This window comes from Talpa europaea (genome assembly GCF_964194135.1).
Source record: "Talpa europaea genome assembly, chromosome: 12".
NCBI classification, from domain to species: domain Eukaryota; kingdom Metazoa; phylum Chordata; class Mammalia; order Eulipotyphla; family Talpidae; genus Talpa; species Talpa europaea.
Window position 1 is genome coordinate 50,032,909 of NC_140079.1, and position 255,185 is coordinate 50,288,093.

The window sequence follows — 255,185 nt, forward strand, 5'->3', positions numbered from 1 at the left end:
GGATTGTGTGGACCAGACACTCGGGGAGGATATTTCTAGAGGCAATTTTACCACACGCAGGTGTGAGAACACAAACCAGATTGCTTCCTGGTTGTTGGTCTGAATCAGCCATCGGCCATTGCTGTTGACAAGGACGTGCATCTAAAATGGAGTGTCATTGTTTCCAGGTGGTTAGAATCTCCCACTCAGCAGGTCTCCCACAAACATTAGTCTGGGAAACGCCAGAGAACCTGAGCATTGAGCTGACATGTCTACACTGACCGCTCTCCAGGGCACATGTGTTTCTCTGCCTTATCTGTTTTCCCCACATTTTGTGAAATAAATAAATCAGAATAGAATGAAAGGCCCAGGCAAGGACAGCTGCGGGCCTGAAAGTGTGTTCTGCCTCTCAACAATGACTCATAAGACTCACACCTGTAGCTGGAGCTGGGGCTGGAGTGGGGGTGGGGGTTCCGGTGGGGGATCAGACGCTTGCTGGCAGCACAGGGATCTGTTCACACATCAGCTCATCCCCTAATATATTAACTTATCTTTATAAATAGAGCATCCTAACTCAAGAGGCCACAGTGAAAATGGCCAGAGTATCAGTTTTGTCCTCAAATATCTACACAAACCCTCAAGGATCTACTTACTACACCCACACGGCAATCTGGACATCTCCTTACGAGAGCTGGAACTGCCACGATAGTCAAGGCCAAGCCTCAGACAGACCCAAACACCCATCCCTGTAGGCTAATAAGAACCAAGATTAAAAAAACCCTCTCTGCAATAAGGCTCAAGGCAGAATTCCTTTAAATAAAAAGCCCAATTAATTTGATTTTCAACAGTTTGATTTACCTCCCTCCCCAACTTGTCACGTACACAAGTTTCAAGGGCACATCTCGGACAGATGATAGACCCCACAGACTAACATTTGGGGTCCAGTTGGCCGGTTGGCTGGCCTACCATTTACTGATGTAGCAGCATGGGGAGCCCCTCTCCTTGGGCGAGTTTCTGAGCCATAATGTTGACCCATAACATGGGCAGCATATCCAACTGTTCTCTGCCCAACTAGGTGTCTGGATTGAAGTGTATCTAATGGTTGCTACTAAGCCCATCTTCTAATAATCCTAGGAAATTTGAGTTTCTTTTCCCTGTTCTCCTCCCCAGTCAAAACATATTAATCTTGATCAGTCACACTAGACAGCCCTGGCGAGATGACTGTGGCCAGTAAGAGAAACCGGACACAGATGGACAGCCGTGAGAGAAGCCAGAGCTCTGAGCCCCGCAGCTTTCAGAGCTCGTCCCGCGACGGCGCCGTGTCCAGGGAGGTGGGCGAAGGCAGGGCCTCTGTGTTTTTGGCATTGCTGCGGATGTGGCCTTGTTTCCGAGACTTCCATGAATGTGTCCTGTCCCAGTCGGTGGCCACTGTCTCATTGTCCCAGATGGTGGAGGTCTCCGTGTCACTCAGGTACCCCGGCTGGCCGGTGTAGTGTGTGGGGTAGATGAGCAAGGGCTCTGCGGAGAAGGCCTTCAGGTCTCTGGATTCGTAATACTCCTTGTACTCAGCTCTGAAACAAGAGGAGCACAGCTATGAAGGGTGGGTGCTTACAGAACAGGGAGCTGCTTGTTGTAAACTGTCAGGGATTCATTCGATTATGATTATTTTTAATTTTTTTAAATTGAAGTACCATGATTTACATGTTGGTATTTTGGAGGTAGAGGATTTCCCCCTTTGGGTGTAGTCACTATAGGGCATCCGAGACCAAAACACCCCAAATCCCACCCTGTGGTCCACTGTGCTCTCTCCCCACCCTGTTGTCACCCCTCCCCTCCCCTCCTGGATGCCTCAGTTCTAAGTTCAGCTTTCAAGTCTGTCTTTGACCCTTTGTTTGGTTTCTCTACAGTCCATATATGTGACACCATCTGGCATTTTTCTCCCTCTGGCTTATTTTGCTTAGCGTTCATTGATTATTTTATAATGATGATCTGTGTCCTTTTTGGACAACATTAGTTTACAAACCCAATAAATCTTCCTTTAAAAGCTTGAATATGATCTAAACCAATACACAACGATAGTTCTGTTGCATTTAGCTATATTAGTTTAAAAGGTGAATTTGGGTGTTACTCTTAAAGCTAAAAAATAAGCTTGGTTGGACTCCAGTGATGAGAAACTGTGATCACTTTATAGGTAACGCCTCATTCTTGGATCCATAAATCACACTGCTGAGACCTGGGCAGCAGTGTGTGTGTGTGTGTGTGTGAGAGGGAGGGTGGCGGGTGAGAGGAACAGCGTAGGCGTAGAGGTCATCTTGGCTTTGCATTTCAGTTTCTGTAAGTGTAGACTAGAGGGATGACCTGGCCTCCCTCCCAGGGCGCCTGTGCAGATGGTGTGAGCTGACCATCTACTGGCTCCTCGTCAGTGGGTGCACCCAATGTGCTATGGTCATTTCTGGAAGGGATTGATGATGGTAGACCTCCATGTTTCTGCCAGGACAACCGACAGAATCAGTTTTTGACATGGTACATAAAAGAGGGCAAGGAGCTCCATTTTTACTGAAGACAGGAGACGAGATGCGCAAGGCAGACACTCAACCACTCCAACGAGACCATCTAGTGAGGAGATGACCCTCAGTGACTAAAAGAAGGAGCCCTGGTTAGAGCCTGGTCTAAATTTAGGAGTTGTCGATCAATCGGTTCTTATGCATGGAGGTTGGACTAAGCTTGAAGGACACAGATGTAAGACTGTCCCTGCTGAGGGCCTGCAGGTTATTGAAGAGACTGACAGGTAACCACACTGTTTGATAAGCAGTAGGTCTGAGCTATTGGGCAACGGGCACCTTGAACATTCCGCTGCCTCCCGAGGAGAGGGGCATGAATACCCTGTGCAGCGCCCCCCATCCCTGACTCAGCCTCTGACACACCTCTGTGACTGCAGGTACCATGGAATATCACAAGTGTCCGTGAGTCTGGGTTCCCGACCAGACTAGGAACCATTCCCTGGCCAGTGATACCCACCATGGATGGAGAAGTAACTGAAAACATTGGGGTGCTAAGGAATATGACCTTCACCTTGAGATGTCTTAGCTCATGAAAGAAAGAAGGACAAGGACAAGAAGAGGACGAACAGATTATACCCAGTTACAGCTACATACTGGTTAGTAGGCAGGACTCATTTCCCTTGAGTAAAAGGGGAAAATCACTTGGGGCAGCCTTTTTCGGCCATGATTATGGAAAGATCATTTAGAAAAGCAGGGCTCCTTTAGAAAACATCAAGGGCTGGGTGGCATAATTCATGAACAGGCTGTGCCCACGGAGAAGGCGGGAGGTTCCAAGTGACTCACACAGGATGCTTGTTGTACATGATTGGCAGAAATTCATCCACTGGCAGCATCTTCCCAAAAGGATCGGCTCCAACCAGCTTCTGTGCTCCCTCCAGAGAGAGAACGTAGCCCAGTGTCCAGTAGGAATAGTCAGCTTCCACCAGGTTCAGCACATTGGGCACAGCTTTCTCTGGTTCATTTACTTGCATCCTCTTCCTACCAATGTAACTAAAAGCAAATGGGCAGAGAAAAGGTCAATTTGAATATAAAATATCAATAAGCTTGAGCATCGCTTTGGTTTATACAGACATGTTAAAAAGCCTTGACTATGTCTCTTATTAAATGTATCAACCGCCAAGTGCATCACATCGCCCCTCCCCCACCATGTTCCTCATCTTTGGGGCCACTGGCCTGGGTCCCTGTATCTACCTCCCCACCATTCCTGCCTTGCAGCCTGTGTGCAAGCTGGAAAGTTAAGTTGCAGAGGGTCTGAAGAGCTATCAGTGAGCTGAGATCATCCTTTCTCAAAGATGGTAGGGAAGGAAGTTCCAGCTGTGTTTACAGATGTCAAAAGAGGACAAAAATATCCAGATGTGAAATTCTGAGTTTGTTGCTTGCAAGTCTCCAGAGCTTTAGCCTTCGATGCTTTCTGTACTGGTTGGCAAATGCTGGTGGGAAGCACAGGACAGAAGAGGCTGTGGGAAAGCAAGTTTGCAGTAGGCGACTTGGGAGCCCAAAAGCATCCTCCAGGACTTCTTCCCTGCTCTCTCCCCTCCCTCTGCCCACTTCCTCTTGGGTGCTCGGCTGGGACAAAGGACCCGGCCTGTCCTGTCCTCTTTGGACAACATCTGCAACACAGACATTCCAGGGCCATCCCCAAATTCCCCTAAACTGCAATCGAATCAACCTGGGATACATTAATTTCATCTGGAAACTTTTTGTTTCCACCAGCCTGGAGAAGGTGAGGGGGTACCTGCTTCCAGCGCATCAGGGAAAGCTGACTTCCTCTCTTTTGCCCTAAAAAAATGACCTTTTTCAACATTCAAGGCTTCCCTTTGCCAAAGCACTGCAGGTTTGTAGAACAAGTCAATGTCTGCCTTCAGCTGGGCTGAGCCCATTACTCACATCCTCTCAGGCGCGGTCTCTGCAGGCTAAAGAGCAACTTTCTCTCCTGGACTATCAAGCGAAAGAGAAATTCTTAGAGCTGCCTAGGAACTGACTTCGTACTCACTTTATGAATTTACACTTAAATTTTAAAATTGAAAATGTGGAAAATATTTTTCTGTTAAATAAGAAATTGCTTTGCTAGTACTACTGTTTACTCCAGCAGTGGAAAATTTAACACACCTGCACTGAGGTGTGTTATAAGTGTAAAATAGATAGTGGATTTTGAAATAGGTGCAAAAAAAAAAAAAGAAGGTAAACTATCTCATTGTTAGTTTTAAAGTACTGATCATATGTTAAAATAATAAGATTTGGATGTGTTGGGTTAAACACATGCATTGTTAGAGTTAATTTCACCTAAGTAATCTTTCCCTTTTTACTGTGATTACTAGAAAATTTTAGTAACTTGCATTGTATTTCTGTATTCTACAAGATGCCAAGGACTTGTTCTTCCTTTCCCGTTTACTATTTCTTTTCTGGAGAAATTTAATATAGCAACCACAGGCAGCTTACCAGCTTTCTGTTTTGGATTTAAATAGCATTTGTTCCTTTTTCATTTTGGAAAGTGAGGGATGAAGAACTTGAAGACACGGTAATGCTTTAAGATCATACACAGTCATCCACCCCTTGAAGTCTCGGCCAATCACCGACTGACTAGATGACCATGGTCCTGGGAGGCTTACACAATACAGCCTGGGTGTGTAACAGGCAACACATTTTAGTTTCTGTAATTACACACAATCACATTTTCATAGCAATGAATCTGCCCAATGATGCCTTTCTCAATGACAGGACATATCCCTGTCGTTAAGTGACTCATGACTAAAATGGATTCCAATGGATATTTTGACTTGATCCATCTGTAAAATTTAGGAAACATTTTTTTTATCTTTATCAGGACAGTCATTCCTTCTGGGATATGTTGGTACTTTCTGCTGAGAAATACACCCATCAAATCACAAGTCAGTAGGAATGTGTGCCAACTCCAAGCCTCAGGCTCCTGAGTCAAGTCCCCCATGATTTGGAAGCAGCAATATAAGTCGCATTGGCACATGCCAGGTGCCCATAAGAACCTCCAGGCTCCAGTCCTATGCAAGGCCTTAACCTCAGGTGCAGAGGCACAGAGTCATCGAGACTGAGGTGTAGGGTCTCCCAGAGGGCAGGGAAGACGAGAAGCTCATGTTTGCTGGCAAGGAACCGAACCACAGTACTGCTTCTGCTGGGAGCTCTTTTCATTACTAATCTCTACATCTGAGCCCAAGGGCTAGCTGAACCATGACTGCATTGCTTTTGAGCTCAGAGTGGTACATTTTCGAGATAGGAATTATTCTAGCCAGGCCCCTAGGTATGTGTCCCTCCGGGATGGAGAAGCAGGGACTGCCTGTCTGCTGCCACTGCTCGGAAGGAACAGGCTCTAATCTGATGGATTGTCCTGACACATGGCTGGGGAGCAAACATAAGGCCTGGGTACTTCCTGCCTCCTTGGAGGGAAGTACAAAGTGTTATTTTGGTTAGGGAGGTGGGAAAAAGAGACAAACGGAGAGAGACAGAGAGCTCAGTCCCCAGAGGCAGCAGACAAGGAGCAGGAACTAAATGTTAGTTCAGAGCCAGCACTCCCTTGGGGAGCCTGGATTTCCTGTGACAGCCTCTGACTCCCCACCAAACCCGCTCTCATTATTTTCCCTGTTTGGGCAACTTTGCTCCCCAGCACAGGACCTGAGTTCCCAACCCCTCATATTATCAGAGGCTGCAGAAGGGCCCTGCCCTTCTTGGAGCTGAGACTCCGTGTGACTTGGACTCGGGGTTCCTCTTCACTCCCCTCCATGCACCGCATGTCTTCATGGGTAGGATTTCTGCTGCAGTTTCCAGGTGAGTGCTTAGTGTCACCCCTTTGCTCTGTCTGCAGGCCCCTGATCTGCAGGTAGACTCCAGGTCTCCCCCTGAAGAGGACATAGGTATAAAAAGCAGAGGCCATCCTCCATACACTTCTTGTTTCTGGGAACATTTCTGGAGAAAAAAGCAGGTCAGTGGAAGCTTGAGGGCTATCTCCTACCGCTGCCCCTTGGAAAGGACCCGTGCCTTCCAGCACTCCCCAAGAAGTCTGTCTGTCACTCACATCAGCTCCCAATCCAGCTGAGCCCGGTCAATGTCATCCATCAGCCTCATCAGTTTCCTCTTAAACTGATGCTCAAAACGCACATCGTCCTCAATGACCAGAGTCTTTTCCAGCTCTCGGTCAATCACCTGTAAGGGTCATCAGTGGGAAGATACTTGATGAAAAGTTCATATCCATTTTTTATTAGATAAATAAATGTTAAAAATTCAAAAACACAGTGGCACAACAGGTAAGCTCTCTTGGAAACAAAGCCAATGCCCGTCAACAGTAGAATGGATAAATAAATGCAGGGTGCTGGTAACAGTGGGAATGCGTGTTCGACAATTAAATACAACATCATGGGTGAGCCTCACGGGTATAGTGATGAATATACCATGTAGTTCCATTCATTTTAAAAAAGCATAGAAGTAGGCAAAGCTATTAGAAGTCAGGGTGAAGGTTCCCCTGGAGAACTGGTAACTAGGAGAAAGTACCAAGAGGTACTGGTTTGAAGTGCTGGTAACCCATTTCTTGATCTTAGTGCTATTAATACAGGGGTCTTGTTCAGTCTGTGGAATTTCATTGTCGTGTAACATATGCTCTACATTTTTCATACATGTCTGTTACATTTCAAATTTAAAGGAAAAAGAGGCAGATATAGTCAGGATTATTAGAAGAGCAAAGGCATTCAAGATGCCCTTCTTGGGGACTTTCTTGGGTGAGAACTGACTCTTAATACTGAACCCCACACTCCAATACCACCACCACCACCAATGCCTGAGCTATAAAAAAAGACACATATTCAAGTCTTGGCCTGGCTGCTTTTTGTCTGGACAAACCACTGATCATTTTCTTTTAGGTAAAATGGGTCCATCCCTCCCAACTCATCTCACATGACATCTGTGTGACTTATATGAGATCACTTAACAAGTACAGACATGCTAGATGCATTTAAGGTTTGGAATGGCACACTAAGGATGAGACAGCATTGACAGAAGCATGACCACCAGACATGGCATCTCCCCCGTCATCATGCTGAGTGGCACTAAGCTGCCCCTCCTTGTTTGTTGCTGGCCTCATGTCAGAGGGAAACATGAATGAACAGCACCCCCCTAGGTATGCTTCCAGAACAGCTGTGGGCTCACGTCGCATGTGGCTCTGATGCACCTACAGGTACCCCTCTCCTTTTTCATTTTAAAACTACCTATTTAAATAAAGTATTACTTACCTCTTTCCAGACAGAGTAGTGGCTGAGAAAGCAGCCGATTTCACCCCTGGTAAGCGGCCTGGAGGAGTAGGGATCTCGGTATCCAGGCAGCATTTCGATATTCAGGGCCTTCAGCTGGCTCGTGTTGAGTGCCCTACATGGCAGAGAAGGTGTCTCAGAATTCACAAGTGGTGGTGTCCCCACCATGGAGTACAGAAAGAGAGTTCTGCATATTCCCCAGAGTCTTTATATACAATAAGAAACCATCCTCAGGTTTTCCGCATTCCTTAGCAACTACTTGGGGTTAATGTATCACAATAGCACCACGACCTCTGTGAAGACAGAGGATGTCTTAGATTTTTGTGTAAACCCAATATAGTTCTAAGTATCATCAGTCTATTGTGTTCTCCTAATGAATAAAGAGCATAGGAGCATTAAATACAGGAAGGACTAAGGGGAGTAATTGTATGTCTGTTTCCTTTGAAACTAAATTTTTTTTAAAGATTAAAAACAAAAAAAAAATTAGAGAAACATTTCCAGAACAGTAGAGTGAGGACCTCTGAAAATGTACTCAAAAAAAAAAATTGTTAAAATCAACTTGTTCAGAATTCTAGGCATTAACTAAATGCTTACAATAATCCAAAGCATTTTCATTAGAAAAAAGATAGTTAAAATCTGTAAATATAGTGAGTTTTGTGGCATTTTTACCTGTCCTAGTCCCATCCTTCTCTTCTGCAGAACAGGGGTTCTGCAGAAATCTTAAAAACCAATAGTCTTACAGCTATGGCAACTGTGAAAACTAGTGCCCCAGCAGCTGAGGAGGGGACAGAGTAGAAGCCTATCTTCAATCACTATTCAACCTGTCTGGAAGCTTCCTTAAATACTCCATTCTCAGAACTTGTCTTTATTTGACTTGTTAATTCATTATATGCGAATGGTTCTATCTGCAGGGCATTTGTCAAAAATCATCAGCAATAACTGTTTAATATCACAGCTGCCTAAGACAGCATTATCAGTTGAGTTTAACAGGGAGTTGACCAAAAATTAAAAGGAAAAAGATGCCCCCGGGGGGTTTGAAAATCTCTGACCTTCCTGTCAATCTGGAAGGCCTTGTGCAATGCAAGGGTTTGCATGTGCCCAGGAAAGAGCTGAAGAAGCCCCAACAGCTCATCTCTAATTGACTGTGATGATCTGGGAAAACAGGAAGTGAAGGCTAAGGCAGAGTTATAAACTGCCTGCCAGAACATTGAAAACATACCCTAGTATAGGCGTACAGAGCCTCTCAGCTAACACTGGGAGATGTCCCAGTTATAGCCCTGTAAGGATTTTCTGTCTAATCATTAGCTGACCAGTAAGCTAAAAGAAAATGGATCAAAGACTGAATTAGATATCCATATCATACACAGATATAGGTATGCATCTCTCTCTCTATATATTTTTTTTTTTAGTTTTTTTTTTTTTTTTATAGAGGCATGCTTTTATTTATTTATTTATTATAGTTGTTTGTTTGTTTTGTTTATACATGCACTGGGTACAGTCAGAAGCGCAGGAGGGTGAGAGAATTCACCAGAGCCAGAGTGGGGAGCAGAGCAGGCAGAAGGACTGAAGTACACTGCTGAGGGGAGCAGCGGGTGGCAGGAGAGGTCTGCGCACCATGTGGGATCCTCCTCCGGGGCCGGGGAGCAGCCGGGGATCGAACCGGCGCCGCAGAGGCCGCGGGCAGCTTCGCAACCCAGCGCTCAACCGCTGCGCCACCGGGGAGGCCCTCTCTCTATATATTTTTAAGATCTCTCTATATAGCTAAGATACATGTGTATATATGTATATGCATCTACATATATAGCATGTATATACGACACACACAACACATGTATATATGATATGTATGTGTGTATGTCATACATACATATATGTATACATATATGTATATATGTGTATATGTTTATCTATGGTATATACCTATATGAGGCAAAATTATGAAATTCTTAGAAGAAAACATGGAATAAGACTTTGGGGTTTGACTCAGATTCTTAGATATGGCTTGCAAAGCACATGCAACAACAACAAAATAAATTAGACTTCATCAAAATTAAAATCTGTCATATTTTGTATCAGTGGACACCATTGTGAAAGTGAAAAGACAGTCCATAGAATGGGAGAAAATATTTGCAAATTTGTATATCTGATGGGGGACTTATACAAGGGACCAAGAATATATAAAAACTCTCACAACTTAACTGGTTTCCCCTGGTCAGGTGGCCTATAAACAGCACTGGGACTCTTGGGGGTATCTGAGGCAGTGGATCCCACACTCTAGGGCACCCAAGAATACTGTCGCTAGGTTTAACAAGTCCAACAACGCCCAGTCAAGCTCAAATTTCAGATAAACAATGAGTAATTTTTTGGCATAAGTAAGTCCCATGCAATGTTTGGGACACACTTAACTGGCAGTCCTGTATCTAAGTGGCAACCTGACCAAGGCACCATGCAGAGGATTTTTAAATGCAGATTCCCAGCCTCAGCCTTGCAGATCATGATTCTTCTGCTCTGGGATGGGATTGAGATGAGGGTGTCCCGGTCACACCTTCAGAAACACCGATGAGGTTCTCTAAAGGAGTCCTAAGAACGTCCACAGTGGCTCCACACCGTACTCTTCAGAGCCACTCATTACAAATGAATACATAACATGAAAATGTAGGTTTGGCAAAAATCTATCCCTTGAAAGGACTGTCAAATAAAAGGCCAAAGGAAAGCAAAACAAAACAACAACAGAAAAAAAAAAAAGTAGAACCTGGAAGAAATCCAGTGATACACCCTGTGTGAATTTCCTGCCATGTTCCTGGGAAAAGTGATGGGGCTGGGCCCACCGTGTCTTGCAACAGGACAGGCAGACTATTAAGCACTTTTTTCCATTTACTTTCTTCAGGTCACCCAGGTTTCGACACTCTGCTCTAAATCAGGCTCTGCAGACAACTCTGAGTGCATTCTTTCCAATGCACTACAGGAAGCCGGAAACCACCACCCTAGAAGAACCCCAGAGACCAGAGATGGGAAAATCAGTCCAGTGTGCAGCTCCAGGGTAATGAGAAGTGATCGGGAATGGTGGGTGAATTTCAGGCCTGCTCTACAGTGTGAAGTTAATTTAAATGCTACTGTAAAGTAGGTGGTCATTTAAAAAAAAGTCTATTCTTCAATGATAGCAGATTCCCTCCACCCAGGACCAAAGCTCAGTCAGAGAGGACATATCCCCACTCTAACCACATCTGGAAGGCTTCCAGAAAAAGCTCACTTTCCATCCACAGCCTCCACGATCTTGACCTCAATCTCCTGCTCGTACAGGGAACGTAACATCCGGTCCCGTCTGTCTTTTCTACGCTTCAGGTTTATCATGAAGATCTAATGCAGGAAGAAAAAGACAAGAGAAACTCAAATGCCTCTGGTCATTTTAGGCTGTTCGAAAAATTAAGTCAATGTAAGGACCCACATTTTAGTTAGAATAAGGAATGGAAATCAAAGGTAAACTAGTTAAGATTTGTTTATATTTCCTATCAGGTCAAAAGATATTCATCCAAACTTTCTATTTTTTTAAAGATTATTTATTTATTTATTTGTTTGTTTGTTTGTTTATTTATTCAAGCACTGGGTACAGTCAGAAGCGCGGGAGGGTGAGAGAATTCACCAGAGCCAGAGCGGGGAGCAGAGCAGGCAGAAGGACGAAAGTACACTGCTGAGGGGAGCAGCGGGCGCGGCAGGAGAGGTCTGCTTGCCATGAGGGACCCTCGCCTGTGGCTGGGGATCGAACAGGTGCTGCAGAGGCTGCGGGCAGCTTCGCAGCCCAGCGCTCAACCGCTGCGCCACCGGAGAGGCCCCAGAACTACTTTGTAAATTGAATCCTTTGCAGTGACTTTACCCTCTCTTTGTATCTGATTTTTGTTTGTGAACATGTTCACCCAGGTTGTGAGATAAGAAAATTCAAAAAGTTACTTTTCAGGAAACCCATGGAGAATGGAACCCCAAACACATGAAACTAAAAGATGGCAGTTTGGTAGTGAATTAAGTTTATCAGCAGACTGAGTTTCCATATTATTTACTTAAGTATTTGTCATAGACCAGTTCCTGTGCCTCAGTTTCCTCATCTGTCCAACTGGAATAATACATGTACTATCTCATGGGTACTAAATATTAGCTGTTGTTATAACTTATATCCACTGTAGATCAATTTAAACTCATCCAAAGAGTAAGTCTAAAGTCTTACACATTCTATTTATTTACAAAGGTTCCAAACTGAATTAACAAGGTCTGTTTTGTAGCTTCTTTGCCAAAATTCTTCTACTTCCTTAGAGAACAGGGGGTTTTTATGAAAAGAGCAGAGAAAGGGTACTGCATGTGTGGGGAGATTTCAGAAGAAGAGGGGAAGGAGGAATAGAGAGGCATAATTTCTACCTCACGTGGCTCTGGAGGAAATGTGAAAGGCAGGACACCAACTGGTCCATGACACACCAGAGAGTGTGTGTTCGGATCTCCCCCGGGCAGCTGGGTCCATCTTTAGCACCTCACCTTGTCCCCTAAATTCCTGATAGATGCACTAAACACTCGCAGACAAGGCTACTCCAGGGAGTTACAAATAGTGAGACTTTGGTTACCACCCCAGATTTAAGGAGTCACAGAAGTACCCGACAGATGGTATTAAGGGGAAACTAGTGCTTTAATAAGTGACCAACAATAAACTCACTTTCAACATTAAAATTAGTCCTCTCAAGAGGGGGATAGCTGAAGACCTGCCAGCAAGAAATAATGCCAACACATAGCATGGAAAAAGAGGAACCTACAGGAATAGGTCACACAGCACTGGCTTCACCCCGACCCACTATCTAGATGACTTTGAGGAAGAGAATAAACAGTGCAGGGTCCAGTTTCCCTGTGTGTGAAAGGAGGGAGATGGACAAAGCCATCTCTCAAGTTCAGTTCAGGTTAAACTTCTTCGATATGTGATTTATGATAGCCTGCTTCAGGAATAAAGAAGAAAGAAGAACGTCCAGAACAAAGAAGAAAATGTAGTCTTACTAACAGCCTGGAGGTTTGACTAGGTTGAGCGTTGGTTCACATGGTCTTTGCACATGATCATAGACGCATTATGTGTTTCCGTGGGAGCAGAAGCTATACTAACTAAAATTTCAATCCTTCCTTATAAAATATTATCACTTCTACCCATTTATGTACAGCATTGGGCAAAGAAACAGATGGGGAAGAAAGATATTCTCTGAAGAAATCATCTGCCTCACCTAGGGCCAAGTAGATCAGATGCAACATTATCTTCTTTTTTTTTTTTTTTAAAGATTTATTTATTTATGCAAGCACTGGGTACAGTCAGAAGTGCGGGAGGGTGAGAGAATTCACCAGAGCCAGAGCGGGGAACAGAACAGGCAGACTGACGAAATACACTGCTGAGGGGAGCAGCAGGCGCAGCAGGAGAGGTCTGTCGAGCCATGTGGGACCCTCGCCGGCAGCCAGGGATCGGACCAGCACTGCAGCGCTCAACTGCTGCGCCACCAGGGGAGGCCCAGGTGCAACATTATCTTCTCACCTCCTTTGTTTACCTAACTGGGTAACTCTTTGTTTGAAAACCTAATTTCCGCAGTAGCTCTGACCTTGCAACTTCACGCCTTGTGTTCCTCTATCTTTCATTTTCTTTGTTTGGAATCACACTGCAATGGCCATGTTCCAAGCCCCAATTTTACAGCTAGGGGAAGAGAAGGGCCGTTGCTCAGGTGTAGACATGGAGTTTACCTGAGGTCACTCTCCAGGAGCACAAACACAAAATCAAACCAACAATCAACAGAAATGTAACAAACAGCACCCTCGAATCAGAAACCGCCCAGCAAGGAAGACTTTAGCAAGTAACAACCCAGTCTCAGTTTCTGCCAGGACAAGGGCAATAAAAACTGCAGCCATGAAGGAAAAACACAGACGGCTTGCTCATACTCGGTGAACAGTAAACAGAGAAAGAACACATGGCCAAAGGCAGCCAGACACCAAGAGGGCTGGACACTGGACGGACTGGAAAGAGCCCTAAAAATCCCTCTCCATCATCCTCTTTCTGTTCCAAACAGAGAGTTGATTTCCCTGGGCTCAGGCAAATAGAGTCCCTGAGCTTGTGCCCCTTGCTAGACTTGGCATTTTCCAGAGTGACCGTTTCCAGGAATGACCAGTCCTTACAGCCCCGTCCAAGGGAGAGGCCAGAGGCAGAAGATCCTATTCTGTCCCATTTAATTTGCTTTGCTTTGGTCCTCAGGGGAGGAATTTATAAGAGGAAAAATGAATATATGTAAGGGCGCTTGGGTCCATTTACCTGGAACAGGGAACCGATGAGCGCTGCAGGGAAGGAAAGGCCGAGTAATTCATGAAGCCAGTCCAGGGCGTGGCATGGGCAACCCTTTCTGCAGCCCTATTTGTTTTTGGAAACTGCACTTTTGTCTAATTCCCCTATGCCACACTTGCCATCATCTCTCCTCTGGGGAAGTAGCATAATAGCTGCTGACTCTTCTTGTATTTAATATTCAAGAACCATTCCTACCAACTCCCAAAGTCCAGGTCCAAATCAATTTTGTGGACAAAATCCCAGTTCCCAGTCCCAGCAGCTCTTTGGAAGGCTGTCCTTTGAGGGCCAGGATTATACGGTACCAGGTGGTGAACAATGAAGCAGGGGCAATGAGCACTGAGCACTGAGCAGAGCCTGACCTCTAACATATCCCAAATCTACGAAAAAATTGTCTCAGTTTGTGGACTCCTGAGACATTAGCCTCACCTTTAGACCACGGAGCTCCTGAGTCCTGCCTCAGCAGAAGCATCTCCATAAAAGAGGGAGGTTCCAGGTTCCCTGCCCCAACTAATAAGGCGCAGGGCTGAACAGCCAGGTGAGGATATGGAAGACTTGGAGGAGACATGGAAAAAGGAGACATGCGGAGCAGAGACCCGTGAAGGAGGGCTTGTGTCTCAGTTTTGGACTTGCACTAAGGTTTTGGAGGACATGGAAGAGACACATGGAGTCAAACCACGTAGGGACACTTGTAAGAGACACGTGGGTGGGAGACTCATGAGAGGCTGACAATGGCAGCCTTTATCTTGACTCATACATTAATTTTGTTCTTTTTATCCAAAATATGCCTGGCCCCTTTGGTCCCTTTCCTATGGTTCCCAGCCAGAAGGTGCCTTAGACTTGTGGCAAGTTTTTAGGCCTCAGCAGCCCCATTTTGGGCCAACCCTGTTTGTCCAGGCATTCACCCACCAGGGGATGGGTAACTGTGGGTGTTTCATTAGGAAACTATACACTTTCTTTTCTTCTCTCTCTATGTATAATAATTCTGTTAAAGATCTCGAACACTAAGAGTTTGCTTGGTTTTTATGTGGCAGATGGCAGACTCACTTTAGGACATTCAAGTTGGGGTGTCCCAGGGTGCCCCTAAGTCTGCCCGCTACCTAGATGGCATGAAGGGCCTATGAAGGATTCAGCAATTTGGAGTCACTATTATGGTCCTCTCAAGTGCCTGTTGAATATATAACCAAGAGAGGCATCTCTTTATCCCTCTGCTTCATTCTTTATTCAATAGAAATAGATAATAGAAAGTTGTCTGCTTAAAGGGAGAATTTTAGAACAGATTTCATTTTTCTCTCTTTTTTTTTTTTTTTTTTTTTGTCTTCTCAAATCTGCTCTCTGATTTTTCCCATGGAAGAGCAGCGGAGAGAAAAAAAAAAAAAACCCACAGTATTTCAGCACAGTTCCACCACAGTTCCAGCGCTAAGACATATATCCTCTGTGACCCCTTGATGAAACTTTTGATGAAAAAGTTGATAAAATGTGGCAATATCTGCTACTGAAAATATTGATTCACTTTCACTATTAAATAGTAACTTCTTGGAGGCCTCCCTGGTGGCACAAGGGGTTGAGACGCAACCTATGAAGCTATCCGCAGCCCCTGCAGCACGAGTTGGATTCTGGCCAGGGAGCTACCCACATGGCGCAGCAGACCTCTTTTGTTGTGCCCGCTGCTCCCCTCAGCAGTTGATTTCAGTCAGTCTGCCTGTTCTGTTCCCCATTCTGTCTCTGGTGGGTCCTCTCACCCCCTACACCTCTACCCTGGACCCTAGTTCTCATAGGCATAAATAATCTTTAATAAATAAATAAATAGTAACTTTTTTCTGGCTCAAAGAATAATGACCATGGACCTCTTTTTTCAAATAAGAAAACTGAGGCACAGCCAAAAAGCCGGTGGTTTCCCAAGACTCAGGGCCTTTTCACAGATGAGTGCTCAGGCTCGTCCACCAACGTAAACACATAAGCACGTGGCACACACACACACAGCCACCTTTCCTACCTCATCAAATCCCATCTTGTCTGGATATTTGGGGACAACTGAGACAAACTGGGAGGGCTCCATGGGAGGGCGGTCAACTGGAAGACACAAGAAACATGCAGATTGCTGGTTAGTGACAGGGTCAGAGAAAAGCCGCAGTCGAGTCCACAGTGGGGACCACTCAGCGGGTCTCCCCCACCCACTGGCCAACAGGACCCGGGGGTCAGGGTGCTGAGTCAGAGAGCGCTTGTTTCTATGAAGATTGCAGATCTGCCTGCAATATTGTGAATTATAAGAAAAACATACACTGGGCATTCAGAGGACCAAAATAGATGTTACTCACACATACTTGGTTTTCATCTACAGTTCCTGGCTCACATCTCCCCAAACCTTTGGAATTTCCCTGGTGTGGTGAGTGATGAAGGTGTCCATTGTTATGTTACTGAGAGGACTTTTTGGGAAGACCCTAAGAAAGGGCACTAGTGTTGGCTGGAGAACCAAGCTGGTGATTGAAGAGCTGGGGCCTCCAGTCCCGCCCTCCTGGACCACTTGGTAGGGGAGAGGGGCTGCAGGCTGAGTTCAGTCACCAAGGGCAGTGATGCCTAGGTAATAAAGTCTTGGGCATTCTGCTGGTTCCCAGTTCCAGAAGGACAGAAACACCTATGTATTTCTTCTTACTGTTCATTCCAATCCCTGGGATAAATTGGTGACATGGTGATTACAGTTTCCTGAATTCTGTGTGCCAAGTTAGCAAACCAACTGAGTCTGAGGTGGGGGCCCCCTGGGAGCTTCTGATTTAGAAGCACAGGTAACTGCCTGGCTTGTAGCTGGTGTCTGAAGTCTAAGGAGGGGGTGTGTGGGAATCTCTAGTCTGAAACTGGTTGGTCAGAAACACAGTTAACAGCCTGGGCTGGCAACTGGCATCTGAAGTGAGAGATGCAGTGAGAGACGGAGCTCTCTGCCTATGGAACCTGATGCTGTCTCTGGGTAGACAGAATTGAGCTGAATTCTTGGACATTGAGCTGGTATCTGAGAATTGCTTGTTGGTGTGGGGAGCCTCTACATAAATTCACATTGGAATCAGGGTGAGGGAACCTTTATTCATTGCCCCATTTCCTTTAAGACCTATTTTCAGATAATTTGCAAGGTAGTTTAGGGTAACGGTGAAGTGTGAGGGATGTGGAGTCAGATGGTCTAGGGCCAAACTCTGGTCTGTGATGATCTAGAAGAGTCAGGTGACCTCTCCACGTCTGTTTCTTTGTGTGTGGAATGAGGACATAAAAGTATATCTTTTATGATGTTAAAAAATTTAAATGAGACCTGGATGCAAAGTACTCATCGCAATAAAATTAACTAGTAAAGACTTAATAACTCTTAGCTATTATTTAGGTGACCCATGGTGAAACAGACTAGAGTTTATTCCAATAGTGCTTTTTTCTTGTATATTTAAAACTGTCAGAATCAGACTATTTTTTAATTCCGTCCAGATAGGTTTAGCTACAGGTACTCAAAACACATTTATTTTAATAAGAATTCACCTCCATGGTCCAATCCACGTCCCAGAGCTTGACACAGAGCTAACAGAGAAGTTTCCACATGGGAGGGACACCGCATCTTAATAAAAGTATGTTTTATTTGATAGTAAAAATAAAAGCTTTCTTTTCAAACTCTATAGTTCAAGGGCCGAAAGCAATTATTAAAGAACTTGAAAAGGTCTTGAAGCTTTTTGGTATTACACATATTTAAAGAACTCCTTTGTTTTTCCTGAAAGGAAATGAACAAAATTTCATTTTAAATACAAGAAAATTTAAAATGAGAGCTGGTAACTGGGTTGTCTGAAGAACTGTTGGGGAAGGCCCTGGCTACTGCTCCCAACGTCCATTCTCCTCTACTCCAGGAATACGAGCCAACACATTTTCCTGCCCTTGAAGCTCATTATGGGCATGCAACTTGCTGGAGGAGGTTTAAATTGGGACTGCTCAACATGCCAAACCCTCCCTCACTGCCCCATTACCCCCCACCCCAGCTCCCCTACCCCCACAGTCCCCACAGAATCCTCCCTACCCTAACCTACCCCACAATCCACCTCAACAGTCCTCCCTACCCTCTACTTTCCCTACTATAGTCCCTTAATAGTTCCCTCAAAGTCCCCCCACATTATCCCTTCCCTCACAGTCCTCCCAACTCTTCGCCTATAGTCCTCTCTGCTCTACTCCCATACTCACAGTCCTCCCCACCTCCTTATATTCCCCCAATAACCCTCTTTCCCTCCCACAGGACCCCCAAGTATCCCCCACATAGTCCCCCCCAGGGATCTAGGAGTACAGGCAGATATGAGGAGGCACCCTGAAGCAGCCTGGACTAAGCACCAACACTTGGAAGGCAGCTGCCTGAGCAAAATCGAAGAGCAGGCAATAGAGGTTTTGGACACCATTTGATAGCTCAGTATAACTTCACCCATCCTGAATGAGACACTGTGCAAAGGGCTTTATTTGTTTAGTTTATACTTCAATGGGATATTAGAGAGAAAAACATGATATCCACTTTTATTATTGATCAAATGATGCCAGAGACAGGAGTTGGTATTATTACTCTAACCCTGGCCCTTAGAGACACATTTCTATCAGGTCAAGTACATGTGTCTGCTCACATGAGCAGCCAGAATATCTCAGTCCTTTCTGCTCCACCCCACTCTCTATGAATTGCTTTACAAATCACAAACATTGATTGGGGGCCCACCATATACAGGGTTAGGTTCCTAAGAGCAAGGAAACTTAGCAGTCAAACTCTTCCTGACCTCGGTATTGTTTGAGGAGCTTCCTTGCCTTCCCTCCTTGGGCTTCCAGGTTGTTCTAGGTTATAGGCTAAGTTACCATTTGCACACCCTGGGCCTCTGGCACTCACATGGCCTGCATGGCTTGAACATTTCCCTCCAAGAGACTGCTTTTATTGACGTTGCTTCCACCAAACATGGGCAGTGTTCTTAGGACAAGAGTCCCCAAAAAGCCATGAGTGGCCGGATCCTAGAAGCCAACAGTGAGCAGAAATATGAGAAATATGTCTGAGTTTTGCCACTGAAGGCAGAGGTAAGCTACAGAGAAAAGCAGCCATGAATAAGACTAATTCAAGCTATGAATTAGACAGAAGAGACTTACTACACGGGAGGAGATGTGTCCTTGCTGACATGAAACTTGAAGGTATATCCCATCTCTGTTTGGGATCATTCCTGACATTCATAATTTATCCAGCCCCTCATTGAATCCCTCCCTACATAGTCCCTACTGTCCCACTACTTATAACATTGCATTTTATTGGCTCCTGGGTAGTTTTAGTATCTAGGCATAATAACTACTGTTAGAAAGCGCCTAATACTCACTAATCTCCAGGCTACACACTTGATATGTATAATCATATTTAACTAATCTTCACAACAAGGAATGGGGGTCAGGTATGAACGTCATGAATGTCCCTTTTTCACAGATAAGGAAACAAAAGCTTCCACAACATGCTGAAATCAGAGAGCTGGTAGAGTGGGTATTTGAACCGAGCTCTGATGCACACTCAAACCTTACCCCCCCTCTACCCTGCCCCTGAAAGGTAATCGTGGGTGTCAAGTGGCCCTTGGCAACTGGGTGGGTTCACAGTAGCTCAATGAGCTAAGTCCTTGCTCCTGGAGGACCATCCCTTGTTCTTCCTTTGTGGTCTACACTGAAGCACATAACCATTCAGCCCACCACATCCGGGCCCCTGTCTGGAAAAGTAATTGAGAGATTGTACTGAGAATAAATTTTAACCATTCTCTCCCATCATTTCTCCATAACTTCTCCCAGTGCTGCAGCCACCACCCTCGCTCAGCCCTTACTCACTATGTCTGAGTTTTTAGAGTATTTTTACACACTTTTCTCTGTGGCCTCATTCCAACTCATTTTGCACATTGTTGTCCAGAGTCTGCTTCCTTAAGCTCAGATCTGTTCTCGAACATAAGCTGTCATACTTGGCACAGAAGTGTTTCACAATTTATTTCATGGTTTTTAGCTCCACGACATCACTTTATCCTCACCTTTTTACTAGTTTATGTATTTATTGGTTGTTATTTGTATTATACATGAAGCAATTGAGACCAACCCAGATGTAGATTTGCCCCTGTTCAAATGAGTGACTGGCACTGGCAGAACTGGAACTCTCAGTTCTGATTTCAAGTCCAACAACCTTAATAATCTTTACATGATTTTTGTTGCCTACAAATGTCATCATGGAGAATGGGCACCAACCATTTTCTATCACCTCACGCTCCGACTTGTAATCTCCCCAAACTACATAACACGTTCACTTCCATCATCATTACAAGATGAACTCTCTTGTCATTTACCCTCAAATTTTCTGTCCAGAAACACACCCTTAAGCACTCTGTACAGCACCCAGTGTACTAAACAAGTAAACACATGTACAATGATGGGCCCGGCTTAAGAGAAGGGTTGGCCTTGTTGCCGTTACACCCATCTCCAACCCCACCCAAGCTCTCCACTCTGGCCTCTGAAACTCAAGTGTGCAATTCACAAGCTCCCTCACATTTCCAGTCTCTTCTTTTCCTGCATGTCCCTTTGCCTTTCTGTTTTAACTTGGCTTTCCTTCGGGAACACTGCCTCCCTTTAAACTGTCAGAGTGGAAGCTGATTTTTCTCATATCCCCAACTCCCTCCAAGCTGTTTCCTTTTCATTTGTCAAAACCCCCAGCTTTTTTGAGGCATCTTTTAGCACCTCCCTCCCCGCCACCTGCTGATCATACCCTCTCTGTTACTACTGCTCTGACCTCTGACTCCCAATCTCACTGGCACTGGCACTGCCACCATCTTAGAAACCTCAGCATCCAGGTGGTGATGCAGCCAACCACCTGGCTTTTAGGGTCTTGATCTTGGCACCAACAATCCTTCTTGCAGGACCCACTACCATGTTTTCATCCATCACACCTGTCATGTGCACACTTCCTCTAGTACCTGGCCCAGATTTCATGGGCTAGCACTCTAACCACCCCTTGTAAAGACCCTTATGTCCCTTCCATTGTTCTTGCTTGATAAAACCTGATGTGACTGTCCCTTTACTCAGCACCGACAAGAACACTGAGTCACTTCAAAATTACAACCACAGGTGTCAAATGGGCTGGACATTGCCAAAAGAAACAATGATATTCCAGAGTGAATTCACTTTCTTGCTCTGAAAGATCTATTTTTCTTCTTGTCTCCTGTTCTGAAGCCTCTCTTATCTCCCTCGAGTTGATGACTGGACTGCATACTTCATGGAGAAAACAGACAAGTCAAAGCAAACCTACCTCTTCCTTCTACCTCGAGTCCATAAAGCCAGCTGCATCTGCACCACAGTCTCCTCCTCTGCTACTGGGGAGAAGCCCTGCTGTTTCTGTGCAGGGCAATCTCTCCCACATGGCCCCGGGGCATGATCCTCTTATTTTCACAAGGACTTTAGTCTTAAAATCCCCATCTTTCTACATCATTAAGTTTTCCCTCTCATTAGCATATCAGCCTGCTGTAAAATTCTATCTTAAAAAAAATAAAATCAACACAACATAAAACAGCCTCTCCAGTGACCTCTCACCCCTCAGAGCCACCCATTTCTCTGCTTCCATGTTAAGATGGCACCTTCTCCTTTTCCCATCATCCTCTTTGGTCTGCTCAAATGGGCTTGTGTCCCCATCACTGCAGTGAAGTGGCTCTTTTCAAGCTCACCACAGATGTTGCACTTTACAGACTCAAAGAGCAAATCTCTCCTCAAGCTGTACTTGACTTCTCAGCATCTATTCATTCTTGAAAAACATCTCAGTTTTCCCTTCCAGCTTTCTGCTGTTTATCTCCCCCAGGGATCTGTTCTCTGACTTTTCCTCCTCTTTCTCTCTTTTTTTTTTGACTGAAGTTCACACTGTTCCATGGCTTCAAATATTCTTTTAATGCTGACAATTCTCAAATGTCTCCAGCTGGTTCCCCTTCCCTGAACTCCAGTTTCCCACATCCACTTCCCTGCTAATCTCCCCATTCAGATGTTTAATAAATATCTTAAGCACATATGACAAAAACTTCCCTCCCCATGACACCATTCCCTTTCTTCGAGTGGTATATTGGGCCAGAATCATGGCATCATCCTTGTTTCCTCCCTTGCCCTTATCAGCTGTATCCAGGTCTCTGTGAGTTCTGCTGACTTTGCCTCCAAATATGTTTCCCATCACCACATGGTGCAGCCTGCAGCCACCACCGTCATCTCTCACTAGGACAGAGGCTCTGCTTCCCTACATTCTACTGCCCACACCATGGCCTGAGTGATATTTCTAAATGCTTAGCTCCCCATCAGGCCCCACACGCCTGCCTCCACATGGATCCCTAAGACCCTTAGAATAAAACTCATACTCCTTTCTGGGGCCATATGGCTGCATGTGCTCTAGTTGCTGCTTCCTCCACACCCATATCTCCTTCCTCTCAGCAACTCATGTCTATACCCAACCACATCGTCCTTTGTGCCTGGAGCACCCACACTCTTTCCTAATGGCCTAGCATGTGAGTCCTTTATGCCTGAGATATCCCCCCACACACGCCCACCACCACAGTGTTCACATGTCTGCATCTATTCCTGTGTTGTAGTATAAATTCCTAGCAGGCAGAGTTTCTGCAGGTTTTGCTCACTGCTGTATCCTCAGTATCTTCAACAATCCTTAGAACATAGAATAAATACCTCTAGTCTGACTGTCTCTCCAAAGCTTCGTTGGCCTCTTACTGCTTTTAGGATGGACACTATGCTTTAGCAGGGCATTCAAGGACCACAGCGATTAAACCACTGTCCTCTCCAAACTGCATTTTCTCCTGCTGTTCTACTCTCTTCCAGGCTCAGATGTCTTTGCTCAGTTTGTTTCCTCTGCCTGTACGGTCCTTCATATCTAAACTCCACACTTCTACAGTATCAGACTAAGAACAATCAGGACTGATCGTCTCCTAGATTAGCTCAACCCATAACAATATTTCTCTATTCCAATTCCTGTTGTTTTTCTATCTCCTCCTTTCACAGGGCATTACGATATTTTGTTGGGGTCATTTTCATGGCTGTCTTATCTCCCCAGTTAAATATAAACTCACCAGAAACAGGACAGGTTATATTTTGACTATCCAGTACCATCACATATTATAAGTAGAGATTCAAAGTCTGTACATGAATAAAATGCCTTTCTAATGCTTCAATGGGTAGAGACCAGTTGCAGTCATTTATTTTGCCTACGGGTTCCAACCCTGTTCAAAGTGCTAGCTCACCTTCCCTGAGGAGACACTTTTCAGATATGATTTCAACATCACCAGCCTTTTTTCTTACATGGGCCTCCAGTTGATATTTCTGCACTCTCACCTCCAAGGTTTATTTTCCACTTCTTCTCTTTTTTTCCCACTTATTTTCTTATTCAACTTAAAATTCAGAGCCTGAGATTACAGCAAAACTATGCAAGGAAGATAAACACAAGAATTAACTAAACTACCATATGTAAATTGGCCCCAGTACTCAAGTTGGCATGGAGAGGGAGATGAATAAAAACAGCTTTAAATTACAGGTTCTTCTCAAATGAATTCTACCTGCCTAGCATGCCACGTGCCTATTTGTCATAACTAAAATACTTATTGACGGGCCTCCCTGGTGGTCAGTGGTTGAGCGCTGGGCTGCGAAGCTGCCTGCAGCCTCTGCAGTGCCGGTTTGATCCCCAGCCACCGGGCGAGGGTCCCACATGGTGCGCAGACCTCTTCTGCCGCCCACTGCTCCCCTCAGCAGTGTACTTCGTCAGTCTGCCTGCTCTGCTCTCCGCTCTGGCTGGCAAATTCTCTCACCCTCCCGCACTTCTGACTGTAGCCAGTGCTTGTATAAATAAATAAATAAATCTTTAAAAAAAATACTTATTGACAATATTGAACTTCTGTGTATGGAGAACTTTCTAGGCTCTCAGTTCTTTTGGGGAAACCAAGAGAAGGCCAGGCTCTGGCTGGCCCCTGCTTGTGCTGACAGTCTTGGAATCAAGACTGACAGCTGTAATAACAGCCCTAATAACAGAAACAGGTTCATTTTTTATGGATTTGATGTCTATTATTATTTTATTTGCTCCTTCCAATCCTGCCAAGTCAGTGTTATTATTCTCACTCTACAGGCACAGGAATGAAACACTCTGAGAGGGTGATTCTCCTTTCCTTTTAGAAATGTATATGGCAATATAATTAACATTGTGACAGGTGATAGTCTGGGTACAAGTCCATTATTCTGGCTTCAAGTTCAATGCTTTTTGCAACACAATTTTCATACACTCATTCACTTGTCTGGCATTGCCATCAGCAAATACTTGTTTAGTGCCAGCTATATGTCATGTACTCATTGCATGCACTAAAGGCAGTAAAATACACCTCTAGGCAGTAAAATATGTCCTCTAGAACACAGAGCAGGGGTAGAAAAAGTGTGCCTTAAAGAAAATCACAAAAGAAAGTCCTAAGGGCTGGTCCCAGAAATACTGTCACAATGAACCAGATCCTTATTCAACCTGCATTGCCTCTCCATGAAGACTTTTTATTTCCATTGTCTTCATTCTTGGTACTTGGAGGACAATTTCAATCCTAGGATCACTGAGACAAGGAAAGTCCAGATGGCTTTCAAATTGGTGTGCACATCAGGATGCAGATGTTGTCACAGCAGGAATGCTATGCTCCTCCTCAGGTATAACCTATGGGGGCAATTTGTTCAACACCACCCCTGATAATAGAGCTGATTAATGTTTTGCAAACATTTTCCTGTGGAAATACAGTAGGGAAGTTTGCTATAAAGGACTCTTCCGATGCATCTTTTAAATTGTTATTGTCTGTCCTCCCCAGCCATGTTTATTAAAAAAAAAAAAATCCCCACTTTCTATTTCCTACGTCTCATTTCTCTCCTAGTTTGAATTCTGATTCAGCCTTATTGACACTATTTTGCTATGGACAGTAACTGCAAAAAACTGCACTGCACTTTGTTTTCAGCCTTTATCTTACTTGAAGTTTCTTCTTCCACATCTCATGCTTCTGTTTCTTGAAATTCTGTGATATCACATTATCTTGTTGATGAGCCCCAACTCACCAATATCTTTAGGCCTGTTAGCACTTAAGTTCCAGCTTCATCTCTCCAACAATTCACAGTGAACATTTGCCTGGACTCATTTAATTCATTCAATTATTCAACAAATAGTTCCTGGGTGCCCACCAGATGATGAGTAATGGGTGATGGCTTCAGACTAATGTGATAAGCAAAAAATGTATGGTTGTCAATGGAGCAGAGCAGGGTGGTGGATGGGAAACATACTCGCAGGCAACTCAGTGGGTTTATTTATTTTTTTTTTCAACTCAGTGGGTTTAAAAATGAACTCATAATCCTTGCAAATTTCTCTGTTATCCTATATGTTCTAAATCACTGAAAATTCCCACAGTCATCCCAAATACTTTAAGTCAAAACTTGGCAGTTTTTCTCTGCCTCCTTTTTGCTCACCCACAAACTTAGCTAAGTCCTTTCAAGTCTCTGTCATGTTTCTCTTCATCTGTTCCTTCTTCTCCAGCCCTACCACCCTTGCCCTAGCCTGGCTCCTCCCCATCTTTTTCCTAGTTTGCCATGTTGTGTCCTCAATGGACTCTTTCTCTGGCTTGAAACCAGCATCCACAGCCCAGCCCTGATCCATCCATACTGCATGGCTAGAGTGACCTTTCTAAACCCAGATTTCAACCTGCTCTTTCTCTGGTAAAATACCTTTGAAAACGCCCTCCCTCCTTAGACATTAGAGATCCTTCTGACTGAGCACTCCAGCCTTACTTCCTGTTGTGCCCTCCTAGTCACCCCTACTACCCCTACGCTGGAGGGATGAATAACAGAATTTCTTGGATGCAATGTGAAAATCCAGTACAAATAGCCTTTCCTTCGGGAAGCCATTTCCAAAATCCTCCCTCAGGCAGGGTGGAGCTGTAACTTTCTCTTGAAGCCACAGCTGCACATTATGCATGGGAATTAGTGTAACTACAGATTGTTGAGCATTTACCCATCCTGACATCATGCTAGACCAGCAGTAATAGGAAAGCGTATTTAAGGACATGAGCTTTGGAGAGAGTTCTGGTTCAAATCCCAATTGTCATTTGTTTAGCAGAATGATCTAGGACAAGTTACTTGCCTGAAAAGTACCTTTACATGTCAATTTATTCATCTTTCATATGGGAATAATAAAGCCCCTTTCATCAAGTTGTTAAAAGTTTCAATGAGAAAATGACAATGAGACAATATACAAAAAATCCTTACTGGGATCTGTTGCATCATAAGATATTATTAGTAGAAATCATAATTATTATTGTTGTATTAAACTTTATATATCATGGAGCATTTGCCTCAAAACACTGGAAGTTCTCATTATCTCCATGTCATAATCAAGGAGGTTAAATGATTTGCTCAGATTCATATAATTAGACAGCAACCAAGCTAGCCTAAGTCCCTACCACAAACACCATTGTAATCTGGTGGAATGTGTTTGCTGTGCATTGCTGCTTTCTCTGCCTGCCAGAAGCTCCCAGGGAGAAAAGACCTTGTCCTATTCACATTTCATATATGAAAAGTTTAGGAATGAAGGAACAAATGAGTAGGCATGTTGCAGCCAATTCAGACTGATGGCTGTACATCTCCAGTCCTGGCAGAAGGGAGAGTGATTGGTGTGTTCGTGGTGGCAATGGACAAGAGCCATGGCAGGCTCTGAGTCACTCACTCATTGCTTCTATCTGCACGTGGATGAGGTTCTCCAGCTCCTCCTGCAGCGTCTGATGGGGCTTGAGGGGGATGGGCAGGTAGCCATAGTGCTCCCTATTGCAGAGGTACATCTGGACACCTGAGGACCCAAGAGAAGAGCAAAGACAACCCATCAGAAGACACTCTTCTTGGTTTTACAGTGACAGCTTAAGGAAAAGGAGACTGGACCATGGCTGCTGCTGAGTTTGTCACTGAAGCTCAACAAGTAACTGTTGCGGTGCTGCCTACAGATCTCAAAAAATTAGCTTTTATTAAGAAAATAAAACATAGCAATGGGGGGGGGGCTAATAAAAACCCTGGACCATTCTTTAGCTCAGAGGAAACTGATTTCTTTTCTCTGAAGAAAAAGACTATTCGTGGCCTGGAATGAACATGAAAAGCAGGAAAGGATCAACAAGGAGGCAAGGAATCCTTTCCAGAGAACAGAATGGAACACTCTAATCCACCTACAGGAAATAACATGAAGATGGGGAATAAAATCCATATTCGATATGAAAGCAAACAAGAGAATTCTGTAGCACTGCCAGATTATGAAAGCTAAATCTAGGCATATGTAGAACCAAAAAAAAAAAAAAAAAAAAAGGAAATTTGAAATTCTCAATAATCCTTAGTGTTCTGTCTTAGCAGACATGGACTTGGAGTCAACCAAGAACCACGAAATTGCTATACCAGATTCAGAAAGGGACAGATGGAGTCTGCATTTCAAGTCCTGTTAAGAACCTACAATATGGGGGTAGCAGAAACATGCCACAAACCTCTTGTATTCAACAGTGGCCTTCGCAGCTCCAGCTGGCTGGCTTCCCTGAGAGTTCAATAGCATCTGTGTTCAACTCCACAACTAAGAATCCAGCAATCAAGACGGTCTCATAAAGCTCCAGCAACTGACAGTCCTGACCACTGAACGAATTACTTAATTAAAAGGATGAATCTGCCTGGCACTGACCCATGTGTCCCAGTCTCTGATTTGTTAATTGCCATAATCATCCCTGCTCTCCCAAGAGTGAATTGCCTGCACAGTGACTGCTCTATGTCATGCCAGTGAAATTCCCTCCCATCAGCTGCATCACCTGCCAAATCAGGTGAAGCTGTCTCATGGCGTTAACAGAGAAGAATAAGAACAGAAAAGAGGTTTTGTCCTCTTTACTGAATCTGGCTCCAATCAGGGCTGGTCCACTTGGAGCAGTGACACTTCTCTTGCCTTCCGTAACTGAACTCACTGTCTCAGCTATTTGCCTGTATGAACGCTTTTGGAGGACTTCAAAGCAAAACGAATCCTCTTGCAAAGTCATGATGAATTTAGGAAGTGGAAGGGAAAAGATTTGATGTGTAGTTGGCCTCTGTACCCTACTTAGGTAAATCATTTTACTATTTAACTTTCCAAAGCTTCAATAAAAAGGCTATACCAGCTAAGCTATCCATCAAGTAGTAGGAGACCAGAGAGGCCATGAGACACGCAAGGTCATCAATGTTTACCTCCATCACACTTTCTCAGAAAGCTTCTGGATGAGCAGAAGAAGATGAAGCAGGTAGAGGGAAGAAGGGAGGAGGAAGATTACAAACCAGGAAGACTTAGGAGTCCCTGCAGAAGAGGAGCAGAGGGTTCCTGACTGAGACCTGTGGGCTGCTCAGGTTAGATCTAGTATGTCAGAAGGTTCCAGAGAAGACATCTTTGCAACCAGGCAAAGAGAACTTCTGTTGACTAGGAAAATCCCAAGAGGAGTATTAGACAATTAGGGATTAGCTTTGGGCTGTATTCAAAATAATAAAACTACATTAAAAATGGGGGACAATTCACATGATCCTACTAGCAAAAATAATGACCAACAATCTATCTTAAATTACCTTATAATTATACAAATGGTCTGCAGGCACATGAGAAAAATGTTCAACATCACTTATTATCAGGGAAATGCAGATCAAAACCACAATGAGATACCACCTCATTCCAGTGAGAATGGCCCATATCAAAAAACAAAACAAGAAACAGAATCGCAGATTGGTCCAGTCCCTCTGGAAAACTGGAGGTTTCTCCAAATAATAAAAATAGATCTACCATATGATCCAGAAATTCTAGTCCTTGGCATTTATCCAAAGGATGCAGTAATTCAAAGGCATGAGTACACTCCTATGTTCATTGCAGCTCTATTCACAATAGCCACATTGCAGAAACAACCTAAGTGCCCAACGACAGATGAATGGATTAAATGTGGTGTACATACACAATGAAAGACCACTCAGGTATAAAAATAGATGAACTCTTGCCATTTGCAACAACATGGATGGGACTAATGGGATTATGTTTGAAGTAAGTCAGAAGGAGAAAGACAAATACCGGATGATTTCACTTGTATGTGGAATACAGAGAAACAAAACAAAGGAACTGACAAAATTAAACCAAAACAAAGCCTAGAAATATGACTCCAGAAGAGGGGGAGGGTAATAGTGGGAAAAAGGGGTGGAGGGGCCCATTGGCATATGATAAAGAAACATGGGTGCTCCAGTGGGGGTGGGGGTGATACACAGATGAGGAGGTGAGAACTTACTCCCCTGAGTGCTCTAACCCAATGTGATCTCAATAATAAAACTAATAAATTAAGAATTACCATGTAACTATCAAGAAGGCAGAGTGATGAGAAGACTGTGTTTGTGTGAAGGGGGCAAAGGAAGGAGAGAGCGCTAACTCCTCGCATTTGGTGGTGGAGAATTGATAGATAATGCCGAAAATAAACCCAGAAAATCAAGAAAACAAGCATGTTATTTAAACACATGGATGTAAGTGGCACACTAATGTCATGTGGAAGAATTTCAAGCGTTTGACTTCTAGAAGAGGGAACTTGGACAAGGGATGATGTGCAAGGGATTTCAGATTTTATAATAAATCATGGGGGGACAATGTGAATTCTTTCAACTATATGCATGAAAATTTTGGTAACAATTTTTAAAAACCGAAAAGAAGTGTGTTGATAATTAGTTAAGTGTGTGAAGGAATCTGGCACTCTCAGGGTAAACAATATCCTGTTTGAAGATGAGAGGTGAGTGAAACTATACTTTTGATATTTCCTCTATGAAAATATCAAGCATTTCCTTGTTCTCACATAGCATCTTGACACTGCAGATTGAAATATTTATCTCTATTCTTGGTGATAAAAACTCAGACTCAGGAGGCTGTGACTTGCCCAAGGATATATGGGAAGTCATTAGTAGTAAACCTCTGGCCCTAAAGGGCCAAGTCAAGTATGTTTCTACCCACCCAGGACTCAGCAACCATGTCTCAGCAGCAGTGCCTGCTGTGTTTCCATCCCTGCACACAGGCAGCACTTTTGCTCAGGCCCAGGGACACACAGCCCACATCTCTTGCCTCTCTGACTCACAGCAGATGACTGGCAACAGGCATGGCTCCAGCGGCCACGTGACAGAGCCCATATCGCTGGCCACAGACAGATGTGGCCCTCGTGACATCCCCGGGGACATGCTCCATGGACCATGCCCACAGCACAGCTACTGGGGTCACTGAGCAGCCCCTCTCCCTCATCACTCACATGTGGCAATGACTGCAGTCAGGGGTGAAGGATAAGGGTTGGTGAGCAGAGGGTGCTACAGGGACATTCAGACACTTATTTTGGATGTTTAATAAAAGGATACTCTGTATTTTGGCATTATTTACACTTGCTAAGATAGGGAGGCAACCTAAATGCCCACTGAAAGAGAGTTGGATAAAGAAGAGTGATATACAATATATCAATGGATATATTGTAGACAAGGGAATATTATTCAGCTATGAGGCAAGATGGAATGTTGCCATTTTCAGCAAAATGGTCAGCTCAAAGGGATTTGCCAAAGCAAAGTACTCCAGAAAGATAAAGACAGTGATTGGGTGATTTCACAGATATGGGTAAAATAAGGAAAAAAGTGGATGAACTGATAAGGCAATACAGTTATAAACTAGCAGACACTGGTAACCAAACTGAGGTTTCTGAAGTTAAGAGGGAGCGGGGAGGAGGAAGGACCAAGGAGGCCTAAGGGATGGTGGTGGCAGTGGGAGGAACATTTAAAAAATAAAAATAAAGGATGCTCAATGAATGAGGCACAGCTGGGGAGCTTGAGTGCCTTCCATCAAGACTCAAGAGAGAGGGGAGTTGCTTTGCTTCAGACCTAAGGAGGGAAGAACGCAGAGATGCCCCGTAGACTGTGGGGGGGCTCTCAGGCTTACTCAAGACTCCTGAAAACACTCCATGTCAGGTGAAGCACCACCTTAGGTCTGCATGCCTGTCAGGAAAGCCCTTTCCTTTCCCACCTGACAGTCACTCTGCGCCATCTGGACTCCTGACCTGCCATAGATCTGACCCCAGGCTCTCACTCTCTGGTAACTAGGACTTACGTCTCCATAAGTAAAAGTCGAAGGCTAGATTTGGACTTTTAGGGATGAACCAAATATAGAATATACATGTTATTCTCCACAATGAGTACCTGAGATATATAATGTTATGAGGCAATGTTACTTCAATTAAAAAAAAAGCGTAAAAAAGATCTTCTCTCCCTGATTGACACAAAACCTAACACAAAGCTGGGCACAAAAGCAAATCTCAGAGTTCTGCCTCTCTCTCCTTCCTCCACTGACTGAATCACCAAGCAACCCTTGTCTCCACACCAGCTTTCAGTGTCCAGGGAAGGTCAGTGGGAAGTCTGATCAATGAAGACTGAAGCATCAGTGAATAGGCCAAGCAAAGGGCCAAGCTAAAAACTTCCTACCCAGCCCCAAATCTAGTTATTGGTTCAAGAACACATGTCATAATAGTTCAGTGCAAGGGTCACAATAATGTCTTGTGTCGTGGCCATAAAAGGAGGGCTCTGTTGGGCCCAAGAGCATGGCTGTCATTGTTAATAGCTGGATCTTGGCCATTGGTGTCCATAGGGACAGCAACACAGAGGGTGCTGTTATGATTATTGCAGACAATTAATTGGTCCTAACATTACTAAGAAAGGAAGTTCATTTACTATCATGGGAGTATCTTTTAATAAGATGCAGAAAGCAGAAGAGTTGGTTATTTCAGTGATTGCACAGTAGCAGCACAACTGAATACCAGCAGTACCTGCTTGCCTGCTGGAGAAGGCAAAGACAATGATGTCATCGAAGGTCCAAGTGTAGTCCTGGTGTGGGGGGTAGAATGTCAGCTTGTCAGAAGCTTCCTTCCTGAGGTCAATTAGGAATGTGGAGTGGACCATTGGGACTGGGAAGCAGCCCAATCTCTTCCATTCTCTAATCTGAACGTAGTCTGGGGTCCGTTTATAGAAGCCCTATAAAAGAAAGTTGGTTGGTTATGCTCTTTGATCTGAGAACTTCATCTTTCCCAGTCATCTGCTAAGTTGATTTCTCCTAACTTATCACAAGTGAAATGGAGGCCCCCCAACCATGTCACCTCCATTCCCATGATCTTCACCTAAAAATTTCCAATTAAGGTCCAGAAACGGTATCCACATATAAAAAACATGAAAAGGGTCTCAGTGTCAAAAGTAATTTTGGTTCCAGCATATCTCTTGATTTAATAAATTCATAAAAGTGTATTTTATGTTGATTTATGATTGAAAATGAAACTGGAATATTAAGAGATAGTACAAAGCAATTAACAGCACAGATTTGGTGACTGGCTGTAGAGTTCAAATTTTGCTCAGCTATGCATGGCCTGTAGGTATTGGCCAGGTTGCTGAACCTTGCTGGGCCTAGTCTCTTAACTGGATGACAAGAGTGATGATGTGATCTACTCCCTGGGGTTGCCTGTGAAAATTAAATAAGGTAAAGCCAAAGAGTGCTTAGAATAGGGCTTAATGCCAAGAAAGCATTGATAAGTATTGGCTATTATTAAAATTATAACATTACACTGTGGTTAATATTTTTAAGTAGGCATGTACAGACCACCCTTGAATAGAGAGAGGGTTAGAGAACCATCCTGCCCCATAAGTGTGGGTCTGCTAGACTTAAATGGCCTGCTCGGCTACCATTTTGGTTATGTGCAGTTCTGCCCTCCAATACAGGGTCAAAACAACCTGGTGAATTAGTTATCTGACTTAAAAGAATATAGGATGCCAGACCCTACAAGGCTCAATTTTAACAAAAGCAGGATGCTTCACTGTCCTGGAACAATGGGTATGCATCATGAGGTATGACCTGAATGCCTGGGGGTGAGGGGTATTGATTGATGCATGACCCTGCCCTCCCAGAGTGATCAGCTGAACACCTTATCAATAAGATTGCAACCATGAGTAAGGGTATGTTTTCCATTTCAATACTGAGTCATCAAGCAGATAAAAAAAATACCTCAGCAGACTCACCTTCCCCTGGAAACCCAGATACATAGGCACGTTTGTTCAGTTTCACCAATCCTTTCTTTCTTTATTCTCCTATCATGGCTAACTGATGCTATATTATTATTCATAAAAAGGCCAGGATCTTGCTCTTTCAGCAGCATCCAGCATTGTACAGCTTGCTCATGAATTCTGTTTGTCAGTGTGGTGTTGCCAACACAACACACAGTCAAAAATTTTTGTATCTTATTGTCATTCCCTGTATCTTTGGGTTCTGCACTTGAGGATTCAAGCAGCTAACATCTAAGGTTAGTTGAATCCATGAATGAAGAACTATGGATAAACCACGTATAAGTGGATCTACATGGTTCAAACCTGTGTTCCAAGGTCAGCCAGAGTGCAAACATATAAATGGGCTCTTTTTTCAATGCAGTTACCTATTCAATACCCTGGTGGAGCCACCAAGGCATTTCACTTTTGAAAGATTCCTCTTGAAACTTCCTTGAGAGCAAGCACACATGACAACCGATACCCATGCTCAGTGGTGTTGAACATACAGGTTTCAAGGAACCCAGTTTATCTTCCCTCCAAATCCAACTGTTCATTCCACAGACATCTCCTAAGGGCCTGTCATCCTCCAGGACTGTGTTAGGTGCTGGAGGTGAAGCAGGAAAGAGCCAGCTCAGTCTTAGGTCTCATTGGGTACCGAGTCAAGCACGCCACCACTGATGATGCCACTTATATCACCAAAGCTCAAATTCATTTGAGAAAAGATGAAGACAAATCTCAACAAACATACTTAAAATATGTGGAATCTTTGACAGGAATTTCCAGAATGTTCTAGGCAATGACAGTCTCATAGAGTGGGTGAGGTTTCACAAGGAAAGCATGTGAAGGGCACAGCATGTGTTGGATGCCTAGTTACTCATACATTATTAATCATTCAGATCATTTTCTGTGCATTGTCACCCACCCATTAGGCACTGCAGCCTCTTCTACTGCTTTAGTATTTCGCTCAGTGTCTAGAAGACTGTCCTAGCTGAGCTAACCACTGTCCTAGTGAGCTACCTCACTGACCACCTGTGAGGTAGAGTGGTCACAAATTAAGATTTACAAGATGTGAATCCTAGTCATCTTAACCATCTCTTAGCTGTCTGATCTTAATCCACACTTAACCTCTTTGGGTCTCAATTTCTTCCCCTGAGAAATGGAGTAAGAGCTTATATATCTACTTGACAGGGTTATAGAATGGACCATACATAATAAAGGCTATGAAGAGACTCTGCAAACATAACTTATATGAAGTGTTGTTTAAGAACTGTTTAACCTCCTTCAGTTAGGAAAGCATCTCCTAGCACATCAACTTATAAGCATTCTTGCAAGGGATAAAAGGAACTGTTTCTGTAACAGGGTGGTGCCCAGGAAAGGGGAAGTTCAAGGTTCCCTGCCCCACCCAAGGAAGGGTGGAGCTGAGCAGGCAAGAGAAGCTGGAGAGGAGACTGGAGAAGAGGGAAGCAGGATGGGGGGCCAGAAGGAGACCTGGAGGAAGCACGTGGAGCAGAGAGACAAGTTTCTTTGAAGAAACTGCACTTGCTTCTTGGTCTTGGACTGGTTGAAAGAGATGTGGGTGAGAGACCCATGGGGAGGTTAACAATGGCAGCTTTTATCTTGATTTTGATTTTGCTCTTTTCTTCCCAGACTTATCTAGTTGTTTCTGATCCTTTTCTGTGGGTCCTCACTGGAATGTGCTTTAGACTTGTGGCAGGCTTTCGGGCATTGCTTTGAGCCAACCTTGATTGACTGGACATTTACCCACAAGGGGATGGGTAACTTCAGGTGCTTGATTTGGAAACTATATTCTTCCCCTTTTCTGTATTGCTCATTAATTGTATAGAAGTTCCTTTTCATTAAAGGTCTTATATATTTTGTCCTGATGCAGCAGATGGCAGACCTATTTAGAATGGGCAGATTAGGGGATTCTGGGGTGTCCCTCTCCCTGCCCTGTAATAGTTCTTGAAATATCTACTGAAGAATGCGCACCAAATATAAAGTTCTAGACCACCTGGGAACCATACTCTCAGAATGAGAAGCTTGAAAAATTCATGCTGATGTTGAATCACTGAATTTCTTAGGGGCAGCAGGGAAGGAAGCAGAAAAAAGAGAATAAGTATGCGTCCTGCAGACAGATGGAGGCAGTAGATGTGTCTGTTTTTCCACATAAATTGAGTGTTGTTGTTAATAATTCCTGTTCACTGGCAGACAACAAGGTCATTTTGTTTGGGGTGTGTTTGTAAAGGCTCTAGAAGCCAGGGCCAGCCTGAGGCTTGTGAAGTCACTGGCCGTCCCTGGTCCTGCCCAAGAAGAAGCCCGAGGGGAATGGTAAAAAGCCAAAATCAGATGGTGAAAAATCAGAAATGCCACTCACTTGTGCACATTTTACCTTTACTGTAAAAATCAGCTGAGCATATTGCTCTGCTTACTTTAATGATTAAAGCAAGAAAGGAGATATATAAACCTGGAGGCTGAGTTCACTAGGTTAATCCACCTTAGTTGCTGTTGTCAGTGGTTAACTCATTAAACATGCTGCAGATTATTAACTAAGAGTGTACAAGGACCTAACAAAACCTTTTCTCCCCAAGAAAATGAGTGGATTTTATTAATATGAACTTAATTCTCCTCAAAAAGTGATAAAGATAATAAGATGCATTCGAGAACTCTTGCAATTGCAGGAATACTTGTAACAAAAGAAATATCTCATCTGATAGTGTGCTAGACTCAGTGATTGTCAGTTTTTCATGAATTCTGCAAACCAGTTGACATGCTGACATGTTGGTAGCTTAAAATCTATGAAAGTAAAAATCATATTAATCCCCATCATTCTAACACCACCTCAGGAGCAGTTTGGTGTATGTTTAATAATTATATATCAAGTGGCTATACTGCAATGTATTCAACCTTACCCTCAGCTTAACCAACATTTAAAATATTTGCATGATGGGATGGGTTACTTACAACATGGAAATGACCAATGCTACTATAAGAAGTCTCCTCCACAGAGGCCACTTTTAACACTTACAAGTTCAATATTGTCTGTATTTTTTCATCCAAAACTAAACCAAATATAAAAGGATAAAAAGGGGATAAAAAAAAAAAAGGGGAATCCCCTTTTTATCCTTTTTTATTTATATCCTTCTCTCTCTCTCTCTCTATATATATATATATATATATATATATATACACATATATATATACATATATATTAATTTCATCAGTTTCTTTGTAATTAATTAATTAACAAAAATATCATCAGCCTTTCTAAGTTTTTCCCAAAAAAAAAAAAACCTCTAGATTTTGAAGATGTTATAGGAAAAAGTGGAAAAGAAAGAAAAGGGAGATTTAAAATGGTGTTTTTAGCTTGAATTTTGTAAAAATAAGCTACCAAAACAGTTGCAATTATTAGGTTTGTGGAAACCAATTTGGCAGCAACTAAAAGGTTATCAAAGGTTATTTATACCTGTTGATACAATAATTTCACTTCTAAGATGTCATCCTAAGTAAGAAAAATTAAATACAAAAAAATTAATCGTGATGGTTATTATAATAAAAGTCTCCAGCAACTTAAATGTTTTTAAACTATGAGAAAGATTAGGTAAGCTGCATTCTAGTCACTGAGTTGGCATTAAAAGCACAGCAGTTAGCTATGATGTTAGAATGGTGGGAATTAACAAGACTTTTAAAAAGTCCTTTACATTTCCAAATTTTCCTGTAGTGTTCTTATATTAGTTTTAATGACAAGAAAATAATTTTTAAAAAATTTTGGAATCAGGGAGAAAAAAATGTGCTCATCCCAGCAAGCTTTACTGGCTTATTTTAAACTTCTAAGATGAAGCCCATTCAAGTATTTTCTTTCTAATTCTTTAATACAAAGGTGACCCTGGGCTGGACACTGGGCTGGATTCACCTGCTCTCCTGAAAGTGCTTGCTCCAGTGACACAACGGCGTGCACCACGCAGGGATAAAATGAGAGAAAGGTTAATGGAACCATTGTTGACACGTGGCTGCCTTGTTAAAACTCACAGCCTTAATTCCTGAGCTGAAGACTTGCCTGAGGAGTGATTCCACACCAGAAGTTAGAGTACAGGCCCCGAGACTCCAGCATGGGGGCCACGATGGTCTTGTTCTCTGCCATCATTAGACTGAGTGTCTGTGGATTAGTCAGGAAATTGTCAACATCTATGAACTAGGAAGAAAAAAAGGATTGTGTCAGGTGAAGCAGTACTTGTCAGTAATGCATTCAAAAGTAACCCCGCAATGCCAATGGAACACAATAGCATGTGGTTCCCCAGAAGTTGACTGGAACCAAGTTCTTCATCTGTGACCCTCAAAATCCATGTTATTCCTTTGGCACATGGCAAATCCAGCACAAAACTAGAAATAACCCCAATAATGCAAAGCTTGTATTGTTTCATTAAGCTGACTGGCTTCTGCTGTCACCAGACTCTTGACCTAAGTCCATCTCTCATTCCACAATCACAACAGAAACCTGCTCAACAAAGAGGAAGAAAAAAATGTACAAATCTCAGCAAGATTTACTGGTTAATTTAAAACTTCTGATACTAAGCTTGTTTGAGTATTTTCTCCTTAATTCTTTAATACTGAAGGGTCCCCAGGGTTGAGGCCCTCGTGACATGGAACTGTCACCTATGTTCTTTTTATGAAACTCAGTTGCAGCTGGGTGGCTATTTCAGCAGATTGTATGTAGTCTGACATCAACATGTTCTGCTCTGCAAGGGGCACCAAACAATGAATTGCTATTACCAGACTGGGTTCATACATACTCAGCCAGGGCCCATATGACATCTTGGTTAGTGGTTTAAGTCCAAGATATTAATGGTTCCCAACCCCCAAGATATTAATGGTTCCCAACTGACATCTTGGTTAGTGGTTTAAGTCCAATATATTAATGGTTCCCAACCCCCTAAAGAGTCATTCAGAAACACTTATTGATAATCTGCTAGTTTCAAATGGAAAAGCCTATGGAAGGTTGTCCATCATAATGCCAAAATAGCCCCAAACAGACCATCAATGCTACATTAGTATTACAAATAAAAATTTTGTTTAAAGTACATTCTATCAACCCATGTTTGCCTATGATGCTATTTCTCCTTCTTAGAAATCCACGATCAGGGCCTCCCTGGTGGCACAAGGGATTAAGTGTCAGCACTATGAAGCTATCCACAGCCACTGCAGCATGAGTTTGATCCCTGGCCAGAGAGCAACCCACATGGTGCAGTAGACCTCTCCTGATTCACCCACTGGTCCCCTCAGCATTGTATTTCAGTAGATCTGCTTGTTCTGTTCCCCACTCTGTCACTGGTGAGTCCTCTCACCCCCCACACCACTGGCCTGTACCTCAACTCTTGTATGCATAAATAAATTAAATAAATCATTTAAAAAAAAAAAAAAGAAATCCAGGCCTCCCCGGTGGCACAGTGGGGTGAGTGCAGCGCTGTGAAGCTGTCCACGGCCTCTGCAGCGCTGGTTTTATTCCTGGCCAGCCAGGAAGATTCCCACATGGCGCAGAAGACCTCTCCTGTTGCGCCCGCTGCTCCCCTCAGCAGTGTACTTTGGTCCTTCTGCTTGTTCTGCTCCCTTCTCTGTCTCTGGTGAATTCTCTCACCCTCCGTGCCTCTGGCCTGTACCCCAGTGCTTGTATAAATAAATAAATCTTTAAAAAAAAAAAAGAAATCCATGATCACATTAGTTCATTTGCAGGGACAGTACAGCAACAGATTCTAGCTTATAAAATAAGCACATTAAGCTATATTTTTTTAAACTCACACTTCAAAATGACTAAAATGTAGATTTTGTGTTCTGTATGCTTTACCACACCCTAAAAATAATCAGAAGCTTTCATTTTTATGATAGTCAATCTGTTTATCAAAACTTTTGTGGTTCAGCATTTGTATATTTCAATGTTTACACAGCTATACAATACTTAATACTGTAAGTACAGCATTTGTATTGAAAGTGTGTGATAAATTATTGAGCAGGTTTCTGTTGTGTTTGTGGGATGAGAGATGGACTTAGGTCAAGAGTCTGGTGACAGCAGAAGCCAGTCAGCTTAATGAAACAATACAAGCTTTGCATTATTGGGGTTATTACTAGTGTTATGCTGGATTTGCCATGTGCCAAAGGAATTACATGGATTTCAAGGATCACAGATGAAGAATTTGGTTCCCATCACCTTGTGGAGCCTGTGTCAGTTTTCAAAAGGGAAGTGGGTACTGTAGCTACTTGTTGCTTAGGAAGTGCCCCCCTCCTGCTCCTCCTGCTACTCCTCCTCCCCAACCCCTTTCTTTTCCCTACCCCTCCCCCCTGCTCATGGTGGGGGGAATGAGGATGGATATAACATTGATTCCTAGTCATCAAGTCCTGAATTCTCCATGAGAGCCCTGTAAATAGGAGCAACCAAGAAGCCAAGCAAGATATGCCATATCCCAAATCACTCAGGAGCACTGGGGAATTGAGTTGTAAAAATGTTAATTTTAATATTTTTCTATAATTTCTCATATCTGCAAAAATTTTTTTCAAAAAGACAATTTATATTGCTTTACCTATGGCATTCCTGGAGAACTAAGTTTTGTTTCTTTTGCATTTTATATGAAGAAAGAGAAAGTAATTCAAGAGCTTATTCGCTTATTCAATGAAAACCCATGGCAGGGTAGGTCTGAGATGAATTCCAAGTTTTCAGTATAAATTCCCCAATTCTTCTGTGTCTTTATTTAAAGTGGAGGAGATGGTGTCTAAACAAAGGGTCATTTTGATTATTACTACAGTTTGAGGTTTTGGACAATGAATTTTGACACCTTCTAGTGAGCAGTTATTAAGGAATCAAATGTCTGTTTTTACCAGAATGTAGTCTGACCATTTTTCCCTCGCAGTTCGAAGAGCTGCTTGTCGTAATTTCATCACATGGGCAAACCGGGAGCTTGGCCAGTGCTTTGGTCCAATTTCATCAGGATAAGACCTAAAATAAACCAATAATAATGGCTTATAATGATCGATACATCTATATATTCCAGGCTCTATCCTAAATGTTAGTATGTCTAACTCTTAATCTTCAATCAGCTCGAGGAAGTTTATCTTATTATTGTCATCATTCCCAAATTACAGATAAGAAGACTGGAGCAAGGAGAGATTATGTAACTTCCTGCTAAACATACACAAGACGCTTTATATGAAAAATTTCAGTGTATTCTAACAAGAATCTACTGAGTCCCTCTGAGGTAAGTGCTATCATTCTCCCAATTTCATAGAGAAGGAAATTGGTGTAGAGCAGTTAAGTCATTTGCCTAATATCACACAATTAATAAGGGACAGAGTCAAGACTTTAATCCAAGCATAACCCCAAAGCTCATGTTCTTACACAGTTTTTAAAATACATTCTGCCATCGAATATATTTGGAAATTTTTCAGCATAAATATATGACATTTCAGGAAAAACAAAGGGTCAATTTCCTTGGTCATGTCTCAGTATGGGATTCCACTGAGCCTAACACATTGATTTATCCCAGGTGAAGTGAGGTCAATGAGCAGCTGCATAATTCCTTGGGGTCTCTGTCAACATTCACAAAACAGCAAGGACAGGAGTCTCACATGACCACAGAGGCAGTGCCTTGGCACACCCTGAGAACCCTCCTGAAGCCCCCCAATTAGTGTGGACATAGGTACTGTCCTAGTGGCCCCAACCTGGCCACCACTTACAGTTCTTGTAGCTTTTTGGTCAGTGAATTTTCATTTGCTTTAGTGAATGAAAACAATACAAAAACAATAAGATCTTAATGATACAAATAAGATTAATAAAACTGTGTGATGTACAAGAATTCTCTGTGATGTCTTCCTCAATTATTCAATGGAAATTAATGTAATTCCTGTTTTTCCTGACTATATTGCCCAAAAAATGCCTTGCTTAATAGTTCTTACACTGACCTTGGCACACAATGGAACAGTCACAATCTGGCTACAGAGAAAGTTACCAGGATGCCAGGTAGAGACATAAAGTCCTTCTGCGCTATTTTAATTAGGTCAAATCCTAATATACATAGTGTTAAAAAATCTTTTATAGTGTTCAAATTTCATTGCCATATATTTATATGGACCATATGCTGGGATATATAATAAAAGCATTATAGAGAAGGAAAAAAAATTTGCTCTGGAGTGACATTTACTATTATTATTATATAAGTTTGGCTTTCAATCAATGGCTAACCCCAGGCAAAAATTCAGGTAACTCAATTCATTCCACCTCTACAATTCTTTAAGTTGGCATGCAGTAACCTTGGGAGCATTTACAATAGTAAGTTTCAACACATTTATTCATATTGTCATTTGTTCACCCAATGAGTATTAATTTAGTGTCTGCCAAGAACTTAGTACTGGGGGGAAATATAAAGTATCTCTTAACTCTAGGCCCTACCAAAGAACCCAAAAATTACTTAGAAAAAGTGAACAAATTGTAGTTAATTAATTCACAAATTGTAGTTAATTAACAAAGTGTATTTTCTATTACAATAGAAAATAAGCACTACATCTATTGTCAGAAACGTAGATCTTTCTACATTTACTGGGATGATTAGAAGCAGCTTTCTATAATAGGTGGGATTTGGGATATAAGTTGCTATCAAAGAAGCAAAGGAAAGTAAATCTGCATGACCAAGAAGCTGGGGCTGAAACTGAAGGATCATTCTGGAAAAATCAGTTTTCTTTTGGGAACAAGGATGAAATATGGGGACATAGTTATTGGTGCTAAGTTTAAGGATGCCAGGTATTATTTTTTTAAAGAATAGGTCTGAGGTGTATGAACTTTTTTCTGGAGGTATTTGAGAGTCACTCGAGTTCTTGTAACAGAGAAATTAAACCACATTGTTAGAGTAGACTGACTTGACATGGTGGTTTGAAAGCTGTCTTCCTGCAAGCAACTAAGAAATTGTTATGGTTAAGAATGGAAACAACCTACATGCCCATCAATAGGGCATTTATTAAATAATATGGTGCATCCATACATGGATAATATGGGGTCAGAAAAACAACCAGAAAGCTCCTTAACTACTGTTGTGGAATGATCACCAAGGCATGGTAAGTGAAAAGCAAAGTGCATGTAAAAAATATATGGACAGGGGGCCTCTCTGGTGGCCCAGGGGTTAAGTCTCAGCTCTGTCACTACTACAGCCTGAGTTTGGTCCTCGGCCAGGAAGCCCGGCCAGGAAGCTAAATGACATATGGCACAGCAGACCTCTCCTGTCTCAGGTGCTGTCTTGCCTGCTGCTCCCCTCAGCAGTGTATTTCAGTGGATCTTCATTCTGTTCCCCACTTTGTCTCTGGTGAATCCTCTAACCCCCACACCTCTGGCCTACACCCCAGTTCTTGTATGCATAAATAAATAAAAATAAATCTATTAAAATAAGTATATAGATATTTCACTGTGATTTCTCAAGTCAAATATTGTACTCAAAAATATGAATAAATAATACCAATATTTTACAATAGACCCTGCTGTGCTGATTTACTGGTGAACATGAATGTGGCTGGTAGCTGCAGGAATAAAGAGAGAAAAAATGAAGATCCATCAAAGGAGGATGAACGACGAGGAGAAGTCAAGTGTGCTACCAGCACTGGAAGCCTGCAAGGCTGTAAAATGGTTGAGGGGGGAAAGTAAGTTAAAAAAAGGTTCTCTCTCTACTCACTCAGGTGCATCCATCGGCCTCCACTCCACGTAATGATAGGCTCTTTGTACGTTTTTCAACCACTCCCTGAGTATCTCTGTTGTGTTATCCACATTGTGATCAGTCGCTGCCCTGCATGAACAAGAACACAATACAGGTCAGTTATAATCATTGAGAGGAAGAGGAAATCCACAGAGCCCACATTAACTCAAAGGTCTGGTATATGTGAAAGTGATTCCTTCATGACCGAACTTTCTGAAGTGAGAGATACGACTTAAAGTCATCTTTACATTATCAAATCCTTAAACAGGGTCAGCCAATATTACAATCAGTAAGTGGTTGTACATATACAACAAAATTAACCCAGAATAAGCTAATAAACCTTCCTGGGATTTTTTTCTATTTGTTTTAATTTTTAGTTATCCAAGAAAAGTCTGCATTTTATAATTATTATTATTTTTTTAATTTTATATATTTTTTACATCATTTTTGCACAATGTATCCATTTTCATCTTGGCTATAGTCCCCATACAATTCCCACCCGCCCTTGTTTTAATCCTATTCCCTCCCGCCTCCCCCCCACCACAAAGTCTGTCTCTGGTTTATAGTTGGTTAGAAAACCTAAATAAGGGAGCAGGAAAAAGACTAATTCTAATAAAGTAAAAGTCTGCATTTTTCAAACTTCACTAACAGCCATCTTCAATTTAAGCAATAATTCAGTTGCATTTTTCAAGTCATTTTTAGGTGTCAATAATGTTTCTAGTCAATGTTACTTTAATCACATGGATTAAAGGGAAAAGTCAACATAACAATGCCCAACATAAAATTCAGATCTCAGGTACCTGCTATCTATTTTGGATTAACTTTACCTTCAAAAACTTTCAAATAATGAATATAAAATTTTTTTCTGTTTTACCTCGAGATTTCAACAAACACATCCATTTGTAAAGGAGCTTAACTTACTCATTAAAACAAAATATTTTCAAATTATATCACAGAGCAAATCATTCATGTTATATGTAAGACACACATCTAAAATAAAGTTATCCCGTCCTGCATTGCCATTTTAGAACAGGGACATTTCTCCAGTAAAGACTGCCTGAAACTAGCAGAAGGCTCCCGGAGGAGCCAGAGGTGAGCTGGGAAGTTCGCCCACGCCAGGCCCCTTCTGGCCTGCAGTCCGGGCTCAGAGAGGGAGCGGGAACTGACTGCCGGGGCAGAACAGGTGCACAGGGGAGTGTGTCCCCACATTGGTATTTTGGAACAGGGACCTTTCTTCAGTAAAGACTGCTTGAAACCGACAGATGGCTCCTAAAGGAGCCAAAGGGGAGTGGAGAAGTTCACCCAAGATGCCGGCCAGTCCCAACAACACAGTGTCCCTATGCATACGGCAAATTAGAAAACAGACAGTAGGGAGTAGAAGAACCACACACAACATAGCAACTCCTCAGGAAAAAAGCACACCACAAAAAGAAAACCACCCCCCAGATTGCAACAACAGTAACTTGGAGGAACTTCTGAGCCTTCCAGAAAGAGAATTTAAAATTACCATGATTAAAAAAAGACAGAAGTCATAAAGGAAAACAATGATAAGGGAAAAATAACAATCAGAAGAATGAAATTGAGTCCCTAAAGAGGGAAGCAAAAGAAATGCAGGAGATCAAAGAATTAATGGAGGCACTACAGAACTCTGGGAAAAGCAATGAAAGCAGAATAGATGAAATGGAAGAACAAATAAGTACTCTTGAAGACACAGAAATGAAAAAAACTAAAACAGAAAAGGAAAGAGAAGTACGAAGGAAAAAGACTGAAGAAAGACTTCGGGAACTATCTGACTCCATGAGGAAAGGAAATATAAGAGTTATAGGAATACCAGAAGGAGAGGAGAGAGATGTAGGAACAGAGAAAATATTCAAGGAGATAATTGAAAAGAACTTTCCAAACATGAAGAAGGAGCTGAAAATTGATATACAAGAAGCAAGAACACCAAACTTCCACAATGAAAGGAAAAATACAGCCAGACACATAATAGTAAAGCTCCCAAGAACCCAGGACAAGGGAAAAATAATGAAGCTGACAAGAGGAAGAAACAGATAAAATTCAAAGGAAAACCAATCAGGCTGACATCAGACTTCTCCGAAGAAACACTACGGGCAAGGAGAGAGTGGAGGGACATAGTCAACAGACTCCAAGAAAACAGATGCCAACCAAGAATACTCTATCCCGCAAAGCTCTCCTTCCTCTATGAAGAAAGGATAAGGACCTTCCCAGACAAATAGAAACTCTGGAATTTCATTACGACTAAACCCCCACTCCAAAAAATACTACAAGGAGTCCTAATGCCAGAACCTCAGAGGGACAAATAACAAAGAAAGAAGGCCAAAAAAAAAAGTTATTAAAAGAATAAATAAATAAAATCAAAGGAAAGACAAACACAATGGCAAATAGAGATGCTAACATATCAATATTAACTCTAAATGTAAATGGACTAAACTCTTCAATAAAAAGACACAGAGTTGCAGGCTGGATTAAGAAACAAAACCCAACCTTTTGCTGTCTCCCAACATTTAGCTACAAAAGATAAAAATAGACTCAAAGTTAAAGGATAGAAAACAATCCTACAAGCAAATGGACCAAAAAAGAAAGCAGGAACAGCTATACTTATATCAGATAAAACAGATTTCAAACTCAAAAAGATAAAAAGAGACCCCAATGGTCACTACATTATGATCAAGGGGACAATACTTCAAAAAGAAATAACACTCATTAACATATATTCACCAAACGAAGAAGCACCAAAATATATCGGAAAACTATTGTCATCTCTGAAAACAGACATTAGAGAAAACACATATGTAGTGGGAGACTTCAACACACCACTATCAACAATGGATAGATCAATGAGACAAAAAAAATAAGTAAAGACACTAAAGCTCTAAATAAGGACCTAGAGCACTTGGGCTTAACAGACATTTATAGAACACTAAACCCAAAAAAAACAGAGTACACATTTTTCTCAAGCACACATGGATCATTCTCCAGGATCGATCACATACTGGGACACAAGACAAACATCAACAGATACACCAAGATTGAAATCATACTAACCATCTTTTCTGACCATGAAGGAATCAAAATAGAAATAAACCATAAAAGAAGGCAAGGAACTCTCCTACCTCATGGAGATTGAAAACCACACTACTGGAAGACCACTGGACTAATGAGGAGATCAAAGAAGAAATTAAAAAATTCTTTGAATTGAATGACAATGAGGACACCAATTTCCTAAATGTATGGGATGCAGCAAAAGCAGTAATAAGAGGAAAATATATAGCAATAGAGGCTCACATCAAGAAACAAGAAAGAACTCAAAGAAACAACCTAATCTCGAAGCTAAAAGATCTAGAAAAAGAAGAACAAAAGAACCCCAAAACCAGTAGAAGAAAAGAAAAGAAATAATAAAAACCAAAGCATAAAAAAAATGAAATTGAAACTAAAAAAACAATCCAAAAGATCAATGAAACCAAGAGCTGGTTCTTTGAAAAAATCAATAAAATAGACATACCCCTAGGCAGGCTCACAAAGGAAAAAAGGTAGAAAGCACAAATAAACAGGATCATAAATGAAAGAGGAGAAATCACAACGGACACAGCAGAAATAAAAAGAATAATCAGTAACTACTATGAAAAGTTATATGGAAACAGGATCAACAATCTAGAGGAGATGGACAAATTCCTACAACTCAACAATCACCCAAAGCTAGATAAAGAAGAAATAGAACACCTAAACAGACCAATTACAAGCAGCGAAATTGAAATGGTAATCAAAAACCTCCCCCAAAACAAAAGCCCAGGACCTTATGGATTTACAAATGAATTCTACCAAACATTCAGAGATGAATTAGTGCCTATCCTTCACAAACTCTTCCAAAAAATTGTGAAGGAAGGGACAATACCAAACACGTTCTATGAAGCCAACATTACACTAATACCAAAACCAAACAAGGACAACACAAAAAAGGAAAACTACAGGCCAATCTCCCTAATGAACACTGATGCAAAAATCCTCAATAAAATTTTAGCTATCAGAATTCAACAATGTATCCATAAGATAATTCACCACGACCAAGTAGGATTCATGCCAGGGACACAAGGATGGTCCAATATCCGAAAATCAATCAACGTTATACAACACATCAACAAAAAGAAATGTAAAAACCATATGATAATATCAATAGATGCTGAGAAAGCTTTCGACAAAGTGCAGCACCCATTCATGATAAAAGCCCTTGAAATTCTTGGGAGACAAGGAACATACCTTAACATCATAAAGGCCATCTATGACAAGCCAACAGCCAGTATCATTCTCAATGGTGAAAAGCTGAAAGCAATTCCATTAAGATCTGGAACAAGACAAGGATGCCCACTCTCACAACTGCTTCTCAATATAATACTGGAATTCCTAGCCAGAGCAATAAGACAAGAGAAAGACATCCAAGGAATCCAAATAGGAAAAGAAGAAGTCAAACTATCACTATTTGCAGATGATATGATAATATACATAGAGAACCCCAAAAACTCCACAGAAAAACTAATTCAACTCATCAATCAGTTCAGTAAAGTGGCAGGATACAAAATCAACATGCAAAAGTCAGTAGCCTTCCTATACACAAACAATAAATCTGAAGAAGAAGAAATAAAAAAAATCCCTTTTATTATCAAAACAAAAAAAATCAAATACTTGGGAATAAATCTAACAAAAGAGGTAAAGGACCTATACAAAGAAAACTATAAAACACTATTAAAAGAAATAGAAGAAGACACAAAGAAATGGAAAGACATCCCCTGCTCATGGATTGGAAGAATAAATATTATTAAAATGGCCATCCTACCAAAAGCAATATAAGATTCGATGCTATTCCAATCAAAATTTCAATGTCATTCTTCAAAGAAATAGAACAATTATTGATGAAATTCATATGGAATCACCAAAAACCCCGAATAGACAAAGCTTTCCTGAAAAAAAAAAAAGAAGGGAATGGAGGCATCTCACTCCCAGACTTCAAACTATACTACAAAGCCATAATCATCAAAACTGCATGGTATTGGAACAAGAACAGACACACAGACCAATGGAATCGAATAGAAAATCCAGAAATAAACCCACAGATTTATGGTCAACTAATCTTTGACAAAGGAGCAAAGACTATGCATTGGAGCAAAGAAAGTTTGTTCAATAAATGGTGCTGGGAAAACTGTGTCGCTACATGCAAAAGAATGAATCTTGACCACTACCTCACACCATACACAAAAATCAACTCAAAATGGATTAAAGAACTAGACATAAGACCTGAAACCATAAAATACATAGAAGGAAATATAGGCGAAACACTATGTGATATGCACATCAGAGACATCTTTACAGACACATCACCCAAAGCAGTGATAGTGAAGGCAAAGATCAACAGCTGGGACTACATCAAATTAAAGAGCTTCTGCACAGCAAAAGAGACAATTACAAAAACAAAGAGAAACCCCACCAACTGGGAGAACATTTTTGCACACAACACTGATGGTAAAGTACTGATCACAAAAATCTGCAAAGAGCTGATGAGACTCAACAACAACAAAGAAAATAACCCTGTCAAAAAATGGGCAAAAGAGCTAAAAAGAAACTTCTCTGAAGAGGAAATGCAAATGGCCAACAGGCATATGAAAAAATGTTCAACATCACTTGTAATCAGGGAAATGCAAATCAAAACTACCATGAGATACCACCTTACACCAGTGAGAATGGCACATATTAAAAAAACTAGCAACAACAAATGTTGGCGAGGATGTAGAGAAAAAGTAACTCTCCTGCACTGTTGGTGGGAGTGCACACTGGTCCAACCACTATGGAGAGCTGTGTGGAGATTTCTGGACCTACTAAACATAGAGCTTCCATATGATCCAGCAATTCCACTCCTAGGTATTTACCCAAAGGACACAGAAACATCAATTCCAAAGAGCACCTGCACCCCTATGTTTGTAGCAGCACTGTTTACAATAGCTAAGCTTTGGAAACAACACAAATGCCCAAAAATAGATGACTGGATCAAGAAGATGTGGTACATATACACCATGGAATATTACTCAGCATTCAAAAAAGATAAACACATGCAATTTGCAGCAACATGGATGGCGCTGGAAGGGATCATGCTCAGCGAAATAAGCCAGAAAGAAAAAGAAAAATACTGGATGGTCTCACTCATAGCAGGAATCTAGAAAACTTAAATAAGGGACCAGGAAAATGAATAAATATAAGAAAGAAAATATCAAAATCAACAAACAACTATGAACCAGAGACACTCTATGGGGGGTGGGGGACGGGGAGGGGAGGGATTGGGGTCAAAATAAGGGGGTTGCAATTGTATGGGGAATATAAAAATAAAATTTATTTAAAAAAATAAATAGTTACCCAAGACACTTATAAATGAAGCTATGCCAGTCAATTGGAAAAGCACGCAAGCAAACAGGGAAAACGTAAATATAGAGTGGTCACAGAACACAATAATAAAGACTATACTTCCTTTTCAAGTGCACCCAGAACATTCACAAAAAAGTAAGCAATGATTATATGTGAAATATCAACAGCATTCTCTGATCACAATGCAGTAAAACTAGAAATTAGCAATAAAATTAAAAATCCCATGAATACCTTCTATTAAAAAAATGTATGGAGTGAAATAAGAAATACAAATAAATTTTAGAACTTCTTAATATAAGTACTGAAAACACTACATATCAGAATTTCAGGATACAATTAAAGCAGGGATCAGAGAAAAATTTGGTTTTATGTCCTTAGCCTAATAAAAATAGGTGAGTTAAATTCCCTCTCAGAAAGCTAGGGAAAAAGCAATAAAACAGGCATAAAGAAAGGAAAAAATAAAGATCAATATAAAAATCCATGAGTATAATAGAGAAAATGAGTAGACTAAATAAAAATACTGAATTTTTGAGGGAAAGCAACAAAAAACAATCACCAGTTGAGCTAATCAAAAGTATATATAAATATATAAATATATTTATATATAAATAAATATATAATAAATAAATATCTATAATATAATAATATATAATATAATAAATAAATATATAAATATATTTACATATAAATAAATATATAATAAATAAATATCTATAGTATAACAAATATATAATATAATAAATAAATGTATTTATATATAAAGAATTTATATATATAAAGAATTCTTTACATATATAAAGAATAACAAAAATAAGGAGAAATATGATGGATATGGAAGAAAAATTTTAAAATATCATAAGCAATTACTTTGTGCAACTCATGAGAATAAATTTAAGAAGAAGATAAAACAGAAGTTTTCCTAGGAAGATTCATGTTTGCAAAATTCATCTCTAGTATAAATCTAAAACTTAAACAGAACAATTTTCATGGAAGAAATGAAAATAAAAAAGAAAACACTAAATTCAGATGGTTTCACAGGGGAAATTCTACCAAATCTGAATAGAGCAAATACTGTCAACGCCATGATATGTTCTCCAGAGTATGGGGTGGGAGTGGGGGGAAACAGTTGAAAACTCCAATTTTTTTAAATAAGATAAATAGAATAATGATATTTATACCTGAAGAAACTATAAACACACACACAACTATAGATCAATATCTTGTAATGAATTTGCTGTAAAAACCTAAAGAAAGCATTAGCAAGCAGAATCTAATATCCTATTAAGAAAATATTACGTAGCATGGCCTATAAGATTGTTCAATACAAAGGAAATTAATATAATTCAGTAAATTATCTGAAGAAAAATACTATCATTATCTCTGTAAGTGCTAAAAAGTTCTGTGACAAAATCCAACACCTAATCCTGATATTTTGAAAACCACAATGATTACAATTAAAACAAGAAGGAAGGAAGGAAGGAAGAAGGGCAGGACAAACAGAAAAGAAAGTCATAGGAAGATAGAGGTGTCTGACTCTTACATGGAAGTTAAACCACTTAGATTTTATTGGCAATCCCTCAGTGCCTTCTGGGAGGGAAAGCTGTGGCCGTAGCAGCTGAGGCCTCTGGCACCATGGTCTTGCTAAGAGCAAGTAAAGAGATGTTGCTACTTCTTCCATAGATGGCAATTTCAGCAAACAGGACTTTACTAAACCCAATCCATAATGGTTTTTGTTCTTCTTACTTGAATTTTGGGAAATCCTTGCTGCTCCAAAAGCAAGAAATCCTTAAAAGAGAAAGCTCAGAAATAATCAAGGGGAAAAAAGTGTTGAACAAAGCAAAGGGGAACCTCAGGTGACAAAGGGAACAAGAGGTGCAGGGGATGAGAAGAGTCACCAGAAACAGAGTGGGGAACAGAACAGGTGGATTCACTGAAATACACTGCTGAGGGGGATAGCGGGCGAGACAGGAGAGGTCTGCTGCACCATATGTGAGTTAGTTCACTGGCGGGAATCGAACTCAGGCTATAGCGGTGATAGCACTGAGACTTAACCCCCAGGCCCTTAGGGAACAAATTTCTGCAAGCCACCAACGGAACTTGAAACTATTTGACTTAAGTCATAGGTATAGGAAAGTGGGTATCAAGATGCATGGCTACTATTTGTATATCTTATTGTGTTAAATAGATATTTCAACTAATTACTAAAAACATTTTTCAAAAGAATAGAGGGTAAGGAAGTCACACCAATAACCCATTGATCGACTTTCAAATTTCTTCTAGAATTTGGATCAGAACCAGCTTCTTCTCTCAGAACAGGATGTAGAGAGGAGGAAGAGTCAGAGGTCCACATTCCAGAACATCCCAGTAGCTGGAAGCGGGGACTGGTACCATGTGCAGCTGACCTCATGGAGGGAAACCAGGTGAGCACATTAAGACAAAGATGAGGAAGGACGAGAACGTGGGACAGGGCTATGGGTTCCATTTGTGATGGGTGGACAACAGTCTATCAGTGAGAATCCTATTCTGTGTCACACACGGTCAGTGGCCACCACCAATGTCCAGTGCAACAGCCACAAGGGCAAGAATCTGTGAGAGTCAGACTCCTCACTGGATAGAGCATTTGTAGAGCAGTTCTGACATGGGGCATCAGCTCTAATGCACACTATTCTTCACTCCAAATATCGTAAGAGTAAATTGAAACCAAATTTTAAAAATCTCATCCTCAGCGTTAGCCAAAAGCTATGAGAATTCTATATTATTCCCAAGATATAAATAGCAGAGGAGAATTCATGCAGCATCTGCTTCCTTCCTTGGCTGTTGTTTCTTCCTTACAGAGCACTTCGATTCCCTTTGCCCTCCAAACACGCTCATGCACTTACTAATTACAGTAACAAAGTTGGTCTGCCATGAAATTCATTTTCTTGGTGAACAGAATAAGAGTAAACAACTGCAAAGGATGCCTAAATAGTCACTTAACAGACATCCTCGGAAGTGAGTTGTTGAAAAATGCAGAAAGAGCTGTCTAATTAAAAAGAAAAGTGGGGGGCCTCCCTGGTGGCACAAAGTTTTAAGTCTCAGCACTACGAAGCTATATGCAACCATTGCAGCAAGAGTTCAATCGAGGCCAGGGAGCTGACCCACATGGCGCAGCAGCACTCTCCTGTCTCTCCCACTGCTCCCCTCAGCAGTTTATTTCAGTAGATTCAACTGTTCTGCTCCCCATTCTGTCTCTGGTGAATCCTCTCACACCCCAGCACCTCTGGCCGATGCCCCAGCTCTTGTATGCATAAATAAGTAAAATATATCTTAAAAAGAGAAGCACAGAGGGCCTCCCCGGTGGCGCAGCGGTTGAGTGCTGGGTTGTGAAGCTGCCCGCAGGCTCTACAGCACCGGTTCAATCCCCGGTTGCCGGGCGAGGGTCCCACATGGCGCGCAGACCTCTCCTGCCGCCCGCTGCTCCCCTCAGCAGTGTACTTCATCAGTCTGCCTGTTCTGTTTCCCGCTCTGGCTCTGGTGAATTCTTTCACCCTCCCGCGCTTCTGACTGTACCCAGTGCTTGTATAAATAAATAAAATAAATCTTAAAAAATAAAAGAGAGAGAAGCACAGATTCAAAATACTCTCCTGTTTGCTTTATAGAAAGTTCCTTTACATGAACTCTTTCCCTGAATTGTGGATTCTCTTTGTTCTCAGGTTTCCGAGGAAAGACACAAAAGGAAAGGCACAAATCTCCAGCTGTGGTCAGAGGTACATCCATGCTGGTCTTTGATGTGCAAGGCCAATGTCCTGCACTGTCCCAGGGGACAGGCCACACCAGCCCACAGAGGAAGACTTGCATCCCCCCCAACAAGACTCAGTGTCCTGCCCCTCAAATCCCCTGGCAAAGGCAAAGAAACGGAAATTCCAGCAGACACTTCTAACTGCTGCCTTTTAATCTCTCTGCAAAAATGTGTTTCTGTTTGAAGACATACTCATGACAGTACACAGGCTCGGGTCTTTTCAGAGGGCTGGAGAGAGACAGCAAAGGCCCAGATGCAAGCTCCCTGGAGGAAACATGAGGTTTGAGGAATGGGTTCTATTTTCAGAGAACACGTAGCAGCTCAGGTCTGTCCTGCTGAAAGGCTCACAAGCAGCTGGCCACTGGCCACTTTTTGGCTGCAGGGGATCTCTCTGTGGAGCTGGGAAGCTAAGCAATCTGACCAGGAGGCACCCCGAAAGGTGACAGACCACGCTAAAGGATTCCTTGAAGACACGAGGTGAACAGACATCCAGAGGGGTGATGTGCAGTCACTAACCCAACTGGGAAACCCCAGTTTGGGGAAGCACCCACAGGCACTGGATGGCTGGAAGTCTGTGCTCCTGAGAGGCCAAGACTTCAATCTTTTTTTTTTTTTTTTTTGGTTTAACTGTATTATTTTTATGGAGGATATGTTGGTTTACAGCAGAGTAAGTGATTTAGGGGAACAGGTTCACACCTCTTCAGATGTATGTTATCATACCACACACACCACCAAGGTACCCACCGTCCTCTACCACAGTCCACTGGACCCCCTAACCCTGCTATATTCAACATTCCCTTCCAGAATACTATTCCACATAAGATTTCAATCTTTGCTCTTATTCCCCCAATCAGAGTTTACTCACACTTCACTCAATAGCTCCCACCCTCTCTTCTCTTGGCCTCTGTGGCTTAGGGTAGAAAGGAGAGCTCAGCTCTTGTTCTGCTGCCAGTCCTCATGTCATTAATTTTCTTTGAAGACCACATTGGGATGGTGGCTTCCCTTTATCACTAAGAAACACCAGGACCTGCAATTACTAAGAGGTCTCCCTCCCCACACTTAGAGGCCCTGGTGGACTGCCATGCTCAGGGGTCATTTCCCTTTGTCCAGTAGTTCTTTCTGGCTTTCTTGGAGACTCAGACCTGACCTCGAATAGCTGGTAGAAATAGCTGCTCCACCCACAGCCTCCGAGGAATGTCTAGTGGGCTATTTCTTACCATGATGTTGCTCATCCACTTTCTCCTCTGTAGCAGTGCATGTTAGCAACGGCCCATTAGTCTTGGACTCAAAGTTAAATTAGGACAAAGTTAACATGTACCGCAGATAGGATCAACAGTGTGTGTAGGGATGTCCTTGGCTAAGGAAATTCCCAGGTCAACAGGTGCATGTGCCTGTTACATGGAAAATTGAGAGCACAATGAACAGACCAGGAAATAAATACATTTGCAGGATAACAGAGCTTATTTTTTTACTTTTTTGGCCATGGCCAAAAAAAGAGAGAGATTTCTCTGCCAATGTCTAAACACACTGACATTTCTCCTTGTTCCAGAAGGTCAGTTTTCATTCCTCAGCCTTGGCTCTTAGACTAATAGCCAACTTGAAATAATTAGAACTGACTCATTTATTTTTACCACAAGTCCTACTGAGGTTGTGAGGACTAACTCACATCAGAGCCTGTTACAGATGCAGGCTGGCTCTCTCGCAGGTGTAATACAGCTATGGAGGACATGGCACGCCTGCTCACTTCTGTCTGCTCTGACCCTCACAGAATGGTCTAGGGTTCCCACCACCCCCAAAAGTTTAGACTTCTGACAAGACAACAGGCCTGGCATCACCATATGAAACTGAGGTCTCACCATATGAAATTGATCTTTGCTGCCTCAGAACCTACAACATGCACCCCCCAACCCTGCCTCCAGACTCAAGGGAATGGTGATGGAATGAACAACAGAGTTAGTCACCACCTGGACCATTCAAGCCATGACGTGAATTGGCAAAAGTGAATTTTCCAACTAGATACTTCAAAAACTATCTTAACTGCCTCTTGTTTTCATCCAATGAGGAAGACTCATTGATGTAGAAAGTAAAATGTTCCACCTAAAAATAAAATACCACTTTTAGAAGAAACTAGCGAAATCCATTTTCAGGAAAGGTCGTGTCCTCAAGCCCCGCCAGCTCCTTTCTGCTCTCAGGGGTAGTCACCCAGCAGGAGCTCTGCTGAGGGGAAGAGGATGCCTGTTCCACTTAGCAAAATGGGATGAGAGATTCTTGCTTCTTGGTTACTATGTGGAGTTGATTAAATATCTAAACTGTCTGCTGGGTGAAAATTAAATATGGATATGGTTAAGGATAGAGGAATGGAATGGGGGATGTGTGGGAAATCTTTTTCCTAACAAAAGCCTTTTCCTAGACCCAACCAAGCCAGTATCAATTCTTCCTAATGGAGCAGTTACATTCCTCAAGGGCATGAAAGCGAAATGGCAAGATATGCTGGTTGACTAGTTAACAGTCAATTCAAAAGATCAATTCATTTTACTAAAACAAAGATAACCTTAATTTAATGTATTACAAATGAGTCCCTGCTTGATACTTTTGACTCTCAGTGAGTTTTCCTCTTTTTCTATAAAGAACCCCTCATGGATTCTATGACTATCCCATTTTAAGCCCTGTGATTAGCTGCGCTAGGGTTATTTTTAATCTCCTCGTATTATAAAGGAGAAGGCTTTCAAGTCATGCAACTGGCAGGTTTCAAGTTTAGACTTTGCCTTCAGTCCTTAGGGTCTCCCTTCACACTCCCCCAGAGAGTGATGCCCACCTCTCAGATTAGAAGACGATCATAGTTGATATGATCATCACAGAATGAAAAGAATGGATATGTCCCAGCGGTAATTCTGCATCATCTTTACTTAGGTTCACTTCAGCATAATTTTCCTTGGAGTCAACACCTTGGAATTCTATGAAAGTATCAACACAGTGTCTGAGACAAGAGAAATGTGTTTCTCATTTGCTTTTCATTTCCCTCCTAGTTGTTTCTCTTTTTCCTGGTTTTCTTCTCCTTTGTCCCTTTATTTTTCTTCTCACTCATTTTTGCCCACTCCTCATTTTGCCTTTGCTTCTCCTTGTTGGATTTTCCAATACCATTAAGATCTTTATTTGTGGATGGGCTCTGAAGTAACGGAGTTACTAAAGAAATGTTCCTGCAAGGTCAATAACTGATTGCTTTATGTTTGTTGAAGAACAAAACACTGATCCTAAAGAGAGGACATAATAGAATATAGAATACTCTCCAGGAGCCCTAAACCTTTCCACTCTCCAAACATGTCAGTCCAGATCAGATGCCACATGTCCGTAATTACACACCATTTCCCTGTTCATATACCAACACTGCAAGTGCTCATGTATTATAAGTAATGGGGCCTCTCTCCATTATTAGACTTGGTCCCTGAGATAGGACTATCCCAGTATCTAAGAGAGCTGACTGTGGAAAACAGACACTAATCATAGGCTTGGTAAAGGAATGAATGAACACTCTCAGGGAGACTTTTCTCTACCCATCCCAAATGCCTACAAAGACTGACCTAAGATGACATAAAAGAGAGAAACGGATCACAGATAAGCCAATGTATGAGAGGAGGGTTATTAAGCACGGACACATGTCGGCTCCAGCTGAGGGCTGCCATGCTAGACCGTGTGCCCAGAGAGGCCACATCTTCCAATTGCTTCCAGAGCAGCCAAAGAGCCAGGTTTTAGACATAAATATCTGTTTATAACTTAGAAGAACTTTTGGCTTGAAATGCTATGAACATATTCCAACGTGACAGGGACTCTGTAAATCAGGGGCCCAAAACAAAACCAATGTGGTTCTTAATAGCCAAGGCCATCCATCTGCACCTTCTCAAGGCACATGGTTCAGTAATTAAATCTTTCCTCTGTGGCTGGGAGGATAGCAATAATATCATTTCACTGCTTTCACAAACACAGGAAGCATCTTCAGCAAAGAAGGAAAGACAAGCAAGCTCAGGTTGAGCAAGGAGTGAATAATTCTCCATGAGTCTACTACAAACAGAATCGGGGGAAAGATAAAACAACCAAGAAGGCACCATGGAGTGGGCATAAAGGCACATTTCTCACAACACCTTGTCCAGCCTCTCCACACAGCAACTAAGGCATCGTGATTGCTGCTCCCAATTTTTCAAATACATTTAACGAGAAAAAACTCACACACCTAATGTTCACCACCTAAAAGTGTATAATTCAGAGATGTTTAGTATAATCTCAAAGTTGTGCAATCATTACCATTATCTAATTTCAGAATATTTCTTTACCTCCACAAAGAAACCCCGCATCATTAGCAATCACTTCCCATTCTCCTCTCCCTCCAGCCCCCAGGAACAGTGATTCTTTTTATTTTTTAAGATTCATTTTATTTACATAAGAACTGGGGTACAGGCCAGATGCATGGGAGGGTGAGAGGATTCACCAGAGACAGAGCAGGGAACAGAACAGGCAGACTGAAGAAATACACTGCTGAGGATCAGCGGGCGAGACAGGAGAGGTCTGCTCACCATGTGGGTTGCTCCGAGGCCAGCGGGGATCTAACCAGCACTGCAGAGTCTGCGGACAGTTTCATAGGGCTGCGCTCAACTTCCTGCGCCACCAGGGAGGCTCAGGAACAGTGATTCTACTCTCTGACACTGTGGACTTGCCTAATTGAATATTGCATGCACGCAGAATCATATCATTGTGGCCTTTTGACTCTGTTCACTAGCATAATGTTTTCAAGATTCATACATATTGTAGTAGGTATCAGCACCTTGTTTCTTTTTGTGACTGAATAATATTCCACTTTGTGGAGAGAGCACATTTTGTTCATCCATTGATCAGTTCGTGGACATTTAAGTTGTTCCCACTTTTTAGTTATTAAGAAATCTGTTGCTATGATCATTCATGTACAAGTTTTTGTGTGGTGGACATATATTTTCACTTCCCATATGATCACTGACCAAATTGTCGTATTCCAGGAAATGAAGAAAATATATTTGATTTCATGCCTATCATTTATTCTACCATGTCCCAGGCATGAATATGGGCATTTGACATATAACTTGATAATCTTACAGTTATTCTCGAGGTTGGCATTATTTTCTTCAAAGTACAGATGGGGAATCTGAGGCATGAGACAATCCCTTTTCCCTTAGACGTCATCTCTGATAGGTATTTTTCTTAATTTCTGAAATTCTGTTTTCTGTTCCAGTGCAGCAAACAGGGATCCCTTACTCTGCTGTATGAATATCCTAACTGTACAGGATATGAGCAGATGCAATACAGCAATGTGGGGGTTAGAGGGACAGTTTCAGATATGCAGAATTTGCTGTCAGATCTCATCTGGAAGCTGTGCAAAGTCACCCACGTAAACAGTCGCTACTCAGGCCTGGGAGGGTGAGGCCCTGGCGAAACATGAGGTCATGGTGGAGTAGGGCCAGTGTGACCACAGAGACAGTCACAGCCCAGAGACTTGGCTTGCCAGATGAAGCACAGTGGAGGACCTTACAGCAGGAGCCTTTCTGGGGGAAGAGGAAAACCAGCTGACCCGGGCTGAATATGTAAAGGCAAAGAGGTCATTCAGGTGAAGGCTCAGGAAGAACCTGAGAGAAGGGCCCCTGTTCTGTACAGAAAGGTTTACTTCAATTCATTTGTTTCTGGAGACAACTGCAGTTAAAAGTGACAGTAAACATTTTAGTCACCCATCAATCCTGAGCTACCCGATAATATTAATGCATCCTTAATTAAATTAACAAATATATATAAAGTCAGGAAACAAGGTTCTTCCACTCACTAGTTCTATAATCTTAGTGGATTTAAATGAAATCTCAATGCCTTGCATCTGTAAAATGGAATAATAATAACACCTGCTGCCCCTTCAGTTATTTTGAGGAGTCAATGGCATGTGATGAAACTTTCTAGAACATTTGAACACTTTGAAAGCTGGTCTCTTCCTAGCATATGTTCTCTCTCTCTCTCTCTCTCTCTCTTTCTCTCTTTCTCACACACACCCTTAATTAAGAGATAAGACAGTGTTAACTAGACTTTTAAGATGCATGAATGAAGTTCTATGCATGCATTTAAGGCAAACAAATCTCTCATTCATAAGCTGTGCCTGCTACAATTAAATATGTAGCATGAGCTTGCTACCATTTTTTAAGAATAAAAAATACATACTCTCATTTACTCACAGAGTAAATGAAAGAGCAGTGCAGTAAAGACAACGTATTCTCTCAATTTCCGTTTTCCTCTTCTTCCTTAGTAATGGAATCTGTGGCTGTGCCCGTGACCATCACATTAGGCTTCTTGTCCTTGGGGATGCTTATTTATTTCCTTCACTGCTCCATCTCCAGCACTTAACGGTGTGCCTGGCATGTAGTATATGCTCAGCAAACATTTGTGAATGTTTCCTTTCTCATCAACCTTCTCAGCTAAGGAGGACTGTCAAAATACCTGTGCAGATCTTCCATCCCAGAGACACCTGTACATCTATGCCTCTCTCTGTGGCAGACAGCCTGGCTCCTGATGGGAAAGACTCCATTGTCACCGGTGTTAAGATGCTCCTGGTTTCTCACAGTTTAACGGGAAATACAGGAGTGTAAATAAATCACTTAAATCTGATGTAATGCTTGCAAGGGTGGAAAGATGACAAGGTCTCCAAGCATCAGAGAAGAGAGAGTGGTTGGAAAGGTGTGGAAGTGACCAAGGTTCAACTTGCATTCAAAAAATGAACAGATTTTAGAACAAGGTAAAAGATAGCTAGAATATTCCAGAAGAAAGAACAATATGTATGGAGGCAGGGAGGCTGGAGGCAGTATGATGATGAACTACATGTCATCTTGCTGATTAGGGCTTACAGTGAAGACTGTTTCCTACTTTCCTGGACCCCCCCCACGCCCCAGCATCTTGCCCCACTTGAAAAAGTAAACTGATGAGTAATTCTCTGAAATAATACAGTCTACCAGATTGTGATGTGTGTTGTCTTTACCATGAATCTATTTCTTGAATTCCTCAAAGGAAATACTCAAAATATATCTGATGCACTGGTGCACTTTATTCCATTTTCATACACAACTGCTACCTGTGATGGCTTTTCTGGGAAAGGTGTGATTCCTAACATTCTCTCCCACTCTCTTCATAACTTCATTTGCACTTCTCACACCATGCATCCAAATCTCTCATTCAAAAGCTGTGCCTGCTACAATTAAACTCGTAGCATGAGCCTGCTGAATGACTAAGCAGACAATAAAGGTGTTCATAAATTGACAACAAAACATAAATATCCTTTCCATATTTACTAATGTTCTAGCACTTGATCAAGACAAGCAGCAAAAATACTAAACTCATATAAAGCATTTGGTTTTTTTAAAAACCATCAAGCTTTTTCCTGCTATGGTACTGTTTTCCTTATGAAAAAGCTGGCAGAAACATGAATAAACACACAATGTATTCATTTGTACAATGAATTCAAGGTTTCCCCCAGTCACCTAGAAATGAGAACATGGCTCTTATTGACAAAAAAGTGTCTGTCCAGTCCCTCAATGTTACCCAATACCTGCTGGCTTGACTCCAGTGAGAACCTGCTCAGGAGGGAGAAAGAAATGCTTACCTTGAGTTTATTTACCTGCCTGAGCGGTTTCAGGCCTAACTGCCTGCTTCACTTCATTTGCTATTTCTCTGCTGGTTTGGGGTGGGGTGGGGTGGGACAGAGATTGATGTCTAAGGTGTTATGTTCACGCTCATTCTCTACACACACTCACCGGCAAGTTGCAGAGCGCTAAGAGAATTTTTGAGGAGTTTTGAGTTATATTCTTGTGATGCACGGTGTTGCAGGCACAACAAAGTCTATTCTGGTAGAATTTCCTCCATCTGTATTGTGGCAGACTTGGAAGAGAGAAGGGGCATCCCAAACCCCTAATTTCACCCGGTCTATGCTACTTTATAACACGCTGCTGGAGGGCAGGCAGGCAGGACAAGGGCAGAGCACAGAGGTTGGCAGACCTTTCCTATCATTGCAATTTCATAGAGGGGAACAGCAAGAGCAGATCTCAGCCCCATGGGCACTCTCTGCCTGTCAGGTGCCAAACTAGAACAGTCTTTAATCCTCATAACATCCCTATGATGCAGGATGTTTATCAACCCATCATCAAGATGAGGAAGGTCAGCACACCCAGAGTCTCGGGGGTCAGTGATGCCCCCTTGCCAAGCGCTGCTCTACAAGTCTTACTTTGAAATGGTCCTTTGGAGTGAAGTTCAACACAAAAGGAAATATTTTAAACAAGGGAGAGTGTAAATTTAAAATTTGTCTTCGAGCTTCATGTTATTAGTAAAATTACTGTCACCAAGGGATATTACATTATTTTAGAGCCCCGGGGGTGACAGGTCATTGCACCTTCACTCCTTAGGAACAGATCAAGAGCTCATTATTTCAAGTAATATCTTGAAAAGCAAGCAACTCTAACAAGATTGAGTGATTTCTCTCTTTAATATTTGGCAAAACCCTTTAACGCGGTTGGCCCCTCTCTAGCAGACAGGCCTAAGGAGGGTTGTCCTAGCTGTGGGCTTAGGGATAGGATGACTGAGACCATTTCTTTTTTTTTTTAATTCTACCCCAAATTCCATCTGGTGACTTTAGGAGGTAATGCAAAGATCCCATACCTGAACTTCCAAAGATCTCTAGTCTTCCTCTGATTTCTCTCTATGGGTCAACCCCCTTGGTTATAAGTTCTTTTCATATCATGCATCTCTTATTTCTACTACTTATCAGAGTTTCAGCTGTATATTTTTTTCCATGTATTGAGTCATTTATTTCTCCTCTTCTGGTTTGTAAGCTGCAGGAAGACAGGAAAGTTTGTCTTTAGTCATAATTGTTCTCTTTTTTTTTCTGAGGTGTGGACATGTTTTTCTTTTTTTTCTTTACATCATTTTTCATTTTTGCACAATGTATGCTTTTTCATCTTGGTTATAGTCCCCATACAATTCCCACCCCCCTTGTTTTGATCCTACTCCCCCCCCACAAACACCCATAGTGTGTCTCTGGTTTATAGTTCCTCATTGATTTTCATTTTTACTTTACTATAATTAGTCTTTTTCCTGGTCCCTTATTTATGTTTTCTAAATTCCTGCTATGAGTGAGACCATCTGGTATTTTTCTTTTTCTTTCTGGCTTATTTCGCTGAGCATGATCCAGCAGTGCTATTTACAATAGCTAAGCTATGGAAACGACCCAAATGCCTAAAAATAGATGACTGGATCAAGCAAATGTGGTACATATACACAATGGAATATTACTCAGCAATCAAAAAAGATAAACTCATGCAATTTGCAGCAACATAATTGTTATCCTGAAGCATAGAACAGCCTCGGGTGTTGGCACTGTTTAGTGTTGCTAGATGAACAAGTGCAGTGTTGCTGTCCTTTTTTTTTCTCCAAAAAAAAAACCCCACTAAATATCTAAAATGCATCTACTTCTCAAGAAAAAGAAAAAGAAAAAGAAACCCACAACCAGACAAGATTGGCATAAATCTTTTGAGGCACTCCATGTTTCCTAATCCATATCTACAAAGTTTGAATTTCCAGCAGGTCCTAAAAGGGGTAAAATATTATTTGGTGCTGAGCTGTTGAAAGGCTTGGGGGAGCCCCATTGCCTGTCCAGAAAGAAGTGGGAAGTGTGATCAGTTGCTTTTAAAGCAGGACAAGGAGACATCTGGCCAGGGCCAAGTGCACACAAATGTAAGTGTGGTCCACGGTAAACATGGCAACAGATGAGTCATCCCTCTTCCCGGCTTCATTAGGGTGTGTCCTTTGAGCCAAATTAGAAATCCAGTACGGCTTGGCACGAGTCATCATAAACAGAGTCCAGCTTCAGCCATGGAGAGAGAGGCTACAACTTCCCTTTCAGGTCTAAAGAGGCCATGATGGCTTCCTCAGCAGAAAACAAATCCTAAGTGGCTCTATTAGCTCTTTCTCCCCCAGTCCTGAGTCAGGCTGTGCCTAAGTTTTAGTTTTAGTAGCCGCCATGTTTTTCTGCAGGTAGCATGGCTGCGAATTCAGTGATGTCCACCATTCAAGCATCTTTGCTTGCCCAGAACCTTATGACCTCATGATCAAATTTTCAGTTGCCTTTGTAAATTATCTCATGACATATCACAGGTGAAATCCTTAATTTCACTCCCACATAGTTGAGGTTTAGAAAGGGAATCAGGCAACACAACAGCCAGATGTGAATGCACTGATGCAAGTTTCATCAGCAGAGGATCAGAGCACAGCCCAGGAGGATGCCACGGGACTGCGACTTGGATGAAGACATAGTAGAAGCCCTGTGGTGTGATGTAGAATGCAGATTAGGATTTGGTAAGAGGAATCACATATATTTTTCCCTTTCATCCTCATAATATCCTAAGATGTAGGCATTCTCTCTCCATCATAAGGATGAGAACACAGTCACAATGCTAGTAAGGGATGGACCCGGGCTTGAAGCTAAGTTAATGTGTAAATTAAAGGTGAGCTTTCAAAAGCAATGGATAAAGAGCTTTCCTTGTAAGTGTGGGGGAGAGAAGAGAGGAAATGGAGGAGTGGCAGGAATAATAAAACACCTGAGATAAAATCAGGGATTTTATGTTTGATCTTATTTTTGCAAGCAGAAAATGAAGTCAAGAGTATCTGACTATACTGACTGCAGATGGACTCCATTCTGTCCAGGAAGCGTGTGTTGCAATGGCTGCTGGAATCCTTCAGCTATTTAATCCTGGCTAATATACTTACCATCACTGAGCCATCGGTTCCTCATTTGTATTGTTGTACAGGTTACAAAAAAAAATGGAGGGCCTCCCTGGTGGTGCAAGGGGTTAAGATGCAACCTATGAAGCTGTCTGCATAGGTTCACCACTGCAACATGAGTTCAATGCCCGGCCAGGGAGCTACCCACATGGTGCAGCAGACCTCTCCTGTCTTGCCCACTGCTCCCCTCAGAGGTGTATTTCAGTCAGTCTGCCTGTTCTGATCCCCATTCTGTCTCTGGTGAATCCTCTCATATACATACTCCCACCCCTGCACCTCTGGCCTACACCCCAGCTCTTGTATGCATCTCATCTAATGAAAAGGTAACTAAAAGCCATAGATAATGATTGGGTTTCAGTGCTCAATAAAAAAAGTAAAATCAGGACCAATGCAACATATGGAGAGAAAATGCACTTAAGTCACAATAAGGAGACTTTGTTGAAAAATGTTGTCCTCTGAAGCTCTCAGAAGAGGAGGTATTTTCTGTCAAGTTATCTCTCCTTAGACAAAAATAAAGGTTGACATTTCTGGAACCTCAGGAATTGTCCACCTTGTGAACAAAGACCTGCTGGCCTAGAAGTGAGGACATTCAGCTGAGGGATGTTTGTCAGTCCAGACCTCAGGCACTGCCCTTCCTTAAACAGAGAAGAATGTGCTTTGGAGAAGAATGCTGTCCCCTCTCAAGTGAGAAATACCTACTGAGAGGAAGAAAAGGGTGGGTTGACACACAGCAGGTGTATGTGGCCCTGAAGAAAGCAAATACTCTGAAGACTCAAGGAGATGATGTATTAGAAGAAGGGTGAATGTGTTCTGTAAGCCACAGCCACTCAGGTGATCAAAATGGTAACTCTCTTTACGTTCTTCAGCTTTCTCCCCTTTAAATAATTTCTTTTAAAAATTAATGTCTATTGAATAACGTTGGTTTATAACATTATACAAGTTTCCTGGGGACAGGAGTATTGTGACTGCTGTATCTATGGCTCATGATCATCAACAAAAGTCTAGTTTCACCACCACACAGTTGACCCCTTCACCTCATTTTATCCACCTCCAGTCCCTTCCTCTCTCGTAACCACCAGCTTGTTCTCTGTATCTAGGAGTTTTGTTTTGACTGCTCATTTGCTTTTTTTCTTCACATTCCACATGAGTGAAAGCACACAAATTTCAATAGTACGGAGTCTGAATCAAGAAGGGGAATAATAAATATTGAGTGACTGAACGGGTGGACAAGTAAATAAAGGAACAAATAAATCCCTGGCATGGGACAATAGCAAGCCACAGAAAAGTCTCCATAGAGGAAGAGGTTTGGGATCTGGCCCCAATTAACCTAGTATGTAATTTCAAGCAAATAAACCTACATTTCAAATTTATTTTCTATCTAGCAAAATTACCTTTTGCTTAATAGAGGTGTTATGAAAGCAAAAAGATTCATTGGACACTTATATAAAGGTAAGAAAATGTAAATTGTGTTATTATAAAATATAAAATGTAATACAAGAGTGAATACAACATGTATTTGAAGAATGGGAAATTCACTTTGGTATTAAATGATAAAATGTACTAAATTGGTAGTGTATCACCAGTAACTTTAAAGTCCCCTATGTAACTCCTTAGTGATTCTTTCTTCCTCATCAGCCAGTAATCTGTAGTCGGAATTTTTTTATTATTAATTTCCTTCCTTTTCTTTATGGTTTCATCACATATGCCTATAACCCCAAACACAGTGTACTTTACTTTGAATTCAGACTATACATGTTTTCTGTGGCCTTCTCACTGACTGAAATCTGTGTGCTGATGTTTGCTTCTGTAGTTAATTCATGTCAATGCTGAATTACTTCCTTCTCTTCCGATGCCATAATTTGGTGATCTAGTTGATATCAGTGAACATTTAGGATATTTCTAGCCTTTTGCACTTACAAACAATGTTGCTCTTTTTTGTATTTAGTTGCTGATATAAATGAACAACAGTGTATCTAGGAGTGGAATTCCCGGGTCAGAGGTCTGAGAATGTTCAGCTGTACTAGGAATTGGCAAGCTGTTTTCAAAGTAGTTGCAGCAACCCCAGGAATGTTCCTGTCATGCACAAGTTCCAGCCATACTTGGTGTTGTCAGGCTTTCAAATTTCCACCATCCTGTCTGGCAAGAAATGATATTTCCTCATGGTAGTCACCATGTTCCCTATATTAATGGTCATGCATGCTCCCTTTTTTTGTGAATACCAGTTGATGTTTTTGCCAATTTTTCTACCAGGTTCTTTGATTTTCTTACTAACCCGCATTATTATCTGTCAGTTGCAAAAATAATTCCCACCATTTTCATGGCATCTTTGATAAAAAGTCTACTCCACCTCCCCCAACCTGTAGCTGTAACTGATTTTAAGCTTCTTAAGGTTCACGAGAAATCCCCTAGAATTTTTGAATAGAATTGCACTGAATCTTTCCATCGACTTGGAGAAAATTAATAACATTATTGAGTTTCCTATCCATGCACATTTACATCCCCATATTTATTTAGGAAATATTATTATATATTTAATACTTATATAATAGTTTTGATTATAAGGTGTAGTATTTGTATTAAATATATTTATATTTTTAATATTTAACACAGGTATTTTAAAATACCTTTAATGCTTTTAATAAAAATTAGAATATTCATAAAGGTGTTACCTATTTTACTTAAATTTTTAAATATTTATTTATTTATTTATGCATACAAAAACTGGGGTACAGACCAGAGGCATAGGGGTGAGAGGATTCACCAGAGACAGAGTGGGGAACAGAACAGTCAGACTGACTGAAATACACTGCTGAGGGGAGCAGTGGGCGAGACAGGAGAGGTCTGCTGCGTCATATGGGTAGCTCCCTGGCTGGGGATTGTACTCATGCTGCAGTGACTGCAGACAGACTCGTAGGTTTCATCTTAACCCCTTGCACCACCAGGGAAGGCCCCATTACCTATTTTTATACAATTGTTCTTCTGTATCTTTTGGAGTCATAGGTAATATCTTTTTTTAAATGGGTTTTCTGTAAATCAGAAAAATTGACTTTTGTATGTGAATTTTGCTAAATTTTTCTATACATTACTTTTTGCAAATTCTACTGGGTTTTCGATGTAGTCATACCATTTGGGGTTAATGATGTTCAATTTCCTCCTTGACTTTTGAGTTATTTAGAATTGTAATTTTAATTTTCAAAATATATACCAAACTGAGTTGTCTTTTTGTCAATTTCTGTCCATTTGGATTATACTCTGAAATACTATCTGTATACCAGTTCTTTTAATTTTTTTTTCGCTTTTTAGCCCATATGTGTGTAATTTTTGTACATATCCCATGTGTATCTGCAGAAGAACATGTGTTTTCAAGGCAATGGTAGTCTTTTTGCAATTTTTCCTTTCATGATTTATTTTTAGATTAAAATATTTTTCTCTCATTTCATTTTTCCCCTCCAATAGCTAGTGGTTACCAAAGAAATTAGACTATACATGTGTGTGTGTTTATATACTCTAAATGTATATAAAAATACATATCAAAGTTACCAAAGTCAAAAGTTAATAAACATTTTTACCCTCTGCAAACCACTATAAAGGCCTTAGAATGATTTAACTCCAGTCATCCCAAAATCCACACTACCGCTATTGTTATACCATATTTCATTTCTATCTTGATTTTCAATTCTTTTTATTAGATATTATCATCTTATAAAGTCAATAATCTGTTAAGATCCACCCACACATTTAACATTTTCCTTGTTAACTACTCTTCTACATCTGAAATCATCTTTTTGTTACTTTCTTTTTTTCCTGAAGTACAAGTATGTATATATTTCTTTAGTAAGCCCCTGCTGTTAGTAAATTCAATTTACTTTTGAAAATGTCTCCATCACCCCTCCTTATTAAAAGGAAGCTTTGCTGGGTAGAATGTGCTAGGGTGACACAGCATTTCAAAGATGTTACTTTGGCTTTGATTTTTGCTCTTAAGAAATTCTTTTTTACTATTTTGTTCGTATTCAGTTTTCTATTCCTTCTGTTCGTTCTAAGATATTTTTATGTCTTAATATATTTTGCAATTTATGATGTTGCAAGCTGTAGAATTCTTTTTATTTAACTTGCTTGGTATTCAATGGAATCTGGATCTGAAGGCTGGTATCTTTCAGTTAGCGAATTTGTTCTTGAACTGTCCTCATTCTGCATTTCTAACTTAAAGTACTGTGGTGTTGTCATTTCTAAAAATAACTGATACATCCATATTTCACTTTTTGATACATGCAGGGAATCACATTTTTCCAAAACATTTTCATTATTCCAGTACATATTTTTAACCATTATTGAATTTTGCATACAAGTCTCTTTGCTATTAGAAAAGTTAGCTGGAATCACATAGAAATACCGTCTTGTGTACAACACCCCATGAAATGCCCTACTTCAGCACCTTCCTCTCCCTTAATCTCAAAGTCCTTTTAATCTTTTTGACCAAGTCAGAAGTCCAAACCCTTGGCTATAGTCGGGGATATCCCACAGGTCTGCAGGTTTAGGTCTTATGCTTCTCTGACACAATATTTTATTTCTTTATAAGGGTTTCACCTTAGAGTTCCTGAAAGACGAAGTTTAAGCTTCTCACTATACTAGCCTATGCTCTTTTTCTGCCTCTTTACTGTTTTTGAAGACTCTGACTTTCCCATTTCACTGCTGCAGAAAGCAAACAGTATGTGTACTGAGACTCTGGGATGGAAGCCCTGTGCTTGTGCATGCCAGTCCTGGGCTCCCGGCACTGGCACTGTTTGAGAGCCAGTCCGTCAGCAAACAGGGTCCACTCAACCTGGAGAGGATGCTGTCAGGTGACTGCCACCACAGGCTGCGAAAAGAAACCTGGGTTGGACTCCAGACCTGCAAATAAACGTGTGGCTATTCACATTCCCTTTCGTGACTCAGCCCTACCTTATGAAAGGATTCACTGTGTGAGGACCCAGAGACCAGGAGATTTGAAAGAGCAGTAGGGAAACCATCACTGTAAGCAAGGTGCGAGTCTGCTGAGCTAGGCCACTTTGTAGAGACAGGAAGAGAATTTCCTGATAAAGAGTGATTCTCATGGGAAAGTTGATCTTTGTGTACACAAGACAAACACAATGCAAAAATAAAACCAGGGCCCCTTCATTTAGGGGGTTTTCAGAGACAAGCAATAATATTCTAAGACATGCAAGTGCATGCTGAGTTGTAACGTGAAGTCCGATTCTAGTTTGGCATAATAGAAAGAAGATTTAGATTTGATTTCTTGTATCTTCAGAACCACAGGAAATCTCCTTGCCATTTCTGAGCTTCAGTTCCCTGACCTGAGAAATCAATATAATAATATAACCTCTTTGTAAGAATTAGAGATGATACACACAAATAAATGCATACCGTCCCCTTCTGTGATATTGCCTGGCACATCACTTCGCAGATGAAATGTCACACTTCCCAAATCACGCACCTGGTGAGTGTAAGTGTGGCTAATGATACATGAGAGATGCTTCACAGGATTTTCAGGACGTGCTCTGAGGGCAGGGAGGGCAGGTGGCCTCTCTTCCTCTCGTACTTCATGATAAGGCCTGGAACTTGGATGAACCAGGGAACAGTCATTTTGGACAGAAAGACAAAGGACATACCTTCCTGACTCAGAGTGGAGAGCTGTAAGGAAGAAGCTTGTGTTCCTAGTGATACGATGGAATCCCCACATGATCAGCTCTTCATCTCCAAATTCCATTATGGGAAAAATAACTTTCTCATGTTTTAGAGCCATAATTATTTTGAGTTTTTTGATTACACATAACCAGAGATAATCCTGATACAAAGAACTAGACTTAATATTTACCAAAATTAAGATTTCACCATTTTTGATTTGGCCCTACAATCACACTTATAAAAATATATCACATAAATATACTGGGATATGACATAAAAATACAATAAAAATATTAATTACATCATAGTGATGTCAAAAGGCCGGAAACAAATGAAAGGAGCAATAGCAGTGACTAGATAGGTAAATGATGTGATAGCATACTACTATGCAGACATTACCCTGAGACATCGATATGAAATAATCACCAAGTAGAGTAAATCCCCACTGGAGGGAAAAGATTATACATTGCTTTTTCCAAAGATGGCTGCAATAATATTTCCCAGCTCAAAATATGTCCTTAACATTCCTATTATCGAGTGAGGTCTACTGAAGATTAGAAAGTCATCAATTCAAGGAACATTACTGCAGGAATGCTTACAATAGCCAAGAGTTGGAAACAACCCAGACACCCATCAACAGATGATTGGATAAAGAGGATGTGGTATATATACAAAATGGAATACTACTTGCTATAAAAAATATGAAATCCTGCCATTTGCTTCAATATGGTTAGATCTAGAGGACATTATGCTTAGTGAACTAAGTCAGGAGAAAAAGACAAAGTATTATTTCATTCATGTATTAGTAAAGGAAAAATTAAATGAATGAACTAAATAACAAAGATGAATTTATAGACTATAATATCAATTAGTGCTTACCAGAAGAGAAGGGGGGTGGTGGGTAAATTGGGTAAAATGGTATCAATTGTACAGTGAAGGAGAGAATTTGACTTTGAGTGGTGAACTGGATGTGGTATATACACACACTGATTTATAATGACGCACACCCGAAACTTACAAAATGGTATGATGTAATGTTACTTCAATAAGATATGGGAGTGAATAAGAAGATACCAGATAATTCCAGCCCCTTGACTTTGAGTCTTTGATTTTTTAAAAGTAAAAAGTTATTGATCCACCATTGCCTTATAATACTATATAAATTTCAAGAGTATAGTCTCACCCCTCAGTGTGTATCTGTGCCTCACCACACGCACTACCCAAGTTTTGGTGCCATCACACTATAAACTGGCCCCTTTTACACTCCCTTCCCACTTCTCCTTCCCCTTCCCCTCTGAAAACCACCATATTTTCACACAGTCTCTGAGATAGCTTTGTTGTATTTTGTTAGTGCATTTGCTTTGGTTATTTATATTTCACAGATGAGAGAAACCATCTGGTATTTGTCTTTTTCTTTCTGACTTAGCATTCACCACCTCAAGTTCCATGTTGTTGCAAAAGCCAGATTTCATCTTTTTAAATAACTGAGTTTTTGTATCCAGGAAAGTCATTCCCACTGTGCCTTTTGTGAACTTCTCTGAATCACAGAATTTCTGAGCAGAGTAAAATGGTCATCTCTTTATGACACGAAATTTATTGTATTTTGTTGCACAGTGGTAGCATGTTTTACGTGTATACAAATTTTCAGGAAGAATACACAATAAAGTCATCAACCTTGATTTTTTCTGGAGAGAGATGGGAAATCTAGAGTGGGAAAGCCTTACTTTCAAACTGTATGCTTTTTCATACTGGTTCACAGTTTCTTTTGCCATGCATGTGTGTTATTATATTTTTCATGTCTACATATTTTTTAAAAACATATATTAGGAAGAAGTGTGATACTAGAGACAAACAGTTCTGCCGGGTCCCTAAGCCATAGGACTATAAGAATCCGAATCCCCACTAAACATGTATAAAAAGTTCAAAAAAGGGCTTTTTAAAAATCAGATAACACTTGCTGGTGGGGGGAGCTATAGCAACTTTGTGGGACTGGGAGGGGAGGAAATCTTGTACGTACAAAATATTACCAACCATATAAATTTACAGCACTTCAACAAAAATTTAGAAAACAGATAACATATTACCAACTTTAACCACTACAGTATTTCAATATGACACAACTTTTATTGGTATTATCTTTTCCACAATAGATTATTATTATTACTATTACTTACTTACTTACTTACTTGTGACAGGCTGAGATCAGGAACCAGTAAGAGGATGTGTTACTAGTTTTACAGAAAAATAATGACATGTGGCTTTTATTTAGTTTACCCCATATTAACCGAGTGAACAATAAATTATTAACTAAAAAAAAAAGGAAATGACCACCCTGTAGCCCAGTGCCCAGGATCAAAAATGACATTGTTTAAAGGATAGATTGAGGTGCTCGTTGCACCCAACTTTCACATTACATCTTCCAGACAGAAGCCAGCCAGGGTCTTAGAGCCACTAACCGTCTAACCACGAACCAGTTACCTGGAACCTGGAATCTGAAAGCTGCCAGCCACTCTCCACCAGTGGCTGCAGGAAAGCATGGCCCTGAAATTCACAGGTCTCCTGAAATCTTGTTAATGACAGAAAGAAACCCTCTGTCAAACTGTATAGTTAATGGAGAAAAACAAGCTATAACTAATCATTCAGAGGATTTATTCAAACCATACCCAGAAACAGGACTAGAAATAATAAAACCCAACAATTTAAGTTCTTAACTGTGCGCTACCAAACTTCCTTAAGCATTTTAAAGTTTCTGGGCCTCCCCTGGTGGCACAGTGGTTGAGAGCTGGGCTGCGAAGCTGCCCACAGCCTCTGCAGCACTGGTTTGATCCCCGGCCTCCGGCGGGGGTCCCACATGGCCCACAGACCTCGCCTGCCGCACCTACCACTCCCCTCAGCAGTGTACTTCGGTCCTTCTGCCTGCTCTGCTCCCCGCTCTGGCTCTGGTGAATTCTCTCACCCTCCCGCGCTTCTGACTGTACCCAATGCCTATATAAATAATAAATAAACAAACAAACAAATAAATAAATAAAAAAATAAAAAAATAAAGTTTCCCATTTCTTTAAGTTTATAAACCCTTTTAGGAGAATCTGTAGCATGAGACAACCAGTTTTCAATAAAAATCACTTAGCAATTAAGCAGCATACATGATGCATAATTTCCTAGTTCCATAATTTCTAAATAGGCATAGCATATGATTTACAAACATCCTCAGGGACAGATGCCCTTTGTGGGCATCAGAAAGAACAGCTAGTGTTCTGGATATGGAGAAAATGGTGTTATTTTGCTATAGCACAAGTCAGCGTCAGTACAGAGCAACAGGAAGCCATGCAGGGGCGGGGTGGGGAGGGTGGCGCAAAGTGGCAGGCACTGCTGTGGGCATCACTGACTGGTCACTGAGTTGATTCTCAATATCATTAAAAGACTTCCTCCTATCATAAAGTTTGTGAAGATCACTGAAACGATTTTATAACAAAAGGAGGTTTGTTTTGTTTTGTTTTTTAACTAACAAGAAGAAAGTAATCTCCACATAAGGGCAGGGGGCACCTGCAAACAGAAGACACGATGAAATGCACAAGCAAAGTTCCAGCAGATGCTTTACAGCTTGGCTGTCCTAGGCTACATGTCACCTTGCAGGCACCAACAGTACCTTGCAGAGTGATGCAAAGGTGGGGGCTGCAGAAACGTTTGCTGGATGGATGGATGGGCAGATGGGCAGATGGATGGATAATTTAGCAAGGATGCCCCAAACTTCTCCAGGCTTCCAGAGCCTATAGACACAAACTCATCAATAACTGTCAATTCCCAAGCTGCCCCACTTTATCCTTCACCTTCTCATGCAGGTCTTCTTGCTCCTCTAGTGCCCCCCTTGACCCCATTATCTCATGTGAATTGGTTGTTTTAATCCTCCTAGAAGCTAAGTCTGCTCTCAGTCAAAGAGCTTCCTTGCTGGTGGGAGAAGGACTGGGAGCAGAATAGTCCCAGTCAGTGGACTCCAAGTCTAGCACATTATAGAACGTGCTCGCTGAGGTTCTGACAAGTTGGGGTTTTGATCTGACTATACATTTGAAAAAGAGTCACTAAGAATTTCCAACCCAATGTCCTTCTTGTCTGGAACTGGTTTCAGGGATGACTGTGGGATGCTTTTTTTCTCTTGGAAGCTTACCCAGCAACCTGCACAGCCCGCCCACACTCTCTGCCTTACCATCTCCACTCCACTCAGGTCAGGTCAGGTCATTAGGCATGCCCAACAGTACTGGTCCCTTGGAGCCAAGAGAACTTGAATTATTTTGCAGGAGACTCCCCACCCTTGTATGAGTCATCGGATCTCTCCCCCATCAGGTCTATTGTCGTCAATGGAATGTTTATGCCCCCTTCTGATATTGTGACTTAAAGGAAAAATATTTGGTGGTTGAGGTGGCCAAAATATATTTCTAATATATATCTTGGTTTTCATCCATAGTTCATAATTTCCAAAGAATCTTAGAAGGCCCTACGTTGTGGGTGTTAAAGGTGGCATTTGCTAATGACGTCACTTTGGAAAACACCTGAAGGTGGAAGCTGGCTGCCAAGGGAACCAACCATTTGTGATTAGAGGATTAGAACTTCTATCCCCACACCTAGACCTCTGGAGAAAGGGGCTGGAGGTGAAGTTCAACCACCAATGAGTTCATCAATATCTATGTAATAAAACGTCCATAAAACCCAAAAGAAGGGAGTTTGGAGTGCTTCTGCGTTGGTGAACATGTGGAGATTTGGGGAAGAGTGGTGCCCCTGGAGAAGGCATGGAAGCTCCATGCCCCTTCCCTGTCCCTTGCCCAATGCGTCTCTCCCAACTGACGATTCCTGAATAATACACCTTGTAATAAATCAGTGATCTAGTGAATAAATGTTATTGAGTCTGCTCTAGCAAGTTAATCAAACCTAAGAAGAGTGTCTTGGAAACTTCTGATTTATAGCCACATTTACTTGGGAGGTCAGAAGCCCAGCTGGCAATCTGAGCTTGCAGCCAGTATCTGAAATGAAGGGAGTCTTGGGCAACTGAGCCCTTAACCTGTGGAATTTATCCTATCTTCAGGTAGTGTCAGAATTGAGCTGAATTCTTGGACAGCAGCTTCCACACACTCACGATGTGTGGTGGAAGCTGGTCACACCAGTCCCCTTAATTCAAATGCTGAAATCCTAAATCCCAATATTATCTTATTAGGAGATGGAGTCTTTGGGAGGTAATTAGTCTGAGGATGGAGTCCATGAATGGGATTAGCGTCCTTATAAGAGGAGACCTTGCTCCCACTAGCTGCCCTCTGTTACATGAGGATACAAAGAAAACCCCAGCATCCACAAACATTTCACACTTGCAACAAATCACCTGACCTTTACTTTAACCAGCTTATAGGTCTTTCCATCTTGAGATGTTGTCACCCTTGGAAAGAAGAGTTAGAAGAGGGGCACGGATTCCTCTGAAAACCAAGATCATGGCTACACATGGTGTGGACTTCTGGCAACCTAGCTCAGTGACAGAAGCTCCTGGGGTCCTGAAGCTAAACTTAGTGTCCTGAAACAAATATTGTGGAAAGACACACCCCCACCCCCACCCTGCTATTCTTTTATCTTTCCTTTTGCAAAATTATCTCATCTTTCTTAAAAAATCTCTGAGAACTACTAGAGTAAATATACCCAGGTCCATTTCATTCAACAAATATATTCAGCACCTGCAGGTGCCATGTCAGGACTGGAGAACACAGAGAGCTTCCTGCTAATGAGGCACTTAAAACACAATCAGACAGGCTTCAGCTATCAGCTTTCAGATGGATACCAAAGGCAAAGGATTTATGCAGTACTGCAGTCAGAATGCACAGCAGAAGCTAATCATTAAGACACATCAGGGAAGTTAAACTGAGGGGCATCTTAAAAATGACTGTCATTATGTATGTGTTTGTATTCATACATGATCCTGGGTTGGATCTGGTGAGAGGGAGATGAGGATGTGGAGGGAGGGAGGTGGAAAAGGAGGGAGGGAGGGCACCACAGTCCCAAAAAGGAAACTCAACCTTGTCCTAACTCTCCTCTAGAGTGGTGATATATTAAAAAAGAAAGCTCTATAAGCAAGTTAAAAGTAAAAGCATGTGATTTGCTATAAGCATGAAGTGGGAGGGTGGAAGGGAGAGAGGAAGGGAGGTAGAGAGGGAGGGAAACAAGGATGGGGGGAAGGAGGAATTTTTTAATTAACATAACAATTCAGGAAATTGAAGTGTAAATTTGGGCTATAGCCAGCCCGAACCCCAGTATTGTATCAGTGTTAAATTTCTTGAATTTGAAAACTGAACTGTAAATATGCTGCAAGAAAAAATACATGAGGCATTTTGTGGTAAGCTAACTATCTTAAATGGTTCTGTAACAGGGTGGTCCCCAGGAAAGGGGGAGGTTCCAGGTTCCCTGTCCCACCCAAAAGGAGGGTGGAGCTGAGCAGAGAGAGAAGAAGCTGGAGAGGAGACTAAGGAAGGAAGGAAGCAGGATGGAGCCAGAAGGAGACCTGGAGGAGGCACACGGAATGGAGAAACATATGAAGAAACTGTGCTTGCCTTTTGGTTGTGGACTGGGTGACACAGATGTGGGTGAGACCCGTGGGGAGGTGACAATGGCAGCTTTTATCTTGATTTTGATTTCCTTCCAGACTTGTCTGGATATTTCTGATTCTTTTCTGTGGGTCCCCACTGGAAGATGCTTTAGACTTGTGGCAGGCTTTGGGGCCTTGCTCTGGGCCAATCCCATTTGGATGGACTTTTACCCATGAGGGGATGGGTAACTTTGGGTGCTTGATTTAGAAAATATATTCTTTGCCTTTCCTGTATTGTTTCCTAATTGTATTAAAGTTCCCTCCCATTAAAGTCTCATATGTTTTTGTGTTGATGCGGCGGATGGCAGAACCCATTTAGAATAGGCAGGTTTGTACAATAGCTAAGCTTTGGAAACAACCCAAATGCCCAAAAATAGATGACTGGATCAAGAAGATGTGGTACATATATACCATGGAATATTACTCAGCATTCAAAAAAGATAAACACATGCAATTTGCTGCAACATGGATGGTGCTGGAAGGGATCATGCTCAGCGAAATAAGCCAAAAAGAAAAAGAAAAATACCGGATGGTCTTACTCATAGCAGGAATCTAGAAAACTTAAATAAGGGACCAGGAAAATGAATAACTATAAGAAAGTGAAAATCAAAATCAACAAAAAACTATGAACCAGAGACACTTTTAGGGGGGCGGGGGCGGGAGGGGAGGGATTGGGGTCAGAATGGGGGGCTGCAATTGTATGGGGAATATAACAATAAAATTTATAAAAAAATAAATAAATAAATAAATTAATGAAGCTTAACAAATTTAAAAAAAAAAAATAGAATAGGCAGGTTTGGGGGGTCTGTGGTATACCTCTCCCTGCCCTGTAACAGATTAAGAAATGCATACACACAGAAAGAATGATAAGGCAAATATAACAAAATGGTGGTATACAGAAGTTCTTTGTATTTTTCTTACAACTTTTCTGTTGCATTTTGTTTTTTATAAAAGTTAAAAATAGATAATTTACATGAAAGTTTTTGTATACACTTATAAGTACAATTAAAGAGCGCTCTATTCTTGGGCCTCCCTGGGGGCCTAGGGGTTAAGGCTCAGCGATTCCGGGGCAACAGCCCACTGAGACTGCTGGAGTTTGATCCATGGCCACGGAGCTGCCCACATGGCACAGCAGACCACTCTTGTCTCACCCACTGCTCCCCTTAGCAGCGTATTTCAGTAAATCCACCTGTTCTGTTCCCCACTCTGTTTCTGGTGGGTACTCTCACCACCACCCCTCCCCACACCTCTGGTTTACAACCCCAGTTCTGTGCAAAAATAAAGAGAACTCTATTCTTAAATTGACAAAAAAAAAATCAAATGAAATGTATAGACAATTTGCCAACCATGGTATTAGGAATTCTAACACAATAACCTCCAGCTCTTGAGAAATGAACTTGAATGAATTAGAATTAGAGAGGAAGTTGTCAGCATTAAACACGACTCATTAAACGCGACTGAATTAAGAGCAACAGAAAGTTCCCACTCTTTCTCCATTCCTGAGGCTGCATTTTATTAAAAGGTTGACATTTTTATCATCAACACAATTGCCTCAAATCCTTTTTGGAATTAGGTGAGTTATAAATAAAGAAATGAACAGATGTATGATTCTCAGTCTCTTTCCCAGCCAGATGCATTGCGTTTGACCAGTTATTCCAGACACTTCATAATCCTGGATTGTAAACAGCAACTCTTCAAATTACATCTACTTGTTTTATAGTCATGTGAACCACCCTCCTTCCTCTTGAGAATATTAATATTTAGAACTCAATTTAATGAAACTGGGAGGCTAGGGAGTGCCTATATATGAGTCCATCATCAAATACAGGACCCACACTTTGCATCTCCCAGGAGAAATGATGTTCCTCCCCCTCTCCAGAAGACTCAGGGGGAGGTTCCCCAGAGCTGATTTAGGGGGTTGTTAGCCTTGAATTCCAGTCCATCTCTCTTCTGTTGTTATATTTCTGAATAAACCTGTCTGTTGTTGGAATAACTGCTGTGCTTGAGGTCAACATTCTAAACATCAAAACATCAGTTATTGTGCTTCTTCAGATTTTATATGGAGAACTTGCCTTGGGGATTATTTCATATTGTTGAGAGAAGAGACCTTTTTTATTTTTTGAATCACTGAACATGCACGTAAGTAGCAGTGACAGTGTAAGAAATCCACAGAGACAGACAGAAAAAAGATTTTACTTGAAATTTGTGATTATGGTGTTTCAAAATATGACTTCTTTCTATACTGTGGACAAAATTTCTATTCATTCCACACTTGCTCATGTTCCATGGTCCACAAGAACAGTGGTTACTGTAAGAACGAAAAGGATAATGACAGAGCAACAAAAAAAATCTAGCCTAGAGTTGACAAATGCCCTGCTTTAGATCAAGTTCTGGAGGAAAGAACTTCAAGAGTTCTTTGGACTTGAGTTAGTCTTTGCTCTAGAAGTACTGGTCACCTGTCACAGTGACGCCACATGACTCCTGGCCTGATTTGGAGCAAAAGAAACAAAAGATCATCAGCTCCCGGAGATGAATTGGAGCCACTGACCACAGAGCTGTGCTCTCCACAGCAGGGGAAGCAAGTATCCCAGGTCAGCAGGCAGGAAGGTCTGTTTTTAATTCTCATGGCACCATGCTGAGGCTCAGTGAAGGGCTGCACATTGGGAGAAGGCCATTACTTGACATATAATTACCAGTGGCAGCAACCCACTGAGGACGCAAGTGGAGATCCAAGGGCTGTTGCAGCCTTTCCAAAGCCAATTCAAACTCTACTCAGAAGGCCATCCACATTTCATCTCCTTCCTTCATGCACACCCCACTTTGAGTTGAAAGCACAAGACCCTGTAAAGATCTAAGTGAATGTCAGTTATGCAAGTGCCCGCCATGTGATTTGTTTGGGGAGCATTGAACAAATGCTGGAATCTGATTAGATAAGTTTTCATTTCACTACCCCTTCTCTAATATGGCTCTCTGACAACTTAACTGGGAAACAGAAATTATCCAGAAGGAGACAGCAGACTGGAGACTGTTCTGCTCTTCACCATCTCCCATCTCTTTCCAATCCATGCCAGAGTAATTCCAACTTCCAGTTATCTTCAAAGCTGGCTGTTGAAATCTCACTCCTGGTCTCCTGCTGTCAGACACACAGAAAGTCAAGCAGCCTGCATCCCCACAGCCAGTCGTATTTAAAGAGACACCCAAGCTGTGCAAAACCAACTTCCTGTTTGAATCAGCTGTTTCACAGCTTTAGACATATGGTCGGGGAACATTCTCTCAGTAAGTCAAGGCAACAGAAACTTCAAGTGCCCTCTTGCTTTCACTGTAATTACATAATTATGATCATTATGCAGTTCTCTTGGTCCTGTGCCTTGTCTCACTTTCAGGGTGTGTGAAGAGTATGTCAAGCCCCTATAAGCAATACTGTGTGAGACACAAGTGAGCAGCATCTGACCTATTAGTTAATATGCTCCCAGATTGTTAGACAAACCAATAATTGTGATCTGACCAGTATGCTTTGGGTACAAATGCAAATCATATAATCTTTTACACTCACACTAGTTTTTACTGTAAAACACCATCATTCAGAATACAGTTATTTCTAAAAAGAATAAAAGGAAAGAGAAAAGGGCAACAAAGGAATGAAATTTCTATTCCCTGGGCCTGCTGAGAATGCCTTTCTCAGGCTTCTCTTCCCCCCAAAAAAGCCGCAAGAGTAAAATAACATAGAGTTGAGGGCCTTCCCTGGTGGCGCAGGTGCCTGAACACCGTGCTGTGAAGATGTCCGCAGCCTCTGCAGCACAGGTTCGATCCTGGCTGGCTGGTGAGGGTCCCACATGGCGTGGCAGACCTCTCCTGTTTCGCCTGCTGCTCTCCTCAGCAGTGTGTTTCGTCAGTCTGCCTGTTCTGTTCCCCGCCCTGTCTCTGGTGAATCCTCTCACCCGCCCGCACATCTGACCTGAACCCTGGTTCTTGTATAAATAAATAAATAAATCTTTAAAAAAAATAACATAGAGTTGAGACTGCCCTGAGGTCTCTGCTCAGGCGAGGTTGCCAGCCTGTCCACATTTTCTGCTGCCTTCTTCTTTAAGATGGTGGGTGCAAATGACATTTTCATCCCCTATCTTTATAAGCATTTTGCACAAATGTCTTCACAAGTGTCTTAAAACATGCTAAAATATTATTCATGAATATAAAAATAGAAATGCTACTTAACCAGAGATTTTAATAGTCACCACAAAGAAGTGAAATGATGTGCGTGGTACCTTTATTGAAGGAGAAAGTGTTTTCCACCAAACCAAATAAAAAGACAACAATGGTCACATTACAAAGTCCTTTTTCTTAAGGGAGATAGAGAAAATGATTGAATTTGGTTTTCATAATGAAGCAAGGAATCACAGTTGCTTTTATTGAACTTAGAATTACGATAAAGAAATGTTTATTTGGAATTCTAAAAACACATAAAATTCATCCTCCTACTGTGCATCCACATACACTTTATTCCCATCACCAAAAAAAAACAAAATAAGAGAAGGTTTCCAACAGACGAGAAATCCTGTTCCACTGCTTCTGGGAAAAAAAGCACAAGATCTCAGTTTGGGTCCTAACTCTGTACCAGACAGGAACTGGGAGCAAACTCTTAGATGTCTTTGGGTTCCTCAGTTTTATCATATTATGTAAATAAATAAAGTGGATATTGATGTCAGAATCTTTAAAAATTAATGTATTTACACTTTTCCAAGTATTTACTGAATCCCTTCCTACTAGACAGTTCATGCCAAAATTTGGAAATACAACAAGAGGAACACAGGTCCTGTTTTCAAGAAATTTTGCCTTAGGAACAGATAGAAATAATCAAACGGGTCACTGAAAACTGTTACAAGTATCCTTTGGGAGACCAAGGAGGTCTTGCCTAGATTGCAGTCCTGGGAGAATCTACTAGAAGAAGGTATGCTCCATTATAAGTCTTTAAAAAATAGGCAAAGAAAGAGTGGAGACGAGCAACCTGGATCTAACAAAGAGGATTTACAAAGGCACAGAAGTCAGAGAGAACTGTGGCCCCTGGAGAGGAGAGAAGAGATCAGTAGACTTGGAAGAGAGTAAGACCTAACAGGGCAGCTGATGGCACACTGGAGGAGAGAGAGCTCTGCTTGTATAGCAAAATTAATATAAATGTGTGTTGGGTGCTGAGGGCTAGGTATGATGAACATGACCTCAAAGTAGAAATTGCAGGAGGACAGATCTGAGATCTTCTAGATGGGTAGAAAAAAGACAAGGGACCAAGAATATCAAATGCATTTGCCATTGGTCCAGGCTAGAAGGAACTGAAGACAGAAGGGGCCTTTGGTGCAAGTAGAAGACTCAATGAGTTCCAATGGTGGTGGGGGGGGAGGCAGAATCAGACTGAGAGGGCAAGGCAGAGCAAGAGCCGAAGGCTTGGCTCGCTGGAGAGGGAAATCCCATTAGACATCCAGTAAGTACACACAAAACCTGTTACTTTTCTGGATAGCTGGCATCATGAAGTCACAGTCAACATTTCCAACCTGACTCAGTGCCCCTCCATGCTCTCAGATCAGTGCCTTGTTCCTAAGTCCATCCTGCTTCTTTGAGATGCGAGGCTTCCAGAGGAGAGAGAGAAGCTGTATTTCACACATTTTGTTGGCGAGGATGTGGAGAGAAAGGAACTCTCGTGCGCTGCTGGTGGGAGTGCAAACTGGTCCAACCACTATGGAAAGCTGTGTGGAGATCCTCAACCTACTAAAGATAGAGCTTCCATATGATCCAGCAATTCCACTCTTAGGTATCTACCCAAAGGACACAGAAACATCAATTCCAAAGAGCACCTGCACCCCTATGTTTATAGCAGCACAGTTTACAATAGCTAAGCTTTGGAAACAACCCAAATGCCCAAAAATAGATGACTGGATCAAGAAGATGTGGTATATATACACAATGGAATATTACTCAGCATTCAAAAAAGATAAACACATGCAATTTGCAGCAACATGGATGGCGCTGGAAGGGATCATGCTCAGCAAAATAAGCCAGAAAGAAAAAGAAAAATACTGGATGGTCTCACTCATACCAGGAATCTAGAAAACCTAAATATGGACCAGGAAAAAGAATAACTATAAGAAAGAAAAAAATCAAAAGCAACAAACAACTATGAATCAGAGACACTCTTTGTGAGTGGGGGGGAAGGAGGCATTGGGGTCAAAATCGGGGTTGCAATTGTATGGGGAATATAAAAATAAAATAAAATAAAAAAGAAAGATGGTAGGCCTCCCTGATGGGTTAAGCACAGTACTGTGAAGCTATCTGCAACCTCTCTAGCACAAGTTCAATGCCCGACTGGCCAAGGAGCTACCCACATGGCACAGCAGACCTCTTCTCTCTTGCCCACTGTTCCCCTCAGCAGTGTATTTTGGTAGATCTGCCTATTCTGCTCCCCACTCTGTCTCTGGTGAATTTCTCATCCCCCACTTCTCTGGCTGTAACCCAGTTCTTGTATGCATAAATAAACAAATCTTTTAAAAAAAGAAAGAAAGACTCTTGGTAATGTTGGTGAATGAAAAACTAGAATACTTCCATGTGTTTGCATATCTTTTAATTTGGTGCTGTGTAAACCATTTGCTCACTTTCATGGAATCGGTAAACATTTGGGATATTCTTCGGGCTGAAATCCACATGGAAGTTCCCTAGCCCTTGAGCATGAAATCATTTTACTGAAGCTTAGGGAGAAACTTCAGGAGGATTCATAGGGCTGATGTGAAGAAGGGATACTTTGGTGACACCTCCTGAGCAATGTAAGGATTTGGTAAATTAAATAAAAAGTTAGATATGCAAAACTATGAAGAAAGCCTAAGACCCAGCTGTAGACGTGTATGAAATGTGTGAAACGCATTTTAGAAATTCTAATTCATTATAATTGATCAGTAGTCACTCTGAACTTTAGTGATTATGCTGAAGATCTTAAAATATCCAAGGCGATGCTATAAAAAAGGAATTCTTACTCCCAATCTGAAACCTTCATGGATGGCTTTATCCATGGGCACAATGTGGATCTGCGGTCAGATGAGGTTAATAAAATGTGACAAAATGAGTTTTTTGATGGACTAGATGAAAATTATTAATTAAAGCTCAGAATCAAGATGTTTTAAAATATATATTCACTGTGATTTTAAATTATCAGTCACTATAATGGCAGCAGCATGGGGATTATACAGCAAGCCCAGCATGGAGCATGTTCTGCTAAGCCCTCCCACATGGTAAAGCAGCTACACAGAATGTTTTCAAAGAGCTTTATTGTGAGAAATGAGTGTGGGTGTTCAAATACTATTTATAACTACAAACTGGGGGATGCTAGTTTTTGTTTTCAGTAGCAAGACTTCAGTGTTAAACAAGGATAAATTTCATTAATTCAGAAAGCTCTAACATGAAACTTGAATTGAAAGATCAGCTGGTCTGTGAAACAGTCAAAGTAAAAATTGAGCTTAAAGGGACTCTGTGTACCACTAAGTGGCAGGGGGTGCGGAGGGCAGGAGTTAGGTTGGGCATCTAAGGGTTGAGTCAAGGTTTTGTGGGACTTGAAGCTTCAATAACTTGGGGAACAGATTTTAATAAAAGATATACAATACACACTTCCAAATGTACAAGTAAGTAGGGAAGTGCATCTTAATTTAGCATGATAAACTAGATAAATAACTATAACAATCAGTACGTTTGTCTCAGAGTTAAATTATAATGAACTAATAAGAACAGATTTTCCAAAGCTGAGAAATGCCACAAATATTCAAAAGGCAAAAATTATTCTATTAAATGTACTTTCTTAGATTTTTATTTGCACTTCCCACAATTGGCTCTTATGTGACAATTATAACAGCTCTTATGTTAGAGTAGCTCTGTATAGAAAGAGAATAGAAATATGATTCAGTCTTTCTTCAGTCAAGATTGATTGAAATTTGCTTTTTATTACTAATATGTTGGAAAACATTCAAGTCATTTCACCATGTTGGTGATGTTTTGTGTGTACTTTCACATGGAACTTCCAGACAGTGTCAGTCCACGGTGTATTAAATCTGCTAGAACACAATTTGGGGTGTCAAGCAATGTAGCAATAACATCTGTACCCAGCACAATGTCACAAGTCTGTGCTCTTCAGACACACTAATTCTGGGTTTATCCTATTTCATATCATTTCCATGTAAAAAAAAAAAAAGAGAAATGTCTCTTCTCTTAGGTTTATAATTATATTCCATTATACTCACTGCGTTATCAAACAGGCTTCTGATAACAGTTTTAGACTTAATTAGGAATTAATAATAACATCATTCCTTTTTAAAAAAAATTTGATTTATCTAATTGTTTTCTACTTAAAGGTTCTAAATAGGCAAATCATCAGCTTATTACATTATGAAAGAGATCAACTTAGTAACTATTGCTTTATATTGTTGTAAGGTGGAGACAAGATGTGTGTTATATACACAGAGATATTTTTAATTGCAATTGATGCCATTGTAGATATGGAAAAAGACCTATCTCACAGGAGGATGGATAAGATCCAACATTTTCCCAAATTTTTCATGTATGATGATTGGAAGTAGTTTCCAGAGACAACATTCAACTTACTTCTCTACACCTCACTCACTTCTCATCCCAGCTACACAAACAAGCCTCTGCTCTTGCACTTGTATTCTAAGTGGGCCTTCCAATTAATAAAGTGTACAAGGAAGTGACTGTGAACCATACTATTACACTAACTCCAACTAAATGCATGCCCTTTACCAGGCCCCAAAAGTGCCCACTGCCACTCTAATGCCAGTCGAAATAAAGGAAAATGTCATGGAAGGGAAGCTGGCTGAGCAGTTTTAGTCAATTCCTTATAAAATATTTCACTTCTCTCTATATTACCAAAATAGATGTGTGTATATTGCAATGGGTTCCCACCAGGGGGACTAAAGCTCAAGCCTCATTAGCTGCACATTCAACCCACCTTTGAACTTGGCCCAAGCCACTGCTCTACCACTAAACGTGGTGCTGGAAAAATCTAAATTTGTCTAACCAGCTTCCCATTTGTCTGATGAGGCTGCTACTAATAATATGTGTTTCATGGGCTTGTAAGTTCTGAATGCATTCATTCATGGAAAGTGTTACCACATTAAGTTCAAGGTATTGGCTCTCATCATTATGTAGTATTCTACATTGCAGAATACTATATAACAAATTGTTTAGAAAAAAATGCACATATCAACAATCTGGTCATTAAGCAGATGTAGTTGTCATATATTAATTTAAAATGATTCTTTAAGGCTATAATAGCTTTCCCCTAAATTACCAGGTGTATTTGCATATACCAATAAGAAAGGCATTAAGAAAATTTGGGAACAGCTAAACTACTTTCAAAAATTATATTTTAGGAATTTAACTTTTGCAAATTAGACACCTTTTCTTCCCATCTCACTATATTGGAAAGGGGATGGGTGATTTCTTCCACTCTAGCATCATAAGTGGAAGAAGGACATTTCTTTCCTAGTATTAGGTATCCTGAATGGTGTACTATATTTCCCTTCCTAGGAAGTGTACAAAGAATTCCATTCCCAGAAATCAAGATTTGAAAATATCTCCAGAAGCAAACAAAATAGAAACACATCTTAACAATGATTTCATTCATAAGAAACTTTTTTCAGTGCTAATAAAATCAAGGAACAGTACAAAGCTTTTTCAGACTACACACATTCTTCACTTTGCCTTTAAGATCTAGATATTTAAGAAAATACATATATAAATAGTGCACAAAATTGCCAAGTGAAAAGGCCTAAGATATTTTAGAGCCAAATTTGACACAGAGGCCTCCACAAAGATGAATATGTGATCTTTCAAAGTCATAAATTAATATGCTGGAAGATGCTTCAGACAGCAGGGAGCAGAATAAATTGAGAAGGAAGACATATTTTCTGCCAGTAGCAAGCAGTGAGAATGCCAAAAAGGGGAGTGGAGGAAGCCTTTAAAAAACAAATAGAGACCATGGTGGCAGTAAACATGTGCCTGTAGCAAAGCAGATTATAGGGATTATTTTATTAGAGATTAGATTCTGAAACATCCTGTATTTGAATGGCTAAGATCCTCTCATAGTTGCTAAAAATATGCTTCTCCCTTCTAAAACAAATGAATCATTGCTCTCTACACTGATTTCTGGTTTCTCAACATCAACTCCTTTCTTGATTACTGTATCTATGAAAGGCAGAGGACATGGTATTCACCTAAACTACCTAAATTGTACAGAGTGAAAAACAGCACTTGTGAGGACTCAGGTATGAGACAGAAAAATCCTGGCAGTTATCTTATTTTTCATGAAGAAACCAGAGCTAAGTCTCGCCAGGCAGACAGCTATGAGCTCACTAGTCTAAAATAATTACTCATTGAAACTTTCCCCAGGACAGAACTAATGGGTTTATGCAAGAAACTTAACTTGAATATTGATTCACAGGGTTTTTCTTTTTCTTTTAAATCGGTAATCAGTACCCTTTGCCTGTACTTGGGTTGACCAAGTTCTCAGTGACATTAATTGGCAAACTGAGAGATTAATAGAAAAATAATATTTGACCAAAGCAGATGTGTTGAAGTCACATTCTTTATGTCTGATGGTCTTGTTCCTGCTTCAGGAGATAAGAAATGAAAGCCTCAAACAATTGAAACTGACAGAAGAGTTTTAAAGGGTATAATACTGCGCAGTTGAAAATCAAAGTTTAAGCACAAACTGAAGCAAACCCAACACAAATTGCTCTGTTTAGCCCAGAGCCCATCTGAGAAATGTTCTTTTTAGAATGAGATGTCAACTGGTATCACCTGCGGGAACAGGAACTTCAAGCACACTGGGTTGAAATGATTTCTGTGGGCACGTGCAGAGCAGTATATAATACATGGATATATATTTTGCAGATATAGATTCATATTCATAAGTATACCAAATAACTCACCTAAAACTCAGCAAACAATGGTGTAAGTCTAGCAGGTCCTTCCGACACTCCTAAGCTTTAAGGAAAAAATGATATGCAGATTTGAGAAAGTCCAGCACCCACTGGGTTTTGAGACCCTTAGGATGGCTGTGTGGAATCTCTTCATTTATTGTTGGGGCTGTATATTTAGTTTAGTTTAGTTACTTTCAAATAAAGCACTTTAGTTTTTTATGAATATTGCCTCTCTCAATCCTGTTAGTGCTGGCAGTGAAGACAACAAAGAAAAAGAAAAAACTAACAAAACTTTTGAGAACATTCCACTATGAAACCAGGATGCAGAGGATACAAAGGGAATTGTTGGAGATCCCTAAGGCATGTAGTGTTACAAGGAAAACATTAAGGCTGTGGCTAAAAAACTGATTAGTTTGGGTCAGAGGATGGGCCCATGTATAGACTGGGATTTTTTTGCTTGTGTCTGTGAAGCTATGTCTAGGGGACAAACTAGATTAGAAAAAGAAACAGAATAAACTGATGGTGCAGAACCTTGGTAGTGAATGTGTGTCCGGACAAGACCAAATGTTAAGAGAACATTTTATTGTCTAGTAACTAAACTGAGGTGGGGGGGGGGGTGCTGCTTGTATCAATAAAAACAAGTTACACCAAACACTCGGGATGCTTGAACACAAATGAGAGACCTTGTGTCCTCTGGCTCCCGCTTAAACTCTATTTTATGTCTATCATTTCTTGGTAATTTCCACAACTCAATCAAATTCCTCTCTCAACCCTGTTCACCAAAACTAAACTCCGACAGGGAATGTGCTGACATAATACTCGAGCTAAACATACAAATAATACTTATTTTCACTAACTGGTGGGTGCTGGATGTAGTTTCCTGGATCATTAAAAACCTCCTTGGTGGTGCAAGGGGTTAAGCACCGCACTATGAAGCAATCTGCAGCCTCTGCAGCACAAGTTCTATCCCCGGCTGGCCAGGGAGATACCCACATGGTGCAGCAGACCTCTCCTGTCTTGCCCGCTGCTCCCCTCAGCAATGTATTTCAGTCAGTCTGCCTGTTCTGCTCCCTGCTCTGTCTCTGATGAATCCTCTCACCCACCTGCATCTCTGGCCTATACCCCAGTTCTTGTATGCATAAATAAATCTTTTTTAAAAACCTGAAATTAAAATGTTGTATTATTGATGATATTGGAATCTGACCATATCCCCCTACTTCTTTAAAAAAAAAAAACTCAAGGAATAACAAGAGTGCCATTCAGAGGCAAATCAGACATAGGGCCCAAAATAGACTAGCCATGGTGGTCTATGTGCCTTGTTCCAGCTGTTGGAATTTTTCCTTGGCTTGGAACCTGCCTAGTTCCCCCCTTTCCTCTCTTCTTCCCTCTCTACCACCTTGACAAGGTGATTCCTTCAAACCATTCAGGCCTTGACTCAAATACAGGGAGACCCCACTATCAGAAATTAGAACATTCCTTGGTAGCTTTGGAAGGTTAATTTTGGGGATTGAGGATGCTCACAAATTTTTCCATATAAATTAACAGTAAAAGTATTCCTGCCCCCCACAAATTAACCTACCAGATAGGAACACCGTACTTTTTGGGGGGGAACCATTATCATACTTTTGGATAGTGGGGGAAACCTATATCACATATTTTTGGATAGTGAGGGGAACCTATATCACATTCTCAAAAAGTCCTTTTCTAGCCAACGTATATATGATGTACTCTGCTCTAGAGAGCACACTGTCATCATCCTGCCTCACTTACCCTTCAGCACATATCTTAACTCATCCTGGTGTCCACTGACTTATTTATCATCTCTCTCCTCCAGTACAGCATAGATTCCAGGGAGAGAATCTATATCTATATGCCCAGAACATCAAATAGTGACATTTAATCAGGTCCTTAGATTGTGTAGGTCAGGCACTTAGGACATTCTTACTTGGAGTTTCTCATGAGGCTGAACTCAGATGGCACCAGGGCCTGGGGTCATCTAAAAGACTAACTGAGGGCCTCCCCGGTGGCGCAGCGGTTGAGCGCTGGGTTGCAAAGCTGCCCGCGGCCTCTGTGGCGCCGGTTCGATCCCCAGCTGCTCCCCGGCCACTGGAGGAGGGTCCCACATGGCGCGCAGACCTCTCCTGCCGCCCGCTGCTCCCCTCAGCAGTGTACTTCGGTCCTTCTGCCTGCTCTGCTCCCCGCTCTGGCTCTGGTGAATTCTCTCACCCTCCCGCGCTTCTGACTGTACCCAGTGCTTGTATGAACAAAACAAACAAACAAACCAGCAAACAAATAAATAAAGCATGCCTCTATTAAAAAAAAAAAATAAAAGACTAACTGAGTTGGAAGATCCTCTTCCAAAACGCTCACAGGGTGGTCGGCTGGTGCTGTCTGCTGGTTCAGATGTTACTTCCTCTCCCTCATTCTTGCTCCTGGGGAATATTAAACACCCTCATGGCCTAGGGGACATCCTCCCCACCCAAGCAATTCAGGGGACCACGGCAGAAACCACAATGCTTATATGACCTGACCTGAGAGTTGACACACACTCACTCCCACCTATTCTACTGGTCCCATGATTCAGTGTGGCCAGAGGCCCCAGACGTGAACTCCAGGATTTGAGGGTCACTGGGGACCACCATAGAGAGGGTCACCACACCGCTAGCTACAATTTACTATTTAAGAAAGCAGGCCTTTGAAATGAAGCAAGAAAATATCCATGCACATATTGTATTCATATTTCAAACACTTTGAAAGCAATAATCTAGGTTTTCTGCCTTTCTATAGAGCCTGAAAAAGTATGAATTTCTTCTTAGTGACAGAATTCAATGAAAAGAGCCATAAAATAACTACTGTTGTCCCTTTCTTTTGTTTAACAACAGGTTACTTTGTTTCCCCTGCTATCTACTTAGCTAGGGATGCATAGCACTCTAGCCTTTTGAAATGGGAAAATGAGATGGAGATCAAGTTTCGATTAAACTGGGAGGAGTTGGGACAAGCAATCAGAGGCAGGGCCCCCAGAGAGCATTTTCAGCCCTGTCTCTTCTGAGACAATGGCATGTGCACTCTCTTACCCAAAATGACCTCACTTGTTAACAGTTGATTGTTCAGGAGCCTGGGGATCATGGTGTATTATTTTACCACCTGGGCTGGAATTAACCACAGACCGCAGCCATGTGTACCCTTGGTCTTCTCATGGATCAAAGGCCAAGGAAGCCAAATATTTTTTTTTTTAAGTTGCTGAAAACAAAAATTGTCTGTCTGGGTTTTTTTTTTTTTTTTTTTTTTTTTTTTTTTTGTTTTTTAAGTCTTACTCATTTTTTATAAGGTGAAACAAAAAAATAGCTTTTCCTAATTATTCTGGTAAGAGAGCTGAGTTCCACCAATTCTATCAATCAAGGAATAGAACAATCCATCAATAAATTCACTGAAACCTACCTAGAAAAATACCCCTTTGAAATCATAAAAAGAAAGGACTTAGAAAAGAAAAAGTGGAACCAATGATGTTAGAGAAAGTAGCATATTGGAGTCAATGAGAATTCCAAAAATCTGTTAACGAGAAACAATTTCAGAAGGTGAAACATAAAATATGATTTATTTACTCTCTGCTGTTTGACATCAAAAAGATGAAGTGTCCTTTTTAGGGAAACTATGTTTTCTATTCAAAGCTACAAAATGCCAATGTAATTCATTATCTTGAACTTGACAGCTGAAATACAGACTAGGGATAAAAACAGCAGATCTCAGATACTTCATTATACGCAACAGAAAAAAGTATCAAAATCCACTTGCCTCTGGACAAAAATGGTTTGACCCTCAGTCCTTAAGTCACATTTACTGCCATATGAGAAGAAAAACTCATGAGGTTATTTTCTGCTATGCTGCCTGGGCCTTAGTGTTACTAAGGCATCCTTGAGAAGTCTTCAGAAACTCAAAACAGCTGGTGCTAGGCAGTAGCGCAAGGAGGCAGTTAGCCTACAGCTTGAGAATATCCATGAAGTAGCCAAGATGAGAGAAGACTAAGAGAGGCAGCCAAAGAGCAGTGATTTCTCAGGATAACTCTGATCCAGCAGAACATTTTGCTTTTTTATTTACTGATTGTAGCTTGGAAAAGGAACCCCCTGAATCCAAATCAGAGACACCAATGGGAATACTCTCTGAAAAAGAAAATCATTGCCTTCTTGATTTTATTTTCCTGTAGCATACACATTCAAAATCAGGAGACAAGTGATTTTGTCTCCCCATCTTCCTCCCCTATTGCCACTCCCCTGAAAATTTCCTCTGCTCCTACACTAAAGAGCATCAGTCAGGAAGGTCCCCCCCACCCTCCCAGCACAAGCCAGTTTCACTTTACTAGGACCTTTCATGTGCTCTCCTGCTCCTGGCCTCTGAAGGCTCAGCACAGAGCCAGCTTCAGCATCTCTGCAGCATAATGACGCTACGGGGTGGTAAAGCCTTTCCCTGGGGGACAGTTACCACTTCAGTGCAATAACCCACTAGCCCAGTGAAACTTGATTTCCAACTGCCAGGCTCTCCTTGCTCCTAAAGTGTGGAAGCACTAGCACTACCTTCCTCACACAGCAAACAAGCAATCTACACAGCCTGCCGGCTGGCTAGCAATTACTACAAAGAATACAAATACATATTTTTTCCCATTAAATGGCAATGTCAATTTCCTACATTTTGCATTTTCGAAAAAATAGGGAGATAGCCTCGAGTTATACTTACTCTCTTTGCAAGCATGTGAAAAGTCAAATCTAATGTTAACACCTACGATATGAATACCCAGTCACAAAGATTCCATTCAAAGAGTCAACAGTAACGGTTTTCCCAGTTTTCAGATCTGGAGGTATGTCTTCTGAAATAATTATCTGGGTTCTTTCTTTTCCCATCATAGTCTTTCTTTTGGCTGCTGTTCATGAAAGAGATGATATTTTCTTTCAGGTTAGATGTTACATTAGGGTTCTGCAGAGAAATAGAGCTAATAAACTAATAGTCTCTTATCTGTCCACCCATCTATCCATCCATCCATCCGTCCATCCATCCATCCATCTTTCTATGAAAAAGATTTTAAGAAATTGATTCACACAATTATGGAGGCTGGCAAGACCAAATTCTGCAGGAGGGGCTGGCAGCTCAGAAGCCCAAGGAAAAGCTGGCTTTTCAGTTCAAGTCTAAAGGCCATCTCATAAACAATTCCTGCTTGTTTGAGGAGGTCACTCTTGTCTTCTGGGGGTCTTCAACTCATTAAGCGAGGTATCTGCTTTCCTTAAAATCCTATGATTTAAATGTAAATGTCATCTAAAAAAGCCCTCTAAGAAACGTCCAGAATAATGTTTGGCTATAAATCCAGACACTATGACCCAGTGAAACGGGCATATAAAATTAACCATCACAAAGGGCAAAAATACATATTTTTAAATTTTGTAACTGAAAGTGATATGAACCATCAGTCTATTCCTCAATATTATGAACTATGGGCAAGTTAAAACTGAAGAAGTACAATTTAAGTACAAATAAAGAAATGAAGCTCCAAATACCATCTTAGGGCAGCAACAGTATCATTTTTCATGGTAAAAAGGGTAGAACTATAAATTCCTAGCATGGCGGTACTAGAAATGTCTTTAAAGATCAGTCTGTCCTACACTCATTGTGCAGATGAGGAGACTAAGACTAAGCAAAAATACCAGATAATTTGAAAATACATTGGCAAGTCTTGGAGAACACACACACACACACACACACACACAATAATGAACTAGATGAAATCAGTTCTAAAGTGCCCAACTGGAATGTTGCCCATCACTTTCCAGCCCTTTTTCAGAACTGAGGTAAAAGTGGGTCTCCATGGTCTAAACACACCATTGGACAGCATAGAGACAGCTCAAGAGCCTGCTCAACAATTGGATCAAACTGATCTGCTGCCAAAATCGGGCCTCTATTGACCCAACTACAGACAACCAGACATGGATAACTGGGTATTCAATGCCTGCCTTTATTATAAAACACAGAAGCAAATGAGGATTTGGCCCTCAACATGCTAACATCGACAAAGATTAGCCAATGGGCCCAGGTTTTTCATGCTTCCCAGAGGGACCCTGAATAATCTGTCTCTAATGGGTGGAGGGAGTTTAGTAAATATTAGTGAGCTTCTGTCCTATCCTCTTCAGACAAACACCAGCCATGACCCTTCAGTTCACCCGAATTTGCACAGACCTCAGGAAAAGCTATTAAGATTCAGCCCCATTATCAGAGAGGAGCTGGCAGAATCTAATCTCTGGGAGACAGAAAACTGGCCTAGAAGTGGGGCTGTAACCTCCAGTCACCTGCTGACCTGGCTGCAATCTGATGCCTAAGAAATGAGGATCCAGCGTATGTCTTTGATGCCCAGGCAGGGCTTTGAAGCTGTGTCAAGAACACAGGACAAAGCCAGCACTGTTTATGCAAATCTAGAAACAAAAGAAGCTAAAATGCAAAGCCATTAAAAGTAACATCAGAAATCCAATATTCAGAGATGATTAGAAGCCTGCATCAGCATGAAATAAGAACCTAGACACAAGGCTGGGCAGCACACCAACACACACACTGTGGGAAGGAATCCTCAGCTGGCTGGAGCCTGGTGAGATACACTTACAAGCCTTATGTCCGCAGCCCCCTCAGCCAAGGGGCAACAGCTGTGTGCCCCAGAAAGGAGGGCCTGGGCTGCTACTGCTTCTACAGCTGCTTCTACACCCGGTGCCCAGAGTTCATATGTGAAGTCCTGTATGTGTCCCCTGCAAGGTCAGCCCTCTTGTCATGTCCTCAGGCAATTCAGTCATTACTAAGGAGGGCCTTCTGCAGAGGTAACACTCTTTCTAACCTTTGAGCAAAGCATACAATAGGATGAATACAGTGAGCTGCTGAGAAAACTTCTTTTTTTTTTTAGGTCACTAAGAAGATCTAAAGTTTGGCTGAGGATCCAGGAAACCTCAATTATGCACAGTTAGGATTCAAGAAAATCTTCAAGTATGGTCACTCCCAGGAAGAGAGTGATCTAACACTGTTAAATCAGGGAGGGACCCCAGAGAATGTATAGGTTAAAGGTTCTCAAGCCTAGTGGAACAGTCTGACTCCTGGGGGACATTTCAAAAGATGTTTGCCCTGACCCAACCCCAGAGATGCAGTCTTAAGTGATTGGCTGTGGGGCCTAGGCATTGGTATATTTTAAAAACTCATTGAATAATTCTAATAAGCTGTCACATTTGAGGAGAAAAACTCTAGCACGGCTCTTTCGTTACAGGAGAAGAAACTGAGTCCCAGAGAGATTAAGTGGCTTGTTGAAAGTCACAGTTTGCATGACGGCTCCCAGTCCTTCCACCAGGCAGTAAAATAATGAGGTATGCTCTGTGCATGGGGGGAAGGTGGATAAGGCTGATTCTGGCTGGAGACAAGTGTCCCAGGGACCCTGCTGCCAGACTTCACCTTCCTGGGAGCATTGTCTTCTTAGAGAGATACACTAAGCTGTGGGGTGCAGCTCCCACTTTGGAGAGAAAAAAAAAGTGGACTAAAAGAGAAAATGAATGTATAAACTTGAGAAAACTTCACTGTGGAATTTTAGATAGACTTGTGACCAAAAAATGAGGTGTGGGACATACAAAATGTAGCATCTGAGTGTGACCTTTTCTGCAGAGGAGGTGGTAAAATGCTATGATATCAGCTGAAGACATGGAACAACTCTTTGTGTGGTGACTAGAATAGCCCAATTTCCAAAACTTCTATTTTTATTAACAACTAGTGAAGACACCAAGCTTAGAAGCACTGCCATGTCATACAATTAAGGCTGAACTGCTAAAAGAAGGATAATTTAATAGACTGTTTATATTTTTCACAAATGCAAGGAGGAGCTTTTATTTAAAGGCATGCCAAAGAGGAAAATCAAAGGTAGGAAAATGAAAGGCAAGAAATAAGGGACCAAGATTAGGAAATAGAAGGAGCTAAGTGGTTCAAATGCGCACTGGTGATTTCCTTCTCCTCTGCTAAGAGATGTTCATCAAAAGATAGTTTTTCCTCTCTAAAACTAAGTGCTTACTGAGCTCATTGTGAGATACACTGAACAAAGAAAAGGGTGTGAGAACTGTCTTTGCTCCCTGTGCTAGGTGATTCGTACAGTAGGCCAACAGTTGAGGCACTGCCTTTAAAAATAATGTTTTTTAAAAATAAGTACTGTTGAAAGCAGGGAGAACATAGGTGCTTTACTCAACAATAATAAAAAAAAAAAATGATGTACTCCTGACAAAGCCTCTCCTTTGTAATCCAATACCTTGCTACTTAATAAGAAAACCCCTTAGCCTTGATTGCTTAAGCGTCTGGAACCTGAAGGTTAGAAGATTCTCGAGCATGCCAACTTTCCAAGCTCTGAAAATCCCCTTGCCTGTACTTTAGATCATACACAGCCCCCTCAGTCCTTCCAGGAGAACCCCCTACTATTCCGGGATCTCCTGGGAACTCCTCTTATTGTCCAAACCCAGTGGTACATCCAAAGGACTGTGTTCATGTTTAACATAACATTTCCAGGTCCTTCCCATGGGACATATGATAGAACGTGGCCAAGGCAGGGCCCAGATATCCATGTAATTTACAAATGCCCTGCATGGTATGAGGTAGTTGGCCCTGATCCAGTATTTAGGAACCAGCAGTCAAAGCATTTATAACCAAAAGACTGGCAGAAAAGTGTCAGGCACTATGTCCGCTCATGGCCAGTGAACTTGACCGATGAGGGTGAGTAACTTTTAGACAACCTCAGTGACAACTTTTAATACGATTACTTGGACTTACCCACATACACAATGTGCAGTAGCTGAATAAATAGATATAATATCTTTAATATGCTGCCTTAGAAATGCAGAGGTTATCTCACTGAAGAGCAAAATTGGGGCTGGAAATCAATGCTCTGTAAATCTCAAAGTCTGACATGTTTGAGGAAAGGTAGAGAGGAGCCCTGTAATTTGAAAAATATATTTTAGCATGCTGGTTGTCTCAAACTTTATACTTCACCAAATTTAAGTGAAACATAACACATGGTGTGAGGGTCGGAACACATTATGCCCCACCACCCCCACCCCATGCTTGCAGCAGAGGGAAGACAGCGCGGGTGCTGCATGGGATCTTGCTGATGACATGAAAAATCCTGATTCCACTTGGCAGCAGCTTGCCACTATCTTGGCCAGTCTACACTGTAATCACTGTGGTGTGTGGAACTTGGACAAATTATGGGGCTGGCTGTAAACCAAGAAACTAAAATGCTATCCAGCCATCCAACAAGGGCCTCCATGTTGGGGAATGCTATAGCTTCAAATGTCCATAACCACATTTCTCACAAGAGCCCAGGAATTGAAGTTCCATTAGTGTTCAGAAAATTCTGCCTTTCCTAAGGCCCAGGAAAGCAGCAATTTCTCACTTCACTAGACTTTTAGGGAATGCCAATCAATGCACATCCACACATTCCTTTCCTCAGAATTCTCTCTTGTCCTGTTAGAACGGAAGTGTGCTATAGTCCACTGCCTTCCCCACCTCCAAGGCATGTACAATCACTCTCAGAAACAAAAGGGGCTGGAAAAAGGAGTTCCCACTTCCCTCCTGTCTAGAGTGTAGACAGTTTTGTTTACTACCTTCCTGGTTTTCTTGCGTTTGGCGGCTCTCTGTCTGCTCAGACTGCATCACCATATACTGGATGGCTTCTAAACAAGAGAACTTTATCTCTCACACTTCTCGGGAGGCTCAGAAATCCAAGATCAAGGTATCCACGGATTGTGTGTCTAGTGGGTGTTTACTTTCTGTTTCACAGATGGCACCTCCTCATGAGTCTGTCCTGGTGGAAGGGGGTCAGTGAGCTCTCCAGAGCCTCTTCTATAAGGTGCTACTCCCACTCATGAGGACTCTATCCAAAGGCACCTCCCAAAGACCCCACCTCCACATACCATCACCTGTGGGGTTAAGACTTCAGCAGAGGAACTTCCGGGGACACAAACAAGCAGACCATAGAAACAATCCATTTATGGATTCTCTTCTCACTGGCCTCTCATGTCCCTCAGTGGAGTCTGAAGTGATTCAACCTAGAAGGTAGACCTCTTGCAACACAGTCAGTTGATTAACAAAGCAGGGACTCTTAAGGAAGCTTCCTCAGCAGCAGCCAGACCCCACAGCCAGCCTTCTGACTACTTTTAAGGGCTTACAGTCCAGGTTCATACTTATGAAGTATGTTTCTGAAATATACAATCTTCTAAGGGGTCTTGAAACATTAATTGGAAAATAGGGGACTTATTTTGCATTATGTTCATATAAGAAGAAAATCTCAGCACACCAACAAGTCAGAGGCAGACCTAGGCTTGCTGAATTTGACAAACCACTAAAACAATAACAATTGTTGCCTTAATTAAATGTATTCTGTCATAAGTTCAGAAATGTGTTACCAAGTCCTACATTTAGCTCTGGCAGAATGTCAAGAAACTATTACTGGAAGTCTAAGTCTGAAATGATTTCTGTATGGTGCTCCTAGAGAGGAAAAGAAATGCCCTCCAGCCAAATCTAAGGTTTAATTCATACAGGAGACTTGGCTAGTGTCCCCAACCACAAACGTGGCGTGTGCATGGATCTGAATGGCAGTAAGTTCCAGTGAATTAATTACAGCCACTCTATTTACATTCTGCATGACTTTTCAATTATTACCTATAATGAGATCCCCTTTTACCTTTTTAATAAACATTAACACACAGCTTCCCTACCAGAGGAATGAAGAGCTGAGGGAAAAGTAATAGGATACTGATCCTTTCACCACTAGGTCACAGGCTGGCAGCTTGCCAAGCCTCCTGGTTCTAGAACAGTTATTACTTGAGCCCTGGGGATCCCAAGGAGCCTCAGGATAGAGAGAGCAAGAGTCACTACCCAAGTGCCACAGGGGCCAGGTAAGCCGTGGCACAAAGTCAGACAGACAGCTTCATGGGGCTAATCACAAGTTCACAGAGAGTAGACCTGATGGGGACTTGACTGCCTTGACACAGTACAGGAGAAGGAGGCCACTTGCCCCAACATTCATTGCTGAGTACAAATACAGGCCTAACAAGGCAGGTGCTGGTGCACGGACATGTTTAGTTTGTAGAAAGTTACTAGTTATACATTTATGATACACATACTTGTTGGGGTACATATCATACTTCATAAAGAAGCTATTTTTTAAATGGGCTTAGGGTCAGATTCTCTGGGGGCCAGAGACACAAGGACAAGAGAGCAACATGGGTGTAATCAGGGAGGGGTTCAAAGTAGCTACCTGGGACAGGTGTATGTGAAGTTGGCTTTGATTCTGCCCCCTGGGCAGGGGTGAGGTAAACTGGCAGAGTTTTTATAACCTGGAACATAAAGATTGATTTTAAACATCACACTTATACAAAACAGGATATATAAAACGCTCACATTTGGTTAGCATTAAAAGAGTGTATGTACATGCACATAAAGTTTCTAGAAGAATACATAAAAAACTATTAATGCTGGTTCCCTCTGGCAGGAGATAGAAAGTGCAAGAGAGATTTACTTTTTTCCCCCCATATTCCCACTTGAACAGTTGGAATTTTTTTTACTATGGGAGTATATTTCTTCAATTAAAGAAAATATAAATTCAGGAAAGAAAATATTTAAAATAACTGAATAACTATTAAATACAAGACACCTCCAGGTTTTTTTTTTTCCATTCAGCAACTATTGAGATGCTAGTACATCTATGCAATCAAATGAACAAACAAGTCACTCCTTGGAAGATAAAAATGTTAACACATACAACATATGTATTTTTAAGTTCTGAGTAAACAAGAGCTATGATTGAAACCCATGTAGGGAAACTTCTTTAGAATATGGTAACTGGGGAATAGTAGCAACTAAGCATACTTTAATTCCACTGTATATTATGTTATTTGAATAAATGTGCAGAAACTAGCATTATAATGGCCCCTACTCCACTACTTCAAGTCTTTGGCTTGAAGGGAGGGCCACACAGTGCTATGAGCACATTTAAGTGTTGGAAAAAGGACGGAGGCACAACCAGCAGCCTTTCTGGTTACAAAGCCCTCATTGTTCCTTCCTTCGGCCACCAGAGACAGTCCAGGGAACCACAAGAAGCCTGCTCTGTACATGGAGTCACAAAGAAACTCAGAGGCAGAATTACCTGGAGAAGGGAGTTCAAGACAAATCTGGAAAACCAAACCCTGCTTAGAGTAACTGACACACTCATTTAAACCCTAATTCGACATTAAACATTTAATCAACATTAAAATAGCCACGAAGCGTTTAAAATCTAGAGATGGTCTCTCTCCCATCCCAACACTTATTTTCAATGTGACATGCCGGAGGGGAAATCCCTTCATTCCCCTGTGCTTTGACTTCCCAACCATGGGGTCCAATTAGTAAAATAGAACCAAGGCAATTTATTAGAGCAATGGGGTTGGTAACATTCATTAGTTCCTTCAATTTTTACCCAAAAGAAATATATAAATCTGAGGTTCAGTCATGTTTTGAAATTGGAGGGCTGGGGGGGGATCGGTAGCTTTCTCTAACCATTTGGAAGAAAGTTGAGTTTAGGCATCAACCCAATCTAAGGCCACTAACTTAAAAGGCTGAAAAACTGACACTCTGTTTTAACAATATGAACCCAAAACGCTGTAGTCACCTTGTAAATAAATAGTGCTGCCTTATTCACTGGCCACTAGCAACACTTAATATGCTTTTCTCTGTTGCTGTCTTGCTGTGATCATGGCAAGCAACCTGTACGTTTATGTACAACCTATATGCTTTGTCTCACTGTTTTCAGGAAATCTATCAACAACACAGCTCAGTAATTAAAAAGCACCTGAGTTAGAGTTAAGTGACAATATCAAGATGGCACAAGGGACCACTGAACCTCTTGTGTCATTCAAGCAGAAGGGACGAGTCTTGCTTGAAAGCACACTGGTGTTCTTATTTCCTAAGTTGTGTGACATGACAGAAGCAACAGCTAGAACTAATTGGTCCTCTCTTGATCTTACACAGACCATCTGTACTCCATCTGCAGTGTTTGCAGCCTGAGTCACATCTCATCTCCACCATCACTAGCCTTGTGACCTCAGGCCATTTATTTTAGTTGTTTGTGCCTCAGTTTCACCTGTCTAAAGTGATCAGAGTAATCACACCTCTCACTTAGGGTTTTAGCGGGAGTAAATCAGTTAGCATACACATGCGTTTGAACATTCCCTTCATAAATGCCACTTTTCCTCAAGTTAAGAATTTCCTGTGGGAAGGAAGAAAATAGTCTCTTTTGAACATGTCCTTTTCTAAATCTTCATTTGGAAAGAGAAAGGTAAAGGAGATGGGACAAAAAGAAAAGATAAATAGGAAAGAGCAACTATTATCTGTTTAGTAATATTTATATAAGGGACCTCTGCAGTGGTCACATTTGCTTGTTATAATACCTCTTTGGAGGTAGGTACCATTATTAGTCATTTCTAGATGGGGAAGCTACACTTAGGAGTTCACTCATGTGCCACGTTCACACAGGATTTTTTGAGCCCCCTGACTCTAAGCTTGCATACTTTTCCCTCAGTGCTGAACTAGCAGACTGGGAAAAATAAGGTAAAGAAGTTGGGGTAGGGTGGGGAAGGGAAGGAGAACAGATTGATGAAACAAAGAGGATCAAAGTATCATCGACTTTCTCAACCATGAGCTCAAACTTCTACCCATCAGGATAATATCCACATTTAATGTCAAAACTACAATGATAAAACATGACATTCATTCTCACTGCTGGTGCTGACAGCTATTATTAAAAGTAGTTTGGAACATCTCATAAACATAATTATTTAGTGTATATTCAACAAGCTGTTACTGGCTGAGCATTAAAATGTGGAGATAAATCCAAACAAACTCCAAACACTCCACAGATAGAGCTAAATGTCAAGATCAGCACCACTCAGAACAAACAGAAGCTTGTTATTATTTACGTTACTGTCAACAGAAACTCGTGTCTTTATTTGAAAGGTCATATAGTGGTTCCCCATGTAGTATCTTACTTTCCAAAATCCTGCAAGTGTAATGTCAACATCATTCTGTAATTACCCGGCCTTGGAACTACACAGATTCTGTGACTCCTGACTATGCTCCTGCAGGCAACAGCAAGCTCCTCAAAAAGTCAAACTTAAGATGTCTGTTGGGTCAAATGCTTTTCCCTGGGCCTTCATCCATTTTTCATTCTTAAGGTACTTGGCACTGCTCCCCTTCATCAAGGGTTTGGGAAAGGGGATGAGGTCAGCCATTGTTCAGAGCCTCAATGAATTACAGAGGAGCCACTGCAGTGCAATGCCACATTGTCACGGTGCCTCACAGTCCCCTTTATCTCAGCACAAAAGCAATCCCATTAATTCTATGCAGGCTTCTACCAAAAGCCAAGGGATATCTTCCTTAGTGTCTTATCACAGAGTTGTGGTATTTAACTGGGAACAATTCATTAGGAGCAGTTTTGAGGTCAGGTAGGTAAACCTGCTGAGTTTTCCTTTGAGCTGATATAGAGTCAAAATAACTCTACAACATACACTTTCCTTATTTCAACTTAATTCAAAGAAGCTCCATACAGAGATAACTGCACACATTCTTGAACAGCAAAAGTATCCGGATCCACTTGTTGGTACTCATTTCACTTAAGTGTGCAGTGCAACTCTGGTCCAGATCTAGTGAGAAAAACAAATCACACCACAGGAAATCTGAACATGATCACCAAGTAGGCCTCTCAATCACCCACACAGAAAAGCTGTCTGATTATGTGCCCCTCCGACCCTTATGAAGGTAAGCAGGTAAAGAGAAGAGCATGTCTGCTCAGTTACTGATATAGGATTCACTGGAAGTTGACACCCCAGACGAGGTACTCAGCACAGTTTTGTTTTATAAAGTCTGGGTAGCTCGGCCATTAGGTCATCGATCACTTTACAGAGTGGATACCAGTCAGCTTGGCACATCAGAATGCTGAGTAAAATTTGGCACCAAACAACTAGAGGGAAGCTGGGCAGAAGTCCCTCAAAGCCATAGCATCAACTGAGGTACAGCCTCCTCCTGGAGGGTCATATCTCATCACCCACTCCATCTCCTCTGACAAAGAAACTTTGGCTCATGTCCCAGTGGCTTGCTTTGTTCCCTCTTTCTGGAATTCTCTTTCTCTCCCAGGTTTTAGTGGATTCCTATTTGTCCTTCAAAACTGAGTTCAACTATGTGTCAACTCAAGAACCCTTCATGACACACAGCTGTCCCAACCTGGTTTAGAAGTCACTCCCCCAAATCCATCCAGAAATGCCATCCAGATAACCATTCCAGCCCAGCAAGAGTCATATTTGTCTGTGAGGAGCTATATCTTGTTCAACTTTGTTCAGCCCACACCCGGCACTGCCCCATTTTTACAAAAGAAGGTGACTAGAAGTCTGTGCCTGGACAATCTCTGGGTGCCTCAGTTTTCTCATCTGTAGAATGCCAGTGCACACATGACAGGGTGAGTATGAACAGTAAACCAGAAAATGAATGGGAAGTGCTTACAGGAACTGTGAGCTCTCGCTAATAAGTATTTGTTAAATTAATAAATAAGTCTAATCTTAAGTCAATTACTTTAGATAGGAATGTCTTCTATGAAATGAAGATAATTTCCTTTCTTTACAGAATAGTAGTAAGGATCATACAAGATAACCCCATTGATGAAACTACTTGGAAAGCTGTAAAAGACTATTTAAAATCTGGCACTTGGATTATCATTATTACCCAGTGCATGCTTTATTACCTAAGGTTTCTTAGCCAGAACTCATAGAAGAAAAATTAGTGGCTAAAGGAGGTGGTGCCCAAGACCTTACCCAAGCCTTGGATTTCTTCTTTAACTGTGCAACACTGGTCATACGGACAAAGTACAGTGACATGGCCATGAAGGAGAGCAAGGGAAAATAGATGCCAAAAGTCTAAGCAGAATTAGAATATCACCCATCTGCAAAGAACACCAATGACCATAGAAACTGCAACATCCAGGGGAGTTAGGATGAACGATCACTACTGGTTGTATCTGATCATATCACAAGCTGCATGGAATTCAAGAGCCAAGAAGAATTTTTAAAACTATTTATCCCAATTTCCTCATTTTATTGCTATAGAAACATGTCTATGGATCTCAAACAACTCAAGCACATGACAAACAACACAAGTCTTCTAACTTGTAGCTTATAGGTTTATCTGAGTTTTGTTTCTATCATATTCCCACTGCTGCCTTTTTAGGGTGGCCCTTAGGGACAACCTTGGTTTCACATCCCAGTCTTACTATTTATTAGTTCTATGATTTTGAGTTATGAAACTGATCCAAGCCTCAATTTCTTCATTTGTACAATAAGGATCACAGTATCTCTTACCTAGGAGAAAAGAAGTAATGGCCGTCATTGGGTAGCAAAACCTGTGCCTGCTTCACAACCCTCACCAAATTCCTGTAGTAACTACTGCAATCTTCTCTAAAATAAGCCAATGCATAAAACCCAAGACCATGTTATAAAATGTCTCTCTTGACAAAAAGCAATCAAGAACTGACACTCAATTTTTTTTTTTTTTGGTATGGAAATGGTTAAAAAAAATTCTTCTCTGGTTTAAACCTGGACACGAGCGTTCCCACTTTCCTCCTCACAGGCATTTCTCCGTGGCCACAGTCACGTATGGCAGGGTATATAGTAAAGCAGTGTGCAGGCAGAGCTGCGCTCAGGCTCATGTTTGCTTTCTCACCTCTGCACCTCTTCCACCAGGTACCCTTTAGCTGCCAAGTCCAGCTACTGCTCTCTCCTTACTTCTTTCTGCCTATGCCCTGCTTTAAGAACATCCTGCCTGAGGACAGCTCCCTTTATCACAAGAAATTGCTCTGAGACCTGGGCTCTATCCTCGTCAGGGGGCCAGAGTCCTCCTGCCCACATACCTGGTTACCTACCTCCCCTGGCCAGCGGCCTCCTTGTCCTCCACAGTTCCCTCAGCGGTTTACCTGGCCACCAACCCCTTGCTCCCTGATACCTAGGTTTATAAAAGTTGCAGGACTGCATGGAGTTTTACAGCAGAGGCAGTCAGCCTCACCCACTGATGCCCTAGCCCTCCCTGAGCGAATAGAGGACCCAGGCCCAGGGCTCCACCCCAGCGCCAACAAAACATGACTGTCCCCTTCCCGCAGGGGGCTTGGTCCCCAGGACACAGTACCCAGGGCACCACGAGGTTTGCTTCTCTGGCAAGGGAATGCGCCCCAGGAGGATGCCTCGGCGGGGACAACCTGGGGCACTCAGAGCTAAGCCAGGATCCACAGTGGAGGTGTGGCTGGGCAGACACCACGGTGGGCCCCACTTAGTTCAGCCCTAGGAAAACCCCTCTCCCCCAGACCCTTTCTTGCCCTGGGGAGACAACCAGGAGTCACCTTTTCAGCCTCGGAGGCAAGAGCAGAAGCCAGGCACCCAAAAGCCCGGCACTTGGAAGCCACTGAGGAGCGCCCCTTGCCATCCGCAACTCAGTCTCTTGAAAGGGGGAGAAGCTAGCACTCTTGCGGGATTTCCCCAAATCTAATAGGGGACAAGGGCGAGGAGACCCATCCACACCCCCACAGAAGCTCAGGTGGGCTGTTTGTGCCCATTAGCACCCCTCGGTTCCCAGGAGCACACAGAACCCCAACCCCACCGCCCGACGAGGACGAGCGTACGCAGCGAGGGGGTGTGCGCATCGCGTTTCCCGCATCTCCCCCCGCCCCCCAACTCCAGGGGTCCCGGGCTCCGCGGCGGCCGTTTGGGGTGCGGGCGGGGTGCACCCGGGTCCAGCATCCGCACTGGGGGCGCTCCAGCCTCCCCCCCCGCCCGCGCCGGCTCACCAGATGGCCATCCTGCTCTTGGGGTAGTCCAGCCGCTCCAGGCAGCCGAGGAAGTGCGGCAGCGTGTGCGCCGCGTTGCGGGCCAGCAGGGCCACGAGCACCGTGGGTCTCTGCAGGGGCGACTCGGGGAAAACCACCGCCTCCTCTTCGTCGTCCTCCGAGTCTGGCTCGGCGGCAAAGCGTGCGGGGCAGCCGCGGCGGAGCAGCGCGGACGACAGGAGCAGCAGCCACCAGGCGAGCGTGGCGGCGGGGCGCGCGGCCATGTTCAGGGCCGTGGCGGGCGGCGGAGGTCCAGCCGCGAGCGCCGCGCCGGGCTGCCGGAGGGCGCCCCAGGCCGGCGGGGACCCGGGAGCGAGCGGCGCCGGGGATGTGGTGAGCTCACCCCGCACCGACCTGTGCCGTGCACACCCTCCCGCCGGCGCCGCCGCCCGTCCCGACGCGGGTGCGCACCGGGTACCTGCAGCCGCAGCCTCTGAGGCTGGGGCTCGCAGACACGCCTGTCTGTAGAGCTGTTTGTCCTGAGTCCTGCGGAAAGTTCCTCTCGTCCAGGCGCAGCGAGTACAGCTGAGGTCTGTGGCTTCCCCCAGAGCTGTGAGGTGTGGCAGTGTCTGCCAATGGGCGTGTGAGTGTGTGTGTGCGCGCGCGCGTGTGTGTTCGTACGTTAGTGTGTGTGTGTGTGTGTGTGAGTGTGAGTGTATGTGTGTGTGTACATAACGGTACAACTTCAAGAAAATTTATTCTGCTTTTGCAAACCGCAGTCTAAAGTCCTTCACAGTGATGCAATGTATCCAGTTTTTCATAATGCCCCTATTGACTAAATGGTAGAGCTCTAAAATGGAAAGTCACCCAACTATTCATTACTACGATAAACAATTTTTTAACTTCCACAAAGACAGAATGGTGGCATTTCCTTATACACTCAATTTCACCTAAATTTTTTCTTGACAGAGTACATCCCCCATAACATCAAGTTTCAAGAGGGATCATTTTAGAGCCAGATCCAACCCTTCAAATGAAAGGAAAGGCCCAAGTCCCACTCTCATTGCTAACTTCCGGAGCTCAGCTTCCCTGCAGAATAGCCTGTAAAGAGGAGGTTCGCTTAGATGCCTTTCTTTTTCTTTAATGACCCAAACTAGCAGAGTGAAAAAAGAAATGGAGATTCCATACCTAAAAGTGGAAATAACATAGAAATCAGTGGAAATACCGCAAAATTCCACTTTTATCATATAGCCGAAGGATATGAAATCAACACAAATATCCTTATGTTCCACGATGTTCCTACTAGCATTATTTACAATAGTTAGGGCATGGAAGCAGCCTAAATGGCCATGGAGGGGGGATTAGTTCAAGAAGGTGTATATCCATACTAAGGAGTACTATGCAGCCATAAGAAAGGATGAAATGCAACAATTTACAACAAAATGGATGGAGTTTGAGAGAAGTATGTATAGTAAAACAAGTCAAAAGGAAAAAAAAATATTGGATATTTAAATAGCAGACAATTTGATAACATAAAACACTTTCAAAAACTACTGGGCATGAATAAACATCTTGAGGACTCTGAGGTTAAGAGAGAAGGGGAAGGAAAAAGAACAAAGAAATATAAGTGATGGTGATTTAAAAAAATGGTAAATCAGTTATGTATATTTTACTACCAAAAAACAAAAGAGAGAATCCAGGATGTTGGAGAAGAGACATATGGAAAAAGAAAACAAGAGGTAAATGAAGAACACAATTAGTCCCTAAAGTGAAATTTCTAGGAGATCCTACGAAAGGATTATTACCCTTTGAATGTAAGTAAGAAACCAGAGTTCCTGCTTTGTGGACTTCTGTAGCTTATGTTCTGTGTGTATGCAGGATGGTTTGGTACCACTCTAAACCCTACTTGTCTTCAGTACTCTCCCACAGTCTTTTTACTGGTGAAATTCATCCTTCTCTGCAACTATTAGAAGCCACTTTCCTTCACTCCCTCACTTTCTCAGAATAATATAACCTCCTATATTGAACTCCCTAAACACCCCCTCTCTAATATCCCCACCAATGCCCTCCATTCTTGCAGGTGCTTATTCATGACCAAACCTTCAAGTCTACCCTATCCTTTGTAGTCCATGACTTACAGACATTTCCTTCTCCTCCATCCTCCTTTAGGAAAACTGTCCTTGCTTTCAAGGGGGTCATAGTCTTGTAGGGGAAGGTAAAGGTTAAGCATTTGTCAGAGGTACCATGACAGAAATCTTCACTTTAAAGCAAGTCTTCAATTGGTCCTTTTCTATCAACTCCATTCTCTCAAGCTAAACATGTCTTCCCCTAAACAATTTTTTTTTCTTCTTAAATCCCATGTTTCCTTCTACCAATTCACTGTCATGGCCAAGCTCCTTGAAATAAGGTCAACACTTGCCTTCATGACTTCTTCACCTCCCATCTCTCCTACTAGTGCAATATGCTTGTACCTTCCTTACTGAGGATGTTCTGGCAAAACCACAGATGACCTCAGTGTTGGACGATTCAGTGAACTCTCTTCAGTTCTTACCTCTTTGGACTTTCTTACATCATATCACTTCCTTGATCTCCTCTGAGTCTACTTGTGTGTGAGCTCTTTCACCCTGTGCTACTCTTCTAGCTCCATATGGTCTTGCGAGGTGATTGCATCCTTGGACTCTATGTCTCTTGTCCCAACTTTTCTCAAACATGCATACTTTTTATGCAATGACTTATAGACATTTCGTTCTCCTCCATCCTCCTTTAGGAACTGTCCTTGCTTTCAAGGGGATCATAGTCTTCTAGAGGAAGCTAAAGGTTAATCATCTGTCAGAGGTACTATGACAGAAATATATACCAGCAACAGTGGAGGCACAATCACTTTTTAGGGATGTGCTGACAGGGACGATTGGAGAGGTTCCATAATATGATCGCCATGTTATTGTCTTCCTTTTTCCCATTTGTGATACGAGATTCTATGTAAAATATTTAAGGAATTCATGAGACTCAGTACCAAAAAAAAAAAAAAAAAAAAAAAAAAAAACATTTCCTGGGAGAAGATGTACCAAAACCAACGTACATGAAAAGTTGTTCAACATCACTAATCATCAGAGTAATGCAAATAAAAACCACATGACCTTCTAGAATGACTATTATAAAAAAATCAGGAGAAATAACAAAGGCTTATGGGAATGCAGAGAAAAGGGAACCCCTGTACACTTTTGTAAAATGATATGGTCAGTATGGAAGCCAGTATGGTGGTTTCTTAAAAATTAAAAATAGAACCATTGTATGATCCTGCAATTCCCGTTCTGGCTATAGATCCAAAGAGAATGAATCACTGTCTTGAAGACATACAATTGCACCCCGTGTTTATTGCCATGTTAGTAACCAAAGCATGAAAACAACCTAAGCATTTCTTGGTGGATGAGTGGATCAATGATTCAGTCACAAAAAAGAAAGAAATCCTTTATTAGCAACAACTTGGATGAAACCGTATTGTACACCTTCAATTTATACAATGTTGTATGTCAATTATATGTTAATAAAGCTGGAAAAAGTAAAAATAAAAGGATTTAATTATGGTCTCTGATAACAACGGCATTGCATTAGAGATTAGTAACAGAAAGATCTCTGAAAAAAAATTCCCCTATTATTTGGGTACTAAATAACATATATGTAAGTAACTTATGGGTCTCAAGAAATAAATCAAAGGGAAATAAGAAAGTACTTTGAACTGCATGAAAATGAAAACACAACAATATGCTTCAATAAAAGTAAATAAAATGCATCAGTAGGAGAAGAGGAAAACCATATGATCATTTCAAAAGATGCAGAAAAATAATTGCACAAAACCCAATACATGTTTTCAACGATGTAAGAATGAAAGGAACTTAACCTGATAAAGGGCATCAACAAAAATCCTATAGCTAATGAAAGCTTTCCCCCTAATATCAGTAATAAGAAAAGAATGTCCTATCTCAGGATTTCTATTCAATATAGAGTTGGAGGTTTTAGTGAAGGAAGAAGGGAGGGAGAGAGGGGTTGAAAGAGGGAAGGCATTTAAAACAACCAAGCACACTGTCACAGACATTTTAACATGAATGTGTAGGGTTGGATTAGTCCTTCTATGCCAAAGGCTTTAAAATCCAATGACTGATTGATGTCTATTTTACTATAGGATAAAAAATATGTTGAAAATGCTGAAGAAAAGTAAGAATATCCACCCCCAAGTCATTTCCCTATCACAACCATTGTTCACATTTTGAGATAATTTCAACTTGAATATTTTCAATGTGGGTTTGTACTTATTCCTCCTCAATGAGATTCAACACAGACTCTCACGGCAGATGTTGAACAAATATCTGGAGACAGAGGAGGGATATTTTTTGGACGATGAATGGGTTCCGAGGCCTTTTCAAAGCCAAGTATTACTTCAGACTGCAGATGTGCAGCTACTTATTTATAGAAATAGCCAACTTATTATCTCTTTTTACTCTTAGCTAAATTTCAGAGAAATAATATTAAATAATAAAAATGGTATATATATTATATATTATTTAAATTCTACTAATAAAATGAATGTCCATACACTAAACACCAGCCTTACAAAAAAATAAATAACATGCCCATTAACTTCGAAGTCCTTTGTGTGTTCATTCCCATCACAATACTCTACTCCCTAGAGAGAGAAACACTGGGCTGAATTTTTCATTAATTAGCTTCTAAATTTTATTTAGAAATTTTCCTCCTGTGATGGTAAATTTTGTGTCAACTTGGCTAGGCTATGCTGCCCAGCTATTTGATCAAACCAGTCTAGATATTGCTATGGGGTGTTGTTTATCTTTTTTAAGATTTATTTATTTATGCATACAAGAGCTGGGGTACAAGCCATGAGGCTTTCTCCCTGGCCGGCCAGGATTGAACTCATGCGGCAGAGGCTGTGGATTGCTTCATAGTGCAGTGCTTAACCCCTTGCGCCACCAGGGAGGCCCAGATTTATTTATTTTTATACAAGAGCTGGGGTATAGGCCAGAGGTGGGGGAGGGTGAGAGGATTCACCAGAAATAGAGCGGGGAGCAGAACAGGCAGGCGACCGAAATGCACTGCTGAGAGGAGCAGCAGGCACAACAACAGGAGAGGTCTGCCGCACCATGTGGGAATCTCCCTGGCTGGCTGGGAATCAACCCCGCGCTGCAAAGGCTGCAGACAGCTTCACAGTGCTGCGTTCAACCTGCTGTGCCAAGGGAGAGGCGGGGTGGGGGGGTAATGTTTAGATGTGATTAATATTTAAATTGGTAGAGTAAGTAAGACATTAATTTTCATAATGTGGGTGGGCCCCTTCCAATCAGTTGAAGGCCTTAAGGAAAAAGAAAGATTCCTAGAGAAGGGAAGAATTTTGTCTCCAGGCTCAAGACTGAAACAGGAACTCTTCCTGGGCCTCTATGTCTGCCAGTCTGCCTGTAAATTTTGCATTTGCAAGACCCTGCAATTCTTTACAATTTCTCTTTCTCTCTCCCCATATATTGTTGGGAGCCTGCTACCCTAAAGAGAGATGGAGTTTTTGGAGAACACCTGTTTACTCTGCATACGGAGTTCCAGGATGTTAGAAGTTCTGCAAACAGAACTTCCCAAAAGTGACTCTTGTTCTCTGTGGATGTATTGGCTTCTGCGCATGTTCCCCACTAACCAGGAAAACTTGTTTTCAGCAGTAACTTATCAATCTGTATAAGCAAAAACACAATTGCGTGCTATTTTCTTGTTCCTTTGTTCATATATTCAATAAAAGTTTGGCCTGGGAGAGTGAAAGGCAGAGCTGCTCTCGATGGCACTCTCCCCAGCCTTGCCCCATTGCAAATTCATTTAGACTCCCAGTCTTTGTTAATTGCAAAGAACTTCATTGGCTATCTTGACTGCAGCAATATATATAATATAAAAATAAATACTTCTTATGTACTAATATATATACACCTATATATCTTATTATGATTATTTTGCTCTACAAGTAAACAGTATCCCCCCCCCCATTTTGACCCTATGGGAAATATAACCAAAATGAAAATGCATACATTATGCAAAAATGAAAAATGATTGTGCCTCCCCTGGTGGCGCAGGTGGTTGAGCGCCCCCGCAGCCCCTGCAGCACTGGTTCATCCTGGCCAGCAGGTGAGGGTCCCACATGGTGCAGCAGACCTCTCCTGTCGCGACTGTTGCTCCCCTCAGCAGTGTACTTCGTCAGTCTGCCTGTTCTGTTCCCTGCTCTGTCTCTGGTGAATTCTCTCACCCTCCCGCGCATCTGGCCTGTACCTGGGTTCTTGTATAAAAATAAACAAATCTTTAAAAAAAAAAAAGAAAAAAGATAAAATAAAATATAAAAATATTTTAAAAATTACTTAATTAAAAATTTCAAAAAAAAGTAAACAGTATTTTAAAAATATATATTATATCCTGAATTTACAAACGGGGAATTCAGATTGCATGCATTAACCAATGAGATACTGGATAGAACATATTATGTACTATTCTTAATATTTTTCTATATAATGGGGTTCTCATATGATTATGCATAAAATAATATTCTATCACAGCATTCTAAATAGTTTACTGAAAATATAAACATCTCACCTAGTCTCCTTGAAACGTGGATAATAGGACACTGATGCTTTGTGTACAAAAGAAGCAACACATTATTATGAACATCCTTACAAACAATGAATTACAAGCTGATTCAAAATGCTTCCCTGCATTTTTTCAATTTGGGATTATTCTCTTGTACCATATTGTATTAAAGCTTCTTCCTTTTAACACTAAAAATTCACATCATGATTAAAGTATATTTTTCCTTTTGAGACTAACTGAATTAATGACTCTGCCTAGACATTACAGACTTTTTGTGATAGGAATAAAATAGTCTGATTCAGGACACCAAGATGAAAATCAGCAGAGCAAGTGCCAGATTACATTGAATTTGATTAAATCCAGTATACTCAGGGGGATTTTATTTGTTTTCAGTTACCTAGCTTTTCCCATAACCCCTTTGGGTCCCTAGTGTAGTGAACTATGGAAGCATTCACAAAAGGAGAAATCTTTCAGGCTATCAGAAGCTGAAACTTTAACCTGTTCTCTGATGGATTATATTCTAAATTGCCACAATAGCTTTTAAATCTATACTCCCAAATCCTTTGTTTTCTTTCTTAGCTATTCCTAGCCACAGAGACCTATTTAGAAGTGTCCATTGTTTAATTCTGAAGCCATTCTTCAACTCTTTTTCATAGATATTGACATTAAAAGTCAAAAGTATTTAATATTCATGCTTAAATGTATCGCATTTTTTCTGAGTAATAGAAATTCATCCATTTGTCGAAGGATATCATTAGCCTGTTTCTTTTGCATGTTTTTTTTTTTTCTTTCCTGCAGCCTGCTGGGATTCATTAACTCCCTTTTTTCTTAAGTTTAAGCTGAAAATCTTAAACTTGTTTTAGCCTAGTTCACATACCACTTAATTCCATGGAACTCTATTGATTTATAAAATTTCCCTTCTATGTATATTAGGAGTAACATGCTCTTAGTGCTTCTATAAATACCATCATTCACCTGAAGAGGGATTTACTCACTGCCAATTTTTTGCATTAGCACCAATGTTCAGTGCTTTAGAAGACTACTAATTTCAGTGTCACTGCTTCTTAGGGGCTTAGCAGCTGCTTTGCAGAAGCAAATGTTAATAACTTCATTCAGATGCAATATACCCTAGGGTAATGAATTTATCTACATCAAGTCAGGAATAGTTGGTATATTTCAACCTGTATATAATACAGGCAACATTATATCACAAAAAGCTTGATATATTGAAGCTTTTAATCTGCTTTGCACAGTTTGATTTTAGTTTCGACTTCTTGGTGTTTATTTTACCGGGTATTCATTTAACATGTATACCTGCAATTTCTGTCTCTCATCAGATATGGGGGAATTCTTTATTAATTTTTTTCCTGTCCCATTCTTTTTCTTTTCTCCTCCTGCAATTCCATTTACCTGTATATTTGGTTGTTTGGTACAGGTCACAAATTTCTGAGACTCTGTTCATATGTTAAAAATAATTTTTTCTTTGCTATTTACCTTGGATAATTGCTGTACCTTCAAGTTCACTTAATTTTCCCTCTGTAATTTCCATTTGACTGTTAAATGCACCCAGTGAAATTTCTGAAAATTTAATTTTCAGTTTCAGAGTTTCCATTGACTTTTTTTTTTCTTTTTCCTAGCTGAGATTTTCTAGTTATCTCCTGAAATTTTCGTTCTCTGAAAACATATTTTGTTTTACTTCATTAAGGGTAGTTGAAAAGACCCTTCAAAATCCTATGTATCAGTTTCAGCATCTGATTCTTATCAGGGCCAGACTTTGAAAATGTGATCCATTTTCTTGATTTTCATATGTCAATAATTTTGAGTCATATCTTGAATTTTATGAATGATAAGTTGTGCAGTTTCTAGATCCTATTATTTTTCTATAATGAGTATCACATTCTTTGCATTAGTAGGTATTTTTTCTTGGCTGGATTTGAACTGCAAAGTCTGTTTCTTGGGTTATAGCTCTCATCTAAGTTGAGATCTTTAGTTTCAAACTGAACAGGTGTGATTCTGTTTCTGGATTCTGTTTCAGGATTTGTCAAAGATATGAGTGGACATGGAGACACCCTCGTTGGCACTGGTCTCCTTTTAGGATTTTCTCATCTTTTCAGCATTCAAAGTTTCCTGACTTCACTTTCTAGTTCCCAACATAAGATAAACAGAGACTTCTCACAAGTACTTACTACTGTCTCCTTGACCCCACTTAGTCTCAAGCTAACTGCCCCAAAAAGGTGGGGAGTATTTTTCTTGTGTACTTTCTCATCTGCCTTTCTTCAAGCAAATTTGTCCTTTCTACCCAAGTCAGCCTGCACTGTTCATATTCCAGTACATTCAGATCATTACTATTCGTATTATGCCCAGGTTTTATAGATATTTCCTGCTGGGGTATAGTCCAAAAGAGTGTTAATCTGACATATTTGGAAGCAGAAGTTCTATTCCTGCCTGGGACTTTGAATCTTGAGAGTCGTTTCTTGCTTTGGTTGTTGCAACGGTCTCCTCACCAGTCCCTTCTTCTACCCATGACTCTTAATATGTGTTCTCAACACATCAGAGGGATATTAATAAAATGTAACAGGTACTTAGAGTGTCTCCCCATTTCACTCACAGTGAATCCGAAACTGCTCAAAATGTCCAACTTTGCGTATCTCCTCACCCTGGATGTCCAAGTCACATGCTTCTGCTGGTTTGCATGCTGCTTTCGAAAGACTCATTCAACAACACCTGTTCACTCTTGCTTCTTAATCCCCAGGTGGGACCACCCTAAAAGTATGGTTCTTGGCAGCCTGGTCTTTCTACTTTCTTTTATACATATCTCATCCAAGCTTTAAACTTACACGACAGGGCATTTCCTGTTACCAAGAATCGGAGACCTGAACCCCACGCTGGAGGCAAAGAGGCTTTTAAGTAATGCTCCACTTTCTCAACAAACTTGTAAAAAGCACCCATAGAATGAAAGTTAGGGGCTTATGGGTTTCCTCGAGCCTTATTCACGCTGGTATCTGCCTAGATTTGGATAAACGAAGAGAGAAACGAGCGCGCGTCCGCGCAGGTGCCAGGCGCGCGGGGACGAGCTAACTTCGCTCCCGGGCTTGGCGCCCTCCCGGCGCGGCGGCGGCGGCGGGGAAGCGGAACCCAGATGCGCGCGCGCTGCTTCTGGCCGGGCGCGGGGCGCGGTGCACCACGGCGGTGCCGGCATGGCGGAGCGCAGCGACTCCGAGCCCGCCCCGGGCGGCAGCGGTCTGGACTCGGGCGGCGCTCGCAGCGGCGGCGGCGCCCAGTCCTGGGCCCCGGAGGACGCCTGGATGGGCACCCACCCTAAGGTCAGGAGGCGTGAGAGGAGCGGGGGGCCGGCCAGACCCCACCCGCAGGAGGAGCCGCGGGCCGCGTTCTGCGCTGCGCTCTCGACCCCCAGCTGGGCTGGGGCGCAGTGTTGTTTTTATTTGTTTAAATGAGTTGAACTGTCTCCGCCCTACCCTCGCCCTCTCTGCCCCAAACTAGTCTTAATGAGAAGCTAGAACGTTAAACCAGCGACTTTCTCAAGCCAGAGGCTAATAATAACCACTTCTCTAATATTTGGGTTGTGCTATTTAGGGCTTTTTCTGGGTGGTCTCATTTACTCTTCACTGTGAACACGCGCAACAGCGTGGGCCATAGTGAAGATCTAGGAGTCTGTAATGATAAAGATTTAGGCACAGTTTACGTTTAGCCTTAGACCCAGAGTGTGTGTCTAGGTTTTACCCAAGTGCCTAATTTTTCGAATTTCTTGGAAAGTTTGAATATGTTTTCCCCCAGTGCCTACCTACTCACATTGTGGGGGTATCTTCCTGTATGAGCAGCAAGGAACTTCTACTTGGCACTTTACTGCCTTGTACCAGTAATTGCCTAAGAAAAGAATAATGAATGAAGATGGGGTTTTGTAGGAATCTCAGTAGAACTGCAGTTTTTTACTGGAGAGCCTTATTTCATAGATAACGATCTAGAAACTACATAAAGGGAACTTTTGAAGGTGTAAGCCTGAAAAAGAGCTCACCTTTTCATCTTGCTTGTTTTTATCTTCCTGCTCTGTTCCAGTATCCTTCCTCAAGGTGGGAAAGGCCAGCAACAATCTGAGAGGTTACTAAGTACCACAAAACATGGAGAAGCAACATAGTGGTTAATAGTGTCAACTCAAAGTCAGACTGCCTGAACTTGAATGGTTCTGGCATTAGCTCTGGGGTTATGGGCAAGCTGTTGCCTCGGTTTCTTTTTCTGTAAAACCAAGATTATATTAATACTTACCTTAGAAGATTGTTACATATTTTAATCCCTTGAAATTTGTAAAGCACTTGACATACAGTAAGTGCTTCACATGCAATCAGTGAAACACCAGTAACAAGTTTTTAAAACTTTATGGATTTTGGTGGTACTATTCAGTTTGTGTACTAGCAGACTTTTTTTTTTTTCTTTGAAGAAATGGCTCTTAGATCCTGACTAGCAAATCTTCCCTTTTAATTTTTCCTTCTTGAATAATCTAGTTGATTTTTAAAAAGAGGTAGAAATAATATTTTGTTTGATTTTCTAGTTCTACATTTTCATCATTCCATTTGAAAATTAATTGGGTTCATCCAGTAACGTGGTATCAGATTTATCATCTTCAAGCACCATTTCACTATGGGTAAAATACAAACTTTTGGCTTCACCATCAAGACCTTGTATCTAATTACCTTTTTCAGTGCCATTTTCAAACACAAATGAAGTTTGAGGAGGGTAATAATATCCCTGTTCTGCACCTGCATGCTTATGATAAAGCTGATGGGACAGTGTGAGTTCTGTACTCATGCAGGACTGCTACTGCCTCATCTTTACATTAGTCCTATATATCCTCCTAGCCACTGACACAATTGGAAAACCTCAGGGCAATGCCCATGGGGAATGTTCCTGTGCTGTTGATCAGCAACTTTGAAAACAGTAACAGTTTTATTGGTCCTTTAAAAAAAAAAAATCTGACATTAAATAACTCCCTAGTTTTGAGTGAGAAGTGGGGAGTGAGAACCAGAATGGTTTTCTAGTAGACTTTGTCCACATGCAACTAAGAGCTTGGGAAACCAGAGACGTCCACTAACAAGTCCCAACAAAAAATCCTATTTAAAAATGTCTCTACTCCTGGCAGATAAATTTTTTGTAGGCCATTAATTATGTGTGGCATATTCCCCTCTTTGTGTGATTATTTACACTGTTGTTTTACCTTATCTGTTTGCTTAAATGCCACCTGCCTTTCCGGGCCTAACTTGTGTGCCACCTCTGCCGTGAAACATTCATCACCCAGCTATCTGAACATAGCTCCCCTAACCTGTTGTGACCTGTTTTGTCTTGTTTTTATTTCATTCACTTGGTTTTGTCACTTTCCATCGTATACTGTTATTTGCCTAACAGTTGCAAGGTTTTAGAGACAGGAGTCAGACCTTAGACTGCCTTATAACTCCCACTTTACCTAAAAGAGGGTTATATGTGTTCTGTGTATTTAATAAGTAGTTGTTAATTGTGTGAAAGAAAATACTGAGATTCTTTCTTCTCCATTTGACAATTGCATTTTGATTTTCAGTATTTAGAAATGATGGAATTAGATATAGGAGATGCCACCCAAGTTTATATAGCATTCTTGGTTTACCTGGACCTCATGGAGAGTAAGTTACCTATTTATATTGTTTTGTTATTGGGGCTGTGGTGAGGGAGGGAGGAATTGGGTTGGGATATAGATTGTTGACATAGTAATAATATTTTTGCATTTCTGTTAATTCAGTCAATTTTGTATTTTTTTGTTTGCATTGGAAATTACAGAATAAAAAAAACTATCAAAGAGAAGATAGTGTTATGAGTGATGTTTACTCACTTGAGTATCTAGGAGTTTGATGTTTTTAATCTTTTATTTTTTGATAAACATTATTGTCCATTCAATGGTGCTTTTTCAGGTAAGAGTTGGCATGAAGTAAACTGTGTGGGATTACCAGATCTGCAGCTCATCTGTCTTGTCGGTACTGAGATAGAAGGAGAAGGATTACAGACTGTGGTGCCCACGCCCATCACTGCTTCCCTCAGCCACAACAGGTGGGCAGGTGATTTTAGTCTTTGTCTAACAGGTTAGTTCCTTTCCTAAATAAAGCACTAGGAATTACTAGCGGTAATAATATATTTTTAAAGGATATAGAATATGGGGAGCATATTTTTTTACTCTTGGCTAATTGGGGAAAATATTAAGTGTGAGTAATTTTAAGTCTTGTTAGTATATTATCAGAGAAAGTAATATGAAATATTATGCTTAAGGAAATACTTTCTTGGTAAGGAGGTAGGACTGCTATACTTGAAACAGCAGGTATTATAAGATGCACCATAATAAGTGCTACAAATAGTACTTGCTGTATAAAGTTGGTGAAAAACATGATTGACATGTAACTATGGACTCACAATTTGAAAAAAAATTAATCATAGATATACAGATTTGGATTAGGCATAGTTTTGTTTCATGATACACTTTCTGAACCAATCACTCCAAACAAAACTAGATTATTTTCAATAACTTTTATCTGATTTTATGACTCCCCTCCTTTTGCTGTTTCCACTGACCTGCGGTAACTGCCATCCTGAATCCATGTTCACTGGAAATTGTTTTATTTTAGATTTTGAAAATTTTATTAAAAGACATGTAATATTTGAAAGCTCACATACTTAACACTGTTACTAAACTTACTGTTATGTATTTTGGACAGTATAATAATATTCCGTTGTGTGATTATACTGTAGTTTTCATATCCACTCTCCTCATATTGGAATATTGTTAATGTTCAACTGTAGAGGATAATTTTAACTTATTTTCTAAAATTGTTGTCTCACTTTACTTTCCATCTGCAGTGTAAACAAGATCTTTAGGACTAAACTGTCTGATATTTAATATTGTGAGACTTTCAAATTTTTGCCAGTGAATGGGTTATCTCAATATGGCCTTTAGTTGCATTTCTATGACGACTGATATTATTGAACATTTCTGTATATGTTTATCATTTCCTCTCCTGGAAATAGGTCTGTTCATATCCTTGACTGTTGGTTTATTTGTTCTTTTCTCATTGACGTGTAGGAGTTCTTTATATATTCCTTTTGTGTTTGATTTTTTTAGAAATTTAATTTTGGGGTTACTTTTTTACTGCTCCATATGTACATACGTTCCACTCATCCTCCACCAAACCACTTGCGCCAATACCTCATCTGCCTCTGTCCCCATGTCCTCTTCCCTCCCCTCTGTTTATTCTGGTAACCATTAAATTCACTAAGTCCAAGACTTATTCCTGTTGTATTTTACCTGTGTATGTTTGTTTTTTTGTTATTTATATTCTACAGATGAGTGAATCCATCCAATATCTTTTACTTTCTTACTTATTTCACTTAATATAAATCACCTCGAGATCTATCCATTTTCATTTTTTTAAATAGCTGTATAGGGCCTCCCTGGTGGCGCAGTGGTTGAGCGCTGGGTTGCGAAGCTGCCCGCAGACTCTGCAGCGCGGGTTCGATCCCCGGCTGCTCCCCGGCCACAGGAGGAGGGTCCCACATGGCGCGCAGACCTCTCCTGCCGCCCTCTGCTCCCCTCAGCAGTGTACTTCGGTCCTTCTGCCTGCTCTGCTCCCTGCTCTGGCTCTGGTGAATTCTCTCACCCTCCCGCGCTTCTGACTGTGCCCAGTGCTTGTATAAATAAATAAAAATAAATCTTAAAATAAATAAATAAATAAATAAATAGCTGTATAGTATTTCATTGAGTATATATTCTGCAATTTCTTTATCCATGTGTCTGTTGATGGGCACTTAGATTAGTTTCATGATTTGACAATTGAAGACAGTGCTGCTATGAACATCAGTGTACATAAGTCTTTTTGTATTAGAGTTTTCATATTTTTAGGATAAGTGCCTATTGGAAGTATCACTGGATCATATGGAATGTTCATAGGAAATCTCCATACCATTTTCCATAAAGGCTGCACAAACTTGCATTCCCAACAACAGTGAATGAGAATTCCTTTCTTACCACATCCTTGCCAACATTTAATTTAGGTCATTCTCTCAAGGGTGAGGTGATAATCTCATTATGGTTTTGACTTGCATTTCCTTTATAAGAAGTTATTTTCAACAATTTTTCAGTTGAAAAATGGTCCACCTAAATTTAGAAAAATGTCAATTTAGGTCTTTTGAATTTTTTTTTTGATAGGGTAATGAGGTTTTTTTGTTGGTGTTGTATTATATAAATATTTTATATATTTTAGAAATTAGCCCCTTGTCAGATGTATGATGTGCAAATATATATTTTTTTCCTTCTGTAGATTGTCTTTTTGTGTTTTTGTGATGGTTACTTTTTGAGGTTAAAAAAACTTTTTAGTTTGATATAGTCCCTCTTATTTATTTTTGCTTTGATTTTCCTTGCCATTGGAGTTGAGTTCCCAAATACATATTTTCTATAGACTTCAAGTAGTGTGTTCCCTATGTTTTCTTTTGAGTATTTGATGGTTTTGGTTCTTATATTCAGATCTTTAATATATTTTGAATTAAATTTTGTGTATGGAGTTAAATGTGGATGTAGTTTTAATTTTTTGCATGTGGCTATTCATGTTTCCCAATACCATTTGTTAAAGAAGCTTTCTTTTCTCCATTGGATGGTCATGGCTCCTTTGTCAAAGATTGGCTGTCTGTAGTTGTGTGGGTTTATCTCTGGGCTTTCTATTCTATTCCATTGGTCTGAGTTTCTGCTTTGTTCCAATACCATAGTGTTTTGATTACTGTTGATGTGAGATATAGTTTTGAAATTAGGACATGGGACGCCTGCAGTTTTCTTCTTTTCTTTCAAGATTGTTTTATCTTTTTTGGGCCTATTGTGGTACCAGATAAATTTTATAACTGTTTAATTTCCTTGGAAAAAAGTCATTGATAGATATTGCATTGAATCTGTAAACTGCTTTATGTAATATGGACATTTTAAGTATGTTCTTTCCACAAGCATTGGGTATATTTCCATTTTTTCTTTTATTTCCTTTAGTAGAGTTTTATAGTTTTCAATATATAGGTCTTTTTCCTTCTTCATTGAAATTACTCCCAGGTATTTAATTCTCTTTAGTGTGATTATAAAGGGGATTATTTTCCTTTCTTCTGATACATTGTTTGCATACAGAAATGCAACTTATGTTTGTGTATTTCCAGTTGGATTCCTTTATATCTTTTTCTTGCCTAATTGCTTTGACTAGAACTTCCAGTTCTATGTTGAACAACAGTGGTGACAGTGAACATCCATGTCTTGTTCCTGATCTTAGTGGAAATGTTGGAGGGGAGTACGGGTCTTAAATACTTGATCTCAGTTTGAGAACTAAAGCTAGTCACTTCTGCCTCCTCCCCTTACTCTTCACAGGAAACTCTATTCAATGTTTTGGTTTTATCTTCTCACCCCTCCTCCCTGCTGCTCTTTTCTGCTGTGGATAATGATCTGTGAAGCTTGAGCTTCTTGATAGAAGAGCTAGCTCTGGTTGACGGGACTCATACTCTGGAACTTAGTTGGGCCTGGAAGACAAGAGGTGCTCAAGTGGGGTGTGTGCTCTGCTATCTGTATGTGGGACACAAGCTATCGCTGCTTCCACCTCCACTTCTGCCACGCTGTTTGTGAAGGACTTGATTGTAAGCCTTGCAGGTCTGCTTCACCTGGGGCTGCAAGCTCTGCATGTCCCCTTGATACTTTCCAAGGGATAAGTGAGATCACTCTCCAGTCCCTCTCTCTGCTATTTGGCCTACAGTGGAGTCTAGCCCTGTGACACTTTGATCTCTTACTTCTGAGAAGTACCTGGCAGGGAAAGCTTTCCTTGCCCATCTCTGTCTCAGAGTTCCCAGTGGCCCAGGTTAGACCCATGCCCATGCATGACTACATTCCTTTTCTGAAAAGGTCTCCCAGGGAAATTCACAGCGCCCTGGATGCCCCTCATGCCATGGATTACTGATCCTCAGCCCATTCTGATGGTTGGGGTATCAACTCTCCAGTTATGCTCCCCTTTGCTTCCTCCCACTGCTTTCTCTTAGCAGCCACCTTACTTCGAGCTCTTTCTGGGAAAGTCCTGTGTCTCTATTGGGGATCTTCTGAGTCTTCTATTGAGCAATTTTATTTTTTAAGTTGTTTTTAGGAATAAAGTGATCCCAACCTCTTTATTCTCTATATAGTCTTTACAATAGTCCTTTTTGGTTTTGTTTCCCAATTTTTAAAGTCTTTCCAGTTTTTAAAGTCTTTCAGGTATCTTTTGATGAATAACTGTTCTTAATTTGAATGTAATTATATTTATCCATCTTTTCTTTGAAAATTGATGTGCCTGTATCTCTTTTAAGAAATATTTTTTACCTAAAGGGTCTAAAAAAATTTACCCATTTCTCTAAGAGAAATAGATTTGAGAAAAAGTTTTAGGCCCTCACTTTCATAGTACTTAATGTATAGTAATTTAGTAGACAGAGCACTGACCTGAAGCCATAAGACCAGTGTGTTGGTCTTGTCACTGACACTTAATATTTTGTATCAAACATGATGATACATTTTATTTTTGTCTTAAGATTTATTTATTCATGCATTCAAGAACTGGGGTACAGGTCAGATGTGTGGGAGGGTGAGAGGATTCACCAGATAGAGCGGGGAACAGAACAGGCATACCGATCAAAACACACCGCTGAGGGGAGCAGTGGCGAGACAGGAGAGGTCCACCGCGCCATGTGGGTATCTCCCTGACTGGCTGGGATTAAACTTGCACTGCAGAGGCTGCAGACGGCCTCACAGCATGATGATACATTTTATTTTACCTTCCTCACATTTTGTGAGGAATTTAGATTATCAGTATATAATATGTGAGACCCCTTCCAAATTGGTTATTTTCATTGTAGGTATTTTTTAAAGCTGTATTAAACTAATTTATAGACTTTTATTACTGTTCATTATAAGCTTTGTTTTTTGCTATATCAGGCTATTTTACCTTCCTTTGCGAGGCTTCTCACTGTGAGGTTTTTCTTTGTTTGAGAATCACAAATAGTTGATATGGTTGACATCAAACTTGATCACTAATGCTTTTGTTTTTTACAACCATGATTTCAAAGTCTTTCTGTGTCTAGGAGACTTAATATAATTCATTTCTCAAAACTCTCCCCTTGTATCTTCTAAATGCTATAGTAATTATACTAGCCAGTGATATTGTTATATTATGTGTTTGGACAAGGAACTATCATTTGAAATTACCTTGAATTTTATCATAAAAAATAAGATCAATCATATTTTTGAATCAAAATCACTTCATAAGCCTAGAAGTACAACTGTGTATCCTACAAATTTTTAGTGTTTTCCAAATGATGATTATTGTATTTTTAGTTTTAGCATATTTTCTTCTTTAAATAGAATTAGTTGAAAGAATAACTTAGTAAGCTATTTTTACACTCTTGCATTTAATACTCAGAGGACTTAAGTTTTTGTGTTTTGCTTTTATATAAATGTAATTATGTGGAAAGATAATACAGAGTTTAACACAAGTGAGATCTAAAAAATACTAGATTTATTTAGCCTTTTATGGCAAAAATTTTCTCAACTCAAAGCATGCAAATAACAAAGATTTATGTGTCTATATGTATTTGATTTCATTCTTTAGAGTTTAATAAGAGTGATATTTTTAGGTGGTAGGCTTGCTTCATCTATTTTTACTTCTTTGTGTACTTTTATATAAAATGTTATTTATCTAAAAGTAATACTGCAAATTCAGATGTTTGTGGTTAATGTAGGAATTTTCCTTCATTAACAGAAAAGAAAATTACTCATTTTGAATCTTTGGCAGCCTTGTGTAGTGAAGAAATTCATTGAGACGTGCTAAAAGTATTTGGGTAGGAACTTGTAAAGGTGCTCACCATGAAAAAAAAAGTTTTTATTTTTTTTAAATTTGAGAAAACAGCTTTTACTTTATTCACTAATAATCATCTATAGAAATAAATTATTTACTACTGATAACTACTTTAGTAGGGACATACAGAAGAATAGAATCCAGAGGAAGGCCAGGAAGGGCCTCCTGAAGGTGGTAAGAGACCATTTTTCAGTAGGGCAGCTGCACATGTAACTGCATGATTGTCTGCCTAACATGATATCAAGTTCAGTGTGAGTGCTTAATGATGGTGAAGGCAGCTGAAGAATAAGTGAATGAATAGAACTCATGAGCGATGAAGGGAAGGATGGGAAATGAGGTAGAAAAAGTTATCTGTTTTCACTTTGTTGCTACAACAAATTGTGCACTAATGAATAGCTTTGTGTCTTTTAGTTCTTATGTGTGACAGTTTCTCCAAGGTGGAAGCCTAGAGGCCTAATGACTGGGAGACTGACGGAGCATTTACACCTTTGACTACTGGTGTTACTAAGTTATTCTCCCAAAGAAAAATCAGTTTATGGACCCATTGACAATATACCATTTTCTGTAGACTGGAAGAAGAAATATACTGACTTATAACTAACAAAGATTAATTCAGGATATAGAAATAATTTCTGTGACTCAAGAAAACTACTACCCAGTGAAAAACGTGGGCCAAAAAAAAATGAACAATATGAACAAGCAATTCACAGAACAGTAACTCACATGCTCAAATGTATTTTTAATCAGGGAAATAGAAATATAAAATATGTTTGTTGGTGGTTTGTTCTAACTATGCAGAAGCTTTTCAGATGGCTACATAGTTATTGTTTGGCAAAAGAAGGTGTTAATTTAAGGGATTTTTAAAATATTTATTAATACAAGCACTGGGTACAGTTAGAAGCACGGGAGGGTGAGAGAATTCACCAAAGCCAGAGCAGGGAACAGAACAGGCAGACTGAGGAAGTACACTGCTGAGGGGAGCAGCGGGCGACAGGAGAGGTCTGCGCGCCATGTGGGACCCTTGCCCGGCAGCCAGGGATCGAACCGGTGCTGCAGAGGCTACGGGCAGCTTCACAAGCCAGCGCTCAACCGCTGTGCCGCCGGGGAGGCCCTAAGGGAAATTTTTGAATTGGGTTGCAGTTAACTCGGACTACCTATGAGCAAATTAGAAAAAGGCACTCCCACTGGATTTACAAAAAGAAAAGTGTTCACCAGGGTTCACAAGGTTTGGCAAACAGAATAAGCTGGATTTAGGGCCCACTTGCAAGGCAAAATCTGTATGACATCATGACTCCTTGCCCTTGAAGCATGTCTATTTTGTCCTAGATTTCCACAAAGAACAGTATAAAAATTGCTGTTATATAGATGGTCTCACTGAAGGGTTTTAAGCAGGTGGGTGATACTGTACATTATTCCTTGTGGAATAGAAAAGTTATTCCTTGTGGTTAGACAAGTTCTTTGCATTTATGGAGAATGTTAGAGTATTTCAAAGTAAATTCACAAGTATACTCTCATTTCATCAGCACTAAACTCCAGAGTGCTATATAGGATACTTGTTTTATCCTGATTTCACTTATGAAAAATTGAGATTAAAAAATGTACTGTTATATATATTCTAATTTTCAAATGACAAAAAAAGGATTAAGTGATCGCAGGAAGGTCTTGTAGTAGATACCAAAGCCTTATACCTATTAAAGTTCTTCCTACTGTATTAGATTTTGGGGGGAAATATTTTATTATAAAATAATAAAACTAGATATAGGAAGCCAGACAATGAAAATGCATAGATTAATGAATTGTAAGGCAAATTTCTTGAACCCCTGTAGGCAAACACCGATTGTCATTTATATAGTTACCTACTATCTAGTTGTAAAATATTTCTCCACTGATAACAATAAAGAATCTCTTTGTATCCTCTTTAAAATGACTTTAGTTACTATTTGCCACTTGATTAATGAGAAGAATATATATTTGCATGGTATATTCCTTTTTTTATTTATTTTGTGGCATGTGTGTATTTGCTAACTCCTTAAAAGATAATAACTCTAAGCAACATTTAATGTTCTATCTGTAGATTTTTAATACTTCCTGGAGTTTCCCTCTTATTTTCCCAGTCTTTGAACCTGTTGATTGTATTTGTATAAATAAAAAGTTTCTGGCAGTAAGAATGTGGACAGATTCCATTCCCTAGAGCATGTTTATTTGAATGCTAATGAATGAATGTATTGCTTTGAGCAAAAGTATAGTTTGTGATCAGTGTTTTCTCTTAAGCAGTTATATAGTTAAAACACTTTGGCATATTTTTCATCTCTCAGCAGATCTTGTGTATACTAATCTATTATGAAAACATTGATTTGATACTACTTGCTGATCCATTGGGAGAATAGAATTGGTAAAGCATCTGTGTCTGATTATCTAGTAGGAAAATTATAAGGATGGAGTGTGTTTCTTGAAGTGAAGGAAACATTGTTTACTTTTATCTAAAATACTTCTAAAAGTGAATGTAAAAATGTACTTAGCCTACATTTTAAAATACTATATTAAGTGCTGTATTTAGATGGCTTATGCATATGGAAAGTACTCTAGCTTGTTTCTGCTCAAGTTGGTCTTAGGAAACTACATACCAAGTTTGATAAATGACCATAGAGGTTGAGTATAGGGTCTTCATTTCTCCAAATGTTATAAACTCATTTTCATGAAGTCACGGAGATTAAGGAATCTATTGAATACAAAGATGCAATAAGCAGAGGAATTCTAATAAAAGCCAGGGACCATTTTCAATGCTAAGGAAGCAAATGAAGTCAAATTTATGCTCAGATAGGTTGGTCAGCTTCTCTCTAGACCACCTTGCTATTGGTGTAGAGTACTCCAGTTTGGAGAAGTATATTACATCAAAGTTGGGATAATACTGTTGCAGTTTTCTGTAATAGTATTAGTGTATTAACAATTGTAAATTGGAAAATACCTGAAGTATCTTAGATATGGACCTGTAGTAAATAAAAAGGCAAAAACATATTTTCCTGCTTTTTAATTAACAAGGTGTTTTAACTACCAAGGTTTTATTTTTTTTTATCATTTCATGATATTCAGTGTCATTTTAATTTCTTCAGTAACATATAGATGAGCTGAAAACTCAAAACACATTTGCCATATTTTAAGCTGTCTGTATTATACATGCTATAAATTTTTTTTAAAAATTGAACAAGATATTTTTTTACAACTTTAAAATCCTGGGACAGTTAAGGTAGTGTTTATTCAGAGGCAGAGCAGGGAGCAGAACAGGCAGAAGGACCGAAATACACTGCTGAGGGGAGCAGTGGGCGAGACAGGAGAGGTCTGCCACGCCATGTGGGAATCTCCCTGGCCGGCCAGGAATTGAACTGGCATCATGGAGGCTGTGGATAGCTGCACAATGCTGTGCTCAACCCACTGGGGAGGATTTACCCCCTAAACTTGTTCCTCTTGCAGTTTTCCCCATGTCAATAAATGGCAACACTGTTCATTGTGAACTCAGATGAGAATGCTTGGAGTCATTTTTTATATACATAGACTTTATTTTTTAGGATAATTTTAGATTTACAGAAGAATTGAGCGGGTAGTACAGAGGTTTCCATATATGCCTCAGTGCAGTATGGTATTTCCCATATTACTAACATCTTTTGTTAATATGGTACATTTGTTACAATTAATGAACCAATATTGATATATTTTTATGAAGTCCATAGTTTTCCATTTTTATTACACAATTCTATCAGTTGTGACAAATGCATAATGGCATCTATCCACCATTACATTAAAAAGTTTCACTACCCACAAATTCTCCTGTGTTATATATAGTCTCCATCTGACCCTACCCTGAACCCCTGGAAGCCACTGAACTTTTAACTTTTTCCAGAATGTTGTATAATTGAAATCATACAGTACATAGTCTTTCCAGATTGCCTTTCACTTAGTAATATGTACCCTCACCACATAGTATTTATTGTCAGTTTTTTGAGTTTCAGCTACTCTTAATAGGTATATAATAGCATTGCTAGTGTGTGACTGAGGGGTACCCAAGGACCCCAAACTCTTAAGGAGTGCATGTTCTAAAAGAGATTTGGCCAACCATGCATACAAAGCCAAAGGAAGTAGACTTTTAATGTTATAGAATTTTAATAGACTTGGTGTGCACAGAGAGAGAGAGAGAGAGAGAGAGAGAGAGAGAGAGAGAGCAAGAGCGCGGCGAGAGCATCTCAAATGATACTTTCTAGTAAAACTCCCAAAATTACCCATCCCATCTTGGGCAAATGCCCAGCCAAACAGGCTCAGCTGCTGAGACCCTAAAACTTGCTACAAGTCTAAGGTACCTTCTGACAAGGAGCCACATGACCCCTTCACATGTGTCCTTCCATGTTTCTCCTTTCAGCCAATACCAAGTTGTACGTTAGAGATGAAAAGACAAGAGAATATGAGCATTCATGTATTCAGTTATAAGCCAACCATGGTTATACTCTGCTTTATTCTCCTAGTTTCCAATGCCTCCCTCTCCCCCAGCCTATGCAGGAAATCAGGTACATGGCAGGCTGGGAGTTGTAGTCTTCAGTACTTGAGATCTCTTCTGAATGGAGATGGAGGTGAAGTTTATACAATGTCAGGTGGTGGAATTCATTCTGTCATTCATGGACTCACGAGTTTGCTCCTTATTGTTTTTCTAACAGGATCTCATTTCTTTAACTCATGATTTCCTAAGGACAAATGATACTGAACATCTTTTCTCATGCTACAGTATCATCTGTATATCTTCTTTGATAAAGTGTCTGTTCAGATGTATTGCCCATTTTTTTATTTGGGTTGTTTGTTTTCTTCTATTAACAGGTTTTTTTAAAAAAATATTTTGGATACAAGTCCTTTGTCAGACATGTGTTTTGCAAATATTTTCTCCCTGTCTGTGGATTGTCATTTCATTCTCAGTGTCTTTTGCAGAACAGAAGTTCTTAATTTTAATAGAATCCAACTTAATTTTTTTTTTTTTTTGTTAGTCATGCTTTGGATATATCTAAAAAGTCATCACCAAACACAAGGTAACCTAGATTTTCTCCTGTGTTACTTTCTAAAAGTTTTGTGTTTTACATTTAGGTCTATGATCCATTTTGAGTATTTTTGTGAAAGATATAAAAATATGTGTTTGTTTGTTTATTTATTTTGGTTCAACACCATTCATTAAAAAGACTAGTCATTTTTGTCAGTGAATCCCTATTAGTCCTCTGTCAAAGACCAGGTGACCATTTTTATATGGGTCAATTCTGGCTTGTTCTTCTATTCCATTAACCTTTTTCTCTATTTCTTCACCAGTACTACATGGTATTAATTAGCATAGCTTTGTAAGTCTTGAAGTCAGACAGTGTTGGTTCTCTCATTTTGTTCTTCAGTTTTGTGTTGGCTAGTCTAGATCTTTTGCCTTTTCATATACATTTTAGAATTAGTTTGTCAATATTGCAAAATTATTTGTTAGAGTTTATATTGGGATTGTGTTGAATCTATAGATCATGTTGGAAGAATTAGCATCTTAATAATAATGAATTTCCTACACAGAAATATGAACTCTTCCCATGTATTTAGATCTCTTAGGATTTTTTATCATTTTTTTCATTTTTTATAGTTTTCCTTATATAAATCTTGTACATATATTTGTTAGGTTTATACCTAAATATTTCCTTTTTTTAATGCATGAAATAGGCAAAGTTTTACATTTCCTTTTTATTTTTTTACATCATTGTTCATTTTTAAACAGTATTTGCTTCCCCCCACCCCTTCAGGTGTAGTCCCCGTAGAATTTACTTCCCCAGTGCACCTGTGCACCATCAACTCAGTCCCCTGTGTTCCTTCCTCCCCCCTTCTGATCCCTCTCCCTCCTCCTCCCCTGAAGTTTGTCTCTGATTTATAATTGTCCATTTTTGCTTTGTTGTGTTTTGTACTATTACTATTTTTTTTACACTGATGTCTCATTTGGGTTCCCCTGTATTCCTGCTATAAGTGAAACCATCTGATATTTTTCTTTTTACTTCTGGCTTATTTCACTGAGCATAATTCCTTCTAGCTCCATCTACGTTGCTGCGAATGGCATGAGTTTATCTTTTTTGATTGCTGAATAATATTCCATTGTGTATATATAGCGTATCTTCTTGATCCAGTCATCTATTTTTGGGCATTTGGGTTATTTCCAGGTTTTACCTATTGTAAATAGTGCTGCAATAAACAGGGGTACAGGTGTTCTTTTGAATAGGTGTTTTTGTGTCCTTTGGGTAGATCCCTAGGAGTGGAAATGCCGGGTATATGGTAGTTCTATTTTTAGTAGACTGAGGAACCTGTAGACAGCTTTCCCTAAGAGTGGAACCTCCAGAATCAGCAAAAACAAAACAAACAATCCAGTCAAGAAATGGGCAGAAGAACTTACAAGACATTTCTCCAAAGAGGAAATGCAAATGGCCAACTGGCATATGAAAACATGTTCAACATCCTTTATCAACAGGGGAAATGCAAATCAAACTCACATAGAGATACCACCTTACACCAGTAAGAATGGCATATATTTAAAAAACTAGCAACAACAAATGTTGGTGAGGATGTAGTGAAAAAGGAACTCTCCTACATTGCTGGTGGGAATGCAAACTGGTCCAACCAGTATTTCATTTTTTTGATGCTAGTATAAATGGTCATGTATTTTTCATTTCAATTTCCAGTTATTCATTGCTGGCCTATTGGAATTGATTTTTGATATAAACCTTGTATTCTGTAACCTTGCTAAAATCTTTCATTAGTTTTAGTTCACCCAGTTCTTATACTCCAAAATTAATTTATCGAGAAATTTTGTGAGTTCTCCCATAAAAGTCTATCCTGCATATGTCTGTTTCTCACTAGTACTACCATCATTGTGGTTTAAGCTACCTCACTCCCTGTAATATTGTACCTTATAAAGTGGTCCTTCTTTATAACACTTGCCACATGTACTGCTGCTCAATACATTATATAGTTGGTTTTCTTTGATTATTTACTGACTTCCTTCCCCTACTAGAAAACAACCTTCATGAAAGCAGTAACTATTTTTTGTTGATTGCTCTTTCCCCAGGGCCTAACCTACTAATGAGTGCTTGGTGTTAAGTATTCACTGAGTGACTGATTACTCTGTTAGACTACTAAGACCCTGTAGCAGAAACTTGCTAAATAATATGTGAAGGAATATAAGGATATATGCTATAAGCAATCTTCCAAGAGTTTCTAGAACATGAGAATGTTGGAACAATCTACTCCCTTGCAAGATTTATCATTATTTTCCATATTTTACACTGAATAACCTGCATCTGAGGATAGAGCACAATCTCAAGTCTCCCTTGCCCTCCACGTCAATGCTTCTTTTTCCTTAGTATCTTGAGAAAGAACTCATATTGATGGTGAAGCAAATGGTTACTATAATTAACTCTCAGTTATGAGATTTAATCCTGAAATGCTGCATATTTTTTGGAAAGATACTTCATTATTATTTTCCAATCATCAAAAAATATGTCCACTCCCTAAAAGTACATTCTTCATTTAATAACCATTATTATTTTTTTTTGGAGGCCTGGAGACTAATAACTGATAAAGTGATTTCTGTAATTCACCCCCCTGCTTATCAGAATATGTGTCCTTATACTGCCTCTGTTGCTGATGAAACCCATAATTCTGGCAGCTTTTTTTCAACTGACACTACATTTTTTTCTTAACCTCAAACAAACAGGCAAAAAACCAAATAAACCTTGCAATTAATTTTAGCAGAATGACTTCCCTGGGTGAATTAGCCACATAAGCACTTAATTATTCAATAAACCACCTTGGTATTTTAGCTGCTTTGAGTTTTTGTTAGGAAGTCATTGGCATGATTCTTAAGGAGGTGATCTGTTATCCTTGAAGCTTTTTTTCAGTAGTGAGTCTGTGGGTGAATGAAGACTTCTTTGGTATCTATTTACTTTTACATTGTATTGTGGAGTTTTGTTGTGGTTTGTCCTTCTAAAATAACAGAATGAGGCAGGCCAAGAAATTGTCTTTTGTTGATAAGCTGCAGTATGCACCAGTTTGGCAGCAGTGAAAAGAGCAGAGGAGATACTGCTTTCTGTAGGTTGAAAGAAGCCTATTTTAACCTGCTGTACATTCTGTTTTAACAACATCGAAATTGAAACTGATGTCTTCAGCTTTCTTATCATTTATATAAATCTCTAGAGTTTAGTTTCTATTATAGGATTGTTAACAGAAAAAAATGAATGCTAAGTTTTATGGAAGGCATTTAAATAGCTGGGAGAAAGGACAGTAGCCTAAGACTGTTACCTGTGTGTTTGCCTCATGCTTGTTTTCAGGTTAGTTTCATTAAACTTTGAACTCACTCTGTTTTGGGTATGCTGCACTCCTCTCTGTACAGTTAGGAGGAAGAAAAACTTGTTATAAGTATCAAATTTTGGGCCTCTCCTGGTGGCGCAGGTGGTTGAGCACAGCACTGTGAAGCTGTCTGCAGCCTTAAAAAAAAATAAAATAAATAAATATCAAATTTTGTTTTTCTTGATCAACAACTCTGATTACTAGTGATTAATATTTCTTTAGGTGGGATTTTTCCCTTGAGAGATATGATGATTTCAAAAACCTGAAACTCTTATAATGAATGTCTAGGTTATATTTTTCAAGTGTGGATTTTCATCAAATACGAACTAAAAAGAATTTCACTATCTAGATTATTATTTTAAATTTGCATAGTGAAACTTATCTAGATTTTTCTGAAGAACTGAACTTTAAAAAAAATACATGTAAAGAAACTTTGTTCTTGACTTATTAGAAGTTATGTGAGATTAATATGTTCCATTGATGCTTTATCATTTTCAACATTTTTATAACTATATGATTTTTCAAGATAGAATTCAGAACCTCTTGTTATCATTAGATTGAGAAGGCATGCTCTATCAACTTGAAGAAAAAGTAAACATTTCTAGAAGTTTGTCAGTCTCCTATAAATGAACAAGGAAGGTCTCAAATAGGGAAAGATGATGGCATTACTTTAAACATATGTTAAAAATAAACTAGAAGACATCCTGAGCAAGGATCTTTTTATGACTTCCCAGGTGTGCTTTGAGTACTACACAAACTATTTCATTCTGTTATTACTCAGACGATTTGCTGGTAGTTTTCCCCCACATACCACCCAGTATGATAAACAGAGCTTGGAGATGGGAACTTCCATTTCATTTTTGACAGTGATTCTCTTCACTCTGAAGACAAAACTTCTTTACAACTCTGAGCTGATTTTTCAAATGTTAGGATTTTCCACATGGGTGTTTTGAACCAGTCGGAAAATGTTTTGCTCTTTGTATCAAAAAATTCTGGAAACAAATGTGAATAAGATGGAAATCTCTATCCCAAATTTCAGTATATGAGTTAGAATTCCCACACAACTCATCTTAGGAAAAAGCTAAATATACACATGCACACATCCACGCGTGCATGCATGTATGTTGTGATATAAACAGTGTCATAGCTTGAGAAATGGGAAATATATAAATGTTGTTTTAATAGGTTCCCCCCCCCCAAAAAAAAAACTACCTGTGTCCTACCTTTATCCTAATCTGCTGTTTAGGAATGGTTATAGACACTTATTTTTATGTGTATTATATAATGGCTTCAGGGTATCAATTCCCATCAATGCTGAATAATGAGATTCCTGATTAATATCCATAGTTGCTTCATCTAAATCTCTTTTTAAAGTAAATATCTGATATGAACAAGAATCCAGCTAATTGTGATGTAGGTAGAAATTATTTTTTTATAGATTTATTTATTTAATGCATACAAGAACTGGGGTATAAGCCAGAGGTGTAGAGGGTAAGAGGATTCACCAGAGACAGTGGGGAGCAAGACAGGCAGATCAACAGAAATATACTGCTGAGGGGAGCAGCAGGTGAGGCAGGAGAGGTCTGCTGTGCCATGTGGGTTGCTCCCTGGCTGCCCTGGGATTGAACTAGTGCTACAGTGGCCGGTGATAGCTTGATAGCACTATCTTTAAACCCTTGGGCCTCCCTGGTGGCGATGTCCGCAGCCTCTGCAGTGCCTGTTCGATCCCCGCCGGCCTCAGAGCAACACACATGGTGAGCAGACCTCTCCTGTCTCACCCGCTGCTCCCCTCAGCAGTGTATTTCGTCAGTCTGCCTGTTCTGTTCCCCGCTCTGTCTCTGGTGAATCCTCATCCTTCTGCTCATCTTGCCTGTACCCTGGTTCTTGTATAAATAAAATAAAATAAATCTTTAAGAAGAAAACAAAAAACCTACGTCACCAGGGAAACCCTAGAAATTATTTTTTTTAAGGGAGAGAGAGTGAATACAACATTGCATCCCAGTTTGCAAGGTAGCAAAAACTGGTGTAGGAACATATGAAAACACTTGAATTCATTGACTGCTTGACAGTTTGCAAAGCCTGTTCAAGTATGCCACCTCACTGATCCTTACAGTAGTACTGTGTGTAGATAGAATATTTTATTTTCACAGTTTAGTAATATTTGTAGAAAAGACTTTCTCCATTAAATTGCCTTTGTACCTTTGTCAAAATTCAACTCACTAGGCTTAGAGCATATGAAGAATATTTGTGACAATATTAACACAAGGAATCAGGGCGGGGGGAATAGAGCTATATGGGAGCAAGGAAATGACATTAGAGACTAACTTGGAGAAGGGAAGAATACCAGAAATTTTAAATATGTGGGTTAATATAAAACTTATATAATGTATAAACATATTATTGCATTATACAGCATATATTCTTTCTCTCTTTAAAAAGATTTAATTTATATAAAGCAATTATTATAATAACATGTTATTGAGTTTACAATATGTAGACATATGTGACAATAATAGCACAAAGGAATGAAGCTACGTAGGAGAAGTCTCTATTTTGTTAGTTGTGAGTTAGTATTAATCTGAGATAAATTGTGATAAATTAAGATGCATGTGGTAATCTCTGTAGCCACTGGCAAAAAACTAAAAAAACTAGTTAAAAAAACAAGACAAAGAAATTTGAATGATGCACTAGAAAACATCTATTTAATTTAAAAAGTGATAAAGGAGGTTCCAAAAAGAAATACTATGTACAGAAAACAAATAGCAAAATAGCAGACATAAGTTCATTGATATTAATATTAGTTTTAAGTGTAAACCAAATTAGAAGATAGATATAAAATCCAAATCCAACTGTATGATCTCTGGAAGAGACACAATTTACATTGAGGGACACCAGTTTGGGTCAAGTTTCAGCAATTTCTTCTACACGACTATACTATGACTATGTCCTTCTGATTTCATATGTTGAAATCTTAATCTCTAAAGAGGATGGTATTAGGAGGTAGGGCTTTTAGGGGATACTTAAATTGTGAGGATGGAGCCCTTGTGAATAGGGTTGGGGCCATATAAAATATACCCCACAGAGATCCCTGGTCCCTTTCACCATGTGAGGACACAGTAAGAAGGTGCTGCCTTTGAACCAGGAGGGGGCCTGCACCTGAACTGAATCATACTGACACCTTGATTGTGGACTTTCCTGCCTCCAGAACTGTTTGCAGAAATTAACAAATTTTTATTGTTAATAAGCCATCCAGTCTGTGGTATTTTGTTACAGCATTGTGAGCATACTAAAATATTCACCATTCTCACTTTCTTCTCATTCTGTAATTCCAACTTCATATAGGTAACTTACTTGGCATTGTGCCAGAGGCCTCTGATTTTTTTTTTTTCTTTTTTCTCTTTGTACTTCCATTTGGTTTCTTGTGACCTGTTTTCAAGTTTGCTAACCCTTGCTTCTGTTATGTCTCATAAGCCTAGTCACCAATTTAAAAATTACATAATTTTAAAATTCGAGAATATCCACTTTCTTTAGAATTTTAATTTTCTGCTTAAATATTTGCCACCACCCGTTGTGTCTGTTTTCCCTTCAATATTATCTTTTTAGTCTTCAGCTTTTAATTCCAACATCTGAGTTTCTCAATGATCTTAGTTTTCTGAAATTCTTCTTACGTTGTTTATTGCACTTGATCATTAAATACATGTTCCTGCTTTTCCCATGGCTTAGTGTTTTTCACTATTTACCAAACATTGCATATAACTCAGAGCCTGATATTAATGGCTACCCTGCCCCCAGAGAGCTCATCCTTTCTTATATCTGACAAGTAGGGCAAAGGCCCAATTAAGTCTCATCAAAAGTCAGAAGGGGTCAAGGCTGAGTTGTAGCTTCAGTTATCTTACTTGTCTTCTGGTTTCAAATGCCTAGAGAGTGGGATCAAGCTTCTCTCTTCCTTGGGGCTTTGTAGTTTTCTAGTTCCTTACCCAGCTGTTCATGCTATTGCATGAATGCAACAAAAATCTTGCTTTTGAGGGAGAGTCGGTAAACTGGAGGGATTGGTGTCCATCCAGATTCCAGTCCATGTGCTGGTTCAAACTCAGCTACAGGTATTTGCTTCTCCTTGTCCCAGTGAAGTTGCTTGTCTGTGATTGTGTGCTCCTCCAGCCACTGTGCTAGGATTTCACAGTTGCTCTCAGGGGTGGAAGTGGCCTTCTCTTGGTCTCTATCTGGGAAGTTTCATTTTCCTTCGAATTTCATTCTGTTAAATTTCTTTGTGTTTATATTGCTTTTGTGGCTTTAAAGAAAAAGTGATATTTTAAAGAGATCAGTTTTTTTCTCTTTGTTGTTATGTAGCAATGGTCTTTTGAGATCTTTTCCATCCTAATTAAAAGTGAAACTTCCTTTTGCTTTGACTTTTGAATTAATAATAATTTAAAAAAAAAAAAAGAGACTGACCTGGTGATCACATCTTACAGTTCTAACAGTAGGAGTCAGAAAAACAGGTAGCGATGGTTTGCCAAACCCTGGTATAGAGACAGGTGATAAACAGTTAGGATGTTTTGATGAGCCACAAGCAAGCAAATATCAAATACTTTTTATTTGGTTTCTAGTCCTATACCACATAACACTGTGTCTATAGTAGTAAGTATCAAAAATGGAGATTTGAGATGTCCAAACAAGTTGAACTTGTGTTTAGTGCCATACAATTACTTAATGAATTTTAGAAAAATGTTAGAAGTATGAAGTTTAGTACCTGCAGTTATGACCATTGAAAATCTTCACTCCAAAAGCTTCATTCATCTGTCCAGGTATTCGTCTATGTGTTTGACATTAATGGATCAGAAAAAAGTTTTGACCCTTAAAATAGGTATGCTTAGTTATATAAATACAAGGTAGTGATTACAGCGGTGTAGGTTTGCTTCAGGTGCCTCTGTAGGGTAAGATACATAATTGCGCAGAGGTTAAGGAAAGGTGACAGGGAAGACATAAGAGGATAATGTTTTGCTGACTTTTTTTTAAGATTTATTTTATATATTTATGCATACAAGAACTGGGATGTTGGCCAGAGGTGTAAGGGGGTGAGAGGATTCAACAGAGACAGAGTAGGGAGCAGAACAGGTGGATCTACTGAAATACACTGCTGAGGGGAGCAGCAGGCAAGACAGGAGTGGTCTGCTGCTCCATGTGGGTCAGCTCCCTGCCTGGGATGGAACTCCTGCCATAGTGGCTTGCTATATAGCTTAATAGCACTGAGACTTTAACTCCTGTGCCACCAGGGAGGCCCCAGTTTTGCTGACTCTTAAAAAGAAAGATTTTTCCAGGTAAACAGATATTTACCCAATAATGCTGCTTGAGAGTTTTGCTTAACAACTGCCCATCTTACTGACTTAAAGCACTCCAGGCCACTTTAGAAGTGGTTTATGAGGAAGCATGGTTGGAAAGCTGTTCTCTCCTCCAATCATCATATGTTTGTGTGAATTTAAATAATACATGCTAGGTAGACATCCTTTTGTGATTGGTGGTCCCTAAAATCAGTTTTCATTCTGTAACTATTATTCAGTGATTAAAATATACCTTAAGTGATTAAGGAACAATTTATTTTCAGCTTTTCCAAAAGTTTATTGCTGTTTTTAATCACTCTAAAAACCTCCATTTTCTTATGCAGTTTAAAAAAAAAAACATAATATTTATTATAGTATGAATATTTCAAAGCAGAGAATTTTTAGATTCTTTATAGATTCAATAACCAATAGGATGGGTGAAGAGTGAACATAAGAATTTTTACTTATGGATGGAAAGTAGGAATCAAGGGGACAAGTTATACTTTTGTTTAGAAAATATAGTATCAAGTTATTTATGTATTCAGTTGTAGAAAGATAATATGCTAGTATATCTTTTTCCAATTTCTGGAGAATTGGTCGGTTAATGGAAAACACAACTGATCAGTTTTTACTTGCCTTTGTAAGAAAGCTCCTCTGGAGGTTACAATTTTACTGAATTATTAAACGCAAGCCTTATTGAGTAGGTAATAGGATTTTTAGTTTGTGATAAACCAAAGCTAATAGTGCTTTGAAAACCTAGATATTAGATTTGGTATATTATTTTCCACAGCAAACAAATAAAAATCTTTTATAACATTAATTTCTTGCTAGATAATTTTATATTAAAAATTCCCCATATTTTTCTCTTAGCTTTTATTAAATATTAAAATACATATTGGGAACCATAAAAATACCTGTATTCAGATCTAATAATTGGAAAGACCCAATTGAAATATTTAAAAAGAAAAAACTAACTATAAGCTGATTGCCACAGCCTATCTTTAACCCCTGCCCCTCCAAACCTGAAAGAACTTTATGGCAATACAGGCATCATTGAGTAAATTATGAGTCAATAAACTATTATATAGCCATTTAAAGATAGTAATTATGAATACTAAGTAGAAACTTTAGGGAGAATGTTTATTATAAACTATTAAAAAGAGAAAAATCCTGAGAGCCAGATTGTTCCACTATAAGAGACCCAGTTGGGAAATGAACACCGAGGACCCTTAGTCAATTTAGATGCACAAAATAATATTAGAGTCCTATTTTGCAGGTTTCTAAATACAGTTTGGTTCTCTAAGGTAGAGTGATCAGGAGAGAAGGGTAAATACAAAAGAAAAAGACTGAAAGTTGAAAGTCCTGATTTGCAGGATTATCTAAATGAGAAGACAGTGTTAGATGTTTCTGTTTAAGCTTTCAGACATTTCCTTAGCATTATGGATATAGTACCATTGCCTACCTTTTCTCTGAGATTTTATAGTATTTGATCTTATCGTTAATTAACTGAATCCTAAACATATTGTAACTTTGTTTTCAGGATACGGGAGATCTTAAAGGCCTCTCGAAAATTGCAAGGTGATCCAGATTTGCCGATGTCTTTCACCTTGGCCATAGTGGAGTCCGATTCCACGATAGTGTATTATAAACTTACCGATGGGTTTATGCTGCCCGACCCTCAGGTGAGGCAACTGATAGTAAACAGAGAAAAGAGGACGATTATGACATGACTTCAAGTGTGAATCAAGTCATTTTAGAACTAAGGCTTTTCTGCAATATGAAAATTCAAGGGGAAAAAAGGCTTGATTTTTATACTTAAGAAATGGCTCTATTGTGGTTAAAGTAAAATGTTCCTAGTTATTTTCACAAAAATTATTAGATTCCCTTTCTCTTTAGAGAATTTTAATTTCCCAGAGAACTTCATAAAGTCATGATAAGTAACTGAGGTGGAATTTAAAGGCCTAATAATACATTCACCAAAAGAATACTTATTCTGAAAATGTTAAATTGATTGACATTTTGACAGGAACATTTAATAAAATAAATGTGTTATATGTGATTTTTTTTACATACTTTGTTGACATAATTGAGATAATTACATTAAATAACTTTCTAATTTTGCATTTTAAATTACTTTATTTTGGGTGAAAATGGTCCAGCCTGATCTTTGGTTTTTGTTGTTGCAGAATATTTCTCTTAGAAGATGACATCTAAACTTCCTGACATGTCCTTATCCATACAAGATTGGATTTGAGACCCATCAGCTGGCTTCATCTACTGTCTCAGAGATAGTCAGGGTTGACTTAGCCAGTCCCATTCCGCGAGTTTTCTTTCTGGAGAATTAAATGTACCCAATAGAAGAATTGTTTTCGTTAGAAAATATGGGGTAGTTGCTCTAGAACTTTCTTATCTGGAGATAGCTTGAGTACAGTTGTGTACACTTTATGCTTAGGATGTGTTCAGAGGGGTGGAGCACATGTGTTTCTTCTGTCACCCCACTTGGTCACTCTCTTGTTGTTGTCCACTGCTGCCATTGCTAGCTCATGGTTGAGTCTGCCACCCCACTCCTTATACCACCCCTTGTGCATTTTGACCACTACAGTTATCCTGGAGTACCATTGCATACCATCTTGATACCTGTAGAACTTACTTCAATTTGCTTTTTCATCCCTCCTAGAAAGTAAAAAGCTTTCTTTCAGTTGGTTCTCATGTTGCAATTGCTATTACTTTCCTCTTTGATTTTTTTTTAAAAGCAAATCTAAAAATATCCTTATCTAGATGGTAAACTTATATGTGCAGATTAATCAGGACCAGGAGGGTCTCCTATAAAAGTACTGGGCTTTCCTGTCCATTTTTATTGCTACCACCTATATTATAGCATTGCTATACTGTAACAAGATGGGTAGTAGGGGACTGTGCCAGCCTTAAAAACATCCTATTAAGTGGACCCAGTTATTCTACTTCTATTAATATCTCTCAGTTAAATCACCTAAAGTATAAACAATGATATGCACTAAGGTGTCCCAAGTAGTATTACTTGTAGTAGCCCAAATTATAAACTATTTAAAAGTTTAAGGCAGAGGTCACTAAACTTTTTGTGTAAAGGGTCCAGAAATTAAATATTTTAGGCCATATACTCTCTGCCCCAACTTTTCAACTCTGTTTATCATGAGAAAATAACCATAGACAACACATAAACAAACATTGCTGTATTTCAATAAAGTTTTATTTACAAATGCAAGGCCATTGTTTGCCATTCTTGGTTTAGGGAAATAGTAACCAGATACATACATGTGATTAAATAATATACCACACATGTAATAAAAAAGAGTGACAGTTACTAGCTGGTTATATTAGGATGACAGGGTAGGAAATGAATGTCTTCAATATTTCAGTTTTTCTTTATTCTGTATTTTATAATAAAAATATTTTAAAACTAAAAAGTGTCTTGAAATCTGAATTAACCATCTGTCATCACATCGTAATATTACCATGACTAAGAACAACACACATTCGATATTTCAGAGTTGGGCCCTTCAAAAGGCTGCAGTCTCATGTAAGACTTGACAGCGAAGGGTCTGCTTCCTCACGCCTGTGGTGGGAAGCAGCTTTCGGTTCTCTGTCAGCTGCTGAACTGAGGGCCTCTGTTCCTCGTGGGCTTTTGGCTGGAGGCCACCCTCACCTCTCTGTCATGTGGGTGTCACCAGCACAACAGATTGCTTTCTGAAAGCCAGTAAAGGAGATCATCTCAACAGGATGGATTTTATGTATTCTTATGTAATGTAACCATGTATATCCATTGCCTTTGCCATACTCTGTTGATTAGATACAAGTCCTGGCTAATTAACTCTAGAAAACAGTACTAGGAAGAATGGAAAGATGGCAACCAGTAGGAACATCACAAGATGGCATCAAGCATCATTCTTGGTATATAGCAGTTCTTGACTCCTTTGATGATACTTTGTTTTTTTAAAGATTTATTTATTTATATAAGAACCAGGGTACAGTCCAGATGTGCAAGAGGATGAGAGGATTCATCAGAGACAGAGTGGGGAACAGAACAGGCAGACTGAGGAAATACACTGCTGACTGAGGAAATACACCGCTGGGAGCAGCAGGAGTGACAGGAGAGGTCTGCCGTGCCATGTGGGACCCTCGCTGGCCGGCCAGGATCGAACTGGTGCTGCAGAGGCTGCGGATGGCTTCACAGCATGGCGCTTAACGGCCTGAGCCACCAGGGGAGGCCCGATAACTTTTGTTCTTGATGGAGAGTCTCAGTAACTCCCTCAGACCCCGCTGCTTCCCTAGAAGGCCAGATGGTGAACCAATACAGAACAATTTGTGTTTCTGTGACTTCAGTTGATTTTAAGCTTTAAGGATCCTAAAACAGTTAATGGCTAATTCTTAGGGTCTCTGCTGTTTGAGTCCTTTTGAGACTTTTTATCTGTGCTAGAAAATGTCTGTTTTCAGAAAGAAATGTAAGGCTTAACAAATGTTAAATTGATGTGCAGATCTGGTGGCCTATGGGCCCCTAGGTAACAAGACCAGAAGTGTCTTTTAGGGTTGACTGTGAAAGGAGCTTTTTTTTTGCAGAAGTCTCTACACTAGCTCTCAATCCTACTGCATGTCCTGGCCTGTTTACTCTATTTCAGAATGTTCCCTGTGTACTTGACCAAAATTTTTCTCTCCAAAGCCTTCCAGATACCTGTTGGCATGAGTAACAGTCCAGAACTGTTTGGAAAGGGAGACAACCAGTTGTGTCTGTCTCATTTTAGTAAAAACTAGGTAAAGTGATTTGTGTGGCCCAGACTTTGTAATTGCATTTATGTTTGTCTCCCTTTTTAGACTAGGAGCTGCTTAAAAGTAGCGCAAGGAACCATGTCCTTTTTCATACATCTCTATACCCCACCACCTTGCATGGTAATTGGCATATATTAGGCTCTCAATAAGTATTTGGTGACTGAATGCTGATCATAGATTTAATTACAGAGATTCTGGTTTATAGTTGCTTGTTGATTTTTATTTTTACTTTATTATAATTAGTCTTTTTCCTGGTCCCTTATTTAGGTTTTCTAAATTCCTGCTATGAGTGAGACCATCTGGTATTTTTCTTTTTCTTTCTGGCTTATTTTGCTGAGCATGATCCCTTCCAGCTCCATCCGTGTTGCTGCAAATTGCATGAGTTTATCTTTTTTTATTGCCGAGTAATATTCCACTGTGTATATGCACCACATCTTCTTGATCCAGTCATCTATTTTTGGGCATTTGGGTTGTTTCCATAGCTTAGCTATTGTAAATAGTGCTGCACAAACATAGGGGTGCAGGTGCCCTTTTGAATCAATGTTTCTGTGTCCTTTGGTTAAATTCCTAGGAGTGGAATTGCTGGATGATAGGGAAGCTCCATCTTTAGCAGGTTGAGGAATCTCCACACAGCTCTCCATAGTGGTTGGACCAGTTTGCATTCCCACCAGCAGTGCAGGAGAGTTCCTTTTTCTTCACATCCTCGCCAACATTTGTTGTTGCTAGTTTTTTTAATATGTGCCATTCTCACTGGTGTACGATGGTATCTCATTATAGTCACACTCTGGGGGTTGGAGAGAAGGAGGGAGTAGGATCATAACAAGGGGGAGGGGATTGTATGAGGAATATAACCAAGATGAAAATGCACACATTGCGCAAAAATGAAAAATGATATTAAAAATATAAAATTTAAAAATGATAAAAATAAAATAAATTTAAAAAACAACAGATTTTTTGTCTCAAGGCAAACTAAAATGTTCCATTTGGACACCAGAGGGCACTGTTAAATAAGCACAACATTTTCAAGCTCCAGGAGCAGATTCCTTTGAGAAGTGATGCTCTTGCAAATTTATTTTCAATCTGTGGGAAATTTCATAAATAAAAATGTAAATAAATTTTATGTGATCACACCCCCTTTTTCTTTCTGGCATGCCTCTAAAATTACACTCTCTACTGACACATTAGGTATGTGACTTGATTCATGCTTTGCTCAAAATGCAGATCTGTATTTAAAAGCTTGTTTTGGACAGTGGTGGGTAGGGTGTTTGTTTTTTCCTTGACTGTGGTTTTGCTCATAGTTCAAATGCATATAACATGCATTTCAGTTTTGCCTTACAAAAAGTCCAATTTATTGAATAAATTTCAAAATCAGACCACATAGTAAGAGACCACTCAGGTACTCTGAATTGACTAAATCTTGGTAGTGAAAAACAAATTGCTGCTGTGGTACATGCAAACTATTGCATAAAGGGGGAGTGCTTTCTAACTGGGAGTGGGAAAGAGAAAAAGAAAGAGCGATAGTGCTAACTCCTCGCTAGGCCTGTCTTTCTTTCCCCAGGTGCCTTGCCAGAGTGTGGGACAACTCCCAAAATATTGGGTGGGTCCAGGTCCAATAGCTCCAAACTAACTTTTTTTTTTTAAAGATTTATTTATTTATACAAGAACCGGGGTACAGACCAGATGTGCAGGAGGGTGAGAGGATTCACCAGGGACAGAGCGGGGAACAGAACAGGCAGACTGCTGAAATACACTGCTGAGGGGAGCAGCAGGCCAGACAGGAGACGTCTGCTCGCCATATGGGACCCTCGCAGGCCTGCCGGGAACCAACTGGCGCTACAGAGATTGCGGACAGCTTCACAGCGCGGCGCTCAACCACCTGCGCCACCAGGGAAGGCCCCCAACTAACTTATTTTGCTTCCCTTGCCCGGGTCTCATTAGATCTTGTTCCTACGCACTGTAGATCTGGTGAAGGGCAGGGGTCAGAGACACTGTGGTCTGCTAACGCACAATTCGAAGTCACCTCCGAAATTCATTTAATCTGCATTTTTAAAAACAAACAGGTTTACACTTTTTAATGCCTGGAACCAAATGACTTCACCGATACTTGATGGTGTTTCATGGTCTCTTTCTGAGCATTTCTGCTCCGAATGCCTCTCTGAGGTCACTTTTTCCATCCAACCCACAGCAGGAGCCTTTTCATTTTTGCTGGGCTGTGGTTCTTGCCAAAGTTTATAGTTCCTCTCCACAGAAGCTCTTTATTCATCCGCCGTATTTTGCCTTAGCTGTTTACAGGTACAGAATAATGTTGTATCCTCTAAGTAGTTAATAGTAAAATTTTCCCTTCTTTCAGCTGTTCCGTTCTTTACCATCCCACCTCTAATCCTCTTGATAATCTTTGAATCAAAGAACTGCTTGTGCTCACTAAGGAAAGAACATGGAAAAATCACAGGACTTATTGGGAGAGTGTGCTTTTAAAATGCTTAGATGATTCTGAAAATTTTCCCCAAACCAATCAGACTAAAATCAAAGATTGACTTTTTAGGTCTCAGAGTACTGAATGATGGTAATATTAGGAAGCATTTAATTAAAGTTCGTTCATTGATTAATTTATCTCTGAACATTAACTGGGCTTCTCTTTGCTTAGGTGGCTGTGGTGAGTGCTGGGGATACAAAGCTAAAAGAGATGTGATCTCTGTCTACTGGGAATCAGACAGCCAGTGACAACTCTCCTTAGCCAAAACTCTGAAAGGGTGGTGTAAATATGAGTGAGGAATACTGCCACACAGTATATAAAATTTATGTCATTTAAACAGTTTACTTAAGGGTGAAGGGATTCAACTTTTGGTAAATTACACACATTTTGAACAATCATGTGTATTATTTGCCTCAATGGTTTGAACATAAAATAAGATACAAAAAAAATCATACAGCGTACCTCTTAAACAGGCATAATGTGCACAAGAAACATGGAGACCATTACAAGATAGTATTACATATAAATTCTAAGTCATAACTGTGCAGCATTTTATTCACTACCAAGTGCTTCTGTGCTCTTTGTTTAGAGTCTCACAAAGGAGTTGATTTTATTTACATGTTATTAACTTGCTAGCCTCATTTAATAAGTGGTGAAATTAGGGCACCAATTGGCTAAGTAATGGCTTCATGTGGTAACAAATGAGGGATAATGAGGAGTAGAACCAGGTCTCTTAACACCTAACTCAATTTTCTCTTTGAAATAACATACTCTCTACTCTCTCATTCTTGTATGGTGCAGGGAAATATATTCATGTGTGTCAAAGAGACTTTGAAGGAAAAATGACTGCTTAGTCCTGGAAGGAGTTAGAAAGTGATTTAGGAATTCATTATAATATCCCCTTGTGCTCTTGAACAAATGTATCAAAATGTCAAATTGTTTATGGATAATTTGGGAAACCATAGTCATAGGCAATATATATATTTTTTTCATGTCTCACTTCTTTTTTATATTAATTTTTTTAATTTTTTACCACCATTGTTCATTTTTTTAAATATTTTATTTTATATAATTCTTACATCATTTTTCATTTCTGCACAATGTATGCATTTTCATTTTGGTTATATCCCCTATACAATTGCACCCCCCCCCCCTTATTTTGACTCTAGTCCTTCCTCTCCCCGACCCTCCCTAATCCCCCCCACTCCCCGCAGTGTGTCTCTGGTTTATAGTTGCTTGTTGATTTTGATTATTACTTTGCATTGATTAGTCTTTTTCCTGGTCTCTTATTTATTTGTTCATTTTTAAACAAATATTTGCTTCCCCCACCCCCTCAGGTGTAGTCCCCATAGAGTTTCCTTCCCCAATGCACCTGTGCACCATCACCTCAGGCCCCTGTGCTCCTCCCTCTCTCCCTCCCTCTGATCCCTCTCCCTCCTCCTCCCCTGCAGTAAGTCTCTGATTTATAATCCAAAGCAAAGAAAGACAAGGAAAAGATAAACACCTGGGATTACATCAAACTGAAAAGCTTCGGCACAGCAAAAGAGACATTAACGAAAACATGAGACACCCCACTGATTGGGAAAAAATCTTTGCACTCCAGTCAACTGATAAGGGACTGATCACAAAGATTTACAAAGAACTCACACAACTTAACAAAAACAAAATAAGCAATCCAGTCAAGAAATGGGCAGAAGAACTTAAAAGACATTTCTCCAAAGAGGAAATGCAAATGGCCAACAGGCATATGAAAAAATGTTCAGCATCCCTTATAATCAGGGAAATGCAAATTAAAACCACACTGAGATACCACCTTACACCAGTGAGAATGGCACATATCAAAAAAACCAGCAACAACTAATGTTGGCGAGGATGTGGTGGAAAAGGAACTCTCTTACATTGCTGGTGGGAGTGCAAACTGATCCAATCACTATGGAAAGCTGTGTGGAGGTTCCTCAGTCTACTAAAAATGGAGCTACCATATGATCCAGCAATTCCACTCCTGGGATCTACCCAACGGACACAAAAACAGTGATTCAAAAGAGCACCTGTACCCCTATGTTTATTGCAGCACTATTTACAATAGGTAAAACCTGGAAATAACCCAAATGCCCAAAAGTAGATGACTGGATCAAGAAGATGTGGCATATATACACAATGGAATATTATTCAACAATCAAAAAAAGATAAACTCATGCCATCTGCAGCAATGTGGATGGAGCTAGGAATTATGCTTAGTGAAATAAGCCAGAAGGAAAAAGAAAAATATCGGATGGTTTTGCTTATAGCAGGAATATAGGGGAACCAAATAAGACATCAGTGTAAAAAAAATAATAACTGTATAAAACACAACAAAGCATAGGCAATATATTTACAAAGTTTTAATCCAAAGAACAAATACATTCATGTCCATTTCTTCTATGGGTAAACCTAAAACAACATTTAATGCTCAATGAAAAAAGTTCAGAAAGGTTCTCTGCTTGTGGTAGCTAACTTTTCTGTGGGCACAGAGTAAACTCAGGAAAACATTTAAATGATGATTTCAACCTCAGTGAGGAAGGATTTTGCACCCTAAATGCCCCCCAGACCTGCTTGCAACTGCTTGAAATCCTACTATAATTCTATTGTTTAATCATGAAATTTTTATCTATTTAATTTGATGAGTATTTTTATAGCATCCCTGTAGACAAAGCCACAATGCAAAGATTCATTATTAAACTCAACAGATAAATGTAATCAGTTAAGTTGTTACAAGACTTTGTAAATATTTATTCTCAATTTCTGTGCTTCTCTAATTGCAGGCCAGACTGTGGATGGACCGCTATGTGCAGACCACACATAGCTAATATTTATTTCTTACACACATCACAAGTTCATTGTACATGAGCTAGGAGTCCTTATTCTATATAGGAATCAGGTTAATGAAACCGCTGCTATCTAGAAAGCCATGAATTCAGGGGCAGGAAGAGAGTGCTGTAGCCCTCCATACCTAGTCAAATGCTTCTACCAGAAGCAATGCTTGTTACTCCTGCCCACACTGATTGGTTAAAGCGAGTACCAGGGCCAGCCTCATGCAGGAGGGGTAGTGCAGTTGTACCATGTTCTTGGGCTGAGGAGCAGGAGTAGTCAGAGGACAGCATTTCCAGGTAATGGAAGGAGAGGAGAGATAGAAAGGAGGTAAACTCAACAACAGATCTGCTAAGGAAACAGTGAAGGAGTTAAATGTCAAAATATTTTGAGTCAGTTTAATGCTACATTTATTTCCTTCCCAATTATGTTTATTGAGGTAAACTTGGTTTACATTATTATATTTGTTGGAAGGATTATAGATTCAGATCTCTCAAACATATGTTTTCTCACCACATACCCCACTAAAGTCCCGGTAACCCTCCACCATGTTGCTCTGGGCCCTTTTCCACACTCCTGTGTTGCAGTCAGATCTCGAGAGGTTGTTATTGGTTTGGTTTTGTCTGGCCCTTTGTTTTGTTTCTATACATTCCACATAAATGTAAAAGCACCTGGTATTTGTTTTTCTCCTTCTGACTTATTTTGCTTAGCATTATCCTCTCCATTTCTTTTTTTTAATATTTATTCATGCATACAAGAACTGGGGTACAGTCCAGAGGTGTGGGTGAGAGGATTCACCAGAGACAGAGCGGGGAACAGAACAGGCAGGTTGACTGAAATACACTGCTGAGGGGAGCAGCGGGTGAGACAGGAGAAGTCTGCTGTGCCATGTGTGTTGCTCCCTGGCCTGGGATCAAACTCATGCTGCAGAGGCTGCGGACAGCTTCATAGTGCTGCATCTTAACCCCTTGCACCACCAGGGAGGCCCTTATCCTCCCCATTTCTATCCATGTTGTTGCAAATGGCAAGAGCTCATCTTTGAATGTACATTGTGTTTTAGTTATGCTGCTACTGCACATTTCACAGACGGCAGTTTAGTGTAAACGTGATTTTTATGTGCACTGGGAAACAAATGGTGCATGACTCACTTTATTGTCTCCATTGCAACTAACCACAATATCTCTGAGGTGTGCCTATACTTACAGCTGTAGATCACGTCTGCTCAACCCTTACTTGATGCCCTGAGCCAGAAAAGAGTATTATGCCTGCACACTTTGTACTTCAAAATAAAAATTATGGAAGGGGCCTCCCTAGTGGTACAAGAAGTTGAGCACAGCGCTGTGAAGCCGTCTGCAGCCTCTGCAGTGCCGGTTCAATCGCTGCCTGCCTCGGAGATGCCCACATAGTGAGGCAGACCTCTCCTGTCTCGCCCGCTGCTCCCCTCAGCAGTATATTTCAGTCAATCTGCCAGTTCTGTTCCCCGCTCTGTCTCGAGTGAATCCTCTCACCTTCCCATACATCTGACCTGTACCCCAATTCTTGTGTAAATAAATAAATCTTTAAAAAAATTATGGAAGAATTTGAAAGTAAAAGGAAAAATAAAAGAGTTCATTTTTTATAGCTAAGTAGTATTCCATTGTGCATGTGTGTGTGCACGCACACGTGTGTGTATGCTTATTTTTCTGATCCACTCCTCTGTCCTTGGCACTTAAGTTGTTTCCATAACTTGGCTGTTGTAAATAGGGTAAATAGACTGCTACTGAACATAGCAGTCATATATTCCATTGAATTAGTGCTTTTGCATTCTTCTGGTAAACACTTAGGAGTGGGATTGCTGGGTCCTATGGTTTATCTATTGTTAGTATTTTGAGAAACATCTAAACTAATTTTCATAGGAGCTGGACCAGTCAACATTCCCACTGATAGTTTGCAAGTGTTCCTCTTTCTCTACATCTTCTTCAATACTTGTTTTTGGACAACAATGAGCTATGAACTATCTCGTTCTAATTTTGATTTGCATTTCCCTAAAGTGATGATCAACATATTTTCACGTGCCATATAGTCATCTATACGTCTTCTTTGGAGAAGTGTCTGTTAGCTCTTTTGCCAATTTTTTATTAGGTTTAGTTATTTTACTTTGTTTAGTTGCATGAGTTCTTTACATATTTTGGATCAGCCCTTTGTCAAATGTGTGATCTGAAAATATTTTCTCCCACTCCCTTGGATGTCTTTTTGTTTTACTAAAGTTTCTTTGATGGTTCACAAGCTTTTTAGTTTGATGTAATCCTATCTGTTTATATTCACTTTTGTTTCTCCTGCAGTTGGAGATGAATTCCCAATGACATCTCTGAAGCCAATGATGTGGAGTGTTTTGTCTATTTTTTTCCTCAATGTATTTTATAGTTTTGTGTCTTATACCCTTGTCTTTGGTCCATTTTGAGTTACTTTTTATGTAAGGTGTGAGATGATGGTCTAGTTTTAGTCTATTGCATGTGGCTGTCTAATTTCCCAACACCATTTGTTGAAGATACTCTGCTCTCAGTATATACTTTTGGTTTGTTATAGATTAACCATCCATAGATGTGTGGGTTTATTTCTGGACTCTCAATTATATCTCCATTGGCCTGCATGTGTATTTTTTGTTCCAGTACTATTTTTATTTCTATAGCTTTGTAGTACAGTTTGAAGTCTGGCTAGTATGATACCACCATTCTTCCTCTTTAGGATAGTTTTAACTATTTTGGATCTTTTGTGGTTTCACATGAATTTCAGTATTGTTTGTTTTTCTTTGAAAAATTAATGCTACATTTATTAAATGTGAATTTCAGATTGTAATGGAAAGACAATGAGAGGCCACTGCAAGGACAGAACATTAAGCCCCACCAAGGTGGGAAAGGGACAACTGAGGAATTTAGGGAAAATGAGAATTTGTAACACAGACTCTGCCCCCACTTCTCTGCTGAGGTTCTGGATATTTTATCTGAGCTCAGAAGGAAGATCTTTTTTTTTTTGTATCAGGAACCTCAGTTCACCATAGACCTTACTCTTCTTCCTCTTCTGATGTGTTATGTCTATGTTGTCCTGGCCTTTAGTTTCTAAAAATGGGAAAAGGAAGCATTTATGCCTAAATGTAGGGAATTTAATTTAATAGATCTAGCAGGTTTTTAGAGTACATGAGAATGGTCTTGGGGAGAAATTCATGGGTAGATGTCAGTCCTCAGGGTTTCTCATCAGTCCACACTGACATCACTGAATTGTCACCACCCTGCAGTGCCTGTGTTCCACGCAAGTTGCTGTGTCTTCCTCATGTCTGACCATGGGAGTTTCTGGATCAGTGTCTCTCTCAGCCTTTCCTCTTGGGCATTTGGGACATGGTTGTTTTGTCTTGAATTCCATGGGCAGTCTCTTCTCCACCTAGAAATGTTCTCCCTATGCTTTGTCAACTATCCCCACAAAACACTGCACCCATGACTCTATGGAGCTGTGGTGTGTGAAGTTCTAGCTGAGGTAACAGTAAGAGATCGCCCGAAGGGACCTGCCACAGATTCCCCTCATATAGGTGAGGGACCTCCCCAATTTCCTCTGGATTGTCTATTGTCTCCTCTGTCCATAAGCTCAGTCAGACGGGTCAGGGCAGAAGGAAAGTTCAGGGCCACTGCTTAGTGACCCATTCAGGGTTCCATTTTGGCTCTCACCTCCTCTCTCCCCAACTGCTCCATTTTCTTTGGATTTTATTTTATCTTAGGAATAGAAAAAAATCTATGACCATTTCCAGTTCTATCTTTCTTCCAAATAGATTGTGTTTGCCAAGCTTTCAGGTTTTGACATTCAAAAGGCAAGAATTTGCCTCTTTTGTTCTGTAGTACGGTCCCATCCCCGAGACAGTATGCCAGGAAAGCTTATGTGCACAGGTCACAAGAATTATGGAGGGAAAACATGCCAGTTCATACATCAAAATATTAGCCTCTACATTTGCAAATGGAAGATGTCAATTATCATTAATATGCATATTTACTCTCACAAGAACGATTTAATTTTCTTAATATGCATCTAAACTATTAAATTGCAGCCTATTGACTGGCAATGTAATACCTGTCTCCACATAGGAGCTCAATACAGCTCATCTTTGACAGTATTCAAATATTCATTATGAATTACTACACACCCCATCCCATTCTAAGGACAAGGCAAGGATCAGCTAATCTCCGCCCCTAGTAGAAAGTGCCCCATGTCCCTCAGATCATGGGAGAGATCTGATCCTTTACTCTGTGCTCTTGTAAACATGTTAATGCTATGATATCTCTTAGTTTTAATTCTTTTTTTTTTAAAGATTTATTTATTTATTTATGTAAGCACTGAGTAGAGTCTGAAGCACAGGACGGTGAGAGAATTCACCAGAGCCAGAGCAGGGAGCAGAACAGACAGACTGTTGAAATACACTGCTGAGGGGAGCAGTGGGCGGCAGGAGAGGTCTGCGCGCCATCTGGGACCCTCACCCAGTGGCCGGGGATCAAACCGGCGCTGCAGAGGCTGCAGGCAGCTTCGCAAACCAGTGCTCAACTGTTGCACCACCGGTGAGGCCCAGTTTTAATTCTTTACCTTAGCATTTTTGGAGAAATCAAAACAGGGATTTCTAAAAAAGACCTATCTGCCTAATGAGCTTACTTTTATTTTTCTTACTCATCCTGTCTTAGGCTAACTCTGTGGATTTTTATTTATTCTACACTTGGAGAGATTGTAGACATATGAATACTACTAAATTTGAAATGTCCACTAAACATGGTAATTCCCACCTCATATTTCTTTTTTTTTTTTTTATAGAGGCATGCTTTTTTTTATTTATTTATTTATTATATTTGTTTGTTTGTTTGTTTATACATGCACTGGGTACAGTCAGAAGCGCGGGAGGGTGAGAGAATTCACCAGAGCCAGAGCGGGGAGCAGAGCAGGCAGAAGGACCGAAGCACACTGCTGAGGGGAGCAGCGGGTGGCAGGAGAGGTCTGCGCACCATGTGGGATCCTCCTCCGGGGCCGGGGAGCAGCGGGGGATCGAACCGGCGCCGCAGAGGCCGCGGGCAGCTTCGCAACCCAGCGCTCAACCGCTGCGCCACCGGGGAGGCCCCTCCACCTCATATTTCTAAAATGATGATGGTTTTTCTTCTGTTGAAGACCACAGGTGGGGACACTAGTTCATAAATGGGTAAAAAATTCGCCTCTTCTTTCTATCCTAAGTAAGGCCATTAGAAAATGTGGTTCCTGGAAATATAATCACATAGGTGCACTTTTTTTAGATTGAAGGTTCTCACTTTAGATATAAATATCTATAATTCACCCACTTTGGGTCTTAATGTTTCACTCTGTAAAATGAAGTTGGTGCAGACACTATCTAAGATCCCTTCTTACCCTAGGTTTTGGTGCACCTGTAACTGAAGGATCTTGTGCATAGATCTATCCCCTTTCTTCAATACTTCCATCACTCTTTTCTCAGTTGCACCCTGTTTAAAAAACATCTCCCCAGTCATGGGCTTTTGATAATCCACTACCCAGAAATATGCTCCTTTGAATTCTTTGAGGCTTGGGAGACTTAAAAGACAAAGTTTAAACTTCAGACTTTACAGAGGGACAGAGAATTGTGTAACCTCTTTGAGTCTCAGCTTCTCATCTATAAAATGAAGGACACAATAAATATGTCTTTCTGGGTTGTGTTTTCCTCACATAATGAAATGACTGTGGGCAAAGCCTGGCACATTCTAAACTATCAGTGCCCCCACTATCTGCAGGGTCCAAGCACATCCCATTGATGTACACCTTAGGAGGGGTACATGGCAGCTAGCGGAGAGCCAGGCCTCCAAGGGAGGAGACCTAGATGGGCAGCAGGGTAGAAAGAAATTGCCAGAAGTGGGAGACAACAAAGAAAAACTTTACCCCTTGAAAATTTTATCAGTCCTAACCCTGTTGCTGCTGCTGGGGGTGATGATGATACATTTTTTTGGTCTTCATTTTGCATTTGGGCAAACTCTTTAAACGCAAATAAATTTCACAGGAATAAGACATCTACCAGCTGTATAGTTGGAGACTTACAATAAGGAAGGGCATTTTCCACTGCAATGAACCATATTGGGACAATTCACTGGGATTGCAAACCACTGAGTTAAATTTAGCTGAGCACAGCAGAAAATCACATTGAAAACGTCCTTGTAAATAGAAGCTGAAATGCTCCAGTTGGGTTTAAGTCATGAGACCTTACATGGAGCCTTCTGTTGGTGGCAGGGATTGGGCCTCTTGAAAGAATGAAGAATAAGTAAAGCAAATGAAAGAATAATAATTGATACTCATATAGAATAGTTTCTTTATTTTTTCTTTCTTTCTTTTATTTTATTTTTATATTCCCCATACAATTGCAACCCCCTTATTTTGACCCCAATCTCTCCTTTCCCCGCCCCCCCCCATAGTGTGTCTCTGGTTCATAGTTGTTTGTTGATTTTGATTTTTTCTTTCTCATAGTTATTCTTTCTCCTGGTCCCTTATTTAGGTTTTCTAGATTCCTGCTATGAGTGAGACCATTCGGTATTTTTCTTTTTCTTTCCGGCTTATTTCGCTTATTTCGCTGAGCATAGCATAGTTTCTTTAATTGAGGGTACAGGGACATCTTTTGTTCTCTATCCTCACAGCTTAGAAAAGCCTCTTGCACATAGTGAGTGTTCCATAAATATAAGTGAAAAGAAATAAACAAATGAATACATATGAGATGATGTCCAGTGGTGAGCAAGGCGATGACAGTTGAGCAGGTCGTGGGGACAGAGCACAACGGGAGCACAGGGCCAGGGTGGTCAGGATGACTTTTCTCTGTAGGTGACATTGGAGCAGAGACCACAATGCGATGAGGGAGTGAGTCATGCTAAGAGTTGGAGCATTACCCTTGTAGGCAATGGCAATAGCAAGTGCAAAAGTCCCGAAGTGAGAGTGTGATGGGATCTTAGATTCTGCATCTCTAACACTCTCAGGCCCATAGACAAAGGCGCTGCACTAAGGGTAGGGGCTGAGCTTGGGCCACTTACTTTGCTTCCCTGTACCTCATTTCGGTAGATGTCTAGCTCCCTCAGGTGCCTTTGGGAAAGAGACAGCTGAGATTTAGGATTGATTTGGATATTCCTAGGACCCTTGGGTACATACTCTTTAAACATCACATTTTTTTTTTAAGATTTATTTTATTTATACAAGAGTTGGGGTACAGGCCAGATGTGCAGGAGAATGAGAGGGTTCACCAGAGACAGAGCGGAGAACAGAACAGGCAGATTGAAGAAATACACTGCTGAGGGGAGCAGCTGGCAAGGCAGAAGAGGTCTGCTGTGCCATGTGTGATTCTTGCTGGCCAACTGGGATTGAACCCGCACTGCAGAAGCTGCAGACAGCTTCACAGTGCAGCACTCAACTGCCTGCACCACCAGGGAGGCCCAAACATCACATTTATAAGGTCAATTATCCATAGACACACTGTCCTCCTCAGGCCTCACTGTCTTTGTAAAAGTCATTGTGCCAACCAGGAATGTCATGTCCCAGAGTTACCTCTCTGACTACTCAGAGTCATTGTCCCCAATCTTTCCTGCCTACCAGCCTCAGAGCAAGTTTATGTTTCTTGGTATGTGATACAAAAGGAATGAAAGGGGCTTGAGTATAATACAAGTGTGAGTTCACACTTTGACCTGCCACTTACTATGTCACTTTGAGCAAGTTATTTACCCCCTCTGTGCCCTGATATATAATATATAGCGTATGGTATATAGTATACCATGTATGATGTAATATAATACATAATATAATACCACATATAATATATATACATTTATATATGGGCACGGAGGCTTAGGGACTAATACTTTTTTTATTATTATTTCCAAAATGGGGGGATGGCAATTCTTAATTTTGGGGTTGTTATATATATTATATGAGATAATTGAAGTACACAACTTGCAAAATTAAGATGCATAATATATTCTAGCTATGATTGTTATTATTAGACTCTGGTGGCAGAAGCAGCTTCCCCCAAGTTCTTGTCTTTGGTGCACGTCTGACATGGGGACAGTGGGATGTGTGTGTGTGTCAGTCCTGGGGCCGTGGCTTTAGGAGAGGGTGTGCCTTCACTGTCTCCTTCCAGTTCTGTCTGATGGAAGAAGAAGACAAAGAGACCCTAGAAGATAGTGTAACCTAAAACGGACTCTTCCATCTTGTGGTGTCCCTCTGTCCCTCTCTGGAAGAAAACTGTGCACTACCCTACAGTACCTGCACTAAACTATACAAGGAAAACACAATCTTATTTTGTATTAGATCCCAGAAATTCTGGGGTTTATTTATTACAGCAGCTAGTCTAACTACCCTAGTGAATTTCAAAATCAACCCTTTGAAGAGGGGTTAATGGAAGAGAAACTGAAATTCTATCTCATGGACTCAGCAGTTGGATGGTGGGTGGCGCAGTCACTGATTTGCAAGGCTGGGAAGATGGAGACCTGTGAAAGGAGAACAAGGCATTTGGTGAAGCTGTTGCCAGTGATAATTTAAAAGGCCAGCCAAGTGTCTGACAAGTTATCTCCAGGGAAGAGGCTGGAGATCACTTACTGCATTTAACAAGGTATAACAAGACAGATGTGCTCTGTCAGGAACTAGTTTGCACGAGAGCAGAAATGAAAAGGACTCAATAGAATCCAGAAATGTGAGGCTTCCCAGGACTGGAAAAGAAACTACTATGGACCCCGACCTGTGGAATACACAAGCGGAACAGGCTTTGAGCAGCAGAGGCCCATTAGAAACCTCAATTAAGTAGATAGCACGCTAGCTCCTGGGTAGGTTCTAAGCTAATGAAGGGTTACCCTCTGCTCTCAAAGACTTCATGATTCACTAAAAAAGTTAAGATGTGAACAAATAACTGCAGTGGAAGACAATGATTGAAACATGTTGCTTGCTGTAAGTAATGAAGGGATTACAACCTTTCTGGGGAGTCCAGAGTCCAGGTCCTCCAGGGAGTGGGAATCTAGGACCTCAGTTAAGATCAAGTCTTCAGATCCATGTGCAAATTAACCCCAGTCATCTTTTAAATTCATTGTCATGTTTTTTGAAATACCAAGGCTCAAACTTGGACTGTGGGGTAGCTCTTGACCTAGTCACCCCATGTTTTTGCTGTCTTCCCCAGTGGGCCGAGGCCTATATAGGTTCACCCCACAGGGTCTCATTTCTGAAAAGGCAGAAGAGGACCCTGCTCTTAATGTCCTTCAACTGTTTTGAGATTATGAGATGCCCCAGATCTTAAAGAACTGAGCGTTTGTAAACAGATTGCTTGTTTTTCTTGTCTCTTGTTTTAAAAATAATCATTCTTTGGGCAAAGAATGAGGACTTGCAGCTTCTTATTGCTTCCTGGCATGAGTCTAGTACTTTTTATAGTTTGTTTTTATTGCTTCTTTGCTGCATTTATCTAAATATAGAATGGTACACTGCTATGGACAGGACTGGAATTCAATAGCATTTTCTTTCCAATCAATCCTCTTGCATCTTCTCGTGAACAATTGATACTGTTCTTTTCTCACAGTGGCAAAGGTGGGCAACAACAACAACAATATTGAGTTACGGATCTCTCCGAAGCAAAAGTCAATCACGGCAGAGTCTTGCTGTGCAGTAAATGCTCTAGACATCAGCTCTCCTGCGACTTTGAACAAACCCTGCCAAGATGATGGTGTACCCAACCCGCCCATTGGAGGCAGGGCAGTGGAGTGGAAGGGGTACTGTCCTCAGCCGACCCAGAATAGATCCCCTGCCCTGCCACTTAATTAAGTATGACTGTGAGCTCCTATGGGGATCAGATGAAATGAATATATATATGTAAAATTATCCAGAACCTTTTCAAGAAGTAGCAGCTATCATCTTTTTGTTGACTGATATTTTATAGCATTAATGTTTCAAATATCACCATATCTCTTATTTTGTTTCTGGAAGAAATGATTCCTATAAATACATTCATGTAAATAAATAAAAAAAAATTTATAAACACTTATATAAATATTTCAAGATATTAGCAAAAAGAAGCTCCCACCTCCCTTATGAATCAGATGTGAGACACTTACGCCCCCATTCATTCTCAGCAGAGGGTTTCCCGGCTGGAGGCAGTGTGTCCAGTGGTCAGTGTAGGGGTCTAGCACTAGTCTTCGAGGCTCAAATCCTGGTGTGTGATCTTGAGTGATTTGCTTATCTTCCCTGGGACACAATCTTTTACCTGAATTCCAAAGGAACACTTTTCATGGACTTTATCCCACTTAGTGTAAATCATCTTATTTTGGTGATTGAGTCTAGGAGATACCCCCCCAGTTCATGGTGACAATTCTACAAGGATATGTTACATGCATCCCGTTATCTTTATTAAATATGTCTTCTGAGTTCCAAAACTCATTTGACTCCATGGTTCTAGGTAAGGAACCTGTGATTCGCCTCATTAGGTTAGTTATATTAACATCATGTCAATTTCTTGGAAACTTAATTAGCTATTATCATCATCCTTGGAACAACTTTTGAGGCAGAAATAATTACTCCACATAACAGATGAGGAAAATAAGGCACAGATAGTTTATATGCAATGGAGCTGAAATCCCGTCAAGATATTCCTGACTCCAAATTACATGAATTCTATTGAAATATTAATTCTCATGACCTGTACATGCCCTGGCAGAACCAACGTAAATTAAGGTTCTACTTGGAAGGGCCTCTCTAGTGCCCTAGGGGTTAAGTCTTAGCACTGCCACTGAAATGACATGAGTTCAATACCTGGCCAGGGAGTTGCCCACATGATGCAGCAGACCTCTCCTGTCTCGCCTATTGCTCCCCTCAGCATTGTGTTTAGGTAGATCTGCCTGTTCTGCTCCCCACTCTGTCTCTGGTGAATCCTCTCAGCCCCCACACCTCTGGTATACACCCCAGTTCTTCTATGCAAAAATAAATTTCTTAAAAAAAAAAAAAGATTATGCTCAGAGAAGCTGCCCTCTCTAGACACCTTCACAGGTAGACCAGCTCTGGTGGGAGTGTGTCACCTTCTCCCACGGCCATACAGGGGAGGGAAAATTAAGATGCTGGAAGGCTACCCACATGGCACAATGAGAGAGCCAGGCATGCATCCTGTCCCGCTGCCCCTTTCTCTGATGGCCATCTTTTTTTTTTTAAAGATTTATTTACACGTACAAGAACTGGGCTGTAAGCCAGAGGTGGGGGGGGTGAGAGGATTTATCAGAAAGATTGGGAAACAGAACAGGCAGATCTACTGAAATACACTTCTGGGGGGAACAGCTGGAGAGACAGGAGAGGTCTGCTGTGCCATGTGGGCCAGCTCCCTGGCCGGCTGGGGATGGAACTGGGGCTGCAGTGTTTGGCGATAGCTTGATAGTGCTGTCTTTTACCCTGTGCTACCAGGGAGGCCCAGATGGCCATCTTTTCTTAATTTGGCTCCTTCCGGCAACTGGCCCAGAGAAAGCTATCAGTACAAGTGGTTGATTTGTGAAACACAGGGAACACCATTCATCATTTGACAGTAGGTAAGTGATCCAGGGCAGGGGTGCAGCCTGTAGTAGATATGTGTCCTCAGTGAGTGGCTGGACTTCCACGGGGAAACACAGTGTAAGGGATGAGGGAACCGGGGTATTCATACCCCACATCTGCAGAGACGTTGGTTGGAAGCTCCTTCCAAGGACGCGTGGGCAGGCGCCCAGGAGCAGCATAGCCATCCTCATTCTGAAGTGTGAGTTCCAAAGCATGTGAGTGAAGCATTGACTGTTAAATGCCCTTTAACGCAGGTCAGTGTCGTAGCAGGAACAGCCTTATTTGTGGAAACTCTAGGGTGGATGCTGTCTTACTTGATGTGGTTTGATGTCACTGACATATGGGCTTATCTTGAAAAAAATCCCCACTGCGCTGCCTGCTGTAGTGGCTGAAATTAGTGCTGTAAGTCACCCGTCTCCAGAGGCCACCAATAAAACTTCAGTGCTTTCCCAGGAGATGTAACAAGCAAGCTGTGGCCTTTCCTCTTGAAGCTGAGAGACTTGCCTCAAGGAGTAAGATGGAGCAAAGACATTTCAATGGAAGAAAGATTCAGAAGGTAATGGATGGTGGTGAGGGCAAGAGAAAGATAATAAGACTCTAGGTAGTGGGCGCTAGCTGCTAGGTGGAGGTGTCCAATGAAGGAGGGGAACCCCAAAGGGGAGCCCAAAATTGTCTCCAGGAAAGGAAGGGGAATCAAAGGGACAGTGTTCTGTTTAACAGTTTCATCCAAATCAGGGCGGGGAAAATAAGGCTTCCTTTGCTGCTGTTGAGACAATGAGCTTCTGGAAGTTACAATAGTTACCATGTCTTCTTTCACCTATTCCGCCAGAGCTCAACCCAGTTACTGGTGATGTGTTTAACTGAACAGACCTGCTGTGAATTCGGTGCTTGTTCATCATTCTCCCCTGCAATTCCTTTCTGACTTTTTTGTTAGAAACTCTACATTTATATCAATGAGCTCTATGTGTCTCCACTTCTTTTTTTTTAAATAAAAAAAAAAAACAAACACGGGGCCTCCTGGTGGCTCAGGGGTTAAGGTCGGCGCTATCAAACTATAGGCAGTCACTGCAGCATGAGTTCCATCTCTGGCCAGGGTGCTAACCCACATAGCACAGCAGACCTACTGTCTCGCCTGCTGCTCCCCTCAGCAGTGTATTTTGTCAGTCTGCCTGTTCTGTTCCCCAGTCTGTCTCTGGTGAATCCTCTCACCTCCCTCCTGGCAACTCTGGTCTATACCCCAGCTCTTGCATGTATAAATAAATAAAATAAATTTAAAAAAAAAAAAACAGCACCAACAACAACAACTTATTATCAGTGAGACTTTGGGCATATTACATAACCCTCAGTTTGATCAACAATAAAAAATAGACAATGCCCAGACTTCCCAGACTTTATAGTGAGAAACCAGTTGCTATAAGCTATTACTAGATCACATCCCACTCATTGTTGAAGCGCTAACCTCCAGTGTGATTGCATTTGGAGTTAAAATCTATAGGAGGCAGTCATGTTACCCCACACTATGACCATAATCTGATAGGACTAGTGTCCAGCGACCTCTTCTCTTGTATGTGGACACAGGAGGGCATGTGAGGACACAGTGAGAAGGTAACGCCTACAAATCAGGAAGGAGACCTCACCAGAAATCAAGTTTTCTGGCACCTAGATCTTGGACTTTTAGCCTTAAAAAAAAAGGTGACACATGGATTACATCACCCAGCTTGTGGATTTTGTTTTGGAAGCCTTAGCTGACTAATCCAAAGGCTAAGTCATAGTGAAGACTTTGCTATGTCTCTGACATGTGGTGGCAACTCTTATGTGTAGTTTTTACCTCTATTGCACCTCATAAAACACACACCTTTCTAGGAGAGAAAGAAAAATTCTGGAAATCCTGATACCAATCCACTTGAAGATCCTGATGTGAATTTGAGGATGTCAGAAAGAAAGCTAACCACATTCACTGAAATTTTCCAATCCTATTTCTATATGGAAATCAAATGATTTATGTCAAATAATATGCCTGCATCTTTCCTCTGTGGAACTTAATGTGCTTAAACCAAGAACATATCCATCAGGCGAATGTATGCATCTAAGGTGAGCTAAGGGAATGTCTTAGATGACCGGGGGCCTGAGGCCAGGATGGTGCTAATAAAACATGAGCAAGTCCTTTGTCATGCTCTCTCTGTGGTTTAGGCTGAGGCGCCTGGGAGCAGGTCACTGTTCTGATTTAGGATAGCAGGGTTGAGCTTGTAGCACGAAACAGATTTGATGTCAAAGTGCAATTAACTAATGGTTGTTCCATCTATTAAAGAGCAGTCCCTCTGCTTCTTGGGCACCTCGGGGAGTGGGACCTCCCCAAACTCAGAGGGTCTGGTTTCCTGATGTTGCATTCCTCAGGACGATTCCATCAGTTCCCTTCAAATGCACTTCTGGGCTGCAGACCCTCTGCCGACAGATGTGGGAGGGCACAAAAGAGGCCTCTTAAGCAATTGCAAGGCTTTCTGACTTTATTTCAATCCAAATGAATGCATTAGAGATGATATTAATGCTATTTGGGAAAACAGAAACATCTGGGGTTATTGGTCAGAGTTCTAAATGGTGTGGAAAGAGGGGGAAAATGTGCTAACTTGTGATAAACGGGCATGGGGCTGCATGCCTTAATTGGAACCAGTTGAAGAGCTTCTTTTGGTTTTTCTCCCTCTCAAGTTTTCTTTATGTCTGTTATCCAATTGTCGCCCAAAACTGCCTATGAGCCCTTGATATTTCCATTATCTTTTCCTGTTATTGAGTCCCCACACACCCCAGCTTCATAAGGGAGTGTCATCGCCTATAGGATCCCTTGCCATTTATTCCTCTGTCCAGATGGACCAAGTACTCAAATATGAATCATGAAACCCACTTCTTTTTGTATCTCCCAGACACCAAGTATTTGTTCTTTGATTCAACGTTGATTCAATGTGTTCATTATACCCAAACATTTACTCAACACTCATTGGAGATGTCAGGGCAAATGAAGCACAGATCCTGTCTTCAAAGAGCTCCAGTTTGGAGGCAGAGCAGGAAATACTGACATTGGCTGCAGAGGACAGAACAGGCAGAAAGACTTTGAAGAGTGCACGAAGAGTCATGGAGGTCACCTCCCCCGGGGCCATGAAACAGAGGAGCATTAGTGGGCGGGAAAACGTAATGGGGAAAAGAAACAGCCGAAAAGTTGTGTTTTGAGTGAATCAACCCCTTTGATGTATGGCTGAGGCAGCTGGTAATGCTGGTATAGACTATGTATAACTGTAGACTGGTCATCGGGGAGAAGCCCCAATAGAGGAAAGCCGGAGTGGAGCAATCCTTCTCATTTGAACTGCGCTACAGAATCATGTAGTCAGGAAAAGAAAGAAGGGAGGGAGGTAGAGAGAAAGGGAAGGAGGGAGTCACCTTATATGCTTGAGGAAACATCCTATCTGAATCCCTGTACCTCCATACTGTAGTGCCAGTCCCTCTTCCTGGGAGGAGCTGAGGGGTTAGCCTACCGCAGTTTTTCTTTAGTTCTCAGAAGATACAACTAACAGACATCAAATGCATTGTTTCCTTGTTTGTCAGACGGTTGATGATTGGGTTGACTGCACCAGACCCAGGGTAAGTTGAATTAGGAAAAGCAATGACAACGTGTTACCTTTTCATACAGAGGGTAATATTCAGATGGCTAAAATTAAATGCATGTTATTATCTTGCGTAAACATTATCGTTAATTAGCTGTAGCTTTAAGTTTGTTATGTTGGTGGCCCAAATCTGTTATAAACAGGTCAGGATGCTATTCAGAGAAGGTCATTCTAAAAATCAAAGTCTCCAGAAAGTTGTCTTAACATTTACTTCCACGAATGTAATTGTGCTCGTAAAAACAGGGACATCAGGAGCAGGGAGAAAGACCTACTAGCCACTAAGTGAATGCCAGTGTAAGGACTGCTGGGGGCCAGGAGTGAAGCTTGCATGTTGGTATTTAGGGAAGAAGAAGAGGATTGCCTTGATTTTCTCCTTTCCTCCTATTAACTCATCAGGCTTAACTAAATGGAATTTGGTTTTGATTTTATCTACATGGCTATTTTGTACATACATGTCTGGGGATGCAGAAAGTTTGAGAAGTTGACTTAAACTTTCTCAGTGCAGAGATTAGATGACTGAAATTGTGTCTTTGCACCCTGAGCACCCAGAGTAGACGCTCAGTACGTTCACCGTATAAATTAATGGGCCTCTTTGCTCCACCTGGTTTTACTACTAGAAAACCTGTTTCTTCAACAAATACTTCTTAGTTACCTACTTGTTGCCAGGTACTATGGCTGGTGCTGGGGATGAAAGAGGGAACCATTTTTCTGGATATGGTTGCCCATAAAGAGAGACAACAATTAAATGAGGGATTGTTGGGTGATACCACAATATGATAGCTGAGGTGCTGAGGAGGTCAATACCAGGGGGCCCACATCCCTAGGGGAGGGTGTATCAAGGGATGCTTCCCAGTGTAAGTGACTAGGACAAAGTTAGTCAGAGATCTCCACTCTATTGAGATTTATTATCTATTTGGAGAAAGAAGATTTTCACACATAGTAAGGAGCATTATGAGGCAAGGTACTCTAAGTTCGGGGTTAGATCATGGATTATAGATAGTAGAAAGAATGAGATCAAAGGCAAAGGTAGGACTGAAGTTTCTGAGGAGGAAAGGGCATGGAGCTGCCTTTGGATGATGGGCAGAACAGTAGACTAGAACAAGACGAGAAAGGCAGTGAAGTCTGGCTGGGTGATGGCAGGAAATAGAGAGGCTGAATTATGCAAGAGTTGGAAAGTCAGGCAGAAATAGAACTGTTAGCAGAGTCACATTATAGTTATTATTATTAAAAATGTGCTAAAAACTGCCCTCTGTCAAATCCCAGTCAGGGTAAGGTGCTGAGCAAGAAATGTTTAAGGAGCAGGCCCACATCCACCCTGTCGATGAGAAGGAAGCCCCATGAGAAGAAAGAAGGTAACTGCATCAGATCTTCATGTCACCATGATAACTATAGACCCTCAGGTAAATACACTGAAGATACTCATGAGTTCAGGGTCCTTGTCTAGGAAATGCTTTTATTTATTTAATTATTTAAATATACTAAATACACACACACACACATATATACACACACACATCATTGTTCATTTTTGTATAATGTATACTTTCTCCTCTCAGGTGTATTCCCCATAAAATTCCACCACCAATTCACCCATGAACCATCACCATAGTCCCTTGTGCTCTTCCCTTCCCTGGTTTGATCCCTCTACCTCCCACTCCTTGCAGAATGTCTCTGATTTATAGTTGCCTGCTAATTTTTATTTATTTATTTATCTATTTATTTATTTTCCTGATACCTTATTTAGTTCCCCTATATTCTTTCTATAAGTGAAACTATCTGATATTTTTCTTTTTCTTCTGGCTTATTTTGCTGAGCATAATCCCTTCTAGCTCCATGCATGTTGCTGCAAATGGCATGAGTTTATCTTTTTTGATTGCTGAGTAGTATTCCATTGTGTATCTATACCACATCTTCTCCATGCAGTCACCTATTTGGGGGCATTTGGATTGTTTCCATATCTTACCTATTGTAAATAAAGCTGCAATAAACATGAGGTGGGGCCTCCCCTGGTGGCGCAGGTGGTTGAGGGGAGCGCTGTGAAGCTGTCCGCAGCCTCTGCAGCACTGGTTTGATCCTGGCTGGCCGGCAAGGGTCCCACATGGCACTGGAGATCTCTCCTGTCTCGCCCGCTGCTCCCCTCAGCAATGTATTTCCTCAGTCTGCCTGTTCTGTTCCCCACTCTGTCTCTGGTGAATCCTCTCAACTTCTCTCGCATATGGCCTGTACCCCAGTTTTTGTATAAATAAATCTTTAAAAAAATAAACATGGGGCGTAGGTATCTTTTTGAATTAATGTTTTTGTGTTGTTTGAGCAGATTCCTAAGAGTGGAATTGCTGGGTCATATGGTAGCTCCATTTGTAGTAGTCTGAGGAATCTCCACACAGCTTTCCACAGTGGTTGAACCAGTTTGCATTCCCACCAGCAGTGTAGGAGAGTTCCCTTTCTCCACATCCTTGCCAACATTACTTCATTTGTCTGGTTTGATCATTTGTAACAAATCTGGTGTCTCTGGATGCACTGAACATGGGCTAAGTAAGTCATATAATTTAGTAAGCTATATAACTATGATAGGTAATAGGAAGATAATTGATGATAGCTTTCCCCTAGGTGATGTAGCCATATAATTGACTTAAATGTTTTCCATGTTAATCTGTGCAAGAGATTATCTGATGTGGCACAAAAGACATGGGAGAGGGGCATTTAATTAGTCCTGGGTCACTCCTGTTCTACCTGACATTGCAGTAACTTGTTTCATTCAAGTCATTAGTAAAACTCAATACTGCTGAGATCTCTAGTCTTATGAGTGCTTTAGCAAACTGATCCTTTATGTTTTCTTTGGTACTTTACACACATAATCTCACATCAACTCTATAAGGTAGGTGCTTAGATAAAGTAGCTGACTTGTTGATATTACACAGTAATTTTAAACCCAGATCTGAATCCATAGCCCATGCTCTTCCCACTGCTATGTGTTGTTCCCCCTTTTAAATTCAGTAAGAAAGAACAGGTTATGGGGCCCACAATGTCCCTGGAGCTCCATCAGGAAGCCCCACCAGCCCTTTGAGAATCACTTCCCCAAAGTAGAGTTTTGGTTTTTTTTTTAAAGATTTGTTTATTTACTTACACAAGCACTGGGTATAGTCAGAAGAGCGGGAGGGTGAGAGAATTCACCAGAGCCAGAGCAGGGAGCAGAGCAGGCAGAAGGACCGAAGTACACTGCTGAGGGGAGCAGCGGGCGGCAGGAGAGGTCTGCGTACCATGCGGGACCCTCCTCTGGTGGCCGGGGAGCAGCCGGGGATCCAGCCAGCGCCGCAGAGGCTGCGGGCAGCTTTGCAACCCAGCGCTCAACCGCTGTGCCACCGTGGAGGCCCACCCAAAGTAGAGTTTTAATGGGAAAAGTCTTTCTGGTTATAAAGTTTGATTCATCTGAGACCAAAAGGTAGTGTTTGTGTCATATTTTTTGGGGAAATTCATTTTCACCCAAGGCAAATATTTACTTCTCCACTGGGACTCTGTAACTCATGGAGTCAGTGTGTTATCGGGGGAATAATACTGCATTCTTTGAATGCTGAGGGAGTAGCCAAAGACTCTGTCCTTGATCAGAATCAGATGACATTAGTTGGAATTTCTAATTCCATTTTTAGCCCTAAAGCAAGCTGGGCCTCCTGGGAAGCTTGTATGCCCCCAGTGGGTTGGGAAGCCATATTTCCAAGGGCTTCAGTTGTGTAAGGACACTGGCATGCATTCATTCACGGTGCCAAGGATCTTTCTTTTTAATATGATCCTTTACAAAACATTAGGATCAGTTTTCTGGCAGGGAAACTGAGGTTCCCTTTTAAAAAATAGCATGTGTGTTTGGGGGTAGGGGGTCGGGAATATCAAGAAATCCAGGGCCTCCCCTGTGGCGCAGCAGTTGAGCGCTGGGTTGTGAAGCTGCCTGCAGCTTCTGCAGCACCGGTTCGATCCCCGGCTGCTCCCCGGCCACCGGAGGAGGGTCCCACATGGCGCACAGACCTCTCCTGCCGCCCGCTGCTCCCCTCAGCAGTGTACTTTGGTCTTTCTGCCTGCTCTGCTCCCTGCTCTGGCTCTGGTGAATTCCCTCACCCTCCTGTGTTTCTGACTATACCCAGTGCTTGTATAAATAAATAAACAAATCTTTAAAAAAAGAAAAGAAAAGAAATCCAGCTCTTCTTTTTCTGGGAAAGAAATGCTTTCATTCTCGTGGAGTCAGGTCATGGATTCCCATTCCTGGAGGAGAGTTGTCTAGCACAGCACCTTGGTTCCTGTTAAAGGCACCACAGGACACTCATCGCTGAGATGTGACAGATTGTCCATGCCTGGACTGCTTTCTCAGGGCGGCCGGCATCAGCAATGGACAGATGGAGCCTGCTTCTCTTTCTTGTCTGTGCCTATTTAATCAACATTGGGGGCAGCTATCTATCATCCACCAGTTAACAAAAGTGCTTAATGATTATCCAACGTGTAGTACCCCAGAGAGATGTTCGCCTTGATAAAACAAAGTGGTAAAAGAGCACTGGAATCTTTATTTTATCAATCAAAGCAGACCCACACGAAGCTGGTATCTATCTATAGCTGCATATCGAGGGACACTTTAACTTGGGTCTTTGTAAAAAAGTAAAAGATTAGTTGAGAGCTACTGAAACCCATAGACGTGAGTGGAGAGACTACTGTGGTGATACAGACCTTCAGTTTCTGCTGTTCTGGGTTCTACCATCCTCTTCTGAGCCTACACCGTTGGCATCCCACTCTGGTCTCCACTGGGTTATTCCTTTCTTGCTTATCATCTTCGGAGTCTTCAGTCTTTGTTTTGCTTTTATCCATTGTCTCTCCTTTATAGAGAGATTTCTCTCAGCTACAAACACATGGCAAAATGCTGTTCACTTTGTTTACTGCCAGCTTAGTTGTTGACAGTCCCTTCTTTCCAGGCCAGCACTGGTATTCTCTTTGTCTTGGAGTTTTCTCTTCATATTTTTTCTTTTGCTGCCATATAATGAAGAAAAGGATAATAAACACCTTTTTTTTTTTTTGTAAAAGAGTATGAATTCTCTGCAACGTGCCCTAGGGCAGTCTCTGCAGCACCCGTCTATCACTGGCAACATATTATCTGCAAGTAAATAGAACACTCAACCAATAGTGTTTAAACAAGGAGGGATCTGTCTTCTGAGGATGATCAACACAGTAACAAGTGTCAGGATTTCAGATGGACTTATGTGTCATTCTTTAATTTCTTCCTGATCCACGCAAGATAGCTCTGTCAGCCAAGCTTGATGTACTTACACAACACCCCCAAAGGAAGACTAGAAGAAAGTCATCCTATTCAGAGTTCTCTTTTATAAAATAGGGAGGAAAACTTTTCCAAAAATATGTCCCCTAGCAGATTTCTTCTTGGTATTGTGAGCCAGGGTGGAGCCATGTGGCCATGCTCTATAAGAAAGTTGGGAAATTGAGCAACTGGCTTCTTTAGTGGAGCAGACATTCTGCTCAAGGAAGAAGGTGTGGGGGGAAGTTGTTGTAATCAATCACTGTTACAGACTGAGTGTTTTTGTCCCCCAAACATTCACATATTGAAACACTACCGCCCAATATGATGGCAGTAAGAGGTGGGGCCTTTGGGAGGTAATTTAGGGTTAGATGAGATTATAAGAATGGAGCCCTTGTGAATGAGATTAGTATACTTAGGTGAGTTCGAAAAAGAGCTAGCTTCCTCTCTGCACTTCCTGCCACTTAGGGAAACTAGAAGTTTGCAATCCAGAAGGCGACTGGCTGTTCTGTTCATCCTTCTAGACTCACACTTCTAGCCTCTAGGACTAAGAGAAATAAATCTCTGTTGTTCATAAACCACTTAGTCTATTTCCTTTATAGCATCCCTAACAGACTAAGACAACCACAACCATTAAATATCCTTCTCAAGTGCAATATACCAGGGGTGGGTTTTTTTATTTATTTTTTACACCATTGTTCATTTTTAAACAATATTTGCTTTGCCCTTGCCACGCTCAGGTCCCCATAGAATTCCCTTCACCAAGGCAGGCACCCGTGCATCATCACCTCAGTCCCTTGTGCTCCTCCCCCATCTCTGATCCCTCTCCCTCCCCATCTCCTGCAGGATATCTCTGGTTTATAATTGTCTGTTTGTTTTTGTTTTGTTTTGTTGTGTTTTTTTATTGTTATTATTTTCCCCTGATGTCTTATTTGGTTCTCCTATATTCCTCCTCTAAGTGAAACCATCTGATAATTTTCTTTTTCCCTTTTAAGTAAAAAGTGCATTTAATACACCTAATCCACCAAATATCATAGCTTAGCCTTACCTACCTTAAGCATGCTTAGAACACTTATATTAACCACAGTGGGGCAAAATCATCTAACATGGAGCCTCTTTTATGGTAAAGTGTTGAAAATCTCAGGTAATTTGTTGAACCCTGCACGGAGAGTGAAAAGCAGAATGGCTGTGTGGGTTCTCACTTTAACATGCACAGCTGAAAGCACACTGGCCTGACTAATGTTTGAAGAATTAGGAGGCACTTTTCCAAAGAAGACACACAGATGGCTAATAAGCACATGAAAAAATGCTTGTCATCACTTATTGTCAGGGAAACACAAATCAAAACTACAGTGAGGTACTACCTCACACCCATGAGAATAGACTGTGTCAAAAACACCAGAAACGATGTGTTGGTGGGGATGTGGGGAAAAGCTCTCATATACTGGGAATGTGGACTGGTCCAGTTCCATGGAAAACAGTATGAAGATATTAGTAAAATTAAATATTAAAAATAGATGTACCTGGGCCTCCGTGGGGGTGCAAGGGTTTTAAACACTGTACTATGAAGCAATCTGCAACTACTGCAGCACAAGTTCGATCCCCAGCCGGCCAGGGAGCAACCCACATGGCAAAGCAGGCCTCTCCTGTCTCGCCCGCTGCTCCCCTCAGCAGTGTGTTTCAGTCAGTCTGCCTGTTCTGTTCCCCACTCTGTCTCTGGTGAATCCTCTCACCTTCCCACATTTCTGGCCTGCACCCCTGCTCTTGTATTCATAAATAAATAAATCTTTTAAAAAAAATAGATGTACCACATGACCCAGCAATTCTACTCCTAGGTACCTACCCCAAGAACACAAAAACATTAATTCAAAGGGAAACATGTACTCCAGTGTTCTTTGCAGCATTATTTACAATAGCAAAGCTCTGGAAACAATGTAAGTTCCCAAATACAGAGGAGTGAGAAGATATACACAATGAAATACTACTCAGCTATCAAAAAGATATTGAATATTACTATTTGATTGATACAGCTATCAGATACTACTATTTTGATAGTACAGCTATCAAAAAATATCAAATATTACTCAGCTATCAAAAAGATATCAAATACTACTCAGATATCAAAAAGTTATCCAAGCTCTTGCCATTTGTGGTAACATGAATGAAGCCAGAGGGGATTAAGCGAAATAAGTCAGAAGGAAAAAGACAAATATAGGATGGTGACATTTATATGTAGAACATAGAGAAACCAAACAAAGGGTCAAATAAAGCCAAACTAAAAAGCTAACCCTTGAAAGCTGACTATAGAACTGAGGCTTCCGGAAGGGAAAGTAGAGAGGTGAGAACAAAGTAGGGAGGAAGCACGATGGACTATGGTGGTGGCCTTTGGGTGTTTTGGTGGTGAGTGCAGTATGCTAAAAATACCTGAAGGGGGAGATCCTACACTTCTAGAACACACACAATGATGTAAACCAATGTTATCCCAATAAAAAAATAAAATGAATTTCTGGATGATGGGAATACTACAGCAACAGAGCCATCATTTTTTCTCTCTTTGATGAGACCCAACAACAGGTAGTAGAAGATAATGCAGTCCTGACTATTCAGTTGGCTTAGCCGTTGGCTTGGCAACCATACTGTTATTTAGAAAGACAGTGAGCTGTGCCTATACAGTTTGTTTCTTCCTTTTGTAATCAACAGGCTGACTGGGAGCCATGCTTCCTGCCACTGTCAAGGATCGTACCACATAGCACCACTCCGGAGAAAGATCAAAATGGAAGTAGTTTCCACAGAACGTGTATTGCTTTCACATCATTGTAATGTCAAAAAATCACAGCTAGGATCATGGGAAGCCAGGGGCCATCTGGAGAGCACTCTCCCACACACTACACGTGCATACACAACAGCCTCACGTCATGTCTTGAGTCATTATTCTATATAAATCATAACTTTCTCAGTGATGGCCTTATTGTACCAACTAAACCATGAGCCCTGGAAAGCAGAGACTGCAAGAACCTTACTTTTCTTTCTGTCCTCCACAGCTCATCTTCTCCACAAAAGTCTCTCTGTAAATACTTGCCAAATTCCCTTCTCTCTTGAGAAAAAGTACAGACATCTACTGTATAACAAGACATTCTCTCCTAAGCTTGTTCATGCTCTCTCTGGTTGAAACTGAAGCCTTTTTTTCCTTATTTGATTTTCCCTGAAGCTAAAGCACAAATGCCCAGTGTTCTTGTTAAACCTGGGTTTATGCTTGAGGTAGGGTAACATGGCACACTTTGCTGCTACTTTTCCAGGCTAAGTGAAGATAATGAGGCTGAATCACTAGGATTATACAATACTTCTTTCCTGAGAAACCCTTAACCCCTTCCTCACATTAGGATCAGTTCTTTACAGTAGTTAAAAGTCAGCAAAACTTTTCAGAGATTAGGGAGGAATTCCTCTTTTGTTGAAAAAGGGATCATTGAGAAGCTCTGAACCTCTGGCAAGTTTTTATTTCTTACAAAAATTCCTCATCTGAGGTGCCTCGCCTGCTGCTCCCTCAGCAGTGTCTTTGGTTCCTCTGCCTGTTCTGCTCCCCACTGTGTCTCTGGTGAATTCTTTCACCCTCCCGTGTGCCTCTGAGACCCGTACCCCAGTTCTTGTATAAATAAATAAATCTTAAAAAAAAATTCCTCATCTGATCACTGTTTAATATCTACTGAAACCCTGAGACTCTTCGCACACACACACACACACACATACACACAAGCATGCACCCTCTCTGACTCCCTTCGTGCAGCTTTGATCACAGCTATATAAATTACTGGGTCATTTCTAAAACCAGACCAGAAGCTTATCAGAAAAAATAAAAATCTGAAAGTAGTCACTTTGTATACTCAACTCTTAGATTTAACAAGGACTGGATGTGGCTGAGCCTTTAAGTGGAAGAGAGGCTGAATGATTAAATTGCTCTCAGACCTTAAAGAACATAAAAAGAAAAAAATATCTAATTTTTTCTCTCTGAGACTCATATTTACAGACCAGTAATAGCGGCAACTTTGAGCTGAGCTCCAGGGTTGCCTGGAAACGAAAAACAGAGAAAGAAGCTGCCTCCCAGAGGGGGAGCACCTTAAAGAACCTGCGCCCTGGTCCTGGACTCCTGCTGTCAACAAAGCCTTTTCTTTTTTAAGATTTATTTATTATTTACACATAGAGGAAGTGGGGTGTAGGCCAGAAGTATAGGGAAGGGGGAAGATGAGAGGATTCACCAGAGACAGAGTGGGGAGCAGAACAGGCAGATTTACTGAAATACACTGCTGAGGAGAGCAGCAGGGGAGAAAAGAGAGGTCTGCTGCACCATGTGGGTCACCTCACTGGCTGCGGATCGAACTCAGGCTGTAGTGGTGATAGTGTTGAGACTTCACCCCTAGGCCACCGGGGAGGCTCTCTCAACAAAGCCTTTTCTAGTTGGTATGAATAAATTATTGGACTCATTCAGTCCTACGGCAACTGTCAGCAAATATGTTTACTCCTTTTGATCTCCTTACATGGCTTGGTCCCACTGGTCTCCAAAAGGCCATAGAATTTGAGAGGTGTCAAATCCATGGGACTGGCTTACAGCATGGTGATCTTGGGTCTCCTCATTCACAGGCATCCTAGTAATTACTCTTATTCTCTGAATGGTGGGCTCGTGTCTGCTCAAACTCTTGGTATCAAAGGTTCAACAACCACAGGTAACAACCTGTCCAAAACCTGGAGCCCTCTTCCATTCTCTCTCTCTCTCTTTCTCTCTCTCTCTCTCTCTCTCTCTCTCATGCTGAGACACAATTTCACCCCTCACACCTGTAGGTCAGGACTACCCCCACATTCAACAGGAAGTAGCTACTGCAGACTGAGACCATCATTCCTTTGCACTTTTAAATAAAGAGGATGAAAGATCTCTTGGGGGGATTGAGACAGGAAGGGTCCCAGGGCAGAGACAGAGGGACAGGACTCAAGGACAAAATTATGCTGTCCCCACTATTTTCATCAGGCTGGTAAATAGAGGTTAAGTTAATAAGGAAGGGACTTAAATCTCTGAGGGGGGGGATGGGGTAAATTACACATCTCTCCAATCTAGTAACTGGAAAATTGTTTGGGGCAAGATGACTCAAAACCTACTTGTTTAAACTTCCTCAACGTTGGCTTAACCTCCAGGGTCCTGCTATGACTCAACTGTCTTGCTAAACAAACAACTAGTTAGGACCAGTACAGGACCCCATCTGTGAGCCCCTTACTAAGTGTGTGTGTGTGTGTGTGTGTGTGTGTGGGTGGGTGTCTGAGGACCCAGGGCATTAGTCTCTCTTGGATCTGCCCACACTCTCTTTCTTGAGTGTACTGCTGCTTGCAATAAACACTTCACTTCTGGGCCACTCTGGTGGCTCAAGGGGGTAAGACACGGCATTATGAAGCAATCCGCAGCCACTGCAGCACAAGTTCCATCCCCAGCCAGGGAGGTGGCCCACATGGCACAGCAGACCTCTCCTGAATCTCCCGCTGCTCCCCTCAGCAGTGTATTTCAGTCAGTCTGCCTGTTCTATTCCCCACTCTGTCTCTGGTGAATCCTCTCACACACATCTCCCACCCCTACACCTCTGGCCTATACCCCAGCTCTTGTATGCATAAATAAATCAATCTTTAAAAAAAAAAAGAAACACTTCACTTCTATCTCACCTACTCTGACTCCTGTACAAATTCCTCCTTGCACTGGGCCCTACAGCACCTGGGGCCCCACAGCACCCTGGGCTTCAACATAAGTATTGTTAATTGACTAGTGAAAGGTTTTTAAATGTTGGAATATTGCTCTTGTGTAATTGATACTTGCAAATTTAGCTGAAATAATTCTAGGTGGAGGTAGTTATGATATATTCAACCCAATTTTTTCTTCAAGAGTTCATAGTGAAAGACATGGAATTGAAACCACTGGGGAGAGTGAGAAGAATTGGAGGTGTCGGATGGGGCCAGACAGGCTGTATACTTTCAGTGAATACTCTAGGTTTCTTTAAAAAAAAAAAAAAAGATTTATTTATTTATGCATACAAGAGCTGGGGTGCAGGCCAGAGATGCGGGGGATGAGAGGATCCACCAGAGACAGAGTGGGGAACAGAACAGGCAGACTGACTGAAACACACTGCTGAGGGGAGCAGTGGGCGAGACAGGAGAGATCTGCCTCGCCATGTGGGTTTCTCCCTGGCTGGCTGGGGATCAAACTCGTATTGCAGAGGCTGCAGATTGCTTCATGGTGTGGTGCTTAACCCCTTGCGCCACCAGGGAGGCCCCTACTGCAGGTTTCTTTATCAGATGGTGTATCTGCAGTCATTTCGGTGATTAGCCATTTGAAGGGGCAGCTTTGAGGAAAATTAATGATCACTTAAAATATCCTGAAATATCAAAAATATGCATTTGAATCCCAGAAAATTTACCTGCTAGTTGAATGGGTTAATTAATATTTAGGTTGGTTGAGCTGGCTTGTTGTAGGGTGTTAGGGGACACCTCTTCCCTCCCTTTGAAAAGCCTTGTGATGGACAGTCACCCCCAAGGACCCCACGACGGAACCTCCATGTAGCTATTTTGTGAACTTTCTCTTTGGTTTAATTGAGCTTTTAAAGGCCTGGGAAAAACGAAGAAACATTAGGCCTGCTTCAGATTGGTTTATAAAACACTCAAATAGTGGTGTGACCATGTTTAATGAAGACATTCATTAATGTTTAATGAAGATTTTACATTTCCTGTATAAGAGTTTTGAGATTGGACCTAAACAGGGAAGTTTGGTGTGGTTACTAAGTAAGATACCTTTCTCCAATCAGAAGAAAGAGAGTTTTGGGACATGTGGCATTTGGAAGTGAAGCTTTTGGTCTTTGAGTTGTGGCTAAAACAGAAAGGAAAGATGGTGGGGGCAAAAAAGAAAAATGTCTTTCACAACAGAAGAAAAGGGCAGAAGGGACATTTAAAACAGGTTAAAAATAACAACGTAAGGAAAGTAGCATAAGAATAAGTAGGCAGTTATGGCCTTCTTATTCCATTTCAAAATTCTCAAACCTCTCTGGAGAATTTCAAGCAGGCCCTGCACATTCATAATATTCATTTATTTCTTTTTTTTTTTTAATAGAGGCATGTTTTATTTATTTATTTGTTTGTTTGTTTGTTTTGTTTATACATGCACTGGGTACAGTCAGAAGCGCGGGAGGGTGAGAGAATTCACCAGAGCAAGAGCGGGGAGCAGAGCAGGCAGAAGGACCGAAGTACACTGCTGAGGGGAGCAGCGGGCGGCAGGAGAGGTCTGCGCGCCATGTGGGACCCTCCTCCGGTGGCCGGGGAGCAGCTGGGGATCGAACCGGCGCTGCAGAGGCCGCGGGCAGCGTCGCAACCCAGCGCTCAACCACTGCGCCACCGGGGAGGCCCAATATTCATTTATTTCTGCCTTCATTTGTTCATCTAATCATCATTCAGTTATCATCTGTCCAGAGTTATTTATTAGGGTCCTATTATATGTCAGGAACTGGACTTCTGATGAATGAGAAGTTCCTCAGACAGCAGAGAGAGCCCCATTGAAAAACGGGGTTAGGGTAAACATAATAAGTGACACTAGGCTTAACAGCAGAGGTCCGTGGGCACACAGGAAAAGGAATTCTTACTTATCTGGGGTTACTTGGCAAGGATTCAAAGAAAAAGATTTTTTTTTCCCCAAAGATTTATTTATTTATTTATACAAGCACTGGGTACAGTCAGAAGTGCGGGAGGGTGAGAGAATTCACCAGAGCCAGAGCAGGGAGCAGAGCAGGCAGAAGGACCGAAGTACACTGCTGAGGGGAGCAGCGGGCGGCAGGAGAGGTCTGCGCACCATGTGGGACCCTTGCCCAGCAGCCGGGGATTGAACTGGCGCTGCAGAGGCAGTGGGCAGCTTTGCAACCCAGCGCTCAACCGCTGTGCCACCGGAGGCCCTCCCTATATGCTTTATCCCTCCAGAGCCCAACATTACAGGAATTCTGTGAGGAACTTAGCTAGAAATAACTATAACTGGTTTTTAAGCATGGGATTGACATACACACACTACCTCTAGCTAGGACTAGGTTTGACTTGAACCCTATTGGCTCTCCTATTGAGTTTTATAAAGACATGGCATATAGTATGTCTCCCTTTGCATCACTTAAAACACCCACTGCCACAGACAGGACAGCCAATGAAGTTCTCTGCCATTAACGAAGACTCAGAGTCTAAATGAATTTGCAATGGGGGGAGGCTGGGGAGAGGGCCACTGAGAGCAGCTCTGCCTTTCACTCTCCCAGCCCAAGCTTTTATTAAAGATATGAACAAAGGAACAAGAAAATAGCATGCAATTGTGTTTTCGCTTATACAGATTAATAAGTTACTGCTGAAAACAAGTTTTCCTGGTTAGTAGGGTACATGCGCAGAAATCAGTCCATCCGCAGAGAACAGGAGTCAATTCTGGGAAGAAGTTCTGTTTGGAGAACTTCTAACATCCTGGAACTCCGTATGCAGAGTAAACAGGTGTTCTCCAAAAACTCCAGCTCCCTTTAGAGCAGCAAGCTCCCAACACCCCTTAAATATTTGTTGCGTGAAAAAATGAACCTACAGAATGGAGAATGGTCTGGCATGGAGGAGGTGACCCTCAGACACTTGATAGGTTCCATGAGTGATCGCAGGAGCTGGAGGGGGACAGTCAGAACTGAGACCAGAACAAGAGACCCTTCTGTGATGACGGAAATGTTCTGTCTTGCACCGACCATCACACAAGCCACTAAGCACTTGTGTCTGCTGAACTCTGAAAAAAGTGCCTAACAAGACTGAGTAACTGAACTTTTAATTAATTTAAATTTGACCAGCCACATGTGACTATTGGCTACCATAGTGAACAGCACAGTGCCAGATTTTTTCAGTGGTACAAAGGAACTGATAAAAGATTTATTCATTAATTCAATCATCAATATTTGTTTATTGTTTACTAGGTTTTGGAAGAGACGACATGGCCAATTTTCAGCAACTATGTGTGTCGGGTAATTGTGTTTAAACTGGAGTTGGGTGAATAAGCTATTTTAGCGGGATTTACGGGAGAAATCCTCTCAGAGAGGAGACAGTTGAGAGTTAGGTGATGAGAAAGTTGTGGGGATCAAGAAAAATAAACACATATTCCTAAAACAAAAGTTAGAACAATTGATAATGAAGAAAAGCAATAACAATTAGTATGAAGATAATTAGAGCCAGACGGGACCTGACATCTCCTTCAAGTCTAAGTCACTTCCTGTCTTTAGAGAGGAACTGAGCCCAGAGAGGTCAAGAGACTTACCTAAGGCCATACAGCTCTTAATAGCATGGGGGTAAGTAGACTTCCGGGTAAGTCTGTCTTGGTATCTTGAACCTCATTTTCCTGATAGTAAAAAAGGTGATTTGTGAGAAACGAAAAATGTAACATAAATGTGTCATTAAAAATGCTTTTTTAGGACCTCCCTGGTGGCGCAAGGAGTTGAGATGCACCCTATGAATCTGTCAGCGGCCATTGCAGCACAAGCTCGGTTCCTGCCCAGGAGCTACCCTTATGATGCAGCAGACCACTCCTGACTTTCCCTCTGCTCCCCTCAGCAGTGTATTTTAGTGGATTCGCCTGTTCTGCTCCCCCCTCTGTCTCTGGTGAATCTTCTCACCCCCCACACCTCTGGCCTGTACCCTAGTTCTTGAATGCATAAATAAATATTTTAAAAAAATAAAAATGCTTTTTTATTATTGAGTTTGTTTTACTCTTAGTGTTCCACTCAAGTAATAATGTTATTAATAAAGTTCATACAAAAGTATACAAAAAATTAGTAATTTAGTAAGAGAAAATGCATCAGAGAGGCAAAGAATGTTTCACTCCTGATCTTCATAGTTATCATTGTTTGGGGTGAATCAACCTTGGGGCTGGGAATCAGCATCAGGTCCCACCTGCCATTTTCCTAGAGGCAGCTGCCAGAATGACAGACACTGTCAAGGAAGAAATAACCAGCTTCTCCACCGCTGGCCTTGTAAACCCCACCTTGTTAAGCAGTGGTAAGTATCACAGCCCCAAGGCACTTCTGAGGAAAGAAAAGTGGGGCTTTGGTTTTCCCAACAGACACAGCTGTCATCACTCTATTTATGGAAAGCCGCATTGGACAGGGGCTAAAGCAGAAGGAGGCTTTAACAGGATGCGGAAGACGAAATGATGAAAAGGGCACATTAACTGCCTGTTGCATAGGAAGGACTTTCAAGCATCCCGTGGAGAATTGGGCCTTCCTTTGGGTGCTTGCTATTTTAGAACCTACTCCCTGCTCCACTGCACCTCTGCCTTATGAGCTTTTTTTTCCTAAATATTCAGACAGAACAAACTTGACAGTACACAGGCCATAATTTTGCCAGAGTGACAGTGCTAAAATAAATACATGGGCTCTCCTTGACTTCTCTGTGTCCTTTGACTTTCCTGACCATACCCTTGGCATTCAGCTAAGGGATCTGGACCCCAAGCCCCTGTTCAACACGTGCAGTCATGTTGCATTTGAGTTTGGTGACTGCCACCTGTGCAATTATAATTAATCAACAGTCTTGTTAGATTTGTTGTCTGGTTTTATTGCTATAACAAAAAGAATGTAGAGAGATACCCAGTCAAAGGCTCATCAAGGAAGGCTTATTGTGGATCACACCCTAGGGGAAGTGGCAACTACCGTGAGCCACACGTGTGACCGGAGAGCTGTGAAGATCCCGATTTTATGGGCTTGAGACCAGGGTGGGTAGCAGGGAAGCAGGGTAATGGCTGACCAGGATTTTATGGTTTTCAAAACAAGGACCAGATTCATTCATAATAGGAAGGTAAGGTAACAAACAAGGACCGGGTTCCAGCATCCCTGTAACAGTTTGATATGACTATAGAAAGGCCTCCAGAAGAAAATTAACAAAGAGGTATTGAGCAAAGATAACTTGCAAGTGGAAAAGTCCCAAGAGCCCCTTCTGGGTCTTACTGCCTTGCTGGTCCAACTCCAGTGTACGTTTTGAGGCTAGCAAAGGAAGTACAAATAGAAGTTCAATACAAAATGAACTTACTAGAAAAATGCAAGATACGGTTGTGTAGTCCATTAAAGTTGAGATGGGACAACTTTAAAAAACTTATCTCTGAGGTTGCAAAATCTTTTGATAGCGGCAATGAACATTTAGATGCATCCATATAAATTAAAATTGACCTTGTCTCCACTTGACACCCTTCTATATGAACATTTCTGCTTGTGGGTAGTCCATAAACTTGTTATTTTAAAAGCTGTATAGTATTCCATCATGGTTTCCATTGTGGTGGTATTTTGGGCCCCTCTACACACTAGTGTGATGCCTAGTTCTTTAGTTTCAACACGCCTGAGTGGTTTTCTCCGGTTGCCTTGCCCTAGTGGTCATGATGGTCACTCTGATGCCAAATCATGTGCCCTTTGCCCTCTCTGGATGGGAGCAAACTCCCCTAGAGTAGTTGCTTTAAGGAGTGGCTTAGGGAGGGGCAGAGGCAGACAGCAAGAAGTCTCTCCTTAGAGAGGATGCAGAGAATAAAGCTTATTATGTATTTATTTATCCTCTTGGACGTTGTCTCCTACCGTGATTGTGCTCTGCTCACAGCCCTTTGCCTGATGAGTAGCTCATTCTCCTCCATCACTCTGCAGTATACCCTGAAAAGTATAAGACAGCATCAAGTAATAGAATCTTTATTATTGGGAAGAGACTGTAAGAAGAGGCATGAACCTCTTGCTGTAATTAACTGAAACTTATTCTGTCATTGGAAGCAAGTGTTTCCCTGGGTGTCAGTGTTTTTGTTTATTCCTTTATTTAATCCTTCATTATGATTCCTAGATATTGTTTAGAAACCAGCCAGGGACATACGCATTTACCAGGTGAAGTGAGTACCAGGGAGATTCATCTAACAAACATCCTTTCTTGCCAGATCACAGCTCACACTCATCTTGATTCCGTATATCTATGAAGCATTTTTTTTTCTTTAAGATTTATTTATTTATTTATACAAGCACTGGGTACAGTCAGAAGCACGGGAGGGTGAGAGAAGTCACCAGAGCCAGAGCGTAGAGCAGAACAGGCAGATTGATGAAGCACACTGCTGAGGGGAGCAGCGGGTGCAGCAGGAGAGGTCTGCGCCCCATGAAGGACCCTCAACCAGTGGCTGGGGATCGAACCGGTGCTGCAGAGGCTGCGGGCAGCTTCTCAACCCAGCGCTCAACTGCTGCGCCACCAGGGAGGCCCTGAAGCATTTATTTTTTTTAAGATTTATTTATTTATGCATACAAGAACTGGGGTACAGGCCAGAGGTGTGGGGAATGAGAAGATTCACTAGAGACAGAGTGAGGAACAGAACAGGCAGACTGACTGAAGTACACTGCTGAGGGGAGCAGCGGGAGAGTCAGGAGAGGTCTGCTGTGTCATGTGGGTCAGCTCCCTGCTGGGCATCGAACTCATGCTACAGTGGCTGCTGATAGCTTGATAGCGTTGTATTTAACCCCTGCGCCACCGAGGAGGCCCTGAAGCATTTATTTATTTATTTTAAAAATATTTATTTATTTATTCATGCATACAAGAACTAGGATACAGACCAGATGTGCGGGAGGGTGAGAGGATTCACCAGAGACAGAGTGGGGAACAGAACAGGCAGACTGACCAAAACACACGGTTGAGGGGAGCAGTGGACAAGACAGGAGGGGTCTGCTGTGCCATGTGGGTGTCTCCCCGGCTGGCCGGGATCAAACCCACACTGCAGAGGCTGCAGAGAGTTTCACAAGGCTGAGCTCAACTACCTGCATCACCAGGATGGCCCCAAAGCATCGATTTTTAACACCCGTCAAAAAGCTAAGGGAAGAGAGCAGAGTTACTGCTGTCATTTGATTTAGGACAAGTTCAGTTCTCTGGGGAAAAAAATTCTATTCCAAGTCAAACATAATATCACAAAACAGTAGGGCTTTGGCTATTTGTGGTTTTTTGTGGTTCCATATGAATTTCATCAGTATTTGTTCTATTTCTTTGAAGAATGTCATTGGGATTTTTATTGGAATAGCAATGAATCTGCATATTGCTTTTGGGTGGATGGACATTTTAATAATGTTGATTCTTCCAATCCATTTGCAGGGGATGTCTTTCCATTTCTTTGTGTCTTCTTCAATTTCTTTTAACAGTGTTTTATAATTTTCTTTGTATAGGTCTTTCACCTTTTTTGTTAGGTTTATTCCCAAAGTATTTGATTTTTTTGGTTTCAATTATAAAAGGGATGGTTTTCTTGATTTCTTCTCCTTCTGATTGATTGCGTATGGGAAGGCTACTGGTTTTTGCATGTTGATTTTGTATCCTGCTACTTTAATGAACTGGTTGATTATTTTGAGTAATTTTTCTGTGGAGTTTTTAGGGTTCTCTATGTGTATTATCATATTGTCTGCAAATAGTGATAATTTTACTTCTTCTTTCCCTATTTGGATTCCTTGTATATCTTTCTCTTGTCTTACTGCCCTAGCTAGGGCCTCCAGTATTATATTGAAGAGAAGTGGTGAGAGAGGACATCACATCCTTGTCTTGTTTCTGATCATAAAGGAAAGGCCTTCAGCTTTTCGCCATTGAGAATAATGTTGGCAGTGGGTTTGTCATACATGGCTTTTATCATGTTAAGGTATGTTCCTTCTATCCCAAGAATTTCAAGGGCCTTCATCATAAATGGTTGTCGGACTTTGTCAAATGCATCTATTGATGTGATCAAATAGTTTTTCTTTTTCTTTTTGTTGATGTGTTGGATTACACTTATCGATTTTCGTATGTTGAACCATTTTTGTGCCTCTGGGATGAATCCCACTTGATTGTGGTGTACTATCCCTTTGATGCATTGTTGGATTCTTTTGGCAAGGATTTTGTTGAGGATTTTTGCATCAGTGTTCATTAGGGATATTGGCCTATAATTTTCTTTTTTTGTGCTGTCTTTGTTTGGTTTTAGTATTAGTGTAATGTTGGCTTCATAGAATGTATTTGGTATTATTCCTTCTTTTTCAATTTTTTGAAAAAGTTTGTGTAGGATAGGCACTAATTCACTGATGAACATTTGGTAGAATTCATTTGTGAAGCTGTCTGGGCCTGGGCTTTTGTTTTAGGGGAGTGCTTTGATTACTGCCTCAATTTCGCTGCTTGTAATTAGTCTGTTTAGTTGTTCTATTTCTTCTTTGTCCAGCTTTGGATGATTATATCGTTCTAGGAATTTGTCCATCTCTTCTAGGTTGTTGAATTTGTTTGCATATAAGTGTTCATAGTAATCTCTGATTGTTCTTTTGATAGCCAAAGCCCAACTGATGAAAACAAAGGAGAAAGGAGGTATCACACTTCTAAAATTCAAACTATACTACAAAGCCATAATAATTAAAACAGTTTGGTATTGGGACAAAAACAGACACACAGACCAATGGAATTGAATAGACAGCCTAGAAATAAAGCCACCTGTATATGAACAACTGATCTTTGACAAAGGAGCAAAGAATATGCAATGGAACATGGACAGTTTGTTCAATAAATGGTGCTGGGAAAACTGGACCTCCACATGCAAAAAAATGAAACTAGACCACTACCTCTCACTGTGCACAAACATCAACTCAAAATGGATAAAAGGACTGGACACAAGACCTGAAACCATAAAATATATAGAATAAAATATAGGTAAAACACTACAAGACATACATCTCAGAAACATCTTTAAAGATTCATCACCCAAAGCAGTGGTAGTGAAGGCAAAGATAAACACCTGGGATTGCATCAAACTGAAAAGCTTCTGCACAGCAAAAGTAACACTAACCAAAACAGAGAGATGCCTCCCTGATTGGGAAAAAAAAATCTTTGCACTCCATTCAATTGATAAGGGACTGATCACAAAGATATACAGAGAACTCATAAGGCTCAACAAAATCAAAATAAACAACCCAGTCAAGAAATGGGCAGAAGAACTCAAAAGACATTTCTCCAAAGAGGAAATGCAAATGGCCAACAAGCATATGAAAAAATGTTTCAACACCCCTTATAATCAGAGAAATGCAAATCAAAACCACACTGAGATACCACCTTACACCAGTAAGAATGGCACATATCAAAAAAACAAGCAACAACTAATGTTGGCGAGGATGTGGTGGAAAAGGAACTCTCTTACATTGCTGGTGGGAGTGCAAACTGGTCCAACCACTATGGAAAGCTGTGTGGAGGACCTCAGTCTACTAAAAATGGAGCTACCATACAATCTGGCAATTCCACTACTAGGGATCTACCCAAAGGACACAAAAACAGTGATTCAAAAGAGCATTTGCACCCCTATGTTTATTGCAGCACTATTTATAATAGGTAAAACCTGGAAACAACCCAAATGCCCAAAAACAGATGACTGGATCAAGAAGATGTGGCATATATACACAATGGAATATTATTCAACAATCAAAAAAGATAAACTCATGCCATTCGCAGCAATGTGGATGGAACTAGAAGGAATTATGCTCAATGAAATAAGCCAGAAGGAAAAAGAAAAATATCGGATGGTTTCACTTGTAACAGGAATATGGGGGAACCAAATAAGACATTAGTGTTAAAAAAAAATAACAGTACAAAACACAACAAGGCAAAAACAGATGATTATAAACCAGAGATATACTGCAGGGGGGGAGGAGGGAGAGAGGTGAAAGGAGGGAGGGAAGGAGGAAGGAGCACAGGGGACTGTGGTGATGGTGCACGGGTGTCTTAGGGAAGGAAATTCTATGGGGACTCAAAGTGAGGGGGTGGGGGAAGCAAATATTGTCTAAAGAAATGTAAAAAATGATAAATGTTAAATAAAAAATTAAAAAACATAATAGCACAAAACAATAATTTAGTCAAAAATTCTTGAAATGTGGGGTATAAGACACCAAAATTTGTTTCTATTTTATCAAAGAAAAAAAGGGCAAAAATGTAACAGAAAAGTCATTTTGTCCTCTCACCATCCAAAAAGAGCATGTTGGAGAAGAGACAGAATCTGTGTCATTTTGCTAAGAGCCACTGTCACTGACTGCCAGTGATGTCTGTAATAAGGACAATGGCGAGAATATGAACATTTAATGCTGGTGATCACTGCATGCTGCCCTGACTTCATCCTGTAAACTGGGTTTCCCAAGCTCCCACAGCTAGTGAGTAATTGCCTCACACCTAGCGCCCATAGCCTTTTCTCTATCCGGCGCTTGGAGGACTGGAGGTGGTGTGAGTAGCAGGACGAGCCCATGGCCAGGGGATAGAGTCACTTCCACATTAGCCTGTCATCTGTTAGGCAAATTTAGGTAAGTCACTCACACTCCTTGAATGCATAAGAGAATCCTTATTGCTTCTAACTCGCATTTTGAGGGCACACTTGTTCGTAGTCATGAAGGGGCTTTGACACTCAACTGCTGGAGACCAGCTCTGGTGTACAGGGTTGAGGAAAGGGAACTCAAAGACCTTGGAAATAAAAAACTGACAGACACAAAATAGATTTTAAGAGACGCGGGACCCAGGGGACGCAAGGCCTCTCATTCGAGGCTCAAGCATCCCAAGTGCCCGGAGTAACTACTGTTTATTGGGACAGACCACCCCCTAAGTTAGTTACAAGACAATGGTTTATTCTTTTATTTCTTAGTATTCAGCATTATTCTGGCACACATTCACTGCCAAGGTTCTGCACTATCAGGTTGTTTTGTTCTCTTTTCTGGTCTGCTTTGTTTCTAAGGCATAGTTCCTCTGACCCAAGAAAGAGCATCCTGATCTGTGCACTGGCTAGTCTTCTGACCTGCACTGATCAGTGAAGACATGACCAGTCTTCCAGCCATGACCCAGATATTTTCCTTGTCTCAGCACTTTACACCTTACGGGTCTCCAACACCCAACCATAAAATCCCACAGAAATGGGAAGACATAATAACTTTTTACTGTGATTGCTCTGATCATGTGGAACAATTTCCATGCTTGAAATACAATGAGGTGGCTGGGAGGGGGCAAATCCAAATGTCACATCCAGTGGGGTTGTGACTCAAAATGAATCATCTGATATGCTGATGTGTGAAGGAATCCAATAATACACAGTCAGAGGCAGCAAGAATCATGTATGTTATATATATAATTTGATTGATGTGCAGCAGATGTATTCAAAAGCATCACCAGCCTCCCAAACAGATCTTCTAGGAAAGCTGATGGCTGTGGGAGGTTCCTGCAGAAATAGCAGGCCAGGAATTGGTCATAACAGATCATGAGGCAGATTTCCAGAATAAGGCAGAGGGCAGGAGCAGGAATCAGGTGTTTTTCAGAGCTGCCTTGCTGATGGTATCCTGAACCAGCCTCTGCCATGCCTTGGGGAATCAGTACACTGCCAGTCTGGGTTTTCAGATGATGGAGTAAGTTCCATAACTGACTCACATATCAAGATGTGGAAGCCAAGGCAGAAATTTCATCTGCGTTGCACATAAACCCAGTAGACTACTGGGTCTCAAATTTCAGGGAGACTAAAATCCCTTAGAAACTGTGTTCAAAGGCAGATTTCTGTGCTTCATCCCCAGAGACCACTCACTATTCCACTGGCCTACGGCGAGGTCTAGGGCTCTATATCCCAATAAACTCTTTAAGTGGCTTTGATGCAGACAATGTACATACCCATTTTGTAGTAGGTAAGAGAAATTTAGTTGGTAAGAGAAGGACTCTGGATGAGAGCTATTATGATAAAAATTAAAAACCTAATGTTTATTGAGCCAAGAAATCTTCTATACATAAATTTCTATAATACATAAGGTACTCTTCATAAATTTAATCCTCACTGAAGATCCCTTGAGATACATGCTAATATATCTTTCAGACACCAGTATCTCTGATACCACATCCTAGTTTCATAATAAAATGTAAAAATATTTTATATCTCAGTAGAACTTTCTGGAAACAAGGGAGATGGCTCCAATTCCACCCAGAAGGAGATACGTTGCACGTATAGTTCTAGCAATATAATTTGATTCTAATATTAAAAAGTCACAGCAGACTGATGACTTAGGGTAAGGATGGAGTTTGAGAGAAATTGCCGACCCTAGAAACTGGCTCACAGGGCGGGAACATTGAGAAGGGGGACCCAATCTTTTGAAGCTCCCATAATTCCTGTTTGTTCTTAGGACTCTGTTCTCTAGTGCAGAAATGGCTCTTTTCCCAGCCAACATTCTCTTTGACAGGGTTCTACTGAGAAGCTGAAGGCCTCGTCTTTGCCTGCCAGGCTTATAGGAGGAGGAGAATTTAAGTAAAAAAGAAGGAGTTTGAGTAGTTCATTAAAAGCATAATGCTAACCATATGTGGCATTGGCTAATTTAATTAAAGCCCACTGTGAATAAGGGTGAACTCACTGAACCCTGTATTTACTGTTACAAAAGAATTTTTTGGAATGTATTCCCTTTTTTTGACTAAGAAAAACAAAGAGGGAGGAAACCTGGGGGATCCCCTTAACTGGGTGTAGTTACCAGGACTAGTTGTCCAGTCCAAAGAAGAGGTAGTACTTGAATGGTTAGAAATTCTCTCTCCTAATGTAATTATTCATGTACCATGGTTTAAAAACCTTGAAGTTGGCTGAACTTCGTTTAAAATTTTGAAGCTCCAGAGTTTAAAATCTTCCTTTCTAAGTGTCTGATGGCTAAGGTGTCCCATTTGATTGTTCTACTGACATCCTTTCCCCGGAACATATCCTTAACTGACTCCATCATGAAATGTTGGCGTTATTCCTGGTCCTCCAAATGATGCTATTTCTCTTTGCTATCACATTGTTCTCGTGGTCTAGGCTCAGAATCACAGCTATCTTGGATATACTCTCCATACATAATCAGCTGTGAGAGAAATTCACAAATTCTTCTAATTCTGCTTTTACTCTCAAGATTCTCACCACTGTCAATACCACACTTGAGACCCTGTTTCACCTCAACATGTCTCGACCACATTCTGGAAACTTCCTGACTGTGTCTTCCCCCTTTGCTCATCCTCACCTTCTTCCTACAGTGACTCTGGCATGCTGAAACTTGTCATTCTTTTGCTCAATAGCTCCCCTTGATTTTTATTGTCTAGTATGTAAAGTTCAAATTCACAAAAACAAAGTCAGATATTGAGGTTTTCCATAACCTTATTCCATAGAAACTATCTAGCGCTACTTCCTTTTTTATGTGCAGAAGAACTGGGGTACAGGCTAGAGGTATGGAGGTTGAGAAGATTCACCAGAGATAAAGTGGGGAGCAGAACAGGCAGATTTACTGAAATATACTGCTAAGGGGAACAGTGGGTGAAACATGAGAGGTCCATTGTACCATATATGGGTTAGCTCCCTGGCCAGAGATCGAACTCAGGCTGTTGCAGTGAGAGCACTGAGGCTTAATCCCTAGGCCACCAGGGAGGCCCTAGCTCTGCTTCTTAATGATTCTTTTTAGGGCCTCCCTGGTGGCGCAAGAGTTAAGATGCAACCTACGAAGCTATCCTTCGTAGCTAACCTATGTTAGCTACGAAGCTAACTGCAGCACGAGTTCGATCTCTGCCAGCCAGGGAGCAACCCACATGGTGCAGCAGACCTCTCCTGATTTATCTGCTGCTCCCCTTATCAGTGTACTTTGGTCAATCTGCCTGTTCCGTTCCCCACGCTTCTCTGGTGAATCCTCTCACCCCCCACACCTCTGGTCTGTACCCCAGCTCTTGTATGCATAAATAAATAAATCCTAAAAAAAATAAGAATTCTTTTCAAAAAAGGTTGCTATCTACAGGGTTAACATCCATCAAGAATAGGAAACATAGGCATCTAGGGCCCACAATGCTCTTAGGAGTCTATAACATATTTTAATATTTTTATCAGAAGAAAAAATGAATGTTATCCAATTTGAATTATACTTGCATTGAAGCTGACACAGTTATAAAACATGAACTTTGAATTTTTTTTATGTAGAAAGGAGCCAATGAAAACAAAAGTATCCAGACCCATGAAAGTCATAATGTAACCAGAGCTATTCATTCATTCAAACAATGAATATTAATTGTCTACTATTTTTTAGGCAGTGAGCAGATATGATCTCTGTTGGTAGAGACTTTAGATATTACTATTAGAGACAGACAAGTAAACAAATATATGGACAAAATAAATATAAACTATGATGCATGTTATGATTTAAAAGCAGTGGCTGAGAGATAAGATTGGCAGGAAAGAATCCAATGTATAGGTGTCCTAGAAAGCTTTTTTTGAGCAGCTGACATGCAACCTCAGATTTGACAGGTGAGGAGCTAGTCCTATACGGAAAACTGGGAAGAGCATTCCAACAGAATCTGTGGGTGATCAAGGGTAAGTGTGCTGTTTTTCTGTTCTCTAGATACTTTTTTAAAAAAGATTTTATTTATGTGTCCAAGAACTGGGGTACAGGCCAGATGTGTGGAGGTGGGGGCATGAGAGGATTTACCAGAGAAAGAGAACAGGTGGATCCACTGAAATACACTGCTGAGGGGAGCAGCAGACAAGGCAGGAGAGGTCTGTTGTGCCGTGTGGGTTAGCTGCCTGGTCAGAAATCAAACTCGTGCTGCAGTGGCTGCCCATAGCTTCATTGTGCTAAGACTTAACCCCTTGCACCCCCAGGGAGGCCCCCTGTTTTCTAGATTCTTCTAATGAAGGAGTTCATGATGATTTTCTTGTCAAATGACAAAACTGAAAAATGCAGTAATGAGTTTAATGTCCTTTATTCAAGGAAAACAATCCAAGGAGTGTGTGACTCCCAATGTACTTTCAGTGCCTTCCAAGAGCGGAGCACTCTTCTAGAGAGATTTGGAGCAAGAACAAGTTTTATAGAATGTTAAAAGAGGCAATGTGGAAGCAGGGCATGATTAGCTAGGAGGGAGGGGATTTCCTGGTAAGGCTACCAGATCCTATTTTCTAGGTTAAGCTAGCTAATGAGGATCTTGTTGATTATGAAGTTTCCTGAACAGTGAGATGTTTCCTGTAAATGCAAGAAGACTTAGGTTCCAATTTGTGATGTGGACCAGGTCACTAAGGGAGTCTCCATTTTTGGCTCCCTGTATATGAATTACCTTTTTTATCTTTATACCTAACTTAAGCTCCCCTGTTTCCATAGTTTCATCCATACTGCTCCTTCCTCCTACAAGTCCTTTCCCTCTGCCTTCCTTTCTCCATTATTCAAGCCTTACAAACCCTCCAAAAAGGTCCAGTTCAAATACTGCCATCAAGACACTTTTTCTGTGAGCCTCCTTCTCAAGAGACCAGTTGAGTTCTTGCTCCTTAGAAACCCCAATTCACTCAGGTGTTTATCATCAGCTTCCCATTCCTTTCATCTGTCCCTTATCTCCACTGCTTGCTGGTAAATTCTGGAAAGGTAAAGACTGTTTCCTATCTTAGCATTCATTGAAGAGCCTTTAAGCACATCCAGTGACCTTCCCATATCAAACATTTAGTAAAAAAATCTCTGGATGTGTTAAAAATGAATGAAGAGTATGTCTTCACACTGCATTCCTGCAATCTCTCCTTTATTTCCATTTGCAGGCCAAGACATCTACCACTGCAGCTGGAGCGTCTTGGTGATGAGACTTGGCGTATTTAAAATGATGCTGAGAGAGGAGGAGGGATGATGAATGAGCTTAGGAAGATGCAGTGGTTTCTGCAATGACATTAATAAATGGAATACAGGACTCAGCTCCAATAACCAGGATTGGGAACTGAAATACAAACAAGCCAGCCAGGAAAATGAATGGCGGGGTGGGGGGTGGGGGGGCATAATAAAGAGATAAGAAGTTCCATGCGGCTGATGGAAACTATATGCAGCGGATTTACATTAGGCTTGTTCTGTTTTACTTTTTCTTGTCCTGCCCCCCCACCCAAAAAATTTAATGGGAAGCCAGTCTCCAAAGATTTTTACATAGTCTGGAAGCCCAACGGTAAGACAAAGAAATTGACAAGGTAAGTAGGCCCTCACCTGCCTCTAAATCAGATATTTTGCAGTGAATGGTGAGGCCAGGGATAGGGTAGACATACTTCTACAGAGTGGGTGGAACAACACCATGGGTTAGGCATGCACTGGGGAGACCAAGAACCATCTCCATGAAAGCCATGTGTTTACAAAGTATTTTTTTTAAGATTTATTTATTTATGCATAAAGAACTGGGGTATAGGTCAGAGGTGTGGGAGGTGAGAGGATTCATCAGAGACAGAGTGGGGAGTAGAACAGGAGGATTGACTGAAAAACACAGCTGAGGGGAGCAGTGGGCGAGTCAGGAGAGGTCTGCTGCACTATGTAGGCCTCTCCCTGGCCGGGGATGGAACCTGCACTGCAATGGCTGCAGACAGCTCCACTGATTGTGTCCCAACCCCCTGCGCCACCAGGGAGGCCCAGTTTACAAAGTATTTTTGCTGTGGTTTTGGTCCTGGACTCTCAGAAGATGGCACATGAGGACCCTCCATCTTATCAATCAGAAATGCAAAGGAGGGCCTCCCCTGGTGGTGCAGTGGTTGAGCACTGGGTTGCGAAGCTGCCTGCAGCCTCTGCAGCGTAGGTTAGATCCCTGGCCCCCGGTGAGGGTCCCACATGGAGCGCAGACCTCTCCTGCCGTGCCTGCTGCTCCCCTCAGCAGTGTGCTTCGTCAGTCTGCCTGTTCTGTTCCCCGCTCTGGCTCTGGTGAATTCTCTCACCCTCCTACTCTTCTAACTGTACCCAGTGCTTGTATAAATAGATAAATCTTAAAAAAAAAAAAAAGTTTTGCTTAAAAAAAAAAAAGAAATGCAAAGGAAGTGCTCTCAAGACCAAAGACAATGTGAACAAATGCATTCGGAATAGCAGGAGCTGAGTGAACGGTGTGAGTCCTGGGAGGCATTTTGACCAAGTCATGTTAAGACTGAGCTTCAACAGAAAATGATGATAGGAAAGAAGGTTGTGAAAATATTGCCTGGTCTCCAAAGGGTTAGAGTCAATTATTGAAACACATTGGCATGCAATATGGTGGATTACCACTAAACGCATGAAAAAAGTGTGTTATGGGGGGTGAGGGAGCACATCTTCCTGTCTGAGAAAATGATTCGGGTTGAGGGACTTCCAGGTGACATCTCTACATGCCCAAGATCACTGCACCACTGGTGCTTTTCTGACACCTGGTTGTCAGCTGTTCATTTATTCTACAAATATTTATTGACAAATTCAAGCCATCACAGATGCTGGCTGATAAGTCCAGCAAAAATCCATGCTCTCATGGAATTTATATTCTATTGAGTCAAGAATATTCCAAAGACTATCTGATTGTTGACCTAAAGATAGATAATTTTTTAAAAAGAAGAAAAATCCATATATGTCAGATAGTGTTAAATAGTATAGAGAAGATAGAGCAGGAAAGGAGGCTGGAAGAGTTCAGGGATACAATTTTATGTAAGGTGATCAGAGAGCCTCACTAAAATGAAGATTTTTGGGTAAAAGCCTGAAGGAAGTGAGAGTGGGTACATGACTTCTGGGGGTGAGAATATTTCAAGAAAGGGAAATAGCCGTTGCAGGTGCACCAAGATATACCTGTCTGGTGGGTTTGGGGAACACCATATAGAAGGATGTATCGGGAGCAAAAGTCATAGACCCTCCCTCATGTAGGTCTCCTATAAAGACTTTAGCTGTGAATGAGATGCCTTTGGACAGATTTACTCTGCAATAACTTATAAAAGTAATGTCTTTCTTCAGTTTCCATTTCAGGGGACTCTGGAAACCTCCTACTCCTTCAAATCAGCTTCACACCCTCCACATAGGGCCATTCTGGACTTCAGTCAAGAGACTAACATTACTGTCCAAGGAGAAATGAGGGCATTTTAAGTACAAGCTGGAGAAGTACAAGCTGGAGAAGTTCAGCAACAGAACTGGGGACCTTCAGTCCAAATGTCTTCATGACATACAAGTGCAAATATTGTCCTTATAGGTTCCCTCTTTAGAATCAAACATCTTGGGCAATATTTCCCATGGAAAAATGAAGCACAAGTATTGTTTTTTTATCAATGTGTTGATCTATTAAGTAACTGTGATAGTTGATTTTAGGTGTCAATTTGACTGGCTTGTGGGATTCCAAGACAGCTGGCAGAACATTATTTTTGCTTTCTACTTTAATCTCATTATTTCCTTTTGCTACCTTTGGATTTAGTTAACTCTTCTGTTTCTGCTTTTTTACAGTGGATATTTAAGATTTTTCTTTTGTTATGACACAGGCGTTTATAGCTATATATTTCCCACTAAATCCCTGCTTTTGCTGCAGCCCATAAACTTTGATATGTTTAATTTTCATTTTTGTTCAGCTCAAAATATTTAAACATTTTCCTTCTGGTGTTTTCCTATGACAAATGGGTTATTTATAAGTGTTACATTTAATTTCCAAGTATTTGTTAATTCTCTAATTTTCCTTCTGTTATTGGTTTCTAATTTAATTGCATTGTAGTTAGAGAACACACTTCATATGATTTCAAACCTTTTAATTTTATTGAAACTTCTTTTATGACCTAACATATGGTCTATTCTAGGGAATGTTCCATGTGCTTGAAAAGAAAGTCTATTTTGCTGTCTTTGGTGGAATGTTTTCTAAATACCAGTGAGATCAAATGTTTAAGTTGTCTGTGTGTTTGCTGCTTTTCTGTCTAGTTGTTCTATCAATAATTGAGAATGGAGTATTAAAAGTCTGAGTTGGGCTTCCCTGGTGGCGCAGGCTGTTGAGCGCCACACTGCAAAGCTGTCCAAAGCCTCTGCAGCGTGGGTTCGATCCTGGCTGGCCGGCAAGAATCCCAGATGGCGAAGCAGACCTCTCCTGTCTCGCCCGCTGCTCCCCTCGGCAGTGTATTTCATCAGTCTGCCTGTTCTGTTTCCCACTATGTCTCTGGTGAATCTTCTCACTCTCCCATACATCTGGCCTGTACCCCTGTTCTTATATAAAAATAAATAAATCTTTAAAAAAATTAAAAAAATAAAATTTTGAGTACTGTATTAGTACAAATAAAGAAAACGTCTGGAGGTTCCAATTTGGAATACTATTCTATTGTCATTATTGGTCCTCTCATAACCTGTTCTTTCCATTTCTTTGTATACTAAGGCTCTTTCGCAACCTGTCTTTTGCAATAGTTCAAACAGAATTGGAGGAGTAGTCATGTTGGTTTCTATTTAAACCCCAGAAATGATAAAAAAAAAAGTATAAAACTCTGAGTCTTGCATTGAGAAAAAACAAGTTCTTTTAAACTTGTTTAAATATTGTTTTCTTCTTAAAAGGAGGCATTCACTTACCATGCCATTCACAAGGAAATGTGGGTTGTAAGGCATGGATCAACTGTACTTTCATTGTAGGAAAGTTACATTGTTCTTTGATTATAACACTAATGGCAAGAAATGTAGATTAGAGGTAACTAATTAGCAAGCACTACTCAAAATTGAGTGCAAACAGCACAGGAGATTGAAAAAAATTCTGAAATTTCTCTATAGCATTGCTTCATATGTTTCTTAGTCTCTTCAATTAGTTTCAAGAAGTGGGACACAGACTGCTAACTGATCACCAAAATTCCTGATTAAACTCTCCTTCCAAACTACACTTCCCAGCCTTCTTTGCATTGTATATGGTCATGTGACTAAATTCTAGACAACATAACATGAAGGGAAGTGGTGCAAAAAGCACTGTTTTTAGAGTTGATCCTTGAAAACTTCCCACTGTGATTCTCCTTTCACCTTCTTTGTCTGCTAGATGGTTAGATCCAAAGAAACTTGGAAGCCACAAGTTGAAAATTATAGGGCCTCTTCTGTCAGCCTGGGTTGGTGAATAACTGTGTGCACAGGGGTATCCTAGCCCTACTGCTCCCCATCCCATTGTCAATGTTGTCAATGGACTTTGCTTGAGAGAGAAATAAGTTTTCATTCTGCTAAACTTCTGAAATTTCTGGGCTTGTTTGTAATGGCAATTAGTCTTCTCTAACTAATACAGGATATAAACAGCTCTGTACCAAAAGACCAGACACTGGCCTATTATTTTTGGAGTCAGAGTGCTGAATGTAGTCCCACAATTCTCTTGCAAATGTTGCCTTTACCACAATTCTGGAAAATGGTCTAGAAAAGACTCCTCTGGCTCCAGGGGGCAGCACTTAGGCTGTTGGGAGTTTTCCTATCCTGCAGGGCAATTCAAGTGTCAACATTTCTCTTGGTCTTTGGGACATGTTCCTGGCAGCACATAGAGCACAAAACACTCAGAAATTCTACCTCCAAAATGTAAAGAACACAAAGTTGGATAGAAGGAAATCAGAGGCATAACCATGACTGAGCATGATGTGCAACAGATATAGAAACAACACGGTACCATCTTCTCAGCTCCTTAATTGCACTTGCCACAGACTGGCAGGCGCTAACATTAAATTCTAGGAGACAATCCTGGTGTTTTTAAATGTTTTACTGTACGAAAGATAGAAAATTTCACAATGTTTGAAGTCATGTACCTTATCAGTTCTGAAGAGAGGTTTGCATTTCTTTTTCTTTTTGTTGAGGTAATTTTAGTTTCTGACATTATATGGGCTTCAGGTATATAATTTCTCACTCAGCAACCGCATAGATCACACCATGCCCACCACCAAATATCCAGTCACCGTCCACTATCAGCATTCTCACAGTCTCTCTTCTCCCTTTCCCATCTGGGAACTACTTTTTCATTGTTTGAGTTAAAGGGTTTGTTTTGTATTGTTTGATTGCTTTCTTTTGTATTCCAAAAATGGGTGATATCATATGATATTTGTTTTTCTACTTCTGATTTATTTCACTAGCATAATTTATTTCACTAGCATTATCCCCTAAAGCCCCGCCCCTATTGTTGCAAGTGGGATTTCATCTTTTTTTGTGGCTGAGTAGAATTCCATGATGTATATACCCACATCTTCTTTGTTGTCTTTATCTCTTCCTCCATCATCAGGCACTTGGGTTGTGTCCGTATCTTGGTTATTGTGAATAGTGCTGCAATGAAAATAAAGGTGCATCTATCTTTTCAAATTAATGTTTTCACATTCTTCAGGTAATACCCAGCAGTGGAACTGCTGGATCATATGGTAGTTTCATTTTCAATTTTTTGAGAAATGTTCATTCTGGGCTTGCATTTTTTTATTTTTTATTTTTTAAGATTTATTTATTTATACAAGAACCGGGGTACAGACAAGATGTGCGGGAGGGTGAGAAGACTCACCAGAGAAAGAGTGGGGAGCAGAACAGGCAGATTGAAATACACTGCTGAGAAGAACAGTGGGCAAGAAAGAAGAGGTCTGCTGTGCCATGTGGGTAGCTCCCCAGCCAGCTGGGAGCAAAACCACACTGCAGAGACTGTGGACAGCTTTATAGCTCTGTGATCAACTGCCTGTGCCACAAGGGAGGCACTTGCACCTTTTTAAATATGAAGACTTAAGCCCTCCCCAAAGTATCCCCTCCCTCCCATGGATGCCAGTCACTCCCCACCAAGTGATCACTTTCCACTGGACAATTATTTAAGGTGTTGACTGTTTCAGATGCAATCTCAGTAGATAGAGAACCTATCTAAGACTTTGCAACCCGACTTTTTTATCTAAAATATTCTTTTACCTAAAATATTCTTCCAAATATTAACACCTCTGAGCTATTCTCTCCATCCCTGTCCATTAAAGACATAGCTATCATTCAAGCAGTAGTTATTCTGTTATCCCACAGAAAGGCACTGAGTGTGGTCTTTACATGCATTGTTATTATATTTAATCATCATATGAGGTAGCTATTACTATTATCCCCATTCTGCTCATGAAAACACAGAGGCACCAAAAAGTAGAGTAATTTGACCATATTCATGTAGCTAGTAAGGAACAAAACCAGGTTCAAACCTGGCTTTCTCAGCCCTCAGCTCCCAGCACCCCCTCCCCCTCAAGCATTGCACAACACTGCCTTCATGTCCATTAAGAAATTTTTGCTCACAGAAGACACCTTTTGGGAGAATAGCTGATTCTTCAGAAGGGTCAACAAAGAGATGTGCGTTCTTTAGAACTTCATATCTGCACACCCACCCCCTTTTTTTCCATTCCAGCACCTGTGGAATTTGTGAACCTCTTACTATGGTATTATGGGTACCCATAGAGGAAGCTCTCTTCTCCAAATCTTTGCAGCTCTCTGGTGTTGTTGAGATCCTGGGACCATTACTATAATCTTCCAGAAAACAGAAGACATAAGAGAAGCTTCTTGGTTCTAGTGTGTTCCTAACGCTGGGGAGTGGAGCTGCACTGTGGGACCGAGCTGTCACTGCATCTATATTTAGCACCATCTGCCAGGAATATTTCAAAATGCCTATTTTAGTCCATGCTGTTTGAGCAAATGTGACTGCTCCACCACTCATTCGTGGGAAACCAAGGGCAGTAAATGGATTTGTGGTTTTATGGTAAGTGTTGTGAGTTGACCCTTCAGCCAACCTTCAAGTGACACATGGGAGAGGCTAAAGGCATTTTCCCAGTATGCTAGTCCCAGGAGGCCACATTTAGTGCCTGAAAAGTAATCCAAAAGTGGCAAGTACAAAGAAATGGAAGGGATTGGGGGTGCAGTGCAGGTAGGAGTAGACGTGGCCCCAGTTTCTTACAAGTTGTCCCTGAAGCTGCGTGATGTCCTCACTGGGCTCAGAGTCATGCCCCCATGCTCCCACACCCCCACATCCCCATGCCCGCTCCTGATGGCAGCGATGCCTGCAGCCTATACCAACCCCCATCCAGCATTCTTGCTCTATCTCAGGGGTCACAAGTCTTCTTGTTCATAGAAGGCGCCTCTGGTGCCAACTTTCAGTGCAGCTTTGCAGGTACCATTCACTTCATCCATGAGACATCCCAATGGGGGGGGGGTGTCTCTAATCTTACTTCCCCCCTTCAGCTAAGTCTCTGCAGCTGAGGACACTGCATTTTTGGACATCTGTTTCTACCTTCATCTCCACGTTAATTTCCAGACTTGATGTTTGACTGCATTTGAGGGGAAATAGATGGAATATGGAATTGCCTGTTAAAAGAAATGATTTCCAACGGTTTGTTCTCTGGCTTCACCTTGACTATGTCGACTCTCTCTAAATCCTCTTCCTGGACTGGGCCCAGCAACAGCCCAACAACAGCCCAGTGTGGCAGTGGGTTTGCTCTTGCCCTTGAGCAAGAACTGGTGGGGTGGGTAATAAGCAACCAATGAGATCTGCACCCGCCTTCAAAGTGTATCTGGCTAGAGGTATATCTGGCTTTATAAAAGCCAAGGCTGCTGGGAAAGGACCCACTCCCCAGGACTGGCATGGGGCTGGTCCAAGAAGACTCATGGTGGAGTGGAGCTCATTAACTCAGTTACCCTGGGTGACATTAATCTGCCCTGAACTGTGATCATTGGAAAATATCAAAATATATATGAGCTTTTTCCTAAGCACAATTCCTAAATGACCAGTTTTTATTAAGTCAGCCTAGGATGAATGTTAAAGAGATGGCGATATGTTTGCTATATTTTGAGAAGTTGGAAACTGAGTCCCTGGGAAGCAGAGGGACTGAAGGAAGTGAATGGCACAGAATAGAGATTGGAAATCAGATCTTTTAGTAGACAATTCCATATTCCATATATTTCAGTTATTTATTCCTATATAATATGCCACTCTTAGAGTTAGCAGCTTAATGCCAGAACAGCCATTCCCATGGATTTGCTGGAAGGGCTGACTCAGGTCTCTCTTGAACTTGCAGGCAGACAGTATTGGGGGCTGAAGTCTTCTGAAGTCAGTGCTGGTGTCAGAGCACCTCAGCCCAACTCTCAGGATCTTTCCATGTGGTCTGGGCCTCCTTACAAGATGGGGGCTGTCGTCCCAGAGGGGGAAACCCAGGAAAATGAGGCAAAAATACCTATCATTTTTTATGCCTTAGCCTTAAAAGGTACATAGTGTCACAGTAGTTCCCATCAGAGTTCCAGACCAGTCCAGATCAAAGAGGAGAGAGCACAGACACTGATCAAAAGGATAAATACAGACATCAGTTTGTAAGAGGAACATGTGAGATGGGAGATAAGGTGTGATGACCATCATTGAGCAATACAATCTTCCATACTGATTATGCTGGACTAGGAGAAGACCCTGGACTTAGAAGAAATTGGTGGAGGTAAGGTAGTATTTGAGTGCTCAAGGTGTAGCAGGACAGTAGAAAACCTAGACTGAAAGCATGTCCTTCAGACATTTAACAAATGTTTGTTGGGCCCTTATCACTTGCCAGAAACTGGGGAAGCAGCAACGAGCAAGAGACAAGACCCTGACCTTCATGTTGGCTAAAGTCTAGTGTGAACATAATGAATAGATGCTCAAATAAATTGAGAAGTGCCACAAGGAACTATAAAGTCAAGTAAGGAGGTCGATGGCTCTGGGGAGAGGTCTAATTTAGATTACAGTGGTTAGGGGCCTCTTTGAGTTGGGAACATTTAAGCAAAGGACTAAGTGTTGGAATGGAAAGAGCAAAGCCTGCAAACATCTGGAAGAAGGCATTCTAGGCTGGGGGAAGAGAGGAGGAGCTGAGCTGGAGAAGAGAAGGAAGTGAGGTGTGAGGAACTGCCAGTAATTTGTGTTTAATTTGAAGCCAAAATCCATTTCAAAGTATTCATTGCTTTGGTTGGTACTTATTTCCCTAAGTATTAGGATGGAAGAACACATCCTCCTCATTAGAAAGTATCCATCATTAATATCGGCAACCTGTTTTCAAATTGTAAATGGCCGTGTTTCCAGTGGGGGCAGAGCTGACGGAATACAAATTTTGGAAAACATATCTGACATGAATGCACAAGCATCTGGCCACCCTCCGGGTACCTTCCCACCTCTTACCACAGCCAATCTGGTCTTTGTCAGGACCTCCTTCTTTTTCAGAGAGTAACTATGACAACGGAGCGTGAGGCTGTGGGTCTGCAGCAGCCCTCTATTTGCACAACATGTGAAGCTATCGGAACACAGAAATATGAATCAGGGGCGCATCGGCCTCTCTCTCTGTAGTCAACAAGTTAACCGCTATTTGATGCAATTAATGTTATGTTATTGGTTTGGTTTTTACTATGACTCTCTCATAACATGATGATTAATGTGTCCGACAAGCCATAGCATCATTTCCTAAACTTATTTGATCAAGACCACTGTATTCATTTTCTACTGCACTGTAACAAATTACTGCAAATTTAACAGCTTACACAACCTAAGTATATTATTGTGTAGACGGTTAGTTAGAATGCTCATGTGGTCTCATCACGCTAAAATTATGAGGGGCTGTGTTTCTTTCTTGAGGATCAAGGGGAGGACCATTCCCTTAGTAACAGGTTGTTGGCAGAATTGAGTTCTTGTGGTCACAGGGAAGTCTTCATGATTTTGCTGGCTGCCCGCTGAGGGCCCATCCCAGCTTCTAGAGGCTGCCCACATTTTTTTCTCATGACCCCTTTCTCCATCTTCAAAGCCAGCAATGGTGGGCCATGCCTTATCACACTCTACATGTTTCCTCCTCCTCCTTCCATCTCATCTCTCTCTGACAACAGCCAGGAAAGGTATTTAACTTCTGAGGACTTACGTGATGAGACAGGGCCAGGACAATCTCCCCATCTCAAGGTCCATGTTCTTAGGCACATTTACAAAGTCCCTTTTTCCATGTAAAGCAAGAGATTCAGTGTGGACATCTTTGTGGGAGGCATTATTTTTCTTACCTACTTTCATCCCAAATTCCTTGAAATACTGGAATAGTTTGGGAAGCATTATCCTGAGGGTGTCTAGAGGGCTGGACTCTAGACAGAAAGAAACTAATCTGTAGGGACAAAGACAACAACCACGAGAGCAAGTGCAGTTTGGGTTCCTCCCTGTGGTTGGGATGTGAGTCAGAGGAAGGACGGTTCAAGGATGGATGGCACCTTCCTGCCTGACCAGAGCAGATTTTCTAATAGGGATGGTCTGTCCAGAACTTTTACCTCTAATTTCTGAGGGGAGTGGGAGGGATCCACTGTACTGGGTGCTTTCATAATCATCTTATATAAGGGAGCCTATAAATGTATGAAGGTAAACCTTACAGTTGAACCCATGTGTGCTAGATTCATTTGGTGTCCTGTTCAGTTTCTTTCTACTGCGCTGGTGTGCTCATCCAACAGAGGCGGCAGCTCCCAGTTCCCCATTTGTCTAGAAATCACCTTCATGGTTGATGGGGGCTGCCTCAGCTGCCAGGTTATGCCCCTAACCTACCACTCCCACAAACACACACACACGAACATACACATACATAAATATATACACATGAAAACACATATGTAGACACAAATACATATGCATAAACACACACAAATTTAAATAACATTAATAGAAACAATAGAAGTATAAGCTAGACCAATAGCATTCCTACCAGACCCTCTTGGCTCATGTTGGGAACATTTCTGGGATATCATTTTGCTCCAGAATCTTGTGTGGATCAAATCTGGATTTTTTTTTCTCTGAGATCACAATCTTGTTCTCCTCTTGTCCTTTTCCTTTTCTGCTTTCTTTCTTCTGTTTCAAGAATTTCCTGAATAAATCAATAAATCATATGGTCCCCAAAGCCCAATTCAAGTTCTGCTTCCATAAAACCCATTGTAAGATATCATGGCTCCCGAATTGCAAAGTCCTTGCTTTTGGAAGTCTCTGACATAGAATCAGGTGAACATCAAGAAACTAAGTAAACTAAACAAAGCTTGATCATTTATGTGCAAACTGGGGTGGTAATTCTGTGCAGGATTCTGAAAACTTAGTCTGTGGAGAAGGTTGAGAAGTGAATTTGAGAATTAAAGTCTGAACACAGTGGTCCATTCCAATGTATGCTCTTCAGGCCAGGACCATGCCCATTGTGTTCATGCTAATCCATGCGCGTGGCACAGCAGATGATGGGGCAAAGCTTCCCCTTGTGGAATAAAATTAATAAAGTAGAGAAGCTACAGGAGAGGGCACTGTGGACAGGAGGTTAAGCAGGAAGAAAGCTGGGGTAAGAGGATCTGTTCATAGTAACGCACGCTCCTATGTGCCCTCCCAGGCTCTTCTACAGGAAACCCAGGAAACCCACTCCTCTCAGAACCAGCCTGGAGTCCAGCAATCTATGGACTCAGGCCCTCATCCAGAAAAGTGGCACTTCTCATCAGCCTTCCTTCTTCCACACCCAGTGGGGTGCCAGATGATGGCCTCTAAATCTAGAACATTCCCTGCTATTAGGAGCTCTGTCTTCCTGGCTAGACTTCAATAGTTTCTATTAATATCTTATTTAAATATATGCAAAGTAAAACCAGGTAGTAACCATTTTACTTTAGCATCTATGCAAGACAAAACAAATTTATAAATTAAATACACCCAAATCACAAAACCAGTGAAATTAGAATGAATCAAATCAAAAAATGTGACATATTGTTATAATACTAATACCAAGGCTCCATGCCCAGCAAATGCCCACGCTTTTTCCAAATCTGCCTATAACTGAGGCATTTCCATTAAGAAGGGAGTTTCCAGGTTCCTTGCCCCACTGAGGAGAGGCACTGAGCAGTCAAGTTACGCTATTTAACACAGAAGCCCGGTGGACTCAGGAGGAGAACTTAGAGGAGACAAAGGGAGACATACAGAGGAGAAACACAGGGGAGACGTGAAGCAGTCATGTTGCCTCTCAGCTTTGGGCTTGCACCAAGGCCTTGGGGACCGTGGAGGAGACAGATGGAGGAGAGATGTGTAGACATTTGGTGGGGAGACACCTGTAGGGAGGCTGACAATGGCAGACAGTAGTTTGGTTTTGCTCCTTTCTTCCTAGATTTGTCTGACCCCTTTTGCCCCTTTCTTATGGGTCCCCACGGGAAGGTGCCTTTGAGTTGTGGCAAGATTTTGGGGTCTGTGTCCCTGCTTTGGGCCAACCCTGCTTAGCTGGGCATTTACCCACGAGGGGATAGGTAACTTTGGGTGTCCACTGGGAAACTCTATCCTTTCTCTTCTTCCCTCTCTATGTATAATCATTCTATTAAAGATTTTGCACACTAAGAGTTTGCTTTGCCTTTATGTGGCAGAATCCCTACAGAGCATGAAAGTTAGGGGATCCCAGAGTCCCCCTCAGTCTGTCTGGTAACATGCTCACCCACAGGACAGGACCTTTTCTTCTTCCCCAACCCCCTCAGCCTCTTTATCCAGACCATTTCCAAACCTTCCCTTGGATAGAATGCACCCTGCTGTTCCTTAGCTTTAACAGATGCAAACACATTTATATGTTAAGTTACCTCTATTCTTTCCTCATCAGGGAAAGTAAAGTAACTTTACTTGCATTCATGTGCTCACAACAGATGACTGTGGATTAGACACTGGGCATCAGATAACTTAGAATATATGAGCTTGTAGGAATATATGTTATTTATTATACATCTGCATACATACATATTTATATGTGTATATGAGATACTCATCAAATTTTAATTTTAAAATAAAGAATGAAAACATTTTCTTAGAAAGAACTCTTCTTCAGGCACCTCCTGGCCTGGCATGCTGCCTTTCTGCTTATCGTTTTGATCCTCCTGCCATACCTGTGCATTTGCTCATGCCCAGCAGGAAACAAAATTAATTTTCTTTACCTCCCCTGCTGGCATGTCTGCCATTATACATCATTATTGGTCTATTGTAATATTTATTGAGCATCTATCATGACTACTTCATAAGGCCTCTGCAGCAAAGTAGATAATATTATTCATTGTTGTTATGATTTCTTTTAAAAATGTGAAAACTCAGTGAGTTTGAGAGACTTGTCCCAAGACAGTTATTTGCATGGGAGGCAGGGTTTTGACTTCATTTTGCCTGTCCCAGATTCTATGTTCTGTTCCTCGGTGGATCCTTGAAATTACATGGCACACCACAGGTGTTAAATCACCATCTTTAGAAGGAATGCAAGAACCATGGACTGTTTCCACCTCACTTACCTCTCACAGCTGTTGGGGTTGGTGTCCCCTGTAGGAGGCAAGGCCCTGGGGAGTGGAGAGGAAGTGTCACTCACCTGGGAATCCCCACCGTGCCTGGCACCTCTGAGATGTGCCCAGTATGCATGGTATGCATTAATATGCCTTCATCTGCATGGATTTGAACTCTTAGGTAGCCATGGTCCAGCCTTTCTCAAGGCTAATTTAGAGCTTGAAAAGATACCGTGAGGAAGTATTTGTTTCTGACAAGACACCCACAGCCAACCTTGGAAAAGGAATGGGAAGCTCTGGCAACCTCCTTCCGGGGCTAGACTCCAAACCCTGATGTGTAATGGAGGCCAAGGCATGTGATTCGGAGCTGTGAAACAGTGCAGCAGAGGCCAAGTTCGGAGTCATTGAAGCAAGTGTTGTAAATGATGAAATTTAACATAGACCTTTTCAGAAAAAGCCAAAGTGCCCAGAAGTGACAGTGTTGGAAGCTGGTTTTGGGTGGAAATGACACGTCTTCTTGCCCCGTGCAGGAGGGCCTTGGTAAGTGGCTTTTAAATGTCCCTTTAAGTCACTCGGGGAGCTGCCTGCTGAATCAGTGAAGTTTGGAAGTTCCTCCTGATCATTTGCAGCCTCATTGAGGGCCCCACATTCTCTCTGCCAAAGCTGCTCCTCCTCGTCAGACAATGCAGTGGGGGCTCCCAGCTCACCTGGCTTTTCCTTTCTCCTCCTTCTTACCCTTGTTCTTTTGCTCTTGCACAATTGCCAGGCTCATGCGCTCCCCTCTTTCAACAGTAAACCTTCTTCCCTCTCATGCATTTTCAGTGCCCCCTCACCCCCTACCCCACCCCAGTGCTGTTTCCAGCCAGTGACAGAACTGCCATTGCCAGTGGCAGTGGACACCAGCAGACTGTACCTTCCCCTGTCCTCTGCTCCCCTGCTCGCCTGTGACACAGACGCTGGGCCTCGCTGTGCTCCTGAAGGAGGCCGAGTATCTGCTCCACTCAAGGAGCTTTCAGTGACAGGCCCTTTCCAGAGCTGGGCCACCTCTCCCTATGCCGTTGTCAGGGGGTGGCGGGCAGAACGGCACTGGCGCTTACACATACCTCTCGCAGACACTGGACTCGGTTCCCACGGCACCCAAATGGTTGCTCTCTGACCCCGTTTAGCAGGCCAGGACTCCGATTCACCTGTCTGAGGATGTTGATGAGCAAGGGCTTAAGTCTAACTCCCTGGTCCAGGCCAAGTCCAAGTCGTTTTCCCTTGAACACCAGGGGGACTTCAGCTTCTTCCCACCCCTCCCCCTCATAGAAGGGAACTCATTCTTCCCTCTCCTCACCAAGCGCTGATTCACAAAGCATACGTGCATGATTTGAAAGGCGCCTCAGTTCTTCTCAGGCATGTGTCACTTCGAACTGTTCATTCATCCTTCCAGGCCACCTCCCATTTCATGCAGCATTCTCATTTTCACGAATGCATTTTGTTACATATATGAATAAGTGTGGTTTCATTGACAACATTTTAAGGGATTTCATGAACAAAAATTCAGAAACCAGAAAATAAAAATTTTTGTTTTCAATGCCATGCCCTGAATTTTGACGCAGAGAATGCAATCCTTCCCTTCCCCCTCTCCCCAAATTGCATTTGCTCTCTGAGTTGCACACCAAGTCTATGACAGGGATATGCGATCACCTCTTTTCTTATTTTTGTCTTTTTTAGAGAGAAAGCTCTCTGTTCACACACCGGGAGAACTGTGCTGTGTCCCCCTGGCAGACTGCCCCAGAATCTTCCAGGCCCTTCTCCAAGCACATAGGTGACCTTTTCGTCCCTGCCTACCCTCCCATAGAAGAGTCAAGATATTCTCCTCAGTCTCATATTAGATGGTAAACCGAGACTGAGGCACCTCAGTCCTATCCAAGGAATGCAGGGGGAACCTGAGTGGAGGATGAGGCAGGTTGACAATTCTGGGGTCCCAAAGAAAAAGTCCTGCCTCCCCAGGTGTCCCTCCCTTCCCTGAGATTGGGGCTCCGAGGGTTGCCTGCAGCCCTGCTGGGGCCCACACTTTCCAAACCACTGAGTCATTTCCTCTCAGGGACTTTCTCATTAATGCCTTCCTGTTTGCTTTAGCTCTGGAGCCCCACTCTGAGTTACTGTTTCCTTCCCCATCCCCACTGAGCTGTAATTAATGGCCCAGCACCTTCCAGTCTTGCCTTCCAGGGCAGTTTTCCTTCCTCTCTCATCTCTTGGCTGGAGTTTGCACACTTTCTGCACATTTGCACAAAGCCCAGAGTCCCTAAAGCTGAGTGGGGGGTGGGGAGAGATGGGGGACACCTTGCCTCTCCTGCCAGGCATTGCTTGACTGATAAATTGGGAAGGTGTCTACTAACAGGCACCAGGGAGAAACTCCTCTACCTAGCAGCTTGTCCTGCAACTGCCTGACACCTCGGCAGAGCAGTTGGCAACAAAAACCTCTGCTGAGCATGCTCAGGAGCTGCTCCTCCTTGAGCAGACGCCAAACCCCCCACGAAGTGACTGTGGTCTCTGTAAGCCCCTGTGTGGAGTGTCTCCAGCACATCTGAGACCAGCTGACCCAGGACAGTTTGCTGTGCAGTCAGCAGCAGCAAGGCAGACTCTATGGGGCAGAAAAGGTCAGAAGACATTGGATTTTTCATTCAGTGATGGGGTGAAGGGAGGAGAGGACAGAAAGAGAAAGAAAATGATCAGAGCAAACAGCACACTTGAGTTCATTTCTAAGGTTTTTTTTTTGTGTGTGTGTGTGTTTTTGTTTGTTTGTTTGTTTGTTTGTTTTAGGGAGATAGTTCTCTGCTCTAGGAGAAATGTTGTATATTTCAGGCACAGTCCCAGAATATTCTAGCTCCTCCTACAGATTCTTGATGGAATGAAATGTCAAGGCTGTACTGAGAACAGTGCCCTTTTTGCCCTGTGGTTATTTGGGAAATATTAATTGAGGTATACATGCGCCCCTATGTCTCCTGCAGCATTATTTACAATAGCCAAGAGCTGGAAACAATCTAAGTGCTTAACGACAAATGATTGGGTAAAGAAGATGTGGTATAGACACAAAGGACTACTACTCAGCTATGGTGAAAAAGATGAAATCCTGTCTTTCTGGCTTATTTCACTGAGCATGATCCCTTCCAGTTCCATCCATGTTGCTGCAAATTGCATGAGTTTATCTTTTTTGATTGCTGAGTAATAGTCCATGGTGTATATGTACCACATCTTCTTGATCTAGTCATCTATTTTTGGGCATTTGGGTTGTTTCCAAAGCTTAGCTATTGTAAATAGTCATAGCAGGAATTTAGAAAACCTAAATAAGGGACCAGGAAAAACACTAATTATAATAAAGAAAAATCAAAATCAACAAACAACTATAAACCAGAGACACCCTAATGGGGGAGAGGGGGAAAGAGAGGGATCAGGGCCAAAATAAGGGGGGTGAGAATTGTAGGGGGAATATAACCAAAATGAAAATGCATACACTGTGCAAAAATGAAAAATGATGTAAGAATTATATAAAATAAAATATTAAAAAAAAGATGAAATCCTGTCATTAGCAATAACATGGATGGACCTTGAGGGTATTATGCTTAGTCAGATGGAGAAAGACAAACACTATGATTTCTCTCACATGTGGTGCATACAAATGTCAAACCAACAGATGAACTAAACAAAGCAAAAACAAACTTTTAGACCAAAAGACCAAATTCATGGTGACCAGAAGGGAAGGGGCAGGAGGAAAGACCAATTAAGGAAAAGGGGTCAAGTATATGGTGAAGGATGGATTTTTAGTGGCAAACTGAATGTTATATATACAGATGTGATTTATAATGATATACAGATGTGACTTATCATCATGTGCACCTGGAACTTACATGATGTGATAGTGTAATATTACTTAAAAAATAATAAAAAGAAGACCTCCCGTGGTAGCACAGGCGGGTGAGCACAGTGCTGTGAAGCTGTCTGCAGCCTCTGCAGCACCAGTTCGATCCCAGCTGCAGGGGAGGGTCCCACATGGCACAGCAGACCTCTCCTGTCGCGCCCGCTGCTCCCCTCAGCAGTGTATTTCGTCAGTCTGCCTGTTCTGTTTCCCACTCTGTCTCTGGTGAATCCTTTCACCCTCCTGCGCATCTGGCCTGTACCCCAGTTCTAAAAAAATAAATAAATTAATTTAAAAAATAATAATAATAAAAATAACAAAAGCAAAACCGAAATATGTGACAGAAGGGATGATTGTCACTCGACCTGCATCAAAACACAGCATTATCTACTCACCTCATCACCATCTGTCATTAGGAAAAGTCCTTCCTGGGAAGATATTGCAGGGTGACGAATCCTTGGCTCTGCCTCAAATCCTATCCTTTAAGCAAACACCAGCCCCAGTAATGTGAAGTCTGCTGAACCCAGTGACTGCTAATGGGGCTTTGCAGAACTCCCCAGTTATGCACTGCCTCTTGGAAAATTTATTTTCAAAACATACTTATAATGCTACACATCACCAGCTTGGTGACTTTGACAGAAGGTGAAATTTGCATGGTATCAGCCTTACTACTTCCCTTCCGATTCTGAGGAAGCCTGCCTCAGCGTGCTCGCCACTACGTTCCCTCCTCCGTGAACTTTTGCATCCTGTGACATAAACTATGGCTCTTTCTGCTCAAAGATTTTCAGTCTCTCCACTCTCACAGGCCTTTTCCAATTAGTCTGCAATTTGCTTAACTAGTTAAAACATCTCTCTCCTCTGCCGGCTTCACAGAGCCGTCCCTCTGTGTGCATCAGGAGCGCCATGCTGGCTGTCACACAGCGCTGCAGTGTTTTCATTTACATAGAATGAGACGTCCATGGCAAGTCCTAATTCCCACCCCCAACTCCTTGGGCAAAGAGAGCACCCAGCTTTGTGCAGCTATTGTCCTTTCCACCATTCCCCACTTCTTTCTAGAGCTTTATCCCCATGCACAAGTTTCCATGGGCTTGTCCCGGGAACATGGGTATCTCTTTTAATCCTCATCTTTCTTTTTTTTTTTTTTTAAAGATTTATTTATTTATGCATACAAGAGCTGTGGTACAGGCCAGAGATGCAGTGGGTGAAAGGATTCACCAGAGACAGAATGGGGAGCAGAACAAGCAGACTAAACAAAATACACTGCTGAGGGGAGCAGCCGGTGAGACAGGAGAGGTCTGCCACGCCATGTGGGTTGCTCCCTGGCTGGCCGGGGATCAAACTCGTGCTGCAGAGGCTGTGGATTGCTTCATAGTGCAGTGCTTAACCCCTTGCACCACCAGGAAGGCTCCTTAATCCTCACCGTTATTGTCCATCTGTAACACTCAATACACCTGACCTGTCTCCTCCTTCTAGAAACACTCTTCCCTGGTCTTTGGGCTTCTTCTATTACAGGGCAAGTAGAGGGGCACCCCAGACCCCCCTAACCTGCCTGCTCTAAACAGGTTCTGCCATCCGCCCCATCAACACAAAACATATGAGACTTTAATGGGAAGGAACTTTAATACAATTAGGAAACAATACAGGAAAGGCAAAGAATCTAGTTTCTAAATCAAGCACCCAAAGTTACCCGCCCCCTCGTGGGTAAAACTCCATCCAAACGGGATTGGCCCAGAGCAAGGCCCCAAAGCCTGCCACAAGTCTAAAGCATCTTAGAGTGGGGGCCCACAGAAAAGGATCAAAAACAACCAGACAAGTCTGGAGGGAAAAGAGCAAAATCAAAATCAAGAAAAAACCACCATTGTCACCTCCCCACGGGTCTCTCACCCACATCTGTGTCACCCAGTCCATGACCAAACGGCAAGCGCAGTTTCTTCATGTGTTTCTCGGCTCCATGTGCCTCCTCCAGGTCTCCTTCTGGCCTCTCCATCCTGCTTCCTTCCTTCCTCAGTCTCTTTTGTAGCTTCTTCTCTCCCTGCTCACCTCCACCCTCCCTTGGGTGGGGCAGGAAACCTGGAACCTCCCCCTTTTCTGGGGACCACCCTGTTACACTTCTGTTCTCTCCAGCTTCTCGTCAGCCTCTGCCTACTCTCCATCCCAAGTCTTCTCTCTGAAATCTTGGTGTTTCTGAATAGGATCCCTGCTCTTAGTGTTGGTAATCCCTCCCTGGGCCATCTCCTTAACCTCATAGCTCTGGCTACAATTTATTTACTGGTAACTTTCTTTCCTTCATACTTAAAGCAGCAGGTGGAGAAAAGGAGAGAGCGAAACCAGCTCTCCTCTACCCAGAAAAGAAAGAATCATCCCCCTTATCACACCCTACAGGGTACTCAATTAGCCATTGAAGTCCTCTGGCCCAAGCTGGGAAATTTCCCCTTAGAACAATGCCTGTGGGAATAGATGACCAAAGCCAGCCATGATATATATAATTGCACACACACACACACACACACACACACACACACACACGTACATTTATCTTTTTCAACGTCTAATTTTTATAATTGAAAAAAATAATATGCCATACCAGGATGATGCCAAGAGAATGGGAAATGTATTCAAGCTTTGTAAAACACAGTGTGGCCCTGGGTGGCCCCCACTCTCCCTTGACTACCTTACTCACTGCTGCAGAGAGGAGAATGGCCCCAGAAAGGGCCCATTAGGGAGCAGGCAAGATTCAGGAGACAACTCCTAACAACCTGATTAGGGCCCAGCAACTGTTCCTGTCCCTGCCATAAATCCTAACTGGGCACTTAATGGCCATGGGGATAAGGTCAAGCTGAAACATTATCCACACTTATTGCTGGTTTCCAGAAGAGGATCCTCAAACAACCTAGTCTTAACACAGCTTAGGAAGCCAAATAGAAGTCAAGTGATGACCCCTCTGCGTTCCTTGAAAACAAATCTGTGAGTTTTATTGGTAAATACACTGACATTGACCCAGAGGATCCAACAAATGCCCATATGACTCCTCTGTCTCTGTTAGCCTGGGTGTTCCAGACATCCAAAGGAAACTCCGAAGTCTCGGCATGCTCATTTCTTTACTGGTTGAGATTGCTTTCAAGGTGTTTAATGGCCAAGGATAGGTATATAAAAGACAAGAGCTACAGAAATGGAAGTGCCCTGCAGTGCTCCTGGTTGCAGCTCTCGGATGCCCTGGAACTGACACCTGCCTGGAAGAAACCAGCTGTCGAAGATAAGGCCTTAGGGACCCTCACCCAAATCTGCAAGGCTCTACAGTTGCCCCTTGCCAATATGCATAGTGCAAACAAGAAGGGCAGTGGTTAAAGGGACATCTTAGCCTAAAGCAAAGGGTCCTTCCTTGATAAAACCCCAGCTGTTCAACAGAAACCTGGCATGATGAGACCCTAGGCTCTCTTAGCAGTCCCTAAATCCCCTGGTATTTTCAACATAGCACCCAGGTAACCATGGGAGTGGGAGGGAAGCTTAGAGGCTTATAGGCATCAGAACTACACACTCTGTTAAATACAAAGCCCACCTCAATTTCACCCAGATCCATCGTGATTACTGGAACATCAGGAGTGACAGCTTGCCAGTCCTTCCCACCACCTCTGTACTGTCAATTACTGGTTCTAGACAGCACATTCCTCTGCTGGATTGAGCCCTATTCAATAAATTGCACGCCTGTGTCACCTTTTCTCTGCAAACAGTAGACATTCTGGTGCCTGTGGAGCAGCCAGGGTGATTCTGTTACAACCTGGTGAGGAACTACCAAATATGGTTCCATATTTGCAAGGTAAGCCTGCAAATATGGGTGAGTGCAGGACCCAGAAGGTCTGAGATGGTTACACCTGTAAGGGTAAAGCTTCAACCCAGAGAAAAGGTCCCTAATATAAGACAGTCGTAAAAAGACAAGCTGGTGTTTGTGGACACATTTATTGGATGGGTAGAAGCTCTGCTGTACAGACCAGAGAGGACAGCTGACTAGCCATACCTCTACTCCAAAAAGTCATCCCTCAGTTTGGACTGCCTGGTTCTACTCAAAGTGATAATGGAGGCGCTTTCATTGCTAAGATTATCTAGGAGTATCCAAAGCCCCAAAGCTGTTGGGATTCACTGGAAGCTACATGTTTTGTGGAAACCTCACACCACAGGGAAGACAGAAAGAATGACTCACAACTAGAAAAAGATGACACTGGTTAATTTGACTTGGGTCAAGTCTCTATTTCTGCCCTGCTAAGGATAGGAGTTGTTCCTGGTGGCAGTCTACCAGGGATTAAGTCTCAGCACTATCACCGCAACAGCCTGAGTTTGATCCTGGCCAGGGAGGTGACACACATGGCTCGCCTGTCTCTCCCGCTGCTCCCCTCAGCAGTGTATTTCAGTCAGTCTGCCTGATCTGTTCACTACTCTGTCTCTAGTGAATCCTCACACATATTCCCTTCACCCCCACCCCACACCTTTGGCCTGTACCCCAGTTCTTCTAAGCATAAATAAATAAATAAATAAATAAATAAATAAATAAATAAATAAATCTTAAAAAAAAAAGAGAGAGAGTTGTTCCTGGAAGTGAGTACTAATGAAATGCTATGTGGGATTTTCTTCAAGACAGAACTTTATTATATCTTGGAATTAGTCACGTTGTCAAAGGACTAGAAACTAAAAATTGTACCGTATCTAACTGCCACTTTAACTGCTATAAATCAACATGATTCTAATCTCCTTTTGCTCCCCACAAGTGTTCCCCCCACTTTATCATATAGCTCCTGAGAGAGGGTGCTCCTCCAGCCTGGGAGAACCGGCTGACTATCCCCACGGAAGGGACCCTATGAGATTTCTGTTAAGTTATAGGGTGTCAAACCCTGGGTTCCTCATTCCATGTGATGACTGTCTAGCCAGACCCAGAACCATCTGAGCAAATCCACAAGAACCATACTGAAGATTATCTTCTCTATGATCCGCTCTTTGTCTTTAAACTACTTTTCAATAAGTGCAAGGAGAGGTAATGACTGATGTTCTACTTCTTATTGTGATAGTTGTCCTATCTGCCTGTTTAATATTAATTTTCCATTTATTTAAGAGCCTTTGCATATTGCCAGAAGGATAGAATCACTTTGCTTGTAATATTTAAAAGGCTTTCTTTTTTAAGACAAGTGATGATAGACTGTTATTTTATGTAATAGTTGGATCCCTTGCTTGTCTAGTTGTGATTTACTATTTTTTTATATTTGTGTTGCTGGAGGGATTAAATTGTGTTACCTGTAGACTTTAGAGCCAACCACAGATGATATATACATACACATATATGTGTATATAAATATATAGCCACACACACACACACACATACACACACCCTAGAAAGTCTTGAGCCTTCTGTGATTGTCCCAAGTTTCTTCTTAATTCTGTCCTTATAATGACACCATTACTCAGCTTGTGCAGTGACAAATGACTTACGCCTTCCTGCTGGGTCCCTGATGGGAATAAAAGGCACCTTCTGACATCTTTTTGTCCCCTGCTCCTTTGGCAGAGAATTTTTTGTCTCAATGTCTTAACAAAAATGGTGACAATTTCCCAACCCCTTTATGCCTGGCCTCTCAAAATCTGGGTAACCATGATGAAGATACACCCCTTCATGTATGTCCCTTCCATTTCTCCATCCAAGCTATCTATCCAGATGCGTGGTTCACTCATTTAGCCTCCCAGATCCCCACCCCTCACTTTCAGAATCTGCCTGGACACCTCATGCTCATCAGGCTGTGCTTCATCTGTTGTCATGGTCACAGACTTGAGCTCATCAATGTCTTGGACACTGGAGTTGGGGGCAATTTGCCTCTTAGGTGACTTTATCACTCCCTTCTCTGCCCATGTGTCTGAACACACACAACACTGGACTAGCTTATTAAGTATCTTTTCCAGTACAACAAAGTCCATATCGATGGTGACTTAATTTGGAGGATGCCAGATAAACACTTGTCTGGGGGTCTTTGCAATGGATCTGGATGCTTTGGAGTATGAATCCTCTTCCCATGGTGGAGGGTAGTGGTCCATGAGCACATGATTAGAAACTTTCCTGTCACTTTAGAAATAGTGGCAGATAAACAGCACAAGCCACTGCTGTCAGTGAAATACTTTAAAGTCCCTAGCCCTAGTGGCATTCACCCTAGACAGTGTTATTGGCTGAGTATGGGGGTGTTTGTGCAGTAGAGAATTCTTCCTGCTGTGTTTACATTAATACTTCATCAAAGGTGGAAACTTACTTGGAGAAAATCAGACAGCAGCTGCAGGGCTCCAATGAGTTTCTCCTCAAGAATCTGGATTTAACAGATTAGAAAGTATATTCTCATGCATCCCTAGAGAGATCAAATTTATTATCAAAAATACACTAAAGGGCCTCCCTGGTGGCACAGGTGGTTGATCACAGCGCAGTGCAGCTGTCCGCAGCCTCTGCAGTGCAGGTTTGATCCTGGCCTGCCGTCAAGAATCCCACATGGTGCAGCAGACCTCTCCTGACACGCCCGCTGCTCCCCTCAGCAGTGCATTTCGTCAGTCTGCCTGTTCTGTTCCCTGCTCTGTCTCTGGTGAGTCCTCTCACGCTCCCACACATCTGTCCTGTACCCCAGTTCTTGTGTAAAATAAATAAATCTTAAAAAATACACTAAAACTGTGATTATTACTCCTTTGCATATTAAATCTGATAGTCTTGTTAACCTTCCTACCTGTTGTTTATCCTTTATTTTCAGATTTGCCGCTGACCATGATTTTGAGTTCCTTAATTCCAAACAACTAAATGTGAGATAGTTCTATTTCTTTACCTCCAAGAATCAATGCCCCTAATCAGCAAGAAATAGAGCAGTCATCACCCTAATTCCCCTTAGAATTGGGGAATTGAGAAGGGTTGACACCCTGGCCAGGAATCATTTTGTAAAAGATAGGAATTGTTTTGTAAAGTGCAAACGTTGTTTGGTAGAACAGAGGTAAAGGCTGTAACATAGCATAAGAGTCTGCTGTGCAAAAGAGACCAAAATAAAGACTATGTATCGGTTAACTCCTATTGCTCTTTTCCTGCTACTCTTCAAGTTTTTACACCTGCTAGTTTTCACAGAGTCTATCAGCTTGACTGGACAGATTTAGACTGACCATCTACAGGTTAAGTCCCAAGATGCATGTATGAGACCTGAAAAGCTGACTAAGAATAACCTTGTGATATTGGCCATCCAGCCCCCCACCCAAGGTATATACTAACCACCTTCCCCACAAAAAAAAAAAAAAAATGAGGAATCCTGTCTTTTTTTCCCACCTTCTTGAAGCCCCACGTCATGTGTGGGAGGGGAGGCAGATTCAAGCTCAATCTCTGGTATGCATTTTTCTCTGCTGGTCCAGCAACAAAACTTCTTTCCTGCCATAAAACCCATGTCATAGATGACTGGCTCCCCACAGCAGTGGGCAGCAAGTCCACTTTTGGGGTGATAGCACATCAGTCAATCAATTTATGCAATGGTAGTCTTCTCCCATTGTAGCATATGTTTTACCCATGTAACCAGAGAGCAAAGTAATTTGGCAATATATAAATATCCAGTTTCCCATCAACTGTGTGCCTAATGATCGTTACACCAATTTACACTCCTTGCTTAAGAATTTCCTTAAATGTTTAATATGATTATCCATCAGTATTCTTGATAGAATATGGATGGCAGATTTTAATTCATTAAAGGTTATTGGGGATATTTTTATCAAGGAGCTATTTACTGAGATGTGGGCAGGGCCATGGGAACCACCCAAGTTTGGCAGCACCCAAGAGGCTGAGAACTCGTGGGCAGTTCTTAGCACCCCTCATCCTGAAGGAGCAGGAGGGAGGAGCATGTTCCAGGAGCTTGAATGAGCTGCAGCCCCGGGAGGGAAGCTATCACTGGAGTTGGAGCCGCTAATGGAGCAAGGCAGCTGTAGCCAAGAGCTGATCTGGCGGTGCATGCAAATGAAAAGCAAAATGAATATTTTGATAACTTTGGTCTCTTTCTTGCCTAAAGCACACTGATGCAGCATTAGCCTTGGAAACATTTGGAGAAACAAGATGGGTGTCACTCAGGTGAGGTGGTCTCTGGTTGTCAAAGCACAGGGTGGGCTGGTAACAAACTTCACAGGGAACAATTGTGTGTGTTTTCCTGTTGGTACCAAAGCTGCTTAGTGACCTTGCAACAGTAATGAGAAAATGATGTTAGGTCCAGAGAAACATATTTTCACCCCTGAATAATGATTGCCTTCAACCCCATCTACCTTTCATTGCAGGTTGTAAGTGGATACAGGAGGGGACACTAGGGATCACTCATCTGTAACCAGCGTGGAAGGAGCATCCTCACCAGTTGCTGTGTATCTTGAAACTTCTGAGGAAGCGATTTCCAGGTCCCCTTAGCTCTGATAACTTCCCTCAGCTCTTGAGGAAACACTTCCGCTTTCACTCATTATGGGGGAAAAAAATACCTGGTAACATGTGTGCCATTGCTCCCAGTCTTGTGGCCTGAGGGCCTGTGTCCTCCCCTGGGAGAGGGGCCGTTACTAAGTTTTCTTCAAGTTGACAAGAAGTGTTATAGAGTGTCCCCAACTATGTGGGATGCCTATTGTGTGACAATGTGAAGGGCATTAGGTTGAAGACTGCTTGATTGGGTGCTCTTGGGTGTGTTCTTTAATCTCCCTAAATCTGTGTTTGTGTCCATAAAGCAGTGACAAGAACCCCCTGGTTGCGGGAGAACCAGCTTCGATCAGTTACAGTAGATAAGACAACATTCTGTTGTCAGACTATAGCTCAAATCTAAATTACTCTTCTGACAGTGTGCAATTAAACAAAGTACCTGCTCTCCAAGCCTCAGTTTCTTCAACTATGAAACAAGGAAAGGAAAAGTTTACCTCATAGATTATTTTAAAGGTTAAGTGCTGAAGGGCACTCGGCACAGTGCTGGCAATGGATAAGCATTCAGAACTGGGTCCTGATCAGCCATCCCAGCTGCCTGTGGAAGGCAAAGTACCCCAATGATGCCCTGTTCGTCCCTTCCACCGGGAGGACCTACAAATGTGGTGAGAGTTCACCCCCGTGGTTATGTTATGTTATATAGCAAGGAGAGGCTATCAGGGTGGTCCTTATCTGGTTAGGTGAGTCCTTTAAATGCTGGGAGCTTTCTCCACTAAGGAATATTCAGGCATGTTGGTCCTGCTGGCCTGGAAAAAGTGAAGTGTAGGCCTCCCCGCGATGTTCAGAATGGGCCTTCTCCAGATGGTGACTTGGAACTCCTGTCATTCACCACCTTTCTGAGGTGAATGGAGGCCCTACAGGCTCACAAGAAACTTTACCACTTCCTTAGTGTTCCCAGAAAAATGAAAATTGGGGGTATTACTCAGAATTAGGATTTTTATCAGAAACAACCTTTCTATCAGGGAAATTTATCTTAGGGCAGGATAAACATTAATTACAGAGAATCCGGTCTTCGTTATACAGTATCCGCCTTTTCTCATCATGTGAGTGCCCCTTCTCTCTCCATGAAGCCCCAGGTGCCTACTCCATTCCCTAATTCAGGATATATACTATGCCCTCATTTTACCCCAGTGGCTTTGGAGTCTATAGTCATGTGGATTCTGCATACTCAGGCAATTAAATTTGTTCTTTTCTCCTTCCAACTTGTCTGATATATTTGTTTGATGTTAATTTGACAGCTCTACCAGCCTGAGGAGAACCCAGAAAATGTAGGAGAAACTTTCCTCTCCACTTCTAAACAGCAAATATCCCTGCTGTGAATGACCAATGGGGCCATGTGGCAAGGAATGCCAGTGGCCTGTGGGAGGATTGTGATCGCTCCAACAGCTAGCAAGAAAATGGGGGACCATTCCCACAATCACAAGGGACTGCGATCTGCTAGCAACCTAAATGAGCTTGGACGAAGAACCCACCCTCGCTGTGTCTTGATTGCAGCCTGTCAGATCCAGAGCTGGGACCCACAGACATTCTCAGATGCCTGATCCATGGTACAGACATGTACAAGAGTGAATATATGTTGTTTGTGGTCATTTGTTCACAGCAATGGAAGACAAGTAGCCTACCTAGAGCTGATGAACCCTGCTTCTGTTGGTCTTGCTGTGTCCATTTCTGTTCCAAAGTGCCATTGTCTAAAGCATTGCTTAGCTGCTTACATCATGACAATGCAAGAATGACAAGAGATGTTGTTCTTTAATACAATTCCTTAGAATGTAAATATTCTCTCTGCCTCCTACTGCTAATGGACTGGTGATGGTCAGAGGAAGAGTGATTTGTAGACCTTTGTGGCTTTAGAAAGGCATAAAAATAGCATCAGAGTTAAGACTTTCCTGGAAATCTCAACTCATTACACAAAAGCCCTTTCTTCATGGGTTTCCTGTTTGACACTACAGGTCTCTCGGCCACAAAGGGCTTATCTGAACCTGAGTCCGAATTAGCCAAATGGTCTGGTAAATAGTTTAGGCACTGAACTTGCTGTACATTGGGAAAAGCAAACATCAAGCAAGTAATTACACAAACATGGGATTATAAACCCTATTTCTGAACTGATTTTGAAAGAATACAAAATTGTATGTTAACAATGACTTTTGGTTTCAAGTAACAGAAGCACACTTGAGCCCTGTTAAAGACAAGAGCTAGAATTCATTAGAAAGGAATAAGTTTGTCTCAGAAGCCAAGGGCAGGTAGACAGATGGATTTTAGAAATGAAGTCGAGCAAGAGCTTCAGCTGCCATCAGGACCTTCCTCCCATCTCTAGAGCAGACATCCATACATTCCAGAGTATTCAGAATAACCCTGTTGTTCTGTCACTCTGTCCTCTTTCACTCTTGTGTCAGTCTGGGTCCAACCAAGAGATAGAAACTATACACATTTAATATGAATATTTTAAATTTTTTAATGAAAGAGCAACAATAATATATTAGAAAACTCCATTCCAGGAATCACCTTCAGGCTGAAGTCAAGTTCCCAAGGAGAGGCAAAAGTAAGACTCTCTTTCTAAGTTGGGATTGTAATATGGGAGAGCAGAGAATTCTGCTAATCTGCCTGGACCAGAGCTGGTCTGTAGGCACTTGATAAGCAAGAAGCTACTCTCTGGGGCACAGAAAAGTGGCAGCCAGTGGCCAGGCACATGAAGGTGCAGAAGTAGGGGTGCTATTGCAGACAAGAAGCCTGGAGCAAACCCTGTCAAAGAGGCAACATGAAGGTGGTCATTAGGCCAGACTGGGGTTGCAAGGGCTCCCAGAGATCATGATGAGTTCGGGCCTGTGGTTGGATCAAGCCACTGTCACTAGGAACAGCAGGAGGGCCCCTTCCTCCTGCATCATCCCTCCAGTGCCCTCTACTGGTGTGCTTTGTAAAGGAGAAATGCTTAAAAGCACCACCTCCATTATGCAGAGCCTGTATAGAAGGGTGACTTTGCACCTGAGAGACTATAAATTGCTAACTGGCACAGTTCTCAACAGTACCCTGGTAAGACTGATTCATTCCAAGAATAAGTCAGCTTCATAAAGAAAGAAAGTGGAATAGTATTTACCAGGGTCTGAGACTGTAGGGGACATGGAGAATTAGTTTTAATGGGTATAGGGTTTCACTGGGAAAAATGAAAAATTCTAGAGATGGAGGTGGGGGGGGGTTGATTGTACAACAGTGTTAATGCATTTAATGCCACTGAGCTGTATACTTAAAAAGGGTTAAAATGGTAAGTTTTACTTTACATGTATTCTGCCACAACAAAAATCAATTAATTTATATAGTTATCATATTCATGGTTCACCTCTCTTCTTCCTGGACTCTTAACTTTCTTCTTCCTTTCTCTGATTCTCAGTTCATACACAATTAAACATGACCAGCAATAGCTCCTGGTCTAAAACCTCTCTCCCCATTCTCAAGAAACTGGTCAGATGGAATCTAGATGATCACAATTCCTTCTTCCAAGTTCTCCTGGAAGATCTGTGCAGCTTTGGTCCAGACCTTGCTCTAGTCCTTTGGGTCAGACTCCTCTGGTGTAGACCTGGTGTAGAAGTGCTTGTGTGTGGTCTTGGAAGGAGGTCAGGTGGGAGCAGGAAGGGCTCTCAAAAACAAGATGAGTCTACTGCAATCTTTAGTCACCTCCTCTCCCTCCAAAATAAATAGCAAGGCCAGAAAATTACATATATATTTAAAAATTCACACTGTTAGTACAGGGCTCACCAGCAGAGGGACCTGGGGTAGTGGTTGCTTCCACTCAAGCATGATTCAGCAAAAGCTGATGCAATAATAACCAGATGTTATAAGATCCACATAAAGCGCATGTGCAAACTTTCCAATACATATCCCTGCCCCTCGGTAATAAAGAGAGTTTCTGCTCCCAGCCAAGTGAGTGTACGCGTCTTTCATCCCCAGCCCCTCCGCCGTGTTCCTGAACCCCGTCGGCCTGCGGGACGGACCGACAAGTGGTGCCTGAACAGGGACATGAGTACGAGGGCTCCTCTGAGGGACCGATCAATCAGTAAGGTAAGGATTAGGTAAGTGATCGGCATCATGGGCAATACCATGTCCAAGGGCCAACTCGTTAGAGCCCTACAACTTCTCCTTAAAAATTGTGGAACTCCCGTTAAGATTCAGACCCTTCATAATCTAGTCTCAGTCCTCGCAAATACCAGCAAATGGTTCCTTCAGCAGGACACGGTTTCTGTACAAAATTGGGAAAAGGTCAAGGCAGATCTTCTTCTTCACAGGGATCTCTATGGAGCCCAAACAGTCCCCCCCCCCCACCCCTGCATCCTTTCGGTGTGGCAGTTAATTCACGATACCCTCAGTGAAGGGGGAACGGCCATTTGCGAACTGGCGGCTGAGGCCCTATGCTCCACGGCCCAATCCAAAAGTGAAACTCCACCCGCGGCATGCACAGCCACGGAAGCCCCTGCCGTTTCCGTGTCCCATTCCCATTCCACAAAGCTGATGGAGGACTCTTCCTCCGACGAGGGGGATGTGGAGGACCATACAGACCATCCACCTCCCTATGATAGACCACCCCTGTCAACCAAAAATCGGCGGTATCCCTCCCTTTCTTTCCTTTTCTTTTTCCTGTCACCTTCTTTGCCTTCCTCGCCTTCCTCATTTCCTCTCCTTCCATTCTTTCCTTCAAAATACCATGGACATTTACTCTACTGTACAAACTTAATACATTTAATATCTAAATAACTCAGCATTTAATATCTAAATATCTTCCTTATGAGAAAGAAATTGCCTTTAAATTTCACATGACTTTGAAGAAATTATACACAGATGATGAAAACAAATTAAGCTAAAACTTAGTAGAAGGAAATAATATATGGCAATCAGAATGAAAGCAAATGAAATAGAGACTAAAAAGACCATAAAAATACAGCAAAACTAAGTTAAAAAAAAAACAAAATAGTAAAAACTTTAGCTACATTAACCAAGAAAAATAGAGATACTCAAATGAAATTGGTGATGAAAAAGTAGACATTATACCCGATACCACAGAAATATAAAGGATCATAATATTCTATTATGAGCAAATATACACTAACAAATTTGGCTATCTGGAAGAAATAGATTAATTCCTAGAAATATGTACTCTTCCAAGGCTGATTCAAAGAAATAGAAAATCTGAACAGATAGATTTTTAGTAAGGAGAGTGAATCAGCAATTTAAAAAACAAACACACACACAAAAATCCCCCAAAATGCTCAACTAAGAAAACTCTAGGATGATACGATTTCACCTGTATCCCTCCCTTCCCACTCTACTTCCAGGGGCTTGTGCAGTCCCTTACTTAGGCTCTTTCAAAATTCACCTCCTCAAGCCCTTCTCAAACATCCTGCGAGGAAAACACCTAGGAATTTCTCTTTACCTATTATTTCTGTAGCTGATATCCCTCTATCTGTATTACCATAGCTGTAAAAGGCTATCTACATACTTAAATTAATATAATAAGTTTTCACCATAATCTAAAGAAGTCTGTTCACTTGTATTTGATAAAGTATCTTAAAAAATAGGCAAGAAGTGTTTTCACCTAGCCGTCATATAGATTAGTTCTCTGCATACCTCTGCTACTTATTTCATCCCAGTGTGCTCATTTTTTTTCTAGATGTAAGTTAAAGAATAGACTAGCAGAGCCACAAAATTTTAACATGATAAGAAAATATTTAGAGGGTGATAGTCCCCAGTGATACTTTAAGTGAAATTCAATCAAACCTTACACCTTAAGAAATGCTATTCCAGAGAACTTCCGTATTAACCACCATGTTCACATAGTACTGATTGCTAGTCACTTTGATCCTGTAGTGTATAATCAACGTTTTAATGTGTTCCATGCATCCGTTTAGTTTGAACCCTCACAACAACCCATGAGGTAGGTAATAATACCATTTTATGTATGAGTCAGACTGAGATGAGCTACACAAAAACACCACTGTTAAGTAGCAGAGCCAGAATTTGACCTCAAAATCCCAACCACAATACAAACTTTTATTTAAATAAGAAGAAAAGACTACTGTACAATATTACTCTTCAGGTGCAGCCTGTAGAGCCATGGCCTTGAATTGCTTAGCTCTGAGGAAGTGCTTCAGAGATTCTTAGGTTTAGAGAAGATACCATCTGGATACCTTTGCTTGAACCGAGCAACGACATCTGGGTCTAGTAGATGGATCCCTCTTTGGCTGACTCGCTTTCTTCATAGTCCGCCCTCCGATCCGCCCAACGAAGAGGCGCTCTCCAAACCTTCCGAAAATGATCCTCCACCTGATACTATTCTTCCACCTCCAACTGCAAGTACCCCCCCCCCACCTTTGCAACACGATTCATTGGACAATAGTTAATAATCCCCCGTTCCCTCTGCCAGTTTCCGGAAAGGGGGGTATTCTCCCATCATTCTTGTCTACCAATTCCACCACTGGACTCCCTTCTACATCCTTGACCTCCGCTAGTAACTTTACCAGCCCCTCTACTATTGATTTGTCATCAGTGTTCTGTTTCACCTTCCTACATCTTACCGCAACCCCGCAGAATATCACCTTTCCCCCTTGCATTCCCCTTACTATAATGACGACCGCTGACATAAAATGCACAAAAGGTGGTCTCTCCTTCTTTGGTCCCCGTCCCCCCTCCGTGCCTACGGTGCTCCATAGAGACCCGCACACCACTGGGGGACAACATCCCATTCGCTCTGGCTGGTTTCTCTGCAATTCCCTTCCTATAATGCTACCTATGGTAACCATCCCAGCACTCTCTATGACAATGCCACTCTCAGTTCCAAAGTTAATTTTACTGTTCAAGTTAATTTTACTGTTTGCGTCCTGTCTCCTGTTTATATAGTGTCTTTCAATCTATCATTCAACAATCAATCCTCCCTCAATTGTAGCTGTCACCTTTCCTCTTGTTGGTCCAGAACCCTTGGCAATTCCTTTGTTGTCATGCGTTTCCCTAAGGTCGTTATTATGCCTGTCAATGTGTCTGAGTCTACTTCTCAGGTAATCATCTGAAATTGACGAGCAGGTCCGGCATTGGTTGTTGGCGCCTTGATCTCCGTCTTCTTGACGCTGGCAGCTGCAGCCACAGTGGTCGGAGGCCTAGCTCTGTCCAACTCTGTGGCTAACGCGGACAACATCAACCTTCTCTCAGAACGAATCTCCACCGCCTTTCTCACTCAAAACTCTATCAACAATCACCTTGCGGTCGGAATACCCCAACTAAATCAACAAGTCTCCTTGTTACAGGAAGAAATAGACTTATTGACTCTAACTGCCCATGTCCCCTGTGTTCCTACATACGTGTTCACATGTGTTACCCCTGCTCTTGTTTCCAATTATTCTTCCCAGGTTCATACACTTAATGAGTACCTGTGCGGCCCGTGGAACCAAACCTTTCTCAATTTTACAGTTCAATTGGCTAATCAAATTCTCACCATCAATAATACCTGAGCTGTGGTATTTGACCCTGATCAAGCCCTTTCCTGGCTCTCTAAAGCCTGGGGGCTGGCCAAATCCTTGGGGGGAGCCATATTACTCCTTGGTGTGGTCCTCTTCTGTCTGGGGGTCATCTTCTACATCCTGTGGCACCAGTGCCAAAAACGCAGGGCCCTACGATTGGCTCTGCAACAGGTACGGTACTCTCCGTTACAACGCACTGCAGACCCTGGCATGTGGTCAATATTGCCCTTGACCACCTGTAGGCCAATGACGGGTAAGATGGTGGTGTAATCCGTTGCAACCTAAGACAGCTCCACTACCCTAGGAATCTGGATACGAAGCTATCCTTCGTTGTGTGATGTGCTGTAGTGCGAATGTGATAGAACAACCTAAGCCAGGCGGTGTGTCCCCCACTTTCTTCTTTTAATGTAAAAACGGGGGAGCTGTAATACAGGGCTCACCAGCAGAGGGACCTGGGGTAGTGGTTGCTTCCACTCAGCATGATTTGGCAAAAGCTGATGCAAGTAACCGGATGTTATAAGATCCACGTAAAGCGCATGTGCAGGCCACGTAAAGCGCATGTGCAGACTTTCCTATATATATATATATATATATATATATATATCCCTGCCCCTCGGTAATAAAGAGAGTTCCTGCTTCCAGCCAAGTGAGTGTATGCATCTTTCATCCCCAGCCCCTCCGCCGTGTTCCTGAACCCCGTCGGCCTGTGGGATGGACCAACATCACACTAAATGTGAAACCAATGGATAAAACGATGCCAAATCAATCAAATGTGTTTTCTTTTTTCCACCTGTGCTGGTAGTCTGAATTAATAGAGCACATGGCAAAATCATCAGAATTATTTATCTAGCTAATTAACTGTATATAGTTTCCTTAAATGGCCAGTTAATGGCAGAAATCTTTATATATATAGGACACTTAAAAACAAATGGCAATTATCATTTTTGTTTGCACAGGCACAATCCCTTGAAATGATAAATATTCTCATCAGGTGCTGCAGGGTACTGCTGGTCTTTTACTTGACAGACAAAGTACCTCTTGGCAACAAATTATCGCATGGAAAAAGACAGGCATTTTCCAAGCCCCAAACACAGAGTGTGCCATCTATTAGCTTGGATTTCTTCCTTAACTATTGTGATACCAATCCGTGGTGGTTTTTCTAAGAAGAAATCAATCCAAATCTGTCTTTGGAATTTGAATTCAGGAAACCTGGTTTTTATCCCTGGAGTGGTCACAGAAGCACAGAACATGGGAGAGTCACTTCCGTGTTGGTCTGAATGTCTCCATCTGGCAAATGTAGATTCTGACACTCACTATCAGATCATGTTTGCAAAATGTGTCACGGTCTTTGCTGGTAGACAGTATGGAATTCCAAACTGTTGGATCATTTTTTTCTGTCCTAAAAATTCTTCTCTTTCTCTGGAAACTATTTTTAAATTAAAAATAAGACTTTTAAAGTGTGGTTCCATGGCAATAAAAATTCAGTTGGTACCAGAGAGTAATTAACAATAAAAGGTAAATGTCTTTCCCCATGGCATTCCCCAGGGTGACAGTTTACATTTTCCTCTTTTTAATCCAGAGGTTGACCTCCACAATTACAATTATCCCTTTACTTTCCATGGATCAGCTTCCAAGTATACCTGAAGGGTTACTCATGAAATATGAGGATTTGACTCACTTAATTCTCTTCAAATACCACTGCCAGATACATGTATTTATAATTGTTACTCCTTAGATTCTTCTATAGTTGCACACAATATATTAAAAACTCTGGGTCTTGATTCATCAATTTCAGTCAGTTTCTCTTGACTACTTCTCAGACAAGGACAAATTTAATAGCCTTACTTTTCCCTCCCTCCTCTGATGGCCATCCCTAATGTCATTCATCATATAATTCATTTACACGGTAAACATTTATAGAATTTATGCTTTCTTACATAATTATTTTTTCTGCGGCGTTCTGTGCTTTCCCTGGTTATTAAGTTTAAAAATAACCAGAATTTATAATATTTTCATTAAACAAATGGGATTATATAATCAATTGCATTAAATTCAAGTAAAGTTTTTTAAAGATTTATTTATTTATGCATATAAGAGCTGGGATGCAGGCCAGAGATGCGATGGGTAAGAGGATTCACCAGAGACAGTGGGGAGCAGAACAGGCAAGTCTATTTAAATACACTGCTGAGGGGAGTAGAGGGTGAGACAAGAAAGGTCTGTTGTGCCTTGTGGGTCACCTCCCTGGCTGGGGATCGAACTCGTGCTGCAGTGGCTGCAGATAGCCTCATAGTGCTGCGTGTTAATTCCCTGTGTCACCAGGGAGGTCCCCAAGTAAAATATTTTTTGATTACATACTCTGTGACAGCAACATTCTAAGGGTTACGGATACAGCAATGAACAAAACAGAAAATATTCCTGCCTTTGTGGAGCTTACATTTTAATATTTGTTTGGATTTCTAGAAATAAAGTGATTTTTTGGTGTGTTTTTTAACCTGTGCTCATAGAAAAAGAAATGCATATCTCTAAATCGAGACGAGGAGGAGGAAGTAGAGGAAGCAAGGCACTGAATTTTTATAATTGTATTATGACTGCATGCCTTCAATTTCTCATTAAGTTAATTATTGAGAATTTGTAGCACTTTGGAGGAAATTTATTTTCTTCTTGAAGTTATTCTTTCCAGAGCCTCCTGACTTGCTAATCTAATTTGGGTTGGTAATATATAAGGTTTAATTCAATACTATTTTGCTAGGGTTTTTTGTTTATTGCAAAATTTTAATTTATAATTTTTCCAGTTTTATTTTGTGTTGAGCAGCTGGGTTTGGTCAATTGTTATTAGAATTTCTTGTCTTCTTTTTTCTTTATCCTTCTGGAATACATTTTTAAGCAATTATTTCAAGAAGCATTGTGTATTTGGACAAGGACTTTATTTTGATCATTTTATTCTCCCATTTGTTAATGGTTTTTGCTGGGCATGGGATTATTCATTAAAAATCAATTTCCATCAGAACATTGCAGGTATTTCTTTCTTGTGCCAATGAAAAAATATGAGGCCAAACTGATTTTTACTCCAGTGGGGTTAACTTGTTCTGCCTGCCCTACAAATAATCCCATAAATATAAATTATTCTTGTCTTTAGTCTTTTTTTTTTTTTATAGAGGCATGCTTTATTTATTTGTTTGCTGGTTTGTTTGTTTGTTTTGTTTATACATGCACTGGGCACAGTCAGAGGCGCGGGAGGGCGAGAGAATCCACCAGAGCCAGAGCGGGGAGCAGAGCAGGCAGAAGGACCGAAGTACACTGCTGAGGGGAGCAGCGGGCGGCAGGAGAGGTCTGCACGCCATGTGGGAGAGGTCTGCACGCCATGTGGGACCCTCCTCTGGTGGCCGGGGAGCAGCCGGGGATCGAACCGGCGCCGCAGAGGCCGCGCGCAGCTTCGCAACCCAGCGCTCAACCGCTGCGCCACCGGGGAGGCCCCCTCTTGTCTTTAGTCTTAGCTAAAGATATTTCATAAGGATATATTTAAGTGTGAGTCTTTTTAACATTAATTTTAGTGGATACTTTATATGTATCTCATAAGATTTGTATCTGCCTTCAGCTATAGAAAATGTCTTCCAGTATTTTTTGTTGTTGTTTGATAAATTCCTTTATAAAAATCAGAAATTGAGGTCTTTTTTATATTGCTTCTCCATATTTCTTCATCCTTCTCATAATCTACCTCTTTACTTTTTTGACCTGTGTTCTTGGAAATTTAATTAACAAGACTGGAGTCTTTCTATTGATTTATATTTTAACAATGATTTTTTAAATTTCATTAATCCTCTCTTCTCAGAGAGCATGCTTTCTTTTATAGATGTAATATCTTCAACATTTCTAGTTTTCTTCTCTAGAAGGAAATTATCCATTTCTTTTTCATACAGTCAAAAGATTTTAAGGGAAGAAAAGGAAAAGATGTATACCCTGCCCAACATCTTGTATCAGAATATCCTTTCTTTTTCCTTTTAGAGGCTGAAAATATCACTTTAAATTGTGCACCATTCATGTTTTCAATGAGTATTGAAAAGAGATGATTCCTAACCTATTTGCCTTGAAGAGGTAAATTGAGTTTCTATTGTAGTTTTAATGATTTATTTCTTAGTTTCTATCATAAGAGGAGTCATCCCAATCATTAATTTAACATATCATCTCAGTAACTGGATTCAAATTATTGGATATAGTCAACTTAAGAACTGAGGATTAAGCAAGAACCTCTATTCTTTGAAAAATAAAAATTTCAACATGTGAGATATTTCAGGTATTTCTGAGAAACACAATGAGAATGTACAAAATTATAGGGCTTTACATAGTCATGAGAACCTTGCAACTCAAACAAGATTCTACCCATGGATTTAGCAATATTTCTTAAATATTTTACCAAAAATATAAACTACTGAAGAAGATACATAAATTGGCCTTTATCAAATTGAAAAACATTTGTGCTTCAAAAACACCATCCAGAATATGAAAATAACCCATAGAATAGGACAAAATATTTTCAAATTATAGTTAACAGGGGATTTGTAACTAGACTCAACTAAGACAATATAATAAACAATCCAAATAAAAATTGACATTTTTCCAAAGAAGACATTTCTCCAAAGAAGATCTACAGATGACCACTCAGCACATGAAAAGATGATCAATATCTTTGGCCATCAAGGAAATGCAAATCAAAACCACAATGAGATACTGCTTCATAACAACTATGATGATTAGAATCAAGAAGAGATAATAACAAGAGTTGGTAATGCCATGGAGAAATCGGAAATCTTGTACGTTACTGATATCAATACAAATGATGCTGTCACTTGAGAAAACAGTTTGGCAATTTCCTAAAATGTTAATTTATAGAGTTAATATATGAGCCAGAAATTCCATTCATATGTATAAGCCCAAAATAAATCATTACATACCTCCACAATAAAACTTTATAAAGAATATTTCTAGTAGCATTTTCCATACTAACCAAAAGATAAAAACAGTGCAAATGTCTATAGCTACTGAGTGGATAAATGAAATATAAAATAATCATATAATATTTCACAATAAAAGAGAATGCAGTACCATTATACTACATATTACAATATGAATGAAACTTGAAAGCATATATTCAGACAGAGAAGACTTCAAAGCAGAGTATCAAAGACATACTGCAGGGGAGGAGGAGGGAGAGGGATCAGAGGGAGGGAGGGAGGAGCATAGGGCACTGAGGTGATTGTGCACAGGTGTATTGGTGAAGGAAACTTTACGGGGACTATACCTGAGGGGGCCGGGGGAAGCAAATATTGTTTTGAAAATGAACAATGATGTAAAAAATAAATATATATATAATAAAATTTTAAAAATAAAAGTAAAATACTAATGCTTTAAAAAATTAAAAAATGATAATAAAATAAGATAATACATTGGTTTTGAATTCAACAACAGCATCAAATAACTAAATACAATTGACAACTATAAACTACTTCCTCCAACAATAGCAGAATATGTATTGTTCTCAAGTTTACATGGAACATTCACAAGCTAGACCACATTCTGGACCACAAAGCATACATTAACAAATTTAAAACAGTAGAAAGCAAATGACTGCTCTTAGCCCAAAATGGAATTAAACTAGAAATAAACAGCTGAAAAGTAACTGGAAAATTCCAAATTCAGGACTTTAGTCTACAGCTACAGTAATCAAGATAATATCATGATATTGGAGAAAGAATAGGAAAACTGGGGTCTCTCTGGTAGCGCAAGGGGTTAAGCACAGCACTGTGAAGCTATCCGCAGCCTCTGCAGCACAAGTTTGATCCCCGGCCAGCCAGGGTGCTACCCACATGGCGCCGCAGACCTCTCACCTCAGCAGTATATTTCAGTTAGCCTGCCTGTTCTGTTCCCCACTCTGCCACTGATGAATCCTCTCACTCCCCGCACCTCTGGCTTACACCCCAGTTTTTATATGCATAAATAAATAAATCTTAAAAATAAAGAAAGAATAGGAAAACAGATCAATGCAACAAAATAGACCCATACGAATATCATCAACAGATCTTTTCTAAAGAAACAAAAGCAATACAATGGAGCAAAATAGTTTTCAACAAATGGGGGTGGAGCAACTAGACATACCAAAAAAAGTGAATCTAGACACAGAACTTACACCCTTCCTAAAAATTAACTCAAACAGAATCATAGGCCTAAGTATAAAACACAAAACAATGAAACTCCTAGAAGATAACATAGGAGAAAACCTAGTTTATGTTAGATCCGGTGATGACTTTTCAGCTACAAAACCAGGGGTGTGACCCATGAAAGAAAAACTGACAAATTGAACTTCATTTTAATCTGCAAAAGACAATTTCAAGAGAATGAAGAGACATACCACAGATTGGGAGAATATATTTGCACATGACACATCTGAGAAAGAGCTGTTATCTAAAAGATACAAGGAACACTTTAAACTCAACAATAAGGAAACAAACACCCCAATTAAAAAATATTGTCCTAAGACCTCAATAGTTACCTCACCAAAGAAGATGTACAGTAAATAAGATGTATAGTAAATAAGCAAATGAAAAGATGCTTTATACCATATGCCATCGAGAAACACAAACTAAAACAGCAATAACACATTCCACTTACTGGAATAACCAAGACCCATAACACAGATATCACCAAATGCTGGTGAGGATATGGAGCAATAGGCAATGTCATTCATCCTTTGCAAGGATGTTAGATGGTGTAGGCACTTTAGAAATGGCTTGACAGTTTCTCACAAAATGAAACACACACTTGCCATGATCAGTGGAAACTTGGCAGGAGTTGAACACTTAAGTCCACACAAATGCCTGAACACAAATGTTTATAGAAGCTTTATTTGTAATTGCCAAAACTTGCAAATAACTAAGATATCTTTCAGTCAGTGAGTGGATTAAAAAAAGCTGTGGTGCATCCAGACAGTGAATATTTTTCATTGCTAAAAAAAAAAAAAAAAAAAAAAAAGAGCTATCAAGTCATTAAAATACATGGAAAAAACTTAAATGCAGATTATTAAGTAAAGGAAGTCAATCTAAAAAGGTCACACCTTGTATGACATTCTGGAAAAAGGCAAAATTATGCAGACATTAAAAATTAGTGGTTTCCAGGGGTTGAAGACAGGAATAGATGGATGAATAGGCAGAGCATAGGCGATTAAGTGAAAAAAACTCTGATATCATAATGGTACATACATCATTGTAATTTTTGTCCACACACATCAACTGTACAATACCAAGACAGAATACTAATATAAACTGCGGACTTTGGATAATTCTGATGTGTCGATGCAAGTTCATCAATTGCAACCAATATATGCTCCAGTAGAGGGTGTTGGTAAGTGGACAGCTATGCATGGGCATATGGGAAATCTATATCCTTTTCATTTTTCTCTGAACCTAAAAAAATAGTCATTATTACAAAATGATGCTAATTAAAAGAAGCCAGTCTTAGAAAAACAAACCCATATCATATGATTGTATCATATGATTCTATTTATGTGAAATACATAAAGTAAGCAAATCTAGATAGAAAATAGGTTAGTGAGTGCCTAGATCTGAGAGATGTTAGGTTTAGGGGGTATTGTCTAAAAGATGTGATTTGGCAATTTAAAAAATTCTAAAACTGATTGTGGAAATGTTTGCACAACTCTTGAATAACCAAATACCAATGGATTGTACTTCAAAAATAAGATTGACTCAGGAGGCAGCACTAGGTAGGGTTTGGAATTAATTAAGTAATTATCACTTACTCAGTTTTACTGAGGGCCTAATTCTCTCTGGACTTCAGTTCCTCAATCTCTCTCTCTCTCTCTCTCTCTCTCTCTCTCTCTCTCTCTCTCTCTCTCTCTCTCTCCCCCTCCCCCTGTGTGTGTGTGTGTGTGTGTGTCCCGCTCTCAATTCTCAAAGCAGCTGGAAAGTATCCTAAGGAATCAGAACTGCTGAGGTCACGAGCAGCCAGCCACTCCCTCCTCTGCGACAGAGTCATCTTACTGAGTGTCTTGGCATGAAGGTGGTTCCTTGCTGCCATTCTTACTGTGGGAAAGGTAAGACAGATGGAATTCAGTGAGAGACCAACTAATTGTCATCTTCTCTTGGCCCTTTCTTTCCCTCTGATTTGTAGTAATACCAGTCCAATGTCTATAAACCACCTCCCACAAATTTGGAAAATGAATCAGGGGGTGAAAGAGAGCAAGAAATTAACTATAAAAGTTTCATTATTCTGAAGTTATCCCCAAGGTCCCAGGTACACTGTAGACAAAGATTGGACATTTGTCAAACATAAACTGCAAGCTAGGATGAATTATTCCACTGAATGTGGAAATTACAAGTGGTGCTTAGATGCTAGCTGATTTTGGCTCAGGCCAAGTGGATTAATCATTATGGTATAATATAAAGTCCAGATGAAACAAAGTCAGCCCAGCAATTTTAGCTGGAGAGAGCAGTGTAAACACTTCAAAACAACCAGGCAAATATGTATGTGTGTGTGTGTGTGTGTGTGTGTGTGTGTGTATATACATACATACATACATACACACACTGTGTGGAGCAACCATTTCCAAAGCCATAGAAAACTTAGAGACCAGTTTTCCAAAAGAATGTTTTAGCTCAAGTCAAGTGGACCTAACATTAAAGTCCTAAGATTAAAGCCTGCTGTGTCTACCAATCCATGGTTATCAATAAAGGACCATTCTTTTTTTTTTTAACCTATATTATTCTGATTTAAAATTGACTCTTACTAAGAAGACAGCAATGAAGCCAAGACTAATAGTTGGGGAGGAAGCAAATCTGTTTGACCATGGCAGTACAACACTAGAACTTGCCATCAAGGGTGGTTGACTGCTAGCAAGATGATCATGATAACATAGTCATGATATTTCCGAACTGGAAAGGAAATAATATTGAACATGATGTTGAAAATAGTCACAGCAAGCAAGTTCTTTATTAAGAACCTACCATGTCTGGAGAGATTCTAAATACTTCACATGCTTTCAGTGATTGTATCACAATCATAAAAGATGGGTAAAATCAATATTCCCATCATTCAGAAGAGAAAGTTGAGAGTAAAGACCATGTTTCTCATTTGCCATTTCTCAATATCGAGACTAAAGGAATGAGGGATCTTGCATATAGTTTTTGAAATTCAAATAATATTTTTTTCTTTTAAAATATTCTATTTATATATTTTTACATCATTGTTCATTTTTTTTTTAGATTTCTTTATTTATACAAGCACTGGGTACAGTCAGAAGCACGGGAGGGTGAGAGAATTCACCAGAGATAGAGTGGGAGCAGAACAGGCAGACTGATGAAGTACACTGCTGAGGGGAGCAGCAGGCACAGCAGGAGAGGTCTGCATGCCATGTGGGACCCTTGCTAGTGGCCGGGGATTGAACCGGGGATACAGAGGCTGTGGGGAGCTTTGCAGCCCAGCACTCAACCGCTGCGCCACCAGGGAGGCCCATCATTGCTCATTTTTAAACAATATTTGCTTCCCCCCTCCCAGGTGTAATCCCCATAGAATTCCCTTAACCAATGCCCTCCCAGGTGTAATCCCCATAGAATTCCCTTCACCAATGCACCATCACCACAGTCCCCTGTGCTCCTCCCTCCTTCCCTCTGATGCCTCTCCCTCCTCCTCTCCTTCAGGATGTCTTTGGTTTATAATTGTCAGTTTGTTTTTGTTTTGTTTTTTGTGTTTGTTTTGTATTGTTATTATTTTCTCCCCTGATGTCTTATTTGGTTCTCCTGTATTCCTCCTATAAGTGAAAACATCTGATATTTTTCTTTTTCCTTCTGACTTATTTCACTGAGAATAATTCCTTCCAGCTCCATCCATGTTGCTGCGAATTGCATGGAAATTCAAATAATATTTATAAGCAACTCTATTACATGTAAAATACAGATAGCTTAAAAATAAAATAATGAATTTTTAACACAAGCAACAAAAGAAAAAAAATAAATAAATTTGACATTGTTAAAATCAAATCTTTTCGTTTCAAAGGACACGAGCGTGAAATGACAACTCACAGTATGGGACAAATATTTGCAAATAAAATACCTTAAAATAACTTGAATTTATTATGTATAAGAGAACTCCTACAACTCAATAATAAATGAGAAATGCTCCAATTTCAAATGAGCAAAGGATGTGAATAGACAATTCTCCAAGGAAGATATACAAATGGCCAATAAAGCACAGGCAAAGATGCTCAGCATTCTCAGCCATCAGAGAAATGCAAATCAAAACATGAAGCGATGCCACTTCACATCCACTACCTTGACTAGAATCACAAAGACAGACAACAGCAATTGTTAATGAGAATGTGGAGAAACTGGAACCCTCATACACTGCTGGTGGAAAGCAATCTGGTAGTCCCTCGAAATGTTAAACATGGAATTATTGTACAACTAAGCAATTATATTACTGCTTAGACAGCCAAGAGAAATGAAAATATATGTCCATGCAAAATCTTTTACATTAATATTCACAACAATATTATTCATAATAGCTTAAAACTGAGAAAAACATAAATATCCATCAACTAGTGAATGGATAAGTAAAATGTAATGAATTCTTATACTGGAATGTTATTTTGTAGTAAAAAGAAACGAAATGAAATACCGATTCATGCAACAATATGTTTTTTATTTTTTATTTTACTTTTTAAAGTTTTTTTTTAGTCTTATACATATTTTACATCATTCTTCATTTTTGTACAATGTTTGCTTTCACTTCTAAGGTATAGTCCCCATGAAATTCCCACCACCAAATCACTCATGTACCATCACCATATTCCTTGTGCCTTTTCCTCTCCTGTTTTGATTCTTCTCCCTCCTCCTCCCTTGCAGAATGTCTCTGATTACAGTTGCCTGTAAGCTTTTTTTTTTAATAAATTAGTAAATTAATAAATTACTTTTTTTCCTGATCCCTTATTTGATTCCCCGATAGTTCTCCTATAAGTGAAACCATCCGTTATTTTTCTTTTTCTTTCTGGCTTATTTCAATGAGCATGATCCCTTCCAGTTCATGCAACATGCAACAATATGAATAAGCCTTGAGAACATTTGCTAAAGGAGTCATCCAGGGAGGGCTACTGTATTATTCCATTTGTTGGAAATATCCAGAATAAGAACATTTATACAGACAATATAGATTAGTGGTTGCCAAGGGCTGAGTGGGTGTAGGAAATGGGGTGATGGATAGAAATATATGATTTCCTTTTTATTTTTTAAGATTTATTTATTTACGCATACAAGAGCTGGGGTACAGGACAGAGATGCAGGGGCGGTGAGAGGATTCACCAGAGACAGTGGGGAACAGAACAGGCAGACTGACTGAAATACACTGCTGAAGGGAGCAGCGGGCGAGACAGGAGAGGTCTGCTGCACCATGTGGGTAGCTCCCTGGCCGGGGATTGAACTCGCAATGCAGAGGCTGAGGATAGCTTCATAGTGTGGAGCTTAACCCCTTGCACCACCAGAGAGGCCCTATACAATTTCCTTTTGAGGTGATGAAAATGTTCTGAAATTGGTTGTGGTAATGACTGTACAACTGTAAATATACCAATAACTACTGAATTGTATGTCTTAAATTAGTCCATTACATATGTGAATGATATTAATTAAAACTTTTTGAAATGGAAAAAGTCATACCATATACATGCTAATAAAAGGAAGGTGAAATAGATTTCAAAACAAAAATATTATCAGGTAAAAAGGGAAATGTTTCATTATAATAAAATTCAGTTTACCATGAAAATGTAACAATTCTAAATACTTTTGCATTAAAAATAGAGCACAAATATACAAAAATCAAAAGTTTACTAAACTTAAAGAGAAACACGCAAATATGATTGAAGAGTTCAACATTTCTCTCTCACTTTTTGAGAAAGCAAATCTCTAAAAGAAATTAACAAAGATATTAAAGTACTGAGCAATTTTGTCTATCAACATGACATAATTGACATATAAAACCACTCCACCTAATAACAGTAGGCACATTATTTTCTAGTGGATTGGACTATTTACTAAAACAAGTCATTTCTCAGTTATAAAACAAAATCAATACATTCAAAAGAAAAGAATATTCTCTTACCACATTAAATTATATCAGGAATCATAAAAAGTGTCTAGATACTTGGAAATAAAATAGATATTTCCAAATAACTTATGGGTGAGAGAAGTTACAGAATTCCATTCCACAAGGAAATATTCAAAACTGCATAAAAATGAAAAGGCAACATGGCACAAGTTGGGTAACATGGGCCTCCCCTGGTGGTGCAGGCAGTTGAGCACCGCACTGTGAAGCTGTCCGCAGCCTCTGCAGAGCCAGTTATATCCCGGCAGCCGGCGAGGTGCCATCATGTCGAGACAAACCTCTCCTGTCATTCCTGCTGCTCCCCTCAGCAGTGTATTTCGGTCTGTCTGCCTGTTCTGCTCCCTGCTCTGTCTCTGGTGAATCCTCTCACCCCCCAGCACCTTTGGCCTGCACCCCAGTTCTTGTATGCATAAATAAATCTTAAAAAAAAGAGTCTTGGGGCCTCCCTGGTGCACAGGCGGTTGAGCGCAGAGCTATGAAGCTGTCCACAGCCTTTGCAGTGCCGGTTGGATCCCCGCCAGCCATGGAAATAACCCACATGGCCCAGCAGACCTCTCCTGTCTCGCCCGCTGCTCCCCTCAGCAGTGCATTTCATCAGTCTGCCTGTTCTGCTCCCCACACTGTCTCTGGTGAATCCTCTCACCCTCCCGCACATCTGGCCTATACCCCGGTTCTTATATAAAATAAATAAATAAATCTTTAAAAAAAAAGTTGGGTAACACAGTGAAACTGCTTGGCTGTTCATCGTTCAAAGCACTAAGAGAGGGAAATTATAAGTTTATATTTAAAAGAGAAAAGCAGAAAGGTGGATCAACATGGCGGTGAGGAAACACTGTGAGTAAGATCTCCCATTAAAAAAAGTTAATAGGGAGAAAAAGCGGCAGGTCCCAGTGAGAACTGGGACACGGAAGATAAACGGACGACTCCAGCAAACTACCCAAAGAAGAAAGTTGCCATAAAAGAGGACTAGAAGGAGGAAAGCTCAGAACCCTGCTACCCTCCCCCACCCAAAAAGTCGGCACTCTCCGACCAACAGAAAGGAGGAAAAAACAAAAAAACTAAAACAACCAACAAGAACAAACTATGCATCAAGCAGGACTGTGAGCGGAAAGGAACTATTTCAGCCACCACACCCAGTGAACTGGAGCTGGGGAGAACCCTTCAGGATTCGCCACAGAGGTGAGCGAACGGCTCCAGGTGCCATTAGAGAAAAACAAAGATTCCCGGAGACCTACACACAGCCCCGGGGCCAGCCGGTAAGCTTGCATGGAAAAGCAGCGTGCTTGAAAAGCAAACGCGGATCGCGGCTGCCCAGGTCCCCGAGCCTGCGACCTAGGCTTGCAGGGAGACGTGTGGGGGCCCTCAATGAGGTGAATGTCCCTCACTGAGTAATCAGAAACCAGGCACCCAGGCACGGGAGTGGGGTGCAAAAGGCGCCATTTCTGCGGACACTGAACTGGGCTACAGCCCTTGTCCTGGACCTGAGGGCTTTGGAATTGAGACCCGGGGCACGAAAATCGGGGCGTGGGTTCCCCACAACGGTGGGGCACAAGGTAGATACAGCACCCCAAAGCCATTGAGGCCTTTCCCACCATTTCCAATCTGTTCCCTGTTCCACCGGGTGAAAAAAACAGTTCCCCAAGGACACTAGGAGAGATCTCTGGCGCCACCTAGTGACCAGAAAAAAATCACCAACACCCCATAGAACAGGGACCTTTCTTCAGAAAAGACTGCTTGAAACCAGCAGAAAGCTCCAGGAGGAGCCAGTGGTGAGCTGGAAAGTTCACCCATGCCAAGCCCCTTCTGACCAGCAATCCAAGCCCAGATGGGGAGCGGACACCCACGTCCGGGGCAGACCAGGAGCGCAGAAGAGTGTTCCCGAGACCCGGCGCGCAGGGAGTGTGTCCCGCATCGCCATTTTAGAACAGGGACATTTCTTCAGTAAAGACTGCTTGAAACCGACAGATGGCTCCCTGAGGAGCCAGAGGGGAGCGGAGAAGTTCACCCAAGATGCCGGCCAGTCCCAGCAACACAGTGTCCCAATGCATACGGCAAATTAGAAAACAGACAGTAGAGAGTAGAAGAACCACATGCAACCTAGCAACTCCTCAGGAAAAAAGCACACCACAAAAAGAAAACCACCCCCCAGATTGCAACAACAGTAACTTGGAAGAACTTCTGAGCCTTCCAGAAAGAAAATTTAAAATTGCCATGATTAAAAAAATGACAGAAGTCATAAAGGAAAACAATGATAAGGGAAAAATAATCAATGATCAGAAGAATGAAATTGAGTCCCTAAAGAGGGAAATGCAGGAGATCAAAGAATGCAGGAGATGTAAAAGAAATGCAGGAGATCAAAGAATTAGTGGAGGCACTAAAGACCTCTGGGAAAAGCAATGAAAGCAGAATAGATGAAATGGAAGAACGAATAAGCACTCTTGAAGACACAGAAATACAAAGAACCAAAACAGAAAGGGAAAGAGAAGTAAGAAGGAAAAAGACCGAAGAAAGACTTCAGGAACTATCTGACTCCATGAGGAAAGGAAATATAAGAGTTATAGGAATACCAGAAGGAGAGGAGAGAGATGTTGGAACAGAGAAAATATTCAAGGAGATAATTGAAGGTAATTCCCAAACGTGAAGAAGGAGCTGAAAATTGATATACAAGAAGCAAGAAGAACACCAAACTTCCACGACGAAAGGAAAAATACAGCAAGACACATAATAGTAAAGCTCCCAAGAATCCAGGACAAGGAAAAAATAATGAAGCTGACAAGAGGGAAAAAACAGATAACATTCAAAGGAAAACCAATCAGGCTGACATCAGACTTCTCCGAAGAAACACTATGGGCAAGGAGAGAGTGGAGGGACATAGTCAACAGACTCCAAGAAAACAGATGCCAACCAAGAACACTATCCCGCAAAGCTCTCCTTCCTCTATGAAGAAAGAATAAGGACCTTCCCAGACAAACAAAAACTTTGGAATTTCATTACGACTAAACCCCCGCTCCAAAAAATACTACAAGGAGTCCTAAAGCCAGAACCTCAGAGGGACGAATAACAACGAAAGAAGGCCAAAAATAAGTTATTAAAGAATAAATAAATAAAATCAAAGGAAAGACAAACACAATGGCAAATACAGATGCTAACATATCAATATTAACTCTAAATGTAAATGGACTAAACTCTTCAATAAAAAGACACAGAGCTGCAGGCTGGATTAAGAAACAAAACCCAACCTTTTGCTGTCTCCAGGAAACACATTTAGCTACAAAAGATAAAAATAGACTCAAAGTTAAAGGATGGAAAACAATCCTACAAGCAAATGGACCAAAAAAGAAAGCAGGAACAGCTATACTTACATCAGATAAAACAGATTTCTAACTCAAAAAAATAAAAAGAGACACCAATGGTCACTACATTATGATCAAGGGGACAATACTTCAAGAAGAAATAATACTCATTAACATATATTCACCAAATGAAGGAGCACCAAAATATATCAGACAACTATTGTCATCTCTGAAAACAGACATCAGAGAAAACACATATGTATTGGGAGACTTCAACACACCACTAACAACAATGGATAGATCAATGAGACAAAAAATAAGTAAAGACACTAAAGCTCTAAATAAGGACCTAGAGTGCTTGGGCTTAACAGACATCTATAGAACACTAAACTCAAAAAAAAAAGGAGTACACATATTTCTCAAGCGCACACGGATCATTCTCCAGGATCGATCACATACTGGAACACAAGACAAACATCAACAGATAGACCAAGACTGAAATCATACCAACCATCTTTTCTGAACCATGAAGGCATCAAACTAGAAATAAACCATAAAAAGAAGGCAAGGAACTCTCCTACCTCTTGGAGATTGAAAACCACACTACTGGAAGACCAATGGACTAATGAGGAGATCAAAGAAGAAATTAAAAAATTCTTTGAAATAGGCCTCCCCGGTGGCGCAGCGGTTGAGCGCTGGGTTGCGAAACTGCGCGCGGCCTCTGCGGCGCCGGTTCGATCCCCGGCTGCTCCCCGGCCACCAGAGGAGGGTCCCACATGGCGTGCAGACCTCTCCTGCCGCCCGCTGCTCCCCTCAGCAGTGTACTTCGGTCCTTCTGCCTGCTCTGCTCCCCGCTCTGGCTCTGGTGAATTCTCTCACCCTCCCGCGCTTCTGACTGTACCCAGTGCATGTATAAACCAAACAAACAAACAAAACCAGCAAACAAATAAATAAAGCATGCCTCTATAAAAAAAAAAAAAAATTTAAAAAAAAATTAAAAAAAAAAATTCTTTGAATTGAATGACAAGGAGGACACCAATTTCCTAAATGTATGGGATGCAGCAAAAGCAGTAATAAGAAGAAAATATATAGCAATAGAAGCTCACATCAAGAAACGAGAAAGAACTCAAAGAAACAACCTAATCTCAAAGCTCAAAGATCTAGAAAAAGAACAACAAAAGAACCCCAAAACCAGTAGGAGAAAAGAAATAATAAAAACCAAAGCAGAAATAAATGAAATTGAAACTAAAAAAACAATCCAAAAGATCAATGAAACTAAGAGCTTGTTCTTCGAAAAAAATCAATAAAATAGACAAACCCCTAGCCAGGCTCACAAAGGAAAAAAGGGAGAAAGCACAAATAAACAGGATCTTAAATGAAAGAGGAATAATCACAACGGACACAGCAGAAATCAAAAGAATAATCAGTAACTACTATGAACAGTTATATGGAAAAAAGTTCAGCAATCTAGAGGAGATGGACAAATTCCTACAACTCTACAATCACCCAAAGCTAGATAAAGAAGAAATAGAACACCTAAAAAGACCAATTACAAGCAGCAAAATTGAAATGGTAATCAAAAACCTCCCCAAAAACAAAAGCCCAGGACCTGATGGATTTACAAATGAATTCTACCAAACATTCAGAGACGAATTAGTGCCTATTCTTCACAAACTTTTCCAAAAAATTGAGAAGGAAGGGACAATACCAAACACGTTCTATGAAGCCAACATTACACTAATACCAAAAACGAACAAGGACAACACAAAAAAGGAAAACTACAGGCCAATCTCCCTAATGAACACTGATGCAAAAATCCTCAACAAAATTTTAGCTATCAGAATCCAACAATGTATCCATAAGACAATTCACCACGACCAAGTAGGATTAATGCCAGGGACACAAGGATGTTTCAACATCTGAAAATCAATCAACATTATCCAACACATCAACAAAAAGAAATATAAAAACCATATGATAATATCAATAGATGCTGAGAAAGCTTTAGACAAAGTGCAACACCCATTCATGATAAAAGCCCTTGAAATTCTTGGGATACAAGGAACATACCTCAACATCATAAAGGCCATCTATGACAAGCCAATAGCCAGTATCATTCTCAATGGTGAAAAGCTGAAAGCAATTCCATTAAGATCTGGAACAAGACAAGGATGTCCACTCTCACCACTGCTTTTCAATATAATACTGGAAGACCTAGCCAGAGCAATAAGACAAGAGAAAGACATCCAAGGAATCCAAATAGGAAAAGAAGAAGTCAAGCTATCACTATTTGCATATGATATGATAATATACATAGAGAACCACAAAAATTCCACAGAAAAATTAATTCAACTCATCAATCAGTGCAGTAAAGTTGCAGGATACAAAATCAACACGCAAAAGTCAGTAGCCTTCCTATACACTAACAATAAATCTGAAGAAGAAGAAATCAAAAAAACCATCCCTTTTTTTATTGAAACAAAAAAAAATCAAATATTTGGGAATAAATCTAACAAAAGAGTTAAAGGACCTATACAAAGAAAACTATAAAACACTGTTAAAAGAAATAGAAGAAGACACAAAGAAATGGAAAGACATCCCCTGCTCATGGATTGGAAGAATAAACATTATTAAAATGGCCATCCTTCCAAAAGCAATAGACAGATTCAATGCTATTCCAATCAAAATTTCAATGTCATTCTTCAAAGAAATAGAGCAATTATTGATGAAATTCATATGGAATCACAAAAAACCCCGAATAGCCAAAGCTCTCCTGAAAAAAAAAGAAGGGAATGGAGGCATCACACTCCCAGACTTCAAACTATACTACAAAGCCATAATCATCAAAACTGCATGGTATTGGAACAAGAACAGACGTACAGACCAATGGAATCAAATAGAAAATCCAGAAATAAACCCACAGATTTATGGTCAACTAATCTTTGACAAAGGAGCAAAGACTATGCATTGGAGCAAAGAAAGTTTGTTCAATAAATGGTGCTGGGAAAACTGGGTCGCTACATGCAAAAGAATGAAGCTTGACCACTACCTCACACCATACACAAAAATCAACTCAAAATGGATTAAAGAACTAGACATAAGACCTGAAACCATAAAATATATAGAAGGAAATATAGGCGAAACACTACATGATTTGCACATCAAAGACATCTTTACAAACACATCACCCAAAGCAGTGATAGTGAAGGCAAAGATAAACAACTGGGACTACATCAAATTAAAGAGCTTCTGCACAGCAAAAGAGACAATAACAAAAACAAAGAGAAACCCCACCAACTGGGAGAACATTTTTGCACCCAACACTAATGATAAAGGACTGATCACAAAAATCTGCAAAGAGCTGATGAGACTCAACAACAACAAAGAAAATAATCCAGTCAAAAAATGGGCAGAAGAGCTAAAAAGAAACTTCTCTGAAGAGGAAATGCAAATGGCCAACAGGCATATGAAAAAATGTTCAACATCACTTGTAATCAGGGAAATGCAAATCAAAACTACCATGAGATACCATCTCACACCAGTGAGAATGGCACATATTAAAAAAACTAGCAACAACAAATGTTGGCGAGGGTTTGGAGAAAAAGGAACTCTTCTGCACTGTTGGTGGGAGTGCAAACTGGTCCAACCACTGTGGAGAGCTGTGTGGAGATTTCTGGACCTACTAAACATAGAGCTTCCATATGATCCAGCAATTCCACTCCTAGGTATTTACACAAAGGACACAGAAACATCAATTCCAAAGAACACCTGCACCCCTATGTTTATAGCAGCACTGTTTACAATAGCTAAGCTTTGGAAACAACCCAAATGCCCAAAAATAGATGACTGGATCAAGAAGATGTGGTACATATATACCATGGAATATTACTCAGCATTCAAAAAAGATAAACACATGCAATTTACAGCAACATGGATGGCGCTGGAAGGGATCATGCTCAGCGAAATAAGCCAGAAAGAAAAAGAAAAATACTGGATGGTCTCACTCATAGCAGGAATCTAGAAAACTTAAATAAGGGACCAGGAAAATGAATAACTATAAGAAAGTGAAAATCTAAATCAACAAAAAACTATGAACCAGAGACACTTTTAGGGGGGCGGGGGCGGGAGGGGAGGGATTGGGGTCAGAATGGAGGGGGCTGCAATTGTATGGGGAATATAAAAATAAAATTTATTATTTAAAAAAATAATAATAAATAAAAAAAAAGCTTCTGCACAGAAAAAGAGACAATAACAAAATCAAAGAGAAACACCCCCAACTGGGAGAACATTTTTGCACACAACACTAATGATAAAGGACTGATCACAAAAATCTGCAAAGAGCTGATGAGACTCAGCACAAATAAAGAAAATAATCCAGTCAAAAAATGGGCAGAAGAGCTAAAAAGAAACTTTTCTGAAGAGGAAATGCAAATGGCCAACAGATATATGAAAAAATGTTCAACATCACTTGTCATCAGGGAAATGCAAATCAAAACTACCATGAGATACCATCTCACACCAGTGAGAATGGCACATATTAAAAAAACTAGCAACAACAAATGTTGGCGAGGATGTAGAGAAAAAGGAACTCTCCTGCACTGTTGGTGGGAGTGCAAACTGGTCCAAACACTATGGAGAGCTGTGTGGAGATTTCTGGACCTACTAAACATAGAGCTTCCATATGATCCAGCAATTCCACTCCTAGGTATTTATCCAAAGGACACAGAAACATCAATTCCAAAGAGCACCTGCACCCCTATGTTTGTAGCAGCACTGTTTACAATAGCTAAGCTTTGGAAACAACACAAATGCCCAAAAATAGATGACTGGATCAAGAAGATGTGGTACATATACACCATGGAATATTACTCAGCATTCAAAAAAGATAAACACATGCAATTTGCAGCAACATGGATGGCGCTGGAAGGGATCATGCTCAGCGAAATAAGCCAGAAAGAAAAAGAAAAATACTGGATGGTCTCACTCATAGCAGGAATCTAGAAAACTTAAATAAGGGACCAGGAAAAAGAATAACTATAAGAAAGAAAATATCAAAATCAACCAACAATTATGAACAAGAGACACTCTATGGGGGGTGGGGGGTAGGGAGGGGAGGGATTGGGGTCTAAATAAGGGGATTGCAATTGTATGGGGAATATAAAAATAAAATTTGTTTGAAAAAATATAAAATAAAAACGACATTAGAACCTTGTTACCACCCCTATTATTGTCAGTCCTTCTGCTCCACATATAGACTTGTTAGTTTCTATGTATCCTACCAGCAGTCTTTGGGAGAGTTTCCTTATGCTTGTGCAAACAAATAGAAATATATATTGTTTCCAACCTCCCTTTCTTATCCAAAAGAGGCATATCACTCATTCTTTTCTTTCTTGTTTTCCTCACTTAAGGAGGAATTTTAATTGTGGTAAAATACAAAAAAGAAAAAAAAAGAGAAAAGCACTTAATTCAATTATTTGAGGTTCTAATATAAACATTTAGGGGGAAAAAGTGTCAAATGAAAAAAAAAAGTTAGAAAATAGAGAAAATTAACAAGACCAAAACAAATCCTTTAAAATTATCAATAAAACTGATAAACATATAGTGAGAAATATCAAAATGTAAAAAGGGAGAAATCATAAATCATTATCATCAGTATTAGAGAAGACATTACTGCAGATCCTTCAGATATTAATAGCATACAAAAAAAAAACTTTTTAGGAAGAAATGTGGGGGAAAATCTTCATGGCTTTCAAATAAGCAGAGATTTCTTCATTCAAAAAAAAAAAACATAAACCATAAGGGAGAAAATTAAAAAAATGTACTTAATTAAAATTAAAAAAATGCCCTTTCAAAGACACCATTAAGAAAATGAAAAGGAAGCCAAAGACTGGGAAAATATTTACAACACATGTGTCTACTAATTTTGGGCTTTTTTGTTCTACTTTTTTTAGTTCCTAAGGCTAGAAACTTAGCTTCCTTATTTGAGATCTTTCTTTTTTCTTAATATAGGCTTGTATCTCTGTGAATTTCCCTCTGAGAAATGTAATGATTGATCTAGAAGATAGAGCTGAAAAAGTTATATATTATGTAGAAGAGACAAAGTAACGGGAGAACTAAAAATACAAAAAAGAGTAAGAAAAGTGGAGGCAAGAATTAGTAGTTCCAACATGCATATAATTTGAATTCTAAGAAGAACTAGTAAAAGGGGAACATATTAAATAAATCAATGACTATTTTCCAGAGGAATTAAGGACACCAACCTCAGACTAAGGAAGTTCCCCAAAGTTCCAAAAACCAAAATTAAAAAGAAATATGCAGGGCCTCCCCGGTGGCGCAGCGGTTGAGCGCTGGGTTGAGAGGCTGCCTGCGGCCTCTGCGGCGCCTGTTCGATCCCCGGCTGCTCCCCGGCCACCGGAGGAGGATCCCACATGGTGTGCAGACCTCTCCTGCCGCCCGCTGTTCCCCTCAGCAGTGTACTTCAGTCCTTCTGCCTGCTCTGCTCCCCACTCTGGCTCTGGTGAATTCTCTCACCCTCCCGCACTTCTGACTGTACCCAGTGCATATATAAACAAAACAAACAAACAAATATAATAAATAAATAAATAAAAACATGCCTCTATTAAAAAAAAAAAAGAAATATGCAACTGTGACAAATTTAGACTAACAAAAGCATAAAGAAGATAAAAGAAGCAGTCAAATAGAGAAAAACGGAGGAGACATTCTGTAATGACTGATAGCTGACTTGTCAGAAACAATAGAATTAACCAAAATAATAGAAAATAAATTTTCAAAGTAGTCTAAGAAAACAACTTTCAACCTATCTACCTATATTCAGTGATACAATTCAATTTCAAAAATAAAGGCAAGGGCCTCCCTGATAGCCTAGGGGTTAAGTCTCACAGCTACCACCTCCATGGCCCAAGTTCAATCCCAACCAGGGAGCTAACCCATATATGGCATAGCAGACCTCTCCGTCTCACCAACTGCTCCCCTTAGCAACATATTTCTGTTCTTCTGTAGATCTACCTATTCTCCCCACTCTGTCTCTGATGAATCCTCTCTCTCTCTCACACGCACCCACACACACACACACACCCTCTCCCCACACCTTTGGCCTGCACCCCAGTTCTTCTACACAAAAATAAAATAAATAAAATCTTCAAAGAAAAAAAAAGGCAAAATGACCTCTTCCAACACATATCTGAGGGGGTTTACTATCAATACACTGTCACAAAAGAAACTTCTGATGAATGTACTTAGTGTCAGAAGGAGGCTTGTGATACATCAAAAAGGAAAGACTATAGACAATGGTAAAATTAATATCTAATGTATGAGACTAAACAGCAAGTGAAAAAAGCATATAACTTAGGAAGGGCGATGGTTGGCATTCCAAGATTTTTATATGATTCAGAAGAAGAGTAAACTATTTTTATCAAACTCTATTAATTATGCATGTTCAAGTTTCTAGTATAATTCCTAGCTAATTTTAGCTAACGTGCATTGTAAGTCCCCAAGTAGAGACCAGAAGTTTGGGCTGAAAATTCTTATTTTATTACTATCAAAACTGTTACATGCAAAATGTCCATTAAATCTTGAGAAACCTGACAATTTGGGGAACATCTTTTAGGTTGAAGCTGAATCTACTAGAGTTTGATTTGCCTATTTAAGGAAATAATATTACCTGTGGACTTGAAGGAAATAACAGACTGTAATGTCAAAGTCAATCTTAGAAAGGCCTCAGGTTCAGGAAGATAAGAGTTAAAAATACTATTGTCCTGTAATACCAGGAAAGGTGGGGCATATTGCAATCTGCTAAACTGTAAGAAAAAAAATAAAACACAGCCTAGCAGATAGGTTGGAAAACTTCTGTCGCAAGACTGCTGGAACATCTGGGAACATGGCCAAGCAATTCTGGGGAAAAGACTTGGCATTGATTGTGGCCTTGTGTTCTTTATGAAAGAAAGAAGATTAATTTATTTTATAAGTCATAATGCACTACCTAGATGCCAAATTGCCAGTTAAAACTATTTGCAAGCAGGTGTCAGGTTTCAATATAGCTTTCACCTAACATCATAGAATGCTGCCTGTTCATAATCAAATATGATATACACTATCTTTTCAGCTACACTTTCAATGTTTCAAATGTTTAGGAAAAAATGGCAGGTTAGGATCATCTGTAATTATAATGGAATCTGAAGTATCTGTTCTAAATGCAGCTGTTCACTTTATATGGTACAGAGGAAATCAATCACCACATACAGAAAGGAGTTTTTGTTCTTATCAATCCAATTAATTATTCCCTCTAGAAGGTGACATTTAAATATGTCCAACCCAAAAGAAGGGTGAAAAAGTATTTGGAGGTTAGTGTTTCTAAATTCTTGCTATTTAGAATTTCAGAGGTTATCTTTTCGTAAATCCCTAACATTTTAATTGCAGTTAATGTAATCAGATGCCTCTGATACTTCATATTAACTCTTTGCAGATACCAGATTTGTTCTTTCTGTAGACACAAATCTATAGCCATGAACCTGCACAATTTTCATTTGGAGGATTGAATGGGCAAGCCAGATTTGAGGGTGCCGGAAAAAAATCAGGTAAGAGGAAAGTAGAAATGCCTCTTGCCCTCTTCAATCCTGGAATGTCTTCTGCACTTTTGCCTCTTGTCTCCAAATCCTAATCATTCCAAAACCTGCCACTTCCATGATGCTTCCCTTGATACTCTGGTTCACCTTAACCTTTCTTTTTCTAAAAGAAAACCCATCTTTCTATTTCCCCTTAATGTAGCACGCAAATTCTACTATTTTGTATTGGCCCCTAATTATTAATCTGACTTGCTCCTCTAAACAATGAGCTTGTTGAAGGTTGTAGGGTAAGGAAAAAATGTCAGGCCTTTCTGCCCTCCCGCCATCAGGATAGATGATTGATCCTTGCGGTCCTGAATGCATGCCTGATGGCGGGCACCTGGAATAGGGTGTGGGCATAGGTAGATGGGATTCACCTGGGCTAAGCCTGATCTTTTTAAGGTTGGCGTCATGAGGACGCCAGTAGAAGCCGAAAGAGAAGCCAAGAACGAACGGAAGCCAAGAGAAGAAGAGAAGCAGAGAGAAGGCCGGAGAGCCCAGATAGAGTGAGGACTTGCTGGGGGCTGGCAAGACTGCCAGCCTCTCAGCCCCCCAGCACTCCTGCCTGCTGTGTACCGGGTAAATCCCAATAAAAGCCTGCAAAAGCCACTGAGGGCTCCAGAACTCCTCCTTTACCAGGTCTGCTGGATCAGAAAACCTGCACTGTGTCCTTCCTGTCCTCTACAAAGGTACATCCTGATTTTGCACTTCTGATTCTTGCTCAGTAATGTCTGATGTGTATAGAGATGGTGGCCCATAAATGAGTGTTAACAAAGTGGTTAATGAAGGAAGCAGAGAGTTTAATTGTCTAGCAGTCAATTATTCAGGTTATTCCCAGATAGCGTGGAGAGGTGGGGTTATCTGGCTTGGGGGATGTTTGTATGTCATCATTCTTGTCATCCATTGCAAAGACCTTAGTGAAAATCGAGTGCTGTGGAGAGCACATCACTTCTTATAACCCTTGCTTCTTGTCTGTGCTTGGGACTGAATTCAGTCAGAGACAAAATGAGGGCTTTTTCCCAGGCATCCAGAGTTCTTTCTATAGCAAGGAACTGCCCTGAGCATGGTGGAAGAGGGAGGGCAGGACCTGGGGCTGGAGACACACCTGTATTTTCAGTTCTCCTGCTTAACCACCACACCTTACTACTTATTTTTCCATTTCTGCCGACAGTCTCTCTACGCCCGTATGTATCTAAAAGGGCTTCTTGGAAGATGAGGTTGGAAACACGTGTGTGGTGCTTGTAAACTCCTCCGGGGCTTTGCAAAGTCAACAGGAAGTATTTTGATGATTGCTATTTGCTCTGGCTACACAGGAGTCTGCGGAAAATTAGAGGTCAGAGCCTGCCTTTCTTGCTGCTCAGGACTCACGGCTCTAAACAGCCCCGCCGGGCGAAGGGTCTCTCCTGCAGCGCGAATGCGCAGGGCTGCGCAGTGAAAGCACCCGGCTGGCGCCTTGAAGGTGCTGCTCTCGCAGCTGGAGGACCTTCGCCTTGGCAACAGCTGCCGCATTTATTTCATTGGCCCGGTTTCTACGGGAATGGGAACTGATTTCGTTTCAAATCCTCAGCTGGTTTCCTTTTACATCATTTCTGCGCCTTTCAATTATTTGCACAATTGGAGAGCTCAAACTCTTCCTAGACCTTATAGGTATATAATTTTAATAAGACACAATTTATTAAAATCTGAGCTTACAACCTTGATAAATTAGGGAGATGGTCAATTTTTACCCCTGAAATATTTTTTTGAGTAAATTAAGTGTGCCTTTTATTGGAACATAGTTTACCTGGCATATTATAATATTGTAATTGTGGGGCCTCCCCTGGTGGCACAGCGGTTGAGCGCTCGGCTGTGAAGCTGCCTGCAGCCCCTGCAGTGCCGGTTCGATCCGACCCCCGACCCCCCGCGAGGGTCCCACTTGGTGCGACAGACCTCTCCTGCAGCGCCCACTGCTCCCCTCAGCAGTGTATTTCGTCAAGTCTGCCTGTTGTGTTCCCCGCTCTGGCTCTGGTGAATTCTCTCACCCTCCCACACTTCTGACTGTACCCAATGCTTATATAAATAAATAAATAAATCTTAAAAAAAATATATTGTGGGGCCTCCCCGGTGGCGCAGCGGTTGAGCGCTGGGTTGCGAAGCTGCCCGCGGCCTCTGCGGCGCCTGTTCGATCCCCGGCTGCTCCCCGGCCACCAGAGGAGGGTCCCACATGGCGCGCAGACCTCTCCTGCCGCCCGCTGCTCCCCTCAGCAGTGTACTTCGGTCCTTCTGCCTGCTCTGCTCCCGGCTCTGGCTCTGGTGAATTCTCTCACCCTCCCGCGCTACTGACTGTACCCAGTGCATGTATAAACAAAACAAACAAACAAACAAATAAATAAATAAAAACATGCCTCTATAAAAAATATATATATATTGTAATTGTGGATTTCTTTGTCCTGACTTTCACAGCAATCCTCATTCCTAGCTCAGTATTTTGGTTTTAAGGTTCTGAGACTCCCCAAAGCGACATAAAAAGTCCCATCCCAAGGTTGGGTTGCAGCGCTACTTCCAGGTCACTGTAGGCTGTGGGCAGAGGGTCTAAAGCTAGGTATGTTTTTTTCTAGAACATAATGTTATTCAAAGTGTATCCCATGTCCCCTTCCTTCTATCAGAATCACTTAAAGGTGTTTATCAAATCACAGATTCCTGGGGTCCTGCTCCAGAACCTTTGAATTAGTCTTTCGTGGGAGATTGGGGATAGGAATCTATCTAATGAGCACTCAGGTTATTCTGTTGCTAACTGAAGTTATAGAACTTGCAATACATTCTTCAAACTTGCCTAATTATAGAATGGTCTAGGGATATTTATAAAAATATAAATATCCTGGGCCACACCCCAGAATTTTCAGTGGAGGAACCTGAGGATGTGTATTAATATCTCCTGATGACTCTGATGAAGTGTAGGAGAAGCTGTTTTAGAAACACTGACCCATGACATGACTGATAGTGGTGGCAATGGTGACAGGGGGTTGGGGAGTGATTAGGGAGGGGACACGGGTTTGCAAGATCCAAGAATGCTGGAGTCAAAGTTAAATTGCAGCAACATGGATGGAGCTGGAAGGGATCATGCTGAATGAAATAAGCCAGAAAGAAAAAGAAAAGTACAGGATGGTCTCACTTTTAGGAAGAATGTAGAGGGCCCAAATAAGGGATCAGGAAAAAAAAGTAATTATAATTAAGTATCAAAATCAACAGGTAACTATAAACCAGAGACATTCTACAGGGGGGCAGAGGGGAGCAGGATCAAAACAGAGGCGGGAAGAGCACAAGGGACTATGGTGATGGTACTTGGGTGAAGGGGTGGTGGGAATTTCACAGGGACTATAACTGAGATGAGAAGCACACATTGTTCAAAAATGAAGAATGATGCCAAAAATATATAAAATAAATACAAATCTAAACATCTTGGCATCCCCACTTTATGTCTCTTTTCTATTGCAGTTTCTATAATTCCTTTAAGAAACTATGTTCTTGAATTCCAATAAACATCTTGAGGAATTTACTACTTTAAAAAAAAAATGCTCAGCGAAATAAGCCAGAAAGAAAAAGAAAAGTACCGGATGGTCTCACTCATAGCAGGAATCTAGAAAACTTAAATAAGGGACCAGGAAAAAGAATAACTATAAGAAAGTAAAAATCAAAATCAACAAACAACTATGAACCAGAGACACACTATGGGGGGGTGGGGTCGGGGAGGGGAGGGATTAGGGTCAAAATAAGGAGGTTGCAATTGTATGGGGAATATAATAATAAAATTTAAATTTAAAAAATAAAGTTAAATCCTCATCGTGAGGGCTCATCTTTGGCTCTTTAATATCTCCTTGGTGTGAATGCCTCTTACCCAATTCAGAGTCAGACAATTCAGGAATTCAGGGTCTCCCCCTCACCCTTGTCCCAGGGACTGCATTTCGGGTCCATAAAATCACTGGAGGGGACCATCATTGCCTTATGTGGGTATCTCCATGAATCTGACTCATATCTGATTTCATCAATTCCTACAGGTACTCTCCTATTCCCACTGAATAAAATCCCACTTCAGGGTCACCACACCCCCTGCTCCTTCAGGTCCCTTCTTGGGTATGGAAAGTGAAAAGTAGATGCACTTGCCTTCTGGCGTCACCTCCCCCATGGCCGCTCCTTGCCCGCCCTCCCCCATCTTTATGGCTGCTGCCAGTGGCTTATTCTCTCTTACTTCTTCTTCCCTTCTCTCTGGCTCCAGTCCATAGGCTCTTCAAAATCTGTGTTTCGGGAGCAAACCCTGTTCGACAAGACATTCAGAAAGTAAGCTTTTTGATCCTTAAATATTCTCCTTTAAACAATGAACTGCCAAATCGTGTCTATTTTAGGAAATTCAAAAATTTAATATTAATTCATTTCCTGCTCTTTGAATTTTTTATTTAACTGCCTTACTCTGGAGGATAGTGAATATAGACTGCCCTTCTGCTGTAAATGGGGAAAAGATGAGGTACTAGAAAATACCAGGGGAAGAAGCATAGGTTTTTTTCCTACATGCTTTCTGTCCACATGGGCAATTCTAGTAGAGTATGTGAAGAGCTTTGATACAGTGTACCATAGGGTATCATGAACATACTTCAGAGGGCCACATAATGCTGACAGGGGTGTTCAGGGAAGGCTTCCTGGAGGAAGGAGTTATCTAAGTGGATATAGGAACTTGGGAGGCAGAGAAAGGTCTGTAGGGCATAACAGAGGAGATCTCATATTTGGAATCTGCAAGTGACTTAGAATGGCTGGAATATAATTGATGGTAGGATGGGGAACTTACAAAATATGACATCAAACTGATTAGCTGAGCTCAGATCATGAAATGTGCCATCTTAAAGGCACGGGAAAGCCACAGGTGTTTTTTGTTGTTTTTTTTTTTTTTTAAAAGGAAAGTAACTATCAATTATACACTGTAGAGACACCAATCTACCATTGGTGAGAACTGACTAAAAGACAGTGTACAGGAAAACCAGTTAAAATGAACTTTCATGAACAAAGAGGAGATTATGAGATTTGATCTGATATAATAACAAGTGGGGAATGAAAAGAAAAGACATATTGAAAATATCATTAGGAAGTAATGTAGACAACGTGGATAGGATTGACTAATGGATTGAATGTGTCTGAATAAAGAGGTAAGAATAATTCCCATGTTTTCAGTGGACAATGTTGTTATTCTTCAAGACAATGACTATAAGGGAAGAGCTAATTTGGGGTGTGGGGTGGGAGGATGAAGTAAAGTTTAGTGTCTACGAGATATCCAGAGTTGCCCAGTATGTTTAGGAGCTCAGGCAAAAAATCCAGGCTGGAAATAAGAAGTGGGATTCAGTTTCATAGGGAAGGTGGGTGAGTGAATTGAGAGACAGAGAGACAGAGAGAGAGAGAGAGAGAGAGAGAGAATGAATAAAGGGTATATAAAGAAGGAATAATTCCAGATTCGTAAAGATCACCAACATTTAACAGTAAGTCTCTCTTTTGAATTATCTTCTGTTGCCAAGCTGGTTTGCATCAGAACAGCAATTGTTTCCTTTCAGGATTTTAGAGCCAATTGCAGAGAATTCCGTCCCTCTGTTTATGATTGCTTCAAGTTCAAGATGTTGAGAACAGCATCTTCAACAACTGTTTTCAATCACTTCAGAGATCTTGTTGGAACAGGTTTTTCGTTCATTAGATCTAATGTGTATGAAATGTCTCAGCCTCCTTAGCATGTGCTACCTCCTACTCTAGTCTATGCTGTGGTGGAAAAGTGGGCTGGGTGCATTTTTATGGTTCCCAGCCCTAGAGAAAAGAGCAATGTTCAGATTTTGTGCTGCTGAAAGATGTCCATTTCTTCTCAGAGGTCCTCAACTTTTATGCTTTCTATGTTACATGCCAAATGTTTTGATAGCACAAAACAGCAATTGTTTTTTATGCGTAGGCTTATAAAATGTTTCTGTAAAAGCTTTTTGTTTTGTTAGGACAACCAAACCCACAAAGTAACATTTGGTGAAAAACAAAATAATTTGATCTTGAAAAATAATGAAACTAAATTTCTTCGATACATATTGCTGTCATGATAACATGGTTATTTATCATAAAGCTTGAAAGTATTTTTCCATTTACTTACAGCACATTTAGGAGTTATTCATGCAATGCCATGATACTGGACAAAACCACAGGGAACAAAACTGACAGCAAGAAAAACTGAGTGGTGCCCGGGAACCCCAAATCTGAAGGGAAAATGCCCATGTTACCTCTTCTGAGGGTTTGTGCCCACCCATATGCAACAAAGCAATCAAACTAGTGCACTCAAAGACTTAATCTGTGAGAGGTTCAAAGGGAATACAGAAGTGGAGTAGAGGAGTAGGGAGAGAAACATTTCAAAATACAGACTTCTTATCAAACTTCAAAATCAATCATCCTCTTGTGGTCAAAGTTCAACAAACAGGCAGGGCCCTAAGCATAGCTGCTATGGCCCAAGAGCAGAGTCACCAGGAGAATAAGTCCAAGGCACCTCCCAAAAGAAAACACAAGCAAGAGGTTGGGCACAGCCCAAAGGACTGTGAGAGAAGGAGAGAAGCAATATTCAAAATGTGCAGCCCAAGCTGAATCCACCACCAGGCCCAGATGGCAGCTGCCATCCTCTCTCAAGAGTGGGAACATTCTGCCCACCAAAACTGTAAAACCTGAAAAAGAGGAAAGATTAGGAGAAGCTCCCATTTGCCTGGCTTCCCAGTGAAGAGAAGAGAAAGAATATATTTAAAATAGTTTCCAAATGAAGCACCCATATTTGTCCACCTCTTCATCGGTAAATTCCCAACCAAACAGGATTAGCCCAAAGCAGGACCACTGAGGCCCAAAAGCTTGTCACATGTCTAAGTCACCTTCTTGCAGAGAACCATAGGAGAGGGGAAGAAGGGACCAGGCAAATCTGGAAGGAAAAGGGAAAATCAAAATCCACGTCAAAAAAAGTCAAAATAAAGGCTGCATTGTCAGCCTCCCCACAGGTCTCTCACCCACATCTTTCTCAAGTCTCTCCTTCCATGTCCCTTCAGTTGCTGGTCCAAGTCCAATGCCAAGAAGCAAGCATGGCCTGGCCTCTTCTTCACATGTCTTTCTACCCCATGTGCCTCTTCTAGTCTTCTTCTTTCCCCATCTCTCTCTGCTTCTTTTCCCCAGTCTTTTCTAGATTCACCTCTCTGCCCAACTCCACCCTTTCTTGAGATGGAGCAGGAAACCTGGAACCTCCTATTTCCCTGGGGATTACCCTGTTGTAACCTCTGCTTCCTCTGACAACCAGAGGAAGCAGTTTCATGGCATGCATATGAGAAACACTGTTGTGATGGATTCATTGTTATGATTCACAATTATTGTTATGGTTCACTATACACACTGCAAGGGGATGCACTATGTTTAAATCTGAAAGGAAATTATAGAAAAGAAGGATGGACCAGAAATCTGGCTAGTTCCAGCCTTCTGTTCCAGGGCAGGGAGACACCCCAGAACCCTCAAACCTGCCTGTTCTAAAAAGGTTCTGCCATCCACCACATCAAGACAAAATATATAATACCTGTAATGTAAAGGAACTTTAATACAATTAGTAACCAATACAGAAAAGACAAAGAATATAGTTTATATAACAAGTACCCAAAGTTACCCATGCCCTCGTGGGTAAATGTCCATGCAAATAGGGTTGGCCCAAAGCAAGGCCTGAAATCCTGGCACAAGTCTAAAGCACCTTCTGGCAGGGACCAATAGAAAAGGGTTAGAAACAGCCAGACAAGTATGGTAGGAAAAAAGCAAAAGCAAAATAAAGATAAATGCTGCCATTGTTAACCTCCCCACGGGTCTCTCAACCCCATCTATTTCAACAAGTTAAGGACCAAGAAGTAAGTACAACTTCTTCTTATGTCTCTCTGCTCCATGTGCCTCCTCCAGGTCTCCTCATTGCTCTCAATTTTCCTTCCTTGCTTCTCCAGTCTCCTCTCTAGCTTCTTCTCCTCCCTGCTCATCTCCACCATCCTCTGGGTGGAGCAGGGAACCTGGAACCTCCCATTTTCCTGGGGACCATCCAGTTACACTTCCAACATTTCTGGAAGGCCACCAAAAGAGGAGGCAGTAGCAGGTAATGCTCTGGTAGCTGCAGTCACTATGCCGTGTGGAGGGCAGACAGGGCGGCAAGACCACGACCCAACCAGTTTAGTGAGCATAGGCTCATGACT

The 255,185-nt window shown here is 41.1% G+C and overlaps 2 protein-coding genes across 2 annotated transcripts; one reads left to right on the plus strand and one right to left on the minus strand.

Annotated features, from left to right (window-relative positions):
• Window positions 1–1,273: 1,273 nt before the first annotated feature.
• Window positions 1,274–105,437, minus strand: COLGALT2 (collagen beta(1-O)galactosyltransferase 2; the record flags this gene model as incomplete). The annotated part of the gene is made up of 12 exons (XM_084249026.1): window positions 1,274–1,550; window positions 3,324–3,530; window positions 6,583–6,710; window positions 7,790–7,922; window positions 11,058–11,164; window positions 16,141–16,217; window positions 26,905–27,024; window positions 32,036–32,240; window positions 37,351–37,485; window positions 40,158–40,275; window positions 42,992–43,102; window positions 105,175–105,437. 12 exons carry the CDS (start codon window positions 105,435–105,437, stop codon window positions 1,274–1,276), a joined length of 1,881 nt encoding a protein of 626 aa, XP_084105152.1.
• Window positions 105,438–114,968: 9,531 nt separating this feature from the next.
• On the plus strand, window positions 114,969–139,602 carry TSEN15 (tRNA splicing endonuclease subunit 15; the record flags this gene model as incomplete). The annotated part of the gene is made up of 5 exons (XM_084249027.1): window positions 114,969–115,094; window positions 117,356–117,437; window positions 117,723–117,858; window positions 138,936–139,077; window positions 139,582–139,602. The coding sequence occupies 5 exons, from the start codon at window positions 114,969–114,971 to the stop codon at window positions 139,600–139,602; spliced, it is 507 nt and encodes a 168-aa protein (XP_084105153.1).
• Between the last annotated feature and the right edge of the window lie 115,583 nt (window positions 139,603–255,185).